The following is a 243,891-nucleotide window of genomic DNA, read 5'->3' as shown; positions in this document are numbered from 1 at the left end:
GTCGCCCATCGTTTATTTTATAAACAAAACACGCGCGAAGCACATAATTTCTGAGCGAAAAGTCTAACATCAACAAATCCAAAATGTTTTAAATCAAATCACTTCAACAGCTAAAAAATATGTCACGCTTGAGCTTGAACATAGTCTTCTACTTTGTTTATGTTTACAGCTGTAGTGCAGTTATATTAGTGGGGAGCAGTAGGGAGCATTCGAAAATCACGTTACGCATTCTGTCTTTTCAGCACCCAGCATTTAACGTGACCTTTTGGCGGAATTTCGATTTTTTTCCCATACATTTTTTCGAATTTCGCCATACAAACATCAACGATAAAAAGCGTCCCTTAACTCTTAACCGATTTGCCTTATAATTGGCACAGTTACTTATGTTTACCAAAAGAATCGAACCAGGGGGTATCTCTCATGATTTTCCAAAATTGTATTTTTTTTCTTGTCACCCTATTGTACGTGTTTTTTTATAAATTTGCAGTGTTATGTGTTCGAGTGTAACAATGTTCTACAAGTTACAAAACAGCAAGATTTATCGCGATTTTACGATTTTGCGACCATGGCTTGTTATTTATATTTTTATATATCTTTTTCAAACAGGTATCCAAAAACTGACCACGTAGTTTATGGATGGTCTCTCGAGCTAGAACACGCAGAAAAATAAGGCATATTTGAATCAACAAAACGTTTTGTTGATTTGAAAATCAAGATTTTTGCGATTTTTGTTGATTCAGCGCTACTTTCAAAGCAACTTTTTCAAAACAACAAAATATTTTTGTGGAATTGAGAAAATCAAGGTTTGTTCTAACCCAAAATCGGTGTTGATTATATTCAACAAAATTTTTGTTGAATCAAACCTTGTACAGGCTGATTCTACAAAATATTTTTCTGCGTGAAACTATGAAAATAGAAAAAAAAATTGTTTTACTTTTTTTTGTTTTGAGTTCGTTGTTCAGGATGTGCTTCGTTTCCGAAATATTTTGGCAAAATCTCAGGAAAATATGGATAGCTGAATCATAAATTCATTTGATGAAAATTCTGTTAATTATCACAAAATCAAGCTTATTAAAAACTTTGTGCAATGCATATTTTGTGTTCAGTAACCGTGATGTACACAATAATTTAACAATTTAAATTTAAATTATTGTGCAATTTGTATGTTTTTGGTTTAATTGGCATGCCGCGATTTTTTCCATGTAGCGGTAGCAAATTAAAACCACGAACAAAATACTCAAAATCGCCTACAGGTATGCTTCATGTAACGTATGATTCACACCACAGCGCATAAGTGTTCTTTCTCCCACCAACCCAACGACACCTCTCCCTCGATTAGAACGTTGTCCAATTCACAACTTCGGATAGCTAGAAGAAAAACAACACCATATTCATTGAATAGCTACAAATTGTCTTTGTATTTTTCACAGTATTCGTTGTAGAGCTGAGAGTATATTGCGGTTGAGAAATACCATTTAGCAGACTGATAATTTACTAACGAATCACTATAAAATGAACTCATCACAAACAAACGTGGGGGTTTGGTTACACATAATATACATTAAAAATAGTTACGTAAAATTACGTACAAAATAAACGCAGTCTTGGCAAAGTTAAAACTTATCAGCGCAGTCACTTCTGATCCTTGAGCTGTTCCATGTAGTAAAAGTAGCTTGCGTTGAGATTCCTCCCAACGACGCCGCCGCCGCCGGTGCGATCAAACGCGTTCGGGCTGTATCCCCTTCCGCGACCCGCTCCGGCCGAGTGTGGCCGCGGTCGCGGACCCTGGCGACTCTGATTCTGCTGGGGCGAGAATCCGCGGGGTGACTTCTTACAGCGCACCATGTGCTCGTCCAGCTGCGAAATCATCGAGAACCGGCTGCGGCAGTTTCGGCAGCGCACCTTTTTCAACCGTTGCCCGTTGCTGCTGTCCTCCGAGGTGTTGCTCTGGACGGAGTCGGGCGTTCGCGCTGCGAGCCGGTTCCGCACCAGGGCCACGTCCGGACGGGGCACGGAGGAGAGTGGTGGAATGTTTGCTGGTTGCTGCAGGAATGTTGCGATTGCGTGGAAATTGTTCAGCATGGCCACGTTGTCCACTTCGGGTAGCGCGGAAGGGGGCGCTGGCAGTTCTCGATGGTAGTTGATGTTGTGCGTTTCGAGTTCGGTGAGCGTTTCGAACGTGACGTTGCACTCGTCGCAACGGGTGACTCCCGGGACGACGACCGGGGAGATCGAGGTAGATGTGATTGAGCTGCGCCCATCGTCCAGCGTTGGTCCCGCCGGGAACGGTGAAGGAATCTTCACCCCTTCCCGGTTGTAATTAACCCGTAGTTTTTCCAAATTCCTAATGAAAGACCGATCGATCTTGAGCTCCTCCTCGCCCCCGCCCTCCTCAACGACTTCCTCTTCCTCATCCACAACGTCCCCATCGTAACTCGCAATGACCTCGACGCTCCTCCTGATCGAAAACACCGCCCGCCGAATAAACTCAAACGGCGAAATCGATCGGTTCTCCTTCAAAAACAGCAGATGATAAACCTCCCGGATAAACTTGACCAGCCGGAACTGCAAACACTCCTTCAGGTGTTCCTCCAGCGAATCGTCAAACATGAACCGCTTCCGGCAGGAGGGGCATTTTTTCTCTTTGAAATCTTCCGGCAGGTTGAACGAGATGTTGTGCTCTTTGAGCACCTCCAGCTCCATCACATCGTCCTCTTCGAAGGCCTTCTCGCGGTAGTTGAGGAAGCCGCTCAAGCCACCAGTGGGGGTGGTGTTGGAGGCCGGAACTGCGTTTGGGGGTGTGGCTTGAAGTCTGGAAAAAGAAGAAATAAATTTATTATTAATTTATTATATTTACTGGTTCGCTAAGTAAAAAAAACTTTTTTCGAGAGTTCAACTTGTATTATTAAAAATAAGTTTGCATAAGAGAACCTTCGAAATTTCAAACTTGATTTTAAACATTTTTGATATACCCCCTACAGAAATGACTTGAAATTGTGGAAAATTTTCTAAGTCAGGATGGCACATTTTGGTATTATTTTGGTATTGAAAGGTTTCATCAATTTTCTCTGAAACTATGGAATTTTTTTAAAAATTTTGGCGAGATAATTAATTTTGCGCTAAAATGACTTGAAACATAAAAATGTTAAAGCTGATTTTTTTTGTGATATACTCACTAATATTTTTTTCAAAAACGTTGAAATTTCTTTAAGTCGGGATAACTAAATACTTTGAAAAACGAGTCAATCAACAGATTATTGAATTTTGGTGAATTTCAATCCGGTTTCATTTTAATAATACTTATTTTTCAATCATGTTATTTTTCAGAAGCTTCAAGAACTTCAAGCACAGGCCGTTCAACAATGCACAGTGTTCGGAATGGCAAAATTAAGTGGAATAAATTGATAACTCCTTTATTTGATGTCCTAGCGAAATGGTGTCTTCGGAAGAGTTATTGTACTTGATAAGGGCTATCTTTTGAAGTTATTGATATACAGGGTGACGACCTTCCAGGGTGTCAACCATAAACTAACTTTGTTGGATGACGTTGTAGGGCTTTGGTGTCTTGGGCAAAGTTGTAGAGGAGAAAATTTCATGAAAGTTTGTCAAGGCGCCAAATTTGTAGCTCTTAATCTACTCGTGATATACGCCATTTTTGCAAAAATGGTCCAAAAAAGCACTTTTTTGGTGATAACTCAAAATGTTAGCATTTTAGCGGCCTACTATGTTCTGAAGAGTTGTTTATGAAATAAAATTACACATCTTTGCCGAAGACAGCAAAATGTTTTGAGCCTTTATTGAGGAGTTATAACAATTTTTAGGTGATTTTGAGCCTATTTTCAAGTTGCTATGTTTTCAAAATGGCGCATTTTGGCGCAAAACCGAACAATGCACCTGAAAGTACTCACTTTCAACTACATTTCTTGAAAATATCTCCGTGTCTATCGGTGTCTATTTTTAGATAACTCAATTTTAGTTTGACTGTTTTTAATCAATTTATTTATAATTTTTAAGCGGAATCTTATTGAAAACGTGGTAATAATCGGTAAATTGAAGGGTAAATTGATCGATTATTATGAAAAAAACTATGTCTATGAAAAAATACGACAACCTTTCTGAATTGACCAAGTATAAAAAGAAATACTTAATTTCAAATACGAACAATTACTTAAAATTTTAACCTGCATTATTTTTGGGCTATATATGTTTTTATTCATAATTTTAGAATGTGTGTCATAATTAAAGCATAAAAAATGTATTTTCCATAATAATCGATCAATTTACCCTTCAATTTACCGATTATTACCACGTTTTCAATAAGATTCCGCTTAAAAATTATAAATAAATTGATTAAAAACAGTCAAACTAAAATTGAGTTATCTAAAAGTAGACACCGATAGACACGGAGATATTTTCAGGAAATGTAGTTGAAAATGAGTAATTTCAGGTGCATTGTTCGGTTTTGCGCCAAAATGCGCCATTTTGAAAACATAGCAACTTGAAAATATGCTCAAAATCACCTAAAAATTGTTATAACTCCTCAATAAAGGCTCAAAACATTTTGCTGTCTTCGGCAAAGATGTGTAATTTTATTTCATAAACAACTCTTCAGAACATAGTAGGCAGCTAAAATGCTAACATTTTGAGTTATCACCAAAAAAGTGCTTTTTTGGACCATTTTTGCAAAAATGGCGTATATCACGAGTAGATTAAGAGCTACAAATTTGGCGCCTTGACAAACTTTCATGAAATTTTCTCCTCTACAACTTTGCCGAAGACACCAAAGTCCTACAACGTCATCCAACAAAGTTAGTTTTTGGTTGACACCCTGGAAGGTCGTCACCCTGTATGTCAATAACTTCAAAAGATAGCCCTTATCAAGTACAACAACTCTTCCGAAGACACCATTTCGCTAGGACGTCAAATAAAGGAGTTATCAATTTATTCCACTTAATTTTGCCATTACGAACACTGTGCAATGACAAATGCATTCGGTGTGGTGAAGAATATCACTAAGAACAACATGGAATCATCAAGTGAGTAGATTTGGCTGTTGCATATGGATCATTTCCGTTTTTTCACAAACTGCAACTGCTGCACAAAAATGGTATGAAAATACCAAATTTTGGTATTACTCGTGCAAATACCAGCGACCAAAATGTGCTCTTGGTTGCCCATAGATGGTAAAATACCATGAAATCATACCAAAATCATGTTTGTGGAAGACCACAGGAATACCACAATCTGATTTTCCAAGGGCGCGGGAATACCTAAAAATAAAACCATGGCAATACCAAGTTTTGGTATTCAAGCAATGTTCAAAAATCCAGAAGACCTCAACTTGGTATTGAAATGATTTTATTTTGTGGTATTATTTTACCTTTGGAATAACATGTTTTGGTATTGTTGTGCCCTTTCACATACAAGACTTTGGTATGATTTCATGGTATTTTACCATCTATTACTGGGCAACCAAGGGCACATTTTGGTCGCTGTTATTAGCCCAAGTAATACCAAAATTTGGTATTCCCGTGTTATTTACCCCTGCTCGGGTAATTATGCATGTGCCGGTACCGTGGTGTAGGGTTAAGCGTGATTGCCTCTCACCCAGTCGGCCTGGGTTCGATCCCAGACGGTCCCGGTGGCATTTTTCGAGACGAGATTTGTCTGATCACGTCTTCCGTCGGACTGGAAGTAAATGTTGGCTCAGTCCAGGTGTAGGAGTCGTCTCCTTGGGTCCTGCCTCGGTGGAGTCGCTGGTAGGCAGTAACTTTAACAAAGTGAAAATGCATACATTCTGAAAATGCATACAAAATTTTGCTTCGTTTGATACCCATGGAGCGAATTATGGTAATATGAGTTTTCTTCGAAAATAATACGGTATTTTACAATGAAAAAAAAAACTATATAAGTGAAAAAGCATACATAATTTTGATTCGTTTAATATCTAATTGCAAATTATGAAAGATGAAGTATTTATTTTGAAAATTAAAATCCCTGGGCCTTGTAAAGTCAAGGGGCATGATTTGATCCTAGTGCATTAGTTAAAATTTGGGTATACATTATTTTTTATAAGCGCTATGGACACCCCTTCATGCTACGAGAACTCGCTTTGTCGCAGCCCCAGGGCTTAAGCGTTAGGTAGGTAGTTCTCCGGTAGTGAAAATATCACAATTGCACAAGACACCGCTGCTTCTGTGACTTTTTCGCTATCATAATGTGGGTTTTAGGTTGGGACTTTAGGATAGTACAATTCTGTTGTTGCTTTGCATTAGCATTGAAAATAAATCTGTATTCTTTCAAAATTTATTAAAAGTTAAAGTTAGTTGCAATTTTTATGCTAGAGTAATCTGCCGCTCCAATCTAGTCCGTCCCATATGTAAAAAGTGAGTGCTGATATATTGCCGTGAGAAGCCAAGAAAATGTTTCACCTTTTTTTACATTTCTTATCACCAATTTTTACATACTTTTTTCAACAATTATTTCAATATTGGTTCAAAAAGTACCCCTATCCTAAAATTTACTCAAAAAAGTTAAAATTTATAGGTTCATTTGATCAATTTTCATGCTGGGACTGACCTGACTTTATTTATCCATCAATAAAGGCAAGTCTGTCAGGTTATCAAGGTAGGCTTTGTTGGTTTGTTCTGGGAGCAATTCCAGCTCAAATCAGGATTTTTTCTGGTACTTTTGTACCCGACCCTCTCCGATTTCAATGAAACTTTGTAGACATGTTATCCTAGGCCTATATAAGTCATTTTTGTGTATATGGAGCCAATAGTACTCGAGAATAACATTTGAGAAGGGCGTAAGGTATTTAAATATTTTAGTATTTTGCAATTTAAAAATTACTGTATCTCGAAGCCGTTGCATCGTATCAAAAAGTGGTCAAAGACAAACTTGTAGGAAATTGGACGGGCTTTCTGATAAAAATACACTGAAACAAAAATACACGCCACTTTTATGTCATTTTTCAATTTTTAAGTTTAAAAGTTAAATTTGAAGGTGATGTCACGATTTTTTTTCGCTCAAATTTTTTGAGGAAATACCCTAAGATGTTACCAAAAGACTGACGAAAAATGCAGGATGGTATGTCTCTCCTAAAAAAAAACAAAAATCATTTACTAAAACTGTTTTTTTTAAGTGGTCTAAACGTCAAAATTTTTAAAAACCGGTAGTGGGAATCGATTCCCCAGATAATTTTACATAAAAGTCTTCATATTGACCATTGTCCTATGTCCAATCCTTGGGAAGATACAGCGGTTTTAAAAATAAAAATGTTGAAAAAACGGGATTTTTTGTGGTTTTTGGCATTTTCTATATGACAGACTTGGTTTTTCAGTCTCGTAAATATTTTTACCGGAAAGCTCGTCCAATTTCCCATAAGTTTGCCTTTGACAGCATTTTAGTTGGATGTAAGGGTTTACAGATATAAGCTTAATTACATTGCTTATAACTGAAAATAGAATATTTTTTTCAGTGTGGTAGAAACCAGGATAGTAAATTTGATTACGTTAATATAAAAACGATATAAATCAAAAAGCTGTCAAAGGCAAACTTATGGGAAATTGGACGAGCTTTCCGGAAAAAATATTTACGATACTGAAAAACCAAGTCTGTCATATAGAAAATGGTACAAAAACCACCAAAAATCCCGTTTTTTCAACATTTTTATTTTTAAAACAGCTGTATCTTCCCACGGATTGGACATAGGACAATGGTCAATATGGAGACTTTTATGTAAAATTATCTGGGGAATCGATTCCCACTACCGGTTTTTAAAAATTTTGACGTTTAGACCACTTTTTAAAAAAACAGTTTTGGTAAATGATTTTTGTATTTTTTTAGGAGAGACATACCATCCTGCATTTTTAGTCAGTCTTTTGATAACATCTTAGGGTATTTCCTCAAACATTTTGAGCGAAAAAAAATCGTGACATCACCTTCAAATTTAACTTTTAAGCTTAAAAATTGAAAAATGACATAAAAGTGGCGTGTATTTTTGTTTCAGTGTATTTTTATCAGAAAGCCCGTTCAATTTCCTACAAGTTTGTCTTTGACCACTTTTTGATACGAAGCAACGGCTTCGAGATACAGTAATTTTTAAATTGCAAAATACTAAAATATTTAAATACCTTACGCCCTTCTCAAATGTTATTCTCGAGTACTATTGGCTCCATGTACACAAAAATGACTTATATAGGCCTAGGATAACATGTCTACAAAGTTTCATTGAAATCGGAGAGGGTCGGGTACAAAAGTACCAGAAAAAATCCTGATTTGAGCTGGAATTGCTCAGTAGCAGATAGAATCTCCTGACACATATGATTATTTAGGAAAATATGTATTGGATTTATTTTGAAATTTTTTAGGAGAATTTCCGTCAGTCAAATTTATGATTCAGCAAATTTAATTGAGATAAGAAGTACTAAAACAAGTGTTATAAAACTAACAATATATAAAACATCATTTGTTTTCCTAGGTTCAACAATAGAGGAATTCGGGTTATTTGAATAAATTTTAGGCAAACTCATAAAAGCAGTTAATAAATGCAGAAAATTATAATACATTGCAAATGCCCAACAAATAATTTTTTTTGTGTGTTTTCTTTGATTTTAGTGTTTACTAATGATACAATCTTTTTGGAATTTTGAGGAATAAATAAATTTTGCTGGAAATGTAGAATCAATTTCTGCATTTCTTACAAAATTTTAATGAACAATATCTTTAAAAAATAGTTCTAAATCTGACAAGCAATATTTGTTAAATATTTGAAAAAAAAATAGATTAAGCTGAGTAGCGATTTAACAATGAAGTATTTAAAATATCACGGCCAGGGTCAAATTTCACGGATTACGCGGCTTCCGCGAAATCGCGAAAAATCACTAGTCCTATCCGTTATCGTCGAACCTCGAAATTGTGGAGCGTTTGGTACGGTATGTCCACGCATCCTTCCTCCCCTGTAGATTCTTTGAAATGAGATCCGAGTTCACAGAACACTCTCCCCGAGCAGACGGAAATAACTTGGGAATAACATTTTTTGATATTTGAAAATACTAGGACAATAACATTTTGTGTTATTTATAACAAGATTTGTTATTCGTCGTTATGATTTTTTTTTTGTTATTTGATTGTTATTGTAATAACAGACTAATAACATTTTAAATTATTCTTCGAACAAATCTTTGTTATTATTTTTAGTTATTTTAACAACTAATCCGATCATCCCAATAACAGTTGGAGGTATTCTGCCAAAGCAAAAAATATTATTCTAAAGTTGTTTTGGCTTTCAACCAATATCAGACCAATAACAAATTTTGTTATGATAACATAAACTGTTATTAATCTCTTATGCAAAAATGGATTTTTCAAGAAGATTCCATAACACTTTCTGTTATTTTAACATTATTTGTTGTTGAAATGGCATGAATTTTGTTATTACCGTCTGCCCGGGTCTGCGGAAAACATAACGCAGTAAACCTAATCTCTAGACATTCCAGCATGCTTTCATCGGACTGGCTGCGCCTATGTTAGATGAGATTAGATTAGATTAACAACCTCGTTAAATTGTATTTTTACTAGTTTATAATAACATGAAGTTTGATATGTCGCATGATATGTTAAAACCAATATTGCAATTTCCAATTTTTCTATTTCAGGGTACCCGGAACCGGTTCCGAAGTTGCCAGTTTTAGTCCAGGTTGCTTTTAACTGGTTACAGAATTGATGGCTTGTAATTTCACGAAAAAAGGCCATTTCCCATTTATTTTTGATAACTTTAAAAACATATAAATGACCAAAGTTATATTTGGATACGGTATAATATCAAGCCAAATATATTGAACTAATTTGCATTTCTTCCAATTCAAACTGGTTAAGACCTGTTTGGTGAATAAAAAAACAGGTCTTCTATAGGGCAAAATTAAATTGAAAAATGCATCATGGGCTAAAAGTTTAATAAAAGTAGTTATTTAAACTTTGGAGACAATTAAAAAAATCCAAAATGAAAACCCAACATTTAGTTCAGTAGACTAAATCTGCACGTAACACAATTAGCATGCACTCTTCATTGTCACTAGTACAACCAACAATGAAAACAATACCATACAATAGTATTTCGAATTCAAATGAGCTCCCACAACAAGTGCACTTGAACTTGAAAGCAAGGCTGCGACGAGACTATCTATTTCGGTGCCACGTGGCAGCTCTATTCTTCAAACAGTCAGTAGTGTGTGCGCGAGATAAGCCAGAGTCCAAAATTTCCATCGTAACCAAGATCAAAACACTGCTGTTTGCCAGAAGTGGGGCGTCCACAAACAATAATACGTTTTAATGTGTTTTGACTTATCAAGGAAGCGACAAAAATTTAAAAAAAATCTATTTTCACATGAAAAATTACGTCATTTGTGGATGACGCTGCTGTTTTTTTTTCTGGCTGCACGTTTGCCACTTATCGTGTGATTAGTTCTAGCAGCCGACTGTCGTCGGACAGTTAACCGGTTGATGAATTCAAGAGGGCAACGGTCTCGGATCCAGTTCGGACCAGGTGCTTGCTCTGGGGGCACCATACCGTTCAAGTGGAATATTTGAAAATGACGTAATGTGAAATTTAATTTTCATAAGTTAAACAATTCAATAAAATTTTGAAGGGATGATTTTTGTATTTTTTTGGTAGACCACATTGAAACGTTAGTCGAATTAAAATTCATTCATTCATTGTGATCTTGTTTCCAATGCAAATAGACTTTGACGGCGGCACATTGGTTCATTGGTTGACAACAAGACAGGTATTGTTGTATTGATAGCCGTTTTACGCCACACCACTTTTCGTTCGAAAACGACACACACTCTGAATTGTCAATATATACACACGGTGCAGCACTGGGTTTTCACGTGTCGGTCTTGTTGTTTTTCAATGGACTTTTCACAATGCAACTTGTCAGTCATGGTTATATGTCATGGGGCAAGTAAGAGGTTGAGCTTTTACTGTAAAAGCTATTAGTTTGCAAAATTTGATATTTTTTTGAAGAGATAACCTACAAACCCGAATTTTAAAACTGTGCAAAACATTTAACAAACAAAAATATGTTAATAAAAAAATACTAATTTGCCTAACTGAACTTCAGCCCTGCATGAGAATTTGATAGTTATCGTTTTGGGATTTGTCGGCTCATCAGTCCAGAAACCGGAAGCGGAATGAAATTTAACAACACACTAGCATCAGATAGAGTTGTGTAGTATGATTTGTTCAGCATCAAACAGTTTGCTCAATGTTGTCAATAATTTTATTTGAGAGTTAAACCAGAAAATGGATGAAATTGTGTATAATCTTGTGTTACTGAAAACGTTGAGTTCTTCAAAAGCAAAATATGGTTTTAAACCTTTTTAAGGGGTTACATACATGTAAATTGGCATAAATTTCAGATGTTGGTTCGAGCAAACGCTTAAACTTTTTTTCAAATCTGTTTTCAGGGCATTAAAATATACATTTTCATCTATCAATGAAATAAATTTGAACAAATTCGGTTGTGTCTTCGCCGAGATATAGCTATTTGAAGTTTGCAGTTTAAAAAAACGGGTGCCACGATATCTCAACACTGCTTTGACCAAATCGGCTCAAAATTTTGGTGAAGACTCGTTAAACTGTTTCTGTGTGCATGACGAAGGCCGATTTTCAAAAAAGTTATTTTTTAAAGAGATAAAAATATTGTTTTGTTTTTCATATAAAAATCGTTAGTTTTTGATTTTTGTATTTAAAAAAAAAACAAAATTTTAAAATCAGGCTGCGTCATGCACACGGAGTATGTCTTGAGAGTCTTCGCCCGAAATTTCAGCCAATTTGGTCCGTCTCATCTCGAGATATCATGGCACCCGTTAATCAACTCGGTGTTTAGAGAAAAACGCTCACAAAGTTTGACACATCGCTCAACGCATGGCACACTTTGAGTTTAAATCATCTCTTACTCAGTTTAATCATGAAATATCTTCATGAAACTTTCAGGAGTGTTTGAAATTATCATTTTAGTGGATTTGATAAATTTTCTGTAATATGAAATTTTGCGATTTTCTACATGTATGTAACCCCTTAAGCATAATTAGGCATCCAAATTAAGCAATTAAACGTAAGGAAAATAAAATATAGATACTTCAGACAAATAAGTGCTACTATAATTAAACATTTTTGAGCAAAAACTGTAGTTCGTTAATGAAAAATGGATTTCTTCAAGAAACACTGATATTTTAACAACAACAAATTTTTTTAAATGATGTTTATTTTTTTCAATGTACTTTCTAGAGTTGGTGAACCCAATTTGCATTCGATAAAAAAATCATATTTTTTTATAAAGCTATTTATTAAACTGTTTTCAATGTAATATTGAGTGAGTATTTAAATATAATTCATAAAGTGTCTTTTTATTAAATAGCTTTTAGGTAATATTTAGTGAGAATTTAATATTTTGTCTTTTTTGTGCAGTGTTGTATTTCTGAAACTATTTTTGAAAAGCTGAGAGCTGAAATTATAATTTTTAAAGATTGAACAATATGTGTATTGTTAATTAATGCTTTCCAAACTGACAATATCTTCTTTCACTGTTTATTTAAATTTCACTCTAAGAAATGAACATTTAGGGGAACTATACCCTTTCTCAGCCTATTTCTATTATCGGCCTATCAACACTTTGGTCATGAATTACAGCTTAAATAAAGTGTTTTTGACTGCTCAAAAGTAATAAATAGCTCAAATAAAAGTTAGCAAACAACTTATCATTGTTGATACATCTGAAAATGTTGATTTAATAGCGGATAACGGCAAAAGTAATGAGAATTGGTCGAACGGCTTAGTGTGATTAAAATGGGTATATTTCCCCTAGTATTAGTTTTTTTCGAATTCTGAAATAATAAATTTAATTTTTCAAATCTTGCTTAAAAAAGGTTTTAAATTGATTTTTGCCAGTCAAATATACGGCAGAATATCAATGTTAGAAATGAAAAAAAACAATAATTAAAACAATCAGATCGATAAAAATATTATTCTGTGTTTGTTTTCTTTAGACTATAAGATAATTAGAGGGAAGGGGAGGATTAAAAAAAAACAAAAAAATTAAATCACGAGCCACAATTAGAATATTTCATTTAAAAAAGTGTGCTATAACAGAAGTTATGCAACAAGTTGAAAAAAAAACTTTTTTTTTGCAATACCGTTGTAAATCCTTCCTTTTCCTGTCATTCTTGTACAACGAAACAGGCTACTGTTCTGTACCAAAAATCACAGAATCGAATAATGTCATGATTCGAATTCCCGGACGCTTCGAAACCCGGACACCTCATCTTGTTTTATCAATAATTTGGATATAAGTTCGCATTATAAATGTCAAAAATGGGTTATTTGATGAATTCTAACATCAACTTTCATTTAAAGTTTGTTTGAACGTTGTAGTTAATGTCAAAACAATTAAATAAAATAAAATTATAAGATTACCAAAAATGCGAAACATTTCACGTGAAATATTTCATAGGCGTCCGAAGCACCGGGAAGGCAAAGCAGAAATTTATCGTTTTGATTTCCTTAAATTCTAGCAAATTTTTATATAAAATATATATTGTTTTGATGTCGTCCCGCCCGTGTGGATCAATCGGACCGCGCACTGGACTCACAATCCAGAGGTCGCCGGTTCGAATCCCGCGGCGGGCGCTCTAAAATTCTTTGTGTAAATATGGGTATTCGGCGCCGTCGCTCCGTGCCATACTTTCATACACTTAGGAGCCCAGGGCGGCGAAGTCCTTGTAGATAAAAGGAAGACACTAGTGGTTGGTACTAGCAATGGTGGCCGACAGCTATAAAGTCAACTTCGTTTTTATTGTTTTGATGTTAACAGCTTATTTGAGACCTAAAGAATGCCATTCACTAACATTTCAGTCCAAATTTGTGCGATTCATTAGCAAAAACGAGTGTCCGGATTTCGAATCAGCTTTTATCAGTGTCCGGGATTCGAAGCACAACAAGTCATTTTAATTTTCAAATTCTGATGAAAAATTGTTAGAAAAGACATAATTTGCATGCAATCTCTTTAAAAAAGCAAAAAAAAGCAAAGCAATCTACTTTCTCTTAAAATTGACTGTTAATACTACATCCTGATGATATTTCTTCATTTCCAACTTATTACATGATTTTTTGACAGCTATAACGAAAATGATATGCTACTAAGTGTCCGGATTTCAAATCATGACGTTAGTAACCCTTTTCAAAAGAAATGCTGAAAAGTTCTACTTTGTTGAAGTTGTACTTTTCAGCACTTGTTAGGAAAAGTTATACTTTTCAACATTTTTTTTTTTTTGATTTAAACGATTCATTGACCTATAATTGTGATCAAAGGGTGTTTTCAGAATTGCAGAAAAAAACGTTGTATGGTACTCGTTACAAAACTTGATTTTTTCATCACTCGTCGTATTTGTCGTGCTGAAAAAATCTTCTTTTCGCAACTTGTTGCATAAACTACTATTTCAGCACTAGTTGCATCTACAATTATTGGCAAGCGCTGAAACAAAAATCCAGTTTTGTAGAGAAGTTAAACACAGTCCAGACTCGATTATCCGAAAGCCTTGAAAAAATTTCACTTTGGATAATCGAGTCACGAAAAAAAAATGTTTCTTCTCATATTTTTTGCTGTCGAGCTGAAGTATGATCCCTGGGCTACGCTTAAGTTATTTAGATTTCAACTATTCAAATTTGACTGAAATGAAGTCGCAGAACTTGCATTTTATGTTAATAGTAAGAAATAAAAAAAAACGTCACGGGATAATCGGAACATTGGATGATCGAGTCTGGACTGTACAACATTTTATGCAATTCCGGAAAACACGCTTTGAATTGTTTTAAAAGTGATTTTTACCCCTTTTGAATGTTATTTTCCGTCAAGATAAGTGTTTATCTACAGAACAGTATAGAAAAGCATTACTTTTCGGCACAAGAGTGTTGCAAACTTGAACCTTTCAGCCGAACTAAGCTAAGTGTTGAAAAGTTGAACTTTTCAGTACACAAATGGATGCGGAAATAGTAATTTATGCAACAAATTGCAAAAAGAAGATTTTTTCAGCACGAGTCGTACAAGTTTTGCAACGAGTTGCTTACAACATTTTTTACAATTTCGAAAAACGCCTTTTGAATGTAATTTTATGTCATATTTTCTTAATAATTCACCGTTCAAAACAAAAAAATATATTGAAAAATGTTACATTTCGATACTTCTGTTGAAAAGTAGAACTTTTCAAAGGTATTAATTTTCCATTCTGTTATGATTGGTAGGGAAAAGTAGGCCGTTTCGTTATTCCCGAAGGACAGGAAAAGTCACAGCGGAATTGCAAAATCAAGTTTTGCAACGAGTTCCATACAACATTTTTTGCAATTCCAAAAAAACACACACTAAGTGAAATTTTATGTCAAATTTTCATGTATTTTGTCAATAAAGCGTTCAAATCCAAAAAATGATGAAAAGTTTTACTTTTCAGCATTTATTTTGAAAAGTGTTGCTATTCTGTTATTTTTGGTACAGAAAAGTAGGCTATTTGGTCGTTCAAGAATGACAGGAAAAGTAAGTAGTTTCACGACGGAATTGCAAAAAAGTTCATTTCAATAATGCAGTTTTGAAAACGGATTTGCAAAAGAAAAATGCATTTTACATTAGACCCGTTTTTTACAATCATTGGTTTTCAAAAAATAAAATTGTTACGATACTGTACATGGAAAAAGAAAGTTGATGAAATGTGTATTTTCCCAGCGATTTGAGTATTTTTTTTTCTGAAATGAAAATGAACCAAATGAAATGGACTGAAATGAAATTAGACCGGTCTAAACCGGTGCAAATATTTTTCAATGTTTATTTCACCCGTCCCTTTTTTCAAAAACTTCAAAATTTATCATTATTTACCTGTCCAGTTTTTTTTTTTTTGCAGTTATAAGATTCCAAAATTTCGAAGTATTGACGAAAATTTTATTTTTGCAAGAAAAAAAGTTTTTTGCGGTAATTTCACAAAAGTTCAAAATATTTTTAACGAGCATAAACATGCTAAATTTTATTATGCAGAAATATGCATTTAAGATTGTTTTTAGTTGATTAAATTTTAATTTAAATATAAATTTTAGGCTTTTTGAAAAAGTATTTATTGCCTTCCTATTTTTTTCGGAGCGATTTTAAAAGGGGGGGAGGGAGAGAGGGCGACATGAACTTAGAAGGGGGGAATTGCACTCTCATTTTTTTCTTTTACTTAATAAATACCACAAAAATCACGTCGCCATTCCGTTCGAACAGGATCAAACCAACAATCGTTCACGGTCTGTTATTTTTTGAAAGCCACAACAGTGATCTCAAAACCAGTTTGATGAATTAGTAAAAAGGTAAACAAATTCAAACCGGTACAATATTGGCACGAACTTCGCTGTCTGGATTTCGGTTGCAAATACAAAAGACACCAAATTTGTCGCTGCTTTGCAATATAAACATAACTCAGTTTGGTCTCGTGAGATAGTCTTTTGAAGCTATCTAAAACTGCAACATTCTTGCAACTAATAACTCTTTACGAGATAAATATAATGAGCGTCAAAGTGGTCAGAAATCAAAAATGCAAATTTCGCTCAATTATTTTGCGGCTTAATTGCAGCGACGACACAGTTTAAGAGAATTTCCTCTCCGGGGCTCATCTCCGAGACGAAGCTTAAGTTTGTTCCTCGGAATAGTGAGTCACGTCAACAGTCTGCGACTGAGACTGGAGTCACACAATCTGCATTATCAGATTATCAAAGAACAAACGAAAGACGCTGGCCGATGACAAACTATCTGTTTTTGTGCCCTGTTTGAAGGCGAAGTGACGATTGGGCCAGCCTTTTGATGTGAATATATTTAAAAAAAAATTTGAAGTTTGGAAAACCTTCCGAAATCGACAAGCACAAACCTGAGAGCCGCTTTCGTTGCACATTTGTGACCTTGATAGGCAAACAAACATTGTTTTTTTCTCCCGCTGAGATAAGCCCAAGAGATTACACTATTATGTTATAATTTGAAGTATGTATCACAGTAATTTATTTCTGCCATGCGCATCTCTCATCGTCGTCGTCGCGATTGCTCTATAGAATCCGCAGGTTTATCTCTCTGTACTTCTACTGCTGCTCATCTCTTATCGTCTTTTATCATTGAAATCAGTCTCCAGTTTATTGCATTTTTTTCGGTGTTTGAGTGTGCGAGGAAGATTTGAGCAGGCAGCAGTAAAGAAAGAAAAAAGCAAGACCCTAAACGACCACATGCTAAGGTTTGCGCCTCCATGGTGACGACTTGAATTCAATTCTAAATACATTTTCCTGCATACTGCTTTTTGCACAAGAATCATTAAAAGACATATATGAAATCATATAAAACACATTTTACAAGAAATATCAATATTTTGCATTATAAAATCAAACAAAAAATCTTAAAAGCAACCAAAAATGGCTATGACATAAAAAAAAGTGCACACTTTAGTCCCGAGACCTTCAAAACAGCATTATAAGTTTTCATACGACCTTTTCAAATGATAAGCTAGATTTTTGAAACTTTTGGCTATTTTCCCTAAATAGTTAAACTAACCTTTCTCTTGCGTCTAAGACAGCTAAAATCAGATGAAATGATAAAAAAGTGTTTTTTGCGAAAATCGAAAATTGCCATTTTTTGGACCACCCTTACACGGCGTAGGTCACCCTAATGGCCAAACAAAAAAATACGGGTCTTTTTTTTACTTTAAGGAACCCCCAGAAAATTTTTGAGCCCGATCGGAGAACTTTTTTCGAATCATGCTGTTTTCGTGGGGGAATTGCTGTAAAGTTATAATATATAGTTGACATATTTGATCCAATACAACTTATCACACCCAGAACTGGACATCGGCATACGAGAGGATAAAGAGCACGATTCGGTAGTAAAATGGTACTGTGTGCGGACTGAGAGGATAAATCCCGAAACTACAGAGAGTACTTTACTAATGGGTTCATCTTCAAAAAAAGTTTATCTATCAAAAAAAAGTACCGGTACCGAGAATCGAACCCAAAACCTTCGGCATATTAAACCGTGCCTTTGCCGTATGGGCCACCATGGTTCGGTGTCTAAGGGGCGGTCATTTGTCCATATAAGCCACTCAATAGGATGAACTGTTCCAATGAACGAATGAACACGTGAGAGGACTATACTCTCGCAAAATAGCACTTTCCTCACGTTTCTTTTCGTGAGGACTATCCCCTCGTTCTTAAACTTTGGGTGCAGAAAATTAAAAATAAATAATGGGGGTAAAAATCTTGAAAAACGTTGGTTGATGCCTTTTTCACTTAAACGACTCCTAAACTGCCTTCTACGCATAATTGTCCCATGTCAGTTTTTGACGATTTTGACTTTATGCCATTTTTAAGTTTAGTCTAATGTGTACTTTAAGAAAAACACATAAAATCTGGAACTTTGATCGGAAACTCATCAAAAACAACACCAAGTCTGTTTGTCCCATCGTTGAACTTCTACGCATAATTGTCCCACCAAGTATTTTCTTACACGGAATCATTAGTTTTACTAAGCATTATGCCTTGTTTACCTGTTGTATAGCAAGAGGATCACAAATAAGGGTGATAAACTGCTAACTGGGGCGATTAGGGACACATAGGGCGAATAGGAACCCACGGGACAATTATCCGTACAAACACAGAAATCGGTTGAAAAATTTCAATCGCGTTTATCTCAGTTGCACTTTTTTGAACATGGGACAATTATGCGTAGAACGGCAGTAAACTCCTCAAAAGTGATTTGAATTTTTAAATCCAAGATGGCGGCCAAAATGGCGATGATGAAATATTGAGAAAAAATGGACTAAAATGGCGTCGCAAAACTCGTTAAAATTCAGAAAAAAAAGTTTGCTCATGATTTGATTATCTGAAGTCCCACACAAACTTTCAGATAATCAAATTTCGGATAATCAAAACGTTGATTAATCGAAGTTTAAGATAGTCAAGTGTGGACAGTACTTTTTTTATTATTTAATGTTCAAAAAATATTATACAGTCCACACTCGACTATCGGAAGGCATCGAAAAAATTTCACTTCGGATAATCGAATCGCCGGAAACCGTGGTGTAGGGGTAAGCGTGGTTGCCTCTCACCCAGTTTGATGGGTTCGATCCCAGACGGTCCCGGTGGCATTTTTCGAGACGAGATTTGTCTGACCACGTCTTCCGTCGGATGGGGAAGTAAATGTTGGCCCCGGTCTAACCTAGAGCGTAAGGTCGTTAGCTCAGTCTAGGTGTAGAAGTCGTCTCCCTGGGTCCTATCTCGGTGGAGTCGCTGTTAGGCAGTTGGACTACCAATCCAAAGGTCGTCAGTTCGAATCCCGGGGTGGATGGAAGTCAGGTGTAAAAAAAGGTTTGCAATTGCCTCAACAATCAAGCCTTCGGACACTTAGTTTCGAGTAGGAATCTCGCAACCGAGAACGCCAAGGCAATGCTGTAGAGCGAATAATTTGATTTGATTTTTTTTGATAAAATAACAAGATTTGGTATTGAAGTGATATAATACTTAAAATGTTTAATAACACGCTAATAAGAGGAAATGTTATACTTTTCAAAAACTCTCCTGATAACAAGATTTGTTATTCGTTTGGTATTCTGACATAGAAATAAAATTATCATAAATCGCACAAATGGAAAAGTTTTTAAGTGTCCATAACACAATCTGTTATTATTTTTTTCTTTTGTTAAATATGTTAAGATCTTTGGTATAATTTTGTCCAATTTCGTCGGAGCTATTATTTTGGCCATGAAATGGGGTCCTTAAGCTAAAATTATTCAAAAAAGTTGAAATTTTGAAAGTTGATTTTTTTTATTATTTGATATACCCCCTAAGTGACTTTGCAAATATTGGCTAGAACTATGGGATAATTTTGACCATTTTCGTCGGGGTCATTATTTTGGTTATGAAATGGGGTCCTTAAGCTAAAATTATTCTAAAAAGTTGACATTTTGAGAGTATATTTTTTTTAATTATTTAATATACCCCATTAAGGACTTTGCGTATATTGGCTAGAACTATGGGATAATTTTGACCATTTTCGTCGGGGTCATTATTTTAGGCATTAAATGGGGTCCTTAAGCTAAAATTATTCTAAAAAGTTGAAATTTTGAAAACTGTTTTATTTTTTGATATACCACTAAGGGAATATGGAATAATTTTGACCAATTTAATCGTGGTCATTTATTTGACCATGAAATGGGGTCCTTAAGCTTAAATTTATCTAATAAAATTAACTTTTGAAAGTTGTTTTTTTTTAAGTTTGTTATATTCTCTAAAGGAATTTATTTATTAATTGAGAATTTTTGAAATGTGAATAACAAAAACTGTTATTATTTTCACAGAGCGAGGAAGTCAGAGCTGACGTTGAAGTTCGAGCTGGAGTGAGACCTCGGAGACGGCATCGGATTCGGCTAATTTTCAGCAACTTTCACTTGGAGTCGGAATCTGTGAAGACGGGTATTTTTAGAGAGCTGAAGTCGGCGTTGACGTCATATCCTACATCCAGAGTCGGAGTTGTCTTCAAAGTATGGATTCAAAGTCGCTTGAAGGAACCCGACTCTGCAGCCCTGACTAGTACAGAAGAGTTATGGCAACTGCAGGTTTATTTGCAAATGGCAAATAAACCAAAACAATAACTTTTTTTTTTATTATGGAGACATTCAAGTTCAATAACAATTTTTGTTATTATGCTGCTCCACCTCTCCGCACAAAATAACAAATCTTGTTATTCCTTTATGATTCCTTCTATGATATTGGTTTGTAATGGAGCATTTCCATTCGAGCAGTTTTTGCTTTTTTCTTCAATGTATTCCTTATGGGAGAACTGTCATTTCTACCACTCGAATCGGGTGCTCCATTGTAATAACAACTTAATAACAGTTTAAGTTATTTTTCGAACAAATCTTTGTTATTGATTTTTGTTATTTTAACAACTAATCCGATCATCCCAATAACATATTCCGATCTTCTAACAATATCAAAAACTGACCTTCCCAAGTTTTTTCCGTCTGCTCGGGATGTGATGGAATAAGCAAAACAATATGTTCACTTATTGGTTTTCTGTGATTCTATTTAAACATATCTCTTGCCTTTTTCCAATTTGTGGAGTGACTGTATGACATGTTATTGCGAATATCTCCCATAATTTCCAATCCGAATCGCCACCCTCAAATCCCATTATCTGCCGATGGCTCTGCTGCGGCATCCATCCGAAAAACCTCAGCAGTGTGACGACTCTTATTTACTCCCGCCGCTCATCCAGTGTGATCATGTGTGTGTGTGTGTGTGTGTTTCGCCGCCGTTGTGTTCGAATAATAAATTGAACCTAACTGCTGCCTGCGACGGCCGAGATGAGCCTCAGTAGAGAGATGCGAGTTCGCTCGGTGGCCGGTTCAGTCGTGCGCGCGCGCTCGTTCGAGCATGGAGAACTTCGGCTACAAGGAGGGTTCGACCAAACCGAAGCAGCGCCGCCTCGGATCATCGCGGTCCACCAAGATCAAGAGTACGCAGGTGGCGCCGGCGCCGGTCTCCGCGAAACCCAGGTGAGATTCCAGTGACTGCTGCGATTGGTTGGGATCGTGTTTTTTTGAAGTTTGACGGATTCTGCCAGAATATTCAACGACTTGAAATTGATCATTTCTTGTTGAAAGCAAGCTAAACACAATTTCAACTTACAGATTCTCGCTGACCCCGGATGTGACGGTGCACTGGCGCAATGATCCGGAGGCGGTGCTGGCGGAGGACTTTGAGTACATGAAGATCGGGCCGTCTCCGCCGGCGGAGAGCGCGCCGAACATGTTCGAGAACTACGAGGAGTCGGCGGTGGAGTTTGGCTTCGAGGTTTCGGCGGAGACGATCCGGACGTCGCTGATGGAGCAGATGCGGATATCGTCGGGCCGGTTGAAGCTGCTGGACAACATCGAGCAGGGCAACATTTGTGCGGCCAATGTGCGGGAGATGTTCGAGGGTTCGAGTAAGGCCGAGAAGAATATAAGTTTTTTGTTCGCGGCGTTCTTGAAGCGATGGGACTTGCTGGAGGGACTGTTGGAGTGTGGGGCGGAGTTGATCTACTTTGATAGTAATGGGTTTTCGGCGTTGCATTTGAGTGCGTTTAGTGGTTGTTTGAACTGTACGAGCCTGCTGGTGTCGAGGGGGATCGACGTGAACATGCAGCCGCGGGCGTTTACGCCGTTGCACTGTGCGGCGTTCGGGAACGCGGTGGAGATCGCGCGGTTCTTGATCAACAAGGACGGCAAGCAGTGCATCAACACGAAGAAACAAAACTACGAAGAGTCGCTGCTGCACTGCGCGGTCCGGTCGAACGCGATCGACTGCGTCAAGTTGTTCATTTCGGAGGGAATGGACGTGAACTCGCTGAAGCCGAGCGGGATGAACTCGATCCACCTGGCGGCGGATTTGGGGTACGTGGAGTGTTTGAAGGTGCTGCTGGATTGTCCGACGGCGGATCCGAACATCCGCATAGGGATAAGGGAAAAGGAGTCAACGGCGTTGCATTTGGCCGCGGACGAGGGGAACGTGGAGTCCGTGAGTCTCCTGCTGGCCAAAGGAGCCAACGCCAAGTTGAAGAATCATCGCGGGTTCACCCCGCTTCACCTGGCCGCGCGAACCTCCAGCTTCGAGTGCGTTGAGCTGCTGCTCCGAGTTGGTAACGCCGACCCAAACGCGGAAGACTTCGATCAACGCACCCCGCTGCACGCCGCGATCGGCAAGTCCGAGAGTGCGTTCGACATCATCGAAACGCTGATCTGCTGGGGCGCGGACGTCAACAAGAAGGACGTGTTCGGGTTCACACCACTTCATCTAGCCGCGTTGGACGGCCTGGCGCACTGCGTCGAGATCTTGATCTACCACGACGCGGACGTTACGACGAAGTCGAAGAAGGGCACGACCGCGTTGAACGTGATCACGCGCAAGACTCCGTCGTCGCTGGCGATGATCAACCGGAAGTTTGACGACGCAATGACGCTGATCCACTCGCAGGATCCGTCGGACAAGGAGGTCGTGCTGGAGCTGGATTTCAGGAGCATTTTGCAGCACGGATATCCGCGCGAGACCAGCTACCTGAACACGCTGGTCGACGAGGGTCAGAAGGAGATCCTGCAGCATCCGCTGTGTTCGGCCTTCCTGTACATCAAGTGGGGCAAGATCCGGAAGTACTACATCGCTCGGCTGTTGTTTTGTTTTATTTTTATTCTGTTTTTAACACTTTACGTGCTGACCGCCCTCGCCCACAACTGCTACAACGGTAGCAAGGACATGGAGGAGACCATCCAGGAGCAGGAACTCTGTCAGAAGCAGTCGATCCTCGGGAACATGCTGCGCAATAATCCCTTCGTCATGGAAATGCAGTGGATGGTGCTGGTCGCGATCACCTTCGTCGAGATTTGCCGTAAACTGTACGGCATGACCGGATATTCCTCGATCCGACGGTACATAACCCAAATGGAGAACGTCACCGAGTGGTTCATCATCGTGAGTGTGTTTGTAATATCGTACATCTACACCAAGCGAACCTACACCTGGCAGAACCACATCGGAGCGTTCGCCGTCCTGCTCGGCTGGACGCACCTCATGGTCATGATCGGTCAACTCCCCGTGTTCGGCGCGTACGTCGCCATGTACACCAAAGTCCAGGTCGAGTTTGCCAAACTCTTCATCGCTTATTCCTGCATGCTCGTCGGCTTCACCATCAGCTTCTGCGTGATCTTCCCCTCGTCCTCCTCCTTCGAGAACCCCTTCATGGGCTTCATCACCGTCCTCGTCATGATGGTCGGCGAGCTCGACCTGGAACTCCTCATCAACGACCCGGACGGCAAGGATCCACCCTTCATGCTGGAACTCAGCGCCCAAATCACCTTCGTCCTCTTCCTACTCTTCGTCACCGTCATCCTCATGAACCTCCTCGTCGGCATCGCCGTCGACGACATCCAGGCGCTCAAGAAAACCGCAACCCTCTCCAAACTGGTCGGCCAAACCAAGCTCATCTCGTACATCGAGTCGGCCCTCTTCAACGGGTGGCTCCCCAACTGGCTCCGTTCCCTCCTCCACTACACCGCCCTCGTCTCACCCCAAGCCTACCGCGTCATCCTCTCCGTCAAACCCCTCAACCCCGAAGAAAAGCGCCTCCCCCGCGCCATCATGATGGCCGCCTACGAAGCCGCCAAAAAGGGCAGCAAACTCCAGCCCGGACTCAGCAACCCCGTCGTCTTCAAATACCGCTTCCAAAACGGAACCCCCGGAACCGACCCCCAATCGATCGGCGGCGCCCAAATCGACCCCAACGCACCGCCCCTCGAGAAGATCGTCGAGTCCGACTACGGGTTCGAAACGGCCAGCATCTGCACCCTCGCCACCAAGATCGACGAAAGTGCCGAAAAGCTGGACGAACTCGCCAAGGAGCTCGCGGAGCTGAAAGCCGTCCTCAAGTACAACCAAAGCGTCGTGGACAAAATATGTAAAATACTATCAAAGTGATGATCTTTTAACAATGCGCGCGCAAATCGCTGTCTCAATGGCCGAATTAGTGTCGTCTTGTGTGATAGTGAGGTTCCTCTCTCTTTATAGGCGGATCACGTGCCCTGGCGGCTGAGACAAGCTTCAGAGTCCGGCGTTTTCTTTTATATCTTGTATGTATGTAAATCATGACGCAAAATAAAATAAAACCAATAACCCAATGTTGCGCGGCTTGTTACTCGCTGCGGTTGCACTTTTATTTTCGTTGTAAACCTCTCAACTCGACTCAACTCGGACTTTATCTCCGGTTGATGACTCGGGATTTGTTTGCTTGATGATTGGGAAAAAGCTGCGGTTTTCGGGGTTCAAAACTTTAGAGTTGTCGCGTTGAATCCTACATGCAGCAAAACTAATTCAAACTGGTTTTTTTTTTCAAACACGAGTTGCAGATCATCGCCGGTCGAGGTCAACGAATCTCAAAATTCATAATGTTTGGTTGAATTTTACGACGATCGTCTCATTTATTTTATTGCGTGGCTTTGATGCTTTTGCAAGAGTCACACCCAGAGTATTGAATTTGAATTTCATACCTTAACCCTCTGCCTTCAACCTTTTTTAAATTATTTTAATAGTAAAACTATCATTTTTTATTGTTTTTTACATTTCTTATAGTATTAGGCCTATTGCCAGTTATGAGCTCCTTAACCAGTTTTGCATTTTTCAAAAACCTTACGAGCTCATAGTTCGTGTTCCAGGGAACAACTTTGCCGAAGAGTGCGAAAAGATTCGTCAACTATTAAGAATGTTACAGAATTTATAACACCGCCGCTGAAAACTTCAACTTTTTCTTCAAGCTCTTCTGGCAACCATCAGCTTGCTTGGTTGCAAGAGCGTCGCGACACCTATCCTGAACCTTTTCTGCCGTAACACCAAGTGCTGCCAGAAGAGAGTGACGAAAAAGTTGGAATGTTCAGCGGTGGTGTTATAAATTCTCTATCGTTTGACGAATCTTTTCGCATCCCTAGAACACGAACTATGAGCTTGTGAGGTTTTTGAACAATGTAAAAATCGTTAAGGAGCTCAAAACTGACAAAAACCAAAACGCACCGATTTTACGGGTTAAATCCCATTTAAACCTCAAAATCAGGCGCCAGGTCCTGTCGCAACCATCAAGCTCATATTTGGGATGCCCTGAAACGCCCGCAAAATTGACCAATTTTGTTACATCCTACTGTCCATACAAAAATAAAGGTACGTAAATGTTCGAAAATCTGTATCTTTTGAAGGAATTTTCTGATCGGTTCAGTGTCTTGTTTTAGATATTGATGAAAACTATTCGGAAAAAACGTTACTTAATCCACTTTTAGGTGGTTGGTGCCTTCCTCTCATTTATAGTGATTCCAACCCCCCTAAAGTGTCTACATGTTTATGGATCTCCCCTAACGTTCGCAGCACCTAAGAGGTCCTAATAAAAATAAGTGATGAGTAAAAAAACAGACTACCTACAGACTTTTTGTCAAGATTATACAGACACGGCCTTTGAGGAAAATGGCATCCCTCTACACGGCTTTTTCGTGGCGATCAGACCCGACCAGTTGAGGTTATGTGAATTCAGACCATTTTTTTAAACTGCTTGTAATTTAAGATAGGTAAGTCAGATCGACAAGAAAGGTCTTCTCATATGCTTTCTAAAAATATGTAACATGTGAGGGTTTCATGAAAAAACCACCCTTTTTACCGTAATTTTAATTTAATATGAAACAGTTTTTTGCCTTTCTTACAAAAAAAAGGTTTAAGGTTTGCTTTTGGAAAAACGCTTTTTTCAGAAATCTAAAAAAATTCGTGCACGGCGAGGATTCGTCCCAGGAAAAAATCCTATTACTAAATTGAAGGTTTAGATGCGCTCTTTCGATTGAATTTTGGCCAGAAACCCGGAACTCAAAGTATGATTTTTGAGAGCTCTTTTTCTGAAATACATGGCCGATGTCTGTATCCGCTCTTAAAAATTTGTGTCTTCCATCACTGGAAAACCGCTCGTAAAACCCACCATTTTTAAAAGCCAGATCTGTAGCCGTGGGGTCGGAGACGAACATTTTATTTTTCGATTCACAATTTTCGACCAGTAAACTGCCGTTCTACGCATAATTGTCCCATGTCAGTTTTGGACGACTTTGATTTTATGACATTTTTAAGTTTAGTTTGATGTGTACTTTAAGAAAAACACATAAAATCTGGTACTTTGTTCGGAAACTCATTAAAAACAACACCAAGTCTGTTTGTCCCATCGTTAAACTTCTACGCATAATTGTCCCACCAAGTATTTTCTATCACGAAATCATGATTTTTACAAAGAATTATGTCTTGTTTACATGTTGTATAGCAAGATAATCACAAATAAAGGTGATAAACTGATAACTGGGGCGATTAGGGACACATAGGGCGAATAGAAACCCACGAGACAATTATGCGTAGAAACACAGAAATCGGTCGAAAAATTTCAATCGCGTTTTTCTCAGTTGCACTTTTTTGAACATGGGACAATTATGCGTAGAACGGCAGTAAATGTGGTCAAAGCCATTTTTAGAGGTATTTTTTGGACTATTTTACAGATAACACTATCAAATTTAAAGAATTTAGTTTCAAACAAAAAGCCATTCGAAAACATGCGCCATAAACTGTTTGGGCCCAAAATTTGAAGCTTTTCCAAAATGTATTTCCAGAGATATAGCGATTTTAGTGTTTTTCGTCTTATTTTTAACCCTATTTTTTCCTATTAAATTTTTGGATTTATACAAAATCATATACTGAACATCAAATTCGAAGTCCCGGCTCGTTCTCGCTCGAAAGCCGTCAAGTCGAAGCTTCAACGGCAGCGCTTTTACGCTTGCGCGTTTTACGCTGCGCGTGAAAGTGTTCTTTCTGGCTTCTCATAATTGATCGACAAAGTGCAATAGCGATACATATTTTTTTAAGTTAATCATAGACTAACATTATAGACTGAGTACCCTTTATTATTTTGCTAATAATGTCAATCCAATATGTTTTTCTTAATTAAATTTAAATGTCTTGCGACAAATAATGTACCTCTGAAATTAAAAAAAATGGCATTTGAGGTTTAGCCTTAAAAGATTCGAAGCTTTAGGTAAAATTCTCACTGGATGGTATCAGTATGTTTTTGAAAAAATAATTGCACCAATAGATTTCTCGGAGTTTCATCATTTTGTAAGAAAGGCTCTATTTCACCTCTGGTGATATTAAATCGGGTTTTTAACATACCTTTTTAAATACATAATAAAACTGCATGAATTTAAATAGCAACTTAGGGGACGTTAAGACGGATCGATTAAAACCATTCCGGCCAAAATTGGTTGAGCCTGTGACGAGATATTACAGTGACATTGATTTGGTACACATGTCTACATACAGCCAAACACACAGACATTTGCTCAGCTGGTAATTCTGAGTCGATATGGATTAATGATGGTAAGTCTAGGAAGTCTTAATTAGAGTTCATTTTCCGAGTGATTTTATAGCCTTTCCTAAGTAAGATGAGGAAGGCAAAAAGGTACGTAAATGTTCGAAAATCTGTATCTTTTGAAGGAATTTTCTGATCGGTTCAGTGTCTTGTTTTAGGTATTGATGAAAACTATTCGGAAAAAATGGAAACACTAGTTGAATGGTTTCAAAGATTTTGTGAACCTAAAGTTTTGTAAACATTATTTTATAAATTTCAAATATTAGATCAAAATGGCTCAAAAGTGACTTTTCCCAATAATTTTCATAAACTTAATTTTTTTTTTTCACTTTATTTTTGTAAATACATAAAATTGACCCGAAAACAAGTCGAAACCCCAAATATGAGCTTTTTAGGTTGAAATTAAGTATTTAAAAGACTGATGCGCACCTTTGGCCCGACTCTATGTGAAGTTTTCTGATCTTTTCGAAAACTATGTTTTTAAAATGTTGGAATCAAGATAGAGCGTCCAATTTCCCGGGAATTCCCGGTAAATTTTAAATTTATTAAAATTGCTCTGATCCTGGTTCTGATTAATATTTTGCAGCAAAATTGTACAGGACAGCAACTTTAATCGTTAAAAAAAAATATGAAAATCAGTTAACAACCTGACTGCATGTAAAAAATCATACAACTTTATGAAAATGTTTTTGATTTTTGCCTTTCTTACTAAAGAAAGGTATGGGTTTGGACATCATTTTCATCTTCGTAAATAAGACGATTCAGCATAAATTTCAATCGGAAAAATCGCTAAAAAATCACACTGCATCGATTTTCGACGCTTCGTCGCCAAGTTGTCAAGTTGAGCTTCGAACACTGGCGCGAGAATGCTGGCGCATATATTTTGTGGCTCGAGATATACTCGTTTGTAGTAGCTAGTCTATACCGATGTTTCCTACAAGTAGGCTACAAGTAGCCTACAACATGTAAGATATCGTAGCTTTTCGGTTTCTTTTGCCCTGTCCGTTATTGCATAACTGTCCAATGTTTATGCAAAAACTTTTGTGACATAGGACATTCATCCGGCTACAATCAATCGCCTCAAAGTACACGGAGAAAAAATAGTTCCCAAAATCGTGAACAAGCGTTCATAAACATGGGAACCACGAACAAAGTGTTCAAATTTCATGGTACATTTTTCAAAATCGTACCATGGGATTTGAACACTTTGTTCGAGGTTCCCATTTTTATGAACGCTTGTTCACGATTTTGGGCACTTTTTTTTCTTCGTGTAAGCTTCATGTTTTCGTGATTTTGTAAGTTTATTTAACAGGTTTCATTGGATTCCATTAGGAGCTTTCATCTTTACACTCAACCCCCGGTGGTTGGTCACTTTTTCGTTTGACACTTTTTTAGTTTGTACCCCGTTGGTTGGTCAAAGTCAAACTAAAAAGTGACGAACTGTCACTTTTTACACGGCGCTCACGCACACTATCAAAACAAACGTTTGTAGTGTGTGTGAACTCCGTGTAAAAGGGGTGTCAAACTAAAAAGTGACCCCGTTCGTTTGACAACAGTTGGTGTCAAACCATCGGGGTTTGAGTGTTTATCGTTTTCAAAGTTTTTAGGGCATCTCCACCGCAGGGACCTAATTGCGTTGCAAAGCTAATTTGGCACCCGCGTCAAGCCCACCGCGGTACTTGTGCGAGAGCTAATTTAGGTTCGAGTTCATCCGTGTTCATCCGAATCTAAACAAAACTCAGGTTAGCTCCGGGATCTACCGGGAGCAAATCGTCTGACGGATGGTTTTTTCAAGCAAAACAATGTGATTGGGCTAATGTGAGTTTGTAAACATAGAGTTTATCCTGCTCACGTCAGTAAATGTTTACATTAGGAGTGATGATTGATTTTTCGATATCAATTATTCGAGTTTGGAGATATTTTCCCTTCCGTGCTGCAAATTGCAGATTGAGGCTGTGTTTGTTTAATTTTGGTCAACGCATTGTCGATCTACTACCGGACATGCAAGAGACAAGTCATTTGTATTGAGTAAAAAGCAAAATTCAAGCATAACATTTTAAATAAGCCAATACGGATTTGAAAACAAGCAATCCCAGCAATCCTGTTCTTAAATTCTTAAATTCTTAAATTCTTAAATTTTTAAATTCTTAAATTCTTAAATGCATACATTTTTGAAAGCCTGATTTTGAATTCAATTTTTGATAAAAATGGTGTTTTTGAATATTAGAATTTCGGGTTTTCGTAAATTTATATTTTGGAATTTCTTAATTTCAGATTTTGTAGCATTTGTTATTTCGACATGTAATTTCTGAATAAATTAAATACTTTAATATTAAAATTATTATTCAATTCTGCATACTTTTTATTTAGAATTTCCAAATTATTTTTTTTTACTATTGAGTTTTTCAGTCAGTTAATAGATATTTGTATGATAACTTTTAAGTTTGTTTTCACTCTGGTTTACTTCATTTCGATCCGTGTGGATCAATTGGACAGCACACTGGACTCACAATCCAGAGGTTGCTGGTTGGTACTAGAAATAGTGGCCGACAGCTATAAAGACAACTTCTGTTTTTACTCATTTCGACCAAAAAACTATATCTGTCCATTTAATTTCAAAATTCTGCATGAGATTCGGCGGGGATTTTCAATATTATTATATCGAATACAATATTATTAAAACGTTTGTGAGTTTCAGTCGCATACAAAAAGGAAAATTCTTGAAATATATTTGAATTTTAATACATAATTCAAAAATGTTTGAATTTTCTGTGATGATTTGCTTATATCAAATATAGGTGGTTGATTATTTTTTATTTATAAAATACTAAAAAATGGTAAATATCACAATTTTTCAATTTAATAAAGTCGTTTTGAACCAAATTACTGATTTCTTCAATATCCATTCAAATTTGATAATCAAAATAAATGCAACTTCAACCAAACAGAGACAAATAATTCTAAAATCGTTGAAAACATTAGCCACCGGCAGCTCGGGGACTTCTCGAGCACCTATCTTGGCTACTCGACGGATCCCCGATGAACTTTTTCTTCGCTGAATGAACTCGAAGGCTAATTTAGCTTTAGCTTTGCTACCCGCGGTGCGAAAGTTGGGGTGCAAACATGTCGGGAGCAAATCGGATGAACTCTTTTAAAAATTTGAAAATGATATTTTATTGTTGTACGCAACCAATTTGGACATATAATGCAATTAGAAGCATGTTCTATCATGCTAGAATGTAGTTTTATTGATTTCGATCAACAAAACGGCTAGAATTTGAAAATAAATAAATTAGATCCCCGCGGTGGGCTTGATTCGGTAGCCAAATTAGCTCCCAGCGGTGCGAAAACGTGTATTAGCTACGGAGCAAAGCTAAAAATGGGTATCCAACCGATAGGTTTGCCACGCAATTAGATCTCTGCGGTGGAGATGCCCTTAATGCTCGCGACGCCAATGGCTTTCTACCGAAGGTACTTGTGATTGAGTGTGTAGTGGTGCGGTTATTATAAAAATCTGGAGTTTTTTTTTTTTTTTGAAAAGGTCCAATAAACCAAATTTTCAGTTTTTGCTTTTTGGGTGTTTTTTAATACCCCTGACTCAAGGCGGTTTCAAAAACACCCAAAAAGCAAAAACTGGAAATTTGGTTTATTGGACCTTTTCAAAAAAAACTCCAGAAATATTCTTTTGGTGAAAATGAAACGGGAAATACTTTTTTTTTTTGGGAAATTCCCAGAATTCCCGGGATTTATTTTTCCCTGGACGGGAAATTGGACGCTCTAAATCAAAACTAAAGTTTTGAAAAGGTCAAACATTCAACATTACGCCTTTTTGAATTTTTAGAGTTGGTTGACAAATATTAAAACATGTTTTTCGAGAGATCAGAAAATTTCACAAATAATGTTTAAAAATATAATTTTTAGTTTAACTTTTCAAAAAAATAAAAATATAGATTTTGGGAAAAAAGATACCGTCACCAGGGGTGACATTGGGTTTGGGGACCCAATCTCACCCCCTAGAGCCCAAATAACGGCTATTTTTTCGAGTACATTTTTTCTGAATTGTCCTCATCAATAACTTGCAAAACTTGCAAAATTTGCAGAGGACACCAAACCCGATCAGGAAATTTTTTTAACACTGGAACGCCCAACGCATGTCCAACTTACACGGACGCCCAAGCCTCCCAAAAAAGATGGAACGGAAACTTCAAATCGCTGGTTCTCGGGCATTACTCAACCAATCAAGATCATTCTTCTTTCCAGTGATTTGATAGGATGTCTAGATGATTTTAGAACTTTGCAGAACTTGATTTGATGAATTCTGTAATTCTTGCGATCAAAAACATCGTTCCACCTTTTTTAAAACGACTGCCTCCGCGGAATTTTTGGCGATTTTTTTCTTACACGCAAAAAAAATGGAACGATGTTTTTGATCGCAAAAATAACAGATTTGATTAAATTAAGTTCTGCAAAGTTCTAAAATCATCTAGACATATTATCAAATCACTGGAAAGAAGAATCATCTTGATTGGTTGAGGTATGCCCGAGAACCATTGAGTTGAAGTTACCGTTCCAACTTTTTTAGAGCCTTGGGCGTTGGAATGTTAAGAGATACAAATTTTCGAATATTTATTTGATGTAATTCACGTAATTAAAAAAACGCAACGTTTTTTTGGCTCGAGCATTGCCAGAATAACTTGATTTTTTTTCAAACAAAAAAAATTTAAACGGCAATATCTAGTTTGTAGTTAGCACCTTTTTTTATTCAACCTATGCACGAGCCATGACAAACGTCCAAAGGGTTATTCTAATCTAATCTAATATAACCCTATAGCACAGCCATTCTTTCGGAAGCATCCTGAAGGATGTCGGGGCGATTACTTCCAACATCCTTCTGTTCAAACCGGCCAGGCCAACTGCGTAAAGTTAACCGCGAAGATGATTCTCTGAAATGGATTGAGTTTGGGCACGAATGTTCAAACAACATCAAAGTTCAGAATCTACAGGGGAGGAAGAATCGTCGGGATCCCCCGCTCACGTTACTGTTTGTTTAGGCAGTTAATCGTTGGGAGTCACCATGCTAAAAAGTTTTGGTGTTTTTTCTCTAATTCGACAAAAAAAATGGGACGGACTTGTTTCGAGCTGCAATTTTGCAAACTTTCAACAAATTTGAAATGCAAATTTAGTGCCGAAGATTTGATTTATGTGTTGGTATTCTATTTTTTAAATGATCAATATTCAAAAACTTCTTGAGAAAAATATTGTTTTAAATCCACTCACCGACTCCGTTCCGCTTCGTCCATCTGGCGCCGTTCCTCGTCTAAATTGTTCTGTTTCTTGCTTCGCTGCTGCTGCTGCGTCCGCCCATTCCCATTGAGCAACAGCGCCTGCATCAGCTGCTGCTTGTCCAGGTTCTTCTGAAAGGGCACCGCCCGCCCATCCGGCCCCGCCGTCATCATCCGCTGGCAAACGTCGTTCATTTCCGGTCGTATCACCGCCGGCTTTATCACAACCGGTTCGATCGGATCGTCCAGGTCCTTTTTGGCGGAACCGTCGTTCGTCTGTCGTGTGACCAGATACCGGGCGGCCAGCAGTGCGGCCACATTGTCGATGGCCTGCCGCCGGAAGGTGTACGCGTGCTTGAGGTAGGAAATGCACACGACACAAATCTTCTGCGGCAGGCCGTCCGCCTCGCTCGAATCTAGGCCGGTCACCTCGGTCAGCAGCCGGCTGATGGGCATCGTCCAGCGGGGACACTCGCGGGGGTGTTCATGCAGGTAGGGCGGAATTTTGGCGTAGATTGTGTGCGATCCGGGCGCGGAACAGATGCGGCACAGGTTCGCAATGTTCCCCGCGAGCTCGGCAGTGCTGTTGATCATTGTCTTTTGGGGTTTAAGGGGGGAAAATTGTCAAAATTGACAGTTTCGAGGCTACACTTTAAGAGTTCATTTACCTTTTGATAAATTACAAGCGGATTAATTTGAAGGGCAAACACGGTTCCGCGAGGCGTTTTTTTGAACTTTTTGAAGCGTACAACTGAAGCTGATGCGCGACGACGACGGAACAGAGGACGATGATTTTTCTGTTTTGTTTACCCGTGTTTGACAGTTCGCAGCTTTTGAGAGAGGAGAGAAAAGCTACAACTTTGTTGTGAAAACAGAAGAAGGTGTGCACAACAGTTTCGCATACGCTTATTGGAAAATAATAATGTCAAAATCCTCGACCAAATCGAATAAATAACGGTAAGAGAAAAATGAAAATCAAACTTTTATAGTTTTTGCTTGAAAAGCAAAAAGGCAATGCCAAGCAAGACTCCGATGCGGTTCACAGTGGTACACGCGGCTCACAGCTTTCGAGTCAAACTTGTTGAAGAATTTCGAAGTGTTTAGTCTATTACTTAGTCTATGGTATTACTCACATTAATGTGGCCACTGGCCAGGCTTATTGCGTTGCATTAACCACTGAGAGAATTCTTTGAATGGATCACATTTCACAAAATCTAGAGAGGAGAAGAGATGTGGGGACATGATCATGACATGATCGTGAATTTATTCAATTTTTTCAGTAGCTTACAGTAGCCTCGTGGCGCGGTGGTTAGCGACTTCGGCTGCCGATCCCTAAGATGCCCCGGGTTCGATTCCCGCCTTATCCTCCTGGCTTTCTATCGGATGGGGAAGTAAAACGTCGGTCCATTTGCGTAAAAGAGGTTTTGGGTGACTCACCACACATAACCTTCGGATGCCTAGAAATGAGCAGAAACTTGCAACAGAGCCCACAAAAGACCCGGGGTCGTTAAAGTGGATTGCTTTACTTTTGTATTGCATTTCTATGAGAAACAAATGAAAGTGACGAAGAAATAAAACACAATTTGCTGTTTAAAATACATAACGATATTTATTTGATTTCGAACGCTTGCTAATATCACAACATGCTTTTACGACAAAACACTTCAAATGATACTACGATACTGATACTAAAAAAACGACTCATCATTTCGACATCGAAATTCCGCTTCACTTATCTTAAAACTAGTTCAAACAACGATTGCAACCAACTTAATCTCTAACAAGTTCAAACACGCTTAAAAGCTACGCGACGATCCGAACCGTCTGATCCAATCCGCTTGCACATTCCTGGCCATCGGAGGCTCCCCGTGCGGCAGCCCTTCTACGCTCACCGTTTCAAACTGCCCCGTCACGGTCAACGCCACGCGGCAGCCCGGGTCCGCGCAAAACCAAAGACTCGCGCTTCCCTGCTCCGTTATAAAGTCCAGATTGAACAGGTGCCCTGCGTAGATCAGGTGCGGCAGGGGTCGTAGGAACGTTGGTTGGATCAGAAAGTGGAAGGGAAGCCCTTGGATGGTGTGTTGACCGAGCGCGGTGAAGTACAGATGCCACAGCTCGTCGGAGTGGTTGTGGGGAGTGTGCGAGGTTTGCTGGGTGATGTTGAAGAGGCGCAGGGTTGCGTTGCAGCAGCGGATCGACGAGTAGATGCAACGCCACAGCGAGTAGCTTGGTTTGGAGCAGACGTAGTAGTACTCGAAGCCGTCCTGGAGGATCTTCATGGCGTCGCCTTGGTGGTGCAGCTGGAAGGTTCGGTTTGGGTTGGGGGAGGAGAGAGTGGCGAGAAGAGCTTGTTTGGGCAGTGGGACGCCGCTGGACGGCAGGAGATCGTTGATGTTGTCGCCTTTTCTTGTAATGGCGTAGATCTCTTCGGTTGTGAGCGGACCGTGAGAGTGGTTGCCCTGTTGGGAAGCTATCCAGAAGAGTCCCGTGATTTGCAGGGTTGTCTCGCACTTTACACACTTCCACTCGCTGTCCCCGCGGTCACCGATCGTGGCCAGAAGGTACTTGTACCCTTGGTAGATCATTCCTCGACGCTTCATTTCATGCTCGACGGATTCGACGGTAAATAGCCAGAAGGGTAGTTTCGTCTTTTCCTGCTTGTCGAAAACAGGATGCCGGCCATCCTCTTGCAGATAGACGCCGATGATGTCGTCCGGGTGGTTGTGCCGAGCTTTTGGGGACACCGGCACAACTTTCGTTCCGCTGTTGCTCATACGAACAGTCACCGGACACTGGCGGAGGTCGTGCCACATGCAGCGCCACATCCGGGTTCCGTCAGGCTCGTTCGATTGAAGTCGGAATTCCTGTCCGTCGTAGGTGATTCGTGCTATCACAGGTTTTACCTCCGGAGGCTGGTCTTTCTTGTCTCTGATGCTCACCAAATCGAGCTCAACGTTGCAATTGGCAAGAAGTGCTTCCATTTTACCTTCAGAAAGCGGTCCATGATTGTGCTCGTCAAATTGTTTGATTTTTCGGAAAACTCCTTGAACGCTGAGATGTGCCCTGCAACTGCCCGTCTTATTACAATGCCACGTGCTGATATATGATTGATGTATCCTAAAGAGATAAAACTTCTGACCTTCAATAATCAAATTACGTGAAAATTGAGTGGATACACCGTTTCCCGCGCCGTGGGTCAACCAAAAAGTCTTCACATCTCCATCAAACACCGTCACCCCCTTTCCCTGGGGACACTCGAGCAACTTTTCCGCGACCGGATGATGCCTGTGCTGCTCCTTCTGCATCGTAACCCGCGCCATCTCCGCGTCGATTTCAACCATGGCCCGACAGCCTTGCAGCCGGTGGTGGACGCACCTCCACCAGGAGGTTTCGTTCGGCCAGAACGAATAAAACTGAAAGCGCTGACCCTGAAATATGATCTGCAACTTGGGATCCAGCTGAGCGTGCCGCAGTCCAAAATTTTCCCCCGCCCTCATCGATTCAAAGCGACTCCCAAGCTCAACCGGGATGATGCCCTTCCGGGAGTAAATGATCGGCTCGGTGTCGGCAACATTTTGCTGCATAAGTACGATTTGTTTCAAATTCTCCAGAAAAAAAAAATCTAAACCAAAATAAAACCATACCTCGACGTTGTTGTTATCATCGAAACCGGTTGAATCAGGTTTTGACGCTGCGAGTTCGCTGCAGTAAGAATGTTTTCGTTTTCTGGGGCATGATCCGCCGGCGGGGGGTCCACTGTCACAGGACGAAGCCATTTCGTGCAAAATTTGGCTTGATTTTCACAAAATTTCAAGACGCGGACAACGATTTAAAAATTTTAGAAAACTTCGTCGAACAGGTCGAACAAAACAAAAACATTCAAGTGACAGTTGTTCGAGTCGTACACGCACACGCAAAATCACTTAAATTTCGCCCAAAAATTACGGGTCAAAATCATCACCCCAGTTCAAAATTGAGGTCGTTTTGAGAACTACTATTTATGTATGTGTAAAAATAGCAGGGCTGTGGAGTCGGAGTCGGAGTCGGAGTCGGAGCCGGAGTCGGTGGAGTCGGGTCTTTTTGAGAAGCCTGGAGTTGGAGCCGGAGTCGGAGTCGGAGCCGGAGTCGGCTAAATTTTATTAGCAGGTGTCGGAGTCGGAGCCGAAAATTTCTGATTACCCGGAGTTAGAGTCGGAGTTATCTTAAATTCAACAAAAATTATGTTTATTAATTAGTATTTGCTATAAAACAGATTAATCTACAAAACTTCTTATATTTTTAATTTTTTTTTCAAGTTGCATGCGCTACGTTGCCATTTTTATTTTGTTTAGAGATCACTTAATGATAACCTGTTAATCAGCTCTTACCCAAGTATGTAGTATCATCATAACACAAAATAAAAAATATTGGTTTTGTAGTCAGAAATATTTAATTGATTTTTGACTGCATCCTTTTGCCAATATTTATGTACCCTTTAAACTCAAATTTGACCAAATTAAAGTAAATTTAAAGTAAATCAATGTTCTGGAAAAAAGTTACGAGGTACATAAAAAAATATAAATAATAATTACTATTTATGGAAATCGAAAACAAAAAAAATCACTGACAGGATAACTCTTCCAACAAATATTCAACGATTCTAACAATCTATTACTTGGAACTCAACATGCGCATTTTGTTTATAACTTTGTACAAAAAATTAAAAGTGTCTGAGAATGTTGATCCTTAGGCAAACTATTTTGATATTGTTGCAAATTATCGTTGAACAAATCTCAAGATTTCAGGATAGGACAGGATTTCAAGATGAAAAAAAAAATCCGTGACCTAGAAAATATTTATCCTGTGGATTTTTTGTTTTTTATCCAATTCTATGTTTTTTTTTTCATATATTTTCATGGAGGCGTACGACCATTCATAAAGCTTCGTTTTAGGTGAAGATGCAAGAAGTATCGCGCGCCTCCTTCTAAGTATATAAAAAAAAATAAAAACTCAAATAAATCCAAAATCCGAGGTAAATTATTTTCTAGGTCACGGATATTTGAAAAGGTCCCCTTAAGCGTTCTTACCACGAAGATTTTTTAGATACATTGATTTGTAATAATAAACTTCATCAGCCTTGGCGTGATGTCCATGTACGTCTTAAAAATTTCAATGGAGCTTTAAAAAATAGTTTCGTTTAAAATTGTTATTTAAAAATACAAGGTGACTATGATCGTCACTGCGCTTCTTACAAATGTCAACTTAAAGGTAAGCAAATTGATTTTTTTTGTTAAATCAATCATAAAGGCCAGCTTTCTTTTAATGATCATTAATAAAATAACAATTTAATATTTTAGCTTTTAATCAATTTAATGAAAATTTGAGGTTAAGTAAATAAATCCCAATTTACTTACCAAACAGTTCTTCTGAAAATGCCTTCAAAACTGGTGTTTTTTTATTTCTGTTTCAATAACGTCTAAAACTTGTAAAACTAGAATTTTTCCGGGTTTTTCCACTTAAAGAGTTTTTAAATAATCCTATTTATGAATGTTTTCGAAATAATAGTAAACTAACTTTTGAAATATTTAAAAATATGTGGAGTCGGAGCCAACCATTTTTTGAAAGCTGGAGTCGGAGTCGGAGGATATAACTTTAAATAAAATTTGTAAAAGTATTTTTTAAAGTTTTTGCTTTCGGTAATTCTATTTTGTTTTTCATTAAATGATGGAAGACAACTGAACCAGTTTAGAATGCATTTTAAAACAATTTTTTATTCAAAATTCTACATATTTTTTGCCTCCCCCACGACCCCACCTTGAGCCAGACATTTGACATTTTCAGACATTTGGAGAACCTTTCAACTGAGATCAATTTCATAATCCTTTGCAGGGAGGGTACATATTTCTAAGTTTTGATTTTGCTATCTGAATGCTCTTTTGAGGTAAATAAATTTAAAAAACCCCTAAATCTATTTAAATGAACCGTTTTCAAATTATACCTAGTTTAATTTCAAAATTTAAATTTCGGGCTTAACTTTTGAAAATAGATAATTTTCCTTTTTTCATTTGTTAAATAAAATTGTGATGTTTTTTTATATATTTCATGTCTCCTACATTGAATGCATGGACAACGTTTTTCGGAAACAAATTTCGGATACGATTGCTCTTAATTTTCGAATCAAAATAAAACACCAGACGCCTTTTCACTAACATAAAAATTGCATTTATTTCGTGAATAACGGTTTTTAATTGGGCCATTCTATTGCACAGCACATCGATTCCAACTTTCAAATCTTTCACTTCACTTGTCGCACGCTTCTTCCTCGTTGCGTTTTCAATATCTTTTATACACATAATATAATATAAATCCTCTTACAAACAACATCCTTCAACATGTCCTAAAAAGTACAACAAAACTGTTAAACAAGTCAACATTGCTATTTTTGCTCTCACTTTCTCTCTCTACTCAAATTTTGTTCCCAATCATCAGGCACACCTGTTTCTTTGCTGTTTTTTTTTTGCCGCTTGCTTTGTAACGACGTTCCTCTTGGTTGTATTGCTTTGAAATCCTTAGTTTTTAGTTAGTTGGTTATTTTTTTTTTTTCTTCTCTTTTTCTAAGTTGAGCAAATAATGTTCGCAAACGAAAACGGAACAGCACCGATTCGATTCGAGATTTTCTTCTTCTTCCTCTAAAAATTTGCACACGTGATTGCGATTGTTCTTGAGCGTTTGTAACGGTACGTAAACTTAAGGGGTAAAATATACGTTCTTTTTTAGTTTCTTCTCAAGGATAATTTACTACGTTAGGGGGGCGCATGATTGTTACTTGGTACTAAACCTAATGAATTTTATAAATTAAGGCATTTCTCGAAATCGCATTGAACTTTTGATGTTGTTCTTAATTTTTGATTGCTTGCTTTTGGAAGACATGTCGTGATTTTTGTTGTTGTTAAACATTTGCACATAAAATTAAACAATTTTAACTTAAACAAACAGGTAAATATGATAATGGGTCATTTTTTAAACTTAACAGAGTTTAAAGGGTTCTTTCCTTAACAAACTAAGCACAACATTATTAACTAGTACGTGTTACACGGCGCTTGGCTAAGCAGGGTCGACTGCTGCTGGTTTGCATTGGCTATATTTATAGTATAGTATATTTACAGCAGTCACATGTTAGTCAAGAAATTGAGCAAATATCTTATCGAGTGTGTGTGTGTAGTTCTTGATCTTCATCGTTGCTTTAAGCTTCTTTCATACAAACTAGAGTGGAACTCATTTTAAACGCTATAGAGGGCCCTCCACGGAGCCGCTTAAATAAATTTACAAAAAGAGACAAAAATGGTTCGTATAATTGCTAGGTTAAATATTTTTCGTTATGCTAAGTTTCATTTATACTCTCTATTGTACTTAAGTTTTAAAAGTGGGATTAATCTTGGCTACTTGTATAAACTTTGATATGTATGTCTTGGATTAGTTTGGAATGCTTTTGATTGCTTTTTGTTTACACTCGCAGGCGATTTTTTCGGTAGAAAGACTAGTTTTTTCATGAACTTTTAAACATCAGTAATAAAAAAGTTAAAAATAATAAAAATAAAATTAACGGAAAAAGTAAGAATTTTGCAGAAAAAAAAAACAAAAAATTGTGCTCCCATTTTTGACTCAAGCAGCAGATATAAGGCTTTCTAGGCCCATTGAAAAAAAAATATTTAACCCAAAAATGACGAACTTCTCGTCACAGTTTCTTGATGCAATCAATAGAGCTTTATGACGTTTCGCGTACACACACTAGCGCACCATTTGATTTTGCTGGCCGGACAAAATTTAACCTCAATCTTTTTCGTGTATGTACACGCAATACATGCGCACGTAGATAACTCTATGGCCGAGCTCGAGCTGTCAAAGCCCTGCGAATGTTGGCTGACATAACAAACAAACAAACTCGCACTTTTTCGTGTTTGACAGTTTGCAAAGCTTGCAAAATAGTTTTCGATGTGTGTGTATGTGTGTAGTCCAATCCAATACCCGCTAACCGGTAGCGAAATTATGGGAAAGTATAGTTTGTATCAGGCTTTGTATATGACGAATGCTGATACAACATATCTTAGTCCCGGGTATTAGGTGGTGATAACCCTCGCGCTGCTTCCAACGACCCGTTTCAGAATGACAGAGCTCCTTGCGGTCCAATTCCGAGGTCGCTGGGCATTGTTCGGCCCCGCCTAAACATAGAAGCAAGCATCTGAAGGAAACTCGATCTATATTTAGACTTCCAATCCCCTCAGGCAAATCAGGGATCAGCGCGTATTTAATATGAGAGGATAGAGATAACATGTTTCAACACTACGGATCAATTCAATGCTTGAGAGTAAACCTTCTGATGGCCGACTGCTTAGCGTCCCAGACCACCAATCCAAAGGTGTGAGTTCGAATCCCACCTGATTTATTTTCGTTTTTGTTCATATTCTTGAACTTTGATGATTCCAAATTTCAAAGGTACCGACCGGGATTTGATCCCTGAACCATCTGCTTGTGAGACAGAAGCCGTAACCATTAAGCCACGGAGCCGGTTAGCTTGCAAAATAGTTTTCGATCCATACAAAATATGCTGTCGAAAAATATTGCATTAAAGTCAAAATAATAATTTTAAAAGATTGTTTGACTGTTAAATGTTAAAAGAACGATTGAATGTATTTTAGACCAACAGATCGTCATTCCGTCGCTTCTGTATTGCTACGCGCTTCAAGTTTGTGTGCGTGAGCTCCAAATGAGCAATTCTCTACTAAATCGGCCGATTTTGTGCATTTTATTTTGTAATGTATTTTTTTAATTGGCTCAAACTTTTTTCGGCACGTAAATATCCGAAAATCTGAATCTTTCGGAAGAATTTTCTGATTGGGTTTGGTGTTTTCGGCAAAGTTGTAAATATTGATGAGAACTATTCAGAAAAAAATGTTTGTCCACAGTTTTCTTAATTTTGAAATTTTTTGAAGGTAAAATTTATACGGGTAAAATGTTAATTCCCCAATAAACACATATTTTTAACAAAAAAAAAAAGGGTTTTCTCGATACTTTTCTATGGCTAAAAAGTTGCTGTTTTTCTAAAAAAATATCAAAAATATATTTGATTTTTAAAAATTGACTTTTTTGTGAAAAAAAAACAAATTTAAAACACCATTTTTTTTCACCTGCATTTTTTTCTGAATAGTCTTCATCAATAACTACAAAATTGCCGAAGCCACCAAACCGAACAGAAAGCTCTTTCGAACAATAAGGCTTTCTAGGTCCAGTGAAAAAAATAAATAATTTAATCCAAAAATTACATACTCCTCGTCACAGTGTCCTGATGCAAACAATAATCGAGCTCGAGCAGTCACAGCCCCACGAAATATGATGGTCGTCATATTTGGCTGCCAGTCAAAAAAAAAAAAAAAAAAAACAGCTAGAAATTGCATGACAAGAAACTTTTGCTAGAAAGAGATAGCAAATCTGATGCAAACAAACCCGCAGTTGCCACGTAGACAATTTGAACGTGTTGGTAAACTTATGACTAGAAAACATCTTTAAACGGTGCATTTTATCAACAAATCCGTGCAAATTCAATTGTAAATTTCAAACTGAAGTCAATTTGTTATGGATAAAATGGTTATTTCCCCAAAAAAGTCATTTTTTCAAAAACAAAAAAACATAATTTATATCGATACTTTTCTATGGCCCAAAGTTGCAGATTTTTGTCTAAAAGATTTCAAAAATTAAAAAATAAGAATTATGGGAAAATGATTTCTTGTGAAAACAAGTTAGTTTAAAAATCAGCATTTTTTTCCGCGTAACATTTTTTCTGAATAGGTCCTCAGCATTACCTACAACTTTGCATAAGACACCAATCAGAAAATTTCTTCGAACAATACAGATTTTCGATTTTTTTGTTTGAGAATTGCTCATATGTATTCGTCTTGATATTGCTTTTGTTGTATTGGTTTCTGATGCAAAAATTATCAGCGCACTCAAATCGGGGTGGTGTGTTGATTTAAACCATCATCCCCATAAATAAATCGCAATGGTTCATTATGGCGACAAGATATCAGATCGACATTTGCTAAAACTTAGCCTGACAGTGAGTCAACAAAAGAGTTTACAAATTACCAGAGTTTTTTTTTTTTTTTTTGAGAAGTGACAGCTGTTTGTTTTCCACACAGCACGGTGCCATAAACATACTCATTTTTTAGGTAAATTTATGCGAATGAAAATTTGTTTTATCATTAACACTTTAATTGAGCATTGTAAAAAAATAGTAATATTTTTTTAAGAATAATGGAGAATGTAGAAATTGTTTTAATTTTTTTTATGGTGGAAATTGATTTTTAAATTTAGATTTTTACAAGTTTCATGAAAAAACAAGTTCTACCAAAAAGTATCACCGCATCATCGTTGGTGGATCGCTTTTCTTCGTCACAATTTTTACAATTATTGTATAAAACTACAAATTAAGTATAACATACTTAAACATAACAAATCAAATACTTACAAACATTCAAAGTAAAACCACTCAAACATGCAACAGTCACAACATTCACACAAACAGTTAAATTAGCATTAAATATTCTACTTATCCAGACTAAACGATGAACAGCTCAACGTACTGATTCGGTGCCGCCGCCGCCGCGCCCATCAAACTTCCGGGCCCCGCCGAAACGAGCTTGTCGTGGATGTGGTGCTCGTACGTGGGCGGAAGCTGTGGCAGCGGCTGTGGAAGCACCCCGTGGTAATGGTGTTGATTCAAGTGGTGATGATGATGGTGGTGGAAGGGCGGTGGAGGCGTCGTTCCGGGTCCGATCGCCGGAAATGCACCACCGCTCGGTGGGATCGGGGACAGGGGAGACTGGGGCTGCGGGGTCGAGCCGGACCGTTCCGAGTCGTGCCGGCCGCCGGACGAGGAACAGGACGACGACGAGGCCGAATAGTGGTGGGTGTGGTTGGGGTAGTGATGGTCCGCTGAAGCGGTGACGCCGGACGCGGTCGAAAGCTGTGGAATTTTAAAAATAACTGTCAATTGGAACCTAGGGCGCGCGTTCGTGAGGTTCGCGGCGGCGGGAAGAAAAACAGGTTAGCAGGAAGAGAAAGAGAAAAAAAGAGAGAAGACGAGAAACAAGTATGTTACAAAAGGGTCGTGACCAGGGTTTGGTTAAAAGAATTTGTTTTTAAATTTAAATACCACCACCAATTATGGCCACGAACATGAAAGATGAGGCGTTAGAAAGATAAAAAAAAATCTTCAATTGACATAATTGTGCGAAATTATTTAGAAAATCCCAACTGAATTCTATATCCAGACAGTGAGCAAGAGAGTAACTGTTCTCTCATTTTAATTTTGAGAGAAAATGTAATTTCAATATTCATTTTAAAAATTGCCAAACATAAAGTTTTTGTAACTTGGTTTTTACTAGAAATGAACAGGAGATGTCAAAGTGGTTAAAATAAATGAATTTATAAATCCATTCTCAATGTTACAATTTATTTTACAAGGAGCGCATTTTATACAATAACATTTTGAAATATTCAAATGTGTTGATTTATCAAGTGCGTGTTTTTTTGTAAAATAGTTGCCTGTTGGCTCGGAATTTGCAAAATATTCATTGTTGTCAAAATGCTTAAACGGCATTTTCCACTGTTGCTCCAAAAATAGCCTTTCCATTCTCAAATAAGTGAAATAGTTAAAAACACAATAGTTTATAAGACCTTCTAAAAAAACTCTAGAATTTGAAGTTAAGTGCTAAAGACGAATTGAGTTTTGTTGTTAAGGCTGGTACAAATTTTATTTAAAGTTAACAGGTGTAAAATGCATTTTAAAGCACTTTTTGCTTTTAAATATTTTGACTATGGCTTGTTATTTTAATTTTTATATCTTTTATTCCCCCCCCCCCCACCCTTCCTCCTTGACCAAGGCCAGAACCGAGGGACAAAAACTTTGAAAAATATTTGCATCGGCCTAAATTGAATTGAATTAATTTGAAAATTATACAAAATGTCAAGGGGTTTCCAGCATCAAGGATTACTGACCAGTCTAAATGGAATTACCAGGATTTCTAGCAATATGTCACGAATTACTATGATCTCCCAGAATTACATGGGATTACCAGAAACCACGCAGAATTTATAAAAATAACTTGGAATTACTGCCTAGCTTTCAGCATATTGAGAAAAGTCTTTGGAATTTCCATTTCCATTTCCATTCGAGCAGTTTTTGCTTTTTTCTACAATGTATTTCTTATGGAGCGAACTGTCAAAAACTGCTCGACTGCGGGTGCTCCATTGGACCAAATGACAGCTGTCAAACGCACAAAACCATCTGCTTGGCAATAGTGCGTCGAACCCGGGAATTCCCGGCACAAAATTCCCGAGATAAAAAAAAAACCTTATTTGGCCTGGAAATTACATTAGTATTACAATTTATAAGTTTAAACTTTTTTAAATTTTACATTAATTGGTACCATTTTATTTGTTGTCAGCTTTCATTAGGCTGTTTTAGTCACGTCATATAGAAAAAAATAAAAAAAATATTTATAAGATACTTATTTAATTTGCATTAGAAATGTGGTGGATATAAAATTCAATGCACAACAGAGAACAACAAAAATTTGTTTAAGTTATCTAAAAACTGCTATCCTTGTTTAGATTAATATCAATAGTATTGAGCTAATTCTATAGATTTACAGCTTGAAAAACAAAGCAAATATAAAGAAAACATAGATTTCATGACTTTTTCAAAAACTTCCCGGGAATATATAAATATTATTCCCGTTTTCCCGGAAACTAAAAACCTGAGAAAATTTGATGTCCTGCTTGGAAATCATCGTACAATTGGGTAAACATCAACATCAGTTTGACAACTGATTTTGGCGTTTGAGTGCATTGAAAATTCAAAGCACAACAAAGAACAAAAAAATCTAATATAGCTAACAGTATGATTTTAAAGCATGAAAAATTTAAGACGTTTTCAAAAAAATCCCGGGAATAAAAAATATTTTTTCCCGTTTTCCGAGAAACTCAAAACCCGGGAAAATTGGTCATTCTACTTGGAAATCATCGAATAATGGGGTAAATATTAACATCAGTTTGACAATTGATTTTGACGTTGACAACTGATTTTTACGTTTGAGTGCTTTTTATCTGAATACATTTGAATTAGAGAACATCCGAATTTGCGGACATTCCAAATCCGCTCTGTTATTCATACAACCATAAAAGGCATCAAGGAAAAGCAAAATGCATTCTGCTGATTTACCTTCAAAGAATTACTAGTAGTGACTTCACAGAAAAAAATATGGCAATATTCATCAGGAAATTGTGACAGATCTTGTGTAAAAAAATGACTAATTTTACCTCAGAAAATGATGCATTTTCATCAGTTTTTGATGAATATTCATCAGGTTCACATTTTTAAACATTTTTAATGTAATATTACTGAAAAAAGAGGTAATATTCAACAAACCAAATTTTCAACATTCCAAAATTCTACTTTTTTTCTGTGTTGAATTGATGGGAAATACACGAATTACTGAGTAACTATGGACACGAATTACTACGGAATTACTAGGTAATTCCAGAATTATAGGAATTACTGCAGATTTGCGAAGTAATTCTGGAATTACTGAATTACTTACTCAAAATCTGAATGATCCCGTACTAGCTATAACTATGGTTTCTTACATGAAAATTAATAGGCAACAGTTATTTTCTAATATTTTATTATTTTCCGAAGTATTTTTTCACAAAAAAGAATAGTTAATTCTTCTTCTAGAAGTACTTTGGACACTTCTCTACCACGGTCAGAATGATTCCATACCATTCCGTATGTATTTAATTTGTACTCTTCATTTTGCGGAAAAATCAAAGTCACCCCGTATTACGGTATGTAAACATAAGTAATTTACTTGTCGTCCTTTTTGCACTAAAACTTTATCTTTAGCCAGTTGACCTTGAAAGCCAATACAGTCATGCCTCGGTTTTGCACGCCTCGGTTTTGCACTGCCCCGGTTTTGCACCGTTCAGCTGCCTCGGTTAAGCACGGCCCAGTGCTTAACTGAAGCACAGAGCTTATGGGATTTTGGCTATATGGGAGACATTGGCTATAATTCTATGAATATTCATGCAAACATAAAAAATTATAGTGTTTTGGAATCGGGATGATATCAGCTATCCATTAAAATTATAATTTCATGAAAATTTTTACAAAAATACGTATTTTTCCTGTATTTTGAAAACGCATATTTTTTCTCTAAAGAAACCAAAAATATATTGATATTACAATATGGGTATCAAATGATCAGGTTTTTTTTCATACATTTTGGATGTAACAATAACATTTTTAGAAAATACTCAAAATTTTCACAAAACTACGTATTTTCGAAAAAAATACTCAAAATTTCAATTTTTACAATATGGGTATCAAACGATCGAGATTTTTTCAAACATTTGGAATGTAATAGCAATATTTTTAGAAAATACTGAAAATTATCACAAAACTACATATTTTCGAAAAAATACTCAAAATTTTAATTTTTACAATATGGGTATCAAACGATCGGGATTTTTTCATACATTTCGAATGTATTAACAACATTTTTAGAAAATACTCAAAATTTTCACAAAACTACGATTTTTTGAAAAAAGGTACTCAAAATTTCCGTTTTTACAATGTGGGTATCAAACGATCTTGATTTTTTCCTACAATTCGAATTTAATAACAGCATTTTTTTTAAATACTCATAATTTTCACAAAACTACGTATTTTCAAAAAAAATACTAAAAATTTCAATATTTACAATACGGGTATCAAACGATCGGGATTTTTTCATACATTTCGAATGTAATAACAACATTTTTAGAAAATACTCAAAATTTTCACAAAACTACGTATTTTCAAAAAAAAAATACTCGAAATTTCAATATTTGCAATATGGGTATCAAATAATCGGGATTTTTTCATACATTTCGAAAGTAAAAAATTAAAATACTCAAAGTTTTCACAAAACTACATATTTTTGAAAAAAAATACTCAAAATTTCCGGTTTTCACAAGAGGTATCAAATGTTCGGGATTTTTTTATACATTTCAAAAGTTTTAACACAAATTCAGTTTTTTACAATATGAGTATAACATTGTTGAGATTTTTTCATTAATTGTTTCTTTGTATCGTCAACGGAAATTTTAAGTATTTTTTCGAAAATACGTAGTTTTGTGAAATTTTTTAGTATTTTCTAAAAATGTTGTTATTACATTCGAAATGTATGAATAAATCTCGATTGTTTGATACCCACATTGTAAAACCGGAAATTTTGAGTACTTTTTTTCAAAAATTCGTAGTTTTGTGAAAATTTTGAGTATTTTCTAAAAATGTTGTTATTACATTCGAAACGTATAAAAAATCCTGATCGTTTGATACCCATTATTGCAAACATCGAAATTTTGAGTATTTTTTCGAAAATACGTAGTTTTGTGAAAATTTTGAGTATTTTCTAAAAATGTTGTTATTACATTCGAAATGTATGAAAAAATCCCGATCGTTTGATATCCATATTGTAAAAATTGAAGTTTGAGTATTTTTTTTAAATACGTAGTTTTGTGAAAATTTTGAGTATTTTCTAAAAATGTTGTTATTACATTTGAAATGCATGAAAAAATTCCGATCGTTTGATACCCATATTGTAAAAATGGAAATTTTGAGTATTTTTTCGAAAATCCGTAGTTTTGTGAAAATTTTCAGTATTTTCTAAAAATGTTGTTATTACATTCGAAATGTATGAAAAAATTCCGATCGTTTGATACCCATATTGTAAAAATGGAAATTTTGAGTATTTTTTCGAAAATACGTAGTTTTGTGAAAATTTTGAGTATTTTCTAAAAATGTTATTGTTACATCCAAAATGTATGAAAAAACCCTGATCATTTGATACCCATATTGCAATTACAATATATTGTTGGTTTCTTTAGGAAAAAAATATGCATTTTCGAAATACAGGAAAAATACGTATTTTTGTGAAAACTTTCATGAAATAATAATTTAATGGATAGCTGACATCATCCCGATTCCAAAACACTATAATTTTTGATGTTTGCATGATTTTTCGTACGATTAAAGCCAATGTCTCCCATATAGCCAAAATCCCATAAGCTCTGTGCCTCGGTTATGCACGCCTCGGTTTTGCATCCCCCATATGCGGTGCTAAACCGAGGCACATCTGTAACTGTAATTCTTACAACATTGTTACACTCTAAACAATTACTCTGTGAAGTTAGAAAAAACACGAAATATTAAAATGTAAAATTTTGTTTCAAATAAAAAAATTACCCTTCTAGATTAATGTAGATTGGAAAGATGCATTTGATTTAAAAATTTCCCTTAAAAATACATAATCCAATTTTTTTTACAGTTGTGTAGCGAAAAATGGCGAATTTTGTGTGTTTTTTCGATGCAAAATACGTTTTTTAGAAATTTTAAGTACGCCATCTAATCGGACGTTCAATTTTTCATAGAAGTCTTTTTGACACCAAATTTCCATCTCATCCCCATTTCAAGCTGCAAATTATTGAGAAACATGCCTTTTTTCGCATGTTCAAAAATGGAAGAGGTCGTACCGCCCCTCTGTCACGAGATATCAAAAAACGAACGTCGGATTCGTGATCAGGGACAAAAGTTACCCGGGGCTGGGGCAACTGCGGTGTGAAGGAGCCATTACACTACCGCAAACAAACAAACAAACTCGCAAACTTGTTTGCGGCAAACTCGCAGAAAAGGCAAAATGTATGCAGGCTGACGTTTGTACAAACAAATCCAAGTAAACAAACAAAGCAGACAAATTGGCAAACTGTCAAAAAGTGCGAGTTTGTTTGTTTGTTTTTTTTTTTTGTTTTCGGTAGTATAATGTCTCCTTGAGTTGGCGGAGAATGAACCAATGTGTGTGTGTGTGTGTGTGCAACCAACCAAACGGGACCACGCGGTCGCTTCTTACAAATTGAGTTGTTTCCATGTATTTTTAGCTCTCATTCTATACATGCAAATAACTCGCATAGGCATTTGGAAGGTGTTAGCTCTGCCGAGCTTCGGTGACCCATTTCTACGCTGGCTAGCCGAGCGCGAGGTACTTCAGCTTTGTCGACAAGCCCCGCCCTGAAGAACGTTTGGACCAATCGGATTCAAACGTTATTAAGAACTTCCGAACCCTTGTCAAATGGACAAGGACCCAGCGCGTATATAGTTGATGGTGGTAACAGTATTCCTAATTCCAGTCATAGCTCACCAAGTCGCGATGGCCTAGTGGTTAGCATTTTTGCTTACCAATCCAAAGGACGGGGGATCGAACCCCGACACGAGCGACTTTGATTTTTCGTACATGTTCAGAGTTTCAAGATTTATATTTCCTATACTTTCTCGTTGAGAGCAGATGGGAATCGAACCCAGGACCATTCGCTTTACAAAGCTAACACCGTAACCAGTCAGCCACGGCCGCTCCTCAGTTGGCGGAGAATGAACCAATAATGAAAAAATAATATTATTTACCCAATACCAAAACCAAAAGATCTAACCAAGAAGGGCAAACTCACCAACGCCGGCTGGTGGTGATGCTGCGGGGGCATGTTCGGTGGCAGATGGTGGGGGGCCGGTGGGCCCGGCGGTGCTCCGTAGTACGTCGTCGGCGATACCGGTGGACTGGGATAGCCCCAGTACAGGATCGGCTGCGGGTAAAACGCTGCGGCGGGATGGTGCGCTCGCGGGGGTAAAACGGCCGCCGGTGGTGGTCCGAACGGGGTGAACGTGCCAAAGGGAGCCCCGACGATGGTGCCACCTACGCAAAACAATGGAAAATTGAGGGAAGAGATAATGGGAAGGGATTGGGTTAGATTTTGCTGCATAGGAGAGCGACGAACGCGCGTTTGTTTTTGTGGTTGCTTTTTTTTGGTTGTAATTGTAGCGATTTGGAAAGATACAATAAGAAATTATAAGTAAAATGATAGGAGGGAATTTGTTTAGAGTATTTGGGGAATTGATTTATTTTATTCGGGAAAGATATTTAGTATTTTTAACCCCTACGTATTTTTTTCTTGATTTTTAAGCTATGCGTACCGTGCAAATGAAATGTAGGTGAATCATGAGATTTAGCTAAACGGAACAGTTGTTTAATAAGCCTGACATGTTCGCAAATCGAGTAGTATATTATTTAATCAGAATCTTAATACCTAGAAATGTGGCAAATAATTTATAAAAATGAAATTTAGTTATAATAACTTTTGATTTTAAACTTTAAATATAAACCAAAAATTCAAGGAATTGCGGAGTTTCAGCTGTCCAAAAATAGTTAAAACAAAAACTGGATTAAAAATGAAAACAAAAGTGAAAATTTCAAATATTTTCTGGGGAAATTTCGCATGTCAAAATTGATTAAAAAACGTTTTCAATTGCATTTCATTTTTTGATTTTTTTCTGTTATATGTTAAACAAATCTACAGAAATAAAAACGGTAAAAAATTAGCCCGAAAAATTGTAAGAATTTTAATTTTCTAAAAATTTCTACAATGTTTTTTGACAGCTTGAAAATCCGCATTACCTTATCTAATCTATATGCCTTGATGATATTATGAAAATTGAAGGACAACAGTTATAAAATAATTTCCATAATTTGTAGATTTTACTATTGAGAGACTTGTTAAAGCTATTTTTGTACGTTAAAAGATGGACAAAGACAAATTTATATTATTTCGAAGTATACAATTTGGTTACAATAAAAAAAAAGTCAGAGACGATCAAGTAACATTTTTAAACCAATTAAGGGGTTACATACATGTTAATCGTCAAAAATGTCTGAAGTTGGTGTGAGTACACATTTAATTTTATTTAAAATCTGTTTTCAAGGCATTAAAATAAACATTTTAATCTAATAACAAAATGAATATGAAGCCATTTGGACGTGCCATTGCCGAGATAGAGCTATTTTAAGTTATCAGTTCCAAAAAACGGGTGCCACAATATCTCAACACTGTTTTGACCAAATCAGCTCAAAATTTTAAAAATATGTTTAATGTTTTTTTTTCATATAAAAAATCGTCAGTTTTTGATTTTTGTATTTTTTAAAAAAGAAAAATTTCAAAATCGGGCTTCGTCATGCACACGGGTTGTGTCTTGGGAGTCTACACCCCAAATTTCCAAAACAACTCGGCGTTTAGAGAAAAACGTTCGCAAAGTTTGGCAGTTCGCTTTGCGCATGGCAAAATAGTAAACTTAAATTTAGTATTTGTATTTTTAAATTTAGTGAATTTTCGGTAACATGAAATTTTGTGATTTTCTACATGTATGTAACCCCTTAAATACCAATTATAACTTCTAAAAACGTCAAAGCGAAGGGTCAATTAAAATGAAAAATAAAAATTATAAAACGACAATGTTACATGAAAACTCATCACCGTCATTTTAACCGCCATCTTGGATTCAAAAATTCGAAATCGGTTTGAATATGAAAAACAAGACAACGAAAAAAAATATTTTTTCTCGTGGTTCGATTATCCGAAGTGAAATTTTCCGTGACCTCCGGATCCTACAATTTTGTTTAAATGTGTTGAAAAATGGATGAAGAAAAAAAACATTGAACTTCCATAAAAAATCTATTGTACTTGGTAAATCTATGGGATACTTGGTATTTAACTGGGCTGATGAGCCAGTTACCGAAGCAGTCATCTGTCAAACTAACACGCGAATCGGGCACTCCACTGGGCTGGTCGAAAATGACGAGGGGATGGTCAATTATTAATTTTTTAAATAAGAATAGCAATATAAAAAAAATATTTTATTAGAATAGAGCATGATATTTAAATAAAAACTGTAAAATATTGTTTTATTTGTTTAAATTAATTTTGCATCCACTGACCCCTCGATTTTTTTGACGTCTGTCTGTTTTTAACTGGGCTTCAGTAAAAACAGCCCAATTAAACTATAATTGGGGTTTGGAAAAGTTAGAAGTTGCTAGTATCGAAATAAGCTGTTTTTTTTCTCTAAGAAATTGTATTTCATTCTTCATTAGTACATTTTCTGTAAATTTCAAAACGTCGTCTTAGTCAAATCGTCAATCTACTACGGATTAATTACGTAAAATTACAGTTAACTTTATTCCCTTATCCAAACCGAGTTGTAAAATAAGCACAAACAGGGACATCAATTCGAAATATTTCTTATTGCACAACATGAACAAGGTCTACGCATAACAGTAAAGCACTTAAAAACTATAGTTTGTTGTAAAAAAAATCCACAACACAAAACGCGAAACTACCATTCACATTTAGCTAAATCTCATGCTGCACCATCTATTACGACAACATCAAATTAGATTTTGATTCACTGAGATAATATCTATTGAGACTTGGAAAAAGTAAAGATTTAAGCGATTGCAAGTTGGTGATGTTACATGAATTATTAAATCCGACTTTTTTTTCCAAATTATCCACTGCCCACACATGTAAACGTTGGTAAAGTCCTACTTATACCGATTATCTTAATTAATATTAAGGGAAGAGGGATTTCATTTGAGAAAAAAAAAAGCTTTGCTTGGAGGGAGACAAAACAAAGGGATGAGGCAAAAGCGTGGTGACACAAAGAAATAATGTAGGTTAGAATGGGGACAACCGACAGATTAGTATTTGACAACTGAGGAAGTAAAAATAGGAGATGAAAAGAAATAAAACACAGAAAAAGCACAGACAAACAGACGTAACCGATTTTACATTGTGAGTTTCTGAAAAATCAAATTGACCGTTAAATTATTGATTGATGAATTTTTAAATTGTTTAACGACTGTTTGTCTGTGAAAAAAGAATCAATGGAGAGAGTAGGGTTAAAGATGAAAGGAAAGTAAAAAAAATCTTAAAACTTAGTACAGGAACAGAGTATAGGTACAAAAATGAATAAATAAAATTGTAAAAATACACTCACCGTAGATGCAAACTATTTATAAACTTATGTTACCATTGCATGATAAGAAGAGGAGGAATTTGCCCATAAACCACCAAATATACTCTTCCGCCAGGAGAAAAAAAACACGCTGCGATGTGGTAGTTATAAGGTTGTGGTGGTAGTTATTAAAAACTAGTGTGGCTAGTAATCCTTCCGTTTGGAGCTTCTGTGTTTATTTTTTTTTTGTTTCGAGCGACGAGTTTCCTTTCCCGGACAGGACGAGCGATGAGATGTAGAGAAAGTTGGTTGGTTTTATTTTGGCGTGTACTTGGGCGCGCGCGCGCGATTGTCTCAACTTGCCAGCTGCACACACACACACACCGATACAACACCGATTAATCCCACCACACACTTCACCATATTGATCTTGCATACTGTTTTGCGGAAGAATGACATACACACAGACAGGCGATTTTAGCTGCTAATACAATGGAAAATTATTTGTCGAATTTAGGTTTATTTTCTTTTGTTTTCAGCACTAGTCCAGAGTTGAATTTGGCGGTTTTAAATTTCTCGGGTTTAGTTTTAGCTGCTAAATAAAATTTAATGACAGAAAAAAGAGGTGAAAAGTAGACTCAGTTAGTTCGCGTTTTGTTTGACAGCTTCCTCTATTGTTCTATGATGCAGTAGTGTGTGTCTTCCGGACGCCGAAGAAAGAGGGGGAGGGAGGTGCAGCAAAAATCCCGGTTAATAAATGCACTAGTCCGATTAGCCATCAAGTAAACAACAACGTCAGCACGCAAAAGACAGAAATTGAGACAGCGGGACTTAAAATTCACCACAAGGGTCACGTCAACTTGACCCCAAAACCCCCTTGCGACCATGGGTAATGTGCTGCAGTCGATTCACCAGCCAAAGCAAACAAAAGGTAGACTAAATTACGCAGTTTAGAGTAGTTCATCCTTGCTTTTGACAGTTGGTCACCTTCATCATTGTAGGCCTTGACCAGCATCAAGGAAGACAATGGTAAAGGTTAGGTTGTCTGTCAAACGAGGGGTGAATCAACAATTTTAACATATTTTCAAACAATCAGTAAAATGAAATGAAATTGCTTCTGACTCGACAGTAACTAATCGTAGCATTAAAACAAACCCTGCCATAAACCAAGATGGTGATGCGAAAGAGGGGGCACAGTAAGAAGAAGTGAATGGTCAAAATAAAACTGTAACCACGGTTGTTATTTGCTTTTGTTATGTTTAATGTTATTTAAACTATTTCCAAAGAGCTGTTTTTATTGGGTTTTTGACTTATTAAAGAATATATGAATAAAAGAAAAATATTAATTCTACCTGGTACATGATACGCTTACACAGACACATTTAAAAAAATCTAAGCTATTTTGAGCTGAGCGAAGGAAACGGGAATAAAAAAACACTAACGTAACAATATCAATTCTGTATAATTGGGCTCCTCCCACAACATTCCGAAAACGGGAGCGGAGCATTCTCTCACTCTCTCACTCTCTCCACAGAGCACAGAAGGGCGAAAATCCAAACGGAAGAATTTGGTGAGATATAAACAAACCGACGTCACCGACCACCCGAGCAAACGAGGTGCACTGTTCGAGCTAGGAACACACTTTGTTACACAAGTACAGCATATCCGCGCAATGTTCAACGAAATGATACCCGAACACCGGAAGGTGGAAGTAAAGTAAACAAAACAAAGATGAATGTAACAACCAAGCCCACCAAACCAAATTTACCTTGCGCGTCTGAGATTTTCCCCGTTCTGTCTCCGAGATGAGTGTGTGACAAACTAACAACTAACAATCTTATCCGGTAAAAAAAAATATATAAAGTACACATTTCAGCCATTGCTTTCCGAACCTTGCGCGGCAGCGTGCACTTTTCGAACACAATTAGTACGGATTTAAAGATAAAAACACAACTGTTCGAAAAACGCCCGCAACCGCCACACAAAAAAAGAGTCTCTTTTCACATTAAAGCCCTGAATACCAGATTACGATAACACAATTTGCTTGTTTCTGTACTTGCGCCGTGTTTTTTTTTTTTTTTGCTGTGTATAACAAGGAGTGTTTTTTGTGTATGTTGTTGTTGTTATTACGTGTAAGTGTAATGTACTGCTGCGAACGAAAGTCACAAATAGACGGAATGTGGCGCGCTACACGATCACCGTGAACCCGAGCAGAAAATAATAATAATCACACAAAACCGCTTGCCGCCGCAACTTATCGCTTAGAGTTAGCCAATTTGGGGGACAATTGTACTAAAATAAACACGAGCACGACAACACTTACAAATCTAGCAGGGAGGGGTTAAATAAGTCTATATGTGGTAAATTACTGGAATAACAATGCGACGCGCGTGTTTTTGTAAAAAGAGAAACGAGTGTGGGAGGCCGCAGCAGAAATAACAAATTGTGTTAGTACAAAGGGTTGGGGGGTGCGTTTTGTTTGATTTTGTTTCGGTAGGAAAGAGGAAGGGAAGATTCAAATGGAATGCTTGTGTAGGTTATTTTGTCCGAACGGTGCCAACCTTAGTTTTTGTGTTAATGTTATTTGAAACCGAACATGTTTTGTTGTAGTTTAGCAAATTGCTTTCGTTTGTTGCGTGTTTGGTGTGTTGGTTATAGAAATCGGTTAAGACGTTAACCCAATCAATGAATCCTAATACGATTAAATATTCTTCAATTATGCCGCACGCGTGTGTACTAAAAGTAAAGTAATCCCTAAAACTAACATATTGCAAAACGAAATATCAATCATCAGTTTGCGCGAGCGCGCACGCGCTCGTGTAAGTGTCCATTTGTCACGTCATTCTTTTAGAACTCCCGACACCGCCCGAGTAAGAGTAACACCGCAGTTTTAGAACACTCGACCCGAGCAGAATGCTTCCTCGCGCGCGCGTTTCCCAGTTGAGAACAAAGGTTGTTATTTTTATGAGTTTTCGGCGTGATTTTTTTTTTGTGTGGGAACCCAGCTTGTTAGCACAACATTATCGCTTGTAAAAATAAACATCTATCGTATTTAAAAAAATATATATATGGATCTTTTCTTATAAGTACGTTTAGTAGCGTCTTTCGATTGGAGAGAGTCTTTTTGTTGGGTTGGGGAAAGGGGGAGCTCTAAAACAAATAGCTGCATCAGTTTGCGCAGTGGATGGAATGTGTTTTTTTGTCTTTATTTTCACTACAAGCTACATCATTTCTTGGAATGGAAGGGAATTCATAATTTATATGCGTATTTGTAAATAGCAAAAATAACTTTATAAAAAAATATAATTGTATGGTAATTTTAAGTACAAGTGTACTAATTTTAACTTTAGTTCATTTATAATAGCCAACATGATAAATAAGGTCGAAAATAGATTTTTGAGGTTAGCTCACATGTGTGGATGGTAATAGGGCGCATAGAGAGCGGCGGCCGCGGCAGCAGCTGCGGCTTGCTGGCCACCGTGGAAGGGGCGTTTCGAGCCGGTTGTGGCTACCGACAGTTGGGACTGGTCGCCGCGGAAGGCATTGTCGTACGAGCGTTTGATGCTGGCCGGAAGCATTGCGGACTGGGCCGATTGGGCCGCCGCTGCAGCAGCAGCCGCGTTCATGGCCGCGGCATGCTGCTGGTGGTGCTGGGAATGTCCCATGGCGCTCTGGTGGTGCAACATGGCGGCATGGTGCTGACTCTGGGCCAAGCTACCAGCTGCGGTTGCCGCAGATCCGGATGCCGAGCCGGGAAAGTGCATTGGGCTGGCAAAGTGAGAGGGCATGAAGCCCATCGGATAGCCGGCCGAATTGACCATGTGCCGAGGCATGAACACAAACTGGGGATATTGGCCGGCCGCGGCTCCCGGATGGCCCGCAAGGTGGGCAGGAATGCCGCCGGCTTGGGTCATGCCGGACATTGATGGAGGCGGATGACCCGTGGTCATGTGAAGACTACTCGCGGCGGACTGGGGACTGACGGCGTTGGCCGTGGCATAAGTGGGCGGAGCTTGCGATTGTACCGAAGAAGCGCCCGTCGAGTAGACGGAAAGGTGTTGCAGTAGCAGGTGCTCCTGCTGTTGGTTGGCCGCAGCGGCTGCCGCTGCCTGGCGGGCCATCAAACTTTGCTGGGCTATAAAGTGGGCTTGCTGTTGTGCTAGCAACTGGGCATTGGGAGGGGGAATCGACAAGGTCAACGGAGGGGGAACGCTCAGCAGCTGCTGGGACAACGCTAGTGTCTGTGGGTTCTGTGTTTGCGGTTGTTGCGCACTTTGTAACATACCGGGTGACAGCAGCGGCGGTTTCGAGATGTTGTTCGGCTGCTGGAAGCCCCCGTTCAGCACCATGTTCATGTCATCGCCGGAACACTGGAACACCTCGATGTAGCGCTGCTTCTTGCCAAACATCATGTTCTTGTGGTGCTTCTGCTGCGCCGACTGGTACGCGGCCGCTTCCGAGTCCATCTGGATGAAGGCCTCCCCATTGAACTGACCCTGCAAAGGACAAACCCACGTCAGAACCACCCTAATACAACCCCCAACTCAACCACCAACCTGTGCGTTGTACACCAGATGTACGCCCTGGTACACGATGTGCTTGGCAAAGTCCTCCAGGAAGTGCAGAATGTGCTCGACCTTGGCCTCGTACGGCAACCCGCGCAGCCGGATGCAGTTCTTCTCCGTCCCACTGGTGATCACGTGCTGCGGCAGCAGCGGCATCTGAACAGGCGGCAACGCCGCAATCAACGGCGGCTGCGGCGGCTCGTACGTCTTCGGATCCATCGAGCGGTTCAGGACCTGCCAAAAACCATCCATTAGTACACCCATCCAAAACTTCAAACCAACCTTACCGCAAACCCTGATCCAGATTTCGTTAGGCATAAACGAGTGTTCAAATCAAATGTAAAAGATCATTTCTTCCCCTCCCAATAACAAAACCTACCTGCTGAACCTCGGCCGTCGTCGACCGGAACAGCTCGATGTACCGCTGGCCGATCGACTCGCGGTGCTTCGAGAGCGCCTTGGACGCGTCCGACTCTTGCGCAAACAGCACGAACGCATCGCCGGTGGCGCGCCCGTCCGGCTTCTTCACAAACAGGATGCCGTCGGCGCCGTCCAGCACCGTACAGCTGGTTTCGCCGTTGGCGAAGAACTCGAGCTGCACAAAAAATTATATTAGTTCTAGAATTTAAATTTGAGAATCACCAAACTCACCACTTGCTTGGCGGTACAGTCGTAGGGCAGGCCGCGCATCCGGATGATGACCTGGGCGCCCTTGGACAGGAAGGCTTGCGCTTCGTTGGAAGCGCCACCGGCCACGGCTAGAAAGTCCTCGCCGGAGGCGCGGTAAACCTAAAAAGTCCAAAAAAAATCATTCAAAATTTCTTCACAATTCGGTATGCAAAAAAAAAACCTACCTCAATGTAGCGATTGCTGATGTGGTGCTTGTGCCGCTTGAGCGCCATGTCGCGGTGCTCCTGCGAGACGAACCGTACCAACGCTTCGCCGTTGCGGCGTCCCTGGGGCGATAGGCAGAGCGCTACGCCACCCCTGCAAGTAAAGGAGGAAACGAAGGAAGATTTGAGAAAAGTTTATAAAATAGGTTATAATGAAAGAAATGAAAGTTATTACTTGATATTCAACCACTTTTATTACAACACCAACGGTTACCAAAAAACATTATTGTTGTATGAGAACTCCGTGCTCAACGAATCATCTCTGCGGTAAACGTTACGTAGTACGCCTGGCCGCTTCAACATTTTTGATGTCCATAAACCACGTGGACAATTCCCATACAAAACAAATCTATTTTTGTACGAAGCATGGACAATCGCCAGGCCCGTAGCCAGGGGGGGGGCTACCGGGCTGCAGCCCCCCCCGAATTTTTTCCCAATTTTTTAAAATTGTACTACCTTAAAAAAATCTCAAAACAATGATTGTGTGTACTACCTTAAAAATAATCCTAATACAATGATTGTGTGTTCTCTCCACGGAAATAATTTGCAAGATAGAGAATCAGGAATAGATTGATCAAACTAAGTAATTTGCCTGTCCATTGCCGAGCTCAGTTTTCGTAGATTATGGATCCAATATTTAAAAATTGAGCTGCAGATTTGAACATAGTTCCATTCAGTAACGTTTCATTTATCTCGTAGTTTTAGCATTACATTGGTTAGGGTGGTCCAAATCTGGGCTTACTTGAGGCTACTCCCTAAAATCAAAGATTGACCCATCACTAGCCTAAGTTCCAAATTTGAGCTTTTTCTGACCACTGACCACCAAGTTTGAGAAAAATCGTCAAAATGTATGGAGAAAAGCAACTGTTTCAGTTTTTGACCTGTGGAAGGTGCAAAAACTACCCGGTTCTTACCAAATTTCATAACTAATATCTTCTTTAAAATTGAAAAAACTTTCCCGAAGACACCTTATTTTTTGGGTTTTTTGATAAAAAGTTATTAGCCTTCGAAAATAGCAATATCCGGGGCTACATAGAAATAATTAATTTTTAAACTCATGTCTGTACTAGCTTGCCTGGCAATGCACTTGTTATGTTGTGCAAAAATGGTCATTTTCGGAAGCTAATAACTTTTGAGCAAAAATCCTTAAATCTCGTTGTCTTATTTTTGATTGTCGAACTTAAGTATGACTCCTGAAGAACCATAAAATAATTTAGAATTTTTAGATTCAAAGTGGCGGCCAAAATGGTTGCCAAGCAATATTGTTCAAATTTAACTCAAATGTGGTTGCAGATGCCGAATTGGATGTTAAAAGCAAGCAAATAAAAAAACGATTTCATTTGTTCATGATTCGATTATCCGAAGTCCTTCAAACTTTTGGATAATCGGCTAGTCGAATTTGGACTGCAAAATTAATAACCCTTCTTTATTTGCATTAAAACCCCTTATCTTTTTGAGGACCTTCATACTCTTAACAAATGATTTTTTCTACATTTTTCAAAAAATGCCATAATTTCTACAAAATATTCAGATTTTGTTTTCAAAATCGAAATCATTTAGAATGAAGAACATTTGAGTGAATTTCGACAATTATCAGAAATACACTTCTAATTTTATCGTTTTGGTTTTTAAAATATGGTTAGTAACATATCTGAGACCTTAGAGAAAAATGCTTGAAAAATATCTGTGTGTATTTTTTATTACTTTTTCTTAATCCTTTTTCCCGAATCCACTCGTCCAAAATGCTTACTTTTGGTCACATTTATTTGTTTCCAACGTAGCCACTCTCCATTTTTTATTTAATATATCAAAAATCGAAAGTTCAACTAAGTGAATCCTTATTATCAACTAATTTTCGCTTTGTGCATGAGCTTGCGATTTTTGAAGCAAGAAATAAAATGATAAAAATGTTCAAAATGTAAAAAAAAGAAGAAAATTATAGCTTCACGCAGAAAAATGTTTTGTAGAATCAGCCTGTACGAGGTTTGAATCAACAATTTTTTTGTTGAATATAATCAACGACAATTTTGCGTTGAAACAAACCTTGATTTTCTCAATTCCACAAAAGTCTTTTGTTGTTTCGAAAAAGCTGCTTTGACGTTTAGCGTTGATTCAACAAAAATAAAGATTTTCAAATCAACAAAACGTTTTGTTGATTCAAATATGCCTTATTTTTCTGCGTGTTGGATTCAAAAACTCAGAAATTAAATTAATTAAACATCATTTTCAAATTTTTAAATTTCTGATAAATAATTCATTTTTAAACTTTTTCGTTACAAATTTTTGGATTTTATGGAACTTTTTCATTTCATATTTTTGGATTTTATGGATTAGAATTTCCATATTGAAGATTGTGAGATATCTTTATTATTATTTTTTAATTGTATTTCATTGTAAATATTTTCCAAAGTTTATGTTGCCACCCTTTTAAAATTGGCCAAACAGCAGAGAGCAAATATAATATTTTTTTTGAAAATAGCTTCACAGCTTCAATAGAAATGGAAGTCTAATCAACTGAAAACAGTTATTTTTTTATTCATAACTTATTTCGATTAAGTCTTTTAAGGAGCAGCGACAACAAATTTGAAATGTTTTTTTCCTGCGTTGATAATCATGTACGACATGTTTGGGCTCGTTTAAAAATATTTGAAATTATTGTAACATTTCGTTGAACCGCGGCATTTTTTTTTCACGAAAAAAGCTTTTCGCCAGTAACTAGATATTTTAAAAACTAATGAAGCAAAACAACTGTACTGATTTAAAGTGAGGTTTTGAAACACTTTTAAAATGATAAACCAATGGCTTGTAATTTTTTTTTTTATATTTTTCATTGTTTGCTCTACCCTGTCGACTTTGGTCAGAGTTTAGTAAAATAAAGTTAAGAATAATATTTGCAACGGTCTAAATGGAGTACCCGACGCGATTGGTAGTAAGCAATGTATTTCTAATGGAGCGAACTGTCAAACTACCACTCGAATCGGGTATTCCATTGAGAATTAAAAAAATTTACTACTTTTAAATTTCTTAATTTTAGATTTCACCACCCTGGGCTCCTAAGTGTATGAAAGTATAGCACGGAGCGACGGCACCGAATACTCGTATTTACACAAATAATTTTAGAGCGCCCGCCGCGGGATTCGAACCGGCGAACTCTGGATTGTGAGTCCTGTGCGCGGTCCGATTGATCCACACGGACGGGATTGTAACAATTACACATAATAATTAAAAAAAAAAACAGAAATTCAATAAAATAAATCAAAAACTAAAAAATAAATGAAATAATCAATATTAAAAAAACATCAAAATTTAAAAAAAAAATACTATTATTGTACCATTGATTAATGTAATGACTTATCTCTTATTTTAAACTTAATTCTGAGCAAAAACCAAAATCCATTCTTAACATATTCGGCATTTTAAGATTCAGCGTTTTGACAGTCGGCTTCATGAGGCCATTCTTCAATATTATTTAGCGAATACATTTTTTTAAACGTTATTCTCAGTCGCATTCAAATAAACAAATCAAAATCTTATCAACACATAAAAAAATATCAAATGCCACTTTTTGTTTCTGTTTCTTTTCAGCTGCGTACCGCTAAAGCAAAATCTTTCCGTAAATCTTTTCTTGACTGTTTCTTGAGCATTTTTTGTATGGAGTTTTAAGAGTCTCCGTATACAGGACTTTTTTTTTAATTTTCATTTGAATGGTTCTTGTAGCAAAATTATTAGATTTCCAGGAATAATCTACTTGGTTTAAGAATTATTACATAAAGTTTTCTTTACTTTTAAAACATCAAAAATTTAAGATACATGATAATTTTAAAAAAAATCAGAAATTGCAAAATAAAAAAAAATACAAAAATAAAAAAATAATTAATGCTAAAAAATCCTGAATTTTTATAAAAATAAATTTGAATCATTTAAAAATAAAGATATTCAATAAAAAATATTCAAACATTTCAATAAATTATGTTTTTTAATCTTAATTTTTTGGTGCTTCAAATATTTTTTGAATTCTAGTGCAGACTGAGATTAGATTTACAGGAAAAATCTAATTGATTTATGAGTTCTTACATACAGTTTTCTTTACTTTTAATTTAGCAAGGTTTCTTAAATATAAAATTTCTAAACCATAAAATGTGCAGGATTTTGTTCCCAAGTCAAGATATTTCTTGAATAAACATCGATTCTAATAAATGGTTACAATTCTATATTATTCAACAAAATTTTTATTAGTTAAATCCCAGAAATCCAAAAAAGATTTCATTTGTGTTTTTTTTGTTTAGAAAGATACAGAGAATCTTTTCTATAACCAGCTCAACCAATTTACTTTTACATTATTTTCCTCCTTTATCTTTTAAAATCATATTGGTTGTCAACACTTATTTTAAAAATTAATTCAGTTTTGACAGTTATTTCAAAATAAAAAAAAAGTAAATTGAAGATTTTAATTTGTTAATCGTGTTCGCATTTATAATTTTTATCGTGCAAGTTTATTTTTTATTTCAAAAAGATGTGTCTCAGGAACTAATAGACCAATCTCCAATAGTTCTTAGTCCTTACACGATAAGAACAATACAAATTTTGCTTGAAGTTGCTGTTATATCATTTTCATTGAAAATACTTGTTTAGCAGTTTGTCTTGTACACTATTTTCAATAAATTTGATAATGTTAATTTTTGCGTTTTAATGAAATAAGTACTTCAAAGCTTACTGTGCATTTATTTTTTTTGCCGATAAAAAAATAAATTATTTCTATGAATTCATAGACTTTAAAATATGTTGACTCTGGATATCTCTGGATAAGAAAGTCTTTAAGCATTTTTTGATACTCGTTGGTTGAAATTTAACGGTTTATTCGATCGGATATTTTTTTTTTGTAATTTCAAAGATAAGCAACACTGAAACGATACATTGAAATTTTATTTAAAAATTACCTTTTATTAAGATCTGTTTTTTTTTCATTTTTTTCAATTCTCAAATTCTGAAACAATTTGCAATATAAACCGTGATGGTCCATCCAAAAATTATCCGATCGAATAAACCGTTAAATTTCAACCAACGAGTATCAAAAAATGCTTAAAGACTTTCTTATCCAGAGATATCCAAAGTCTACATATTTTAAAGTCTATGAATTCATAGAAATAATTTATTTTTTTATCGGCAAAAAAATAAATGCACAGTAAGTAATCACTGTGATAGTGATCACACAGCCTATAACATAAATCCAGACGGTTTAAAATTTGATAGTTAAAATTTACCAGTTTGTTCGTGGGTTTTATTTTAAAATGTTTATTCAAGTTACGTAAATTTTAAATTTAGCGACAATATTTCACGAAATTCAATTACAATTTAAAAATTTCAAGAAAATGTAAAAAAAAAACACTGTCTTCTCTACTCCTTTAATACAAACTAGCTGTATGAACAAAGAAAAACTCTTGACGAAGGAGTTTCTTCAATAAAGACATTGAAAACTAAAGAAGAAAATCTTTTAAAACATTTTTGCACACATTATTTTACAATTTTACAATTCATCTTAATAATTATACCATACACCAAGTGATGGTATAAATAATTTGCTGGTTTCTATACTCTTTGAATTTTTGCACCCAAGCCCCCCCCGAACAAAAATCCTGGTTACGGCCCTGACAATCGCTGACCCCCCTCCCATAAGGTGTCCACGTGGTTTATGGATGGTACCAAAATGGCAAAACTCATAGAAAATTCAGTTTGTATAATTTTTGATGAGAATGTTTCAAACTGGGCGTAATACTCAATGTTTGGCCCTTTTAAAATGTTAGTCTTGATTTAAAAAAAATCAAAATATTTTTTTTTTTCAAAAAGTTCGCAAAATTTCACGGATGTTTCATATATTAACATTGAAAATCGGACCATTAGTTGCTGAGATATCGACATTAGAAAATGTTGGGCTGTTTGGGTGAGACTTCGAATACTTCAATTTTCCTGTTTCTATTTCTTTAAGTCGCTGTATCTCAGCAACCAGAGGTCCAATATTCAATATCTCTTAGACAATTTTATAGCAAATTTTCTGAACTTTAAAAAAATATTTTTAGAAATTGTAACTCAAAAAAAAAACACGAATTTTCCAAAATATGTTGCGTATTTCTTCGGAACTCCTAAAATTTGCATAATTCGCAATATAAGTATCAAACGAAGCGTTATTTTTTAATACATTTTCACCTTTTTGATTTTTTAAAGAATTATTTTTTTACAAAATATCGTATTTTTGGAAAAAAAAACTAAAACTTTTTTAATTTGCAATATGAGTACCAAACGAGACCATATTGTGTGTACATTTTTTTAATTGGAGTTTATTTTCTAGAGAATACGAATATTTTCACAAAAAACGTGGTTTTTCAAATACAAGATTTTTTTTATAATTTGCAATATGGATGTCAAACGGATTTAAATTTTGTATTAATTTTAACTTTATAACAGTGTTTGCAAAATACTAATATTTGCACCAAATTCCGCAAAGTTCCAAAAATACTGAAATTTTATGAAAAATACGATATTTTATGAGCGTGGTATTTTTTGAAATTTTAGTATTTAACACAACGAAATAGTGAAAATACATGCAAAATTTCTCATTATCGTTATACGCTCATAATATCGACGATAATTTTATCAATTACCAACTTTGGTTAAATTTCTGGCTCAAATTAAACTACTAAATGGATTTTTTTTGCTGAATGTTTTAATTGCTTGAAAATAATGCAAAAAATCCCAAATACTGCCAACGAAGAAAATGAAACTGTTCATGTTTTTCAGAATGCAAAACTCCAAAAAAACATTTCCAATGAATCTTGTTCTAAAAATAACTCAAAGATTTGAGATTTGACACTTGCCTTGTTGAAAAAAAAACAATTGTTCTGAAGAAAAATATTCTGTAATTTTTTTTACATTTTTTTACATTTCCAGTTGGCAACCATTTTCAAAAAGACTATAAGAAAAAAATTACAGAAAATTGTTCTTCTGAAAAATCTTTAAATTTGATTCCAAGGAACTACTACTCATGTTTGAAACAAAAAAAAACCTACATAAATAAATGAAAATTACTTTTTTTCAGAAAATGAAGAACTGTTCATGTTTGAATTAATTAAAAAACTCGTAAAAACATGTCAAGAATCAATTTTAAACTGCTTTTTTAATAAGAAATGGACGAATTCTAAACACTACATAACATCACTCAAGTTGTCATAACCTGAGACAAGGTTGCCAGATCTTGAAACATTTCGACTTTTTTGAAGGACTGATGACCGGATGATGGATTCGATTTTAGTTTTCACACAAATAAGTGAGACTCAGAAAAATACATAAAAATCTCTTAAGTGGTCATAACTTCAGACAGGGTTGCCAGACATTCAAACTTTTAAACTCTTTTGAAAAGTCTATTGATTACCTGAACATTGTGAAGAGCGAATGGAACTCAACTCAATTACTTTAACTTGCAAACCTTTTTTTTCACGAATATCAGAGTTATGAAACCTTTTGTCAATCACAACTTTACAAAAGAATGCCACCTCCTCACAATCGCTCAGCATGAAGGCGCCACCAAACAAAGCACGTTTGTGGCGCAATAAATAAATACCGATGCACTTTGCAAACAACAGCAAGTTCAAACTATTATTATAAGCCGAAGAACCAACCGCTATCAGGTCCGTCAATCAAAAGCATGTTCTGAGTAGCTGATTCGGCTCGAACTTCGAGTTCTTCGTGTTCAATGAGTTTACCTCTTTTCACCACCGCCAGTTGTCGCACTGGAACTACTCGTGACCGCAATCGTGGCGGCGCCCGTTCTACCCAAAACGTCCAACCCGGTTGCATAACCACCGGTCACTGTACTGGCTACTGTTGATGTTACTCCAGATGTTGCCGTTGTAGATTCGTGCTTCTGTCCGTCAACAACCGCCACCGAATCAACAACCTTGCTCTCACTTTCACTCATTTTGATCACCCCAAATGGTCCAATCTATCACCAGAATGACACTGAAATGGCCGGAACGTTGATTGAACTTTAATGGCACGATTAAGGGGACTTTGAAACCACCAACTCTGTGCACTGAATGACTCCGCGACTTAACTCGATCGCACCACGCTGGAAATGCGCGGTCAAGCACTTGCAAGGTATATTATTATTCTGCAAATTTGCAAATTTGTCGTCCAACCTGAGCAACAAAAAAAAAAACGAGAACACACCGAGGACCGCGCAAAGGCTCACGTTCTGCCGTTCTGGCTCATTATGGGCTAAGCGCGGCACTTAATTTGGTTATAGGTGGACTAGGGTGCACACAAACCAACACATCGACATCGGATGTGGTAGTATATTTCAAAACAACCCGCGGCCCAGCCAGTCACAGTCAGTGCCAGTGAAAAGTATCGATCACACTAAACCGAGCTTCGAGCCGCGACTGATTTGCTGATGCGAGTCGAATCAGCGCGCTAGGGTAGGTGACCCTATTGAGGGTCTAAGGAAAAGAGACACCTCTTAGGTGATCGGAGCGCCACGCAGTGGTGGGTAGAGCGCACTAGAGACCCAAACATCGATAAATGAGCGGTTTACCCTAAAAGTCCACTTTAGTTCAGAATCTTTTGAGGGAAAACGGCAGGACTTGGCCGCATGATGCTGACGGGTCCAATGTGAAAAGGTCGTCGTGGCTTGTCTCGGTCCCTGTTATCAGCGAAAGTTTTGTTTCGGTTTGTGAGTCTGTGTGTAAAGCATGGGGAAGTATAAGTGAGAAAAGAATCGGGAAAGATTTACTTTCTTTCCAGGTCGGAACTTACTGATTAGCGGAATGCTAGAGGATGTTTTGAAAGCGTTGTATTGGGAAGATTATTTTAGTCATGTCCACTCAAATCAAATCAAGATCTAAGCAAAATTGAACATAATATACTCAATATTTTCATAACATTTTAGAATTGTAGGTAATATAAATTTACTCTTAATTGCATAACAAAGAGTCTATTTAAAGAAATGACTAGCCTTCTTAAAATAGCAATCATCATTTGAAATTGTGACATAATTTTTAAGCAAAACCTTAAAGAAAAAACATGTTTTAAGTTGGTTTCCATGTCATTAAAATGCTTCAGTATTTTTAAATAAAAAAAAATGGTTCTGAACAATATCAGGTTTATCAACAAAAGCAAAAGAAGTTCATGAATAAACTGTCTTAAAATAAGAGAGCATCTATATTAGCAAAATTTAAAAATTAGTGAAATGGTAATCCCGTTCCCACCGTCTAAAACAGACAGGAACACAGTAAAAAAAAACGTTACTTAATCCACCCTTAGGTGGTTGGTGCCTTCCTCACATTTAGAGGGAATGCTATCCAAAATAGATACAACAGGGCGGACCTTTCAGTGATCTATCAACATGATTCATTATTCATACCATTGGGTAGTCAGAACTTCATAATTCTGGGCACTTATCTGGAGTTTTTAGTTTTTGCTTTTCGAGTGTTATTTAATACCCCTGACTCAAGGTGGTTTCAAAAACACCCAAAAAGCAAAAACTGGAAATTTGGTTTATTGGACCTTTTAAAAAAAAATCTCCAGTCATGTGCTTATAACTTTTGATAGGGTTGTCAGATCTTCAATCTTTTGAACTCGTTGGAAAGGTCTTTTGATTACCTATACAACGACAGGTCGCATGATAGATCCGGACAACGTTCTCATCAAAATATCTGAGATCCGGCCTCCAAAAAGTGCATAAATAACACTTAAGTGCGCATAACTTTTGATAGGGTTGTCAGATCTTCAATCTTTTGAACTCGTTGAAAAGGTCTTTTGAATACCTTTCTAAAAATGTATAACATGACGGGGTTTCTTACAAAAACAACTCTTTTTACAATCTTCCGGACTTTTGTTAAAATCGTTTTTTTAGCATAACTTTTGAAGTACTTAACTAAACTTTGTAATTTTCAATAGCGACTTATGGGACCCCAAGACGGATCGAATGAGACCAAATCGGTCCAAATCGGTTCAGCCAGTGCCGAGATAATCCAGTGCATTTTTTTTTTTGATCAACATCCCACCACACACACAGACATTTGCTCAGAATTTGATTCTGAGTCGAGATGTATACGTGAAGGTGGGTCTAGGATGTCAACGTAAGAATTTCGTTTTTCGAGTGATTTTATAGCCTTTCCTCAGTAAGGTGAGGAAGGAAAAAATGTTAAAGATACATTTGGGAAAAAGTTTATGTTTGGTCATGTAATTAAGTTTTTTTTTCTTCTTTTATACATCTTTCAAATTCACACTTAAAAATGAAAAATGGGGTCGAATGTCTGTTCGGAACGGAACACTGAATTTTGTTTAAAATTAAAATTTGTTTTAAAAATAGTTCTGTGAATTACAAATGCCATAGTTTATTTGAAATCTGATTTTTCGAGTTCTTTCAAGTCCAATAAAGGTTTTTTTTTGCTATTTGGGTATTTTTTAAACCGGCATGATTCAGAATATTAAAAAATCACTCAAAAATATGAAAAAATGTTTATTGGACCTATAACAAAACTCCAGAAAGCAAAACAAGTTTATGAAGAAACTGGCTTAAAATTAGAGACCGTATTAGTCAAATTTTCAGTAATAATTAGTGAATTGGTTAACCCGATCCCACCAACTAAAACAGACATGAACACAGTACAAAAACAATGTCAAAAATACATTTGGAAAAAAGTCAATTTTTTGTCATTTACTGTATTTTTTCCCCTTTGTTTATCTTTAAAAAAAATCACAATAAAAAAAACAGTGTTGCATGTCTGTTCGGAACGGAACACTGAATTTGGCTTAAAATTAAAATTTATTTAAAAATAATTCTATCAATTATAAAAGCAATTGTTTTTTTAGAAACCAAGGAAAAAAAATCAGATTTTTCGAGTTGTGTGTTAAGTCCAATGAACTTTTTTTTTGCTTTTAGGGTATTTTTTAAACCGCCTTGAGTCAGGGTAATAAAAAATCACTAAAAAAAAGCTGAAAAATGTTTATTGGACCTTTAAAAAAACTCCAGATTTTCGCATAATTTTAAATTTTATGTAGTTCATACATCAACTTAAAAAATGATTAATTTTTCAGCAGGTGTCAATCAGTTATCCTAAGAGGCTCTGTAGAGTTACAAAAATACGGGTGCTGAGGAAATCGAAATGAACTTTTCAGCACTCTAATGAGTGTTGTAATTTTTTTTTTAGAAGACGGGCCAAGTATTTTTTTAACAACAGTATTGATAAAATGTGCCATATCCAAAAAATATAAAGTCGAATGTTACCATTAAATATGATACTAATTTTGTACCCAAACCAATGAAAAGTATCATTGAATTATATTTAAAAATTTAAATAGAAGTATTAATCTCAATTGAAAATACAGTTATTCGCAATTATTTAAATATTTACAAAATTCGGTAAAATTGGACCAATTTTTCAACTGCTTAAACTGGTACTGACCGAGCCACGTAGCCCAGTGGTAAAGCTTCCGCCTCGTAAGCGGTAGATCGGGGTTCAAATCCCGGCTCGGCCCAAAACAACTGGTGATCTTTTCCCTTCTGGATTCGATTGCTTAGTAAAGGGAAGGTAGTGTATAGTCACAAACTGGACCTTATCAAGACACCTTAGGAAGACAACCTATGGAATGTTAACATTAACCTTAACATGTTAACATTAAGTTCATTAATGAACTGTCACTGAATCCGCTTTGTAAATGCCGGCCCCGATACTCTTCACGGGTGTTCCCCTCAGGAACAGGGAAAGATTTACTTACTTTACTTAAACTGGTACTCTTTTAAACTTAAAGTAGTTTTTAAAAGTTTTACTCAATTTTTACAAATTCTCAAATTGTTTATGTGACTTAGCCAATATTTTTAACAAAATATTTTTCAGGTGACTTAGGCTTTTACCAACATTTCCTATATTTTAAGCAAAAATAAATGTGCAGTATTTTTTCTGATGTCCCAGAAAATGATGAATATTCATCACTTTTTGATGAATATTCATCTGGTTCACATTTTTACACATTTTTAATGTAATATTACTCAAAAAAAGTGGTAATATTCAACCTACTAAATTTTCAACATTCCAAATTTCAACTTTTTTTTTCTGTGTAGGTAAAATTACTCAAAAAGAGGTTATATTCAACAATCCAATTTTCAATCATCAGAAATTCCACTTTTATTAATGTGCACCTCTTCTCACAATTCACTTTAAGTATTTTAATTTGTATTTATACCGTTATATGTAATTACACAGAAAAAAAATAATGGTAATATTCATCAGGAAATGGTGACAGATTTTGTGGCAAAATAAATGATAAATTTTACCCCAGAAAATGATGAATTTTCATCAGTTTTTGATGAATATTCATCAGGTTTACATTTTTACACATTTTTTATGTAATATTACACAAATAAAGAGGTAATATTCAACCTACCAAATTTTCAACATTCCAAAATTCAACTTTTTTTTCTGTGTAAGGGAAAATACTCACTTTGCCACATTCAATCCACGGAAAAACCGCGCGATGTCCTGATCGCTGCTCTGCCAGGGCAGTCCCCGTGCCCGCACTATGCAAGTGCCGTCAATTTCGTCATCGATTGAGCTGAAATGAATAATAGAGAAACATAATGCAAAACATTAATCCAATGCACAGTGGCTCATACAAAAGCAGGTGGTGTTTTCACATTTCGTAACTAAATGAAGTACACAGCTAAAAAAGTAGTAATCAAGCTGCGTGTAAAAGGCCTGGGTGTAAAATAAATATTGCATTATTTTATGCAATTTTATGTGATTTTACACTCTGAAATATGTAGCCCATCAGTATGGGAAACCTACTTGACCGAAATGTCATGCTCATATATGCGTTTATCCCAAAAGCTTTCCATCGGTCTGGTGGCCGAGTGGGCTAAGGCGCCAGTCCTTACTGTTGGTGCTGGGTTTGAATCCCGTCGGTTGCAACTTTTTTTTTGTTTTTGTAAAAATTGTACATGCGGTGTGTAATATTAAGTGTTTATTTTGACGAAGGTGATGTGCACGTTTTTGCATGCGATTTTACCATCGGATTTTTTGCTGTGTAACTTAAGCCACATAAATGAAAACCACACGCAGTACAGCCGCGAAAAATAAAAACAAACTTAGGGTTAAAACACTTCCCACGTGCCCGCACTAACCCGAAACAACATAAATTTGTCAAATTTGTCGATCTACCAGAGCAGTTAATGACACGGGAGACGCCGAGTCGGATGATCAATTGTTGTCGATAGTCATGAATGAGCGTGTACGAAACGCCGTCGTGTTGACATTGGATTAGAACAAACCACGTAAAATTACACTGCATTTATGTACGTCGTAGCTGCACGTCACGCACAGGGAAAATTTGATAAGCGTCATTACACGCCGTCGATGTCGTCGGCAATGACCGAGCACTTTTGTTCAGGAAACTTTAGTTCTGTAATAGCTCTAAAAGCCACCGGAGTCTGGAAGAGGGCGAAAGTGACGTAATTTCCAAAGTCCATATGCGTCACACGTCAGAAGATGATCTTCCGAGCGCCGATGATTGCCGTGGAGATCCGACATAAAGTGTTGTGTGCGGTCATCACGCCGTTTTAACGATGCAGTCGCCAAGTGCAATCGCGCGGAACGCAAAATCTGTGTGCAATGAACACTTGTTGGAGGAGAGTTTACGAGCAGGTCGTTTCTAGGACTTGAAGTATAGAGTTACATCATCAACCATCAACATTAAAATGCTCAAACTAGATTTTTTTTAAATATTATCACAATAGGGCATTCTACCTTAGGCAAATCAAACAAAACTCTAACCTACGTCTATGAAGCAGCAACATCGACCTCAAAGTGAAAAGTCCACCGTCAAAGTCGTTGCACTTTACCCTAGACACGCACCAGACAGAAACTCTACATAAGATTAGAAAACGATTACGGCATGTTCTAAATTACTACCACCGAGAACGTTGTAGACTTGTGGTCACTCACGTCTGTGTTGCAGACCTAACTTTGATTATGTTTGGTGGAGAATGTTCGGCTGCGGAGCGCCATTGCATTTGATTGCTGAGTGATTGACAGCTCACAATCGGGTTGCTTTTCAGAGACAAGGCGCTAGAATATGTCTTAGGAAATTTAAAAAAAAAAACAAAAGATATAAACATATTTAAATTGCGGGGAAATTTCATCAAAATATGCTCCCAGTTTTGAAGATAAGAACTTATTTTTCTTAAGAATTGAAACTATTTTCAATATTCATACTTATATCCACGTGGTTTGTGTTTGGGACCAGTATTAAATTTTGTATTTGAAATGTGTCAAATCCTCGTTTGTTTGGTTTGGTTAAGCACTCGCTATTAACTCCAAACAATTTTCTGACTTCACTATTCAAACAACTTATTATACTTAACTTCTTCTCACTTGATTTCAGTCGAAAACGCTTTTTACGAGCTGTAATTGAACGTTAAAGTACTGATAGGCAACATAAGAGTCAAGATGGAGTTAGATGCTTTCCCCCTAGCTTTAAATTCCAAAAATAAGCAATTCTCCCCAAGATCGTCCGAAGACATTTTGCATCTTTGAGTTGTTCATACAAGTCAAATTACAAATTTAGCAGATACCCATACAAAAATGATAAGTAAATATTTGAAAATCTGTATCTTGGGGAAAAAATTGAGATCGATTAGGTGTCGTCGGCAAAAAAAGTAGTTACACACTGGAAAAATAATAGTTTGAAATAACTTTTTTATACAGATTTTATTCAAAAAAAAATTCTTCCTCGGCTCTGGTTACAGTAAAGGGAAGGGGCGGAAAACACCAAAAATGTAAAATTTCGAACAACAAATAAAAAAAGAAGTGAAATGCTACTACAAAAAAAAATATATATATTAATATCAAAGAATTTATGAAAATGCATTTATTTTAAGTATTGTCTTTTTACGAAACTTGACCCACAAATGTCAAAATTTGGTAAAAGTTCCCCAATCTGATTAAAAAAAAAAAACAAAAATAAACGATATACATATAATAAACTTGAAATAGTTTACAATCAATCGCAGAATGCTTTTTTTTAAATGAAATTATTTTACAGCATTTTTTAAACATATTTTTAATGTGATTTTTAAAATAAAATTTGCATAAGCCATATCACTGATAGTTGAAATTCCACAATCCCTTTTTTGTTATATTTTAGGGGACATCTTTTGATCCACGGAGAAGATCAGGCAAAAAAAATGTTGTGAAATGTAGTGGTTTAAAAAACAGTTTCCAGCAAAAAAAAAGAATATTCGTTATTTTTAAAGTGCACAATTTTTTAAGCAAAACAAAAATATTAAATTTCTTTTTAAATTGTGCTGATAAGTGACCAATTTCTAAGACATTTTATTCAAAAGGTTAAAAGGGTTTTTTCAGAAAGCTTTAAAGATTGATTGATTAATGAAATAAAACAACTTAAATGAAAAGAATTAATAAAATTTATGTTCTTAAATGGGTAATTCTCCGCCAACTCACACAGCAGTTGCCCCGACCCCTCTTCGATTTGCGTGAAACTTTGTCCTAAGGGGTAACTTTTGTCCCTGATCACGAATCCGAGGTCCGTTTTTTGATATCTCGTGACGGAGGGGCGGTACGACCCCTTCCATTTTTGAACATGTGAAAAAAGAGGTGTTTTTCAATAATTTGCAGCCTGAAACGGTGATGAGATAGAAATTTGGTGTCAAAGGGACTGAAAACATGTAAAAAAATCGAAAATCTTCAAAACCGATTTTAGTGGACAGTCAACTCTCCGATAATAGATTTTAGATCACTTTGCCGAAGACACCAAATCGATCGATAAAGATTTTCGAAAAATTTCATTCATTTAATTAAGCGGTTCGAATGGCTTCTTGCGTTATAGGAAACCACATCAAAACATGTAAAATCCAATCCATTTCTGAGTTTTGGAGAATTGCTCACAATAGGAATGATTTAGATTTTTTGAGATAATTTTAAATTTTAAATGAACAACATATTCGAAAACATTTCAACATATTTAAGTTTAGAAAATGATGGGTATTTTTCAGTATTACAGTACAGTTTTAGTATGGACAGAATTAAAATGCAAAAAAGAACAAGTATTTTACTTAAAACGTGTCCAAGTCTATTGGATCATTTCTGTATCAGCTCTCAACAGTGTTTACAAACCTTTTTCAGTTTCAAAAATGTCCGCTAGAATGCAAACAACTGCAGCGGCAACACCTCAAATCTTCCTAATCAGGTCCAACTAGACGGCAAATACGTAACAGCCAAACCCAACCGGCAATACTTCTTCCAATCAATTCAAACACACAACTTATCACCTTACTCTCTCTCTCTCTTCAACTGCGATATGGTTCAGCAATAAAAAATCGAAACACTTGTGCGTGGCGCCCCAAAAAACACAACCTTTCAACACTGTTCACTGTGTACTCTGTCCTGCTTGCTAATCCCAATTTTGGGCTTACTCCACAAAGGTACGTGGCACGACCACGTTTGAAGCCAAGGTGTTCAAACTCCCAAAAAATAAACCACACACTTCAGCCTTCGATTGGATGTGTTTAGCTTTTCGGTCGGTTCGCCTGATAGCGCAGCAATATTTTCACTTGAATCATCAGAACAAAAGCAAAACAACCAAGCACCGCAACGCCTTGAACGCCAAGAACTGTCGAAAAGTGCAGGTCGCGATTACACGAGCGAGGATCTTGTCGGCGGGAAAACGTGTCCAAGCACTGACCACCGGAATGACACGTCCCAAGGTTTACGCGCGCGCGCCAAACACTCCGAACACACGGTGAGGAATCTACGGATAGTCCCTCTGTTTTAGAACCGGGACTGCGGACCGTAACGTGGCTGTGCACTGCGAGAGAACGCGACTGTGAATGAGCAACTCAACACACTGGTGCTGGTATCACCAAGTTGTGGACTCTGCTCTGTACTATGGTAGACCTGTTGGGCTATAGAACACTCAGCTCAAGTCATCGAGCTTGGTGCGACTCAGCAGCGTATCAACAACAGCCTCAACAACTGTTTCTCAACAATCTGGAACAGACGGCGGCAGTACGGTAGCACCCTTGTTGTTTGACATCTTTTTTGTAGACCACTTTGATCTCATGAACACCACATCGAAATAAGGACGATAATTTGAAAGTTGTCAAACTATCACGACCTCACTGTACCACCGTCCCTTTGGGACACTTTGTTACTCAATGTAATAAGTGCGAGAGGTGTAATTGTTACCAGCCAAACCAACCAGTAGCAAACCGTGGGGGTCGTGAACGTAACGTGACTACCCAGTGGTCAGGCTTACAGGCAGGAGCACCGCAACAACATAACTGCATAATGACCACAAAACATGTACCGAGCTGGTTGGCGTACGCAAGAGCTGCGCCTGATCAGTAGGAGAGGGGGAAAAACTGTCAACACGGGCAGTTTTGTGGATGAGCTTCATGTCCGGATATCAGTTTTTGAGATCCGTTCCGCAGAGGTAATTGTAGTAGCGCGCGCATGTTGTGTGAAAAGGGGAAATTCTGTGGTGTAAAGTTATTTTTTTTTTTTTTGAATTAAATATACTTTATTGAATCTTTCTTATAATAATTACATTTGGTTTACATAATAAGTGGTCAGCTGTGGCTCTTCAGCTTTAGTTTGCTTTTCGTGATTTAAACACTGTTCATTTTCTTAACTTTAAAAGTATATGATTTATCATTTTTGTAACACTAGGTACAATGAGGAAAAAAAATGTTAAGAAAACATAACCTAACCTAAAACTAACTTAAACTTACCATAAACTAAACCAATCCTTGAATCAAGGGGTATTCAGATATAGCACATTTTTCCCTGAATTTCAAACATTTTTCTTGAATTTTCTGATCCAACATTTTTACTTCTGATAATTCATGAACCTCACTTGATCTTGTCCAGCCAGGAACATTCAAAACCATTTTGAGTACCTTGTTTTGGACACGCTGGAGCTTCAATTTATGAGTTCTAGCGCAACACTCCCAAACAGGTACTGCATACTCAATAACGGGGTAAATTATTTGTTTGTAAACTGCTAGCTTATTTTTCAAAGATAGTTTTGATTTTCTGTTAATTAAAGGATACAAACACCTGATGAGAATGCTGCACTTGTTCAATATTTTATCTACATGCTGCCGAAACAATAGTTTCGAGTCAAGTATGAGACCTAAATAGACAACTTCCTTTGACCAGGGTATTGAAACATCATTCATTTTAATCAAAACATCATCCTTTGGGGCAAATCTGGCCGATTTGGAAAGTGGAAAAATGATGGTTTGAGTTTTGGCTGCATTTATGCGAATTTTCCAGTCGCCAAAGTATTCGGAAAGAACGTCAAGACCCTTCTGAAGACGGCCAACTAAATATCTGGTTATTTTACCCTTATAAATAACGGCAGTGTCATCAGCAAAAAGTGACAACACACCATTACCAGGAAGAGTAGGCAAATCAGATGTAAAAATATTGTACAGAAGTGGGCCAAGAATACTTCCTTGGGGAACCCCAGCATCAATGTTGAATAATCCAGAAGCAATCCCATTCAGAAAAACCCTGAACGATCTCTCCGAAAGATAGTGCTGGATAATTTTGATAAGATACATTGGAAAACCGTATAAATACAGTTTATGTATCAAACCATCATGCCAAACATTGTCAAAAGCCTTCTCAACATCCAACAAAGCCATAGCAGTTGATTTAGACTCAAGCTTGTTCTGCTTGATGATTTTAGTTACTCTCGTAAGCTGATGAGCAGTATTATGTCCCTTTCGGAAGCCAAACTGTTCATTCAAAATTATATTATTATCGTTGGTAAAATCCAAAAGCCTTGAATAGATGACCTTCTCAAAGAGTTTGGACAGACTACTCAAAAGACTAATGGGACGATAACTTGTTGGCGATGTTGGATCTTTTTGAGGCTTCAAAATTGGTATGACTTTGCCCAGTTTCCAATTGGTGGGGAAGTAACCAAGTTGCAAACATTTATTGAAAATATTGGCTAGATGTTGAAAGAACTGATCACTCTGTTTTTTCAACACCAGATTAAAAATGTTATCAAAGCCAGGAGCTTTCATATTTTTCATTTGTTTTACTGCAACTTTGACTTCCTCACCAGAAACATGGGAATCTGCAGGAAATTCAAAGGTAGAGTCATTGATTGTTGAAATACTATTGGCAACTGATGTTTCTTTACGGCTGGTCATGGAAGCGCCAAGATTATGTGAACTAACAAAATGAAGCCCAAGTGCATTTGCCTTTTCCTCGGATGTAATCAAAGGAGAATCCTCAATAATAAGAGGAGGAATAGGCTTTGGTTTGTTTTTTAGAACTTTTGAAAGTTTCCAAAATGGTTTTGAATAATTCCCAAGCTGGCTTACATGTTTTGAAAATTCTTGATTTCTGATATTGTCAAGTCGGTCTTGTATGATTTTGTTTAAATTGTTAACTGAAATCTTTTTGTCATAGTCCCCAGTCCGTTGATATTGTCTCCTATAAACATTCCTAAGTCTAATTAAGTGTTTAGTATCTACGTCAATATCAGTTACCTTAATATTAACAGGAACCTCCCGAACGTTGGCAGCCTCTGCTTGGTTGATAGCCTGCTGGATCATTTCCAGCGAACAATCAATATCAGCAGAAGTTTCCGGGTGTTGATCATAGTCAATGTTGCTGTCGACCACTTGCTGAAACTGCTGCCAGTCAACGTTGTGGTAATCTTTCCGGGTTGGTTGCCGCTGCGGAGTAACGGAAGCTCCAACCTCCACAACCACCGGATAGTGATCAGAACTCAACTCTTCAAACACCTCAGGATGAGCCACGTTCTCAGCCATATTGGTAATGAAGAAGTCGATGATTGAGTGATTCCCAGACCGAGCCACCCTCGTTGGACGATCTGGACTCACAACGTTGTAGTATCCGTTTTGCAGATCGTTGTGCAGAATCACTCCGTTCCGATTCCTCCTGCTATTGCCCCAAACTTCATGCTTCGCGTTGAGGTCACCAGCGATGATGTACTTTGCGCTCCGCCGTGTCAGCTTCTGGATATCGCTCTTCAGTTTTGCTGCTGAACCATCTCTGGAATTCACCTGACGTGGGCAGTATGCAGCAATGAAGAGTACTGGGCCAACTGAAGTGGGAATTTCCACCCCAACGGCCTCGATGATGTCCAGTTTGAAGTGTGGCAGCCGGCGTGGCTTGAGATCACGATGAACAGCGACAAGTACACCTCCTCCTCCAGAGGTGGTCCTATCGAGCTGCGTCGCGATCTTGTAGTTTTGCAGATAAACTTTTTCACCGGGCTTCAGATGAGTTTCCGTGATGGCAGCTACGTCGATCTCCTTCTCGCGAAGAAAATCCACCAGCTCTAAGTGCTTCCTCCTAATGGAGCAAGCGTTCCAATTCAGCAGCTTGAGGGACCTACGATCCATACTGGATGACGAACGAGGTCAGCACTTCAATCTGCTGGGTCTTGGTTTTGCATCCACGCAGTGCAGCGGACATCTGTTTGAAAATATTGAGGAGTTCGGTTGAGGTGTAAAGATCATTACCATTTTCCTCAACTGCTGGTTCTTGGGTTGGTCTTGGCTCCTGGCTGAAGCCCGGTGGTGGCGGTCTCGGCTCCTGGCTGGAACCCGGCCGTGGATGATTCATCTCAGCTCTCTTCCTGGGATCCAACGGCAACGGTGCCAAGTTCGGGACCTGGCGTCGCGGTTGAAGAGGTGGAAAATTTTGCTCCACCAGGGCTGGAGGAGTTCTACGACGCTGAGGCTGATTCTTCGTCGATGCTTGCTGCCGAATTTTCACGAACTCAGCTCTCTTGGGGCACTTTCGGTCGGTTGACGAGTGCTCACCGTTGCAGTTGAGGCACTTCACCAGCGAATCTTGGATGCACTGGGATGTGATGTGCGCATCGGTACCACATTTGGCGCAACGACGCTTCAGGTGGCAGTTCTTACCTCCGTGCCCGAAACCCAGGCAGTTGAAGCATTGTGTGACGTCACGATGCACTGGTCGGTATCGCTCCCACGACACGATGATGTTGAAAACCGCTCGAATTGCCTTCAGCTCAGGAAGCGTCGTCGATCCCTTAGCCAAATGCAGCAGGTAGAGCTGGTCACGGTACTTGATGTCTTTGTTGCGTCGGCTCATTTTGTGCACGGCCAACACATCCAGTTTCAAAACTTTTAGCTCGGCAGCTAATTCCTCCACTGGCATGTCGTACAGACCTCTGACGACGATTTTGTACGGCTTATCCATGACGACATCATGGGTAAAGTACTCCGCCTCGTTTTCGGTCAAGTAATCCTTGACCAGTTGATAGTGCTGCCTGGATTGCACCAGCACCTTAAATCCGTCTTGACACAGACGAATGTTGCCTTGGACTTTCCCAGACTTGATGAGTTCAACCAGCCCCGCTCGAAAGTCGATCGTTGCTGCTGATTGCCGCACATAAAAAGGAGGCAGTTTCTCCTTTCGCTGTTTCACTTCATTCTCCTTTGCTTCCGCTACCTGGTCCTCGTCAGGCAGTCCAGCAAACTTGTTGTTCTTCAATAGCTGCTCCTCGTGCGATGAAGAGTTCTCCTCCTCCTCATCCATCGGTACAGTACCGTCGCTCTTTTTCGTCTTTTTGCTGTTCGATGTCACTTCCAAAAGCACCTTCCTTTTGGAAATTCCCGGTTTTTGGCCATCAGTTGAGGCCTCAACCTTCCTTTTGGAAATTCCCACTTTTTTGCCTGCTTGAGCCGCAGGTAGGGCAATATTGCCGGCGTTTTGCGCCGGGACGCGACGAGTCATGTTGATTCAGACAACCTTCACCAACGAATGCTCGGATAACAATGGTGTAAAGTTAAATTGACCGCAACTCGATGGGCTTCCGAATGTTGTCCACCTGAGAGCTGTGTAGTGATTAGTCGACATAAGGGAACAATTCTCCATGTTATGATTATTTGCATTTATTCGCATTGAAAATCGTATAGACAGGCTTGCAGAACAATTATGCATGAAACACGAAATTTCTTACAATTCATGATATCGCAAACGGATTTTATCCCGTGTTTTGATGTTTTTTTTAACAATTCATTTTAAATTAAGAGAAAATTTACCAATGCAAATCACGAGTAACAATTTTTTAAAACCAAATCATACGATTTTAGCCCTTTTGAAATTGCTTTAAAAAACTAAGAAAATTTCAAGATACGTAGATTTAAAAACATAAGGTGAAACTCTATTTTAATAATTTACATTCTTTGCAAGTCAATATTAAAAAAACGTTCCTTAATCCACGCTTAGGTGGGTAGTGCCTTCCTCACATTAACAAAAAATAATGAAAATAAGAAATTAAAATTAATATATACCTGATACAGACTTTTCCAGAAAACATGCAGACTCTCATTTGAAGCAATGTGGCAACCGGGCGTTTCGCATCTGGTGCGACTCTCGCACGTAAACAAAAAGACCCGGCCTTTTGAGGTTATGCAAAAAATCACCCTTTTTTGCGTCTACAAAAAAACTTTTTCATGGCAAAACTTTAAAAGTACTTCACTAAACAGAATAAAATTTAATAGGGTCTTAGGGGACCCCAAAACGAACAGAATAAGGCAGATCCGGCCAAAATCGGTTCAGCCAGTTCTGAGATAATCGTGTGGAAAAAAAATCGTGTCTACACACATCCCCACAGACATTTGTTCAGAATTTGATTCTGAGTCGATAGGTATACGTGAAGGTATATCTAGGAGGTGTATTTAAGAAGTTCATTTTTCAAGTGATTCTATAGCCTTGCCTCAGTGAGGTGAGGAAGGCAAAAACATTTTGTAAGCCTGATGTTCAAAATATTGATACAAAAACTTAATTTTAATTTTTTTATTTCTTGTAATACAAAAGCTATAACCAAATGTATACATAATTACAGTTATTCTACCATAATTTTAATTTAATCACACATTTAATATTTAAATTGGGCAAATCTCTGTTTATAATGAACCAAAATTTATACTTTTTTTCGGGAAATTGTTCTGGAAACTATTTTCTACAAAAATGGTAAAATGTTTTAAAATGTCATCATGTTATATGACAGAAGATCAAAAAAAAAAAAGAATTTGGGAACCTTTTGAAACATTTTAAACAAAATTTACAATGTCCCCTATAGAATTTTTGTTGGAAAAAAAATTCAATTTTTATATTTAAAACAATTTTGCAAATATGAGATTAAAATAAAACAAATTTGAAATAAAGATAAATTAGCATGACAAAATTTTTATCAACACCAGAAATAAAGACAGATTTTGCAAATCAATTATGAAAAAAAAATCAGTTTTTCAAAATCGAGTTTTTCAGGAATCATTTTTCAGAATGGAACATGTTTTAAAGAAATATTCTGTAGTCTCCGGAGACACTAAATTTTCAAGAAACTAACTACTCAAGAAACATATTTTCGAATTTTTTTAGCTCTTTTTGATGGGGCGCATCAAATTTGTATGGAGACTTCATATAGGCTGTCGCAAGCAAAACAATGTAAATGACCAAAGACGAGGTGTTAAAATAATGAATTTTGGCAAATTGCTATGTAAACATCAACTGACGTGAGCAGGATGCACTGATTGTTTACATTTCTCGATTAAATTTTCAAAAGCCCTATCTGCATAGGAAACCCATGAGGGATAGGTTGTTTTGAAAATTTAATCTACTTCTTCTTTAGTCCTTTCATATTGTTTTGATTGAAATGATACAAACCGAAGATATTACAAAATGGTATGTAAAATCGATTTTTAAAAACGTAGACAATTTCTGTATTGTATAATTTTAAAAACAGTGTAGCCAGAACACTAAACAAAAAAACCTTTCAAACAATCGTATGAAGAAGTGCAGCTAGAGAATCCTGTACAATATTATCATGCTTCTTTACGGTATAAACTTAACTCAGGTGACACTCATTACAGGGTTGCCAGAACATTAAACACATTTCACAACGATGTGCAAAAAATAATTCTACAGTAAATATTGATAACAATTTAAAAAAAATAAAATCATGTCAATTTCACCTAAGTGCTCACAACATTTGGCAGCGTTGCCAGATTTTCAATTTGTTTGACGCAACGAAATGGTCTTTAAAGTTTCGATAAATCATTCATTCGACCATTCATAATGTTATCATTATTAGAAGTTAGTTAAATTTAAGTGCTCACAGCATAATACAATGTTGCCAGATCTAAAATCTGTACTAATAATAGCTATGGTCTTGTAAAAAACTTCATAACGATACATAAAAAAGACGATTCTGGTTGTTATTTTCATCAAACATTGATCGGCTTTCGATATGTTTTTGAAAAGTTTTTTTATAAGTGCTTATAATTTTAAATAGGGATGCAATATCTTCAAAAACTTTTCTTAAATTGAAGAGTTTAATCCAAAGTTCTCGGAAATTTTTTACATCGGATAATCAAATCTCCGGGTGGTTGAAACCACGAAAAACACGTTTTCTGTCAGTCTGTTGTGTTTTGTTTTCGAGCTCAAATATGACCCCAAAAATGATTTACAGTGATTTGGAAAACATAAATCCAAGATGGCGGTTAAAATGGCAGTGATAAAATATTGAGAAATGCTTGTAACGTAAAAAAAGAGAAAAAATATTCGATTTCGCGAAGATCCAAAGAAATCTTCGGACAATCGAGTCTGAACTATGCAGAATTTCATTTGAGAGAATTGTAGTTCAATATAAATCTCGATGTTTTTCTTCATTGCTTTTTAAATTTTTAAGTGTGAAGTTTAAATAAAATGATAAAATTTCAGCCTAACGTGTTTTGAAAAATACTGCGATCACATTTTATTTATTTATATGTTTTTTGAGCCAAAACATTTAAAATTTAAGATATATAAAATTTATCATCTTCTGGAACATCAACATCTACGTGATGTAGTACACGAAAACGTTACTTAATCCACCTTTAGGTGGTTGGTGCCTTCCTCACATTCATAAAGTCAATACATTTAGTAAAAATAGCAACATTCCCCCTTATCATGTTTAACAAATCAACTTTATTACTCATTTCTTTTGATAGGGTTCGCAGACCTTCAATATTTTTGGCTCACCGGCAAGTTCTGATAAAAAACCTATTCAACGATAGTTCACATGGAAGATTCAGACAATATTTCTATCACAATATCTGAGATCCGGCCTCCAAAAAGTGTATAAATAAAACTTATGTGCTGATAACTTTTGATTGGGTTGTTAAATCTTCAATAATTTAAACTCATTTGAAAGGTATTTCAATTATCTAACTAACGACGGATTGCATAAGGGACCCGTACATCATTTTCATTGAAATATCTGAGATTCGGCCTCCAAAAAGTGTATAAATAAAACTTAAGTGCTAATAACTTTTGATAGGGTTGTCAGATCCTCGATGTTTTAGGCTCATTTGAAAGGTTTTTCGATTATCTAACTAACGACACGTCGCATGATGAATCCGGACATCATTTTTATTGAAATATCTGAGATCCAGCCTCCAAAAAGTGCATAAATAACACTTAAGTGCTAATAACTTTTGATAGGGTTGTCAGATCTTCAATGTTTTGGGCTCATTGGAAAGGTCTTTTTAATACCTTTTTGAAAATGTATAACATGATAGGTTTTCTTGCAAAAACCACCCTTTTTACAATCTTCCGGACATTCGCCAAAATCGTTTTTTTAGCATAACTTTTGAAATCCTTAACTAAATTTGCTAATTTTAAATAGAGACCTATGGGACCCCAAGACGGGTCGAATGAGACTAATACGGTCAAAATCCGTTCATCCAGTCCGGAGATAATCGAGTGACAATTTTTTGTCCACCCACCTACACACATCCACACAGACATTTGCTCAGAACATGATTCTGGGTCGATATGTATACGTGAAGGTGGGTCTACGAGGTCAAATTAATATGTTCATTTTTCGAGTGATTTTATAGCCTTTCCTCAGTAAGGTGAGGAAGGCAAAACTAAAAAAAAATCTCTTGCTTAAAATATGTTATAAACCATAAAGTGTTTATATTTTCTTTAAAAAAACACAACCTTATTCTGCAATAATTACTCTCAACATCTGATTCATCATTTCTCGTCAAAATTATGTCATCCACACAATTCCCATCGACCCAACGCCAATCCCTGTACGTGGGAGAAAGAGTGTCAGCTTACCAGTCGGCGCGCACCCCAGAATGCACAACTCTCAACTACCAGTTTCCCGTCAGTGTCTACAGTAAACAGAGAATCTCAACTCACAAGCTTAAATCGCCACCGTAAAGTGCCGGTCGCGACCGCGGCCGATGTAACGCGCGCTTCTTCCGTCAATATTTGACACTCTTCAGAAGCGAGGTTCTTCAAGAGTCGTCCCCTTCTGCACCTGATGCAGCACCATAGCTTGAAGTTGCATACTGAAGGTGAAATATGCCATTTTTTATACTATCTAGCAAGGTTGAGCCGCCAACGATTGTGACTTGCCGCGGTCTGAGGGGCGCTTATCTCGTAGTAGAGAGAACCTTATATTTGTACCCAGTAGTAAATGTTTACAATCGAAAGCTGATAACCACCGAACCAACCAGGGGTGGCGCTATCTAGTGAGGGACTCCATCAAAGGTGGATTTACTGTTGAGGTTATGTTGGGAAATTGACAGAGGATGCACGCGGCATCTATGGATGAAAATCTGAACTAACATTTTTTTAAATTATTGTTCACTCTCCATCTAAAATGACCAAACAAAAAGTAAAACGGAATGTTTATAATCAACCCATTACCGGAATTGTTGTGCTATCGATACATTCCGCAAAACCTGCCGGAAGAAGTGCTGCGACAAAACCACTTGACGCTGTGTGGTGTTTACTTTTTTTACTCCACCACCACATATCAATTCCCCACTTAACGATTGCCTGACGGGAGTGATCCAGCCATAAACACACTGGGTTGATGATAGGTCCCCTATAGTTTGTCCACTTGAGGAGGTTTGCATTGAAACTTATACCTTCAGAGTGCGCCCTCCTCCCAAAGAATCCCATACGGCGCACGCTTAAATAGCTTGGCAGACCCTCCAGAGTCGACTAATGAATCTCAGAGTCGAGCCGTCATCATCATCGTCGTCGTAATCACACAAGTGGCAAACCGATAGATAATGACGGTCATTATATTCAAAACCAGTAAATTTGGGTTCGTTGGGGTAAAATGATCAACATTATTCTAATTTTTCAATTCAGGAATGAAGACTCAACCCCTCTAAAATCCGCCTAAAATTACACCAAGAGTACCCCTGAAGGTAGACAACCTCAACACGATTGCCTACTTTCAGGCGTTTCTAGCCCAAACTGTCCCTAATCCAGTCATAAAATCTTGAAACAAAGCTTGCGATCATCGCAAAAAAAAAACAATCTGGGAATCTACTAAAGGGAAACTTTCCACACACACACATGAAGGAAACTTGACTCTCTCTCTCTGGGAAGGAAAAATGTGTTTTCACTTACGGCGTCGTCCGACGCCGACCGACTGACGACGTCAAGTGTCACGGCGGCTGTGATTGCATGGCTGAGTTTAAGTCGACTTGATATGGGAAAACAGTATGTGGCTTTGAAGGGTACTGCGTGGTTATAACCAAGTGTGGAATGTAAACAAAGCGAATTTATGAGGGTGTGTGTGTGGTGTAATAAATGAGCAAGTGTTGAAAAGTTATGTGTTTTGGGAAAAGAAGAAAACAAAGCGAATACTCACCATATTCCAGGTTCTAAATTTAAATTAACTATTTCATTTGCTTCGAATTTATGACCTAAAATGAGAAAGAAAGAAAATATATTTTATTTAACAAGTATATTAAACAACTAGGATGCAAAAAGAAAGTTATGAAATAATCAAATGAACTTTTTTGGTAAACGAAAATATTCAAAAAGTAAATATGATTCAATTAAATTACAATAATGATAATATGTTTAACCCTACAGAGTATTTTAGAAAAAAAGTTAATCCAGCTTAAACACTTTTTTTACTCCAACAAAAAACAAATGTACAAAAAAAATATTGCTTGTAACACTATAACTATTCATTTACAAAAATTGATCGCTTATTCAAAAACAAGATGTCACAAAAAATATTTGAAAAATCTATCAATATATTTTGAAAAAAAAAATGTCTCAGTATTCAGGAAATGGCAACCCAAGATCCTTCTCGTCATTGAAAAGTTATTTAAGTGCACATACTTTTTTGAACATCTTTAAGTAATATTTTGTTCTAGTCAAAATTTAAGATGAATTTGGGTTTGAATTATTATATAAATTTCAATAAAGTGATAATAATTTTGTTAACTGTTGATAGATATTTATTCTCGTAAAAAATTGCTTTTTTGTATCAAAATTGATCAACTATTTAGACTAAACTTACAGCTGATGGCTTTGTCATTGGCTTTCAACAATGTTGCTAGAAATGGATTATTTGCTTTTTATGACAATGCCCTTTTAAATAGTTTTCTTAAAAAAATCAAATCAGTCAAAAATTAAGAAAATTCTTATTTATATGCTATTTTGAATATTTATCTTGAATATCAAAATCGAGTCAAAAATTCAAAACAATTGTACAATACTTGGCCAAAAAAGATCTTTGAATTTCACTTATGTGCTCATAGCTTTAACAGTGTTGCCAATTTTTATATTATTTTCTTATTATTTCAATGTCCTTTGCATACTTTTCTCAAAAATATCAAATCAGTCATAAATTTATGTAACTTTTTATCTTAAAAAGTTTTATAAATTTCTTTTGGGGTCTCTTAGCTTTCAAATAACAAAAAATCGTTGCCAGATATTTGTTATTTTTCTTCTTCCTGTATTATTTTTAACATTTTTCTTATGTTATCGAAATTAAGTTGATTGCCGATGAAATATTTAAATTTAAAACAAATCTAGAGTTTTTTTTTTAAAAAAAAGGACCTATAAATTATTGTCTTTTATATGTTTATAGGACCTTTAAAAAAAAAACTAGAAATAAACAATACTCGACATGAAACATTATTTAAATTTCACTGCATTGCTCATAGCGTCCTGGCGTTTAAAAGTGTCGCCAGATATTTGTAATTTGTTTCTTATTTTAATGCTCTTTCTAAAAACAACTAAATCGAGTCAAAAATTCAAAACAAATAAACAGTACTCATCCTTGAAAAGTTAAATAAATTTTTCTTAAGTGCTCATAGCTTTTTATAGTGTTGCCAGATATTTTTATACTCAAATGAATTTTATTTAGAACATTTTTCTGAAAATAAAATAAAAACCACAAAAAAATACCAAATATAAAACTTTTGGCCTTTGAAATTTATATAAATTAGTATTAAATGCTCGTTAACTTTGACAATACTGCCGGATATTTAATATCTGCCTCTTTTTCAAAGTACAGGATTAAATGATTTGAAAATTGGTTGAGATTACAATGCAAAATTTAATTAATTATAAACCGCATTCTTTGATTTTCAGTAAAATTTTCAATATGCTTTTTTAAGAAAAAAAAAATAAGGGAGCGGAACGGCAAACATTTGAAAAATCCTAAATAAAGACCCAAAAAAAAAACTGTTCAATGTAAAGAAAGTGGATGATAGGTGAAAACTTCTTTACGAAATATTTAAAAAAATGCAAAACAAACATAAAGAAAGAAAATTTTTGCAACTATTTTCGTTCACAAAAAAAAACAAAGTTAAACTAAAGCAACAATTTATTAAAGTATTTAACTTAAAAAAAAGATCGTTTTTTGTATTACTAATTTTAAGAAAATTGCTTTATAAGAAAACTAGTACTCACCTAACGATATCATGTGCTGGATGATTGTGACCATATCACGGGCTTCTTTCGTGTAGATTTCACTATCCTGGTATGTGGACAGATCCAGATCTGAAACAATAAAAAACGAGAAAAAAATCGAAGAAACAGATAAGTATCAATTGATAGTCGATGAAATATTTACGTCGCGACAAAATGTCTGCAAAATCACTGTGTGCTTGTTTTAAGAGTTGCTTATCGCTCTCGAAGTCGCCCGTAGACATCTCCCAACTTTTACGATGTCTACGAGACAGGGGGGTAATTCGACACCCTCTACCCAGGGCACGACGCAACTTCAGTGTAAATGACACTTTGCCGCAAACCTAATGTACATATTAGACAAGTTATGGCGAACAAAATGCAATAAAAACTTTCGCCCAGACTATTTCCCACTCTTTTTGGTGGCTAGACAAGGTTGGCTCGTGATCCCGGGCTTTGCCAATTACAAGAGGGGTTGTGTCCAATTTCGGTAGCACTTGAGTGACCGCACCTTGATCCGCGCATTGTTTATCCTTAGTCGACATTTGCGTGCATTTGGAGCGTATTTATTTTGACTCAATTCGCCTAAAGATCTTCCTCGAGAACCTCTGGGAAACCGACTTCTCAAATGCATTTCGAAACCCACAATTTAAATTCACCACTGCAAAACACACTTCACCTTAAAATGGATTGCGGAACTGTCGATGACTTGACTATAGGCAGAGCACATCCGTCACTAAACTGATTCGAGACAGATATAAAATTCCAAAACGAGCAAATAAATAAATAAATAAATCGTGGAATCCCCCAGCGAATGAAAGCAAACATTTACGCGTCGCGCGAGCGCTAAAAATTGCTTAATTAGCCAACTTGGCGCTTTTGGGTGCCTCCAAATTTAGAAAACTATACAGTTTTTTCGTCACAAGCCTATTTTTAAGTAATTTAAAACTCACTTTGATCACAATTCAATCACTACAACATTTAATTCCTCTAATTTGACTGCGCCTAATCGGTGTGATGTGTGATGATCGAGTTGCTCCAAACAAGTGGTTTGTTGACTCATTTAAGCAGCGCTGCAGCAACCGATTGGAGTCGCAGGAGTGTCACCCACATGTGCGCGGGTGTTTGGAGTTTGTGAGCTGGTTTGATTGAGTACTATATAGGCAAGGGATTCCAATGGAGTGCAGTGCATCTTAATATTGTATAATCGGATCTTTATAAAAATAATTTGCATTGCAAATTAAAATTATTTTTCAATTATTTATAAAGTTTTTTTTCTGATTGATATCTTTTAAATTTCGATATTTTTTTTCAATAAACAAAATGTTCCAGCAATTTCTTAAATCCTTTGCAATTATTTCAAGTGGGTATCATAAAACATAATTTGGCACAAATTTATTTATTTTTTTTACAAAACTGCGTATCTTCTAAAACTAGAAATTTGATTGCAGTTCAAACTCGATTATCCGAAGCCTCGATTATCCGAAGGTTTGTATGGGACTTCGGATAATTGAATCATGAAGAAAAAAAATCTTTGCATTTTTTTCATTCTCTAATTTTAAACATTAAATTCGAGTTATGTAACCTAATTTTAGCCAAATTTGAGTTGTTGATTGCCTTTTAGCATACCAAATATATATATTTTTAATAACATCGACGCCATTTTGGCCGCCATAATGAATTTTAAAGTTTTAATTTACATTAAAGACAAAGAAAAAAAAATCTTGATTCGATTATCCGAAGTGAAATTTTTCCGAAGCCTTCGGATAATGGAGCCTGGGACTGTATTTTGGAAATACGACATTTTAGGAAATTTCATGTAAACACAGCAATAATTATTATATTTCACCCATTGCCTGTCGCGTACGTGAGCTTTGTACACATTTTGTACAATAAATAAACAATAACTTCAATAAGTTCAGCAAAATTTTAATTTTAATTAATCTTTTTGTTCTCGGCTCTTAACAAGGTCGTGCGAAAAGTAATAAAATGCAAAAAAAATATTTCTAATTTTTCTTTATTAAAAAACGTTTCACAAAAGTCAAACACATTACTGTTACTGTAAAAATATCAAAATGTAATTAATTTTCGATAAAATCGATTTCTCTGAAGAATCTTTTTTTGGGGCTCCAAAATTTAAAGTTTGTAAATAAGCTTTAAAATGTTTGAATTTTAAAAAGAGGGGAACAAAAACGTCAAATATTTAATATTTATAAATCTCATTATTTGGTAAATTTGAGATGCTTTTATTTTTAATATTATTAAAAATCCGGTAACTACTACCGAAATTATAGGGTTCATTTTGTCGAGATAAGCAAAATTTGGAAAATGATACCGTAGGCCGGGGTGACTTGATAGGATTTCAATTTGTTTCTGGAATATTTTCCAACAGTAAAGGGTTTTCTCAAGATAATTATTTCTAAAACATGTACTAGGGTACGCCACACCAAGTCAATGCACTATTTTGGAAAAAAAGTTCAGAAAAATAGTTACGTTAAAAATTCTTAGTTTAAATTCCAGGGTGACTTTGATAGTCATGAGTTTTCATAATAAAATCATATTTAAGATGTTCAAAATTTATTTGTACGTTAAATGTACCATCAATAGAGTAGCTGATATAGTTTTAAGAAAAAAAAATCCATATTTATATATAGTTAGCTAAGTTTATAAGCTTTTTAACAAAAAAAAAACATATAAATTTCAGGTAAAATTGCTAAAAAGTCGGAATTTTGCAAGAATGTTGTTAAAACGAGTTTTGTTTATAAAACTATCGATTTAAATTGCATTTCATACTAAATTCGAAGCACCAATCACAAGTTTTCCATTTAACATGAAATTTGTTCAACGGAGATTTTTTTTAATCACATATTATTTATTATTTACAAAATTATCAAACATTTTCCTAGCGGAAAATTGTCCACCGAACCCGAAAATGCATTCCGTTTTCCGATTCAAAATCATGTTCATTGAGAAGATCATGACATTTTGAGAAGTTTAAAATAATGACTTTCATCAACATTTTCTCAACCATAGTTAGGGGAAAGTGGGGCAAGTGTAACAAGCTAAGGAAATGCTCGTTAAAACCCATTAAAACGTTAAAACATCTGTCGGATTTTTTCATAATCATCTTATTTCAGGTCTTGACTAAGACTTTGATAGAACAAATTTTGAAAAAATCCTGTTTTTCAATGTTAAAAATTGATTTTAAAATTTTTGATTTTCCGTCCGTTCTACTCAACTAGTGGGGCAAGACGAACAACCCGTTGGGGCAAGAGGAACAATGCATGAAAAAACATGTTAATTTGCTAACAAGTGAACTGCTATCACTTTGAAACATCAGATTTGAATGTATTAGAAACGTTTCTTTCATTTTTAGGTTAAATAATAATATTTTATTAAAAATTTGATCGTTTTTACGAATAAAATAATTACTTAGATGAATAAAGTAAATTTTCATAGTATCACTTAATATTGTGTGGAATTTTTTTTAACAATTGTTTATCAGTTTTTAAGAACTTTTTTTTATTTATTTCCCAATAAAATATGTTGTTGCAGCAGTTCGTATTTTTTTCCATACTAAAAATCCATATGGTACACATGCCCCACCTGAACAAGATTTTTTAAAAGCTCTCAACAAAAATAACCAAAAATCAAATCATACTTTCTAATAGGTGCAAATCATTGGTTGAAACACTACTGATCTAGGAAAAATTGCATTTTGATAAAATGAGCCTTAAAACGAACCCTAACCCTTATGTTGTACCTTCCAAATATTATAAGAAAACAAAGGTTTTTAAAAAACTTCATTAAATCTTATGCCCCGTGGCGTTTACGTTATTTTGGCGGTTATGTGGTAGTAGAATCGAATAATTGCACTGCTAGCAACAATGTCTCATACTGGAAATAATCAAAATTGTAAAAATTACGGCCGTACGAGCGATTGTTCCTCTTGCCCCATATGGTAGTCTTGCCCCACCTTCCCCTAACTAACTTTTTAAACTTTTCAAAATTTTATGAAAAGTTTTTTTTGTTTGAGGTACTTTGAACACTTCTCTACCACGGTCAATATGGTTCTAAACCATTCCGTACGTATTTTAATTGTACTCTTCATTTTGCGGAAAAATCGCAAACCTATCAAAGCCACCCCGGCTATCAAGGTCACCCCGTTTTACGGTACCTTTTTTACGGTGCCTTTTTTAACTAAAATGCGCGAAAATCATCGGAAATTGGAGAGAATTACTTTTAAAAAATCAAATTAGATATTTCTGCCACTAAAGCGATGGAAATGCATGTTGAAAACGGACTTTATTTTTGTCATCATAAATTGAATTTAAAGATATTTTGAATGTACAGTTGGCATAGCCTGAAATTTTATATTAAAACTTGTTTTTAATTGAAAATATGTAGTTTTGTTATTTTTTGTAGAATTTAAAAAAATACAGCAAATAATATTCAACGTGTTTGCGAAACGTAAAATAAAAAGCTGCCTTACCTAACTTACAAAAAAATTGATTTAGTAAAATGCAGACACCAAATAAGGTCATTTTTTTATTTCAAAATTTCAAAGTAAAAAAACATAAAAAAAACACATAATTATTTGTAATCATCATTTTTCATTTAAAAAAATTCGATGGTATAACCTTGAGCCTTAATTTTTTTTTCGGGATGGGAAAGGGGTTGAAGGCTTGACCTCAAGCATGGTTCAGGACTATCACTTTTTGTAATGTTCAAATCGATATTTATCTTCACAACGATGCATACTTCAAAACTTTCCCAAAACCAACATTTTCTGAAACGCAACAAGTGTTCAGACTCTTTCTCTCTCTCCCTCCCAATTCAAACTGCAACTTGCTCATTCCCTTTGCTTTAAAAATCCAAACAGAAAAAAAGAGAGGGAGAGCAAACCTCAAATTAGTAACACCACTGCACAATGATGGTGATTTAATAAAAACGCAACGCCATGCGTTTTCACTAGACTTTAACACCTAAACTCCCAACTTGGGAGTCCCATGGTTAAAAGTAGATGTATTTTTTTACACCGTATCCTGTTGTTTCACTTTGATTTCAATTCATTTAATTTTCGTTTAAAAAACCAAGATTTAAAAAAGATTAAGCTTTTTTTTTGGTTTGAGAGTTTCAAGTCTAGAGATTTTTTCATGGGTCCTATAAACATATGAAAGACAATATTTTATAGGTCCTTTTCAAAAAAAGGTGCAGGTGGTTATGTTCTACATGACCAATATGACAAAGAACTTTGTACAAAACTCAAAAAATCATGCTATTTTTATTTATATTTTTTAATTCTTTGCCAATTTATTTAATCCTGAATACCTAATTAATTCTCATTAAATATTTTTATTCAATGGCACCTCTGTGGATATAAATTGCCCATATTTCCCCAAGTCGAATGGCTCGATAAACGTCCCCCCGGTAGAACCTTCCCTCAGGGCCATGACTACTCCGGGTGTGGCCAATCCTGTCAAAATGGCCATTTTCAATACCAGTATCAAAAACCATGATTTTTGATACCCATATTGCCCCAAGTCGTATGGTTCGATAAATGTCCCCCCGGTAGAACCTTCTCCAAGGCACTGGCCACTCCGGGTGTGGCCAATCCTGTCAAAATGGCAATTTTCACTACCACACCCAAAGTTAAAGAACAAGGGGATAGTCCTCACGTAAAGAAGTGTGAGGAAAGTGCTATTTTGCGAGAGTATAGTCCTCTCGCGTGTTCATTCGCTCATTGGAATAGTTCATCCTACTGAATGGCTTATATGGACAAATGACCACCACTCAGTCACCGAACCATGGTGGCCCATACGGCAAAGGCACGGATCAATATGCCGAAGGTCTTGGGTTCGAGTCTCGGTACCGGTTCGTTTTTTTTTTATGTATGAACTTTTGAACCCATGAGTAAAGTACTCTCGGTAGTTTCGGGATTTATCCTCTCAGTCCGCACACAGTAACATTTTACTACCGAATCGTGCTCTTTATACTCTCGTATGCCGATGTCCAGTTCTGGGTGCAGTATCAAAAACCATGAATTTTGATACCCATTTTGCCCCAAGTCGAAAGGTTTGATAAATGTCCCCCCGGTAGAACCTTCCCTCAGGGCCATGGCCACTCCGGGTGTGGCCAATCCTGTCAAAATGGCCATTTTCACTACCAGTATAAAAAACCATGAATTTTGATACCCATTTTGCCCCAAGTCGAAAGGTTTGATAAATGTCCCCCCGGTAGAACCTTCCCTCAGTTTGGTCCCAACCCCATTTCCTTCTGGTTTTCGAGTGACCGATCTAACAATCTTCGTTAGAACAGAATTCCTCCCAAGTTGGTGCACAACCTGTGTCTTTCAATGTGTGCATGTGTGTGTGAGCAATAAAATTACCACCGTCGATCCGTCTCTGACGGATTTTCGATCAAAACTAAAATTGTTCAGAGGCTATCTGTTAGCTTATATAGTTCGCATGAAATGTGGCAACATGGTGCAAATTTTGCCTCGTCTCCTGCTTTCTTGGAACTGTCACGCGAGAATATTGCACCATGTTGCCACATTTCATGCGAACTATATAAGTAACAGATAGCCTCTGAACAATTTTAGTTTTGATCGAAAATCCGTCAGAGACGGATCGACGGTGGTAATTTTATTGCTCACACACACATGCACACATTGAAAGACACAGGTTGTGCACCAACTTGGGAGGAATTCTGTTCTAACGAAGATTGTTAGATCGGTCACTCGAAAACCAGAATGATTTAAGGCAATGGGGTTGGGACCAAACTGGTAGGATATTGGCCACACCCGGAGTGGCCATGGCCCTGAGGGAAGGTTCTACCGGGGGGACATTTATCGAACCATTCGACTTGGGGCAATATGGGTATCGAAATTCATTGTTTTCGATACTGGTAATAAAAATTACGGGAAGGTTTTCCTGGGAGGGTTCTGTTGGATGACGTTGTAGGGTTTTGGTGTATGGGGCAAAGTTGTAGAGGAGACAATTTCATGAAAGTTTGTCAAAGGTGCCAAATTTGTAGCTCTTAATCTACTCGAGATATACGCCATTTTTGCAAAAATGGTAAAAAAGCACTTTTTTGGTGATAACTTAAAATGTTAGCATTTTAGCGGCCTACTATGTTCTGAAGAGTTGTTTATGACATAAAATTACACATCTTTGCCGAAGACAGCAAAATGTTTTGAACCTTTATTGAGGAGTTAAAAAAAATTTTAAGTGATTTTGAGCCTATTTTCAAGTTGCAATGTTTTCAAATGGCGCATTTTGGCGCATAATCGAACAATGCACCTGAAACACACTTTCAATTACATTTTTTGAAAATATCTTCGTGTTTATTTGTGTCTATTTTCAGATATCTCAATTTGAATTCGTCAGATTTTTATTAAATTTATTTATAAATGTTATTCGAAATCATAATGAATACAAGGTGAAAATCGGTAAATTGAAGGGTATATTGATCGATTTTTATGGAAATTGCATCGTCTATGACAAATTACGACAACTTTTCCAGAGTGACCTAATATAACAGGAAATACTTAATTCTAAATACGGACAATCATTTCAAATTTTCACTTACATAATTTTTGAGAAAACATGTATTTATTCATAATTTTAAAATAAATATCATAGTTTTAAGCATGAACAATGTATTTTCCATAAAAAACGATCAATTTACCGATTATTACCACGTTCCAATAAGATTCCGCTTAAAAATTATAATTAAATTGATTAAAAACCGTCAAATTCAAATTGAGATATCTAAAAATAGACACCGATAGACACGGAGATATATTCAGAAGATCTAGTTGAAAGTGTGTACATTCATGTGCATTGTTCGGTTTTGCGCCAAAATGCGCCATTTTGAAAACATTGCAACTTGAAAATAGGCTCAAAATCACTTAAAAATGGTTATAAGTAAAAGTAAAAATAAATCTTTCCCAGTTCCTGAGGGGAACACCCTTGAAGAGTATCGGGGCCAGCAATTACAAAGCGGATTCTGTGGCAGTTTAAAAAATGATTATAACTCCTCAATAAAGGCTCAACATATTTTGCTGTCTTCGGCAAAGATGTGTAATTTTATGTCATAAACAACTCTTCAGAACATAGTAGGCCGCTAAAATGCTAACATTTAAAGTTATCACCAAAAAAGTGCTTTTTTACCATTTTTGCAAAAATGGCGTATATCTCGAGTAGATTAAGAGCTACAAATTTGGCGCCTTTGACAAACTTTCATGAAATTGTCTCCTCTACAACTTTGCCCCATACACCAAAGCCCTACAACGTCATCCAACAGAACCCTCCCGGGAAAACCTTCCCGTAATTTTTATTACCAGTATCGAAAACCATGAATTTTGATACCCATATTGCCCCAAGTCGTATGGTTCGATAAATGTCCCCCCGGTAGAACCTTCTTCATGGCACTGGCCACTCCGGGTGTGGCCAATCCTGTCAAAATGGCCATTTTCACTACCAGTATCAAAAACCATGATTTTTGATACCCATATTGCCCCAAGTCGAATGGTTCGATAAATGTCCCCCCGGTAGAACCTTCCCTCAGGGCCATAGCCACTCCGGGTGTGGCCAATATCCTACCAGTTTGGTCCCAACCCCATTGCCTTAAATCATTCTGGTTTTCGAGTGACCGATCTAACAATCTTCGTTAGAACAGAATTCCTCCCAAGTTGGTGCACAACCTGTGTCTTTCAATGTGTGCATGTGTGTGTGAGCAATAAAATTACCACCGTCGATCCGACTCTGACGGATTTTCGATCAAAACTAAAATTGTTCAGAGGCTATCTGTTACTTATATAGTTCGCATGAAATGTGGCAACATGGTGCAAATTTTGCCTCGTCTCCTACTTTCTTGGAACTGTCACGCGAGAATGCTGCACCATTGTTGCCACATTTCATTCGTTGCAGACCCCTTCCGCAGTACCAAGCATGCAACATTTTCGTAACGCGCGACATTTTTCGTTTTTCTGGATTGACACCTCACCAGAATAGAGCCCTTAGGACAAAGTTCTTTGTCAAAAAAAAAAACTCTGGAAGTGTTATTAACATATGAGTCCAACAATGTGTCATGCATAATAAGGGGGGAAACACAGACAAAAACGATGCCGGCTTTTCCCTCCAGACAAACACCCACGCAGATCAAGGTATGAGTGAGCACTGCGCGACGCTCGTGGTGTCGTACAATCGCAAAGGGCGCAAGTGTCTCTTAATTACTTTCACAGTGTTCACTTTGAGCAAGGGTGTTTAAGTCTGCGTCTGCATTTGTCATTTTGGTAGAGGGGGAATGCATTGCTATTAATGACCACATTGTATCGTACGAGAGTGTAAACAAAAAATGAACATTTCACTGACCTAGCCCGGTCAACGGTGGGAAATTTTCGCTTTTTAGAAAGTTTGTTGATATTGGTGCAAAGGGACACTTGCCTCTCGTATGATTTATGCCGGTGTTGGACAAACCGCGCATAGGGAGTTCCACATCGCTTAGCACACGTATTAGGGTAATTCTCTACCAACTCACACGAAATCGAGAAAAGTTGCCCCGACCCCTCTTCGATTTGCGTGAAACTTTGCCCTAAGGGGTAACTTTTGTCCCTGATCACGAATCCGAGGTCCGTTTTTTGATATCTCGTGACGGAGGGGCGGTACGACCCCTTCCATTTTTGAACATGCGAAAAAAGAGCTGTTTTTCAATAATTTGCAGCCTGAAACGGTGATGAGATAAAAATTTGGTGTCAAAGGGACTTTTATGTAAAATAAGACGCCCGATTTGATGGCGTACTCAGAATTCCGAAAAAAACCTATTTTTCATCGAAAAAAACACTAAAAAAGTTTTAAAAATTCTCCCATTTTCCGTTACTCGACTGTAAAAATTTTTGGAACATGTCATTTTAAGGGAAATTTAATGTACTTTTCGAATCTACATTGACCCAGAAGGGTCATTTTTTCATTTAAAACAAAATTTTTCATTTTAAAATTTCGTGTTTTTTCTACCTTTGCAGGGTTATTTTTTAGAGTGTAACAATGTTCTACAAAGTTGTAGAGCAGACAATTACAAAAATTCTGATATACAGACATATTTGCTTATAAACATCACGAGTTATTGCGATTTTACAAAAAAAAGTTTTGAAAAAGTTACTTTTTGCGTTTCTCTTTGTTTCGTCGTCCGTGTCTGTCGCGGGTGACCATGAACGGCCATGATCGACGACGACCAACTTTTTCAACACTTTTTTTCGTAAAATCGCTATAAATCGTGATGTTTTTAAGCAAACCCCTTATGTCTATACATCAAAATTTTTGTAATTGTCTGTTTTACAACTTTGTAGAACATTGTTACACTCTAAAAAATAACCTTGCAAAGTTAGAAAAAACACGAAATTTTAAAATGAAAATTTTTGTTCGAAATGAAAAAATGACCCTTCTGGGTCAATGTAGATTCGAAAAATACATTAAATTTCCCTTAAAATGACATGTTCCAAAAATTTTTACAGTCGAGTAACGGAAAATGGGTGAATTTTTAAAACTTTTTTAGTGTTTTTTTCGATGAAAAATACGTTTTTTCGAAATTCTGAGTACGCCATCAAATCGGGCGTCTAATTTTACATAAAAGTCCCTTTGACACCAAATTTCTATCTCATCACCGTTTCAGGCTGCAAATTATTGAAAAACACCTCTTTTTTCGCATGTTCAAAAATGGAAGGGGTCGTACCGCCCCTCCGTCACGAGATATCAAAAAACGGACCTCGGATTCTTGATCAGGGACAAAAGTTACCCCTTAGAACGAAGTTTCACGCAAATCGAAGAGGGGTCGGGGCAACTGCTGTGTGAGTTGGCGGAGAATTACCCATTAGTATTTAGGGGGTAACAGTTAAGCCCCAGACTTTTGGCACTTTTGATAAAATCGAAAACGATCACTGTCACTTTAGACATAATACTCATTCGCAGTCGTTGTCTTACCACCAGAGTTTTACTGTACTAGTATTTGTCAAGTTTTTTCCTGTTGAATCCTCCAGAGATATCTAAAGGTGGTGAAAAAGTTGTTTGAAGTCAAAGCCTAAACTTTGCTTATAATACCAATTCAATGGTAAGCTTCTTTAGAAATATAATCCAGCTTATCCAGCACTATCGGACCAACTGGTTTTAGGCTCCCTTCCCATTGTGAGCCACTTGTCGCTACCAGTGTCGCACCGCAAAACCAGACATTTTGGCGACGGAGTAGACGCGAACGGAACCGGCCGGCATTGGGATTTTCAGACAGCAGATCAATCATTCTGCGTGACCAGCGCACATGGCTTTCTGGGTCACTACGTGCAAATTATCGTGACAAGAACATGGTGTTCAAACTTTAACCACTTCTGACACGGGTTGATAAATGGGCGGTGCGTGCTGTTTCGATTGACGAAGAATCGTTCTGAAGAGAACCAGCCAGCTAGCCAACCTGTACTCTAAACCGGTTCACCGATTCACTCTGAAGCCTGAGCTGAGTAGCTGGCCGTATCCAGCTGAGCTTGAACCAGATATGAATGAATCTAATGAATGGCAAGTATGTGTGATGTGGTGTTTGTGTGCTCGTGTTGTCAGCGCACACACAACTCCCATTGAGACGAGTCGGCGCGATAAGCCCACGACTAGCGCGAGAAATGATGGCATCGACGCCACGGGTGACTGTTGCGGTTACTAGCTGAACTAAATGGGCGTACCGTACTGGAGTAGATGCCGGAGTGTAACAAAATGTTTGATTTTTTTAAAGAAATCTTCTCAATAATAATCTTATTTGGAAAACAAATAACTAAAACGCGCAACCAGCATACGTACGAAGAACTTAAAATTATAACCCTGTGATTTCTTTCCCATCCAACCTTCAACCAGTACCATTCTCATAATTGAGGCAATAAATCACGCCAAGGTTTTTGTCACTGTCCGTAAGAGCTCCACCATCAGCAAAAAGGTGGCCCTGGGCCCCCAAAGTGCCACCAAGTCAATTACGAGAGTCGTTAGGGCTTAGATGAAAACGATGACACTGGAGATTTCTTTCGCACGGAACTGCCTTCCAGATTGAAGTTTGGCGGGGTTCGCCATTGTTATCTACCGGCCAGACATCTCAAATTGATAAATGCCAGTGGAAAACCGGCAATATTTGCCAAAGTTTGACGGGTCTGACCGCACTTGACCCGGGGATATTGACGCCAGTATAGTGTTCGACCTCCTTTGATAGTCTTTTTTTGCAGGGAGAATCCTTCTCTGGGGAAGAATTGATGAGCTATCAATCAGTTGGTACAGTACCCTTTTTGTCTCTGATGGTTCTTCAAAACTTGTCCATAACGCGCCGCAACTCGGTGGGGTCGTTAGAATGTCTCATCAACCATTATCGCGCCCCGCGAATGGACAAATTACCTTTGTAAAGGCTTTTGAATGTGCGAATGTGATAGCAGAAACGATTTTTCTTTCGATTCCTGCAAACTCATCGCCAAGCGCCTAACCTTTGAGCGAAGGAAGTAAATTTGTCATGATTTGACATAGGACTGAGACGATATAAAAATATACACAAGTCACTTTTTCGTTGCTCAGCGATATTGGCGAGATGAGGGTGTTCCTTCCCACAAACGTGTGTTATCTGAAATGTGTTTATGATTGAATGGACGCGCTGATAAGGCGCCGGGCCTTAACAATGATAACACACCAGGTGGGTTCTGCGAAGAGCCGAAATGTACCCAACAGAGTGGATGGAATAATTGACATTGCACAGGAATTAACTAGTTCTGAATACATAATCAGATATCAGCGATTATCTCTTTGTTTACTTTAATTAATAATTTTGTTAACAATATTGGTTGTTTAATAAAGTGTTACAAAAAAATATTTTTAGAGCAAAAGTTCTTGATTTTTTTCTCAATTGGATTTGAGCCTTTTCGGGCATTATATTTGTAGTCAATGAGAACGGATTTTTTTATGTTTTGGGATATTTAGACATATTTGTAAACACCAGACAAAATCTTGCACTGTTTAGCCATAGAGAAGTACAGACAAAAATGTTGTCGCCAGGTATTTTTTTTGTAAAAAAAATGTGTGTTTTTTTAAAATAATAATCTTAGCCAAAACTATTTGTTGACTCCAATTTTCAATGTAAAATTGAATTTGCAATTTAAAAAAACATAACAATTTGCATCATTTTCATGTTATTGCCATTTTAACCCTAATGAATGGTAAAATAGTAATATTTTTCTTTTTTTTTAATATGTGTCCATCTTTGTCCATTTCTCAAAACATGTTTTTCGAAAAGTCGAGAAAATTCCCTATAATTTTCGTAATTGGATTATTAAATTTGGACAATGAGGTGTCGAATTACAGCCTTCCAAAGAATACAAAAATTTAAATATTTTTTTTTCCAAGTTCAAACATCTGTCGGGCAAAAAATCACTGTTCAAAAATAAACAATATTTATAATTTTGAAAAAAAAATGTTTTCGGAAGGATCGGAAAATTTCTCAAATATTTCGTATATTTCGGACATCAAATGTCAACTTTTTAGAAATTTCCAGGTTGTGCAAAAAAACATTGAACGAGTTAGCCTTCATCCTTAAAGTACGTCACGCTAAAATCAGCCAAAATTTACCCCCCTCCCTCCCCTTTGTCACGCTTTCTATATACTTATAACACGCAATGTCACACTTTCTCAGACCCCCCCCCCCCTCCCCCCTAAAACGTGACATACTTTATGGATGACGCCTTACGAATTTTTGAATCAATACTGATTTTTTCCAAAAATCGAAATATTGGGCGCAAAAAAAATTACTTTAGTGAAATTTTGATAAAGTGCACCATTTTTAAGTTTTAGCCATTTTTAAGTAACTTCTTTGAAAATAGTCGCAGTTTTTCATTTTTTTAATCAAGTGCACATGTTTGCTCGCTTTTGAAAAACATATTTTTGAAGAGCTGAGAAAATTCTCTATATTTTGCTTTTTTTTACTTTGTTGATACGACCCTTAGTTGCTGAGATATTTCCATGCAAGTGTGTAAAAACAGGAAAAATTATGTTTTCCAAGTATCACCCAAACGACCCACTATTTTCTAACGTCAATATCTCAGCAACTAATGGTCCGAGTTACATTGTTAAAATATGAAACATTCGTGAAATTTTAAGACCTCTTGGAAAACAACATTTTGAAAAAAAATTAAATCAAGACTAACATTTCAAAAGGGCCAAAAACTCAAAATTACGCTCGGTAACTCGGTCAAAGATTTTTTGCACAACCTGGAAAATAGTGCTTTTTTGCAAATTAAGTATTAGTGACAAAAAGTGACTTAATCACAAAAAAAAAATTACCGTGTATTATTTTTTTCAGTGTAGTCCTTATTCATACCTACAACTTTGCCGAAGATACCAAATCGATCAAAATATTCCTTCAAATTTACAGATTTTTGAATTTCCATACATCATTTTTGTATGGACAGCTACCAAATTTGTATGGAAATTATATTAACGAACTAATGATGCAAAATGGCTTTTTTGGGCATACCGAAGGCACCCAAAAAGTTTCAGCCGGAATAAAAAACACAAAAAAAATCGAATGACCAAAATCTGAGAGAATTGCTCCCATTTTTTGATTTTAGGTTTTTTGAAACCTCATTGAGGTTTGTTGCATTTATCAAAAAAAAAATTAAGTATTTTTCGATTGAAAATTCGACTTTACTCTAAAAACTGAAGTCAAAAATTAATCATGACTTCTATTTTTCCCAAAAAAAAATCATGACAAAATTATGATGATTTAACATTTAACGACCCTTAATAGTTAAAATATTGCTCACATGGCAATCGTGTATCATTTTTCATACCTACAACTTTGCCGAAGACACCAAATCGATCAAAAAATTCCTTCAAAGGAGAATGGGCGAATTTGGTCCAAGGATGTACACGAACGGGACCAACTTTTTTCGAAAAATCTCGCCGAGACATGAAAAAAGTCTTCTGGACCAACTCTCTAGACCCCGGGGTTCAAAAGTTACAAGCTGTTGAAGTTTGAGCATTTTGGGTAAAAATGTACGAAAAATCTGTTTTTTGCTGTCATCATTTATAAAATCTCTATTTTACTATGGATTTCGATCATCTAAACATCATTCGACGCGTATCAGCAAAAACTATGAGTTCTGATAGCTGAGTTGCCAAATACCGTAAACCGGGGTGACTTTGATAGGATTTCAATTTGTTTTTAAAATATTTTTCTACAGGTAAGGTTTTTCTTAAGATTTTTATTTTTAAAACATGTACTGGGGTAGGCCACACAAAGTCCATGCACTATTTCGGAAAAAAGTTTTTTCAATATTGTTTAGAAAAATAGTTACGTTAAAAATTTTTAGTTTAAATTCCGGGGTGACTTTGATAGTCATAGTTTTTCTTGTTAAAATCATATTTAAGATGTTCAAACTTCATTTGTACGTTAAATGTACCATCACTAAAATAGCTGATATAGTATTTAAGAAAAAAAAATCAATGTTTATATTTAGTTAACTAAGTGTATAATCTTTTAAGCAAAATACTTATAAATTTTAGGTAAAATTGTTCAAAAGTCGGAATTTTGCCTGAAATTTGTTAAAACTAGTTTTGTTTATAAAATTATCGATTTATATTGCATTTTATACTGAATTCGAAGCACGAATCACAAGTTTTCACATTTCATATGAAATTTGTTCAACTGAAATTGTCTATAAATTTAGAGATTTTTTATAATTGTGTTTCAAAAACACATATTATTTATTTTTTACAAACTTTTTTAACCTTCTCCTAGTGGAAAATTGTCCAAAGAATCCGAAAATTCATTCCGTTTTCCGATTAAAAATCATGTTCATTGAGAAAATCATGACACTTTGAGAAGTTTAAAATAATGACTTTCATCAACATTTTCTTAACTATAGTTAACTAACTTTTTAAACTTGTCAAAATTTTATGAAAAGTTCTTCTTGAGGTACTTTGAACACTTCTCTACCACGGTCAGTATGATTCTAAACCTTTCCTTACGTATTTTAATTGTACTCTTCATTTTGTGGAAAAATCGCAAACCTATCAAAGTCACCCCGGCTATCAAAGTCACCCCGTTTTACGGTAGTTCAAATTACTATCTTTTTCTAAATTTACAGTTTTCTCATAGAAAAATCAAACAAATATTGGAAATTTGTACACCAAATTGTTGGAAATAATTTTTCTCATCCGAATCTGGCATAAGTTTTATAAAAATGTTAATCATGAAGGAAAAAACACACTTTTTTAAAATCTTATGTTTACGCTATTTGTTCATAGGTGGCGACATGTGTCTTTTAGCTTTGCTGCAAATCCTCTATAGTTAAAATATTGCTCACATGGTAATCCAGAATTATGATAACTGAAAAACCTCAATAAATATGTCCAAAAACCTGACAGATTTTTTTTTTCTTGCTGAGTTAAAGTCACATTTTTCTTAGCCTGACATAAGACTTTTTTTTGCGAAAATGAGCTATAGCAGTAATTTAAGTCATGAAATATTGTGATGGTACCGTCCGAACCTCGGGGTTAACAAAAACGCACTCAGCACACTCACCTTGCATTATCTCGGCGACGGAGCCGAGGGCCGCTGGGAGCCGGGGCATCGCGTGCAGCTTGGTCGCGTCGGACAGCGGCACCAGGGCCCGGGCCAGGTCGCCGGCCTTGCACCGGACGTACTCCTTCCGCAGGTCGCTGAACCGCCAGTAGTACGCCGGGAGCTGAATATCTTTGGCACTTGCTTCTGGGTGGAGACACTGGCGCAACGGGAGCTGCCCGTCCGTCACCAGCCGAAAGTTGGCCCCGTGGGGGTCAATCTTGAGGGACCGGGTGTAGGCATCGAACTGCGGAGAGGAAGAGAGAAAACTTAATTAGTTTGGAGCTGGTGGTGGTGAACTACTTGGGATGGCTTTCCGTTAATTGTTTGGTGCGCCGTAAATCGTAGAGCTAATCTTATCAACCCCCCTGGCAGCAGCACAACGAGAGACTCTTTTGACCGTTCGATGGATGGGTGGCAGCAGCAGCGTGAAGAGCTTGGTAAATAAAGCTTAATTTACGACCGGAGCTTCCGCCGCGAATCGGCTTCGATAAGGCTGTCCTGTTGCTGGCAGGGTGGCCTCACAAATTCCGATGGCCAAATTCAATTAACTGCAGATTTGGGTATGTGGGTCAGCCATGAATTTAGTTGCAACCAGTGTAACAAAGTCCCACCCATTGAAATGTAACAAAATTTGCATCGCAAACCAGCTAACCTGACTAGAGAATCAGGATCATGACTAATGTTGTCAGGTTTTCCGATTGGAAATCTTTACTCAGTCAGCGTTCAATTTGATTACAGTTAGCGCCTCTCGTCGTCCAACTCAAGTATGGTTGAAACTGTTCGAGTTCGAGTTCTTTGGCAATTGCGGTGACAACCTGCCTGCTGCCGGGAGGGGAGTTTGGTCTATAATTAAAAGTCACGCTCACCCCACAGGTTTCCCCACCCAGGGTTCGTCGCGTACCAGTTTGGTAACGCTGAGCTGGTGCCCGTTGGTGGTGGTCGCTAATTTTCTGCCCTGATAGCGCCATCCTGCCCTACTGAGGCAAGATCACTCTCTCTTATTGCTGTGGAGTAGGTTCCCGCACAGCGATCGCTCTCGCCGTGCTGGAGGTGTCGAGTGGATTCAGGTTAGCAGTCCTCCACCTAACTTGCAGAGTATAGGCAAATAAGTCACATCCTGTGATCTTGTCACCACCAGTTTATACCGGCTGGATTTTACCAGTTTCTACGTTCAATCCTTCAATTCAGTTATAATTGTGAACAATCAAATTGTTTTTGATTTCGCTGGTAAGTTTTGAACGAACACGATTTTTTAGCAAAACGTGTCATAAGGATTATTTTTTTTTTCATTTATTTTAATTGAAAGAATTTTTCAGAGCAAATTAGGAGCATTTTTTCCATTATCTACCAACTCACACGAAATCATGAAAAGTTATCCCGACCGGGAACCGTGGTGTAGGGGTAAGCGTGATTGCCTCTCACCCAGTCGGCCTGGGTTCGATCCCAGACGGTCCCGGTGGCATTTTTCGAGACGAGATTTGTCTGATCACGCCTTCCGTCGGACGGGAAGTAAATGTTGGCCCCGGACTAACCTAAAAAGGGTTAGGTCGTTAGCTCAGTCCAGGTGTAGGAGTCGTCTCCCTGGGTCCTGTCTCGGTGTAGTCGCTGGTAGGCAGTTGAACTAACAATCCAAAGATAATCAGTTCGAATTCCGGGATGGTAGAAGCTAAGATGTAAAAAGAGGTTTGCAATTGCCTCAACAATCAAGCCTTCGGACACCTAGTTTCGAGTAAGAATCTCGGAATCGAGAACGCCAAGGCAATGCGAATAATTTGATTTTTTATCCCGGCCCTTCTTCGATTTGCGTGAAACTTTATTCTACACAGAAAATCATGGTAGTATTATCTCGTGACGCAGGGGCGGTACGACCTCCTCAATTTTGGAACATGCGAAAATAAACATGTTTTTCAATAATTTGCAACCTGGAACCGGTGATGAGATGGAAATTTGGTGTCAAAGGGGCTTTTACGTAAAATTGGACGTCTGATTTGATGGCGTACTTCAAATTCCGAAAAAAAGTATTTTTCATCGAAAAAATAAACTAAAAAAGTTTTAAAAATTCTGCCATTTCCCGTCACTCAACTGAATTTTGTTGGAACACGTCATTTTAAGGGAAATTTAGTGTACTTTTACCAACACTAACCCAGAAGGGTCATTGTTTCATTTAGAACAACATTTTTCATTTTATAATTTTGTGTTTTTTTTTTCTAACACGTCTTTTTACGCATGGTCAAAAATTGAAGGGGTCGTACCGGCCCTCCGTCACGAGTTAACAAAAAACGGACCGCGGATTCGTGATCAGGCACAAAAGTTACCCCTGAGGACAAAGATTCACGCAAATCGAAAAGGGATCGGAGCAACTGCTGTGTGAATTGGCGGAGAATGACCCATCAAAAAAGTTGTCAATTTTGCATGCTTTTTAGCCAAAATTCATCTAAACCTGATTTCATAGCTTAAAAAAATCTGATTAGTTCATATTTAATAATCAAAAATCTAAAAAAAAAATCTTTTTTTCCGAATTCCAAATCTTTCAGAGATTTATTTAGCATAGCATAGCATTGGTGTCTACCCGTAGCTGCTACTTCGTTATTGACCAGGACCCCCAACCCCAAACATTGCTCCGTGGACCACAGATGAAAAGTAGGAACCAATCATCACCCCTTCGCAATTTTCAAAGGTCCCTATCGTGCTGATCAATACCGACGCCGGCCACGACCAGAGGTAAGACACGGGGAAGTGGATAGGAATGTTAGCCGATACTTGAGTGATGGGACCGCTAAATCGGTTGCGTCTCCGACAAAGTATCACATGAGTTTTGAGGGGTTAGTAAGATGGGTATGAGGTCAGGATTCACTGTGGTAGGTGATTCGACCATGTGCAATTTGTTTATTGGTTGAAATTTAAAAAATCTTAGGCAGCCGGCTGCGGAAAGATACCGATCTAGGGATTTAAATATAGTATTAATTCGACCGCGATTCTCCAGAAATTCTCCGTCGGCGTGCCTTCCGATCAACGATGCTGTAGGAAGGGCTTCATTCATTAAAATTATTTTATATCATAAGCCTTACAACATATTCGTCGACGTGCCTCCCGATCCTCGATGATATGGAATGGATTCAATCCAGCAATAAGACTTGCTTGTCTCAAAAAACAAAAATCGGATCGTTTCTATCAAAAACTATATAAAGAGAAAAAAAAATAAAATTCATCGGCCAACGAACGCGCGAACTAAAAATAAATGAAATAGAAGAACCCATGTACACAAATAGCGACACAAAAGAGACGGAAAATAACACGAAAAAAAACAGAACTGAGCGTTCCCACAAGCACCGCACTACTGATGCCACTGTTTAATTATAATGACCAATCACCCCATGCGCTCGAACAGCGACACAAAAGAGACGGAAAATAACACGAAAAAACAGGACTGCGCGTCCCCACAGGCACCGCACTACTGATCCCAAATCTTTCAGAGATTTATTTCAGCGAAAACTGGTCCATTTTTAAAACAAAAAAAACACAAAAATGTTGAGATGTTTTAGCCGAATGAAAAAAAAAAATATTTTGGGCTGCAGTTTAATAGTGTTCACAGCTGAAAATGTTGGAAAAAGTTGGAATGTTGAAAATTTGACAGGTTTAATATTACCTCTTTTTTGAGTAATATTACCTGAAAAATGTGTGAAAATGTTAACCTGATGAATATTCAACAGAAACTGATAGCGATTTTCTGATGTAAGATTACACTTTTTTTACATAAAATCTGTCATCATTTCCTGATGAATATTACCATATTTTTCCCCTGTGTACAGTAGATACGATTTTTACCAAATGCTGTTGTTTGGAAAAATAAAAAAAAATATTGTAAATCAAAAATTCATATTAAATTGAAAGTCGAATTGAAAATTCGCCAAAAATAAATTTTTCAACCATTTTTTGATCATTACAAAGCATTTTAAAGAAGAACTCTTAAAATTTTAGAAAATTTTAGGCTTGGTCTGTTGACTATGCCACTTGTTTTATGTGAATATGCCAATGATATAAAAAAATCTAGAGTTTTTTTTTCTTTTTTTAATGGCCTATAAACATATGAAAAACAATAGCTTTTCAAAAAAAAATCTCTCCAAATGTATATTTTTAGGGGACAACTTTGCCTGAGTTTTTTTACTAAGACTTGCTATATTTTAAGTAAAAAGAATTATGCAGTAATTTTTGTAGTGTCCCAGACTATGCCTCTACGCATTTTTTTACAATTCAAATGATGATGGGGCCATGCTATAGCAGAAAATGTGTAAAACAAGCGAAACAAATTGAAAAAGTCTGTAAAATATGAAAAACTAAGAGAGACAAAATGTAGTGATAGAAGGTGGTAGAATAGGGCAAATACTATCAAAACCAAAGATGAACTAAACATGATAAATGCAAATCAAAATACGAAAAACATTAAACAGTAAAGTTTATCGTACAACAAAAAATGGTCAAAATAACCTCCTGAACACGGTAAAAAAAAAATCGAAAGAAATGTGGGCAGTACACGGAGAAAAAAGAGTTCCCAAAATCGTGAACAAGCGTTCATGAAAATGGGAACCTCGAACAAAGTGTTCAAATTTCATGGTACGTTTTTCAAAATCGTACCATGGAATTTGAACACTTTGTTCGAGGTTCCCATTTTCATGAACGCTTGTTCACGATTTTGGGAACTCTTTTTTTCTCCGTGTAGAGGGTCAAAGTTTACACTATGTGAAAATTTTGTTTATTTTTTTTTTGTTGTTATCTACTGCCGCTTGAAGCAAGTCCATCCCATTTATAATTTTGACAATTTTATGGTTATGAGTTTGGTTCGGAGTTACGTAGACTATCAGGTAAAAAACCAATAAAATTGAGTATTTCCCGAAAATCGTAGAAAATTCATTTTTTCGTGAAATCCTAACGCGTAGCCCTTGTGGGCGGGACAAATTTGATTTTCGTTTTTCTCGGCTTACTGTTTTTACAAATGGGTTCTCATTTTTAACTTGCGATAACTCGGAAATATTTTGCTCGAATTTCAAACTTTTGTGAAATTTGATGACTTTTTCAAAGTAACCTTTTGAGTGACAGAAAAAAGAAAAAAAAAACCTTTTGATTGGGAACACTAATTTCGGACATTTTAATTGTTGGGCTTGATATTCAAATTTTGAAATTATTTTCAACTTAAAGAGCAGAAAATTCAACAAAGTTTCATTTTTTAAATTGAAAATCGAAACAACAGTTTCCGTAATTTCGCAAGTTGAAAAAATTCAACTGCATCTTCATCAACCAGCAGTCCGATTAAAAAGTCAAGTTAATTGTAGAAAATTTTCACAGCTCTTCAAAAATACTAAAGCAGGGGGCTGAAAATTTCTCGAAAAAGTCACATAAAATTGCTTATAACTTGTAAATGGTGCACATAATCAAAATAATTAATAAGGCATTTTCAATTGCAAATTTGATATAGAAACCAAAAAATACACTCGTATCAAAAATTTATATCTCCGGTACCAAATTTTTCACCATCTTAACCTTCGGGACGTCGCGTGTTTTGGCATTTCTTACAAGTGTCATTACAAAGTGTGTACAATGTACAAAATACATAATGAAACATCTCCAAAATAAATAAATTTTATAGAATTAAAACACTGATTTTTGGAATAAAAAATTAAGGAAAAGAGACAAAAAATATGAAGAAATATTGTTAATGTCCTCAAAAAATATTAAAAAAAAAAAGTTCATTTTTAGAGCAGGATTATAGCCTTACCTCAGAGAGGAAGGCAAAACCGTTATCCACATTAATTGAACACGTCAAATGAAAAATTACACATTTCTCCCACGAAGTGACCACTTTGAAGCGCAAACCAGACAAATTGTTGCCAATAATCCATAACAGCACGCCAAACAAACAGAAAAAAGAGTGTACAAAAAAAATCGTCAAGCCTATTTGAATGGAAGCAGCCGAGAGTGCTCCTTTTCACTGTTTCATAATGGCACATAATTTGTACCGGTAATAAATTCAAATTAATTCGAAGCGTTTTTTTTCTGTCTCCTCTCTATGTTTGATCAGTCAGTCGAATCAGGTGGAAAAAGCTTCAGCTCGTTTCGACTGGCCATTTGTCAATGAGGATGGGTGGTTGAGTTGGAGAGAAAAAAAGGGGGAGGGAAAATTTCACGATGTTGAGCGAGCTTTCAATCACAGACAAATTGACGAAAAAATCATTTTTAATTAGGTTTGAAAAAATGAGCTAATTTTTATGCTTTAAAACTGAACACACAAAGGTTTATATATTATTCAGAGTTTAAATTGATTGTCTCGATAATGCTTCGCTGTGATAGATAAGTAGAAACCTGAAATCCGCACGGGCGGACAGGTTGAACGGACTGGTCCTCAGGTGGACTTTAGTCCAGCATTGATCTGTCCCGTGTCGCATAATTTATGTGCCAAACCACGGAGGCGGTCTTTTGCTATTTGTTTTGGAGCGATATCCTACTGATTTAGTGTTTTGATTAAAAGTTTGTTTCGAGTTAAACGGACCAATTTTGTATCACGATACATTAACCTAGATTGAAGGTCTTCATTACAAATCAGAATCAAATTGAGAACACTAATTAAATCAAAAATGTCACATCCACAAATCCCCCTGAAGCACCGACCTCCAATCAAAACGCCCGCGACTTCATTCACTTGACCTCATCATCCTGCCCACTACAAACAACACCCCTCAGGCTCTGAAATTGGACACGCCCTAATTGTGGTGCTCACTTTCAATCTTGCAGACTTTGCAGCATAACATTTTATCAGATTATACGATAATTGGCACCCTTTGGCCCCTTCTCATTGAGATTTCCCGTCGTTGAATTTCATTATTACCGTCGCCCCGTTGAATCTCATTGAACCAATTACCTTTCACATTTCGCGAATGGCTCTCGGTGGTGTCCTTTGCGATTCCTCGGCAGGGTAGTATGCAAAAAATAATCAAAAAGAAATTTCCGATCAAACACGGAGAAAAATCGATTTCCAAAATCGCGTATAAGCGCTGATGAAATTCGGTACAGCGAATGAAGTGTTCAAATTGCGCGGTACGTTTTTTTAAAACGTACCTTGGAATTTGAACACTTTTATCCTAGTTATGAATTTCATGAATGCTTTCTCACGGTTTTGGGGACGGATTTTTCTCCGTGCAGGAAAAAATAAATAAAAGAAATGTCGAAGTGAATTCGATCCGGTGGTATAGCGAGTTCGATAAACAATAAGATTAAAGATTCATAAAATGGCATTACAAGTTCATCCTTGGTGTTTTCTGTCAGATTGACTAAAGCGTTTGGTTTATCGGTTTTGGAATAAAGGTTACTGCGAGACAACACAGGTCATGAAAATTTCAATCAATAAATGTTACATTGCCATCCCGGGTGTTCACAACTTTGGGAGTCGAACTAAACCTCAATATTAAGCTACTTAACTTTAGAAAGTTCGATCCCGATTAGCTTCAGCAAAATTAATCTCAACCAAGCACCACATCCTTATCCAATCGATCCCTTCCATTTTCAGCCTCGACCTTCGCCGATTAGTTCTAGCCAGCTATGGTTAGGTGTTTAGGCTAGAGGTCAATCATCATCATCATCAGCGCGTGTCTTCAGCAAGTCCAAACCCCAAGGATCAAGACCTTCACTAATGAGATTGTCCACACACACTTGCTTGTGTGTATGTGTGTGCAAGTTTGTGCACCATCATTAAACTGTAATATTCTAGGGCTTCGTGGCAAACATAATGAACATGATGTCTTAAAACTGGTGGAGAATAAAACACTGAAAAAAAAACATTGAAATTGCTTCACGCCACATTTAAGTGTGCATTTGATACAGACACACGCTCACACACTGAGGAATTAGCTATTAGGTACGAGTGTTGAAAATCTCATTGACTTTGGGGTCTCACTTTAGTCGAGACACAGCACACGGCAATTAGAGGGCAAAAGGGTAGCATCTAAATGAACCATAATTGGTTTGTTGGCGCGCACGCGTTCGAGTTGTTGTTTTTGACCACCCCAACCTGTATGTGTGCCTGCTCACGTGTACGTGTGCCGCAATGACAAGTACATCACTCGATTTCACGTTGATACCCTTCTTTTTGTCACGGCTGTTGATAGAGTCGTCGAGACTAAGAAGGGAATGACATCTACTATAGGTACGTTTAGTATATCTACTAGTGCCAGGGGTCGACTTCTGGGAAAACATTGTTGTTGAGAGTGGTAATTAGCTGCGCTGACCTGGACTAGAATTGCCAGTCTCGCGTGTTTGTCTCTATGCGCGCAAACCGTAATGAGCAAGCTGCAAGTTTGATTGCATGCAAGTGCCAAATGTATGCCGCATGTGTGACTTCAAATTGATGAGGCGGCGTTACGCCAACCACCTCTCGAAAGGTCGACCTCTGGAAACCTCGTTGGGCGCCGGGGGTTGAGGGGTCTCGTGGCCAAGAACAGTCACATGAACGGTTTAGAAGAGTGAATAGCTCAAATTAAGATCAACAATAGCGTACAAGTTTGTAGCAGCACCTTGCTTAGGTACTCCCAAGTTGACATTTACCACAGCAGTTCCCAACCCTCAAACCTTGAACCACTTACTTGTGGAATAAACCGGGGTATTGTCAAAATTCAAAATAAAGGAAAAAGAAAAATGTTTGGGCGATCATTCATTCGGGGTTGCCCGCAAAAGTGAAAGGAACTTTCCTACAGCGCGCGGGGACATCAACCAGCAGCAGCAGCACTGATCGATGATCGTTTTCTTCTCATTTGGTTTCCCACCAAAGAAACCGCGAGTCAAGGGCCGAGTTGTGCCCAGGCTGGACCATGAAGTGAAAATAAAAGGATCATTGCAAGCCATACCGATTGAACGAATCTGTGACGAGAAAGGGCAATTTGGCACCTGTTGTTGACTGGGGGAAAAGTCCAGGTCTTTGATTGATGACTCCATAGTGAGAGTGTTGTAGGTTTTAATATTGCATTTTTTTTCTACAAGATTTTTGGACAAAGCATTTTCCTATAAAGTGTACACAATAAAATAAATTTGGTCCAAAATGATTGTTTCAGACCTAACCAAACAAATTTGTAGGAATTTGTCCAACTAATCGAAAAAATATGTCCTGACCCGAGCAGACGGAAATAACTTGGGAATGACATTTTTTGATGATTGAAAATACTAAGCCAATAAACTTAAACTAAGCAATTCCAGCTCAAATCAGGAATTTTCCTGATACTTTTTACCCGACCCTCTCCGTTTTCAATTAAACTTTGTAGACATGTTATCCTAGGCCTATATAAGTCATTTTTGTATATATGGAGCCAATAGTACTCGAAAATAACATTTGAGAAGGGCGTAAGGTATTTAAATATTTTTGTATTTTGTAATTTAAAAATTACTGCATCTCGAAGCCGTTGCGTCGTATCAAAAAGTGGTCGAAGACAAACTTGTAGGAAATTGGACGGGCTTTCTGAAAAAAATACACTGAAACAAAAATACACGCCACATATATGAGATTTTTTGATTTTTAAGTCTCAAACATAAATTTAAAGGTGATGTCACGATTTTTTTCGTTCAAAATTTTTGAGGAAATAGCCAAAAATATAACCAAAAGACTGACAAAAAATGCAGGATGGTATGTCTCTCCTAAAAAAAATACAAAAATCATTTACTAAAACTGTTTTTTTTTAAGTGGTCTAAACGTCAAATTTTTCGAAAACCGGTTTGGGAATCGATTCTCCAGACAATTTTACATAAAAGTCTCAATATTGATCATTGTCCTATGTCCAATCCTTGGGAAGATACAGCGGTTTTAAAAATAAAAATGTTGAAGAAACGGGATTTTTGGTGGTTTTTGGCAATTTCCTTATGACAGACTCGGTTTTTCAGTCTCGTGAATATTTTTACCGGAAAGCTCGTCCCTATAAGTTTGCCTTTGACAGCATTTCAATTGGATGTAAGGGCTTACAGATATAAGCTTAATTACATTGCTTATAACTGAAAATAGAATATTTTTTTCAGTGTGGTAGAAACCAGGATAGTAAATTTGATTACATAAATATAAAAACGATATAAATCAAAAAGCTGTCAAAGGCAAAAAATGCCAACTTTTAAGAATTTTTTTTGACCAAGCTATGAATTTTTGAATAAAAAATAGTGTTTTTTGCAAATCAATGTTTTTCGAGTGTAGTCCTTATTCATACCTACAACTTTGCCGAAGACACAAAATCGATCAAAAAATTCCTTAAAAGACACAGATTTTTTAATTTTCAAACATCATTTTTGTATGGACAGCTGCCAAATTTGTATGGAATATTATATGGATAAACTAATGATGCAAAATGGCTTCTTTGGGCATACCAAAGGCACCAAAAAAGTTTCAGCTTGATTAAAAAATACAAAAAAAAATCGAATGACCGAAATCTGAGAGAATTGCTCAACTTGGAAACAATGCACTTTTTTTAAATAAAATTATAGATTGCTTTTTGATTTGAATTTTATTTTAAACCTTAATTTTCAAGGTTTTCCAAAAATCATCATATTTGCATAAAGTTGGCCACACTGCAAAATACTGCCTTGTGTTATAGCTCAAAAGGTGGTATTTTGGACATCTATAATTTTGTTTTATTTTTCTAAATGGTTTTTTTCAAAATCTTTTTTTTTTAATAAACTTGTGAAAAACATATTAAATTGTATTTCGATTAGAACAGCAAACTGACATTACTTATAACTTATTTGAAAGGCGAGACACAATAATATTGATTAAATTCTTCTTAATCTTAACTAAAATCCTTATTCCACTTTCTCAAAAAATTTAAAAAGAAAGAAACTCTGCAGTTTTGTTTTCTAAACGGCCCAATACATTTTTTTGCTTTTCGTTTGTGTTTGATTATTCTAACTCGAGGCGGTTTTAAAACACACAAAAAGGAAAATTAAAATTTGGTTTATTGGACCATTAAAAAAATCTGGAATTCTTTCAAGAATAAGATTTTTTTTTTAAATTATTTCTTTTGTTTTTTTTTTTTTTTTAATGAAACTACAAACTTTTCGGTAAATCATTGGGCCATTACAAATATTAAGGTTAATTTGAAATGTAATTTTAATTCTAGGAAAACATTTTTTGAAAAAACATTTTTTTCAAAGTTTTGATTCTATGGTTGTGAAAGTATGTTTTTCGGAAAGCTCAGCAAATTTTGAATAAGAATGAGCCTATGGCATTTTGGTAGAATGACGAGATATTGTAGTAATGAATGGTAAACGGCAATATCTGGTTTGTAACTTTGTTTTAGAAAAATCCCCACCTTCGTCTAATATACGCCCAACCCCAAAGGTTAATTCTGATGCAAAACTTGCTGAACTTAAAAAAATAAATATTTTCTAAAGCACACGATTGAATTTTAGGGGTCTAGTTTCGTTAAAATAGCCAAAATCATCACTTTTCAAAAAACTTACTTTGCCCAAGACATCAAATCGATCAGAAAATCCATTCTCAAGATACACAATTTTTTAAATTATAAATTCATTTTCCTATGGACAGCTGCCAAAATTTTATGAAGTTTTTATAGACGAACTAATAATGCAAAATAAATTCTCTAGACATAAAAAGTACACACAAAGTATTTTTTTCCAAATAAAAAATAATACAATTCCATAATATAATTTGTCTAGTGACACAATTGTACATTAGTAAAGGCCTAATCAAAAGTAGGAAAAAGTAAAAAAACATACAGAATAATACAAAAATGAAAACAAAATACAATAATTGCTCATTTTTGGGAAAATTGCTCAGCTGCTTTATTTGGATCCAATTAAAAGAAAAATATTGATAAAATCATAGCTAAACTAATCTTCTTTTCTATATAGTTACAAGGATAAAAAAGAGTTCTCAAAATCGTGAACAAGCGTTCATGAAAATGGGAACCACGAACAAAGTGTTCAAATCCTATGGTACGATTTTGAAAAACGTACCAAGGCATTTTAACACTTTTTTCGTGGTTCCCATTTTCATGAACGCTTGCTCACGATTTTGGGAACTCTTTTTTCTCCGTGTACACCTCTATTACTACTCTTAAAAAATCGTTGTTTAGTGATTTCGTTTTCAACTAGTCTACCTTCAAACTTTTAATGTAAACAACTTAAATTAAGCTTGCATATCGCAGAATCGCACGATTTACGGTTACGGCTTCCACGTATATCTAGAACAAAAAGAACTTGCACGGCTTCACTTGCACATGACCTGCATGCGGAACGCAACGCTGCTCCACCTTGTTGTCTTAAACTGTTTAATTTAAGGCGTTTACGCCCAATTAACATTCGTGTGAAGTTCTACCGCCAAAATACTTTTTCGAAAGTGACAAAATTTGAGACAACGAACCTCCAACTAATTAGGTTACATCTCTCCAGGTCCAGGTTATGTGCCATTTCTAGAAAATCATTTGCCTCATCAGCTTTTGATAGACGAACCAGCCATCACTTTCCGCCGCGCTCGTTACGTTGATGAAGTGATAGCTTGTCTGCGGCGGCGGCGGCGGCCGCCGTAATTACGATCCGTCCAAAGCCATAAACCTTTTAATTTTTCGGGGGTATGATGGTTTGGGCACTCGCTTCACAGAGCCGTGTAGAGAATGCAAGTGAGCTCATATTTTATGGAACTTTAAAGGTTTGTTGCACACACAACTTGTAGAAAGAAAAAAGACGAGTACTTAAACGTCATCGTCATCGTTGCGACTCAGTTTTGTGTAACATGACAAGTGGAAGATTTTTTGTAAACTCTAACCTGACAGCGCGTCGAGTAATTAAATCAAGATCGTGCGTACCGTCATAGCTGTGTCACGTCGCGTGGTGAACTTTGGAACGCTGGAAAGTCCAGATTTGGATGACGTTTAATGGGACTCTTTATACTTGTGTACCAGAATGGTGTAATAATAACCAGTTTACGAGCAGGTGCGCCGAAGGGGCTTTTCCTTCTCGTTAAACCAGTTGCATCCAGAAGGACGTGTAATTATTAAACTAAATTCAAGTTCCGTCGGGAGAGTTGAAGCGAGGCGAATTTATCAAATGATTGTCATAAATCTTTCCGTAACTTGGGAAGGCGTAGTTCTGTGATAGTGGTAGTGCAGTAGTAGCGAGCGGTAGAACAAGTGGCAAAAACGGCAGCAGCACTTACTATTTTTAGAAGAGCCATAGATGACGAGCTGTTAGCTGTTAGTCGGGGTTGCCGCAAAAAACACAAACAATCTGGGGAGTTCAAGAAGCAATTAGGTTGATGGATGCGCTAAATCATTGTCCTTTGTGGCGCGAGAGCGCGTGTGCCGGACATAATGGCTAGATTTATGAAAAAACACCGGGAAGAAAAGAACTGCCCGTTTGAATAGACTATCTAATTCAGAAATCGAGGTTAATGATGTTTGAACTAAAAAATGGAAATATTCGCTTGTCTGTTACAGGAAATTTGGGACAATGTTTGTTTTATAAAAATAAATCAATTGAAAATTTTGGAAAAAAATATACTTTTCATTCGATGGAATGTTTAGCATAGCATAGCATTGTTGTCTACCCGTAGTTGCTACTCTGTTAATGACCAGGACCTCCAAGAATTGCTCTGTGGACCACAGATGAAGAGTAGTAACCAATCATCACCACTTCGCAATTTTCAAATGTCCCTATCATGCTAGTCAATAACAGCGCCGGCCACGACCAGTGGTAAGACACGGGGAAGTGGATAGGAATTTTAGACCGATACTTGAGTGATGAAAACCGCTAAATCGACTGCGTCTTCGACAAATTATCACGTGAGGTTTGAGGGTGTTAGTAAGATGGGTGTGAAGCCAGGATTCACCGTGGTAAGTGATGTGGCCGGTTATAGTTATTTATAGTCCCTAATTCTTCGTATGTTCTTTTATTCATTTTGGAAGCTTTCCATTTCGGTTCACCAAGCTTTTTGTGATGAATTCTGGTCGTGTTTAAAGTTCAATATTCGCCTAACAATTATGCAATCAGTAAGTGTCCTTGAATTCAACTTTGCATTCAATATTGCATTGTCGTCCTGTTCGTAGTTGCACAGATTCCAATCAAGTTTCTTGGATTCTTATAGCATTATTAATCCATGTAGTTAACTATGCTTCGATGGTCTGGTGGTTAGCATTTTTGTCTGCTAACCCAAAGGACGGGGGATCGAACCCCGCCACGAGCTAATGAATTTTTCGTTCATGTTCAAGTGTTCAGAATTCTTTCTTTCCATAATTTCTCGATCCCTCAAACCCAGAACCTTACGCTTACAAAGCAAACAGTTTAACCATTCTGCCACGCCTGTAATGTTGTAATGTTTTAACTAAATAAGGCCGTTGCAAATATTTTTCAAAGTTTATTTCGCCTTAAGTCCAAATTGACCTGTCCAAAAATAAAATTGATTGTTTTTAAGAGCTCTATAAGTGCCCTGAATATGACTTTCCTCTAAAACTTAACCCTGAATTATCACGTTCAAAAAACTGATTTTTGAAGGTTTGCTCAGATGCTTTCTATAAGTTTGGTCGTAGAAGGCGTAGATTACGAGATAAAATTTTGGTGTTTTCGACAAAGTTGCTTGGATTGGAAAGCCTAACAACTTTCTAGAAGACAAAAAAAAATCCCAAAAATATTCCTGAAAAGTTAGATTTTCAAAATCACTTAAATAGTAAACCACCCTAATTTTCAACCAAACCAAACCCCTTTCTATTTGCAACAACTCTTCTCAAGACACCAAAGCTCCAAAATATCAAAATTTTTCGGAAAATCCGTTTTCCAATTAATTTTGCGATCTGGACCACTGTGCAATGTACAGAACCACGATTTTTTTTTTGCGAAAAAAAATGTCCGTCAATAAATCGATATTTTGAAAACTGATGATTGGAAAGCAACTGGACGCGTGTAAAATGCATTTAAAACACTTTTTTCATCCAAGTGTTGAAACCTACTCAGAAAAAAATGTGTGAATTTACTCGGCACGGGAAAATGAATTACATGTAAACTCAGTTGATGAAAACTTGAGATCCGACGTAAACGGTTGAATCACACGTAAAATCATGTTTTTACATATAATTTGTTGCAAATTTACATCAAATTATATTTAAAATCATAAATGATGTAACATTCGGAAATATTTTTGTGTGTGTAGGCTTGTAACCTCGACTTTGATTAGAACTGAGGGATAAAAACTTGAAAATTATTTGCAACGGTCTAAAAACACAAGATATTGTTTTAATATATCTTGAAATGAATTTTAATAATCTGTATTGGATTATATTTTTTTGTGAATATCAGAAATATTTATAAAAAAATTAGAAGTGCAATTACACATACAAATATGTAAATTTACATATTTTTAAAGGCAATAATAAACATTTTTGCTGACACAAAATCTGTCAAATTGTAAAGTGTAATATAATATAATATAAAAAATAAGAAAAAGATATTCTTTATAAAAAAAAAAAAATAAATTTTAACTGATTTGAAGATTTGAAGATCATTCAGATCTAATCTGCTCCTGTTGGATTCAAAATCAAGCTATAACACTTACCGGAACAGAAAATGCTAATTTCCAGAAAGATGTTTTCGTTTCATGATAATTGTGGATTATTAAATATTCAGAATTTGAAAGGGTTTGACATCAATATTGATTTTTATCAACCGTTGTTATGACAAATTTAAATTCAAAATGTGTTTTTCTTCAAAATAAACAATAAAAATCATTAAAAAAAATCAAATCATCCAATATATATCGGTCACTAAAAAAAATAAAAAAATAGCTTAGCTGCTTGACAATAAAGAATGAATCACGAGCTCTTTGTATTTACAATGCCACAAAAAGGCAGCAGGTGCCTCTAGCAATTGTTGAACTGACCTAACTGAACCGTTTAAGCGATCATCGATACGATCAATATTGAACGATCCATTTTTTTTATTGCGGTGGCAGTTATGTTGAACTGTTTATTCTTATGGAAAATCGAATTCACTGACCAGAAATAAATCACTTCAATTATGAATTGTTTATTGATTCTATGAAGCAGATTTGTCATGATGATTGATGGAGTCGATTTGGTTGGCATAATTTAAGGCGCAACGAAATTGATTTCGCTAAGCTACCAAAACTCAGTTTGATCTTGACCGATATTTTCACTTGTCCCGCAAAACGCAACACAATTAGTTCTCGATCTAAGCACATCAATCACCACTTAATTGAATCGTTTAGGCTCTCACTTTTCTCGCAAAAACTTGCCCAACATTTAATTTAATGCTTAATTTTGTCGCTCCCTCGCCTTCCAGTAGATTTTCCGTTTGTACATGCCTGAATGAATTTCGCTCTATTTGCACAACATTTGAGCTCGCCCAAGAGAGGGGGGAGGCCCTAATGACAGAGCAATTACACGCACTACCTGCCCACAGCTGACTGAGCGACTAACCAACTGACTAAACTCTGCTGGCCGGCGTCGCTGTTTTCGGTATTTAATTGTATCAACATCAGCAAAGCAAACACTTTGTTGCAGAAGTAATTAGGTTGCAACTATGTGTGTGCACTGACTTGGCGAGCATAAGAGCATAGTATGTTTATAGGGGGCAAAACATTAAGTGATCACATAATCCGGTTTGGAACAATCGAGTTTTGAAATCAAGACTCGGGGACAGGTTTGGGAGGTTCGTGAGTTGTTTGGTGTTTTGGATAGAGGAGAAAAATGTGTGAAACCGTTGTCGGAAGCGATCAAAGGAGCGATATAGTACGTCGAGAAAGGAAATTTGCATAATGACACGGAATTCCAACTTTCTGTCTTTCGCCAGGCGGCCTCGAAGGTGGCCTTGGCTTTGAGCGGGTTGGCGAGGTTGGCGGCAGCAGGTTGTTATCGTTAACTTTTCGATAATTTAATCAATAATTAAAATTTATCAAAAGCACCAACTTTCCTTGGTGGAAAAAATGAGCATTTATATGAATCTGACTTTGAATATGTAGTGTTATTTGAAAGATTGCTTTCCTTCATAAAAAAATATTCAAAACAAAATTTAAGAAAAATGCAGCAAACTTGATTGAAATTTTATAGGGGAAGGTGGGGCAAGACGACCGTATGGGGCAAGAGGAACAATCGCTCCTACGGCCGTAATTTTTACAATTTTGATTATTTCCAGTATGAGGAATTGTTGCTAGCAATGCAATTAGCTGATTCTACTACCACATAACCGCCAAAATGACGTAAACGCCACGGGGCATTAGATTTAATTAAGTTTTTTTTCGAAACCTTTGTTTTCTTATAATATTTGGAAAGTACAAAATAAGGCTTAGGGTACGTTTTAAGGCTCATTTTATCAAAATGCTATTTTTCCTAGATCAGTAGTGTCCCTACAAATGACATGCACCTATTACAAAGTATGATTTAACTTTTGGTTATTTTTGTTGAGAGCTTTTAAAAAATCTTGTTCAGGTGGGGCATATGGATTTTTAGTATGGAAAAAAATACGAATTGCTGCAACAACATATTTTATTGGAAAATAAATACATGAAAGTACTTAAAAACTGATAAACAATCGTTAAAAAAAATTGTACATACAAAGTATAGTGATATTATGAAAATTTACTATTTATCATCGAAGTAGTATTTTTTTCGTAAAAACGATAATTTTTTTAGTAAAATATTATTATTTAATCTAAAAATGGAAGAAACCATTCAAATACATTCTAATCTGATGTATCTAAGTGATAACAGTTCAATTGTTAGCAAATTACCATATTTTTTCATGCATTGTTCCTCTTGCCCCAACGGGTTGCTCGTCTTGCCCCAATAGTTGAGTAGAACGTACGGAAAATCAAAAATTTTAAAATCAATTTTTCACATTAAAAAACAGGATTTTTTAAAAACTTGTTTAAACAAAGTCTTAGTCAAGACCTAGAATAAGATGATTATAATAAAATCCGACAGATTTTTTAACTTTTTAATGGGTTATAACGAGCATTTCCTTAGCTTGTTACACTTGCCCCACTTTCCCCTAAAAGCTATCCTGTTATGGAGCACTTCCATTCGAGCAGTTTTTGCTTTTTTCTACAATGTATTCCTTATGGAGCGAACTGTCAAAAACAGCTCGACTGCGGGTGCTCCATTGAAAGGGCTTATACAATGGAGCACTTCAATTCGAGCAGTTTTTGCTTATTTCTACAATTTATTCTTTATGGGAGAACTGTCATTTCTACAACACAGTAAAAAAAACATGGTAAAATTACATCTAAAAAGGGGTACATCTTTTATGTCAGCAAAAAGCTTTAATTTTACCTCTAATAATGTGTAAATTTACATCTGGCAGACGCTAGGAAAACTATCTGCAATCCTAAAAAAAAATATCAAACCGGCGATAGTTATATCTAGCTTACTAAGTCCGCGCCCCAACCCGCACGGCCAAGCTCTATGAGCTCCGTACATTGTATACTGTATTTACTGCATATACGGTACATAGAGGTACATTGGCTTTGATCGTCCAGTTTTCACAGCGGCGAGTTGGTCGTGCGGGTTGGGGCGCGGACTTAGTACCCGGGCAGACGGTAATAACGAAATTCATGTCATTTCAATAACAGATTTTGTTAAAATAACAGAAACTGTTATTGGATATTCTTGAAAATAAATTTCGGAAGAAAAAATAATAACAGTTTCTGTTATTTTAACAAACAATGTTATTGGGATGATATTCAATTGGAAATGTTGAATAAGATAATAATAACAGTTTATGTTATGTGTTTCCATTTAAATCCATAATAACAGAAACTGTTATTGGTTTGATATTCCATTGGAAATGTGAAATAAGATGATAATAACAGTTTCAGATATGTTTTTCAATTTTGTTGTATAATAACAGAAACTGTTATTGGTTTGATATTCCATTGGGAATGACAAGTTTAGGTTATGTCCCACTGAGAATTTTGACTCGAGCCTCGAGTCGATCTGGCTCGAGACCGACCGACCGAAATTCTCAGTGCGGTATTTCATACCCGATACCCGAGCAAGATGTCGTAACAAAACCGTAACAAAAAAAATAAAACATTTTGTTTTTCGTAACAAAATAGTTACTAAATCTGTTATTCAGCGAAAATAAACATGGGAGGGTATCAAAACAAGTTTTTTAAATTTTATTCTACATCAAAATCATATTTTGATCTGTTTTTGATATTCGTGAACTTAGCCGATTTTTTTCACCATGCAATTTTTGCTTGTTATAATGTTCATATTTATAAGCTGCAACGAACGTAAATCCTTCTCAAATACGGTAATGTAGTGGAATTACTACTCATTCCTTTAACTCTTTCAATTTTTTGGGCATATTGGTGGCTATGTTTACCCTGTTTTTATATCATAGAACAAATTTATAGAAAAAATAGCTTTTCTTGGGTAGACTAATGCATTGGATAAAAATTGCTGCATTTCTCCGGTTACGAAACATTTCAATTAAAAATATAAGGCCGACAAACTCATAGTTCATCTTTAAATTTCCACCGATTATAATGTACGACCAAATTTGTCGAACGTTTATAACTTTCGAATAATACTTATTAAACGACGATTTTTGATTGCAATCTAAATTTCAATTTTGCCCTTTGAAAACTCAAGATTTGAAGATTTATATTTTTTATTTCTATCGGAACTTATCAACTACGCTCGATATTGGTCGATTAATTCCAACCGCACTCGAATGATTACGATCGATCGATAACTAGCGTGAATGATTTTATTTCATCAGATATCAGTAGGGGAAAAGCATCTAACTCCATCGAGCCACTAATGTTGCCATATCAGCACTTTGACGTTCAATTACAGCTCATAAAAAGCATTTTCAAGTGAAATCAAGTGATAAATAGCTCAAAAGCAAGCAAGTTTCTATCAACAGTTTTAGAAAATAAGTTGTTTGAAAAGTGAAAATCAACAAATTGGATGGAGTTAGGAGCGAGTGTTTAACCTGCCAAACATACCAGAATTTTCCTAACGAGCTATTTATCACTCAATTCCAGTTGAAAAAAGATGAGATGTAATTGAATGTCAAAGTGCTGATAAGCCAACATTAGAGGCATTCTGTAGTCAGTCACAGACAAACAACCGACCAGCTTCGGACACGGCCCTCTGCGCGTAGCAGCACCGTCGTTTCTCCTTGGAATTCACCGAGGCTCCACCCTACGATCCGATGGTCTGGGCGTCATCTTTAGGCTAACAGCACCAGTAACGGCCGTAACAGCCGCGGCAGCATTCTCACCCCAGTTTCCACCCTCCTCCGGATCACATTAGAAAAACAGATCTGGATTCAGCTCCCACTTGTCGGAGATCTTGCCGCGCAGCTTCAGCACCTCACGGGCCAACAGGCACCACATCAGACCGACCGAGTGCGGCGACTTGGTGTTGCACGGGATGGCAAAGTTGACGAACTTGAGCAGCGTAGGACGCCTCCACCACGGGTTGGTGATCGGTCAGCGGGTCGGTCTCGATCAGCAGCTGTGGCTCACGGGACGCAGGGTGGATCTGATTCGTGAAGTGGCCCGCAATGAGGGTGGCCTCGGTGTAGTGCGCGAACTTGAGCACGGAACGCGGAGTAAACTGGGCGCTGGTGAACATCTCTCCAGGGTACTCGATGCTGGCGATGCAGCGAGCTGCCAGCAGCAGCGTTTCCAAGGTGCGGCCCAGGTTGATGATGTGGACGCCGGCCGGGCGGCGCTTGAACACGCACAACTCCATCTGACAACGATGGTGGAGGGTTTCCGACAACCGTTCCTGCCCGCAAGCTGTACACGGTGATGGTCGTGTGATCTTTGTCCGAGATAACTTGTTACACAGTCCGGGAATGTCCGACAAAGTGGTCACATCCCGCTTCCATTTAAATACAGGCCACACACGATCCGTTCTTCTCTAGCACAGTTTTTTCCATCTGTTCGAGTGCTTCTGACGGAACCGGAAGTTTTTGGATCGAGTTGTTGTGCATCGTATCAAAAGCCATCCCTAGTGGAAGCTCTGCACCTCCAGTTGGCGACTCTTGGTTGGATTTGCTTAAACTCTCCTTGAATTCCTTCATAATGAAGTTAAATTGCCCCTTTGTCACGAATTTGTTTTTCTTTGGAAAATCTGCAACGGGAAGAGATTTATTTTTATTTAAACCTAAACAGCGTTGTAAGCAACTTACCGATAGCGTGGGAATTATTTTTCTTTTTCAAATTGTATTGCCAAAAAAAGACACAGTGCACAGTTCAGGAAGGATTTTTCACGAACTTGTTTTTAATTTGAGTCCAACTTCAAAAAAATGCAGACGATAATTTTCGACAGGACTCCTCCGATTTCTCAAATACAATCTACACTGTAACAGAAAATTCACTTTTTTTTGGAAATCGTAGTCGAACAGAAAAAAAAAATCGTATGGAGAAGTGCGAAAACGAACTCAGCAAAGTGTGATTTTTAGTTACAGTGTATTTTGTGATTTCTACTGTTCTCATTTGAGAGTGTAAAATTTGTTTACATCCAAGCCATCGACAGTCGTGGGTGGTGGGTGGTAACGTTGGGAAACGAATCTCCGGAATCTCTCAAAGAGGTCATCCCGAAATGACGTTTTACTTAGTTTGCTAAACTTTTATATCTATAGATCACTATAGTGTTTTTATAGGTTCAAAGGGATTCCCTGAGTTTATAGGACCTTTTTAAATAAATCTCTAGAACATGTATTTACAAGCCGATCAACACAGAATCATTTTTTTTATATTCGATGTTAAAATAACATTTTCATAGCTGCATGAAATGTGTATTAACATTTAATTATTATTGATTGTTCGTTTTAATGAATTCCAATAAAAAATCAAACTCACGTCAGAATTACTATTTTCAAACTAAATTTTATCTAAACGTTATTCATGGACGCCCCCTGCTGTCTCCGCACTCGCAAACGTCAACAGTTCAATCGTAGCAGGCAGTTGTTTTTTCGTCGTCGCGGCCGGCTGTGTGTTTACAAGTAAAAACACCGTTTTGTTTTCGGGTTTGGTCGCGGAAGTTTGTGTTTATTTGTCCGTAAGAAGAACAATCGTGGAAATTGACCACCGAAGAAGCGAGGACAAAATCTGTCCAGTGTTTTGAGTGGCCTCCGGAAGCAAAACAAGCAGCAGCTGTTTTTTCCTCCTTGCTGTGGGTGACGGCTAACAATCCCCGGAAGGCGTTTTTCGGCAGTCCAACTCCCGGATGTGCAACCTGCGCTTGAATGAGCTGTCAAAAGGTTTGTTTTCTTTGATTTTGTCTTTCGCGTTCAGATTTATTGTGATAGTTTAATCAAAACAATGTAAATGGCAAAGTGTAAACAAAGAGTCTGTCCGTCCTGCTCTCGTTAGTTGATTAATTATTATATTATGAACGAGCAGGATAGACTCTTTGTTTACACTTCGACATAGTGCCATTTAAATTGTTTAGCGTAAAAAAAAGGTCCACATATTTGCAAGAGCCGTTTTAGTGAAAACTGGTCGGATTTAGAGATGAAAAAATTATTTGAATAATGGGCTTTCAGACGTGCGCCAGGAGAACAAATATTAGCAAATCACCTGCTGGAGGGTTAAGTTTTGGCTGACGCACGAAGTGATTTGTTTACCTTTTTGTGGTACCCTCCGCAAACGTCAAATCATACAAAATTGCTGCCGGATCTTTTCCGGGAGAGATCCGGAAAAAGTTCCGGCAGCAATTTGTATTGATATGACGTTTGCTAAGGGTGCCCAAAAGTTTAGTTACGTTCTGGCTAAAGACTGATTCTGACGGAATAAAGTGATTATTTATCACCCCCTAAGATTTTTTACCAAACTTGTATCGTTCTTTTTTTCCAGGTAAAAGTAAAAGACGACTATACTAAAAATGTTCTTCAAAACGGCTGAGCCGATTCAAGCTGCTTTTCTGCTAGCTCAGAAATTAGCCTTGCCAACCCTACCTTCACGAAGATAAGTTTATTTTTCAAAAGAGTTATCAATTGAAATTATAACTGTTTCCTTCTTTTTCCAGAAAGGAGGAGGAGGAAGTTGATTCGCCGAAGTCGGAACGCTTGCTGCAAAACCGGCGGAGATTGTGTCGTTCCCATAGGCCAGGTTTTTGAGGTGATTGGTGGGTTCGATTCCGTGCAAGCACACATCAACCCCCTGCTTAAGAAGGTAATTTGAAAATAAAACCCTTGTAAAATAATCTTAAAGAAATATTTAGGCTTTTAACTCCAGATTCTAACATTCCAGATCGATCAATTGTTTTCAAGGGCATGGACAGCAGCATCATCATCAAGAAGATTCAACTAACCACGTGCCGTTGATCATAAAAAAATTCTCTGTGCTGAAGAATATCACCAGCTAAACCACCTTCAGATAAGTGCTTGATTTTTTTCTAAAAAAGAATTAGACACTTTGTGATAATTTCCAACATTTTAGGTAGACGCTCAACTTGGACCAAAGCAATAGAAAAGGCTGAAGATTGACTCCAAAGTATTCGACCGTACACCGTATTCAAATTTCCGGTAAGTCAAACTAAAAGCTTTCAAAGAATGTATCCCCGATTGCCAAATAAAGCTCCACCGTTTTACGCTCGCTTCTCCCCCCACAGAGCGTAAAACAACAATTTGAATTCAGATTTTGATAGCAACATTGAAAATTTACCCATATTTATAACAGCCTGAGTTACAATGTTATGCTTCATTAATTATGTTTTTTTCTTCACCAAATTCTGCTCGGGTAGCTTTCCATGTGATAAAATAATAATAGTTTTTGTTATGCAATCAATCCATATAAATAACAGTTTTTGTTATTTGTGTGCTCCCCATCGATTGCTCAGAATAACTAACCTTGTTATTCTATTGTTCTGGGTTCTATGTTATTAGTATGTTATTGCAATAACAGAGCAATAACAATTTGAGTTATTTTTCGAACAAATTTTTGTTATTGAAATTTGTTATTTTAACAACTAATCCGATCATCTCAATAACGGATTTTGATCTTCTCACAATATCAAAAACTGACCTTCCCAAGTTATTTCCGTCTGCTCGGGTAAGCTAGATATAACTATCTCCGGTTTGATATTTTTTTAGGATTACAGATATTTTTTCCTAGCGTCTGCCAGATGTAAATTTACACATTATTAGAGGTAAAATTAAAGTTTTTTCTGACATAAAAGATGTACCCCTTTTTAGATGTAATTTTACCATATTTTTTTTACTGTGCACTCGAATCCGGTAGTCCATTGCTATGAAAAGTAATAAAACAACCATTCTCGGTGAGCTTCGTTGAATAAATGTACGTGTCGTGCTGAAAAATCTACAGCTACACTCAACTTTTTTCCAACTTGACCCATACAATATTTCTTTCAATTTGAAAAGCTGAACAACACAATATTTTTCTTATATTTTCTGAATAATCATGGACTGTTATAAATTTAAAGAAGTATTTGAAAAATATCAGGAATAACATGCAGCAATCTAAATTATTGAGGCATTTTGTCCATTTAATGGCAAAAAAGATATGCGCCATTTAATGTTGCCGATTTTTCGAAAAAATGCCAAACTTTGAAGGTCTGTACCGAGCTTCGGGGTGCTCCAAACTTCAATGTTATGCATATCAAAAGATGCGCAAGGCCTTCACGCTAGTGATGTTGAAAAGAAAAGTTTGCGTGGCCAAAATGCCTCAAAAATTGAGATATTTGAAAAAAAATCCTTTTTAAGGGTTGCGTCCCATTTAAAATTCAAATGCAAAGCGCCAGCTCCTGTTACGTCCAATCAGGCTCATATTTTGGATTTGGGCTCAGTATGCCCACCGGAACAAACCCTTGAATGTCCACGAGAAAGTCATTTTTGTTACATCCTAATAAACAGTCAGTTTTAAGAAAATGCATGCAAAATATGTCTTTTTTCAATTTTTCATCAGAATTTTCAAATTTATTTAAAAAGCTGAACAACACAATATTTTTCTTATATTTTCTGAACAATCATGGACTGTTATAAATTTAAAGAAGCTTCAAGTATTTGGAAATTATCAGGAATAACATGCAGCAAATTTTATTTAAAAAAAAACAATACGTCAACTTAGTAGTTCAGAAATTTAATATTATTTTAACTGCCCAATCTCAAAAGAAAACGCATTTCAATTGAAATCCAAGCATTATACCCCTGAGATTGATCAACAGATCAGGCTTAGACACATACATTTTTTAATGCTCACTCAGCTTAGCAGATAGATCAGTCCATATCAGTCAGTGACCGGTGCAAATTGGTCCCCTGTTCGGAATCGCAACATCAATTCAACCAGATTTTCTCCAAAGTAGATTGCATAGCCAATCAAAACCGGCTCCTTTTTCTTCAGCTGTCACCATCACCACATTTCCATTAAACTGGCTTAGGGGCGCGTGTAGAAGTGGGTTTTTCTTCACTCTCTTCCATGATCACTTATGGAGATTAATTGCACGCACGCGTCGTTTGTACGATCGTTATTTGCAGAAAAAGCTTTGATAAAAAGATAAGTAGTTTGAAAGCTGGCAGCACTGCCGACACTTCACATAGACGCCCTTGCTCCCATATTCGCCCGAACGCTCACTAACCTGTTCGATCACCTCCTCGAGGGGTCGCCCGCTGGACGCGATCAGGGACTCGATGGCGGGGATCTCCTGGCTGATGGCATTCTCGCACGGCGCCTGGGACGACCCCGCGGTGAGGCTGCTGCTGGTGGTGGCGCTGGTGGCGTTGTTGACCGAGTTGGCCGAACTGGCCGTCGCCGTCGTCGTGCCGCTTCCGAGGGACTGGTTGTCGAGCGAGGTGTTGCTGGAGCTGATGTTGTTCTGGCTGGCACTGCTGGCGTTCAGGAGGCTCTGCTGCTGGCTTTGCTGGATCGGGTTCGTGGGCCGCACAAAGAACTGCTTGACGCCGACAATCTTGAAAGGGGGAGGTCGAGAAAAGAAAAAAAATAAATCAATATTTAGAAAAGCTCATACGAAATGACAGCATTGCTGACAATTGGAAAGCCCCTCGCGTCGGAGATCATAATCTGCCAATCCCAACTCTGTCACGAGGGGGTAATTGAAAGATTGTGGACCTGCAGCTGGTCGAAGGGTCCGGACGTCAACCCAAATAAAAACATCAATCACCGAACGTGATTACCCTCGGAGCGGGAGATGGAGATCAATCGATCGATTGATTCTGGCCCTCTTTTTGAGGCCCCTCGGCACGACTGCAATCTGCTTTAATCCGGTGGTGGTGATTGGATTCGATTGGATTTTTTTTTATCTGAATCCTATCATTAGATGTCCGTCGTCGTCGGTTGCAGACGCGTCTGAGATGCAATTCACCCCCTTTGTGGACGACGGGGTGAAGATGCTGAGGCTAATCGGTGTGATACGATTAAATGCGATGAGCTACTGGAAATGAAGTTTTTTTTGTGTTTGCCTGCGTTTTTTAATTAGGGAAGTCATTGTTGGATGAGCGGTTTTTTTTTTTTGAATTGCAACGAGGCAGGTGTGCGATGAGTTATGAAAAAGGTTGAAAAAAGGTTGGAGCATTGTAGGTCAGCCGACATTATTCCGGAAGGCACTTTGTAAAAGCAAACTTCACTTGGCACAACTTCAACTACAGTCAACAATAAGTTAAAATATTTAATGTATTTTAGAGGACAATCACTTGAAAAATAGCTAAAAGCTATTGTATAGTGACAAAGATAAATGATTTTTCAACGAGTAAAACTGACATGCCAGTTTTATGAGTGATGGTCAAATGCATTATGACTATGTGACTTTTGAAAATAATTAGGTAAAAACAAAAAGTCAAATCCAGCACATTTCTCAGTTATTGGTAATGCTGATTATTTTTGCATCTGTTGACTTTTATATTTTGTGCAGTTTTACTTTTATATTTACGCTTTATATTTATTAAACAGTAAACAAATTGTTTTCAAAAGTTTTTAAAACAATCCGACTTAAATTTTGTCACGCATATTGTATGGAAATTCCCCCCTTTTCTAGAGCTTGGGTAATTAGGAAAATTTGACCACATTTAAAGATGTTTTGAAATTCATACGCGTAACAAAATTGGTGATAAAGAAAAATTTTCACATTTTTGCATACGATCTATAGTTTTTTTTATTTAGAAAAAAATGCACTAAACTATTTTTTTGCAATTCCGTCGTGAAACTACTCACTTTTCCTGTCATTCTTGAACGACGAAATAGCCTACTTTTCTGTACCAAAAATAACAGAATCGAATAGCAACACTTTTCAAAATAAATGCTGAAAAGTTCTACTTTTCAGCACTCAAATGGGTGCTGAAAAGTTGAACTTTTCAGCACTTGTTTTGAAAAGTAATACTTTTCAACATTTTTTTGATTTGAACGATTTATTGAAAAAATGAATGAAAATTTGACTTAAAATTTCACTCAGTGTGTGTTTTTTTGGAATTGCAAAAAATGTTGTATGGAACTCGTTGCAAAACTTGATTTTTTTCAGCACTCTTCGTATTTGTCCAACTCGGTGAACCTCGTTGGATAAATGTACGACTCGTGCTGAAAAAATCCTCTTTTTGCAACTTGTTGCATAAACTACTATTATTGTTAAAATGGTTTCTACTAGAGAGCTTTATGAAACTTGTTTTTGAAAGATTTTTGTGGAAAAATATGCATTTGAAAATATGTTTTAAAAAAAATCGAAGACATTGCCAAAAAGCGTTTATTTTTTTTTCATTCACGTTAAGTGAGCAATAGACCCGATGTTTTATTCAATTGAATATGAAAATTGGATCTCTTTTTGATATTCCCCAAATTTGCTCAGAGTCAAGGGATATAAACTTCAAAAAATATTTGCAATGGCCTCTTAAAAAGGCATCGTTGCTTCAAAATATTTAAAATTTTGAAAAAATTCAATGTACACGAGCTTTTATTAAATCTCCGGCCGGGCTCAAAATTTTTCTAAGGGTTCTTTAGCTGAATTAATTAGATCGCATCCAAATTTTCTGCTAGGGCGTTAGGGTGACCTACATCGTGCTAGGGTGGTCCCCAAAAACGACAATTTTCGTAAAATTTCGCAAAATCAACATTTTCCAAAAATTCATAACTCCGCACAATTAGAACCGATTTAGATGTCTTGAACGCAAATAAAAGGTGATTAGTTTGCCTTTCAAGTAAAAATAATTTGAGATCCGAAAAAAACAGCCAAACATTTGAAAAAGTCGTATGAAAACTTAAAATGGCGTTTTGACCGTGTCTGAATGTCTGAAAATATTTTTGACGGATTCCTCGGAAAATTTCATATAATTTATCAAAAAATTGGCGAAGTCGAACCGTACGTTTCCGAGATATGATTTTCTGAAAAAAACCGGATTTTTCGACACGCCACGGGCAAAAACGGGAAAATGAAGAAACCTTTTTTCAATTAAACTGCTATAACTTTAAAATTTCAGCGATGACCTATATATATACATGTTCGGGTACCAAAAGTTGCATTTGGGTTTGTTTGGGTAAATGAAATTGCTTAATTGAAATACAACTGTTCTGGTGCATAACGCATGCCATTGCCTTTTTTGTATTGAAATGCTTAGCCAGGTTCATTTTTTTATTATTTTGCCCTTCCTTTTAAAATCTTTGGCTAAATTCTAGGGACATAACCTTTACAAAATATTTGCAATGTTTTTTTTTTGCTTTTATTAGTTTTTCAATTATTTTAAAATTTATTTTCTATTATTTGTCAGTAAGATAATTGTAATCATGTCTTGAACATATATTCTACAAAACCTTGAAATACTGTTTGAAATTCAATTACAAGTTATCTCACTATAATTCTTTTATACAGATATAATCAATCAAAATTGCGAATTCTGCTCTTACTGGAGATTATTTTTAAATATTCTTTGAGTTTGTTTAGTTTTTATTTGAATTGAATTTATATTTAAATATCTTCTGTCGTAATTAGAGGAATCTGTGTGTCTTAAGCATAAGTTGACAAATTACGACCAATTTGAAGTGCAGCTTATGATTTTCAATAAAAAATTAATATGCTTCATAAATTAAAAGGTCGGCAAATTTTCTTTCTAAGATTTATAAGTAAACCAAAGGTCTCGAAGCTTTATAATTGAATTATGTTATTTGTATGTTATTTTTGAATTTTTTTGTTTAGTTCTGTATTTGTATATTTTTATATTATGATACATCAAACGTTCTTCTCGAAACTTAAACAAATCACCATGTACCAATAACAAGATGAATATTTGCCAAAGTCTATTCACGACTTATCTTTTTCAGAAACCTGTGCACTTCTAGGCTTTTTGTGACGCAGTCTATCACCAACGTCATACAATTTGCCCAAAATGTCCACGTAGGTCGAATACATTAGCGTCACCTCTCCCAAAATAGCCAAACATCTTATTTTGGAAGCCGTGTCCGGTCGCAAAAACACGCGTATTCCGGTAGTTAGACGACAATCACCAAAGCATTCATTGAGTCAAAGGTCAAAGACGCCGTTCCGCCTAAAAAACTCAAACTCAACTTGAACAAATCCGATAATCGCGGTGTGGCGGCGGCTTAGCACTTTTGTCGCAAGTGACCCAAGAATAATTGCAATCCGTCTCACCCAGGAGCCATTTGATGCATTCAGCTTAGGGGGGGCTGCATGTCTCGGGATCATCAGCTAATGACGCGAACATGGCGCAAACAATCGATTTAAGGCTTATTTGCTCGGACTCGGCAATAAAGATCATTCGTTTGAAGTATGGGGTCGTCGTTGATGATGATTATTGTATGCAGATGGTGGGAGAGACTCGTAACGATCCCTCGTATAGACCCGGACTTTGGGTCGATCGGGTCCAAAGTCTAATTACTTGGCGTCTATCAGCGTCTATTTATCGAATCTTGGTGCGTTGATCAGTACACAACTTGTTGAACGCGGGATCCCACAAATGAGGTCCAGTCGAAGCTGCGGAAGTCCGCGTAGCAGGTACAACACACCTCGCAAATAAATATGTCAATTAAAGTAATTTTCATATTTTGTTTACACATCTCTCCGACTCTCTGGCAGTGCGGGACTCAAAGTTTCAGGTGTCCGATAAGTACAGAGTACTGCGCGCCGGTAATGAGCGCGGCAGGTTCCGATTCTCGGAACGCCAGGTCTCGCGCCGGAGTCGTATACGAGTGGAGATTGTAAACAACTTTGTAACAAGCTGACGGTTGAGATCGAGCGAGGGATCACGAAAAATCTGGTTCGCAAACAGCTGTCGGAGAGTTGCACGCTTGTCGGATTGCATGTGCGTTACGAAATAGACGGGGCTCGGATTTGCATCGTTGGACAGTCGTCGCAGGGGAATATCAGCTGTCTCAATCGATGTAGGGTTATGACCACGTCGAATCCCACAGTGCACAGAGCTTGATTGAGATATTGCAGCGCACGGCATGCGGTTGACTTCCCGGGGTCTCCAATCCGGGAGCATTCTTCGCTGAACCAAGATCCCCGCAGGGGAAAACCCTCCACAAATGACAACCGACGAGCGGCGTACAAGCAATAATCATCTTGATAATTGTGCAGGCACTCAGGGCTTCGTACTAACGCAGTTAGTATGGGTATAGCGACTCGCCCAAAATCGCTACCTGCATGGTGATAGATGTAGTGACCACCTAACAGTCCAAAGGGCCTAATTTTCTCACTGGAAAGCTAGTAATTACACTTTTCCGAGCCTCTTGGGACCTTTGTGGCACACAGGTAGCAGCGCCCAGCAGTCCCGCAGGGGGGCGCTACCTGCATCCACTCGTAATTAATGATGCTAATTGTAGTTAGTTAGCAGCAGTCTATCTCACACACTCGGGCGCACTTTAGTGTGAATGAAAACAAGTTGTTACAAGTCCTCGTGTGTGTGACTTGTGTAAGAGGTCTAACCTGCAGCAGTCGCGCAATCCATCATCGTGTCCGCGGAATTTGCTGATTGACATTCCGCAAGTGTGCCCGCGCGAGCGCACCATTGATGACGATTTATTGGCGATTCCATCAGTGTGATCTAGCTGGAGGAGGACGCGTCAATTTAGTGGCGCTGGGGCGTTTGGACAGTAGTCACGTGAACCTGTCACTGCTCGATTAATCGTGAATGCGGAAAATCTCGATCAATTATGTCAGTGTTAGCACCTTCGGAACACGGGATTTCCCCGTTTGGAATGCATGTATTGAATGATAAAGTTGGCTATCGATTTCTTGGCTATAAGCAATACTTGGACCGTTACCTTACAAAATACAGTACAAACTCGAATATCCGAAGCGCTCGACAAAAAATAACTATGGATAATCGAATCGAGGCGGTCGATAAATTACTGATCATTACCGGCGCCGGCCTTGTCAAAATATAGGATCACTGGCTAGTTAGAACTAGAGTGCGTTGTTTGTTACAGAGGTCTCCAAATCGAATATATCTTCATCAAAGTATGTGAGCATGTTGTCTACAACTTGTACCGATGAGTACGTGGCGCTAGAAGTCTTGATCGGTAATACCGCCTTCCACAAGAAATAGAACGCATGTAAATTAGTCAATCGCACTTTACTGAACTGCAAAGGTGCTTAGAATTAATTACTTCGATCAGGGACATCACTCGCTGCATGTGTAAGGATATGTGCACTGCGTTGAACTCTCGTCGGTAGCTCGAGGATCAACTCGAAAGGTGTTAACGTATTACCACAGACTGGAGAGTTCTCGACGGTTCAACCCAAACAAACCAGCAGCGGCGGAGAGAGAGGGGGCCATGGCTACGCCGACTGTCTGTACACACCGAGCAAGTCTGCTGACGTTCCCGCGTTGTTTGTCTGCTGTGTACACAAAAATCCATCAACCACTTAATCGTGGCGTGTAATTAGTTGGCGCAGCAGCAGTTGAGCATCTGAGATTTGCACGTTCTTCAAGCCGTTCTGATATCTCGGAGAGATTCTTCGCGATACCCCCGGCGCAGCAGTGCGCTGCCCAACTTCCGGTTGATCCAGTTTCCGTACTGGTGACACAGTGATCCATAAACCAGATCCTGCAAGCCGTCGCAGCTCGTGCCTAAGACACCCTAAAGGCAGACCAATCATCGTGGAACCCGCGCGTGCCTAGTTTAACATACTGATGTTTTATTAATGCTAATTAATGCATGCACTTTACTGCGCGCGGAGATCCGTACAAGTGGGTCGCGGCGGCTCCACCATCGACTTGAAGGTGGGGGGGGGGGAGGGAGGTTGGTGCGTGTTGGGGAGTCGATTGACGATTAAATTTTAACATATATACCTGTTTGCATGTTTCGTGCGTTGGTACGCGGCGATGATGCTAAAAGATCTCGCGCGCCCAACCAAGTGTCTGACTTGCGGGAGGGAAATTTGTGTTTTAGCGCAAGCAAATATTTTCACCCTCAGTCGGACAAGGGTCATCGCCAGTAATGTGGCACGTGTGTACTGTCCCTAATTGCCCCCCTCTTGTGTTGTGTACAGGGAAGACTCGCAAATATGTGCGATCAATAAAGGTACACACGCCGTAAAAGTGTGGTGAGATTTACGACTTGGTCGGAGAACTGTAGACAATGTGAAGATTCGCCTCTTAATTGCACCTACTACTCTGTTGTATTTGCTGCAGGCTTTGAAGTTGCCAGACTGGAAATTTATGAAATAAAACTTTTTGTTTTAGTGAGATTGACCAGATTCGATTAGCCGGGGACTCAAAAATCCGAATTTGATCAGCCAAATAATTTCGGATAATCTAGCCAACCGCTCATGGGATAGTTGAGATCCGAAAATATTTTCAGAATGGACTCAAATTTGTTCTCAGGACACTTGAAAGTAATCTATACTGTTTATTTTTGGTTCAAATGCATTGGCATCAAATAATACTTAATAAAATATTCGTCTGTTTATTCCCGGAATCCCGGAAAATTAAATTTTTGAAAATCTGAATTTTCAAAAGGGATTTTCCGATCGATTTGGTGTCTGGGCAAAGTTATAGGTTATGATTTTGAGAAAAAAAGTTAATAGAAGGAAAAATTCCTCTTAAAGCACGTATTTTAAATTTTCGATTTTTTCATATGTTTGAGACTCACCTGGAGACGGAGCAACTCATCCCACACGAGCAGTTCGGCTTCAAGCCGGGGCACTCAACGGTGCACCAACTCGCCCGTATCTCGGAGATGGTGAAGCGCGGCTTCCTGGCGGGGAAATCGACCGGCATGATCCTTCTCGACGTCGAAAAGGCCTACGACTCCGTGTGGCAGGACGCCGTGGTCTACAAGCTCTTCCGCTCAAACCTCCAGCTGTTCCTGGTCAAGATCGTCGAGTCGTTCCTGACGAATCGGTCGTTTACGGTGATGGTGAATGGCGAGCGTTCTTCCGTCCACAACATCCCCTTCGGCGTGCCCCAAGGATCAGTGCTGAGCCCGACTCTCTACAACATCCTCACCTCCGACGTGCCAATGATCGATGGAGTGTCGTACGCATTCTTTGCGGATGACACTGCATACTTGGCATCGGACAAGGACCCGAAGATCGTAGTCACACACCTACAAGCGGCACAGAACAACCTCGAGGAGTTTCAGCGGAAGTGGCGCATCAAGCTGAACGCTGGGAAAACCCAGTCCATCTTCTTCACCAGGAGGCGTGCTGCTCGGCACCTTCCCCGCAGATCGATCAGCGTCAACGGCCAGCCTGCGTCGTGGGACGACGAGGTCAGGTACCTGGGTGTGGTGCATGACAAGAAGCTGAAGTACGACAAGCACGTGAACAACATCATCGAGAAGGTGGATCGTTCCACCAAGGCGCTCTACTCCCTGCTTAATCGGCGGTCGAAGCTGAGTATTAAGAACAAGTCGCTCGTGGTCAAGTGCATCATCCGTCCAATGCTGACCTACGCTGCTGCGGTCTGGGGCAACTGCGCCAAATCGCACCGTAAGCGACTCCAGGTGAAGCAGAACAAGCTGCTCAAGATGGTGCACAACTTGGACCCGTGGTACCCGACCGACGATCTACACGAGCTGGCCGGCGTCGACACCATCGACGCAAGCATCGAAAAGGCAACGAGAACCTTCAGGACTTCTTGTGGGATGTCAACGAATCCGCTCATCGAAGCACTCCTCCGTCAACAACTGTGATATTAGTCTTAAGCCATACATAGATCTAGGGTTTTTTCTCAAAATTTATTTTCCCTAAAAGAGCACGCAGCTAGCAACATCTAAACATAGAAACATGTACCCTCCCTGTAAAGGCTTATGAATTGATCTCAGTTGAAAGGTTCTCCAAATCTCTGAATTGCAAATGTAACATCCTGGAGCAGAACTGTTAAATTCTAATATGTTATGTTTGAGACTGAAAACTTTTGCGATGGTGCAAAATCTTGTACAGCAGAGATTTCATATCATTTCATTTATATCGCTGTTTAAGCATTACTTGTGTGAAGTTACTTTCCTAAGCTGAGATGTGGACTACCATTCAACAGCTGACCACTGATTTGAATTTCTGAAAAAGTGCTTTTTGGAAAAATTCTAAAATATTGTCGCACCAGATTTCAAAAATCCTCTTTAAATGCAAAATCAAATTTGCAATCGGAAATTACGTTACACATTTTTTTAAACAAAGTGCACCGTTTTCATGTTACAGGCTTTTTAGCAGACATTTTTAAATGTTTTTGCAACTTAAAAATACATTATGTTGAAATGCAACCCTGCAAAAAATATACTCGAAAAGTTGAGAAAAATTTCCACAATTTTCAACTAACGATATCATGAAAACTATTGGTTCGATTTAAAAAAGAAAGTCCTGTGAAATTTTCAGCTTTTTTTAAAGAAAATAATTTAGAAATTAAACTATCTAATCCAGTTATTGAAAATGTTCAAAATAAGTCATTTAAACTCTTGCAAAAATATAATCTTGATTCAATCGTTGATTTTAATGTAAAATAACAGAAAACTTTCCAATCGTTACCTTTTGCAAAGCATACAATATTTTTGCAAGCTTCAAAAAGCGTATTATAAAAAAAATTGCTTTTAAAATATTGCAAAAATGTTGCGTCGTTCCAGAGAAATTAACAATTAAGAAAAGGTAACGCATCTCTGAAAAAGAGGTTTCACTGTATTAAAAATCGAACCAATAGTTTACAAGATAAAGCGAGTTCAAAAATGATTACTCTTAAGATGACAATGAGAATAAACTCAATTTTCTAAGAATTTTAACTTTAAGAGGCAATAGGTACAATCAACAAAGCCAAACAGAGAAAATTGTAGGATTTTTTCTCAGCTTTTCGAAAATGATTGTGACAATGTTTGGACTTTTTCTTCATTATTTATTTTTAAATTGCAAACAACTGGCGTTTTTTGATTCAAAACTTTTTTCAAAATTGTTCGTTCATAGATCATTCTGAGCTTTGATATATCGCGAAAGTGGGTGCGTCGGAAATGTTCTTGCTGAGATCAAGTCATTGTGACGCAGATGTTAAAAGAGAGAATAACGATCAAAGGTGCGCTCTCGAGGGTCAAGTGAATATTTTTATGATTATTTTTGCATGTTTCAAATATATATTTTCATGTCAGACTAGGTTATTTCTTGCTTGTCGCCAGATCTGCTAAAAACAATAAACATTCGCAATACAAAGTAGATCGAACAAACAGGTACCAAATCCGGCACCAACAACATTAAGAGCACCCCTGCTTAAGACCTGTCCCCCATCGTACAATCTCTTGAAACAAGTACCTAATTCCACGAAACCCCTATCATTACGTTGTGCTCGCCAAAATCGGCTAATTTTAGCAACAATCCGACAATCGTTGAAGGAGAAGCTTTTTCAAGTGCATTCGGGAAACCGACCTCCGCTGCGTGATTACTAGGCACAATTTTATTAAAAACAATGACAACTCATAAATTGGTGCGTCCGATGTAACGAACGCAGCGTCGCCGGTCTTTGATTTCAATGCTAGAGATATACATTTTTTGTTTTTGTTTTTGTTTTGCCGTGTGTTCTGTTTTCTTCTCCGGTTTCGGACTATTCTTTTGACGGTTTCTTCTAATGGACCTTCCTCTCTTTCTGCTTTGAACTTGAAGCCGAGATCCGACTTGTGTCGGAGCATAATTGGGTTTCGACTGACTCGATGAAATCATCAATTTCCGATTGATGGCTCCGCGTGCGTACACGTGCGAGATGACTTTGAGTTCTGCCGTGGGGGTGCAATGACGTTCGCAGTTGTAGAAATCCGCAGTGCGTTCAACGATTCAGGAAGTTTTTGGAAAGAGTTAGAAATTTACCAACCTTTGAATTTAGGTTCTTGGCGGTCATAGCGATGGAATGAACGAGATCGCTCTATAGAAACACGATCTACGTGCATTCGTATGAAACATGTTTGCTTCTCAGATTCGCCTTGGCAGCTGTCAATGGTTTGTTTAGGTCTCAACGGATGGTCATCCGTGTAAACGGGAGTTGGTGTGGTACATTTTAAATCTGCACCAACTCCAGTGAGACGTCTCCCACTCTTGGAAGGACCTAATGACCTAGCTTAAGTTTTTTACCAGTACCGATATTTACTTCAACGTCCTACGGAAGGCATTATCAGACAAATCAGGACAATATTTGACTCTTGTTAATGTCACCCCGGTTTACGGTAAACTGCAAAAAAAAATTGCCGGCTTCCTATGACGTTTCAAGATTTAATTAATCGACAAAGTGACCTCTCCGCCGGACACGTGCCACCTCGCGTTGACCGTGAAGATGCGCTCACCTGCATCGATTCAATTAGCTTGAATGAACACCAAAAAAAATCGTGCTTTTTTAGTCAGCAGGGCCAGATGTTGCACCACCTGTAATTAAAATGTTGATTGGCCACCATAAATAACACTTTTGGCAGGTTAAATTATATCGCCAAATTGTGTAATTGCGAGCGCACCAAACACTTTGCGAAAACGGTTCACCCGGCTAGAACGTTGCAAATAAAAATGGACAGCACATAAACAAATCATTCGACAGGGTGGCGACAACACGTGAAAAAAGATTATTTTGCTTTCCTGTTTAGCTTCAAAATACAAAAAAACGCTTTTTTATTTTAGGAATTCATCAAAAATGTAAGAAATCATTCAAACGTTTTTTGCTTTTCAACACGAGTAGACACCATGCCCCCACCTCCAGCGAAAAAGCGTGTGCGAAACTTTTCCCGCCAGCTCTCGATCGATGATCGATGAAATGGAAATTGAAAATCAATTTCAATTTAAAGAAGCCAGAGAGATCGCGCGCCAAGTTGCGCAATCGTGATCAAGCGCGCGCGTTCACGCCCAAAATGAAGGCCTAAAATTACGGAAACCGTTAGTGAGTTTTGCTTTTTAAATATGTTTCACACTTGGCTGGGTGAAACGAGATTAGATCATAATTCGAACGGGAATTCCGTGGCGGCTTGAATCGGATTTGTTTTGTGCTGGATTTGGTTATGCCAGCGAGCGTTCAAATCCTCTCCGTGGACTGTTATTAGTTGATTTTTTTTTTCCTGAAGCAATGCAGAATAAACGATTCACAATGTCAAGAACCGGTCATAAATTGCACACGAGAAGGTTGATCTATTGCACTGATAAAACTGTAAAACCGAGGTAGTCGCGTGAATCGTCAAGTTTCCAGGGACGATCGTGCTCTACCATCCTGAAGAACGACTGCAACACAAAATCTAGTTTACTTTTGTGCGCTAATCGCGACGATTAATCAAGAACATGGTCTTGACAGAATTCTAAACAAGCATTCTAAAATTTTATGACCCCATTGTGTTTGTGAATCAGGCGATGGTGCATTATAAAGGCACACGTTGTAGTTCTTAATTCTTCAATGACAGTCACTTCACGTGAATATTTTTTATCATTTTGTTTTTGTTTTTTTTTTCTCTAAAAAATGTGTCTCATTTTAGTAGGTATCTTTTGTATGAGTTGTTTTGTCATTTTCTTCCATTTTTTACAGCTATTTCCAATTTAATAAATTTAAGAGGCAACAGCAGCAACTTTTTCAAATCAATCATTATGGACCGTTTTTGTCAAATAAAATAATTTAGGAAAGGTTTAAAATGGACACAATTCATAACTGTAATTTTTTTCTCTTAAATGTTTGGAATTTGTAAATAAATGTTAAAACCTCTTTTACAAAAAAAAATCTTAGAAATCTAAAATTTAATAATTTTTTAGGCTTCATGATTACATTTAATTATTATATATTTTCAATGCAAAAACACAACTTCAAAAATGATAATATTACAAAACTGTTTTTTTTGTTTCGCACTAAGGCCATGAAAAATGTTTTCAACTGCTTAAGAAAACAAAAAAAAATGCACAAATTCAATAAAGTTTTGTAATGGCTTTGAAAGCTTAATTTTATATATTATTTATGTTGCGAATAAAGTCAAAAGTTAATCTAAATTGTTTTATCTCTTGCAAAAAAAAAAATCATGTCAGTACAATTGCTCAATATATGTAATACATTCTAAATATTTAAAAGGCTCACTCTTATATATTTTTAATTGTAAAAATAAATCTTAATTGCTTTTATATTGTATGTATGTATGTATGTATGTATGATCCCCATACCCGCAGGCAACTTGGTCCTGGAACACATGTGAGCGCTAGGTGAACAATTCGATCATCTTTTACTCCGTAATCTGTACACCCACGTGCATAAGTTTTTTTGCACGAATTTGAATGCTACAAATACCGGCGCATAGAACAAAATGGTTTCCCTCTTCCCACCCCAAGCGCCGGAAATTTGTAGCGGGTGTAGGGACACTTCGCATAGACGCCCTTGCTCCCATCACGTCACTGAGGGTATGGAGCGACGAGAAATTAATAAGCATGCCCCCTCAGTCGAACCTTCATTAGAGAAGCAGGCAATCCACAACTCACAGCGAACGACCAAGGGAACACCCTACCGCGTATTTAGTGGAAATTGGCGTAGTTAGTCTTGAGTGGAATGAGTGAATGTAAGCGTATAAGTGAAAGTTTTTTTTTGTACTATAACAAGAACGGGCTCACCAAATTATGTATCTTCAATACCAGCTTCATCTTCAGTATCAGGAGTGGTCCGATTTGATTAACTTGAGATCCGTCGACAAACTTGAAACAGCAGATGGTTGATTATACGCATTTTCGCCGACTTTGAAAACGTCACCGACGGATTCAAAGGTTGTCCAAGGAAACGCACCGGATGAAGAGTTGCTACCAGGAAACGTTGACGTTGAAATCCAAAAAGCAGCTCAATTTATGCAACAGGCTCGGAAAATCCAGAAAGATGTGCTCCTGAAGTCACGCTGGAAACCACCGTCAGACGTCTTTTCTGCGACCACCACCTTCTCCACTGAATTTCGGCAGAAATAACCGAAATTTTCGCACTTTTTGAAACGAAATTGAGGGAGGAAATTGACAGCGATTTTTTTTTTTTCGATCCGCCAAATCTTAATTGCTTTTATATTATGCAAAAAAAAAACATTCGTAATGATATGTTGCTCAATATATAAAATACATTCTGAAGATAGAAAATGTCTTCTCATTTTAAATTGATTTTGATCGCAAAAGGAACGATTTTAATCATGATTGAAACATTTTTTTAGACAACCTGAATATAAGTGATTAAAAAAAATTCAAACGATATTGAAGTTAAAAGCAGTTGATAATATTTTTCACAAAATCCCCACAATTTTAAAATTACAGACTTTTCCCAATTTTTGAGGATTTTTGTAAACTACAGACTTTTTCCGACATTCTCGATTTTTCGGCTAGAGTGGCCAACCTGCAAGTCAATAAATAGAACTAACAGCACCAAAAACTTGAAAAATAACACGTTTTTGACAAACTGTTGTTTGGACAAAACTTCATTAAAATTTTATAACATAAACGAAAAGCAAAACTACAGTCGCATAGTCAAAAGTTCAAAAGACAAAAAAATACCAATTCTAGTCTTATAAATTGAAGGAATTCAGTTATGTTAAATTTTTCTCAAAATATTTTTTTGAATATGCCAAAAAGTCTTTCAGTTAACTTAATTAGTACTTCGAACATGTAAAATTTACTGAACTTTCGAAAAACACAATATATAAAACCCTAACATTTGATAAGATCTCAGATTTTGACCCATTTCAAACATCAACCCTACAACTTGAAAAATCTATAAAATATTATTGCTCGAAAGCTGGAATTAGAAATTTTTAAACAGGTTTAATTTTTTGTCATTATCAACTGTTATTTGTGGCAAACTGTTTGTTTACTCTTTGGCCCATTTACATTGTTTTCCTTGAATTGCTCTATAAACGCATCCACAAATGACGTAGCATTTTTCGAGAATTTTTGGAAAAGCAGTGGTAAACTGAACAGTTATTTTTGTCAGAAAAACTTTGTAAATTTACATTAGAAAGATAGAAAATTTGATAAAAATAGGAACCCTTAGAATTTCACACCTTTTAAAACTAAACTGTCAACATCATCAACATTAAATCGATAGTCTCTCTTCAAAATCTCGAAACCAGAAGATACCATGCATAACAACACTACCTACCAGCCAGCATCAGTAACAGATTTTAATTGAGTAACACACTTTTACCATGCACCTTTTGGAACTTACCTGTAATAGGAAAAAGAGAGAAAACAAAACATTAGTTCCATATTGTACTGCAAAGATGCAAATCGTTTGAGAGCAGTGCTCCCAGCAACGATTAAGAGCGAAAGTGTTGAAAATTTGGTACGACCATAGACGAATATTCTACACGAAACACAACTTAAATTATGGTTGATTGTTCCAGCTTTTCAGCGTAGCTTACAAGTGTTCCATCTGAAATGTTATTCCATGACATAAACTCGTTTTTATCTCATTCGGGAAACCCCCAATTCACGCGTCTTTGTCGAGCCGTGCGCCGCCAATTGATCCATCAAACCTCCTAATGGATGCTGTGCGGCCGCAGACTGGTGCACCATGAAATTGGCCATTGCACCCAGGTGTCTTGGTTTTTATCTAAAGTCCGCCAGAGGGCACCATAATTCACAGAGTTTTTCGTCAAATCACCAGCACCATAATCTCCGGTGGCCTGCAGACGTCAAGTTGCAGTGCAATTCGATAAACATCGCACTTAATTAGGCTCCTTGAAGCACACTACCTGCTGCTCGTGGCTTCACGATGACCGGCGATGCAAATTACCTCTGCGAGAAAAAAAAACATCTTCAAGACCTATTGATTCCGAAACTTTACCGAATCTCGACGAAGAATCTCCTCGAACTTTGTTCGAAGCTAATTCGCTGCTCAAACGAATCGATTGGATCCACGGGCAGAGTCTGCGAGCTTCTGTGCCGCTGACATTGCACATCAGCGCATGAAGTTGCAACTTCAACAGCACCAAAGTGCAATCCGCCCAATTTTCTAAAAATCGCCTTTCAACCTTAATGTGCGGAAAATCTGGCGGAACTGGACGATTATCTGCGCGCGCGCACCCGCGTGCAACTCTATTATAAGATTGGGAGTCTCGTTAAGAGGAGCTATGTGCCCTTTGGGAATCGGACGTCGTTATGACCAATTGACCGCCGCAGGTTGATTTTCGCCGATGATAGTGCGCTAATGGGGGCGGGAGGATTGCGAACAACAATGGATCATAAGTTCATGCAAGGTAGTGAAAAAAATGCATGCTGAACATGCATACTTTAGGTTCGGAACGAATTTTCAAGGAATTAGATCCGCAATTGGGATGTCTAGGTAGGAACTACAATTATTCAATGTTGCTTTTTGTTCAAGATTAAAGTTATTTAAACTTACTTACTTACTTTTACTTTTATTGGCGCTACACCATTAGCTTGGCCTGCTGCACGATTCTCCGCCAACAAGCTCGGTCCATGGCTGCATGTCTCCAATTTCGCGGTGTACCCACACTTTCTAGATCGCTCTCCACTTGGTCCACCCACCTCGCACGTTGCACCCCCCTACGTCTTGTTCCTACCGGTTCCGACACAAACACCAACTTCGCAGGATTGATCTTCTGGTTCCGTTGGCTCAATTGCTCGGTACGTTCCGGCATCCTTGCAACATGACCGGCCCACTGCAACCGTCCAGCCTTCGCGACCTTCCGGATGCTTGGTTCGTTGTAGAGTTGTGCAAGTTCGTGGTTCATTCTCCGCCGCCATCCGTCGTTCTCATATACGCCACCAAAGATGGTCCTTAGCACTCGACGTTCGAAGACGCTTCTCGTGCCCGTAGAGGACGACCGGTCTTATCAGCGACTTGTAGATGGAACACTTCGTATGTAGGGAGAATTTCCGGGACCTTAGGCTCTTGTGGAGACCGAAATAAGCACGACTTCCAGCGATGATGCGTCTCCGAATTTCCCTGCTGCAGCTGTTGTCCGACGTCACCAACGATCCGAGGTACACAAACTCCTCTACCACCTCGAATTCGTCCCCGTCGATTGTAACGCTTGGTCCAATGCGAGCCCTAAGGGACTCGGTTCCTCCTGCCAGCAGGTACTTTGTCTTCGCCACATTCACCCTTAGCCCAACCTTCTCTGCTTCCCGCTTCAAGCCGGTGTACGCATCCGCAACCGCCTTGAACGTTCTGCCAACAATGTCCATGTCGTCAGCGAAGCAGATGAATTGGTTGGACTTGCTGAAGATCGTGCCCCGCATATTGAATCCCGCTCGTCTCATAACACCTTCCAGTACCACATTGAAACAGAGGCAAGAAATCCCATCGCCTTGCCGAAGCCCCCCGAGTGAAGGAAACGAGTCCGAGTTATTTAAACATTCAGCATAAAACAAAAACCTTTTTTTATTTTGCTGTAAATGATTTATCACAAACGTAAATTTTGCAAATTTGTGTAGGTTAGTTTAATCATATTATCAGCTTGACGAGCCAAAATTGAATAGAGACTTGTATGAACGTACAAATAATGCAACATAGCTGTTTTGATCATTGGAAAAGCCAAGTGTACAATTTTCAGTTCTCAGCGACTTCAATTATTCCCGAAATTCCATATCCCAACTTTCACTGCACTCATTTCCGTCGCACCAATCCCTTGTGACATTCTCTTTTTCTCTCTCATTTCCACATTGACAATCGTCCCTCCTTAATGTAACGTAGCCACAAAGGCAGCCGCAATTCAACATTTTCCAACGCAGTTTAACGTGTCGTAATACGTGGTTCCTAATCCTCTTTTCACGTTTGAGGTTGCCTGAGAAGACAAAATAATCTTCGGCGAGTATGCGTGAAAGAGGAAAAGAGAAGGAGTGATAGAAAGATAATGCTCTTGCTAGATAAAAGAAAAAGCAAAACTCACAAGCTATAACGACGCTCGCTATACACTCTGATATTTTGTTGCAAGAATCATCAAATGATAGTTTTTTCCATCACTAATTTAAAGGCCTCTATCACTGGAAAGGCCCCTACAAAGCTTTTGCAAAAAATAAAATAAAAAGTTAACCTGAAACCTTAGGTATGAAAATTTTGCGATTATATAATATTTCTCGTGGTACATAGAAACATTTTTTTTTCTTTTTGCCTTCCTCATTTACTGAGGAAAGGCTCGAAAAACGAACTTTTTAGTTACACCTCCTAGACCTACCTTCATTTGTACACATCGACTCAGAATCACCAGCTGAGCAAATGTCTGTGTGTTTGGCTGTATGTAGACATGTGTACCAAATCAATGTCACAGGAATATCTTGTCACAGGCTCAACCGATTTTGGCCGGAATGGTTTTAATCGATCCGCCTTACCGTTCCCTAAGTTGCTATTTAAATTCATGCGGTTTTATCATGTATTTAAAAAGTTATGTTAAAAAAACTGTTTCATATTAAATTAAAATTTTGGTAAAAAGGGTGGTTTTTTCATGAAAGCCTCACATGGTATATATTTTTAGAAAGCATATTGGACCATCCATAAACCACGTGGACACTTTAGGGGGGGGGGTGTATGGCGATTGTCCACGATCCATACAAAAAAGATTTTTTTTATATGGACAATTGTCCACGAGGGGGGGGGGGGGGTTAGATTTCCAAAAGTGTCCACGTGGTTTGTGGATGGTCCCATATGAGAAGACCTTTCTTGTGGATTAAGAATTTTCAAGATCAAATTACAAGCATTTTAAATAATGGTCTGAATTTACATAACCTCAAATGGTCCCGTCTGATCGCCACGAAAAAAGCCTTGTAGAGGGATGCCATTTTCCTGAAAGGCGGTGTCTGTATAATCTTGACAAAAAGTCTGTAGGAAGTCATTTTTTTTACTCGTCACTTATTTTTATTAGGACCTCTTAGGTGCTGCGATCACGTTAGGGGAGATCCATAAACCATGTGGACACTTTAGGGGATTATAATCACTCTATAAATGAGAGGAAGGGACCAACCACCTAAAGGTGGATTAAGTAACGTTTTTAAAGATATTTTGAAGGTTAAAAATTTGTCAACATTCCCTGATGAATATTACCATCATTTTTTTATGTATTGAGGTAAAAATTCTTAGCAACTTTTGTTTTACGAAAAACTTTTCTTCTTTTTTATTCGTTTTTCTACACAGAAAAAAATATGGTAATATTCATCAGGAAATGGTGACAGATTTTGTGGCGAAAAAAATGTGTAATATTACATCAGGAATTGGTGAATTTTTATCGGTTTCTGATGATTTTTCATCAGGTTCACATTTTTACACATTTTTTGGTTAATATTACCAAAAAAATGAGTAATATTCAACAAACCAACTTTTCAACATTCCAAAATTCAACTTTTTTTTGCTGTGTAGTTTGTCGTTTTATGTGAACTGATATTCGTTTTATTATTCATCTTTTGCCGGTTAAATCTTTTTGAATTATTTACAGATATTAAATTTGTCGATCTTTTGCATGAAGTTAGATTTCACAAAATATACCAAACAACTACAGAGAGAAAAAATATGGTAATATTCATCAGGAAATTGTGACAGATTTTGTGGCGAAAAAAATGTGCAATATTACATCAGGAATTGGTGAATTTTTATCGGTTTCTGATGATTTTTCATCAGGTTCGCATTTTTACACAATTTTTGAGTAATATAACTCAAAAAAGAGGTAATATTCAACCAACCAAATTTTCAACATTTCAATTTTTTTTTTTTGCTGTGTAGCATTCAAAATGTAATAAGTTGCGTTAAAACATTTCGATTGTATGAAGTATTTTGAAGAAAATAATTTCAAAATAGTAAAATTACTATACAATTGAAATAAAATAAAAATACGACAAAATAAAAATTACTGATCCAAGTACAGACTCGATTATCCGAAGGTTTGCATGGGACTTCGAATAATCGAATGTTTTGTTTTTTATTATCTAACTTTTAACATCAAAATTCATAACTCGACCCAATTTTAACCAGATTTGAATGATCTATTGGTTCAATAATTCATCACCGCCATTTTGCCCGCCATCTTGGATTTAAAAATTCTAAATCTTTTTAGTTTCGATTATCCGAAGTGAAATTTTGCCAAGACCTTTGGATAATCGAGTCTGGACTGTAATACCTTTCAATTTCTGAAAACTTTCTTTAGTATCTTTTTCAAACATAACTTGTGATATCTATTTACCTTCAAGATCCCAACGACAAAACGATACAACAAAGTCCGAACCCATAGAAATCATTGACAGCAAACTCCCCGTTGTTGAAATCAATTACCGATTAGGCCATTGTGTATCTCTACCCTTGGTGTTACAAAATTGATCGTTATACCTGCACCTGTGCTACGATCGAGGCATTCAGAGCCATAATGCATCTCGGGAGGGGTAGGAGGTTGGCCAGGCCATTCCGTGACAATCCGTCCTCCTCCTCGCTATCCATACAAACGCGATGATCATCATAATCATCTCCGCCGATCATGAGCCGTTCGACACTAATAGACGCTCTCTTAGAAATTAATGTTTCTCCCAAGTTGGTGGATAGATATAGCCGTAGTAGCTGCCACCAGAGTAGCTTAGTAGCCGGGCAGAAGCAGCCGGGGCAACATAATCGAAGATAACGCTAATGATAGGTTCCGAAAGGGTTCGCAATTGGTGATGATGGCGGCGGCAGCACCCTCACGAAACACCAACCGCGGGCCGAAAGGTTTGTGGGATACACCTATTATTGTGGGTATATATTGTATGTTTGAGCGAGGAAAAATATAAGGAGGGAAACTACCTTCACCTTATTTTGATTCGTTTATTGTTGTGTGATGTGCGGCTGAAATTGACGTTACTTACACGCGATTTGCAATTATTTTATTGGCCCCACCGAACCGGCGTTCATCACCCAAGTCACAGATGAACAGAACTAAGATTGTACTCCAGCGAGATTCGAACTCATGATCATTCTAGAACTCCAATTGGATAACTTTCAAGTCTGTTAATCTGTGGTATCAGTTATCTACCCGCAAACCAAACGTTTGAGGGCACCATTTTTCACAAGAGTTCAACTAATAACCATACTCGAATGTTGTGCTCAAACAGTGAGAAATTCTTGCGCCGGTTGATGAAATTCCGAGTGGGGCCAAGGGTCTGAGAAATGTCAGTGGGAAAGGTTAGCGGCAAATTTATTGCCACTGATGGAGTTTTAATAAGGGATTCGTGTAAGGTTTCAAGATTTTCTCTCGAAAGCTGATTTGATTTAGACCTCTGCCCATGAATCTACCGTGTCACACTCAGGGGGCAATTTGGAATGTCGGCGTACGCACTACTTAGAGAGCCTCAATGTCAACGACAACGCCAAGTTTAGCTCAATTAAGGTAGATCGTGTTTTTTGCAAATTTCACACCTTCAACTAATGGGGTAATTAAGTCGTTATAATGCCCCTGTGTGTGCCTGCTTTTTTTGTCAGTCAAACCGCGACATATTTGCATCTCGGTATACATAAATTGATGCATTTATACTGGCGCAAGAAAGGACAAAAAGTTGCTCCTTGGACCAGCGATATGGTTGCCAAATGTTGCGACGTCATCGGGAATGACTCGGTTAAGGAGAGCGATTAGCGTTTAATGACACGGTCGTTTTAAAAATATACGCCGCTCGTTGAGGTCTTTTTGATTGCGGAGATTCGTCATGGTGGAATTTCCCATTGTGCTGCTAAAAAAAGAACATTGTAGAATACGATAAAATTCAGAAGGACCTCGTTGCATGGAACTTTTTGGAAGAAAAAAACCAATAACTAGATGATATTATATTAAAGATCCTGCCGATTTCAACATCTCAACATCAGGTGAAACACCCTGTTGCTCAACCAATCCGGACAAAGTTGTAAACACCTATTTAGTGACTTTCCCACCAAGCGATTATCGCTCTCGGTGGAAAGTTTCCGTTTTAGAACGGAAGCAGCGTTTCTAATCGCTAATTGCCGAGTGTTTAGTGTGCGCTGTAGTCTTAATGACACCTTCTACTACTAATTGAGAGTCTTTTGCAACAACCCGTACGGTCAAAGTTCCATGACCTCCTGGAGCGCACGCGCACACTTTCGGTGTTGATAAAGTGGTCAAACTGGTTTTAGAATTAGTTTTAGCAAGAGACTGTATTCCAGTATCAGTTCAAAGTGTTATTCATCAAATCATGGTCGAATCCAACCCAAATCGACTGATAACGAACCAGCGTGATTAAGCCTTATCAAACGTCTCAAAATCTACCAAAACTTAGTCAATTTCCTACCCATTCATGCCACGACGGCGCCGCCGTATCGTTGAAATTAAGTACACGCCGAAATTAGCGCCACTTAAAAGGCGATTTTCATTAGACGTGCTCGAAGCTTAAACTTAACCCACAAACGTCTACTTCACCGCAGACACTTAAACGCGAGAAGAAATAGGGAAGCGTCCGATTCCCATAAATCGCTGCCGAACAACAAACAACTCGGAGTTTTCTCCGATTCCCGAGTCGCGATACATTCCCCGAGACTCCATTAGTTAAGAGGAGATGTATCACAACAAAACAAATCTTTTGGACGAGCCTCTTCCGACTCCGAATCTCGATTGATGTCCCGAGCAGACGGAAATAACTTGGGAAGGTCAGTTTTTGATATTGTTAGAAGATCGAAATATGTTATTGGGATGATCGGATTTGTTGTTAAAATAACAAAAATCAATAACAAAGATTTGTTCGAAGAATAACTTAAACTGTTATTATGTTATTATTGTAATAATGCAAACAAATAACAAAGAAGGAATCATGAAGGAATAACAAGATTTGTTATTTTGTGCGGAGAGGTGGAGCAGCATAATAACAAAAATTGTTATTGAACTTGTATGTCTCCATAACAAAAAAAGTTATTGTTTTGGTTTATTTGCCATTTGCAAATAAACCTGCAGTTGCCATAACTCTTCTGTACTAGTCAGGGCTGCAGAGTCGGGTTCCTTCAAGCGACTTTGAATCCATACTTTGGAGACAACTCCGACTCTGAATGCAGGATATGACGTCAACGCCGACTTCAGCTCTCCAAAAATACCCGACTTCACAGATTCCGACTCCAAGTGAAAGTTGCTGAAAATTAGCTGAATCCGATGCCGTCTCCGAGGTCTCACTCCAGCTCAGCTCCAACATCCTCGCTCTGTGAAAATAATAACTGTTTTTGTTATTCACATTTCCAAAATTCTCAATAAATAAATCAAATCCCTTAGAGAATATAACAAACTTTAAAAAACAACAACTTTCAAAAGTTAATTTTATCAGATTAATTTAAGAGGCAGTATTTGTAAATATTGCTCGGTTTGTTCTAGAGGTCGTATCGAGGTGCTCCGATTTGGATGAAACTTTCAGCGTTTGTTTGTCTATACATGAGATGAACTCATGCCAAATATGAGCCCTCTACGACAAAGGGAAGTGGGGTAAAACGGGCTTCGAAGTTAGAGGTCCAAAAAACCTAAAAATCTTAAAATTGCTCGCATTTCCGTAAAACTTCATCAATTCCAACTCTCGTAGATGCATTCAAAAGGTCTTTTGAAGCACTTCAAAATGTGCCATAGACATCCAGGATTGGTTTGACTTTTTCTCTTAGCTTTTGCAAATTACTGTCAAAAATGGATTTTTTTAAAACCTTAATATCTTTTTCCAACAGCCTCCAACACCAAATTGTCCGAGGATTCCGAATATGACAAAATTGAGACCAAAAAGTGCCGCTATGGACGCCTACAGGGCAAAAACTAACGTTGTAAAATGTTTGTTGCAGAAAAATCGAAAAACTATGAGAAAAACTGCGATTGGCCAAAAAGTTAATACCGTAGGCTTATAGTCCATGAAATTGCCTATCTTTTGACCTATGGGAGTATGGGTGTTGGAGGCTGTTGGAAAGAGATATTAAGGTTTTAAAAAAATCTATTTTTGACAGTAATTTGCAAAAGCTAAGAGAAAATTTCAAACCAATCCTGGATGTCTATGGCACATTTTGAAGTGCTTCAAAAGACTTTTCGAATGCATCTAAGAGAGTTGGAATTGATGAAGTTTTACGGAAATGCGAGCAATTTTAAGATTTTTTATGTTTTTTTGACCTCAAACTTCAAAGCCCGTTTTACCCCACTTCCCTTTGTCGTAGAGGGCTCATATTTGGCATGAGTACATCTCATGTATAGACAAACAAACGCTGAAAGTTTCATCCAAATCGGAGCACCTCGATACGACCTGTTACACATTGGTGAAAAACTCGCTCTTAAGTTTAAGGACCCCATTTCATGGTTAAATAAATGAACACGATTAAATTGTTCAAAATTATTCCATAGTTCTAGCCAATTTTAGTAAAGTCCCTTAGGGGGTATATATTAAAAAAATCAACTTTCAAAATTTCAACTTTTTAGAATAATTTCAGCTTAAGGACCCCATTTCATGGCCAAAATAATGACCCCGACGAAAATGGTCAAAATTATCCCATAGTTCTACAAGCCAATATAAGCAAAGTCCCTTAGGGGATATATCAAATAATTTTAAAAAATCAACTTTCAAAATTTCTACTTTTTAGAAAAAAAAAATTAGCTTAAGGACCCCGTTTCATGGCTAAAATAATAACCCCGACGGAAAAGGACAAAATTATCCCATAGTTCTAGCCAATATTAGCAAAGTCCCTTAGGGGGTGTATCAAATAATTAGAATAAAATCAACTTTAAAATTTTCAGCTTTTTAGAATAATTGTAGCTTAAGGACCCCATTTCCTGGCCAAAATAATGACGAAAATGGTCAAAATTATCCCATAATATTAGCCATTTTTAACAAAATCCCTTAGGGTGCATATCGAAAAAAATAAAAAATCACCTCTCAAAATTTCAGCGTTTTTGAATAATTTAAGCTTAAGGACCCCATTTCATGGTTAAATAAATGACCACGATTAAATTGGTCAAAAATATTCCATAGCTCTAGCCAATCTTATTTAAGTCCCTTAGTGGGTATATCAAATGATTAAAAAAAACAACTTTCAAAATTTCAACTTTTTAGAATAATTCTGGAGTTTTTTTTAAACGGTCCAATCAACCAAATTTTCAGTTTTTGCTATTTGGGTGTTTATGAAACCGCCTTGAGTCAGGGGTATTAAAAAAATCAAAAAATCAAAAACTGAAAATATGGTTTATTGGACATTTTAAAAAAAAACTCCAGAATTGTAGCTTAAGGACCCCATTTCATTGCCAAAATAATGACCCCGACGAAAATGGTCAAAATTATCCCATAGTTCTAGCCAATTTTAGCAAAGTCCTTTAGGGGGGTATATCAAATAATTAAAAAAAAATCTACTTTCAAATTTTCAACTACTTCGAATAATTTTAGCTTAAGGACCCCATTTCATGGCCAAAATAGTGACCCCGACGAAATTGGACAAAATTATATCAAAGATCTAAACATATTTAACAAAAGAAAAAATAATAACAGATTTTGTTATGGACACTTAAAAACCTTTCCATTTGTGCGATTAATGGTAATTTTATTTTTAAGTCAGAATACCAAACGAATAACAAATCTTGGGAGAATTTTTGAAATGTATAACATTTCCTCTTATTAGCGTGTTATTAAACATTTTCAGTATAATATCACTTCAATATCAAATCTTGTTATTTTATCAGAAACTTTTATTATTTTTTCTTCTTGAAGTTGAAGTTCAGGATAAAATAAAAACACTTTTTGTTATTTTAACAGGATTTCTTACAAGAAATATTATTTGAAATATTATTAATTTTGTTATTACCGTCTGCTCGGGGAGCGTAAATTTACTAACATTCCACACCTAACCTCACTTTCTGGTTTGGTTGCTCAGGCGTGATAATAGGCGGGCCCAAAAGGTTGCACGTGCCACACCGAAAAACGATGCAAGATTTACGTGCCGACGCATAAATTTTCTGAATAAGGGGTATCAGGTGGAATTTGGACTAGTGAGGAGAAAATATTTTGAGATTCCTAATGTGGGTATTCCAGTTTCGTGATTTGCATACTCTGGGGCAAACCTGTTGGGCGACCACGTGGATTCATTAGTGGAAATCTTGCTTAGTTCTGGATTTGAAATCTTAAAATGTAAGATTGAATCGTATGACTCATTTGTCAAAATTGCCCAGCGTTGCCAGTTGTGTCACCTCGACATAAAACATATGTTTCTGTCTACAATCCCTAAAAGGTCACCGGGCAATCCGACAGAAAGTGTTCAACTCGTGTGACATAAATCTTTCTAATGCCATTGAATTGCCCAAACCGGAGGGGTCCAACAAACAATCTCCTGCTTTGTAGAGATGAAAGATCGCAACTATGGCGCATCTCATGTGTATGAAACGACATTTCCAAGACATTCCAAGGAGTCATAAAATCTCGCTGTTTGCTTTGGGTACATATTTTGGGGTTTTTCCGTGCTTTGAGCTTCTGGTTCATCTCGTTGCGAAGAGCAAGTAAGGGTATCATAGCATAACCTCACTCTTGAGTGCGGCCCACAAATGATGCGATCTTGTCCTGGCGACTAGTGCCGGACATAGAGTGACTGACTTGAGGGTGGTCCAAAGTTCGAGTTGCTTGGGCGGGCAGTCTCGGTACGTGGTGAACAATTCCGCAGAAGGAAGTGACTTGCGATTTTGCGTTGTGTCGTATGGTAATGATAGGTAAATACGGTGACGGCGAACAGTTTATCGGCGATGGTCAGACGATCGTTTGAACGGGACGGGAGGCGATGTATCATAAACTATCACCGTTTTGCGTGTAGTTTGAGAACATAATGAAATTTGAATATGTTGTCATTTCGTGGGATTCAAACTTTATTTTTGAAGCTGTTCAAACATATCATAAACGGTTGATTTGAACATCACAGAAAAAAAAAATCAATTCCCGTAATCGTGAAATGTGTTCATGAATTGGAGAACCACGAAGGAATTTATTCATGAGTATGATGTAGAGCGTCCAATTTCCCGTCCCGGGAATTCTCGGGATTTCCCGGAAAAAAATATATTATATAATATATATATATATTTTTTTTTTTTTTGTAATTTTCCCGGGAATTCCCGAAAAACAAGCAGAAGTATACATTTTCCTACCTTTTTGGCACCAATGTTTTGAAATTATTTGATTTTATTTATTTCAAAATGAAATTGTCAATGTTTAATTCACGTAATATTTATTTCTGAAGCATTCACCACTAGGAATATTGTTTGCTTATATGTTGGACAACAACAATTACGCTGTTACGGAATAGTTATCTATTTTATTTTTACAACCTTTTAAACGTTTTTTTTTTTTGTAAGATAATTTGAAAATAAGATATTTACATCTTCCGGCCAAGATCAACATTGAGATTTGAGGATGAAAATTGAACTGATAAACTGTCAAATATGAAAAAATATCGTTTAATTTCAACCACTTTTAAATGCTCAAAATTATTTTATTCCAATGAATCTATTAGGCTAAATGCCTATAACTAAAATCATATTATAAAACCATGAAAAACCATTAAAAACCACTTCGTATTATATGAAATTTACCCAAAGAATGCCACTATATTTAAAAAAAACTCGCTCCAAATATTTGAAAACTATGAGTTGTGATTTTATAAAATAGTGTTTCAAGTTAAGAAGCGCTAGAAATAACATTTTTAAGGTAAATTCAATGATTATTTATTTATTCACAAGTTGAAAATACTTGTTCTGAGATAAATTATTTGTCATGACAAACAAAATTTCCGCATGATTTTTTTTTTCATTTTTTCTTGACAAATTTAAAAGCAATTTTATGGTTGTGGAGCATAGATTTTCATTTCAACAAAAATACCAATATTTTTTTTTCTTTTATTAGGGACGATTTGAAAAAACGGCATACAAATTAGAAAGTTTATATATTTTCTTAAAGTTGCATGATTTTTGACAAGCAGTCAAGCCATTCATTGATCCTCACACTCATTTTGACCATTAAAGTTGCTGTTCTATACAATTTTGTTGCAAAAGATTTATCAGAAATAGGATCAGAATAATTTTCGTTAAATTTCAAATTTCCCGGCATTCCCGCGATTTCCCGGGAAATTTGTTAAAAATTTCCCGTTTTCCGGGAATTTTGTAACCCCGGGAAATTGGACGCTCTAGTATGATGTATTTGCACTATAAACGTGAATATATTCCTTCGTTTTTCTCAAATTCATGAACACAATTCACGATTTCGAGAATTGATTTTTTTTCGTGAACAAGCTTTTATCAGAGACAATCTTTGTCGATTAAAATAAGATAATTCGATGATTAAATAAGAAATGTTAATAAATTTCTCGCTCCAAATTCTGATAAGTTGTGTTTCGTGAACTTCCGCCCGAAGAATCGATTTTGATTAAATTATGTAGAAAACTGAAGCATAACCAGAAAACAAAAGTAATACTGTTTCAACTTCATGTTTCCGATCGAAACCCTGGGTCAAACCATAAACACTTCATTACCTGGCACCCAAGCCGTAAACCAACGTTAGCTGCTTCGCAAATCGATACACCCGAAGCGAAGTGCGCGGTCTACGAGAATGAGCGCACTTTCGTATGCACATTCATTAAAGCAGTGTCTCTTTCAGCAGCGCCCCCCGTCAGTCAGTCAAAGTTCTGACAGCGACTTCTTCTTCTTCTTCCAAGTATTTGTAGCCGGTATGTGGTACGTAGGCAAACAAAGTGAAACTTGACCCCTGCACCATTGAACGTCGCGCTTCGGGGTCAAAATCGGAAATGAATTTTTCATTACCCCTTCTGGCGTCGTCGTCGTCCTCGTCACTGGCAGGCTAGTCCGACTTGAAGAATTGCTGTGAGGAAGCTCGGAACGACACACGCGGCACATGAAACAGAACCACGTGGTAATCCCACAGGAAGCGGGTAGATTTGGGACGGTTGATAAGACTCTGGGTGACCCAGAAAGATGAAGAAGGTAGAAAAAATGGTTCGAGAACGGAAGCCGTGGGTTGACCTGTTGAGCTCTGATCTCGTCTGGCGATTTGATCGAAGTTTGAGGAAGTGTTGCCATCAATTGTAATTCAACTCACACTCACAGCGCTCGATTTGGCAATACCACCACCGGTCCTAATCGGTTTGAACTGCAACCATACTTTGTATCAAACTCCTAACGACTGACATTAGCCGCGTAACACACACATACAGTGATACATTTGTACGTACAACTGTGTGTGCGTTGCACAAACATTGCTCGAAACGCGAATCATTTTCTCTTTTTCCACTTGATCAGCTTTCGGATTGGCTACTTTTTTCACGCACCGCGGCCACAGCTGGAAGCGCCACCGAACCTCGGTGGAAGCTGAGCTGCAATTGCATCATCGTGCCCACGAGGGGCTCTCCTGGCAACACTGGCGCGATTTCCCGATTTCGTGAGATGGTATTGTTCGTTTGAACGAAAAGTTACATCGCAATCTACGCGGTTGTCAATTAGCGGGAAATCCCGCCCTTTTGGGCACCCCTCGGTGAGTTTAAATATCGATCTTCATCAAACGGATCTTGCGTGAACCAGTCGGAGAAATGTACTCGTATGTTTGCGTAATTAGCGCTGGTTCGCGCGATCGATAAGGAGATTAATTTCTCGTTCGGCGTTGCCAGATCACGCGTCAATTCTGAAGAGCGAGGGCCATCTATACAAGCTGAGCACTTATCTCTCAATTAGGTACCGTACAGGTGCCCATTATGGGCCAATCGCGAGACGGATTACGTCCGGACTTTCTGGTTTTGTACGTGCTGGTTGCAATGTTGAAGATTAGGGCCGTACATTTGAGACAATCTCAAAATGACACCAATCAATGCAACACTCTTGGACTTCAGGTTCAAAAATTCTATGCGCATGCGCATGTCGTTTTAGCAGTCCGCGCCTCCTGATTGGTCAGACTTGGATGGCCAATCCGGGAGAAGCGATTCGATGCACTTGTTAATGGCAGTTGAAGTTGTTTTTCTTTGGTTTGGTTGAGTTGGTAGTTCCAGTTTTGCCTTTGTTGTTGTTGAAATACATTTGAAAATTGTCTATGAGACGTATTTGCCACCACAAACGTCGTACAAAACATTCAACTGAAAGTGAATACCGGATAACCATCATCATAATCTTCGTTCGTTCGCTCAAAAAGATGATAGCCGCCGGACGCCGCGCCGCACCGGTTGACCACTGGCCCGTGGCCAAACGGAGAGAGGGGCTCGTCCGGAACCAGCCAGAGCCCAGCATCATGCAGATCTTCACCAGCAATAATACCGACCCACCTTTCCGCGCGAATCGTGCCGCAAGCCAAACAAAACTTATCGCCGTGAGAGAGAAAATTCGAAACGGAAATTCCGATATTGAATTTTCCTCCACACACAGCTTAAGGGGAGACTACTTGGTGGTGGTGGTGGCGTCTCGTGTTGCCAAACTGACCGCGCTGGCATCACTGGGTTGGCTACTGTTTAGTGGCGTCGTCTTTGTATCGCAAAATTGTGCACGGACCCCCCTCTTCTTGGAAGCCAACCCCAACTCCACCTACACCCAACTCTGCCTGTCTGCCATAAATGGGCGTCTATTTCGCTGGACGGTTTTTTCTTCTGTTTTTGTTTTGAAATGAAATCCCTTTGTTTATACACACAGAAAGACACACACTTTGTGTGAGCGCCAAGAGAAACAAATCGATTTCTAACGTCCTCCATCATTGTAATACTGACTACCGGCCTCCATATTGGGCATTATTACAGTGCACATAAGCATTTTAAGCACCACTATGGGGTTCGCAAAGCAGCATAAAGTGCTGCCGGAGTTTGGTTTCGGTTTTGTTTACCAGCTTGGTTTCTGATTTTTTGCTCATTGCGCCTCCTTTTGTCTGCTCGACTAGGCGCGAAATTGGAATGGAACTAGTCGCGGCGCCATGAGTAAAGTTGGTCACACACACAAAAAAAGTTAAAAATATATGAACCATGTTTAGAATAGGTTTTGGATTACCAAATGAAAATTCTGACAACTTTAGAAAATATGGTAATTTCGATCATTTTTTGATCTTTTTTTAGGAAATTTATTTCATACGGAAACAAACGTGCACTCGATTTCAAATTTTACTCCAACCCTTAAAATAAAACAAAAATCTAAAAAAAAGCGTGTTTTTTTTTCCTTCGGTGAAAACATGGAAAGTTCGTCAATATTATACAAAATTCTACTTTGACCACTTGATAAGATGCAACGAATTTGAGATAAAGTAATATTAAAATTAATACAGTCCAGACTCCATTATCGGAAGGCCTTGCAAAAATTTCACTTCGGATAATCTAATCTTCGGAGAGACGAATAAAAAAAATCGCTTTTGATTGTCGAGCTAGGTATGACCCCTAAAATACGCTGAAGTTATTAAAAAAAATCTAAATCCAAGATGGCGGCTTAAACTTCGGTGACAAAATATTTAAAAAAAATGCATTTTGTAAAATGATAGGCAATCAACTACAGTTCAGACTCGATTATCCGAAGGCCTTCGAAAAAAAATCCTTCGGATAATCGAATCACGAAAACAAAATTCTTTGTCTTATTTTTTATGGTCGGGCCTAAGTATCACCCATAAACTACTTTAAAATTATTTAGAATTTTTAAACCCAAGATTAAAATTAATTTAAAAGCCTTGAAATATTCAAATTTGCCTAATTGGGGTCGCAGAACACGAATTTGATTTTAAACAAGAAAATAAAAAAATATGAAAAAAATAATTCAGGTCATGATTCGATTATCCGAAGTCCCATACAAACCATCGAATAATCGAAACTTTCCAACTAACATCCTTTTCAAATGTAATTTTTGAGTATTTCAAAAGTCATCCGTTGCTCAGTTTAAGAGGCAAATAATATTTTGTGGACCCAGATTCTTAGAATATGAAGATCTGGCAACCTTGTCTCAAATAATAGAAATTACATACTTTTTTAAGCCGGATTTCACTGATCTTTATGAAATATTTGCCCAGATCCATCATCCGACCTATCGTTGGATAGATAGGTAATCGTAAGAGCTTCCATACGAGTATTAACGCTGGAGATCTGGCAACCCTGTCTAAAGTTATGGCCACTTAAGTGTGATTTGTGTACTTTTCCGATGCCTGATTTTACTTATCCTTATGAAAACTATGTCTGGATCCGTCATCCCACCTGCCATTAGATCTGTAATCGTAATCCTTCCAAATGAATCTAAAAAATTAAGATCTGGCAACCTTGTCTCATGTCATGACCACTTAAGTGTGATTTGTGTTTATTTTTTATGTCGGATCTCATCTATCTGTACGAAAACTAAGTCCTGATCTACCATTCATCTAATCGTGGGATAGTTTGTCGAAAGATCTTTCAAAAGTGTTCTGGCATACGCCCCTTTATTGGTAATTGAAAAACCTTTTCGAAGAGTTGAAAAAAAATGATCTTGACAACCCTGTACAAAAATGTGATAAGGGTACGTTATCCATTAGTGGACCCCTTTCCTATAGTGGACCCTCTGAAGAGTTTTTGATGAAAAATTCAATAAAATCCCAATTTCAAGCGTGTTAATGTCTGCAAATCTTTTATTTGACATGTTCAGCACCATTTAAAACAATGTTGACTGACATTGAAATGTCCTTTTTGCCAAAATATTGTCCGTTTCTTTCGAAGGTACACGCCGCGCGGCATTCCAGAATGTGCCGCAGACACTGTCGCCAGCGATTTTCTGCACTTTTGGTGCAATAATATACATTTCCGGCAACAATGCCATGCAATTCGAAGAAGAAGATCAACAAAAACAAAACGCACAGTATGGGATTTGACAGCGCGCATTTGCCGAAAGTCCGGCGCGTCGTTTCGTGGCTGGTATGCCGCGTGTCTTTTTCGGGAATGCGCGCAATAAGTGTTTTGAGTTCGACATCAGAAATCAGACATGGCCACTAGCATTTTCACAACAAAACAGCTTTTCTATTTTATGGTTGAATTAACTATCCAATCATTTTTTGACTGGTTATTTAACTTCAGGAAGTCGAAATAATGTTAGTTTAAGGAACTATACTAAAATAAAGCGAAGAGCTGCTCATTTTCATAGCATAGCATAGCATTGGTGAAGAAAGCGAAGAGCTGCTCATTTTCAAGCAAAAAATAGGGGGGTCCAATATAGGGCAACGAAAATCCTAACTTTTCCAAAAGTGGACCCCTGTTAATTTAACCTTCAAAAATGAAGAAAACTGTGTATTTAAGCAAAAGTTTCTCTTAAACATACAATAAATGCTTGTTGTAGTCAATCTTATTGCATATTTTTTTCAATTATGAGTATAAATATAGCTGTTTTCATGTTAAAAGTATCAAAAATGCTGAAGCCGTAAGAATTCATAATTATTAAAAAACTATAGTTAATTGTACTTAACTGAAGCATCATAATTAAAGTTTGAAATGTTATTTCATAAATATAAATCAATAACAAAATATTTTTTGAAAATAAACATGCGTAGTTTTATCAGCAATCGTAAACAAATCTATTGTTTTGTTTCGGTCAACTATTTATGTAATTAATATGGAAAATGTGCATCAAAATTACTTGTTTTAATCATTTTAATGTTTACAGTTGTTTTTGAAACGTTTTCTTTGATTTTTTTTGGAAAAAAAATGTTTTTAAATGTCTGTTAGGTTTTTTGTTGTTTTAAGCAAAATTTGTTAAGAAAACATATTGGTTTATGATGGAAAATCCATCTTATATTCAATATATGTATCATAAGACCTCCACCATGCATCAAAACACCAAATATCCGTTAAATTTGGTATAAAAATAACAGTTTTCCTATAGTGGTCCCGGGTCCACAATCGGATTATGGACCCGGGTCCACTATAGGAAAAGGGGGTCCATAACAGGCAAAAAAAAACCTTTTTTTTTCAAATGGCTATTTTTCTGCTCAAAAACAAATTACTGATGAAACAAATAGTCAAAATTGTTCAAAAGACATCAGCTTTCATTGTTTTGTACATAGGGTTATGAAAAAGTGCTTAAAATATTGAAAAAATTGTGAAAAATGCGCGTCGGCTCTACTAGGGGGTCCACTAATGGTTAAAATACCCTATTTAAGTGATGTTTACATCTTTGTTTTACGCTGAATATTATTAATTCAGATGAATATTGTGTCCGAATCCATCATATCAACCATTGTTGGAAAGGAGTGATAAAGTCACCAACCAGTTGGAGTTGGATTAGGTTAACAAAAAAAATCGTTTTAAGTTTGTTTTTGTTTTATAAATTGTTTTGTAAATCGAGTTACAATCAGTGTTTGATTCCAGACTAAAACAAATCATTTAGATTTTATTTATTTAGAATTTGATTGCAATCGAGTCAATGTAAATAACAATCAGTGTGAAAACAGCAATTAAGAAATTACCAGAACACATATCCTATAAATTCACATCAATCTCATAAAATTCTAAACCCACTTCCAGCCACGCTGCTCCGCCATCAAATTTCACAGTTCACGCAACAATGCGATAGAAAAAAATATATTACCAGTACCGGCGTTAGTAACATCATAATCAAACGCACACTAATCATGCATCAATTTGAATACAATTAACCTGCGGTGCTGCCGATGCGATACGATACCGCTCGACGGACCCTGAAACTGGCGTTCGTTCCCAAAAGTCAAACCTTCAATACATCTTCATACTTCAAAAAGTACTGGCGTTGATGCTTTTTGCCACATCCAGCCGTGCTCCCGGATGCCTCCTTGAAGTTGCGCGCTGCTGGTAATTACGCCGATGAAGCCCCAGAGGGACTCCCGGTTCGGAGAAGGAACATCAACAAAAAAGAGAGAGAGGAGAACAAGAATCGAGGAGAATCCGCCCCGGCAGGGGTCGAACCGTCATCATCATCATCATCGCCGTCTCTGGTGGTACTTACATTATTTGTCTGCACATCGATGATTACGTAAATCAGCAGAACAACCTCCTTCTCGTCGGAGCCAAGTGCGGCCCCGTTATAGCCGCTCGTCGCCACGTACAGTGACACCACATGTCCCGGAACTAGCATCTTGGGACGTCGTCGTCTCCTCTTCAGCGGGCCAGGGAATCTGCACTCTCTTCACCGTACACAAACACACACGCGCACTTCTAAGGAGGCAGATGGCTCAAGTGTCCAGATATTGGCCCGTTAGCAATTGGGGCTACTTCTCTTCAGGAGGGCCTCACCAACAAAAAAACAGACGCACTCCACCTCAAACACTTTTAGTTGTTTTATTGCTACTTTGTTTAATTATTTGCCCCGCCGCGCGCGCGCGCACAAGTCTCCGGTACAGCTCTCTCCCCGTACCGTCGTTGATGATGGTAATCTCACTGAATTCGTTAGCTCCTTTTTTTCCTGTGCGGGGATTGCCCAACTTCCTACCGAAAATTTAATTGCACTTGAACCTTTTTTTTCACCTTTTCCTTTCGCACTGCTCGCTCCAAAATCGGACGCGGGTTCGTCGCTTGTGGCGCGAAACCTCTCTTTTCGACGGTTCCAAAGTCGAAATTCGAGCAGCTAGAAGCTGTCCGGTTGCATAACTCGGAGGTTCTCGACACGCGAGCTTGATAATGAGTAATTGTTCACGCGCGCAAATGTGCTATTGGTTTGCTGCTTGCAGTTTGTATTGCGGATTTAATCAGATTTCTCACGGCGCGCAAATGCGTTTGATGATTGCGGTGGAAGTTGTACCTGCAAATGAAGAGAGGGAGGAAAAAAAGCGCTTGATAATCACTATGATTTGTAAAACTAATCAGCTACCGTTAGTGTTAGTGGTGGTGGTGGTGGTCAGTCCAGGGTTAGGCAGCGTTGTTGTTCAGCGTTTGAAGACGACCCCCCATTGATTGTGCGTACACGAACGCAGCCGTGGATTAAAGTGGATTAAGATGTAATTGATTCGTGGAACGTGTGTGGTTTTCGGTTTGGATGGGAGGAGTCAGGCGAAACTTTCGATCGGATCTCGGTTGAGTTTAATATCCATGTTCGCAGGTGTTTGATAAAGGGCACGCAGATCGAGCAATTTGAGGTGAAGAAAGTTATGTAATTTTTCTGCATGTGTCAGTTATTATCGACGAGATTTATTTGCTGAAAATCGGTGTGAAATTATAGTTATTGTAGAATGTACACAACAAATCCGTTGAGAAAGCCATGGTGTTGGATATTGATGGATAAGTTAGGTTAGGTTTTGGTTTGTTGCCTTGAACAACATTACTTATCCAAGAAAACAAACCACTAGAATCCCTCATGATGACCGCGAAACGTTGAAGTAAAAGTACATACATTTGTATACTTGCTAAAAGCAGAAATGTTGCCAAACATAACCTCAATCTAGATTAAAAAGTGTTCATTAACAAAATGTTTGCAAAAAGTAATAGATAGAACAGATATTCCAAGGTTTAAACATTTAAAGCAAACAAATAGTGTAATACATCAGAACAGCTCTTGATTTTGTTTTAACCAAAATAATGTTTAATACCCCTGACTTTTAAAAGGCAGTTTCAAAAAACCCAAAGAACAAAAAAAAAATTTTTTACAGGACCTTTAAAAAACTCTAGAGTTGTTTTGTAATCATCAAGGAGGTATAAGACTATGACAAATAATCAAACTTGTACTTTTTACTGTTTGATAGTTTGTCAAATTCACAAATAATGCAAAAAGTTTGCAGACTGACGTTTCTGCAAACAAATGCAGGCAAACTGTCAAACTTTCAAATGGTGCGCGTTTGTTATGGTTTAGAAAATGTTGTTTACTTAAATTCAAAACATGTTCAAATATGCCCAAACATGCTGAAAGTGATTATTGATGCAGAAAAATGGCCTACTTATCGACACCAACAAAAACAGTGCTGAAAAGTTTATTACTAAAGTTTAGAACTCATTCGAGTGCTAAAAAGTCTTTTCAGCACATGCATCGAAAAGTTATATTTTTCGATACAGTTTTGTTAAATGAAAAAATCCTATTCAAAAATCTGGAGTTTTTTTTAAGGTCCAATAAACCAAATTTTCAGTTTTCGGGCGGTATCAAAAATACCCAAAAAGCAAAAACTGGAAATTTGGTTTATTGGACCTTTTCAAAAAAAACTCCAGAAATGTTCTTCGGAATTTCAAAATTCAATATAACACTTTTGTCACATCAATTTTTTTTAGGAGATCAGAAAATTTCAAAAATGTTTCATTTTATATCACCTAAAATCGGACCATAAATTGCTGATATATTGGTACTGGTATTAAATGGGGGCTGTTTGAGTAAGAATTAGATTTTTTTATCTTTTTTTCTGAATAGTCCTACAACTTTGCCAATGGCAACAAATCGATCAGAAATTTCCTCCAAAAATATAGATTTTCAAATATTTACGATCCATTCTTGTATGGATCGCTACCAAAATTGTATGGGCAAATCATTGACACAAGTCGATTTTGTAAAGCTCAAGTGTCACACCCCAAAACAGTGTCGAAAAGTTGAAATGGATGTCAAAAAGTAGTTTGCAGCTCTGTTATTTTTTGCGATGAAAATTAGACAGTCCGGGAGCATGTAGATCACAAATTGAACGCACCCACTTTTTTGTGATTTAATGTAATTTAATAAAGCCTTTGCCTTGGTTTGGTTTAAAACGACAAAATAAGCATACTGGATTAATTTTCTTGGAAAATTTGTTTAGAGATACTCCATATTCAAATAGAGGGAGCGTGCTCAAATCGACTCAAATCAATTAAAATATTATAAAATTGTAAAAGGTTGAAAACATTTAAATACGATGATTTCAATAAAATTATCAAATAGTTGAATCAAAAATTCGATATATTATTTCAAAACACAATCTACAATTCATTAACCCTGAACGGAATAACAAATTGTGTAATACCTGAGTTATCTAATCAGATATCCGCTCTAGCCAAAGCCCCTACCCTAAATGGTTGTTTCACGGGCTTATCAATTACCTTAAGAGCAGTTCTCTAGGATTTCGGTCATTCGATTTTTTTTGTATTTTTTAATCCGACTGAAACTTTTTTGGTGCCTTCGGTATGCCCAAAGAAGCCATTTTGCATCATTAGTTTGTCCATATAATTTTCCATACAAATTTGGCAGCTGTCCATACAAAAATGATGTATGAAAATTCAAAAATCTGTATCTTTTGAAGGAATTTTTTGATCGATTTGGTGTCTTCGGCAAAGTTGTAGGTATGGATACGGACTACACTAGAAAAAAATAATACACGGTAAAAAAAATTTGGTGATTTTTTTATTTAACTTTTTGTCACTAAAACTTGATTTACAAAAAAACACTATTTTTAATTTTTTTTATTTTTTGATATGTTTTAGAGGACATAAAATGCCAACTTTTCAGAAATTTCCAGGTTGTGCAAAAAATCATTGACCGAGTTATGAATTTTTTAATCAATACTGATTTTTTCAAAAAATCGAAATTTTGGTAGTAAAAATTTTTCAACTTCATTTTTCGATGTAAAATTAAATTTGCAATCAAAAAGTACTTTAGTGAAATTTTGATAAAGTGCACCGTTTTCAAGTTATAGCCATATTTAAGTGACTTTTTTGAAAATAGTCGCAGTTTTTCATTTTTTAAAATTAGTGCACATGTTTGCCCAGTTTTGAAAAAAATATTTTTGAAAAGCTGAGAAAATTCTCTATATTTTGCTTATTCGGACTTTGTTGATACGACCTTTAGTTGCTGAGATATTGCAATGCAAAGGTTTAAAAACAGGAAAATTGATGATTTCTAAGTCTCACCCAAACAACCCACCATTTTCTATCGTCAATATCTTAGCAACTAATGGTCCGATTTTCAATGTTAATATATGAAACATTTGTGAAATTTTCCGATCTTTTCGAAAAAAATATTTTCAAAATTTTCAAATCAAGACTAACATTTCAAAAAGGCCAAACATTCAATATTACGCCCTTTTAAAATGTTAGTCTTGATTTGAAAATTTTGAAAATATTTTTTTCGAAAAGATCGGAAAATTTCACAATTGTTTCATATATTAACATTGAAAATCGGACCATTAGTTGCTGAGATATTGACGATAGAAAATGGTGGGTTGTTTGGGTGAAACTTAGAAAACATCAATTTTCCTGTTTTTAAACCTTTGCATTGCAATATCTCAGCAACTAAAGGTCGTATCAACAAAGTCCGAATAAGCAAAATATAGAGAATTTTCTCAGCTTTTCAAAAATATTTTTTTCAAAACTGGGCAAACATGTGCACTAATTTTAAAAAATAAAAAACTGCGACTATTTTCAAAAAAGTCACTTAAATATGGCTATAACTTGAAAACGGTGCACTTTATCAAAATTTCACTAAAGTACTTTTTGATTGCAAATTTGATTTTACATCGAAAAATGAAGTTGAAAAATTTTACGACCAAAATTTCGATTTTTTGAAAAAATCAGTATTGATTAAAAAATTCATAACTCGGTCAATGATTTTTTGCACAACCTGGAAATTTCTGAAAAGTTGGCATTTTATGTCCTCTAAAACATATCAAAAAATAAAAAAAATTAAAAATAGTGTTTTTTTGTAAATCAAGTTTTAGTGATAAAAAGTTAAATAAAAAAATCACCAAATTTTTTTTACCGTGTATTATTTTTTTCCAGTGTAGTCCGTATCCATACCTACAACTTTGCCGAAGACACCAAATCGATCAAAAAATTCCTTCAAAAGATACAGATTTTTGAATTTTCATACATCATTTTTGTATGGACAGCTGCCAAATTTGTATGGAAAATTATATGGACAAACTAATGATGCAAAATGGCTTCTTTGGGCATACCGAAGGCACCAAAAAAGTTTCAGTCGGATTAAAAAATACAAAAATTAAAATTGAAGAAAAAAGACCGATTTCGTAGAGAATTGCTCTTAAGCACCCTGCTCTTGTCATCGTCGTCGAAATCACTGAACAAACGTAAAATGCACCGGTAATAAGATTTGTAATAATTGTGGGTGACATAACCTTGATCGTTAGATGACCTCCATTTTTTTTAATTAATCTGGATTTAGAAATAATATTTAATCAAACTTGTTTTCTACAAATCGTATGCAGAATTTATTTTCTTCAAGCTCATTTGAAAAAAAAATGCAAAATTTAGTTGTTTACCAGTGCTTACACGCATTTTTGTCAAATTCTCCGCAAGTCAACAATAACACACTGAACAAAGTACACATACCAGACACACGGTAGTGGTAAACAAACCACGCGTCCAAGTTCATACAAACAATATCGTCACATCAACTACATTGCTACGTACGACACACATACAAACCTACCACTAACACTGACCTAATCCGTTTGCGCTGGACGGACGCTGATTTTCTTTGAGTGCAATAAAAATTACACCAAAAAGTAAAGATAGCAAACTTCTTCCCATTTTTGTGGTCCGTCAATACACAAAAAGGCACTTCGCGGGGTGCTTTTTATCAGTGCTAACGAATCGCTCCACGCTGCTGCTAGCAATAAATGAAAAAGTCACGAATTACTCTCGCAGGAGCAAAAAGATCCAAAAACTTGGTGAAGCGAAAATTCACCCGTCTCAAAGCCATTCACTTGTCCATCGAAACGAGTTTTAAAAATAAAATTGGACGAGCCGAAAAAAAACTGTTTTTTCTCATTTTTGCCACAACTCACAATCACAACAACAACCGAGTAAAAAAAACTTACCCGCAAAAATCGCACTCCAGCAAAAGTTGCGGAGCCAAAAAACAATCGCAAAAATGTAAACACAACAAAACAAAAGAAAACCCCGAGTGACCGCACGAAAACGTCCGCGTCCGTCGAAACACAACTCTCTAAATGCCGAAGCTTCCGAAACCGAACTGACTGACTGAACGTGGCGCAACCAAACAACGTTATTATTATACACACACACACAAAAGCTGATGACCACACGAACACACCTATTTTATCGCACGCATCGAAGCAACCATCTACGCACACAAACACACACGCACACACCTGTTGTCGAATACTGAACCGAACGCCAGAATCCCAAATCGGAAGGTATGAGGCTTGCGGGATTTGTTGGTGTGCGATGTGGTATGGCCATACCACAACAAAACTCTCATATTTTGATACACAACGACGCGAAACAACAACAATCGGTGGGGTAACAAAAAGCTTGGATCGTCGAGTGAGGAGGTCACCTCGCAGGTACGAGGCTTAACTGATGTTTAGTTTTAGCGCAAGTTTAACGTTTAACTCTATACTCTTATTTAACTCTTATTTAACTTATACGTGATCATGAAACTTGTAAAAAGGTCTTCCCCTTAGTTAGCTGTTTAGTAGTTCTCATCATTGGAATGATTATGATGAGTAATCGCCATGCACTTTGGAATTAGTATGTGTTGAGTAATCAGCCATTGTTGACATCACTACTAGGTGATTATGCTAAGTTATGAACTCATGACAGGTTTCAATGGAAAAACGATGCTTAATAGTAGTTTATGCCACAAGTTGCAAAATCATGATTTTTCAACACGAGACGTATATTTATCCAAGGAAAAAGTTCAACATTTCAGCACTCAAAGTAATAGTTTTCGATACTGTTTTGAGAAAACCAATTCAAAGAGTGTCTCACTTGTTTCATAAATTTCTACATCAGCGTCGTTATGTATGGTGCTGATAAGTAGGCCATATTTTCACTTTAGATCGACTGAAAAAGTAAATATTTCAAAAACACAATGCATTTTTTTCAATTCCGTCGGTAAACTACTTACTTTTCCTGTCATTCTCGAACGACGAAACAGCCTACTTTTCTCTACCAAAATAATAGAATCGAATAGAAGCCATTTTCAAAACAAATGCTGAAAAGAACAACGTTTCACCATTGAAATGGGTGCTGAAAACTTCAACTTTTCAGCACTTGTTTTGAAAAGTAATACTTTTCACTTGTTTTGAAAAGTAATACTTTTTAACATTGTTTTAATTTCAACGGTGGATTGACTAAATACATGAACATTTGACTAACAATTCCATTCAAAGAGTGTTTTTCAGAATTGAAAAAAATATTGAATGGCACTCGTTGCAAAACATGATTTTTTCAGCACTCGTCATTTTTATTTTTTATGAAAAAAATCTTCTTTATGCAACTTGTTGCATAAAGTACTATTCCTGCTCTGATATTACTTGATAAATTTTGGTGTTTTGAATCCGCCTTTTTTGGAGACCATTGTTCGATTTTTAGTGTTAAAAATATAAAATTCTGAAGTTTTCTGCTCTTTCTTTAAAAAAAAATACTAAAAAAAATACCTTTTGGAAAAACTCTAGATTTTAGAATCAAGAGTCACATTTTGAAAAGGCTGAAAAAACACTTATTTTGTACATTTCAAAAAGTTGAGCTTTAATCTAAAATTTCAAACTTATTTTTAATAATAACTGTTCACAACAGTTTCATTTTTTTCACTTGACATTCAAACCAATAGTTTCCGATATCGTGAGTTTGAATTTGTTTGGCCCTAAAAATCAGGGGACAAAAAAAATCAATAAACTTCAAAATTTCAGTGAAAATTTAAAAGCAATTAGCTGAAATCAATTTAATATGCATTCCCCTGCGTTTAGAATTATTCAAAAAAAACACCTTTTTTCAAAGATTCATATCAAGACCTAGACAACAAATCATTCAGAAAATATCTTCTCATACTGTCTTCCTTTGACTAAGGGAAATAATTGACAATGTCCAAAATAAAAAAAAAATCAAAATCTCTAATAAAAATGGCGAGATTCCAGACAGTTACTAAATTTTGGACGAAAAAAAATTGCAACGACCTTCAAATAGTAAACAAACAAAAAAAAATAACTTGTTGAACAAAATTCGACCTTTTGAGATTCTTTTGGAGCAATAAAAAATGTAAGGCACGGCAAAAAGTGTTTTATCGAGGATTTTTTTTATTTAATGCTAAGATTTTACAATCATTACTTTAAAAAACATTTCTAGATTTATTTTTTAAACTGATTTTTTTTTATTTTCAAGCATTTTAATTGTAAGAAAAATTTAAATTTTGTGAAGTTTCCGGTTCTTTTTAATAACAATAATTTTTAAAACTTTATAAACATGAGTAACTTTTTGAAAGGGTTGAAAACAGTTGTTTTTTACATTTTTTTAAAAAAGTAAATCTTTCCCAGTTCCTGAGGGGAACACCCTTGAAGAGTATCGGGCCGGCATTTACAAAGCGGATTCAGTGGCAGTTTCATTCTCAACTTAATGTTAACATGTTAGGGTTAACGTTAACATTCCATAGGTCGCCTCCCTAAGGTGTCGTGATAAGGTCCGTGATAAGGACGATACACTACCTTCCCTTTACTAAGTAATCGATTCCAGAAGGGAAAAGATCACCAGTTGTGTTGGTCCAAGCCGGGATTTGAACCCCAATCTATCGCTTACGAGGCGGAAGCGTTACCACTGGGCTACGTGGCTTTTTAAAGGTTGGACTTAATTATAAAATTTTGGACCTATTTTTTCAAAGAGCATAATACTGTGAGTTTTTTTTAACCGCCTTTACATTGAAAAGTGCACCTTATTCAAAAAAATATCAAGCATCATCAAAATCAACCTACAGCAGCAATTCTCAACGGGGGTACCAGGCCTACTTACCTACCCAAGACATCAAATCGTTCTAAAAATTCTTTCACATACAAATAAAAAATACAAAATTGAAAATTCTGTAGAATATGCAATATTTTTAGAACCATTCAAATTTTTAAAAATTGTTTGCATCGGCCTCAAAAAAAAACGAATAAAATAACGGGTGTTCATTGTTTTTTTAAGCTTAAGCATGATTAACTATAATTGATTTGTCATTATACAGTATATTTCACAGAAAAAATGATCTAGAAACATGACAGAATTTACTTGTTATAATAAAAAAAACAAAGAAAGAAAAATAAAATAAATTTGTCGAAAAAGCGAAAAAAAAAATTACAAATAAACAAAACATTCAATATCGAAACAACATCTTAAATTTAAAAAATCAATCGAATAGAATAATTTAAAAAACAAACTTAACAAAAACAAAAGGTTTGATTAATGTTTTTAACACGACATCTTAAAACTAATAAAACGAAAGAAAAAACAAAATACAATAAGTAGATCGAAATGAAAAAAAAATCAATAAAAGGCCAAACCGGCACTTTATTGTGCAAATATGTAGAGAAACTATTAAATATAAATAAAATATCACCAATTGACTAAGTGTGCGAAATAATTTATTTTTGTCTTTTCTTACTACTAAAAGCTCTTGATTTTTGCTTGACATTCGGGTAGCAAGATTTTTTTTGTAACACTTCACATTTTTGTTTCTATATTCCACCAACCACAGCACTTTTCCTCCCACACTCACCCCTCTAAAAGTCGGGGCAACCCATTTCGTTATCTTTCGTGTTTCTGTGTTCATATTTTTCCCTCCCGGTGAGGCAGACAAACGAGACAAGAGAAAATTAAACCCGGTGCGGCACACACCTGTGGAGTTGCTTCCCCTCACACTCACACAAGCACCGTTTCGGACGCACGCACGCACCACAAACTGACCAATGCCAACAAGATAATATTTAAAGAGAAGTCGCGGTTCCCCCCTTTCTTAACCACAATTAATACCTCGAAGGTCAACCAGGAATAATTGACGGTTGATTTCGGTGGTGTAGTAAGTTTTTTGAGGGGTTTTATTCTCGTTTAGTTTATACTTTCTATATTTTAAAAGTTCAAAATAGTTGAAGAACAATTAAAAATAATTAAAAGTTAATTTAAAAAATAACTAAGGTTATTTACGGTGTTTTCAAAAAAATCATTACATCAGTTTAGGTTTACAATAAAATTGCAAAATAATTCATGACCTCTTTTCGAGACTCATCATAATAAACCTGGCCGGGCACTTTGACAGCCGACTTATTGACTTTCGCGCCGTCTGTCATGCATTAAGCGCATCTACCAGATTTGCGTTCCTGTGTTTATCCTCTTCTCAACCTGTAAGTCTCCCTTTAGGATCTAATTTAGAATTAATTATCAAGTAACGTAATTCTGCAAAAAAAACTTGTAGAGCTGCAAAAAATTCAACCAAAGGATTTAAAAAATAGAAAATAACAAAAAACCTAAAAAAATTAACAAAACACAAAAGAAACCATTGAGAGAATAGATTTAAAAAACAAAGAATATTTAACAAAAGAACAGTCAAATACAAATTTCAAAGGAACATAAAAAGGTAAGTTAAAAACGTAGAGTCAGTAACAAATAAAAGAGAAGAAAGATTATTAAACGGCCTTGACAGGGTCGACTGACAACCAAGAAAGGTAGAAAGGGGCATCAAGTCGAAGATGATGCACCTCGCACGCACTCACACACCAACAGGTACACTCTCACCTGGTCATTAAGGTGGTGCGACTACCTTTCTAGATTGTGCGATGCGAAGAAACGAGACAGCCTAACCCGGTCTCCTCCTTTCGTCTGTTTTCGTTTCGGCGATGTGCTCTTTCGACAGCTTCGAGCATAAAGGTCCGGTATAAGTCAGTCAGTGGGTAAGTCCACGTGTCACTCGGGTTGGTTGAAGTGGACTCCCCGCGACGAGGAGCCGAGACTCTTGGAATTTTAACCTCCTCTCACACTGGTGTGATTTGCACACACAACACATTGACATGGTGGCGTCGTCGTCGTCGTCGTTTTGGCATATATCGCAAATGACAACCACACTATAGTCGGGAATCATCGCGGACAAGCAAATGTGACAAGTACCGGGAAAACGGGTCCGGCTGCGGACTCGGACTCGGACTCGGTGAGAGACACGTTTTAAAATTTCTGCGAACTCTCTACAAGCCATCCGTCTACACGGGAGAAAATCTAAAAAAAAAATCATTTAAATTTGGTTTGTCTCTTAAAAAAAGCATAAAGAAAAACTCAAAAAAATCAGAAAATTCGGAGATTACCAGTTACACCTGTGCTTTTACCAGTGTTCCTAATGTATAGTCAACTGACGCAACCAGAACTGACTGTTTGTTTACACATCGTCTTTAACCCATCAACATCGTTTTGCTTGATATTTTTACCAACTTTGGAAGTGTTTTTGATAAAAGATTAGAAGCAACAAATATAATGTTTTTGAAGAAATCTGACAGGATAATTCTTTTAGTGCAATTCTCTACGTTTTTGCAAATTGACTTTTCTTTGAATTTTTTTTTTAGCGAAATTTTGTCCATGCATTTCCTATGCCAAAAGAAGCCACTTTGCATCATTAGTTTTTTTTTAAGTTAGGTATGCGAATATTCGAAAATCTGTTTATTGAGAAGGAAAACTGATGACAGTTTGGGGTAAAAAAGCAAGCTCAATATTTTAAAATGTTCAAAATAAGTTTTTTAGCCATTTCAAAAGGTTACTCATGGTTCTGATTTTAAAATAGTGTTTATTGAAAAAGCAGAAATCTTGCCCATGAACATGCTACAGATTACCACTGGCCAATTACAGACTCGTAAATGTGTTTTGAGACTTGCCCATGAAAAAACATGAAGTTTGATACCCATATTGCTATGATAAGTGGAACTTTCCGAATTGGCCAATTTCCCCGGGGCACCCGGAACCTGCTACAGCTTAGTGAGGCCAATTAAAGATCCGTAGTTGTGTTTTGAGACTTGCCCATGAAAAAACATGAAGTTTGATACCCATATTGCTATGGTAAGTGGAACTTTCCGAATTGGCCACTTTCCCCGGGGCACCCGGAACCTGCTACAGCTTAGTGAGGCCAATCAGAGATCCGTAGTTTTGTTTTGAGACTTGCCCATGAAAAAACATGAAGTTTGATACCCATATTGCTATGGTAAGTGGAACTTTCCGAATTGGCCACTTTCCCCGGGGCACCCGGAACCTGCTACAGATTACCCCTGGCCAATTACAGACTCGTGAATGTGTTTTGAGACTTGCCAATGAAAAAACATGAAGTTTGCCACCCATATTGCAATGGTTCATCGAAGTTGCTATAATAACTGTGGCCAATACGTGTCCTCCCGGTCCGATTTTACGGAAATGGCCATATCTCTGCGGATTTTCAACGGAATTCAATGCTTCCGGTTGCATTCGACTGGTTATTAGTTGTACTTTCAGGAAAAAATATTGATTAAATAAAAAGCTCACCACAACTAAAATGGCACGCCGCAGAAAAACTTGCTTTTTGACATGACCTCGGGAAATCCGGAACATCTCCGGTGGCCACGGACCGTACCCTTAAACGGGTCCATTTTCTAAAACTGGAATAATTTCCCTTTCACCTGCTTCTTGAATCATCAAAATCGGTTAATTTTTCGAAAAGTTATGAGCATTTGAATTTTGAAAAAAACTTGCCTGTCCAACCCCTGTATCTTTGCCGAGATATAGCTATTTGAATTGAGCAGTTTCAAAAAACGGGTGCTACGATATCTCTACACTGTTTCAACCAAATCGGCTCAAAATGTTGGTGAAGACTCGCTAAACCGGTTCCGTGTACATGACGAAGGCCGATTTTCAAAAAGTTTATTTCAAAAAAAGTTAAAAATATGTTTAAGTTTTTCATATTAAAAATCGTCAGTTTTTGATTTTTGTATTTAAAAAAATCAAAATTTAAAAATCGGGCTTCGTCATGCACACGATGTATGTCTTGAGAGTCTTCATCCCAAATTTCAGCTAATTCGGTCCATCCCATCTCGAGATATCGTGGCACCCATAAATCTGGAGTTTTTTTTTAAAAAAGGTCCAATAAACCAAATTTTATGTTTTTGCTTTTTGGGTGTTTTTTAATACCCTTGACTCAATGCGGTTTCAAAAACACCCAAAAAGCAAAAACTAGAAATTTGGTTTATTGGACCTTTTCAAAAAAAAACTCCAGAAAACGCTCACAAAGTTTGACAGTTCGCTTTGCGCATGGCAAAATTTTAAACTTAAATCGTCTATCACTCACTTGAATCATGAAATATTTTCATGAAACTTTCAAGAGTGATTGGAAATCATCTTTTTAGTGGAATTATCAATTTTGCCGTAATATGAAATTTTGATATTTTCTACATGTATGTAACCCCTTAAGAGGCTGTATCTGACCAACCACCATATTTGTAGATGGCAAAAAATTGAACATTTTTTGAAAAAAAATCAAAAAAAGCCTAAACAAACGGTGAACTCCGTAGTAACAGTTCAATAGGGCGAATCTGCGTTTGTAAACAAGCAGTCTATCCCCCTCTTACTTTACGTGAACTGTCACTTGTGCAAAAGGGATAGACTGCTTGCTTACAAACGCAGATTCGCCCTATTGAGCTGTTACTACGGAACTTTAGGTCGTTGCAAATATTTTTCATGCCATTTTTATCTATCTTTATCGGATTTGCCAATAAAAAAGTGTTGTATCTCGGTTTTAAATGTCCGCAAATAGCTGAAAAACCTTTTTCTTATTTAAAACTAAGAACGTTTCGATTTTGTTTGTAAGTTAAGATCAATAAAAATCCAGCTTTATCCACATTTTTACCGATTTGCATGAAAAAGTTTATGGGATTCCTAAGGGCAAAGGATTTAAAATGTCTTAATTATCCGAAGCCTCGATTATCCGAAGTTTCGATTATCCGAAGGTTTGTATGGGACTTCAGATAGTTTTTTTTTTGTCAGTTTTGACATTAAATTTAAGTTCTGCGACCCGAATTTAATCGAAATTGTGTTGTTCATTGCCTATTAAATCACTAAAAGCATTTTCCCAATATCTCGTCACCGCCATTTTGGATTTAAAAAATTATAAATCATGTTTGAGTAGTAAAGGCGTTTAGGAGTTTTTTATCTCAAAATTCCTCACAAAAGGTGGATCCCCGAAAACAACTCCCGCCAACACTCTCTGAGCGCAAAAGAATCGTAAAGATCCCCGTCCAACGACATCAAACGCAAAAACGAGCCTCGAGGTTCGATTTATGAATGAGATTAGGAATGGGAGAGAAAACGAATTCCGCCGGTCGGTCGTACCGGTGGCTCGAACTTCTCCGTCCATAACGGCGAAAGGTCGTTTGTTGACCGCGTCGTCAGCCACCGTATTCGGACCCCAAGCTGAAAAATCAGGTCGTACTAACGCGTCATCGCGCTCGTGTTGACCATACTCTGCGGAACCTGTATTTTGCGTCGCGATACGGATGGATGAAGGTTGAGGATAGGTTTAGGAACAGGTACTTGGAGGTTGGTAAAGATGATACTTTTAAGAGAGTAGCGAAAATTTCAATGAAGAATTGATTAAATGTGATATGATAATTTATAATGCATACTGCAAATTCCATGTTAATGCATGACAGATGAAAGATGAATTCGCAGAAAAGTCAGTCTTCCAATTTCGCAAACCTCGAGAAAAATGTAATTGTCATCTTGGCAAAGATTGATGAAGCTTACTAAACCCAACTTGAGGTGAAAAGATGTGAAAACTAACACCTAAATAAAATAAGTTGTGTGCCAACATTGGAGCCGGATTTGCATAAATCTATGTTTATTGGGTTTAAAACAAACAAATTCTTTGTTGCATAACCTTGACGCGATACAATTTAATCATGAGGATTGTTGCCCATAAATCATAGTTGTCCCATGAGAATTTTTCGTATTTATATTTTTTTTTTTCAAATCGAAAAACTTTCATTTAATATGTAATTAACAATTATTTGACAAAAAAAAAACAAAGTTTAACATTAAAAAGCTACAATTCTAAATTTTCATGGCAGAAAAAAACGAAAAACATCACGAGACTGCGATTTGGTTTCAGTTTCAATCTATCAAACTCGGAGAGACGCGCTCTCCAAATTTGGCAGCGTTCCATAAATTAACAACAACGCAGATTGAGTGTGTTCAGCGTGTTTGGGTTACACCATTACTCATTATTGGCCATTGATTGATCTGATTTGTGTGCGTCTTTTTTTATGTTTCAATTTTTGCCACGAAACTCGATACACCGGATGTAGGCAACTTTTACGATCCACAGCTGATTGAGTCGATTCAAAAGTTTATTTTTGGAATTTAACAGCTTGCACTGCCTTAGAAACTTGAAAAATATTGGCCTAAATTTAGCACTAGAATAGCTCTACATTTGCACTAAGGGCTTAGCTGACATTTAAAAATATATACTTATAAATTTTAGTTAATATCTCAATCAAATCATCACCAACAACAACGAATGAATTTCTCACCTCCGAAATTCGATTACAACTCAAAAACTTCAAAATCAGGAAGCATCGATGTGGTCATCTTCATCAACGCGCCATCTTTTCGGAGGTGCTGCATTCAATCATCTCCGCACACACACACACGCTTCATCATCAATCGCGTCCACCACACTCAGACTCGATTGAATGGACTGACGGACAGGTGGAATGATTGGCAACGTCGAGAAGGAAGGAAGGTAGAAAAACAAAATAAAAATCGAGAAAATATGATTCAATGGCCGTACGGCTGCTGTTGTAAACGGCAGGCATTGAAAGCATTGAAAATCAATTCCTTATTTTTATTTCGTGGTTTTTTTCATTTCAGCAAAGAAAATGTTAATTAATAATCATATTAACAAACGATTCGGAAGGTTCTTACCATCACTGCATAAAAATTGTTGTTCTTAAACAATTTATAATTTCTTATTTTTAACTAAATTTAAAGATTACAGAATGACTCAAAATCCCCAATAGGTGGATTCAACGCAAAACATAAGCCAATGTTGGCAGTGATGATTCCATCGGGTCTCAGAAAGAAGCAACACCCAAAAAAAAAGTGGAGGAAAAATCAAACATTTTCGTCGGATCGGAACGCGACGGAGTCGATTTGCTCATGTAATCATCATACAAATAAGCTTTGAGCTGGCTAGCCTTAAGGCCCCCGGCTCTGCTCAGAAATCAACAAAAGAGAGCTACTGTAAGATGGGAGTGAGTTTGGGTTTAAACTCATTGGAAAAAAAAATATTTAAAAAAATCAAATCATTTGCTCCGGGATTCGAGCTGACGACCTTTGGATTGCGAGCCAAGTTTATTATAACTTTTCCAGGGAAAAGAATCCTGCACCTGGACTGACCTAACGATCGTAGGTTAGGCCAGAACCAACATTTACTTCCCCATCCGATAGTAGGCATGATCAGACAAATCTGGTCTCAAAAAAGCCAGCCGTGGTCGGCTGGGATTAAACCCAGACCTACTGGGGTGAGAGACATCTGATCGATTTGGTGTATTCAGCAGAGTTGTAAATTCTGAAAGAGAGTTTTCATAAAAATTAGTACACGGGAACAAAAATTCTCGTTTTTTTATTTGTCATTTTATCAATATCAGTTGATTTCCCGCGGAATACGTAGTTTTTACTTGCGATTTTTTTATATATTTTTTCAAGGGGGCTAAACTGACATTTTTTGCGCTAGAGTTTTAAGGAAACTGGTATAGGAGTTTTGATTTCCTTGGAAAAAAAAATGTTATTTGGAGAAAAAAAATATTGCCAAACAAAATTTAAAAAATCATATTCGGAAATTAGAAAAAATGCAATCAGCGTAACTCTACAGTGTAGATGTAGAGTCTACACACTTTCTGATAGACTACAAAGTTTTCAAGATATTTAAGGTGAAATAAAAAAAACACTTAACATAGAAAAAGCACCACAGCGAAAGAAATTTTCAAAAACCTGAGAAAATTTAATCAAAATTTTCGTTTTTCAAAGGTTGGTTGAAGTTTAAATTTCGAGAAAAAAAAAGTTTCTCTCAGTGTCCATTATTTTTCAACTCGCGGTATCTCGGAAACTATTGGTTCGATGTTCAGTGTTAAAAAATAATACTGAGGATAAAGATGTAAAATTTAGCAAAAAAAAAAGATACTTCCTAAGATCTTTTGATATTTTGTATTTTTTCTGACAATAAAATACCATGCCTCAACCATATTGTGAAAACTTTTACTTCAAAACTTGTTTTAATTCTTCCAGTCGTCACTCACGTCATAAAGAAAACTGTGAGATGAGATAAAACAATTACAGTCCAGACACGATTATCCGAAGCCTCATTTTTTTTTATTTTCTTACTTTTAACATCAAGTTGGAGTTCTACAATCCCATTTTAGTCAAATTTGAATTGTTGAATGCCTATTAAATTAGAAAATGTATTTTTTCAATATTTCATCACCGCCATTTTGGCCACCATCTTTGATTTAAAAAAAAATCACTTTAGAGTAGTTTATTGGTCTCAACTATCAAAAATAAGACAACAACACAGTTTTTTTTTTCGTGATTCGATTATCTGAAGTTACGATTATCCGAAGTGAAAGTGTATAGAAGTGAAGTGACTGTATAGAACTTTTGATTGGGTTTGACCCAAAAGTTGTTAGATATTTAATTAAATGCGAAAAAAATGTTTCCAGTGCTCTGTTTTTGACTTCTAAACTATTTTTATTTCTAGCGTAAATCACAAATACAGTCCAGACTTGATCATCCGAAGGCCTTGGAAAAAATCACTTTGGATAATCGAATCTTCGGATAATCTAATCACTATTTTTTAATTAAATTATTTTTGATTGAAGAGCTTAAAAATTACCGCTGAACTACGATAGAGTGATTAAGAATTTTTGAATCCAAAAATATTTAAATATTGAAAAAATGCATTTTGTAAACCAATAGGAAAACAACTATATAAAATTGGCTACAATGGGGTCGCAGAACCCGCATTTGACGTTAAAAGCAAGAAAACAAAACAAAAAAACATGTTTTGTTAGTGATTTGGTTATTCAAAATCCCATACAAACCTTCGGATAATCGAAACTTCGGATTATCGTTTCTGGACTGTATTTGTTTTTTTTTTATCAAAACATTAGAAAAATCAAATGCAACAAATAAAAAAATATTAAAACCAAAAAAAATAAAGTATGTTTATTGTTGGCTATATTTAAATTTCTGAAAAAGAAATATAACAAAACGCTTATACATGTTACTGTTTTGAAGCGTAGCAAGGAGTTAGCGAGTATCTCTGATCTGATAGTGTTATAGCACTGAAATGAATCAGTCATCAAAATAATCAAAAAACCAAAAATAAGTTCCGTTTACTGCACCACATTCATAACCCTCGTACGAAATTATTAAATCGACTCAAAGTAGATCCCCGTGCGGTAACCAAGGACCAAATTTAAGCACTTGTTTCAAAATTATCATAAAATTTCCCACTTTTTCCTCCGTACAGTAGCAAATTGGCTACTAAACGTCCCCGTTCGCATCAACTTTCATTAATTTTAAGCAATTCTTAAGTGGAACCACGGAGCTAAAATCGCGGTTCCACCGCGTAAACTCACCAAACTTGAAGAGAAAAATTTCACATTCCTCCACCCTACTACCGGCCCGACGGTCCCCCAGTCCAGCCAAGCGGATAAAACCACACGGAACTCAAAAAAATTACTTGTTTTTGTGTTGTTTAAAAAGAGAGGATAATCTCGAATCTTTCGACTTACCGTGCGCGGAGCTGTCACTGTCACTTGTCTCGAACCCGGACACCTTCTGAAAACCTGTTGCCACTACGGTAATTTTTACAAGGGGATTTCACTAGGGCCGCACGGTTCTTCCCACAGGTTGTTACACACCAAAATATAACGGAACGTGCTCGCCAGCAGTTCTCGAACAACACACCCGGGCCAAGCCTACTACGACCACACTGTGGATGTGTATGGCTGGGTTGTCTCGCGAACCTCGCAAACTTGTTTTCCAATTTCCAAAAACAGCAGCACGCACACACACGCAGAAAAAGAAAACTCGCTGTCAAACTGTGATGTCTCTGAACTGCTCCGATGGTCTCGCGAAAAACGGGGTTACACGCACTTAAATTTTACTGTGCACACGCGCTTATCGCGTCTAAACTACTACTAAGCTAGCTCGCGAACTCGCACTCACTGACAGTTGTTGTTGTGTCTCACTTGGCAACTCTTTGCGCAACACTCAACTCGCGCACTCTCTCCGTCGCGAATTGGTGAAATTCCACGAAATTCCCAAATCGGGACTCTTCAGACTGACCACCGCTTCTGCCGTCCTGCTCGCACAGCCAATCTAGTAGCCGCGGCCACTTGTTGATGCGCCAAACCTTCTCAACTCCCCTCGCGGTAACCAATAGCGAAACGTCAACAGAGCTGTCAGCTGGTCCCGTTATGTGTCCGAGAAAACAATGCGCAACAAACACTCGACCAAATAAACGCCACAAAACCAATCGAAGATGGTGGTGAATTTCTCCGCACGACCGACCGACGACGAGACACCTTGTGTGTGTCTGGAATTGACCAATCGGGGAAGAAACGCAACGCAACCGGAGTCCTAAAACGTCAGAATAGCTACGGAACAGGCACAAGACTGACGGCGACGGCTAGCTGGCACCGTCTCTAATATGGAGAGCACCCTGAGAGCGATACCTTCGCTCGCACCACGACCATCAACAGGTAAAACGCTCAGGTACGGACACGGTAGGCGCTTGCGTCAATTCGTCGATTCACCTGTGTGTGCGAGCTCATAAAGTAACCCTCCGATCAGGAGGAGTTGCGCGAACGCGCACCAATACACCGCGAGAACCGAGCTCACCTGGGCAAGATGCCACCAATACAGATGCCATCGCAGTAGGCTCAGTCACCAGGTATTTGTGCGTTCTCCAGGTGCGTAACGGTGGCTGGAAAGAGATAGCGATACGTAACGCAGTGTGGCTATCTTGTTTCAGTGTGCTGAGCTGTCATTGTGACACCCTAGCTCAGGTGAGCTGTAACGGGACACCGCTCTGTCACGGTCGTCTTGGATGCGTTATCTCAGGTGAGAATGGTGTAGGGTTGCCATCATTGTTGTTACAGTAATTTTATTTAATTAATATGTTTCCAATATCACGGAAAATACGTCCACTATTAAAAACTGATTTATTTTTAATTAGTTTCAAATGATTACAAAATTTCTTTAACCGGAAATAAAACGTTCCAAATTATAACATTTAAATCGACCCTACTTTCAAAATAAAAAATCTCAGAATATAATAATTCCCAAAATAACATCAAATTTAAGAAACAAGGTTCCTCGCTCGTCCATCTTTCGTTGCATTCAAGTCTTTCCCGTGTTGTGTGTGTCGACGGGAGAATTTTCTTCCATTGCTGACGCCTGCGCAACCACAAGCAGATGCTCCGCCTACTGCTGCCAGGCGATCGGGTTCGTCGTCAGAGCATGGCGTTGATAAGAACAAAGTAATGGCTGAGCTGAGTGTATAAAAAATTGAAATTGGGAGTTTCTTTGATCAAAAAAGTTATTTTATATAATTGGGTTTTTCGTACCATTGTGTGGGTTGGTAACACAGTCCAGACAATTTTCCGAATTCAAGATTCGGTTTTTCAAGAAAAATATTTCTATGAATTTTTGCCTCCTTTGGATCATGAGCAATTCTTTGAATTATTTCGATGCCAACATTTAAAAAGCACACCATCCTTTTTGAGAAAAACGTATTTCAGTGTTGAGCATCCATTTTCAATGGAGCACTTCCATTCGAGCAGTTTTTGCTTTTTTCTACAATTTTTTCCTTATGGAGCGAACTGTCAAAAACTGCTCGACTGCGGGTGCTCCATTCCCATTTTCTTTTAAAAGCAAAATAAGATGTTCTAAGACTGGTTGCAACGCGGCTCTACTTTGTTCTAGCTGTTTCATTTTTCAAATAGAACTGAAACAGACCACCCGCAACGCGGAGTTGCAGTTTTATTTTTCGAGCAGTATTTTGAAACCGGAATAAAACTGCTCGACAAGTTTGTTTCAAACGTGAGACGATTTGGAACTGGAATAGAACTCAGTTTCAAAAAAAAATCAGACATATAAAGATATCCACGTATTCTTACACACACACTATGATGCTGTGTTGATAATCATACGCACACAATTAAAAGCATTTTTTTGAAACAACATTTAGATCAGCGCGTTGCGAGCATCGTGTTCTAGTTTCATTTACGCCAGTTCTAAAAATTTAAAACTGCTTGCAATTTGAAACAATTATAAAACTTCGCGCTGCAGACAGTCTAAGACTGGTTACAACGCGAAGTTTTATAATTGTTTCAAATTGCGAGCAGTTTTAAATTTTTAGAACTGGCGGAAATGAAACTAGAACACGGTGCTCGCAACGCGCTGATCTAAATGTTGTTTCAAAAAAATGCTTTTAATTGTGTGCGTATGATTATCAACACAGCATCATAGTGTGTGTGTAAGAATACGTGGATATCTCCATATATCTGATTTTTTTTGAAACTGAGTTCTATTCCAGTTCCAAATCGTCTCACGTTTGAAACAAACTCGTCGAGCAGTTTTATTCCGGTTTCAAAATACTGCTCGAAAAATAAAACTGCAACTCCGCGTTGCGGGTGGTCTGTTTCAGTTCTATTTGAAAAATGAAACAGCTAGAACAAAGTAGAGCCGCGTTGCAACCAGTCTAAGACTGTCTGCAGCGCGAAGTTTTATAATTGTTTCAAATTGCGAGCAGTTTTAAATTTTTAGAACTGGCGGAAATGAAAATAGAACACGATTCTCGCAACGCGCTGATCTAAATGTTGTTTCAAAAAATGCTTTTAATTGTGTGCGTATGATTATCAACACAGCATCATAGTGTGTGTGTAAGAAAACGTGGAAATCTCTATATATCTGATTTTTTTGAAACTGAGTTCTATTCCAGTTCCAAATCGTCTCATGTTCGAAACAAACTCGTCGAGCAGTTTTATTTCGGTTTCAAAATACTGCTCGAAAAATAAAACTGCTTTTCCGCGTTGCGGGTGGTCTGTTTCAGTTCTATTTGAAAAATGAAACAGCTAGAACAAAGTAGAGCCGCGTTGCAAGTAGTCTAATGATAACAAACGATGAAAAACGTTGCTTTTTTGATACTTGATCATCCAAATTAAAAAAAAAAACATTTTTCCGTATTTTTTTTTTGAGAAAAACAAACATAACTTCTTTTGAAATCACCAACGTCTATATCACCCTGCTGTCATTGAGGGGGGCGCTTTGTTATGATTCGTTTTTCTTCGCCGAATGTACATGGCGCTTTTTTCATGATGCTTTTTTTTCGTCACGAGGTTCATGTAGTCTTTTATTTGACAGGTTGACAGGGCTATATAAACAGGGACTGCTGATGGCAGAGATTTTGTTTATGTTACTTTATTTAAAATCATGATTAAACTGACTTTACTGAAGTAACTTTTGTTCATTTTTGGTGGAGAGGTAGCTTATTAGGAGTACTTTCATAATATGCAATAACCCAGAAAGTGTAAAATGTACATGATGCCTTTTGAAATGCTACCGTCGATTTAACAAGATAATGTTTTTTTGCCTTCCTCACTGAGGTAAGGCTATAATCCTGCTCTAAAAATGAACTTCGTATAAAAACGTCGTAGATCAGCCTTCATGTATACATATCGACTCAGAATCGAAAACTAAACAAATGTCTGTGTGTGTATGTGTGTGTGTATGTGTGTGTGTATGTGTGTGTGTGTATGTGTGTGTGTATGTGTGTGTGTATGTATGTATGTGACCAACAAACTAGCTCATGTTTTTCGGCACTGGCTGAACCGATTTGACCCGAACTTGTTGCATTCGACTTGGTTTAGGGTCCCATAGATCGAGTTTTATACAGATTGAAGTTTCGATAAGTAGTTCAAAAGTTATGTATAAAAATGTGTTTTCACATATATTTGGATCTCACTTAACTGTATGTAAACTGTATCCGGGTCCATCATCCGACCCATCGTTGGTTAGGTTATCAAAAGACCTTTCCAACGAGTCCAAAACATTGAAGATCTGGCAACCCTGTCTCGAGATATGGCCACTTAAGTGATATTGATGTACTTTTTTGAAGCCGGATCTCACTTAAATGTATGTAAACTATGTCCGGATCCACCATCCGGCCCATTGTTGGTTAGGTTATCAAAATACCTTTCCAATGAGTCTAAAACATTGAAGATCTGGCAATCCTGTCTCGAGATATGGCCCCTTAAGTGATATTGATGTACTTTTTTGAAGCCGGATCTCACTTAAATGTATGTAAACTATGTCCGAAGCCATCATCCGACCCATCGTTGGTTAGGTTATCAAAAGACCTTTCCAACGAGCCCAAAACATTGAAGATCTGGCAACCCTGTCTCGAGATATGGCCACTGAAGTGATATCGATGTACTTTTTGGAAGCCGGATCTAAAAAATAGATGAAACTTGTGTACAGCCATTGTTGTGAGGAAGGCTCCAACCACATAGGTGGATTAAGTTAGTTTTTTTCTCAGAAGATAATTTCTGTGAGTTTTTTCAGTCTTATGACCATGGTGCACTGCACTGCCCCTGTTTGCATAAATGTCCCTTATGAGCAGTTTTCTACAAAATCGGCCAATTTCGACCATACATTTATATTTTTTGTGGGCGCCTTTTCTATGACCAAAGAAGTCATTTTGTGTCATTGGTTCACCCATACAAATCTCCAAACAATGTTGGCAGCTAAGGGACCATCCACAAACCACGTGGACACTTTTTTGGTAATCTAACCCCCCCCCCCTCGTGGACAATTGTCCATACAAAAAAATCTTTTTTGTATAGAGCGTGGACAATCGCCATACCCCCCCCCCCCTCCCCTAAAGTGTCCACGTGGTTTATGGATGGTCCCTAATGGCTATGGCAGAAATGGTACGTAAATATTCGAAAATCTGTAACTTTCTAAAGATTTTTTTGAGTGAATTGGTGTCTTCGGCAAAGTTGTAGGTATTGATGAGGACTATTCAGAAAAAATCGGTACGCGGAAAAAATGTGTGAAAAAAAATAATATAAATATTTAAATTACCTACAATCCATATTAGTTGCGTTGGAGAATTTGAACGGTGCGCGTCGCGGTCATCACGCAGGATTTTCGTTGCCATTTCCGTCTTTGTTGTCCCCCCGATTGTGTGTGTATTTCGGTCCGGGCGGTTTCGCGTTTTCGCATTTTATTTGGTTTTATCTTTCCACAGCCGGCTGTCTAAGGTTGAACCAAATAACCGGGAATAGTCTCATCCGCATACTCCGACTGTTTGCCTTGAGAATGCATAATACATCACACCATTAAACAAAATTTATTGATTATTGGGTCGCATCATCATCCTCTATGTTGAATCCTGGTCATTACCCTTAACCGATAACAAAATCCCAAGTAGAAGTAGTTTTCCGGCACACGTGGGGGTGTGGATATTTTATAGAACCTACCCTTTGTAGCAACCTGTGCTAACTAACATTCCCGTCCCAATCCCCCGAGATCTACAAACTGACATGGCGGGCGCCGTTGGTGGCCAACGACTGTTACCTATTTGCTCCAGATCTAGTTTTAATGATCTTGATGTTTTACACTCAAACCCCGATGGTTTGACACCAACTGTTGTCAAACGAACGGGGTCACTTTTTAGTTTAACACCCCTTTTACACGGAGTTCACCCACATTGTCAAACGTTTGTTTTGATAGTGTGCGGGAGCGCCGTGTAAAAAGTGACAGTTCGTCATTTTGCCTTCCTCACTGAGGTAAGGCTATAATCCTGCTCTAAAATTGAACTTTTTATTTAAAGCTCGAAAACCCACCTTGATGTATACATATCGACTCAGAATCGAAAACTGAACAAATGTCTGTGTGTATGTGTGTGTGTATGTGTGTGTGTATGTGTGTGTGTATGTGTGTGGGTATGTGTGTGTGTATGTGTGTGTGTATGTGACCAAAAATGTCACACAGTTTTCTCAGCACTGGCTGAACCGATTTTGACCAAACCAGTCGCATTCGACTTGGTTTAGGGTCCCATACGGTGCTATTGAATTGTTTGAAGTTTTGATAAGTAGTTCAAAAGTTATGTATAAAAATGTGTTTTCGCATATTTTCGGAAGATGAATAAATAGCAGTAAACTGAACCAAACATCATCATGCTATACATCGTTATTTAGATAATTGAAAGACCTTTCCAACGAGTCCACAACATTGAAGATCTGGCAACCCTGTCTCGAGTTATAACCACTTAAGTGATATTTATGTACTTTTTTGTAGCCGGATCTCACTTAAATGTATGTAAACAATGTCCGGATCCATCATCCGAACCATCGTTGGTTAGGTAATTGAAAGACCTTTCCAATGAATCTACAACATTGAAGATCTGGCAACCCTGTCTCGAGTTCTGACCACTTTAGTGATATTTATGTACTTTTTTGTAGCCGGATCTCATATAAATGTATGTAAACAATGTCCGGATCCATCATCCGACCCATCGTTGCTTAGGTAATCGAAAGACCTTTCCAACGAGTCCACAACATTGAAGATCTGGCAACCCTGTCTCGAGTTCTGACCACTTTAGTGATATTTATGTACTTTTTTGTAGCCGGATCTCATTTAAATGTATGTAAACAATGTCCGGATCCATCATCCGACCCATCGTTGCTTAGGTAATCGAAAGACCTTTCCAACGAGTCCACAACATTGAAGATCTGGCAACCCTGTCTCGAGTTCTGACCACTTAAGTGATATTTATGTACTTTTTTGAAGCCGGATCTCACTTAAATGTATGTAAACGATGTCCGGATCCATCATCCGACCCATCGTTGGTTAGGTAATCAAAAGATCTTTCCAACGAGTCCAAAACATTGAAGATCTGGCAACCCTGTCTCGAGTTATGACCACTTAAGTGATATTTATGTACTTTTTTGTAGCCGGATCTCACTTAAATGTATGTAAACAATGTCCGGATCCATCATCCGAACCATCGTTGGTTAGATAATCGAAAAACCTTTCCAACGAGTCTAAAACATTGATGATCTGGCAACCCTGTCTCGAGTTCTGACCACTTTAGTGATATTTATGTACTTTTTTGTAGCCGGATCTCACTTAAATGTATGTAAACAATGTCCGGATCCATCATCCGACCCATCGTTGGTTAGATAATCGAAAAACCTATCCAACGAGTCTCAAACATTGAAGATCTGGCAACCCTGTCTCGAGTTCTGACCACTTAAATGATATATATGTACCTTTTTTGTAGCCGGATCTCACTTAAATGTATGTAAACAATGTCCGGATCCATCATCCGACCCATCGTTGGTTAGGTAATCAAAAGATCTTTGCAATGAGTCCAAAACATTGAAGATCTGGCAACCCTGTCTCGAGTTATAACCACTTAAGTGATATTTATGTACTTTTTTGTAGCCGGATCTCATTTAAATGTATGTAAACAATGTCCGGATCCATCATCCGACCCATCGTTGCTTAGGTAATCGAAAGACCTTTCCAACGAGTCCACAACATTGAAGATCTGGCAACCCTGTCTCGAGTTCTGACCACTTAAGTGATATTTATGTACTTTTTTGAAGCCGGATCTCACTTATATGTATGTAAACAATGTCCGGATCCATCATCCGACCCATCGTTGGTTAGGTAATCAAAAGATCTTTGCAACGAGTCCAAAACATTGAAGATCTGGCAACCCTGTCTCGAGTTATGACCACTTATGTTATATTATGTACTTTTTTTGTAGCCGGATCTCACTTAAATGTATGTAAACAATGTTCGGATCCATCATCCGACCCATCGTTGGTAAGGTAATCGAAAGACCTTTCCAACGAGTCTAAAACATTGATGATCTGGCAACCCTGTCTCGAGTTCTGACCACTTTAGTGATATTTATGTACCTTTTTTGTAGCCGGATCTCACTTAAATGTATGTAAACAATGTCCGGATCCATCATCCGACCCATCGTTGGTTAGATAATCGAAAAACCTATCCAACGAGTCTCAAACATTGAAGATCTGGCAACCCTGTCTCGAGTTCTGACCACTTAAATGATATTTATGTACCTTTTTGTAGCCGGATCTCACTTAAATGTATGTAAACAATGTCCGGATCCATCATCCGACCCATCGTTGGTTAGGTAATCGAAAGACCTTTCCAACAAGTTCAAAACATTGACGATCTGGCAACCCTGTATCAAGCTATGACCACTTATGATGCCACTTATGAGCCCTTGAGTGATATGTGTGTTTTTTTCAGGGGGTAGCGAAGAAGCCGCCATCTTGGAAGTCCAGATAACAAACACTCAGAATCAGTATTATTTATATTACTTTGGTAACACGAAGTGTGTTATCCTGGTTAAACTCAAAAGTCCCATGCAAATGTGTAAAACCAAACTAAAAAATGTGTAATGCCGATTCACAGTGTACGAGCGCACTGTTTGATCGACCAAAAGAAAAAAAGCAAAAAAAGGTAAACAGAAAAATCACTTTTTTCGACATGAATTTTCAGCCAATATTGGGATGGAATCTCCAAGGATATGATAGAATTTGCCATCAGCAACACAATTCACGTGTTTTTTCAGGTATTTATCGTTTGAATTGCGGGAAATTTGAAAATCAAAAACCCAAACAATGGTTTGTTATGGGCTACCATTTGACAGCTAGTGCTTTTGTTGTGGGCTCTCATTTGACAACCGTACTAATGTCGACTGTTGTCAGTTTGCTTTGGTTGGAATAGGGTTGCCATCCCCCCGGTTTTTTTGGACCAAATTTGTGTTCAAACACATCATTTCACATATCACCCATTGTTGGAAAAGAGTGAGGAAGGCACCAACCACATAGGTGGATTAAGTTAGTTTTTTAGTTTGACTTTGACCAACCAACGGGGTACAAACTAAAAAAGTGTCAAACGAAAAAGTGACCAACCACCGGGGGTTGAGTGTATCTTTTCAGCGCATTCATACATGCTGTTGATAAGGGAAACACCATTAGATCGTTTAAGCGTATGGTCGGTTGTATTGATAGGATATTACGGTCCTGTTCAGCAACGGAGAAAGACAACCATGGGTGGTCTCTCATGCTCATGCTCATAGAGATTTTTGTCAAAAATTTAAATCTTGTACGTAAAATTGTTTGACCCCATTTTCCGTTTTGTTTTTTTTTTAATTTTTTCAATAATTAAGTAAGTTTTTTTGAACTTTTTCTTTCTTTTGATTAAGTTTTTTTTAATTTCCAAATGCTCAAAAATGAATTATGATTATTCACCAATAAAACTGAATTGAATTGAATTTTTTCATTGGTGTCCATGATTGTCCATTCCTGATTTCTTTTTGTTTGTCAAAAGTTCAGAAATTTTCCTACAATTTTATCTAAGAAACATTGAAGATTGGACCACTGGTTGCTGAGATACAGCGGATAAAAGAAAAAGAAACAGGAAAATTGAAGTTTTCTAAGTCTCACCAAAACAACCCTTTATTTTCTAATGTCAGCAACTCAGCAACTACCTAATGGTTCATTTGTAAAATATGAAACATTCGTGAAATGTTTCGATCATTTATTGATCCTTGCACTGTAACTTGGATTTTGCCCGCACTTTTCTTTCGCACTTTTGACAACAAGAATTCAAAAAACTAGGCAACCAGTTGTTTGTTTACACTGCCAGTCGCAGTTTCCACCCAACTGGACAATCGCACTTCAAAATTGCGATTGACAGCTGAAAAACAAGCGAACACTTTGATCATTTTTTAGGAAATTTAAATTTTCCCAAGGCAGTTTGACAAGTCGCAATAGTGCGATCGATAGCAATAATTTAGTGCAAAGTCCAAGTTAGTGGAAATTGCGCAATAGAAAACAATAAATTGTTTTTTTAATCAAGACTAACATTTCAAAAAGGCCAAACATTCAATATTACGCCCGGGCAAAATGTTCTTTTGAACATGGTTCAGCCACTCACTTGAAAAATAATCCCGAAACATGTAATTAATAAGCAAGCGCTATCCAAAAAAAATCAAACACACTGAGTCACTTGACGTTTACCTATTCTAATCAAAGGCTGACGAAATCCGAGCGAAAGCAAATAAAGAACAAAGGGTGGCCATCAACACCACCAGAGTGATGCCAGGAAACTTTCTCTATACTCTATAAATGCCACTTTTCGTGAATGTACTTGGTTTTAGTAAATTTTAAGGAACACTCCAGATTATCGTGCATCACGACCGCGTAGTAGGCTGGGAATGGGTATATTTCCCATACTTAAACTAGCTTAACTGTTACGATCGTTGAGACGGGCGCACTGCCAGACGGTGGAAGACCGACGGTGTAATCGATCGACTGTGTGACACTGTGAACTGTCAACGCGCGCAAAGGAAAAACGGAGAGAAGAAAGGTGCGTGTGGGACACACAGGGAAGCCACGTTTTAGCAAGTTACCGAAACAAAAGTGCGATCGTTCGAGAAGCTTCACTTCAGGATTTTAGGAGGAATAATTGGTGTTGAAGTAGTTTGAGAAAGAGGAATTCGGTGGAAAAGAAGACTAATAAATTTTGTTGCTGTCACTACGACTGTTGACAAACAGTTTTACTGACAATCACCCGAACATAATCCTTAAAGCAAACTTCTTCCAGCTGAACAAATGAACCTTAACGAAGCAATGGAGCTAGCTGACCAAGCAATCAACAGGCTGCAAAAAAAATGCGTGAGGATTCTTCATTTGACAAATTCGCGTATGTTTGTAAATAGCAGTAAGGATAGATTATAAATATTTTTTTTATTTTAAAGGTTCAGAAACATGTAGCACACTGACTATCAGTCTCCCTAGAAAGAAGTCAATAGTCACGGACGATCCAAAGTGATTCTACGAAGAATCGCTCTAGAACTCATTTTTTGACGAACTTTTAGAACATATTGAGGAAAGATTCACCGAGCATAACAAGCTACTAAAAGGTGTTGATTGTGTTTGTTTCAACACAAGCAACCAGCACTTTATTTGGACCAAGTAAGTGAACTATATGCATTGGCGACGAATGAAAAGGAATTGGAAGCAATATCACTCAAAAGCTTCATAGTTGAATTTGTGCTCTGGCGGGAAAAAAACGTTGGACATGATCTTAACTGTTGGTGAAGCCGTAGATTTGAGCCTGCGGAGTGGTGCTTTTGTAAACGTAAATAAGCTTTTGAAAATATTAATGGTAATGGCGTCAGTCGAGAGGTCATCCTCGGCTTTACGAAGATTTAATTCGTATTTAAGAAATACGACAGCAGAAACGCAACTAGTCTAGTGAACAAGTGCTTGAGGAGTTTAGTTCATCTAACAGAATTGTATTGTTGGAAGATGAAGAGGATAGGATTTTATATGGCATATAAAATTTTGCATTCTTTTTTTTAATTTTTAAAGGGTGAAGAGTGAAATCAATAGATAGTACCGAAAAATATACTTTATAAAGAATCAATAATAAATAAGATAGTAAATTGAATGCTACAAAAATTAAAAACTTTATTTCGTAGTAGATGAAGTAAAGGACAATTTTTACTTGACAAAAAAAGGATTTTTTTATAAATAGCTAATAAAACAAACGAGCTTAGATTATATTGATGACAACTTATAGGACAGATGAAAAATTATTCAAAAAAATAAATAAAGGATAGAACACAAAAAATAGAAGATAGATGGTAGCTAAATGTTACGATGCCACATTGATACAACATGTTGCGAATTAAAACAATACCGTCTACAATCACAAATTACTTCCCTTTGCCACATCAACACGACCCGCTCGCGCCTTTGATCAAAGGTTTACGAGCATTTTTTTTTTTTTTTTTGTTGCATTTTTTCTACAATGTATTTCTTATGGAAGAACTACCAACGAAGGTCTTTCGGATCAATAAACTACTTAACTTTTGTTCATTTCGGAATGATGCTTGGGTAAACTTTTATAATCATATATAATACGTTCATTTTTAGGGGATAAATAAAGTGAGATTTTGATCTAAAATGCTTTCAACACAATAAACGGGATGGAAATTACCTTGCCTTAACTTCACATGCGAATCTGGAACTTCCCAGCCTTGGTAACGTACTTGACCCCCTTGAAGGGCTTATACTTTTCACCGTACATGTCCAACCGGTTCACCTTCAGCCCGGAGACGGCCAACTGGGAGATGGTGAATTGAACGCTGAAAAAAAGATCGAATTCAAGTGTTTGAATTTGAAGAGAATATGACTCAAATAACCGATCGATGCTCGTCTCCAGCGAAGTGCACCCGGACGCCACCGACACCGTTCCCCGAATGTTCGGCAGCTTCGTCACATCGATCCGGCCCACGTCCCAGTGCAGCGTCTTGGTGACCGGATCGAACGTGTACTTGCCCTGGCTGGCCAGCAGCGCGCACGTCAGCACCGCCTTGGGCATGCGAATCTCCAGCTTGACCCCCTCGACGACCCGTCCGAGGGTGGTTTTGGGGCCCACGGTGATGTCCATGCGGCCCTGCTCGCCCGGTTTGAGACTGAGGTTGTGCCGCACGTAGATCGGAATCGCCACCACACTTTGCGACCCGACGTGGTACGACATCAGGCGGAAGCTGCCGTCCGGGGGGATGAACGAGAGGATTCGCTCCGATTCCCAGCGCTTGAAGCGCACACAGGGGTGGAAGGACACGTCGTCGAACAGGCGCGGGTTCATGAAGGACAGCGTCAGATCGGGCATTCCGCTGAGCTTGATGCAGCAGTCGATCTGAGGGTGGAATCGTGGGATTAGATTTGGTTTGAAGAAAGATTTCTCAGCTTACATATCCCTGAATCTCCGCGAAGATCGTCTGGCCGTTTTTGTCGATGATGGCGTCAACTTCCTCGACCACGTCGAAATAAGCTTCGTTGTTGGTGTACTTGACACCGGTTCTGCGCCACGGAATAGCCGACAACTGCCCTGTTGGAAGAGTTCCGCTTACACTGAAAGAAGAATTAACATAAGTTTCAAGTCTAAAAAAAATAACTCTCTCTTACTTTGACTTCCCCGTCACCGAGTTCGCAATTGTCCGCAAAATATTCGGCGGCTTGATCAACTCCTTCAAAATGTTACTCTCCGTGGCCAGCGGGAACCCATTGTCCAACATTTCGTCCAGCAGCTCGTACACCACCACGTAATTCTCCTTGATGATACTCTCGGTACACTCGGAAAAGTAATCCTCAAACGTGTCCACCACCCGGTGCAAAAACTCAATCACAAACAACGGAGGGCATTCCTGCTTGCAGGCGGCCACCAGCGACACACCGCCGCGCTGGATCGACACCAGATAGTGGTGCGGCGTCGAGATGACCGGGGGGACGTCCTGGAAAAAAATTCAGTTAGAACAATTTCATTTGAAGGGTAAAAGGTGCAACTTACATTTGGCGATTCCCGCTGGACGTCCAGGAAGTACGAAACGCATGTCCGGGAAACGACGCTGCGCCAGTGCTTTTCTAGGAAGACATCGCTGAGGAAGATATTTTGAAAACATTTAAAACACTACTTAATAACTTGGAATTATGTCTTTTGTTGGTTAAATTTGGGTAATTTCATGCACTTCCTTTAATTATTTCATTTCTTTGAAACTCGTTTTATTTCCTCGTCTATAAATCATAATTTAGCATTTAGTTTTGTGTTTTTTGCATTTTTTTTATTTTCATCAAGTATTATTGAGTTTATGAAAAATAACGATGACATAAAAAACTGGCAACACTTCTTCTCCTTTTCATACCAAAATCAAAACATCACTTTTCACTTTAAAAGAATTCCATATTTCTCTCAATTTAATCTTCAAAACAACAAAATTTCACTTACCCACTCGCGTTGACGATGAACAGGCTGTGAATCATCACTTTTCGCGCGATTTCCGGCAATATTTCACTGAATTTCGAGGCAAATTTCTCCTCACAATCTGGAAAACTGCTGATGTGGTTTTTTAAGGATCTTGCGCTATTTTGGTTTTTTGTTTACCCCAGGAGCTGTCAAACTGACTGCGGTTTTGAGTGTGTGCGTTGGAACAGAATTCGAGCAGTTTTTGTTGTGTGGATCGCGTCGCTGTCAAAGTGCACTCGAAAAAACTACTAACCAGTCAGTTTGACATTTGCTGGGACAAACATAAAACCAAAACAGCGCAAAACTCCTTCAAAACACTCATCAGCAGTTTTCCGGAATGTGAGGATAAATTTGCAAAAAATCAGCGCCGGACGCTTTTACACACATTCGAGTGGTGAACGCCGTCGCGTAAAGGTGTATTTTCTAAAGGCAGTAGGTCTTTATAGTTCGAGGGTTAGACAACGAATGAATAGTTTTATTGCTGCACTCCAAGTCATAGCCTATTCTAATTAATAATTAATTCAACGGTTGCTTCGCCAACATCCCCCCTCAACCGTGAATTCCAAAAGACTTCCGTGCTTCAACAAATTTTGAAACAGCTACCGGCTTCGTGAACACGTCCGCCTTCTGCGCCTCCGTTGCGACGTGCTCCAGCTTGATCAGCTTCTCCTCGACATTCTCGCGCACAAAGTGGTGCCGAATATCGATATGCATGCTCCGGGGCGAGTAGCCGATCTCCTTTTCCGCCAGGTGCACCGCGCTCATGTTGTCACAGTGGATCGTGACCGGTTGAGCGACACCGGACAGCTCGTTCAGCAGTCCGCGCCACCACAGTGCCTCTTGGGTAGCAGCTGAGACGGCCATGTACTCCGCTTCCATCGTCGATAGCGCCACCGTGGGCTGCTTCCTGCAGCTCCATGAGATCGAACCACCAGCCTCCATGTAGACGTAGCCAGTGATCGATCGACGGGTCTCGGGATCGTTTCCCCCGTTTCCCCAGTCTGCATCGCTGTATCCGACGAAGCCCTGGTCTCCGTGCTTCGAGTAGGTCAGCTTCATCATCTTGGTCCCCTTCAGGTACCGCAGCACTCGCTTGGCCGCAATCCAGTGTGCCTTCCCTGGGTTGCTGCTGAACTGGCTGACCGCGTTCACCGCGTAGCAGATATCTGGCCGGGTTGATAGCGCCAAATACTGCAGTCCGCCTACCAGTTCACGGAACGGAACTTTCGCCATCTGCTCCCGTTCCTCGACAGTGCTCGGGCACATCTCCTTGGTCAGCTTCTGAGTCGGATCAGCAGGCGTCGAGACGGCATTACACTCGGCCACGTTGAATCGCTGCAGCAACTCGTTGATGTACTGCTCCTGGTCCAACATCACCTTGCCGTCGCCTCTGGTCACTCGCATGCCAAGAACTTTGCTCGCCATGCCCAAGTCTTTCATCCGGAATCGCGCCATCAGGTCCTTCTTCAGCTTGGTCACCCACTGCTGGTTGTTCGAGAACACCAACAAATCGTCCACGTAAACGGCAACGATAAGGACCGTGTTGCCCTCCAGCTTGAAGTAGACGCACGTGTCGTACGCCGAACGCTTCAGCCCAGTTCGCTTCAGCTCGGCATCCAGCTTCTGGTTCCATACCCGGCTGGCTTGTTTCAGACCGTACAGCGCCTTCCGCAGCTTACAGACTTTCGTGGGGGCACCTGATTCCGTGAAGCCTTCCGGCTGCTCCATGTAGATCTCCTCTTCTCCCAGGTCACCCTGCAGGAACGCCGTCACTGCATCCATCTGGTGCACCTTGAGATCCAACTTGGCAGCCAACGACATCAGGTATCGGACGGTAGCGTACCGGACTACAGGTGAGAACGTCTCACTGTAGTCGACGCCCTTGATCTGCGAATAGCCCTTGATCACCAAGCGGGCTTTGTAGCGCTCAACAGATCCATCCAAGTTCGTCTTGAGTTTGTAGACCCATTTGCAGCGTAGAGCTTTCCTCCCCTTCGGCAGATCGGTTAGTTCCCACGTCCGATTCTCCACCAGCGCTCCGAACTCCGCTTGCATCGCACGTTTCCACTGGTCGCTGTCGTCTCGAGCAATCGCCTCACGGTACGTGTCAGGCTCGACCATCATCAGGATGGATCGGTTCTGTCTGGGTTGGGAATCTTTTTCAGGTAGGGTACTGCACACATAATCTTTATACTTGCCTGGGGGCACGTGCTCCCTACCACTGCGCCTTACCAACACTTGTGGGTCCTCTGGTTGTGGAGGGAGCACCAACGGTTCTTCCTCCGCCTCAACCAGCGAATCGGCATCGCCTTCGACCGACTCGTAATCGCTGAAGTCCGACTCGTCTTCTTCGGGCTCAGCTTCCTCTTCAGCAGCTGGACCGACCTCGATCGGAATACTTGGCACGATCAGCTCCATTTCTTCATCTCCGACCTCAGGCTCCGTCAAAGCAACGTCAGTCCCGGTCGACTTCTCGTCCAGGAAGATGACGTCTCGGCTTGTCACAACGGACTTGGTCCTCTGGCTGTAGACCCTGTACGCCTTCGAGTTGTCGCTGTAGCCGACGAAAATGCAAGGTTCCGACTTCTTGTCCCACTTTCGTCGTCGCTCCTTCGGTACGTGCGCCATGCACTTGGTCCCGAACACGCGGAGATGCGACAGATCCGGTCGCTTGCCCGTGAACTTCTCCTCCGGTGTCACCGACAGTCCCTTCGCCGGTGATCGGTTGATCACGTGCGACGCAGTTGCCACTGCTTCCGCCCAAAATCTCTTGTCCAGGCCAGCGTCGAACAGCATGCTTCTCGCTCTCTCGACGTACGTGCGGTTGCGTCTCTCAGCCAGACCGTTCTGTTCCGGATTGTACGGAACGGTCTTCTCGTGGTGGATACCAGACTTGCGCAGGAACTCTTCCATCTCGCGGTTCACGTACTCACGACCGTTGTCGGTACGAATCCGCTTGATCCGCTCACCTGTCTGGTTCTCCGCAAACGCTTTGAAGTTTTGAAATGCTTCCAGCACCTCAGTCTTCGACTTCAGAAAGCACACGACGGTCTTGCGGCTGGCATCGTCAATGAAGGTCAGAAAGTAGCGTCTGCCTCCGATCGACTCCGTCTCCATCGGGCCGCACAGATCCGAGTGAACCAGTTCCAGGACTCGCTCCGCTCTCTGCCCTCGCGCGTTGAACGGTTGACGCTGGTGCTTGCCCTCGATGCACGGTACACACTGCAGCCCGTCCTTCACGTCGAACTGGGCGCCGGTCGTCATCTCTCGTAATCGCTTCATTCCGCTAGCAGAAAGATGTCCCATCCGGCGATGCCACAGCTCGAACTGGTCGTCTGCTTGCACCAGATTCGCACGAGATCGCTTGGTTTCGGTGAGCTTGTAGAGACCGTCCGTTTCTCGACCAATCGCTACCACCGTGTCACTCGCGTCCAGCACCGCACACGCGTCCTTCGTGAACTCCACACGAAAACCTTTCTTGCACACTTTACTAACAGAAAGCAGGTTAATCGCCAGGTCAGGAACGCACATCACGTCGGTCATCGTCAGGTCCCGGATTTCTCCATCACAGTCAGCTTCCAGCTTGACGGAACCCTTTGCGACGACAGCAACCTCTGCGTTGTTGGCCACATTGATCTTGGCCGACACACTCGATGGGTTCTCCAGGATTGCTTCGTTCCGGCACATGTGAGTTGTCGCACCGGAATCGATGATCCAGTCACGACCGGCTCCTGCCGGTGACTCCACCGCGTTGAACGCAGCAAAGAACGAAATTGCATTCCCCTTGTGGTTACCAGACTTCTCCTTGCTCTTCGCGCTCGTCCCGTTCGTGCACTCCGATGCGTAGTGTCCCAGCCTCTTGCAACGGTAACACTTCACATCGCACTTCTCGACGGGCTTCTTGAACTTCTGCTGCCGCTGCTTGCTGTAGAAGGCGCCCTCGCTCTCGCTCGAGCTCGATCCAGCCTCGACCTTCACCTCCTGCATGATCGTGGCCTTCACCTTCTCCGCCGTCAGCTTGACCCCGGACGACTCCAGTCCGAGAATCATCGGCGCGTACTTCTTGGGCAGACCCTTCAGCAGCAAACTCGACACCCAATCATCGTCGACCTTGAAGCCGACTTCCGCCAGCTGGTTGCAGGTCACCATTATCTCGCTGACGTACTCCTGGGTCGACTGGCAGATGATCTCCTCCACCTTCTCAGCTCCCACCAACCGAATCCCGGTCAGTTTTCTCAGGAGACCGATCCTCCGGGTGGAACCGCTGTCCTCGAACGTGTTGCGTAAGATGTCCCAAGCTTCCCTTGCCGTTGCCGCATTCTGGACCATGCCACGTAGGCCCCGGTCCATGCTGAGGCAGATAGTCGCCAGTGCCTGCTCCGAGGTATCCGCGTCCACTTCCGGTTCTCCTTCTACAGGATCCCGTACGGCGCGCCAGGTCCGTTCCTTGATCAGGACCATCTTCGTGGCAAACACCCAGGAGTTGTAGTTCTCCGAACCACGCAGCACCTCCTTCACTGGCAGCGAAACGGAACTTCCGGGTAGCCTTGGACCGCCAGGTTGAACCGCCGCCACGCCTCGTCCAGCGCCAGGAACTCGGACTTCTTCATCGGCCATCGTTTCAGGACAAAACTTCTTCCAAATTCTTCAGTGAACTTGTTGAGTGAAAATTTTCTTCTGTTATTTTCTCCAAACAGCCGTTGCTACGGAACTGTCTGGGCCCATAACCTAAAGGCAGTAGGTCTTTATAGTTCGAGGGTTAGACAACGAATGAATAGTTTTATTGCTGCACTCCAAGTCATAGCCTATTCTAATTTATAATTAATTCAACGGTTGCTTCGCCAACATTTTCCAACTCGGTTTTTTACCACGTGCTTTTTTCGGGCGATTTCAACAGAAAATAATCTGTTTCGTCGGGACGAATCGAATTCTTTGGAAGTAGTGAAGTAATAGAAGATCAGTGAATAGAAAATCGGAGAAAAGTAGGCGGTCGTCGAAAGTGCAAACATGGCGGATGAGTCTGGTGGCGGAGCGCCACCCGGAAGAATGAGAATGAACGGTTACAAACTGGATAACGGCACGGAAACGTTCATGTACATGGCGCGCGATGTCGGACCTTACCGGGTTTACGTAGAAACGAAGAACGATAACGTGAAGATCAACAAGTTCTCGGTCGGTTCAGTGCTACGGAAGATCCCAAAGTACAAAAACGCGGTCACTGATCTGAAGTACCTTGGTCGAAGCAAGATCATCGTTTTCTTCAACTGCTGGCAAAAGGCTAACATGTTCGTCGGGGAGAAAATCCTGAACGAGAAGGGTTACGTTGCCTACATCCCGAAGCATGTCCTGTGCATCACTGGTGTGATCAACGGGGTACCGGAAGATCTTGACACGGTGGAGATTTTGGAAGAAATCGAGAGCAGCGTGCAGGTTGTGGATGTGTATCGACTGAACAGATGGAACAAGGACGAAGAGCGAAAGGAACCAACGAACCGGGTGAGCGTCACGTTCAGAGCGCAGATTCTACCGGAGAAAATCAAGCTCTACGGATGCAACGTTAAGGTGCAGCCTTATGTTCGTAGAACCATCCTCTGCACTAACTGCCTCCGTTACGGACACAAAGCGGCCAACTGCAAATCGAAGAAACGCTGCGAGAAATGCTCCAGGGTCCACGAATGGAGCCAGGAAGAATGCCAGAACGATACGAAGTGCCTGCACTGCCGCACAGCCGACCATCGAACGACTGACCCGACCTGCCCAGCAGGACCAAGAGAGGCGAGCATCCAGAAGGTTATGTCCAAGAAGAACCTGACGTACATCGAAGCTAAGGAGTTGATTGCGCCGATGCCGATCAGTAATATGTACGACGTGCTGGCGAACAGCGAAGAATTTCCTACGATCCAGAACAGCTTTGCCAAGAAACTAACAGGACAGCAGCCGAACAACCAGCAGCAGAAGCAGCAGAAGACCCAACAAACCCAGTCAGCCGCAAACAAATCGCAGAAAGTTCCAGCTAAGACGAAGATCCAGTTCGGAGAAAAGCGAATCAGATCGGACAGCTACAACGAGTTTCTAGCTGAAATCGAACCAAGCAACACCTGTGGAGTCGGTTTGAACAACCCATTTGCGTCCACCGAGCAAGAAAAGTGGCAAGCGATGTACAAGCAGGCAATGGCAGACGCAGAAAGAAAGGCGACTAGCGAAGTACGAAGTGATCTGATGAACTTCTACTCGGCTTTGGTTCAGAACCCAGATGTCAGCGAAGCCGTTCAGAAACATATAAAGGACTGTTCTAAAAAGTTTCTCAAGTTTGACAGTGTATTCAAGTAAACTCAACGTATAAATTCAAATTCAACTCATCTTTGAAGTAACAACATAAATTTAAACCTAGTTTTCAACACCCCCGTGATAAGTGAGTTTAAGCTTCTTCAATGTAATATTCAAAGTTTAAGCAAACACAAAGATGAGTTGAATCGAATACTCATCACCGATAACTATGCAGCAGCATTTGTATCGGAAACATGGACTAATCAAACATTCGAGCATACTAGTAAGTACAATATTTACCGTTACCACAAGTTTTTACATTCCAGAAATGACCACTACGGTGGTTCTGCTATATTTCTACATCAAGATTTCTCGTATTCAAACATAAATTTACCATCAGTTTCAGAATTAACACAAGTAATAGCTATTCGAGTAGTATCGTTAGACATTGTTTTAGTATCCATCTATATTGCACCTTCAATAACTAAACCCAATCTAATCGCTGACTTAAAAAACATCTTTTCTGCTTTAAGATCTCACAAAAATGTAATATTGGGAGGAGATTTTAACGCTCATCACCAGGAATGGGGTAATGATAATAACGATGCTAAAGGGCAAATTGTCATGAACTTGATTAATGAATTTAATGTGATTTTATTAAATAAAAAAGAAAAAACTTATATTCCAGTTCAATTAAACAAAACTTCAACAGCTATTGATCTAACTTTATGTTCGCCGACTATTTTTGGAGATTGCGAGTGGAAAACATTAGATTATGGAATTGGTAGTCATCATTTACTTATTCAAATCATTTACAGTTTTAATTCAGTAGAAAAAACACAATATGTATACAACTATAAAAAGATTAAAACAGAATTGCAGCAAATAGATTTACCTAACAATACCAGTATTGAACATTTTCAAAATATAGTTTCAGATATTCACAAAAAGAACAGATTCAAAAATAAACACACTCCAAAGTATTGGTGGAATGAGGAAATAAATAGGGCATGGATTGAAAAAAGAGAAGCAAGAGCTAATTTCAACAGACAGTCTTCTGTTGAAAATTTGATCTTATATAAGAAAAAAGAAGCCATTTTTAACAAACTAAAAAATCAAGCTACAAAAGAAAACCTTAAAAATTTTGTTTCTGACATAAACCCTTCAATGTCATCTAGCGAACTTTGGTTAAAAATAGGAAAACTAACAGGGAAAAAGAGAAAACAACGCACAAATAATATTTTATATGAAGATGCAAAACTAGCAGAGCAATTTTTAGATAAACACTTTGGCAAAAACGACATAACAGGGAATTTTAACTTTAATATTACAATAGATTATGACCTTTTGACATTGGAGAAATTCAATAACATTTTAAGCAAAAAGAAGAAAAGATCAACTCCAGGAGAGGACAAAATTACATATGAAATGTTAAGTATTCTAAAACCTGAAACAAAACTAGTAGTAATTAAAATGTTAAATGATTTCTGGAGGAATTGTTTTTTACCAAACGTGCTTAAAACTATAAAAGTCATAGCTATACCAAAACCAGGGAAGGATCAATCTACTGTAGAAGGTAAACGTCCCATTTCATTAGTTCCTACCTTAACTAAAGTGATGAATTCAGCAGTTTTAGAGAAATTTATCAATTTTACAGAAGATAACAACATAATACCAGACACATCGTTCGGATTTAGAAAAAATAATTCTACTATCACTTGTACAAACTTTGTCGTAAATATGATAAAAAAGAACAAAAGAGAAAACAAACTCACTGCTATAGTATTTATCGATTTATCAAATGCATTCAATTCAGTTAAAACAGATATACCCTGGGCTTTGTCATAATGAGTGTCATAGGTTTGATGCTTGTTTGGCAAAGAGTATGATTTGATTCGATGTGGAATTAAAATCGAAGTGTTCAGTATATTGCTGAAGCTTCCATTTTTACACATGGACACCACTTCATGCTGCGAGAACCCACTTTGGCGTAGTCTCAGGGCTTAATCGATGGCCGGTAAGCTGTCATCGAGACAAGGAGGTTCTCTGATAGTGGAAATATCACATTTGTACAATGAACCGCTACATATGTGATTTTTCCCTATCTTAATGTGGGTGTCAGGTTAGGATACAGGTTTTTAAAAAATCAGTTTTTGTAGAATTTAGGATTTTAACTATAAATATCAACTGTTTATACTTTGCATTTAGTTATTTAGGGACAAAATTAGTAATAGTGAATTTAGTAATTCTATCAGAATCGGTGATTTTCATTCAAGTTGCATAAAAACCATTCTGATTTGTCAAAATTTCCATAGAGTCTCGATCAATCAATAGTGAAATGATATCGGACTAAATTCGTTGATCTGTTGAACTAACGACTGTCGGATTATGATTGTATCGACCATTGTTGCGAATCGAGGATCTATTGGAATTCTGACGATCAAATGGTCGTCTCTTTTTCAATTCACGACTTGTAAAATAACAACTGTTATTTTTTTTTTTTGTTTTTTTTAAAAGAAGCCAGACAGGTTTTAAAAGAAAGGTTTTTTTTGGTTAATAATTAAAATGTCGGGGATTTAAGATAAGAGTAGCTTTCGGATAGGTTGCTTTAAATCTTGTATTCAATTCAAGTTAGGTAGTTATTCGCAAATGAATATTTGGACTTATATGAATAATTGAACATTTTGGACTTATGAATAACACACAACTGTGCATTTATTCTAGAGTCAGATCCATACAGCGTCAGTGTTTATTTGGTCGAAGTGTACTAATTCATTGGCAGATCTGATTCTAGTTGTAATGTACGACAAGACTACTGACGGACGTGACAGGACGAGGGCCCAGTTTAGAGGTTTCGACATCAACGATGTGCGGCTGGATCACCCTCCCAAAAAAAAAAAAAAAAAAAAAAAAAAATGCATTCAATTCAGTTAAAACAGATATTTTAATAGATATAATGAACGAATTTAATTTTCCGTGTGAGATTACAGCTTGGATTGCAGAGTTTCTTAAAAATAGAAAAATTACGTTTGAGAGTAATAATCAATCTATTGTTAGAATATCTTCAAACGGATTACCGCAAGGTGACGTACTATCTCCTTCATGTTATAATGTATACACAGCAAATCTCCACAAAATAGCAGATGATAACGTTTCCTTAGTACAATACGCGGACGACTTTTGCCTGATAGTTAGTGATAAGACTTTAGAATCGCTTAATCACAGAACCCAAATAGCATTAAACAAATTAACAGAAAAGCTTCAAGAATTAAATTTCTCAATAAATCCAGATAAAACTAAAGCCATTTTATTTCAAAATAGTAACAACACCCTTTCACTCCAAATTAACAATAAAGCTATAGAAACCGTTAAATACTACACATACTTAGGGATAACTTTAGATCGGTTTATGAGTTTTGGTATTCATATGAAAAACACAAAATCCAAAATAATTGAAAGGCTTAACATGATAAAAGTAATTAATAGTATAAAATACGGCGCACATCCTCAGACAATGATTTTAGTTTATAAATCCATTTTCAGAAGTGTATTAGAATATGGAGCATCAGTATTTAACAATGCAAAGAAAACTAACAAACAAATACTTAACACAATTAATAATCAATGCTTGAGAAAAATAACAGGGTGCACCAAAACAACTCCATTAAATTCTCTTAATGCAATAGCAAGTTCTCAACCTTTAGATAAGCGGCATCATTACATCACATGCAAGGAAATAGCAAGGTCATTCAATAATCAAAACATCATTAGTAAACAACTTTTATCACTAAATTCTAATATAGACAATAGCAAATTATCGTATCTTGAAAAAGTTTATCTGGAAGAGAAAAATGTATTTTCAAAAATAGCACCTACAGTTAAATTTACCTTGAACCAAAAATCATTAGATATTAAAACAAAACTAGGAGACATTGACACTACCAAGAAAAACACCAACCCATTCGTAATAAAATCTTCATTCTTATTTTTGCAGAATAATACATATAAAAATAGGCCGTCCATTTACACAGATGCTTCAAAAGAAGAACGACTAGTCGGAATTGGTGTATATAATGCCTACAACAATCGTAGATATTCATTCAAACTGCTTAATGAAACTTGCATCACCACAGCGGAATTAATAGCAATTAACACAGCACTTAACTTGATAGACGAAGACGAATTAGCTAACGCAGTTATCTATACAGACTCTAAATCTTCCTGTTTAATTATACAATCTAGTTTAAATTACAAAAAAGTACCTACACTCATACAAGAGATTATTAAAAAAGCAAGTAAATGGAATACGACAATACAGTGGATACCAAGTCATACTAACATAAGTGGGAATGAATTAGCAGATAAATTAGCCAAACAAGGTTTAAATAGTTCAGCAACATTGTCTAACGATATACTCATTAAAGATGCATTTAATACATTCAAAATTAATTTAATGGAAAAAACAAACTTGTGGTATCGGGAATACGCTGAAGAGAAAGGAAAAACTTTTTATCAATTTCAACCAATTATTGAAAAAGAATCATGGTTTTTTAACAAAAATCTCACGAATGAACAAACAAGATTACTCAATAGATTATTAGTTGGTCATGATTACTCTAAGTATTGGAAAGCTAAAATGAAATTAGTAGACGAAGAAAACTGCGATCTTTGTGATGAACCAGAAACTGCAGAACATATTATATCCCGCATAAAATTATATGATGATTTGCACTGTTAAAACCATGCAATTACAATACATATTATAATATTTATTGTAAGTTTATTGTTGACTTTTTCAAACCTTACTGGAATGGTGATGAAGCTACTATACAATTCATGGTTACAGCTAATTGGAAGGTTTTGTTATTGGAAGTCTTATAAAGTCATAACAAATAAACTACCGTAAAATGTATGGATACATCAAATTGCATGGTTTTGACATTAGAAATATGGTGATGTATTTATTTTTATTTTTTAGCAATAGTAAGATCCATTGTAATGTCTTAGTTACGTACTGAAAAACTGCTTTTATTTTTTTTTATTTAATTGAAGGACCACTTAACTCAAGAGGTATTCGGATCCGGTGTTATCTTTATAAATTTAAAATTTCTACTCAAACACAATACCAAAATTAAAAAGTATACAAAAAATATTAACATTAAACATTTCAAAGTAAAAAAAATAAAAAATAAACATTCAAATATAAAAATATCAAAATATTTAAATTACACAAAAACATTGAAAATTTTAATAATTTTAAAATTCTAAAAAATAATATTTTAGGATTCCAACATTTTAACATATTACTAATTAGGAATTAAAACATTTAAACATTTTGTTTTGGTGGACCTTGGACTGATCCGACGAGGCAGAACCGAGGAGAAAGAAAACACGCCGGAAACTTTAACTAAAACTAAACCGCTTTATTTACGTCCGATTCGATTGTGTTTATGTTCGCGACTGAGCTGTTGTCACGGTGCACTGTGGGAACTGTCAAATGCACAGGGGTGTGCATTGCCAGTTGGGGGAATAGGGATGGTCAACCGGAACATACTCCCCCGCCTTGAGGCACAAGTGCCTCAACCCAATAGGGTAGAGGACCCAGTTTTCGCCCTGCTCCAGTTTTCGCCCACCTACTGGATTTAATCTGTATTTAGCTAACTTATACCATTTTTTGGTTGAATTTATTATGCAGGTTTGCATATTCATTCATTTCTAGCTCTAATTGAAACATTCCTAGTGAATTACTATTGTTTATTAAGTTTTTATAAGCATTTAAAAAAAAGCCTTATTGCAGCCGCCATATTTTTGTCAATTCCGACTACAGTGGGTAATAATGTTAATGAGGGAAAACAACTCATTTCGTCCGAAAATAATGTATCTGAATAATTTATTGCTTCACTGCACGTCTGAATTTCATGAAAATATAGTGATTTACCTGTTTCAAAAGTTTACCAAAGGTTATTTCAATAAAATAAAGTGGGCGATTATTGGGGTCATGAAAAAACATGAGATCCAATTTTCGTCCAGGGCGAAATCTAGTATTGTGTTTTCAGATTTTAGCTAGAACCAGTTTTCGTTTACCATAAAAACTTTTCTAATCGCAGCGAAATGTGCTTGAAAATATTTTTGGATCATTCCAGATTATTTTTAAATATTAATTATTTATTTTATTTTATTTCATTCATCAGGGTGTTTTGGTAAAAACATCAGTTCAAAAATTAACCTAAACTCAGATATGGGACACATAGCTCAAACGTGGTAAGAGTTACCAGTAAACATTGTAGAACAAATTAAGTAAAGGAGGGAAAAGTAGTTACACAACATCTTTACAAATAGCACATGTGCTAAATATTTTTATTTAAGAGGTACTCGAAGTTTTCTATTGAGTCAATTCGGGAGCGAATGACCCATAGGGTTCAAGTTCCCCTAATAAAACCAACAACATGGAACTAATTGTAACTGTGTGCCCTTATCTTGGATGAATCGGGACACATGAGTTCTATTAGGAATTTTGTTTAAGTCATATTTTTTATGAGTGCGAACATGTTTTGGTTTTAGTTAGAACCTCAAAATTAGTGGGATATCTGTTAAAAAAACAACTAGGGTTTTTTGAATTTCAATTTAAAAATATTGCAACAAAATTGTGCACATCAATGAAATTGAGCTTCGGGAACATATTGTAAATCAATAGGAGACCATATTTACTTAGTTTTGAGCCATAATTTTATTTGATTTCTTGATTTTTGTCGTGGGCGAAAACTGGTTCTAAGGGTGGGCGAAAATTGGATTTAGGGGGGCGAAAATAGGCACTTCAGAGCACTTTATTAAAACGCAAAATTTCAACAAAAATGAACTTGTAATTGATAAAAACCTTGTGGAAACTTAAAAGCAAATAGTTTGTCAAAGTTTTACAACAAATAGAACCGAAAACCATAAATTGTCATTGAATTCTAGTCAAATTTCTATGATTCCCACTATAAAGTGGGCAATTTCTGGGTCCTCTACCCTATCCGCACGCAGACCCTTCAAACCATTCGCACGTGATTCGCCTTTTCACTCCGCAGTGTCGCCATCCGGTCGTCTCCTGTCTTGTCCGATTACTCCTCCTCCATCGTAGCTTATCTGAATCCGAGGTCCGCCTCCCTGAACGCTGGCATGCAGGACATGCCATCGACTCTAGATCTCGCTTGATGGGCTGTGCATGAGTTCCCACTTGTTCTGCCGCCTCAGCGGGATGGGAACTGCGCCTGATTTCCCGATGAATGTGTTTCGCTTCGGAATCTCGCTGCCCTTCCGCTTCGCCTTCTTTGTTTGTTGCTGAGCTTCATGTATCTCGACAGGAACGCGGTGTCGGTCCATCACAACCACCAACATGTGCCGGCGACGATGTTTTCCTGCCGCAAACGTTACCTCCACGCTTGTTGCCAACCCGTTTTTGCTCGTTGGTTCCTTATTATCCGGGTGGTTGGTCTCCGATACAGTATGCTCCGAATCGTCGACCGGAATTCGCACGATAAAGCATTCATCCTTGATCCGAGTGAGCACTGTGGCTGTCTGACTAGAAGGAGTAAGCTGCTGCGGCTTCGGAACCTCCTCCTAATCCCCAAAAGTGAGCAATGATGCTTCAAAATCCAAATCGTTGTGAATCCGCGCTTGGGGAAGATTGCCATCGATTCCCCGAAGCGTCTCCGCAGGCACTTCCGCACTATTTCCGTTTCCGGATTGAGCTTCCGGTTTGTTGTTGTTGTAGGCAAGGTTGTAGGCCGGATCCTCCTTGGCATCTCCCGATGACAGCAACCGCTCAGCTTGGTCGAGCATTTCCTCCAAATCCGGCCTTAGCTGATCTTTTATCGTGGCGCGTTGCGTCTCGAGAAACAATTGCATCGTATCTCGGATGTCGCGTTGGATGTTGGTGGTTTTGCTTCCGGATGTCCGGATACCCGATTTTGCCGGTTTGTTGGCCGTAACGTACCTCTCCATGATGTTCATCGCGCTGTAGTAGGACTCGTTGAACTCCTCCCGATAGTCGTGCATTGCCGGGTTTTCTTCTTCTTCCTCGATGGCCGTCTGCGTTCGCCGGAAGTCTCAAAAAAATACTGAAAAAAATATCGAGTGCGGCACTAGAGTTTCAGTTCCAAGATGGCGGCGAAACTCGTGCGGAACTAGCGCGAGTTTCTTCAAAGAAACACTTTGACAACTCTGAGTGCGGCACTTAGTGTGGAACTAGCCATCAAACGAACGTACCATTAGCTGTTGTCACGGCGCACGCTGGGAACTGTCAAATGCACAGGGGTGTGCATTGCCAGTTGGGGGAATAGGGATGGTGAACCGGAACACATTTAAACATTTAAACATTTAAACATTTAAACATTAAAACATAAAAACATAAAAACATAAAAACATTAAAACATTAAAACATTAAAACATTTAAACATTTCAACATTTAAACATTTAAACATTTAAACATTTAAACATTTAAACATTTAAAATTTCAACATTTCAACATATCAACATTTAAAAATTTTTGATTTTGAGTTTTGATTATCTACTTGCGTATGTATTGCGTGTACGTACACGAAAAAAAGTGAGGTTAAATTTTGTCCGGCCAGCAAAATCATATGGTGCGCTAGTATGCGTACCCGAAACGTCATAAAGCTCTATATGTATAAAGCGCGACCTTCTTGTACCGAACCAGGGGGGCGACATCTATATCTCACTACAGGCAGCTCGCCCGCAGCCAACACAAGCTGTCAACTTCGGCACCAGAACAAAAGGGAGCTGTCAATTACGGCGCCAGCACAAAAGAACAGCTGTTCGTTACGGAACCAAAACAAAGCAACTGCGCACTGTAAAAAAAGTACAAAAACTGCAGGCATAAAATGGAAATAAAGTAATTATTGTTTTTATGTAAAATTTTACCGCAATGTACGTTTAAAAGTTAGTGTATGTTTTTGAGGTGATTTTTATCAATTTATTTGCAAAATAAACTACTAAAGTTGGGATTATTAAGCACACATCGGGCCGATGACCTCATTTAAAGTTGTACTTTTATCACATGAAACGTTTAACTTAACTACTGTGTAATTTGACTTTTACTACAGTAATTCTTATAACAAAAATTGAATTATTAATAAAAAAAATATTTTTGTTTTCACTGTGCGCAGTTTGCGCGCGTTATCAATCTCAATCACCCAAGATGGCGGCTTTAAGCATCCCCCTGTACCGAACGCACCATTACACCGAAACCGTGCGACCCTCCTCAAACAAACACAACATGGTTGAGCGAGCTGTCATTTGTTTTAATTATAAAGTATACAAAATAGTCCACCTACTCGAGATCTTTTTTGTATCTAATGTAAATCAAGTAAAATAATGTAAATTAGCCAATGTGGATTTGTAAACAACAGTCTATCCTGCTCATTTTGTATGTAAACACGAACTGACGTGATCAAGACAGACTGTTGCTTACAAATCCACATCAGCCCATAACCATTGTTTTGCTTGGAATATCAACTAACGTAATGGAGTTGCTCTTTGTTTACGCTTCGACATTGGCCCAATTATATTTGTTTGCTTGATTGTAGATTTTTCAAGGTATTTATTTTTGTATGTCTACAAATAATTGGGTCCTGAAATGAAGCTTGGATTGCTGATATTATTAATTACAGCGATAAAGCTTATTTTTCTGAGTACAATGACCCTTTGTACGACCACAAAGAGTTTAAAATGGATTTTTAAATCAATTTTGAAAAATTAACCTCGCGGTCCTTCTTGACAGAAAAGCTTCTACTTGACAGCGTTCCAAGGGGACTATAGTTGAACCATCGAAAAAATGTTGTCTTGTCAACATTTTTTTGCATTAAAATGAAAAAAAAGTGATCAGAAATGGTTTTTAATCGTGTTTTTTACCGTTGTACATCAAAAATGACATAGGGCTTTAGTACCCAATTGGGTCCTAAAATGAAACTTAGATTGCTGATATTATTGTTTACAGCGATAAAGCTTATTTTTCTGAGTACAATGACCTTTTGTACGACCACAAAGAGTTTAAAACTAGGTTTAAAATGGATTTTTAAATCAATACTGAAAAATTAACCTCGCGGTCCTTCTTGACAGAAAAGTTCCTACTTGACAACTCGTTCCAAGGGGACCATAGTTGATCCATCGAAAAAATGTTGTCTTGTCAAAACAAAAAATTGCATTAAAATGAAAAAAAAGTGATCAGAAATGGTTTTTAATCGTGTTTTTTACCGTTGTACATAAAAATTGACATAGGGCTTTAGTACCCAATTAAAACAGAGTGAATCAGCTACCAAAAAAAAGCTTTATTGTGCAGCACAAGCTTACCAAACGAACGCACCAATGCAAGTGACATGTAGCGTACTGAGCGTACTCAAACGAACGCACCATCGAGCTGTCAAACTTTTTCACTCACGCGTGTTCGATCATGTCCGCGTAGTTGTTGGTTTTGGTGTCGAATTTTCCGCAATAAATCGCGTGTGAAAGTTTATTGGGCGCTTGCCCAAGCATATTTCGATTTAGTTCCCGTCTTTTGTTGAAAAGGCCCGCCGGGGACCAAGCCGGAATCACTCCGAGATTGTGACTAGGTGTGGAACGACGATTTTCAGCAACTTTGGTAAGTATTTCGAGAGTGGAGAAATTTGGATCTTGGAATTGTTTCCAACTGTGTTCGTGGGGGAGACCGGAGTCCCTCCCCACTTTTTTTGCAAGCAGTGACATTACCAAACTTTTCGGCACCTTCCGCAAACGTCAAACCAGTCCGAAGTTGGTGTCGGATCTCTTCCGGAAAAGATTCGGCAACAAATTTGTATGGTTTGACGTTGCGGAGGATGCCGAAAAATGTCAACAAATCACTTGTTGCATTGGAAATAGTAGCAGCAGGCATTTTTCTTGCTTGGGCAGCTCGTTTTAACAATCTTTTGTATTTGGTTTCCAACAGGGAATATTTCGACCATGGATCATTTGAAGCTGTTGGCGCTCTATTTGGCCGAGGAACTACACCAGCGACGAACTCCAACCACAGAGTAACCCTCTGCACCTGCCTACACTCAAACTCCTTTCTCCATTCATGTCGTTCATCACCGGCCGATTTCGTCACTGTTGGCAGTATCCGTCGCACCGTGCCCTGTGAAACCTGTAACCAGCAGAATGAATCCCTTCTACCCACACCAATGCTGTTTACGTAAGCGGTTCTCTTTGTGGTAAGCTGATTTAAATTTTAAAAGAATCATTTGTTGAAATCATAACGAGGATAAATTCTCTAATTCCAGCGGACCAGTATGTACAACAAAATTGGACATCCGTCTCCGGATGTTCTGGTCAGACAGGAAGCAAGAAGAGGAACCTCAACCAGAGCTAACAAACGATGTGCTCATCGTTGAGATCTTGGAAGGCACGGATGAGGTCGTCGAGTACAAGAACAATGTAAGCTTTTTCGATAATTTTGAAAATAATTCTCCACATCAACTAATTTATTATACTGTTCCTCAGGTACTCGTCTATGTACCAAAAGATTAATCCGGCCTTTTCCTTGAAGACGGTGGCTCGCGGCAGGCTTGAATCCCATTTCTCGTTGGGTAAGTTTCACCGCAAAGCAGCGGGAGTTGCCAAAAAATAATTACTAATAATCATTCGCAATCCACAGAATTGAATAGAAACCCACACCGGAACACAAAAGCTACCAGAGTTTCCCGAGCTCATTATTCACAACGAGAATTGAGAACGAACGTGAACTAATCCCGGCTCCAGTATTGAAGATAGATCTCCAAAGAAAAAAAAAGTCACTGGAGTTGCAGTTTGGAGTGTTGGTAACGCAAATAGAATTAAAACAAAAGTGAAATGTAAACAAAACGAATTAAAATTAAAATAAATTCTAATGTACCTACAATTCATTGTACTGTTTGAATATAGTTTTTACAGTACCATTTAGTAGGAAACAAACGATAATAAACTATAATTTTACTGTGAAATTCACTGCAATGATTATTTATTTCAATGTACGGATAGAGTGAAAACAGTACTACAGTAGTTGTTCGGTAACTGGGCTGAGAATGTAGCCCAGTCACCGAATTCTGCTCGCTAACTGGGCTGAATAGAAAATTTCGAGGGGACCACCTATGCATAACATTTTCGTGATAAAACATTAAAATAAAAGTTACTCAAATTAATTTACAATACTTACTATTCATATTTCTATAATTGTGAGTTAAAATTGAATAAATTTTCGAAAAAGTCTTTGTATTTTTTGAAAACGACTTTTGCATCCATTAACCCCTCGGTCATTTTGTTTTGTTTTGGTTTTTTGACGTTTGTCTGCTTTTTAACTGGGCTACGGCCCAGTTATCGAGCGCCCAGTTAAAAAGCAGCCCAGTTAAACAGCGCCCAGTTACCGAACAACTACTGTATTTAGTAGGAAAAAAATGATAAAGGACTATAATTTTACTGCGTAATCCATTGTAATGCTTGCTGTTTTTATTATAAATGTATGATGTTTTCTATAGTCAGGGCAAGTTTTTGAATGAAAAATGCAACATTAGATTAACAGTAAAATGCGTCGTATTTGGAAAAAAAATGTATGGAAAAATTTCGAAATTTTTATGGTACCGGTGCATAACAACCCCCCTTTTTTATGGTAAAATCCCAAAATACGACGCAAATTATCTTAAAAAACGATGCTGTCTACTGTTAAAACACTGTCAAAATGACAATATATTTTATCGTTTTGTAACGTTAAAATTTACTGTAAGTTCATCAGAAATCTTTATGCGGGATTACATTGTTGTAAGTTTGGACACACTCGTACAAAATACTCGTTCGACTGTCGTTTTAGAAACCTTTTAGATTTATTTAAAACAAAAGATTTGAATTTATACGTTGAAGTTTTTGATTTTTTAAAAGAAATTAAAGCTGATATTTAGATGTTTCTGATAAGATTAGTTGACAAATGGCTATGACTAAACCGGCGAATGATTCAGTGATCTGAGTATTAGCGACATCGTCGTGCTTGCGTCAAGCGGCAAAAAAACCACAGGGCATTATAGTCACAGCAACTGAGCCCTCCAAATGAGCTGACAGCTGTTGGCTCGCACAGATAGGAAGAAGAAGAAGAAGAGGATAAATTTGGCCCGAAATTCAGAATTTCTACCGAAATATAAGAGAAAGAGAAGTCAATCGGCTAACCGAAGCGGAGCCAGATTTGGAAGCCAAAAAAGAAGCCAATTGACTTCTCTTGCTTTTGGACCGAAACCTGTTGAACAATACAGCTGGATATGGAATGGAATTTCTAACGTTTAAATACGGGTCATTCCATCTCAACTGTGCACGAAAAAGTGCAAATTTGAAAATTACCCTCTCCGATCCTGCTCAAATTTGGCAGAGCTGTTGATACTATCAAAACATGCAAAAATCCCGAATTTCATCCAAATCGGACCACCCCCTCCATTTTTGTACCTCCCCAAAAAATCGACTTTTTGGCGATTTTTGACCAAACCTCCTAGTTTCATACGGCGATAGCTCAGGAACCACAAATCTTAGAGGGTCGGTCTTAGACTCAATTTTGAAGGAAATTGGACGTAGAATCCATTTCCGTGATCAAAATTTAGATTAATTTATTTTTTCTACCTGTATTGCGCAATTGAAAACTTTAAACGGCCGTATCTCAAAACACCCCAACTTATTTTTTTTATTTGACCTCACCATCGTGTTCCCCGGCCAATTTTACATAAGAATCACTTATCGACAGAAATGAATATGTTTTGTTCCAGAGATATCGAATTTTAAAGTTTTGTGTTTTCGAGATTACCTACATCAGCTTCATTCGCCGCATCTGCTAGAAGCACACAGGCGGGCTGATCAATAACTGCTACCTGGTGTTCTGGGAGATAGTTAATTTAATTTATCTTTTTATAATTTTACGCAAATATTTATTCAAATGGCTAATAGGGGAAATTCTCGTATGTTTGGCAGGTTAAGTCAAAAAGCCGTAATTGCCAATGGTAAACAAAGCCTATTTTGCATCGGTATCCGACCTACTTACGAAAAAACAAATTTCAAAAATGCTTAAGATTGTTCATCAACTCGTCTCTCAAGTGCCCCAAACTGAAAAAAAAAATTAAATTTTGTTACAATTGGGAGAAAAACAAATATTAGTGTCGGAGGTCACGGTGGCTCTTACGGCTTTTTGAAAACTCACCCGAGATTTTCACTATTTAAACAACAAATTTTGCAAAACTTTTGGTAGAAACTTGCTTGTTCACTTCTTTCTTATTGAGCTATTTATCACTCGATTTCAGTTGAAAACGCTTTTAATCAGCTGTAATTGAATGCCAAAGCGCTGATATGGCAACATTAGAAGAACGCTGGAATTAGATGCTGTTCCCCTACCTTGATCAATCTATTTTTGTGAAAAAAATATTTATTGGGTTATTTTGAATGCACCGTTTATTTACGTGTTGCTAACCGTTTTAGAGAACCTCCGAGGCCATGACTAGGGCCTTTATCATGGGCGGTAGCAAAATAGTACCATTCAGCAAAAACCCCAAAACCTGCTTTATTATTATTATAGTTTATTATTGACACTTTACCATAATTTGGCAAATCTCATTTATGGGTTAAAAGATTGATCATATTAAATCAATTTTTATATTGTGAGCCAGCTTCATTTGATTAAAAGATGATTTTGGTCAAGGTACATTTTTTTAAATCCTTTATACGTGAGGACAGCAGCCGTATTGTGTTCCAAGAATCCAAGAATGACAGAAGAAAAAAAACACTGTTGTTCGGACGATGTCGAAATCATCGCAACAAAATTTGGGGAATTAGCCGCTTTGCAGCAGATCAAACTTTGTGATTTTCTTACATTTTTCAGTTTTATACTTTACAGAAATCCTTTTCCTACTCCTTGTGATCGTCCTTCACTAGAGTACAACAAATCAACAAATTTTATTCATTTTAATTCATATTTATAACTCAATAATGTATCGTGCACTTATTGTTCAGTGTTACTAACAAGATTAATTGCATTTTGCATCGGAATCCAATTCTGCCCTTTACTGTGTGTCGTTATTGCTCTGTCCTGTGGGTTAGCACAGAAATTCACTTCATTCATTGTTTTTAACAGATAAACATTCGCGATTAAACTCCAGTTTCCTACAGTGTTATACAGTTATTTTTTGCCCAATTTGATAAAGATTATTTATGATGAAATATTATTTCAATAAATGACCAGGTAGCAGTTATTGATCAGCCCGCCTGTGTGCTTCTAGCAGATGCGGCGAATGAAGCTGATGTAGGTAATCTCGAAAACACAAAACTTTAAAATTCGATATCTCTGGAACAAAACATATTCATTTCTGTCGATAAGTGATTCTTATGTAAAATTGGCCGGGGAACACGATGGTGAGGTCAAATAAAAAAAATAAGTTGGGGTGTTTTGAGATACGGCCGTTTAAACTTTTCAATTGCGCAATACAGGTAGAAAAAATAAATTAATCTAAATTTTGATCACGGAAATGGATTCTACGTCCAATTTCCTTCAAAATTGAGTCTAAGACCGACCCTCTAAGATTTGTGGTTCCTGAGTTATCGTCGTTTCAAACTAGGAGGTTTGGTCAAAAATCGTCAAAAAGTCGATTTTTTGGGGAGGTACAAAAATGGAGGGGGTGGTCCGATTTGGATGAAATTCGGGATTTTTGCATGTTTTGATAGTATCAACAGCCCTGCCAAATTTGAGCAGGATCGGAGAGGGTAATTTTCAAATGCTGTTCCGCTTCAGATGGAATGACCCATACTCAATTGCAGAAACGAATCCCCCGGCAGCTCAGAACTCATCACAAGTCAAACCCGAACAAATGGATTCCGACGAATCAGAACTCTGCTTGGAATCGTTCGCACCGTCACCGCAGCCAGATGATATCGAACCGAAACCAGCTTCACCATCCCCGGATCCACTGGACATCAAGGAAGAACCGATAGAGTTCGAACCCAGCCCCCAGTTCCATGTGGCCGCTCCCGATCCGCTGCAGATTCAGGGCTGTCTGTTCTGCTTCCGCGAACTGGCCAACGGACTCGGCGCCGAAGATCCGTCGCTGCCCAAAAAGATCGAGTTCGTGCTGGTGGCCAAGTTCAACTTCCGAAAGGCGCCCTACAAGGTCCCGTGCTGCACCAGCTGCGTGAAGATGTTCAACCTGTTCTACACGTTCAAGCGAAGCTGCCTGACGGCACTGGTCCGGCAGGATGAGCAGCAAAAGGCGAAGGTTTTGGAACCGATCGAGCTGGAAGCGGCAAAAAAGAAACCTGCTGCCGTGCGGGAAAAGGAACCGGAAGCGCTCGCTGAACTTCAACAGTTGCTGCCGGAAGTGACGCTCGTGAAGGTAGCGAAGCCGACGGTGCAACCCAAGAAGCCATCGGTGGCCGTTTTCAATTGTTCGATATGTCCAGCGAACTTCATCAACAAAAACGAATATGGCTATCACATGAACGGGCACAAAGGTGGCAATATCGAGGCGTGAAGGTGAAGTTACTGATTGATTTGTTTTTTTAGACATAAATCCCTTCAAATGTGGGATCACCACTTGCCAGCAAGCGTTTCCCAGTCCAAAGGCGTGCACTCAGCATGAAGCCATGTGCGCATCAACACCCAAAACTTGCAAAATCTGTTCGTTGGAGTTTCCGACGGCAGCTGAACTTGAAGCTCACAATACTGCCCACATTCCTTCGGTTTGCCCGCGATGTAACGGGATGTTTGCGCTAGCGTATGTTTGGTGCTTTGTTTTTTAAAGAAATGCTTTATTAAATCTACATAATTCCAGTAAGGACTGCCAGAACCACATGACGGTTTGTCAGAGCGTAGAAAACGATCCTCAGTCAGACACCAGCAGCCAACAATCCAAGAAACCGCACTCCGAGAATAACCCCGAAGGGTCCGAATCCTCCGACCAGGATGAAGCCTCCACCGGTGCGCGTTCCTGCCGCAACTGCGGTCACAAATTCCCACTGGCCGGCGATATTTTGTTCCACCACCAACGCAAGTGTGGAGCGCTGCGGAAGCGTGTCAAGTGCCCACGCTGCGATAAGCATTTTACCCGGAAAGGAACGCTGGAGGCGCACCTCCGGCGACACGACGGCATACGTCCCTTCCAGTGTGGCAAGCCCGGCTGCGCGAAAACTTTCTTCAACCAGGGGGCGTGCGCCAACCACGAGGAAGGCTGCGGAACGCTGGGATTCGTTTGTGACGTGTGCGGAGCTACACTTTCGACGCAAGGTTCGCTCAAGCTGCACCGGGACAAGCACGAGGAACCCAAGATGCAGTGCAATCAGTGCGAGAAGCGGTTCCATGACAAGTTCGTGCTTCAAAATTTCAGCAAAAACCCTATTTCAATACTACAATTGCAGGCGGAGCCTCCTGAAGCACATGTCGGTGCACTCGGACGAGCGCAAGTACGAGTGCAAAGTGTGCGGCAAGCGGTTCAAATCGGGCGAAGCTAACCGCGTCCATCAGCGGATTCATACCCATGAGAAGCCGTACGCATGTCCGGAGTGTGACCAGCGGTTCACGTACAACTGCTCGCTGAAGGCGCACCTGGAGAAGAAGGCGTGCCTGGTGCGATGAGCTTTTTGAGGGTATGGAAATAAGCGTTTGGAAGTGTTAAAAGCGCATTCTCTACTTCGAGCAGTTAAAAAAGTTTATTGTCTCACTCATAAGACTGTTTCTCTCTATGCTAAACTATGAAAGAAAAGTTCAAACTTTGAGGTTGACAAAGTACGCTCCTCGAAAGGGAAGGGAAACAGCTTTACGACTTTGTCAAACCAACATGGTACAAACTAAAAAGTGGTAAATTAACACTATTGAATCACCGGATGTGTAGTTTATCTGAAAAAAGGTGCAACTAGCTATGTTACACTTGACCAGAGCCGTACCTCGAGTCCACGGCGCCCACGTTTGTATAATTTGATATAAATTTTCAATGGTTGCTTCAAAGAGTTTGAATTGAAAACCTAAAATAAGAGTTATAAATATGATTTCTTAAAAATAAAACAAAAATGCTGGTGATTTATCGTTATTAAAGTGTTTATTTTATTTTTCTAAATCATATTGATACTCTTAATTAAAATTAGTTTTATACAAATTTAAAATCTGCCAAGGATTGATACCTAAGAGCATGCAATGGCACTGACCTTGTTGTGTGCTCTTCGGTTGACGTCCACGTAAGGAACATCCTGGAAAGAGCGTAACTAACAACATCCGTAGTTCTGTTAGATCATCCGAATTATCTTGATCAGAACAGTATAGCTCTGGTTCCTTGCGAGTGTCCTATTTTCTTACCTCCACGTTGGCTTGGTTTTCATGATGACCTAGCTGGTGGCCTGTTGAAACGGATCGTAAACTTTTGACCACCGCGGGTCAGAGTCGAGACGGCTAAAAGAAAGGGGCGCGACAATGTGGGAAAGGGAAGTAATTTGTGATTGTAGACGGTATTGTTTTGATTCGCAGTATGTTGAGTCAACTGCTGTGGATGTACCTGAAACATCGCACAACGGGGTTTCTCTTCTCTTCATTCTCAGCTACCACCTATCTCCTATTTTTATTATGCTCTTCTGATTCCCAATTCTTCACTGATTCTTCTATTTAATATCCAACATTTGATTTTAATTTTACTAACTTTTGATTCTCTTATCTCTCAAAGCTTTTCCACTCTTTTCTATCAATTGATACTGCTGTAACAAACTTTGTTTTGTTTTTTTTTCCTTAAAAATATACTTTTCTTTAATGTACTACACTCAGAAAAAAGAACTGGCAAAATCCATAAGAACGTCTTATGACCTTTCGACATCAGGATTTTATTCGGATGTCATAAGATTTTCTTATGGCTGGGAGGGGAAATTTGACAAAGCCGTTACTTAAGATTTCCATTGAGTTATCTTATGACATTCATAGATGGAATTGTGTACAGAATATATGGCAATGCTCATGGAGATCATATTAACAAACATCGTTTTTCATAACCATTTTTCTTATTTTTTGTTGAATGAAAACAAAAATTAATTTCAATTTTAAACGTATATATTTTTAAACTATCGTTTTATACCCAAAACTTCATTTCCTTTTTTGCTTCGAGGAGATGTTTTCTCCGACCTTCGACCAGTCGCTGCACGGAACTGTCGTCATCGATGCTATTCTCCGGATCCTTCTGGAGGATGCTGAGCAGGGCCGCCGTTGGAACCAACGGTCGTTAATGTTACCTGAAAATACCCAAATAAAATATTCAACTTCGAACCAAAACCCACGAAACACCCGCCACAGAACTTACCTGAGCCTTGGAGGTCGCGGTAAACAAGAAAATTGATTCGTCCGATCAGAAACTCATAGCGGCGGCAACAGCTTTGTGTAGTTGTTACCGGAACCGGTCTGCAAGATCCGTCTTTTCGACATCTTGAAATGTCAAAAAAATTCACACTAGCATCTTACGCGAAAACCATTGACAAATTACAGATGAATTCCATAAGAATTTCTTATGAAGTCCATAGTCTATCAACAGTGGACCAAATTCATAAGTAAAGATTAGTTATAACCATATGAATTTATAGTGACGGTCATAAGATTGTCTATGAAAATCGCGAGAGGCTAGTGGATACTCAAATCAGGCAGCACATAAGATGTGGACTTATGAAAATCTTACATTCTTTTTCCTCAGTGTAGTAATATCAAGTCTATTTCAAGCAAAACATTGTAAAAGGACCCAAGTCAAAAAAGTAAACAAACAGCTTTTTTGTTGCAAACGATGCTAAGAACCTTTAACTAACGCTACATATTGAATAAAGAATAAAAAAGAACACTTTTGTGTGAAAAAAATAGAATTTTACAAAGGCCCAAACCCATGACTTTTTGTTTGTTTCGAAGATTTCTCATAGACCATTTGCTCCCGAGGACCAATATGGAAACTGGGTTGTTTTGATTTTGAAAACGTGTTAGCTCAGGGACGAAAACAATATTTTTCAAAACAAAGACCAGAACGTGTATGGCCCTTTGTTTCAAATATTAGGAAAATAACCAGCGGCCGGGACAGAACGGAGCAGCAAGGCCACGGAACACATTACTGTTTCCGGCTGCGACGATAAAGACGGCCTCATCAACCTGGAACACCGGAACGCCCAATAGTTCACACAGCTAGCTTAGAAGTCCATGCAGTACTGGCGGGAATGACGTTCCATTAAATTTTCATCTTGTCTTCGTTCATTGACGGAGGTCGCGGGGGAAGTGAAAGTGGTGGCGGCGGATGGGGACTTCCGGATAGTGGTCGCAGTAGCTATTCGAACTCTTCGTCTCGCTACAAGCAGTTCTCCTTGGCCAGTATCGAAAATTACGCCAAAACTTTCGACCAGATCGAGATCACTTGCCAAAATCTGTTTTGTCCATTTCGAAGAAGCTGGAATCGGGTGAGTGGAAAAATTTGAAAGTGCAAATTCCAAAACATTAATATTTGTTTTTGAATCCCTCTGTTAGAACCCAAAACCCTGCTGTCCCTCTTCTTCAACTCTTTCACGGAGGAAACCCTGCGGATACACTCAGGTCGCACGTCACCAACGGGCGTCTACCCGACTTCGGCAGCAACGACGTGTACCCCCGCAAACGTCTATATCGGTAATCAACCCAACTGACGACGTCCTGAACAACCTGGCAAAGATGTTAAATGCTGGTGACGATTGCGGGACTGACCACACAAGCAAGCTCGACGACATAAGCGCCAATACTTCGTGCCGTAGTCGGAGCGGTCGATGGTTTATTATTCGAAACAAAAATATGCTGGCCCTGGGCACGATCATAAAACTAGGTTGCTGTGATTGCTGCGACGAGGAGGAGGAAGGGTTTGATGGAGAACCGATACAAGTCAGCGCTGTTCCGGAATCGAAAAATGAACATCGAGCGTGCTGGTCGACATAAAAACGACGTCGGTTGAGTTGCCCACGGAGTTTATCAATTTTTACATAAGTAACTGTAATTCATGTCATGTGATGAGTAAAATGTTGGAGATTTAAGCTGTCCACTTGTCTGTGGTAGATTAGTAAACAAGAAGAAATGAGTAAACGCCCTTTAGCGTGTAGCTCAACTCCTGTCAGATATTTTCACTCTGCTGTAAACACTCTCGAATATAACTTTGACAAACGTACACGCGGTTTTATTTCTACTGCCGCTCCACCTTTTACAGGTTATGGGCCTGTTCGAACGCGTTTGTTCGAGTTAAAAAAGTTTTTCGCCGCGAGTTTTCGGAAGTTTCGCGATCGAAATGTCCACGGGCGGGGACGGAGCTGATGCTCCCGGGCGCGCTGCCACAAAGCAAACCCTGTCGAATCTGCCGCCGATGGAGCTCCTGATGGGCCGTGAAAACTGGCCGGATTGGAAGTTCGCTGTGCAGACGATGTTGGAGGTTGAAGGCCTTTGGGACGCAGTTGAACCGGCAGCAGGCGCCGTGGTCGACCCGGTGATGGACAAGTTGGCCAAGGGGCGGATCATCCTCATGGTCCACAAATCGAACTTCCACCACCTCAGGGGGGTGCAAACGGCGAAGGAAGCTTGGACGAAGCTCGAAAATGTCTTCGAGGATTCCGGATTGACTCGACGGATGGCGCTAATCAACAAACTGACGTCGACGAGGCTGGACAACAGCGAGTCGATGCAAGCGTTTGTGTCCGACATCCTGGAGGCCGCACACCAGTTGCGCGGAATCGGCTTTGACGTGACGGACGAGTGGGTCGGATCGTTCCTGCTCAACGGATTGCCAGCATCGTATCGTCCAATGATTATGGCCTTGGAAAATTGCGGACAAGCAATCACAGGGGATCTAATCAAGACGAAGCTGCTGCAGGAGGTGTCTGTTCCGTCGGAGGGGGCCGCGTTCGCAAGCAACAAGCAGCACAAGAAGTCGACGAAAAGCCACCAGAGCAATCCACCCAGCAGTCACCCGAGCACATCCAAAGGACCGAAATGTCGGCGCTGCCACAACTACGGTCACATCGCTCGTGATTGCAAGATGAAGGAGCCGAAGAAAGACGGAAGTGCTTGGTGCACCGTGTTGTCGGCACTCAACGAGGAGGATGACAACTGGTACTTTGACTCCGGCGCATCGAACCATTTTTCGAAGTCGGACGCGATGCTGGAGGATCTTCAGCAGTATGGAGGAACCGTGGTTGCAGCCAACAGAGGGGCGATGAAGGTCGTGGCGAAGGGGCGGATGCAGCTCACCCCGAAAAGTTGCCCGGATTCCCCGATCGTCGTGAATGACGTGCAAGTCATCCCGGAGCTGTCATCGAACCTGCTGTCAGTCAACCAGATCGTGAAGCGAGGCTGCACGGTAATCTTCAACTCCGTTGGAGTGAAGGTGCTGAACTCGGACGGTGACGTCATGGCAACTGGAACTCGTTACCGGGAACTGTTCAAGCTCGATCTGCGATCGCAGGAAACGAAGAGCGCACTCGCTTGCTCGTCTGCGGTTGGTCTCGAGGTCTGGCACCAGCGCCTGGGACACCTGAATTTGCCGAGCGTTCGAAAGCTAGCCAGTGGACTCGCCAACGGGATCAAGATCGTCGGAACCGACAAGGAGGACTGCAAGGTGTGCCCGATGGGGAAGCACACACGACAGCCGTTCAACAAGAAGGGTTCGCGCGCTACCGGGATGCTCGATGTGGTTCACACCGACATCTGCGGACCGTTCGAAGTGCCATCGATGGGCGGAAGCAGATACTACATCCTGTTCGTGGACGACCGTTCCCGAAAGATGTGGGTGTTCTTCCTGAAGACGAAGTCGGAGGAGGAAGTCTTGAGAACCTTCAAGGAGTTTCACCGGATGGTCGAACGCCAGTCCGAGCGCAAGCTGAAGGTGCTGCGAAGTGACAACGGGAAGGAGTACGTGAACAACGGTATGAGAAGCTACCTGAAACAGCACGGCATCGTGCACCAGACGACGAACCCCTACACCCCAGAACAAAACGGCATGTCCGAGCGCGGAAACCGCACAATTGTTGAGCGCGCTCGATGTCTACTGTTCGGAGCTGGACTGGAGAAGAAGTTCTGGGCGGAAGCCGTGGGCACAGCTGTTTACCTGCTCAACCGGTCTCCCACGCAAGGTCACGAATCGACGCCGGAAGAGGTTTGGACAAGCAAGAAGCCGGATTTGTCGCACCTGAGAATCTTCGGCACCAAAGCGATGGTCCAAATCCCCAAACAGAAGCGACGGAAGCTGGACCCGAAGTCGCACGAGTGCATTTTTGTCGGCTACGACGAACACGTGAAAGGGTATCGGTTCTACGACCCGCAGTCACGGAAAGTCTTCAGCAGCCGCGAGGTCCGCTTCATCAACGAAGGCGTACTGGAGAAGCAGGAGGATCAACGTCAAGAGCAAGTGGTGCGGCTGGACATCGAACCGTACGTGCCGCCGACAGCAAGTGGTTCGCCGAATCGCTTTGTGGAAATCGACGACGCCGCCGAGAACGAGCTGAAGAATCCCGACACGGACCGTGTCCCGGATGTCGACAACAGCGAGGACGAGTTTCTTGGGTTCGAGGAAACAGCTGGCTCAGTGACCGACGTGACCTCCGTGCTCCCACCGCAATCATCTTCAAATCCTCCGTTGTCACCGGAGTTGAGGCGCAGCGGTCGGGAGCACAAACTTCCAGGCAAGTACGATGATTTCCATGTTTCGCTCAGAGGTTTGCCGCGTCCCAATCCCTTACAGGAGGTCGAATCAACCGATACCAGCGACGACGACGCCAGCGAGGACAACTCGTCGGAGGAATCCGATGACCCGGTCCCGCCGAGTCGCGACACGAGCTGCGTGGTGGCCACAGCCAGGAGTCTGGCAGTCGACGGCGATCCCTTGACCCACAAGGATGCGCTGTCTCGAGAGGACTCTGCAAGCTGGAAGAAGGCCATGTTCGACGAGTACGAGGCGCTGATGGCGAACGACACCTGGACGCTGACGGAACTACCGAAAGGCAGAAAGGCCATCAAGTGTCGGTGGGTCTTCAAGACCAAGCACGACGCGAGTGGTAATGTAGATCGGCACAAGGCGCGGTTGGTTGTGAAAGGATTTTCGCAGCGAAAGGGGGAAGACTATGACGAAACCTACTCGCCAGTCGTACGTCACAGTTCCCTGCGATATCTGTTCGCGCTCTCCGCCAGATATGACTTGTCGATGGACCAGATGGACGCCACAACCGCCTTCCTGCAGAGCGAGTTGGAAGAGGAAATTTTCATGGAGCAGCCACCCTGTTTCCAGGACCCGACCAGACGCAACCTGGTCTGCCGCTTGAACAAAGCGCTCTACGGATTGAAGCAGTCAAGCCGAGTGTGGAACGGAAAGTTGGACGCCGCACTGAAACGTTTTGGTCTGCATTCCTCGAAGTACGACCCGTGCCTGTACAACCGGATCGCCGACGGAAAGATACTGTTCGTCGCAATCTACGTCGACGACGTCGTGATCGTTTCCAATGACGAAGGGGTGAAGAACGAGATCAAGGCCAAGCTGAGCAGCACATTCCGGATGAAGGACTTGGGACCTGTCAGCAGCTGCCTGGGCATCCGCGTCACCCGCGGACAAGGCTGTGTCGCGCTGGACCAGCAAGCATACATTGAATCGATGCTCACCCGGTTCAACATGCAGAACGCCAAGCCCGTGTCGACACCATCGAACCCGTGCGTGAAGCTGATCAAGGAGATGGCGCCGAAAACGGCGGACGAGGCGGAGAAGATGAAACGAGTTCCCTACCCCGAAGCCGTAGGAAGTCTGATGTACCTGGCCACCTGTACCCGGCCGGACATCATGCACGCAGTGAACCAACTGAGTCGTTTCAACGCAAATCCTGGGCCGAAGCACTGGGAAGCAGTCAAACACCTGTTCCGGTACCTACGAGGCACGTGCGGGTTGAAGCTGCGTTACAGGAAGCACGGCAACACAGAGCTAGTCGGGTACGCCGACGCAAGCTGGGCATCGGATTTGGACGACCGGAAGTCAACAAGTGGCTACATCTTCATGCTGCAAGGAGGTGCAGTTGCTTGGAGCTGCAAGCGACAGCCGACTGTCGCGCTGTCAACCTGTGAAGCCGAGTATATGGCTCTGGCTGCCACTGTTCAGGAAGCTTCGTGGTGGCACGGATTGTTGGCTCAACTGGGACGAAAGCAACCGATCGAGCTACGCTGCGATAACCAGAGCGCCATCTGCATCGCCAAGAATGGAGGTTACACGCCGCGTACCAAGCATATCGACATTCGTCACCATTATATCCGTGACGCCCTCGACAAGAAGATCGTGCAGCTGACCTACGTCAGCACGGACGAACAGACGGCGGACGGCCTGACAAAGTCTCTGGAACAGATCAAGCTGGAGCGCAACCGATCAGCGATGGGGATCAGCGGATCAGCTTAAGGAGGTGTGTTGGAGATTTAAGCTGTCCACTTGTCTGTGGTAGATTAGTAAACAAGAAGAAATGAGTAAACGCCCTTTAGCGTGTAGCTCAACTCCTGTCAGATATTTTCACTCTGCTGTAAACACTCTCGAATATAACTTTGACAAACGTACACGCGGTTTTATTTCTACTGCCGCTCCACCTTTTACATAAAATAATGCTAATTTTTCGATATTTAGGTATTTTATTTAAATGTAACTAACATATTTTGCTTATTGAATACGATCCGATTTGTTGATGAATTTTTTTTTTTTTTTTGAATTAAATATACTTTATTGAATCTTTCTTATAATAAGTACATTTGGTTTACATAATAAGTGGTCAGCTGTGGCTCTTCAGCTTTAGTTTGCTTTTCGTGATTTAAACACTGTTCATATTCATAACTTTAAAAGTATATGATTTATCATTTTTGTAACACTAGGTACAATGAAGAAAAAAAAAAATTAAGAAAACATAACCTAACCTAAAACTAACTTAATCTTACCATAAACTAAACCAATCCTTGAATCAAGGGGTATTCAGATATAGCACATTTTTCCCTGAATTTCAAACATTTTTCTTGAATCTTCTGATCCAACATTTTTACTTCTGCTAATTCATGAACCTCACTTGATCTAGTCCAGCCAGGAACATTCAAAACCATTTTGAGTACCTTGTTTTGGACACGCTGGAGCTTCAATTTATGAGTTCTAGCGCAACACTCCCAAACAGGTACTGCATACTCAATAACGGGGTAAATTATTTGTTTGTAAACTGCTAGCTTATTTTTCAAAGATAACTTTGATTTTCTGTTAATTAAAGGATACAAACACCTGATGAGAATGCTGCACTTGTTCAATATTTTATCTACATGCTGTCGAAACAATAGTTTCGAGTCAAGTATGAGACCTAAATATACAACTTCCTTTGACCAGGGTATTGAAACATCATTCATTTTAATCAAAACATCATCCTTTGGGACAAATCGGGCCGATTTGGAAAATAGAAAAATGATGGTTTGAGTTTTGGCTGCATTTATGCGAATTTTCCAGTCGCCAAAGTATTCGGAAAGAACGTCAAGACCCCTCTGAAGACGGCCGACTAAATATCTGGTTATTTTACCCTTATAAATAACGGCAGTGTCATCAGCAAAAAGTGACAACACACCATTACCAGGAAGAGTAGGCAAATCAGATGTAAAAATATTGTACAGAAGTGGGCCAAGAATACTTCCTTGGGGAACCCCAGCAACAATGTTGAATAATCCAGAAGCAATCCCATTCAGAAAAACCTTGAACGATCTCTCCGAAAGATAGTGCTGGATAATTTTGATAAGATACATTGGAAAACCGCATAAATACAGTTTATGTATCAAACCATCATGCCAAACATTGTCAAAAGCCTTCTCAACATCCAACAAAGCCATAGCAGTTGATTTAGACTCAAGCTTGTTCTGCTTGATGATTTTAGTTACTCTCGTAAGCTGATGAGCAGTATTATGCCCCTTTCGGAAGCCAAACTGCTCATTCAAAATTATATTATTATCGTTGGTAAAATCCAAAAGCCTTGAATAGATGACCTTCTCAAAGAGTTTGGACAGACTACTCAAAAGACTAATGGGACGATAACTTGTTGGCGATGTTGGATCTTTTTGAGGCTTCAAAATTGGTATGACTTTGCCCAGCTTCCAATTGGTGGGGAAGTAAGCAAGTTGCAAACATTTATTGAAAATATTGGCTAGATGTTGAAAGAACTGATCACTCTGTTTTTTCAACACTAGATTAAAAATGTTATCAAAGCCAGGAGCTTTCATATTTTTCATTTGTTTAACTGCAACTTTGACTTCCTCACCAGAAACATGGGAATCTGCAGGAAATTCAAAGGTAGAGTCATTGATTGTTGAAATACTATTGGCAACTGATGTTTCTTTACGGCTGGTCATGGAAGCGCCAAGATTATGTGAACTAACAAAATGAAGCCCAAGTGCATTTGCCTTTTCCTCGGATGTAATCAAAGGAGAATCCTCAACAATAAGAGGAGGAATAGGCTTTGGTTTGTTTTTCAGAACTTTTGAAAGTTTCCAAAAAGGTTTTGAATAATTCCCAAGCTGGCTTACATGTTTTGAAAATTCTTGATTTCTAATATTGTCAAGTCGGTCTTGTATGATTTTGTTCAAATTGTTAACTGAAATCTTTTTGTCATAGTCCCCAGTCCGTTGATATTGTCTCCTATAAACATTCCTAAGTCTAATCAAGTGTTTAGTATCTACGTCAATATCAGTTACCTTAAAATTAACAGGAACCTCCCGAACGTTGGCAGCCTCTGCTTGGTTGATAGCCTGCTGGATCACCTCCAGCGAACGATCAATATCAGCAGAAGTTTCCGGGTGTTGATCATAGTCGATGTTGCTGTCTACCACTTGCTGAAACTGCTGCCAGTCAACGTTGTGGTAATCTTTCCGGGTTGGTTGCCGCTGCGGAGTAACGGAAGCTCCAACCTCCACAACCACCGGATAGTGATCAGAACTCAACTCTTCAAACACCTCAGGATGAGCCACGTTCTCAGCCATATTGGTAATGAAGAAATCGATGATTGAGTGATTCCCAGACCGAGCCACCCTCGTTGGACGATCCGGACTCACAACGTTGTAGTATCCGTTTTGCAGATCGTTGTGCAGAATCACTCCGTTCCGATTCCTCCTGCTGTTGCCCCAAACTTCATGCTTCGCGTTGAGGTCACCAGCGATGATGTACTTTGCGCTCCGCCGTGTCAGCTTCTGGATATCGCCCTTCAGTTTTGCTGCTGAACCATCTCTGGCATTCACCTGACGTGGGCAGTATGCAGCAATGAAGAGTACTGGGCCAACCGAAGTGGGAATTTCCACTCCAACGGCCTCGATGATGTCCAGCTTAAAGTGTGGCAGCCGGCGTGGCTTGAGATCACGATGAACAGCGACAAGCACACCTCCTCCTCCAGAGGTGGTCCTATCGAGCTGCGTCGCGATCTTGTAGTTTTGCAGATAAACTTTTTCACCGGGCTTCAGATGAGTTTCCGTGATGGCAGCTACGTCGATCTCCTTCTCGCGAAGAAAATCCACCAGCTCTAAATTCTTCCTCCTAATGGAGCAAGCGTTCCAATTCAGCAGCTTGAGGGACCTACGATCCATACTGGATGACGAACGAGGTCAGCACTTCAATCTGCTGGGTCTTGGTTTTGCATCCACGCAGTGCAGCGGACATCTGTTTGAAAATATTGAGGAGTTCGGTTGAGGTGTAAAGATCATTACCATTTTCCTCAACTGCTGGTTCTTGGGTTGGTCTTGGCTCCTGGCTGAAGCCCGGTGGTGGCGGTCTCGGCTCCTGGCTGGAACCCGGCCGTGGATGATTCATCTCAGCTCTCTTCCTGGGATCCAACGGTAACGGTGCCAAGTTCGGGACCTGGCGTCGCGGTTGAAGAGGTGGAAAATTTTGCTCCACCAGGGCTGGAGGAGTTCTACGACGCTGAGGCTGATTCTTCGTCGATGCTTGCTGCCGAATTTTCACGAACTCAGCTCTCTTGGGGCACTTTCGGTCGGTTGACGAATGCTCACCGTTGCAGTTGAGGCACTTCACCAGCGAATCTTGGATGCACTGGGATGTGATGTGCGCATCGGTACCACATTTGGCGCAACGACGCTTCAGGTGGCAGTTCTTACCTCCGTGCCCGAAGCCCAGGCAGTTGAAGCATTGTGTGACGTCACGATGCACTGGTCGGTATCGCTCCCACGACACGATAATGTTGAAAACCGCTCGAATTGCCTTCAGCTCAGGAAGCGTCGTCGATCCCTTAGCCAAATGCAGCAGGTAGAGCTGGTCACGGTACTTGATGTCTTTGTTGCGTCGGCTCATTTTGTGCACGGCCAACACATCCAGTTTCAAAACTTTTAGCTCGGCAGCTAATTCCTCCACTGGCATGTCGTACAGACCTCTGACGACGATTTTGTACGGCTTATCCATGACGACATCATGGGTAAAGTACTCCGCCTCGTTTTCGGTCAAGTAATCCTTGACCAGTTGATAGTGCTGCCTGGATTGCACCAGCACCTTAAATCCGTCCTGACACAGACGAATGTTGCCTTGGACTTTCCCAGACTTGATGAGTTCAACAAGCCCCGCACGAAAGTCGATCGTTGCTGCTGATTGCCTCACATAAAAAGGAGGCAGTTTCTCCTTTCGCTGTTTCACTTCATTCTCCTTTGCTTCCGCTACCTGGTCCTCGTCAGGCAGTCCAGCAAACTTGTTGTTCTTCAAAAGCTGCTCCTCGTGCGATGAAGAGTTCTCCTCCTCCTCATCCATCGGTACAGTACCGTCGCTCTTTTTCGTCTTTTTGCTGTTCGATGTCACTTCCAAAAGCACCTTCCTTTTGGAAATTCCCGGTTTTTGGCCATCAGTTGAGGCCTCAACCTTCCTTTTGGAAATTCCCACTTTTTTGCCTGCTTGAGCCGCAGGTAGGGCAATATTGCCGGCGTTTTGCGCCGGGACGCGACGAGTCATGTTGATTCAGACAACCTTCACCAACGAATGCTCGGATAACAATGATTTGTTGATGAAGATTTTGTTCTTCAAAGCGAGTTCAAAGTCTTGAATTGTCCAAGCAGCGAACATTGATGGCAACGCATGAGAGGAGTCCTCCTGGCTGCAGCACAAGGATGGCGTCGAACATCTCGATCAGGGTGCTGGCACGGGAATGCTTCCACTCGCTCAGGTCACGGCAACCTTTCTGGGATTTGAGCACGATGCGGTAGATAGAGTTGACCTAAAATAAAGTAACGGTAAGTGAAAATGTCGAAAACCAACGGAGTTGAAGTTACCTTTATGTTCATGAATTTGATCTCGGGGGTCATCATCAGCTCCTGGTCAACCTAACCCTCAAACGCTTTGTACCCGCTGGCTTTGAACCCGTTTCCGTACACTCAACGATCGCAAACTTTTCGAATTGTGCCATGTAGTCCACCTTCACGTCCAGCTGATATGTTGTTCGTTCCAGATAAAGGTAAAACTCCCAAATCGCTTGCTCTGTAAGCACCTTTTGTTAGACAGGACCAAATCCCGGTCGCCACTCTTAAGCGTGATGTAGCTGACACCCTCCGATTCGGCTCGAATATGCACCTCAACATCCTGTAGGTAAATTAATTATTAATTTATTCAGGTTTATTCAGGGCTGGAATCTTGGAATTTGTTTCTACAATTTGTGCTCCAGAGATATCGCAGTTTTTAAATTGTGGTTAAGAGAATTTTTCGAAAAATACGAAAATATGAGGTTGGATAAAAATCGCGAATCTCTTCTCAATGCACCAAGCACGCCTTCTTCTCCAGGTGCGCCTTCAGCGAACAGTTGTACGTGAACCGCTTGTCACACTCCGGACACGCATACGGCTTCTCCTGGGTGTGAATCCGCTGGTGAACCCGATTTGCTTCGGCCGACTTAAACCTTTTCCCACACGTTTCGCACTCGAATTTGCGCTCCTCCGAGTGGGTCGTCATGTGCTTCTGCAGGGCGGACCTAGAAGTTTACAAATATTTCGATTTTTTTCTGAATCTAAACCGACATTTAAAGGTATTTTTTTCTTACTTGGTCTTGAACATCTTATCGCACAGCTCGCACGGAATCTGCGGCTCGTCGTGCCTGGCCCGGTGGATGCGTAGCGAGGCCGGCGACGTTAACGTTTCGCCACACATGTCACACACGAAGCCCTTGCTGCCGCAGGATTCTTCGTGCGAGTACCGCGCCGGATATCCGAAGAAGGTTTTGTCACAGCCGGGTTTACGGCACTTGAACGACTGAACTCCTGCGTGCTTGTTGAGGTGCGTTTCGAGCGTCATCTTCTTGGTGAACGTCTTTTCGCAGAGCGTACACGGATAGGTCTTGTGATTGCTGGGTCTACATTTCCTCTGGTGCTTGTGGAAGGTGCGGTTGGCAAGCGGGAACGTTTCGCCGCAGCGCTTACAGAGCCTATCTACGGGTGGTTGTTCGAACTTCTCGACGACGGGGATGTGTTCGGTGTTTCTGGAGCCATCGGAAGTATTGTTCGATGACTCTTCATCCAGATCTTCTAGGGAGTCTTCCAACTTGATATTTTGTAGGGGATCTGCCGCCTGGATGCGACAGTCTCTCTCGTGGTTTTCGCAGTCAAGTCTAAAATTTAGCGTTGAGAAAAATAGTAAATATTTAAAGTTAAATCCACCTAAACTTACGCATAAAAGAACGCTTCTCCACATCGGCCACACTGGAAGTTGGGCTCACTGTGCGTGATCTTGTGCGCCTCGAGCTCCGCCTCCGTTGCGAATCGGAACGCACAGACTTCGCACTCCCTGGAAGGTGGCGGCACTACCGAGCACATTGCTTCGTGCACGAAGCAGTCTTTTGGGTTTGGGAACGATTGTTTGCATCCTGCGACCTTACATTTGAACGGTTTGACCCCTGGAAATGGTGTTGGTCAGATTTACATAAAAAAATATTCCTAAAACAATCTCACCAAAGTGCTGATTGATGTGATAGCGGTGCTCGTCCTCGTCCGTAAATTCCCTCGTACAAACGGAACATGTGATAATCTTCTTTGCCCTCGGCACCTTCCGAACCTTCACCATTTCCGCATACCTGCCGTCGGCACTCTTTTGCACCAGTGCCTGTTGCAGTTCCTCCTTTTTGGACAGCGCCAGCAGGCAGCTCTTCTTGAAGTTGTAAAACAAGTCGAACATCTGCGCGCAGTTCCGGCAGCTGGGAACCTTAAGGGACCGTAACCGCGCCGCGAGCACGAATTCGATCTTTTCCCGCAAGGCTGGCCCATCGGAGAGCAGCCCGTCGGATTGGACGCGGAAGCAGAAGACACAGCAGGGAGATTCGGAAGGGTGCTGCGGATTATCCTCCTCCTCCTCGGAAAGTGAGTCCTCGGGGTCGCATTCTTCTTTTATGATGATTGGTTGCAAGGAAATCGATTCCTGCGGAAGGTCCATGGTTCTTGTTTCTAGCCGCAGACTTTATGAGCAGATATCTATCAATAATCCGTGTATTGAGAATGTTTTATCATTTAGATTCTCGTTCCATTTAGAATTTTAGAACCATCTCCTTTTCCATACAAATATATGAGCACATAGGGTTAAACCGCAACCAGATTGGCGTTCCTTTTGATCTTACCCACGTCCAGGAAGATGAACCCAGATTAAATTATTTATAAAATCAAATTTTCCGTAAACAACAACGAAGGCAAGCTTGTTGCTGTCACTTTAACTGAAGTACTAGATTGACTAGATTCGAGTAGTAGAAATGACAGTTCTCCCAAAAGAACAAAACAAAACATCAAACTGCTCGCATTCAGCTATCCCCGTAGATAATGAGGAGCGAACGTCGGGCAAGCTGCTGGCTGTTGCTTTCGGATTCAAACAAAAAACAAAACTTATTGAAAATTGTTTATCAATCTTTATTTTAACAATAAAACGCTATTTAATTTTAACCCTAAAAAATCTGCACTAATCCTTGACTGCAGTTGGTTTCCTGAAAATAAAAATCATGAGTATTTTTCCAAAAAGCCCTCCACTCAACCCTGCTACCTGTGTCCCTTCATGTGAACCCGCAGCGATGCCGGCGTTCCGAAGGCCGCCTGGCAAATCGAACAGACGTGCGTCCCGCCCCTCCCACAGCGATACAGCTCGTGCACGTTTCGCCCAGCCGTATCGAAGAACATCTTGTCGCAGCCCTCCTTCCGGCACGGAATCGACTTGATGCCCTTGTGCCGGCTCAGGTGCTGATCGAGCGTTTCCTGCTTGTGGAACGACTCCGGACAGAGCGGGCAGAGCAGCTGGAACTTGCGGAATTTTTTGTTCTTCCCGCAGTACACCTTGTGACCGTTCAGAAGCTCCGGCGTGGCGAATTCTTGCTCGCAGGAATCGCACCGGAAGTCGGACGGAACGTCTTCACGGTGTTGTTCCTCCGCCGGGGTTTCATTCCGTTCAAAGTGTCGCATCATGTGGGCTCGGAAGGTGGTCAAATCGCCGAACTTGCGATGGCAAACGGCGCATTCGTACTTCGGTGCCTCGTGCGTGATCATGTGGCGCTGCAGATACAGCTCGCACTTGAACGCCATGCCGCAGCTTGGACAGACGACCTGGTTGGACTCCTTTTGACAGTTTTTCTCGTGGATGATGCGTACAATTGGGCCGGCGAAAGCCTTCGTGCAGCCCTCTTTGCGGCACTGGAATGGGGTTAGGCCTGTAGAATGTTTAAGCGATTAGTTTTATGTTAAGTACCGAGTTGATGTAATTTCATACCGTTATGCCGGTTCAGGTGCACCTGCAGATCCCAGTTATTTTTGAACACCGCCGGACATAGATTACACCGGGGTGGATCCTTTGGCGGTAGACAGTTGAGCTTGTGGTTGGCCAGTACGAACCCGTCGTCGTACATTGTACCGCAATTCTTGCAACGCATGCGCTCCTCTTTGTACCCATCGGATGAGGGCGATTCTTCCGGGTCATCTTCTACGTCGTTTGGTACGTTCGGGTCCCGTTCATCGATCTTGGGGTGGATGGTTACCACTTCTGACTTTCTTTTTGGCGCTGGACTAATGGGATGGTTTGCTGGACGCTTTGCCGATTTAGATTTGATCAAATCCAGTGGTTTGGCAAGGGCAACGAGGCAAGACTTCTTGAACTTGTAAAACAGTTGAAACATTTGTTTGCAGCTACTGCAGCAAGGATAGTTTGGGGCTTCGATCGTCTTTGCAAGGACGTATTCCACCTGGGTTCGGAACGTGCTCTCCTTGTTGAAATCCGGTAGGATCTGTTCCTTTGGGGGAAGTTCGTTTAGACAAAACATGCAACGGTTGAATGAAATTTGACAAGTTTGTTTTTTTCGAATGAATTGAATTTCCTCCTCGTCATTCAGAATCTCCTCTTTAATTTCTTGTGCGACTTTTTCAACGGGCTCAACAGCGTTGCTCGTTTCTATTCGCAGAACCCGTTGTTTCTTTGGAACCACTGCTTCGATCACTTCCACGTCCAACATTTCCTCTTTGACTTCGACCTCCTCCGGGATAGGTTCGGCTTCGTTACTAGCATCGGCCACTTCCACGTCTAGTACTTCCACTTTGACTACAAACTCCTCTTGAAAAGGATCGGCTTCGTTGCTTTCTGCCAGTCGGACAACCTTTTGCTCCTTGAAGTTCACCTGCTCTGGCGGTAGAACGCCATCCTCGACCAGCGGCAGTCCGCCGCTAGTTTTGACTTGAGGTGCCACCCGGCCCGGGCCCAGGTGCAACGTCGGAATCCAGTTGACCTCAGAGGTTTCCGTGAGCTTGGCTGGTTTACCTAAAAACAAATTTGGCTTAGTCCAAATCTTCTTCCAGGGTGGCGGACTCGGATATTTTTTTGACGACTCCGGTATGGATGCCCAGCAAACATTTTTGCTAGATTGGACATTTCAGAGACACATCCTCTAGACATCTATAGAAAATTAATTTAGCGACTTCTACTTCACAGAACTTAGCTTGAGCCATAACGTTCTCAACCGGTCTCGCCATCACGGAACCGTGCGTCTTTTTTGACGAAGAACTTCGTCTTAAGGCAAAATGAAACGCCTGAAGATGAAACACTCTTTCCCATCTCGGCACGTGCTATTCAAGTATCTAAGGTTCTTCGTCATGATGGTTATCCTTGTAGCATTAACACTGCACCTTCTTAGATCGAACCAAATCTTACCCGTTACGAAGTGCTTCCCGCAAATCTTGGTATTTTTCAAGGCGATTCGGGCGCTGTCCTTCCCAAACACGGCATCGTGCCACAGCTTCCGCCGAAAGTTTGCGATCCGCAGCTCACTGGCCACCGGAAAGGTGTGGAACGAGTAGCCGGAGGCGTCCTTCCGAGAATCGCACCCGGAAACACAACATTTCTGGCCGCATCCGGCCATTGCGAGCGTCGATTCTGTTTTAAGTTATTTGAAATAAATAAAAATTTTGTGATTTCAAAACAAATGCCTCTGTTTATTTACCTTTATGCCCTCAGAATGAGTGTGGATCACATTGTGGACTTGTGTGAATCGAACTCCTTTTTTCCGGCGGCTCCTTTTTTCACCCAAGCACCCCTAGCGGCCAATGAGAGAACTATGTACTCCTAGACTCAAACCTGAAATAACGCCATCTGTGTGCATAGACAAACAAAAAAAAACGTGAATCTAACTCCTTATTTTCAATCCTAGAGTTTTTTTTATTAGGTCCTATAAACATATGAATGACACCTTTCAAATATTCAGCTAGTTTTTTCGAACCTCCACACATTTTTCCTTTAAAGCCCAACTAATACCCTCCCCATAATCAAAAACCATCGGGGGAATAGTCCAAACTATATCACTACTAAAAGAGATGTAGTTACCATATCGAGAAATTAAAAGTGAGAGTGTGTGCGTGCAACATGGAGTTAAACTTTTCGAAGTGCCATGGGAACCTTCACAGCAACTGCACAGAAAGTTTAACTCCATGTTGCACACACTCTCACTTTTAATTTCTCGATACTTAACAATTATGATGTCGTTACGGCACTATTCAAAACCTTAACAAACTGATCGTCAAATGATGACGTTTTGTGGAGTAATTCTAATGATTCCAACTGTTTTTGAACCTTACACTAAACAGTTAGGATTGCTAAGACTTAACTTAACTTAACGAAAAGTTTTACAAGTCAAAATAGTTTAAACAATTTAAATATCAACTTTATTGATAACAATAACAGCAAAATTTTTGATTTTTATGGTAAGAACCCTTGGCTGTATATATTCATTGAATATTTAATATTTCAAAATGTTTTTATTTTTCAGCATTGTCTTTGGAAGAGTCGCGTTGTTTGGAGTTTTTTAAAAGTGTCCTTACAAAGCGTGTACGAAGTCCAATCGAGAAATTAAAAGTGAAAGTGTGTGCGTGCAACATGGAGTTAAACTCTATGAAAACCCTTGGTAAGCTTCAAGCAACTGCACAGAAAGTTTAACCCCATGTTGCGATTTGACAGCTCGATTAAACCAATTTGGGCATTATTGGCGTTTATGCCCAATAATTCGACCTCCTTGTCTAACTCCACGAAATTCACATTCCATCATCATCTGGCGCCCTGTGATTGGTTGAAAAGGTTTGGCGTTTGACAGACATAATCAACTATGGTAACCGTTGGCAGAGCTGCCAAATAGTCAAAAAACAAAACCGGCATCCCTGAAATCAACATCAAATCATTTGTCGTAAGGAAGTATTTCAATCCGGTTGTGGTGTTGTGCTCCGTGCCAAATTTTTTGTGCGAACTGGTGAATTGAAAGTTTTTGAGAAAAAGGTAAGTGGAAACAATTTACCGAGAAATTAAAAGTGAGAGTGTGTGCGTTCAACGATCAGATGTAGAAACAGGTTTGATTAACAAAATGACCCGTGAAAAAAAAAGGAATAAATGTGGTAGTGTGACGCTCACTCAATACGTGTTTTTAAGGGTGCGTTCCTTAATTACGCTACATTCAGTTGGGACTAGATTTCAAGCAATTTTGGTGTCAAACTTAAATAGTTTTTGATTTCGGCAGTGCTGGCCACAATCCGGAGTGGCCGGAGCCCTCAGGGGTGTTCCGATCGAGGGACATTTGTGGAACCATTAGCGTTTAAGCAATTTTGGTGTCAAACTTTAATAGTTTTTGATACTGGACATGAAATTCAACATTTCGGCAGTGCTGGCCACAATCCGGAGTGGCCGGAGCCCTCAGGGGTGTTCCGATCGAGGGACATTTGTGGAACCATTAGCGTTTAAGCAATTTTGGTGTCAAACTTTAATAGTTTTTGATACTGGACATGAAATTCAACATTTCGGCAGTGCTGGCCACAATCCGGAGTGGCCGGAGCCCTCAGGGGTGTTCCGATCGAGGGACATTTGCCGAACCATTAGAGTTTAAGTAATTTTGGTGTCAAACTCTAATAGTTTTTGATACTGGACATGAAATTCAACATTTCGGCAGTGCTGGCCACAATCCGGAGTGGTCGGAGCCCTCAGGGGTGTTCCGATCGAGAGACATTTGCCGAACCATTAGAGTTTAAGTAATTTTGGTGTCAAACTCTAATAGTTTTTGATACTGGACATGAAATTCAACATTTCGGCAGTGCTGGCCACAATCCGGAGTGGCCGGAGCCCTCAGGGGTGTTCCGATCGAGGGACATTTGCCGAACCATTAGAGTTTAAGTAATTTTGGTGTCAAACTCTAATAGTTTTTGATACTGGACATGAAATTCAACATTTCGGCAGTGCTGGCCACAATCCGGAGTGGCCGGAGCCCTCAGGGGTGTTCCGATCGAGGGACATTTGCCGAACCATTAGAGTTTAAGTAATTTTGGTGTCAAACTCTAATAGTTTTTGATACTGGACATGAAATTCAACGTTTCGGCAGTGCTGGCCACAATCCGGAGTGGCCGGAGCCCTCAGGGGTGTTCCGATCAGGGGACATTTGCCGAACCATTAGAGTTTAAGTAATTTTGGTGTCAAACTTTAATAGTTTTTGATACTGGACATGAAATTCAACATTTCGGCAGTGCTGGCCACAATCCGGAGTGGCCGGAGCCCTCAGGGGTGTTCCGATCGAGGGACATTTGTGGAACCATTAGCGTTTAAGCAATTTTGGTGTCAAACTTTAATAGTTTTTGATACTGGACATGAAATTCAACATTTCGGCAGTGCTGGCCACAATCCGGAGTGGCCGGAGCCCTCAGGGGTGTTCCGATCGAGGGACATTTGTGGAACCATTAGCGTTTAAGCAATTTTGGTGTCAAACTTTAATAGTTTTTGATACTGGACATGAAATTCAACATTTCGGCAGTGCTGGCCACAATCCGGAGTGGCCGGAGCCCTCAGGGGTGTTCCGATCGAGGGACATTTGCCGAACCATTAGAGTTTAAGTAATTTTGGTGTCAAACTCTAATAGTTTTTGATACTGGACATGAAATTCAACATTTCGGCAGTGCTGGCCACAATCCGGAGTGGTCGGAGCCCTCAGGGGTGTTCCGATCGAGGGACATTTGCCGAACCATTAGAGTTTAAGTAATTTTGGTGTCAAACTCTAA

General features: G+C 38.5%; 8 protein-coding genes and 1 pseudogene across 12 annotated transcripts in view; 3 read left to right on the top strand and 6 right to left on the bottom strand.

The window, feature by feature from the left end:
• Window positions 1-1,396: 1,396 nt before the first annotated feature.
• Window positions 1,397-34,108, bottom strand: LOC120429068 (uncharacterized). The gene is made up of 3 exons (XM_039594216.2): window positions 33,970-34,108; window positions 33,297-33,898; window positions 1,397-2,812 (listed from the first exon to the last, which is right to left on the bottom strand). The coding sequence occupies exons 2-3, from the start codon at window positions 33,893-33,895 to the stop codon at window positions 1,633-1,635; spliced, it is 1,779 nt and encodes a 592-aa protein (XP_039450150.1). The 5' UTR covers window positions 33,896-33,898; window positions 33,970-34,108; the 3' UTR covers window positions 1,397-1,632.
• On the top strand, window positions 21,440-24,765 carry LOC120429061 (transient receptor potential channel pyrexia). The gene is made up of 2 exons (XM_039594204.2): window positions 21,440-21,612; window positions 21,748-24,765. The coding sequence occupies exons 1-2, from the start codon at window positions 21,491-21,493 to the stop codon at window positions 24,563-24,565; spliced, it is 2,940 nt and encodes a 979-aa protein (XP_039450138.1). The 5' UTR covers window positions 21,440-21,490; the 3' UTR covers window positions 24,566-24,765.
• An 866-nt stretch (window positions 34,109-34,974) lies between the features above and the next one.
• On the bottom strand, window positions 34,975-37,158 carry LOC128092846 (uncharacterized). Its single transcript, XM_052707759.1, has 2 exons — window positions 36,946-37,158; window positions 34,975-36,879 (listed from the first exon to the last, which is right to left on the bottom strand). The coding sequence occupies exons 1-2, from the start codon at window positions 37,075-37,077 to the stop codon at window positions 35,098-35,100; spliced, it is 1,914 nt and encodes a 637-aa protein (XP_052563719.1). The 5' UTR covers window positions 37,078-37,158; the 3' UTR covers window positions 34,975-35,097.
• Window positions 37,159-39,479: 2,321 nt separating this feature from the next.
• LOC120429527 (RNA-binding protein fusilli-like) lies at window positions 39,480-185,825 on the bottom strand. 4 transcript variants are annotated; one of them, XM_052709147.1, is made up of 14 exons: window positions 184,925-185,817; window positions 166,405-167,196; window positions 131,723-132,052; window positions 106,080-106,365; window positions 89,493-89,582; window positions 87,430-87,484; window positions 72,163-72,273; window positions 59,629-59,761; window positions 59,426-59,563; window positions 59,154-59,369; window positions 58,766-59,008; window positions 58,495-58,705; window positions 50,879-51,120; window positions 39,480-44,300 (listed from the first exon to the last, which is right to left on the bottom strand). In XM_052709147.1, the coding sequence occupies exons 2-14, from the start codon at window positions 166,531-166,533 to the stop codon at window positions 43,893-43,895; spliced, it is 2,592 nt and encodes an 863-aa protein (XP_052565107.1). In that variant the 5' UTR covers window positions 166,534-167,196; window positions 184,925-185,817; the 3' UTR covers window positions 39,480-43,892. The 4 variants fall into 4 exon arrangements, with proteins under 4 accessions (XP_052565107.1, XP_039450527.1, XP_039450530.1 ...); XM_039594593.2 differs by lacking the exons at window positions 39,480-44,300; window positions 50,879-51,120 and having other exon boundaries at window positions 55,458-58,705; window positions 184,925-185,825; XM_039594596.2 differs by lacking the exons at window positions 39,480-44,300; window positions 50,879-51,120; window positions 184,925-185,817 and adding an exon at window positions 172,178-172,318 and having other exon boundaries at window positions 55,458-58,705.
• LOC120429643 (40S ribosomal protein SA-like) lies at window positions 125,616-127,483 on the bottom strand (annotated as a pseudogene).
• Window positions 185,826-197,222: 11,397 nt separating the features above from the next.
• LOC120429566 (AP-3 complex subunit mu-1-like) lies at window positions 197,223-199,191 on the bottom strand. Of its 2 annotated transcripts, XM_039594618.2 has the most exons (6): window positions 199,047-199,191; window positions 198,612-198,699; window positions 198,230-198,555; window positions 198,016-198,175; window positions 197,461-197,960; window positions 197,223-197,403 (listed from the first exon to the last, which is right to left on the bottom strand). In XM_039594618.2, exons 1-6 carry the CDS (start codon window positions 199,079-199,081, stop codon window positions 197,268-197,270), a joined length of 1,245 nt encoding a protein of 414 aa, XP_039450552.1. In that variant the 5' UTR covers window positions 199,082-199,191; the 3' UTR covers window positions 197,223-197,267. The 2 variants fall into 2 exon arrangements, with proteins under 2 accessions (XP_039450552.1, XP_039450550.1); XM_039594616.2 differs by having other exon boundaries at window positions 197,223-197,960.
• An 84-nt stretch (window positions 199,192-199,275) lies between these two features.
• Window positions 199,276-223,298, top strand: LOC120429555 (zinc finger protein ZFP2-like). Its single transcript, XM_039594611.2, has 5 exons — window positions 199,276-199,403; window positions 221,154-221,843; window positions 221,896-222,106; window positions 222,164-222,694; window positions 222,747-223,298. The coding sequence occupies exons 2-5, from the start codon at window positions 221,204-221,206 to the stop codon at window positions 222,961-222,963; spliced, it is 1,599 nt and encodes a 532-aa protein (XP_039450545.1). The 5' UTR covers window positions 199,276-199,403; window positions 221,154-221,203; the 3' UTR covers window positions 222,964-223,298.
• Window positions 223,299-235,971: 12,673 nt separating this feature from the next.
• Window positions 235,972-240,785, bottom strand: LOC120429841 (zinc finger protein 62 homolog). The gene is made up of 7 exons (XM_039594913.2): window positions 240,521-240,785; window positions 239,093-240,130; window positions 238,376-239,033; window positions 237,304-237,803; window positions 237,023-237,248; window positions 236,400-236,963; window positions 235,972-236,330 (listed from the first exon to the last, which is right to left on the bottom strand). The coding sequence occupies exons 1-7, from the start codon at window positions 240,726-240,728 to the stop codon at window positions 236,114-236,116; spliced, it is 3,411 nt and encodes a 1,136-aa protein (XP_039450847.1). The 5' UTR covers window positions 240,729-240,785; the 3' UTR covers window positions 235,972-236,113.
• Window positions 240,786-241,988: 1,203 nt separating this feature from the next.
• The window catches only part of LOC120429677 (serine, glycine, tyrosine and glutamine-rich protein-like), a 6,041-nt gene continuing 4,138 nt past the window's right edge, over window positions 241,989-243,891 (top strand). The window contains exon 1 of the mRNA XM_039594711.2: window positions 241,989-242,131. The gene's annotated coding sequence lies outside the window, so the exon portion shown is untranslated. The remainder of the gene's footprint in view (window positions 242,132-243,891) is intronic.

This window comes from Culex pipiens, chromosome 2 (genome assembly GCF_016801865.2).
Source record: "Culex pipiens pallens isolate TS chromosome 2, TS_CPP_V2, whole genome shotgun sequence".
Classification (NCBI taxonomy): Eukaryota; Metazoa; Arthropoda; class Insecta; order Diptera; family Culicidae; genus Culex; species Culex pipiens.
This window is presented reverse-complemented; position numbering and strand designations above follow the sequence as displayed.

Bases quoted from the DNA above. Each gene is read 5' to 3' on its own strand.
- LOC120429566 (XM_039594616.2), bottom strand. From the start codon at position 199,081: ATGATTCACAGCCTGTTCATCGTCAACGCGAGTGG. The intron at 198,556-198,611 runs GTAAGTTGCACC...ATTTTTTTCCAG, and splicing joins TCCAGCGGGAATCGCCAAAT to GACGTCCCCCCGGTCATCTC. The intron at 198,176-198,229 runs GTAAGAGAGAGT...TTCTTCTTTCAG, and splicing joins TCGGTGACGGGGAAGTCAAA to TGTAAGCGGAACTCTTCCAA.
- LOC128092846 (XM_052707759.1), bottom strand. From the start codon at position 37,077: ATGGCTTCGTCCTGTGACAGTGGACCCCCCGCCGGCGGATCATGCCCC. The intron at 36,880-36,945 runs GTATGGTTTTAT...GTACTTATGCAG, and splicing joins ATGATAACAACAACGTCGAG to CAAAATGTTGCCGACACCGA.
- LOC120429527 (XM_039594593.2), bottom strand. From the start codon at position 166,533: ATGCTAGTTCCGGGACATGTGGTGTCACTGTACGTGGCGACGAGCGGC. The intron at 89,583-106,079 runs GTGAGTGTGCTG...TTATTGTTTCAG, and splicing joins CGTCGCCGAGATAATGCAAG to ATCTGGATCTGTCCACATAC. The intron at 59,370-59,425 runs GTGAGTTTGGTG...TTTTTTGTGCAG, and splicing joins ACTGTACCGCCAAGCAAGTG to CTCGAGTTCTTCGCCAACGG.
- LOC120429061 (XM_039594204.2), top strand. From the start codon at position 21,491: ATGGAGAACTTCGGCTACAAGGAGGGTTCGACCAAACCGAAGCAGCGC. The intron at 21,613-21,747 runs GTGAGATTCCAG...TTCAACTTACAG, and splicing joins CCGGTCTCCGCGAAACCCAG to ATTCTCGCTGACCCCGGATG.
- LOC120429068 (XM_039594216.2), bottom strand. From the start codon at position 33,895: ATGATCAACAGCACTGCCGAGCTCGCGGGGAACATTGCGAACCTGTGC. The intron at 2,813-33,296 runs GTGAGTGGATTT...TTCTTTTTCCAG, and splicing joins GACGAAGCGGAACGGAGTCG to ACTTCAAGCCACACCCCCAA.
- LOC120429841 (XM_039594913.2), bottom strand. From the start codon at position 240,728: ATGGCCGGATGCGGCCAGAAATGTTGTGTTTCCGGGTGCGATTCTCGG. The intron at 239,034-239,092 runs GTATGAAATTAC...AACATTCTACAG, and splicing joins GCACCTGAACCGGCATAACG to GCCTAACCCCATTCCAGTGC. The intron at 236,331-236,399 runs GTAAGAAAAAAA...GTAAACTTCTAG, and splicing joins GATAAGATGTTCAAGACCAA to GTCCGCCCTGCAGAAGCACA.
- LOC120429555 (XM_039594611.2), top strand. From the start codon at position 221,204: ATGGATTCCGACGAATCAGAACTCTGCTTGGAATCGTTCGCACCGTCA. The intron at 222,107-222,163 runs GTATGTTTGGTG...ACATAATTCCAG, and splicing joins AACGGGATGTTTGCGCTAGC to TAAGGACTGCCAGAACCACA. The intron at 222,695-222,746 runs GTTCGTGCTTCA...CTACAATTGCAG, and splicing joins GAGAAGCGGTTCCATGACAA to GCGGAGCCTCCTGAAGCACA.